Genomic DNA, 288358 nt, shown 5'->3' with positions numbered 1-288358 from the left:
GAGAGAGAGAGAAAAAAAAATGTTAGGCATTTGTTCAGAATGATACTATCAAGATTTGAGGAAGAGATTATTGTATTTTGTTAAAAGTAATTTCTGATTTGCAATCATATCATGCAAGTCAGTAATTTTACCAAGACCCAGTGAGTTTGCTCCTTTTTTTTTTTTTTTTTTTTCATTTTTGTTGTTGGACCTTCCCCCACCCCCAACACCAAAAAAAAAAAGACGTAAAAAGTTATCTGTTTCGGAGATTTTTGTTGACATTGAAACATCTGTGGACTATAAGGCCACAGCCATGGACTTACATTTGCTTAGAAGCAGTGTAATTGTTAACCAGTTGAATAGTTTTATTAGAAGCAATGTAAATGTTATGCTTGAGTGAAACTAGTTGAATAGTTGTATTAGAAGCAATGTAAATGTTAAGCTTTAGTGAAACTCAATCGTTTTTAGGAAGACAAAGGTAGTAACTTTTGTAGTACAACCTACTATGATTCTGAAAAAATTTCAAAAGAAGTTTAAAGAAAAATTTTACCTTGCATGACCATTTTGGGTTATGGTTTCTGAGGTACAAATGCTTGGTCTTGTCCGTTCTTGATGAGCTTTCTTGCATGATATTGGTCAAATTTGCTGATGCATATAAAATAGAACGATGGGTTTTAATGGATGCTATATGCATATGTTTCTAGTTTCATTCTTTACTGACTAATTATTCATTTCTTTTATCTTAAGTAGAACTCATGACCTTGAGTGAGATGATTTCATCATTATTACATTATTTAGAAATCCATGAAGCCTACCCCTTTAGTTGGGACTAGGCTTCTTCTTGTTGTCATGGTTTTGGTGGTTTTGTGTGTGTGTGTGTTTTGATGAATACAGTCGACAAACTCTTTGTGTAGAATACAGTAAAATTTTTGTTATCATCTTCAAGAAATGTGAAGCATCTTTGAATCCTGAAAAGTGGATGTTCACCCCCAATTAGAATTCAGAATTGATCCTGCCGACCTCCAAGCAAGAATCTTCATGAAGTGAACATGAATGTCAAGCACCATGATTATGCAAGGGATCTATTCAAATGCAGATGGCTGTAAAATATTTACCTGGAAGTTAAGTGTATATTTGCTTCATTATGTCAAGAAATAATCCCCCTGTTCTTCTTTGCAGACCGTTTGTTACATATATGATGCTTAATTGGTTCAAATCTGCTATTTAGTTCATTTTTATATTTTGCTGGTACATAGTTAACAGATTCTTGCTGGTACATAGTTTTGTGTCCAATTAAATCTTGTCCATACCACATCTTTAAATCTTTAAGATCTCATACTATCTCTCATTCTCTTGTTCATCTGTGAAGGCCAAATATCGTGCTATGGTTGTTGCCACTTACAAACTTATCTGTTTCGTGATATTGGCCTCTCATTTAGCACTCGAATTCCTTTTTATTGTGACAATCAAGTAGCACTTCACATTGCCACAAACCCGGTATACCACGAGTGCATGAAACACATTGAGATTGACTGTCATTTTGTTCGTGAGCAGCAACAACAAGGCCTCATTCAATACATGCAAAATCTCCTCCTAGGGTCAACTTGCTAATCTATTTACTAAAGCACTATGCCATGAGCAGTTCCATTACTTACTTTCTAAGTTAGGCATTCAAAATCTTCATGCTCCAACTTGAGGGGGAGTATTATACACTAAGATTCTCCACATCTCCATCCTCATCACGTTTTCTCCCCACCTCATCTTTCCATATCTACCAAGATTCTCCACATCGCCACCCTCATCACATCATTATCCTCCCACTTCATCTTTCCCATCTAGTATTATTGTTTAATATTTGTAAATCATTCTGATTGTAATTTCCTAACAAGTAGGATTATATTAGGAAACATTCATGTATAAATTGCATTTTTATTGTGAAGATAAGACAACTATTTTCATACAAATTGTTTTGATTATTCTACAATTAACAATATGTGATGAGGAGACTGCTTATCTTTGGCAATCGTTCGAGTTCCTTGTACATAAACTTGTGAAACCTGAAGAATACTTACTATGACTTGTTAAATAACTTTAATGTTTTTCTTGTAAGAATAAATATGTTTTGCATAGAGATTAAATCTTGATCTTTTAATTATTGGGTAATTTTCATTTGGACCCCCTGAGGTTTGATCTTTGTCATTTTTAGTCCAAAGAAATCGATATTTTGCATCTGCCTCCCCTGAGGTATCCAATAAGGTTAATTAAGGACAAATTGTGCTTTTTATGGCCAAAATACCCTTGTATTTATTATTCCGTAAGATTTGCATCATATCATCACAATTAAATCCAACGGTGAGAATAAATAAAAGATATTTACATTTATAAATTTATGAATTATTAATCTTTGAATGTAAAAAAATTATTAAATCTTTAAACCCTAAATGTTTCAGCTTCCTTAACTCCCATCCCCACCACTACTACACCGTCACCGCCACCTCCAAAGCCCAGGAAGCAAATTATACACCACTACCACAACCACTGTCGGAGCCGCCGATCATCAGTTTAGGAAAGACAAAACACCATATCTCTAGCTTCATTTTGTGGGTCTCCTTCTCCATCTCCATTTGTATCTTGTTCTTCACTGACATGACCTTTCATGGTGCGGTTTTAGAAGCCATGGAGTAGTTTCAAGTCTTCCAAGAATGAGATTTCGGAACCCAGCATCTCTATGAGGAGGAAGAGACCGACTATGATTGACATTCCAGCTTCTGATTGGAGTTTAATAGCTTCCAATCCCGTTTTGGCGGAGCTAAAGAGGGAGATTGAATTTGAGAAGGATGGGTTTTCTGTTTACTGTAAGAAAGGAAGGAGACAAACCATGGAAGATCGTTATTCTGTCTTTATCGTTAGAATTTGTAGCAGATTTTACTCGAATGCAAAATTAGACTCAAATGGTGGCGACCTAGCAACTCATCCAAAAAAGAAGATGAAGATGGACGAAGTTGCAGGTAATTAAGATTAAATCACTCGATCACTCTTATGTATTAATTCTTTTCTCTTGAACTTGAATATCTACTTACATTATCATTTCTGCATATAGAAGTTTCAAGAACAGTAAGGGAAGAACATCCAACCCACTACCAACTTAAGATCGAATCATTTTCTTTGATCTCAAGTTCATCACTCGTACAATATGACTCTGACATTTTCCAAGCTGGCGGATACAAATGGTGTTTTAATTGTCTTTCCTGAACTGATGATCGGCAATTCCGGCAGTGGCGGTGGTAGTAGTGGTGGTGGTTTATAATTTGCTTCCTGGGCTTTGGAGGTGGCCGTGACGGTGGCGGTAGTTGTGGGGATGGGAGTTAAGGAAGCTGAAACATTTAGGGTTTAAAAATTTAATAATTTTTTTACATTCAAAGATTAATAATTCATAAATTTATAAGATGTAAATACCTTTTTTTATTCTCACCATTGGATTTAATTGTGATGATATGATGCAAATCTTACGGAATTATAGATATAAGGGTATTTTGGTCATAAAAACACAATTTGTCCTTAATTAACCTTATTGGATACCTCAGGGGAGGCAGATGCAAAGTATCCATTTCTTTGGACTAAAAATGACATAGATCAAACCTCAGGGGGTTCAGATGAAAATTACCCTTACACTAAACAGTACCCACATCTTGGTACTTACAGGATATGTATACTGAACACTATTTACATCTCGGGCACTTATAATATATGTATGCTGTGAAAATATCTTAATTAGAGAGTTATAGATAAGTTCTCTGCAATCAGTTCATCTTCTGAGATTAGAACCTGGGCTCTTGTGATTATGTGTTTGTTTTCCTTCCACCACTGAATTGCAACTCAAGAAACGTAGCAACGGATCCCTGTAACTGGGTTTTGCAATGCTTTGAAGCAACGTAGCAACGGATCCCTGCTAGTCTCTCACCTTGACTTTCAATTTACTTCAACTCAAGAAAGTCTGCAAAAGTAGGTAACTAAACCGAATGCCAGATTTTCCTTTCTTTTGAAAAATCTCAAAGCAGAGCCGCGACTACTTCTGCAAAAGTCTCTCTCGCTTGAAATAATGTTAAAACCACGTAGCAATTGTGAAAAACGTAAACATATGAAAGCTTTGGTCAAAAGGCATAAGAAATATAGCTTCCCAAATTTGCATGTAACTGATGTTTTCAACTTTTCAACCTATGGGTAGATACTCAACCTAATACAATGTATGCTTCTTTACTTTCATGCCGTCCAAGTAATGTTTGAGAAGATTAGACATTTAAAAGCTACCGGTCAAAAAAATATAAGAAACAAAGATGTACCTGGAAGTAAAAGGCTTTTTTTTCTTGTACATCAACCTGTTTGTTCAGTCAAGATAGACTTCTCTATATTAAACTTGAGGGATTGATTAGTTGACAAAAGATCAACGTTTCTTAGTAGGTCAAATGTTCATATTTCATTGAGGCTGGGGGGGCGACAACTAGGTTCATATTCTTTACAATTTTCCTTGCCTGCAACTCCATGTAATTTGTATCTAGGATTGAGACACATGGCCGTTAATAATTCAACAGTTACAATTAAAATCCAACTGAAAATTGAATCTAATATATTCTTAAAATTTCTCTCAATTTCGTCTTCTTCTTTTTTTTTAAGCTTAATTTTAAGGATTTATTACATTCAATTCCTAATTGGATTTTAATTTGAACCATTGGATTGTCTCAATCTTAAATGCAAATAAAGGGAATTGCAGGGGATGAGAATTGTAAAGAATGTGAACCCCTTTGGGTGGCAAGAAGGGGTTCTAATCTCCTGCGGCCCAAAACTCAGCAGCCATCCAACGGCTGCTCTGGATGGCCGCCACATGTCAATAGGTAAAATCTTAGCCACTGAATTTTTTAATGCTTATTTCTCAACGAATCGTTAACCGAGCTTTTGCTTTCCTGTTGTCAAGTCTCATCTTGTATGGAAGAAGAGGTGGAATGATATTATTTTAATTCATCCAACTTTCTCTTCAAGTTGCCAAGGTAATCGGTGGAGTATTGATTTGAAGATTACACAGTTCAAACCCCTTCTTGTTGCAATTCAAATATGTGAGAGACATTTTATGCTACCCATACATAGAGTTTAGTGTGGAGTGTTTAAGGGCCTGTTTGGTTACATGAGTCTAGAGATTTCAAATATCTAGAGATTTCAAATCTATAGATTTCAAATTTGTGGAGTTATAATTTATAAAATTAGATGTTTGGTTGTGGAATGAAATCTGTGGATTCATCCTAAAAAACTATTTGATCGATGTGATTTTTGTAAATGTGCAAATGTATAGCTTTTTTGAAATCTCTGGATTTCACCCCTTACCCATAAATCTACAGATTCACATTTTTAGTGTAAAAAGGTGAATCTCTAGATTTCATGAATCTAGAGATTTTTACAACCAAACGGGTATAATCTCGATTCATTAATCCAGCCGGAGATTTGAAATCTCTGGATTCATGTAACCAAACAGCCCTAACAGTTTCAGGAGTAAGCAAAAATTTTGTATAAAGACTCCATAAAATTCAAAATCTAGGTCATCACTATGTTATCATTGGCTTGCTAATAGGGGTGCAAGTTTGGCCCTATGGCCCTAGCCCACCCTAAGCCCGCTCAGAACCAAATAGGGTTTGGGCTCAAGATTTTGGCCTTGATTTTAGCCCTAATTCTAGCCCTAATTTTGTTCCTAGTGTTTGATCTCAATGAATTATGAACATGGACAATGAGATGGCCAATCGGGGCTAGAGACAGGGCAATTAGGGCCAATCAGGGCTAGGGATAGGGCCAATTAGGGCGGAAATGAGTTTGGCTTGGCTCTATAGGGCTTAGGATCACGGATAATAATCATTGGCCCTAAATTAGGGTTAAGACATGAATGGGCTTAGATTAAAATATATAAGGCTAGGCTTGGGATTGCAAAAGTCAGCTCAGCCCGACCCCTGTTGCAATCCTACTTGCCATTCCTCGAACTTAGAATTTTCTGTTTAGTGAGGGGGTTTGATGGTGCTATTAATATGACCAACTTTCGATCTATCTCCAAAGTAGCAATGTTACTACTTTAACCCATTACTAGAAATTTCAAAAATTAAAAACATAGTAGTGAGGCAAGTATGTCTCAATAATAACAACTCTTGAGGCCATGACGGAGAAAAGCAACTCTCATAAATAGTAATTTCTCCTGTATTTTGGTGCTTAGTAGTTAGTATCACGTTTTCTCTTATTTTATTTATTTATTATTATTATTATTATTATTATTTTGATAGAAAGGTCTTCTCTTATTTAACTAACTGCCACTATAATGCAAACCTTGGTATATGAATGAACCAATGTCTTAGATGATCCAGAGTCATATGGCTGAGATGGTACAGTGCCATGCCAAGAAGATCTGAAATAAAAAGGCGCGAATTCCTTGCACGAGGCTCCTTAGGGTTTGTTACCTAGCTCAACTCCTCCTATATAAAAACAGTGTAGAGCGGATTGGATTTCGTTTTGACTTTAAGCATCATCCGGTCCAAGGTTGATCGCCCGTCATCGGTTTCGTTTCTCAGCTTCAACCCTGCTCACCATCTGATGGAGAAGACGAGATAAGATTGGGTAATCCACGACTTGGAGCCCTTGTAAGTCATTCTACTTTAATACTCGCAGAATGTTTAGCTTGTTTAGCACAAAAATTCTTCATAAAAAGTCGTTTGGTGATTCATCAACTACTCTCTCTTATATTTGGAATTCATTTCTTAGATTTACTTCGAATGCCGTAGAAAAACCTTGTTCCACGGTAGATTACCTCATAAAAAGATGTGGGTTAACCCCAGAATCTGCAATTAAAGCTTCCCAAAGGATTGATATCAAATCCACTAAGAAAGCAGATGCAGTTCTCGCCATTCTCGATACCTATGGATTACCCAAACCCTGTATCTCAAATCTGATCAGAAAAGACCCAACTGTACTCTCAGTGAATCTTAACAAGTTATTGGGAAAAATGGGAACTTTGTCTAATCTTGGGATTGCTGGCCCCGACCTTGCAAGGATCTTATGCAGATTCCCAGACATACTGGCCGGGGCCAGGTTGGAGCGGCAAATTCTTCCTTGTATTCACTTGATTAAGAATTTTCTTCACAATGATAAGAATGTTGTTGTGGCCTTGAGTCGGTTGAGATGGATTGCGGGTTGTCAAAAAATAATGGAGCCTAATATTGAGATCTTGCGAAATCAGGGTGTGCTGGATGCTGGAATTTCGAAACTACTTAAACGACGGCCTCAGTTACTTACTTGGAAACAACCTCAATTTGTTGGGATTCTCCTGCAAACCAAGGAAATGGGGTTTGACCCCTCGAGTTTAATGTTCATCCAGGCCGTCTGCACACTGTCATGTATGAAAAATGCTACGTTTGAAATGAAACTGAAGGTTTTTAGGAGTTTTGGATGGTCGGAAGATGAGATTCTTTGCATGTTTAGGAAACAAGCCCATTGTTTTGCTTGCTCAGCAGAAGTTCTGAAGACACGATTGGATTTCTTCATGAACAAATTGAATTGGACTGCAGCACAAATTACCAAGAACCCAGTCCTTTTGCTTTTTAGTTTGGAGAAGAGAACTTTTCCAAGGTATTCTATTATTCAAATTCTTCTCTCCCAGGGTTTAATGAAGAAACAAAGTATTAGTACTGCACTGACAGTGACTGAAGATAAGTTCTTGGAAAACTTTGTTCGAAAGCATCATCAGGAGCTACCTCAGCTGTTAAAGGAGTACAAAGATAACATGGGATCACTTAAGAAATGTGAACCGTGACTTGCAGAATATGTCCCTAATAATTCGGCAGGTATTTGCATCTTTATACTTGACTATATTTGTCCTTTTAAGCATCTAGGTTAGCTTACTTGCTTTTGTTGTCAAGTGACACTGACTCTAATTTGATATTTAGGCTCCGATTTGTTTCCATGTGAAAATTTGCACGTAAAACTTTCATTTGGAAAGCTTTACAGTTGCATTATTAATGTAGAAGTGATCCATCAGCAACTGTCACTTGTATTAGATCATTCTTGAGAACGATACATCGGTCTCATGAAAAATTTTATATACTTGAAAAAACAAGTAGTGAAAATTTGAATTTCAGGAATCTTTTCTTAAAATGACGGGTTTCTTGCATGTTATGGTAGGTGTGAACATAGTTGATTGAGGTCTCTTGAATTTCAATTTTGGACAGGTGCATCTTTGGTGTTACTTGACATGATTCGGGAAAAGGAATGTGTAAGTTCTCACAGATCATACCATTGATAGAAACCAGCTTATGCAAAATCTGTATCTGCTTTGATTGCCCAGTGATGGCCACCTGATGTTTTGCTGCATATATTGGCAATTCTTATCTCTTTCTCCTTGGTGGGATAGATACATTTGACTTCCCAGATCTGGTGGTATCTTCTCTGTGGCTTCAGCATGTCATCTGGCTACTGGGGGCTCCTACAGTCCTATGTCCTCCTAATCCACTGTGGCCCAAGCTCTGGCGTTTTCCTATGACACAGAACTTCTGATCTATAATTGGAAGATCCTACACAACTAATTACCTGCAGCTGACCTTATACAAAGAGGGGCTTTCTATTACATCTCACTGCAAATGATGCGGCTTGGTTGCTTGGATCTCTATAACATCTGCCTTCATTGTCCACATTGAACCCAAGTCTGGACTCAAGCAGGTTTTGCTCCCTTTCCGTCAGCCACTCACTTCTTTCCTCTTTGCTGAATAAATTAGTTTTCAATGAATTAAAATTCATTACCAAAGGAAAGAAAGAGAAGTTACAAGGCTCTAACATTGAGGTCTTTTAAGATACTGAAATAGCTACAGAATATAAGCTACAGCCTTGAAGGACTTGCATTTCCTTGTTATGTCATTTAAAGTTGGTTGTTGCAAAAAGCAGTCGAGTGACAAGGATCTAACATTGAGATCTTTGAAGATACTGAAATAGCTGTAGAATATAAGCTACAGCCTTGGAAGGACTTGTTTTTCCTTATTATGTCATTTAAAGTAAGTTGGTCCTTTCCAAAAGCAGTCAAGTTGTATTAGAAGCAGTAGGAAGTGTTAAGCTGAGAGTCATCTTCCATAGTTCTTAGAAGGGCAATGGAGGTAGTTCATGTGATTCACCCTATCATGCTAGGAAACTCCACCTCTACTTGATCGAATAAACTGTGAAGATAGCAGTATTACCTTTTCACTAAACCAAGGAAACCTCTACAGCCTAAACCAGAGATTACTGTGGTCAAAATTTTTTTGTTCATAGCGGTGAACTCTCTATCAAGAGCTTATGAAATACCCATATTAAGCAGAAGGTTTTTAGTCACATCTTTCCTCTCATTTCGTTTTCTTTTCTTGATTGAATTGGAAAGAACTAGCTAGCAGGAGCAGGTAAGATATTGGTGAGTTGAGGTAATTAAGTTGTCATTTTTGAGGTTTCGCTTGCTAACACATTCTTTTTTCTTTCTTTTTTTCGCTGGGTAGAACTTGCTAACACATTAACCTTGTGTGTTTGAAGTTCCAAGTTCTGTCTATCTCACACTTTCTCTGATATAAAACCAGGTCTCACCAATGCAAACATTTTCAAAACAGATCTGCGCAGCTCCTAGTTGCTTTGGCTTTCCAACCTTTTATCATTTACTCAACGTTTGAGCTTTTCCTTTTGTTTAAGATGGATGGAAGTTTACTGATGAGGGATATAAGTTATATAACTAATGTTTTAAGTTTGATAGCGTTAAGGGTTAGGCATGAGGTTGTTCAAAGCATTACATCTGAGTATCTAGTTTGGAATACTTAGACCGTTGCGTCGAGTTAGTTTTTTTTTTTCTTTCTTCTTTCTTCCTTTTCTATTTTAATGGTGAATTGGACTTTTCCATAATGCTTATTACCCTGTTGGTTCATAAGTAATTCTATGGTCTATTTTAGAATATAAGTTGGGTATATTTCAAATATTTCAGCAGATTTTTCATTTCTCCTAACTATAATTTTGTTTGGAATCCCGTCTAGGATCTATTTGCAATTTAATGCCTACTATGTTTCAAAATCACTAAACCCCTCTTCTCTATGATTGTTTGGGACTTTTTTTTTCTTTTTCTTTTATATTGGGTAAAAATTGTTTGGGACTTCGTTAGATTGTTAGATTAGATAACTCAGGTTGGCATTAATATTAGTGGTTGCTGAGGAAGTGGTGCTGAAAATTTCTTTGAACTAATAAATTTAATAGTTTAAAAGAATTTACAACCTCGAGAGGGTCTAGGTTGCAATGATGGAGACAAGGAGACACTGGTGCTCTTTGGAACTAGAGAGAGAAAGTGGAGGAAGATGTTGCAGGGTTTGAGGGAGGATGAGAGACTCAATTCGATGGTTTGGGTTCATGTGTTTTTTGTTCTTGGTTAGCAGTTCAAGTATTTGTTTAAATAGTTAAGTTTCATATTACTTTTTTTCAAGTTTGTCATATAACGATTTGGATTTAACTAGAGTCTTGATCATCTCCTCTGATGGGAACCACAGAGTGTTCGACCCAGTCCACATGGCTTGGGGGTCTCCGTTGTCCCCCCCGGTCTAAAGATGCATATACATGGATCCGGGGACCCGGTGTTCCCATCGGTGATGGGTCCCACTTTTTTAAAATAAAATTTATTCTTTTTCACTAGTGGGCCCCATGTATTTGTGGTTATAAAGTTGTCGAGGGAGCACAGGCATAGAGAAGAGATGATCCACACTCATTTATCTATAAGGGTAGCAGCGTCCATCTAACGGCTTTACAGATAAGATGCTAAGAGTCCATGGACAGGGAAGACCTTGAGGCCACATGTGATTTTGTTAACAAAACCATTTTCTCTAATTGGCTAACATGAATTTATGGAAACTTCATTCCTCAATCCTTGTACATAGACACTAGACACTCATTTCCAATGCTCCATGTGTCGGATTGCGCCCTTTCGTGTCTTCCATAATAGGATTGTTGGCGCTTTTTTTGGTAAAAAATTTATATATCGAGAGGATAAATGGAGGTCTACAGAAATAAAGTTATTCAGCGCAATGAGTGGAAAATGGCCAAACAGTTCGAAACCTCCCTCTGCCAACTAGGGCTTCTTGGTGTCCACTATAGGATCGTGGGTCCTATTAACAAAAGAAAAAACACAACCCTCAAAAACAAAGGACAGATGAAAAATATTTCGAGTCACGGTCGTTATACAACACAGGGCGGGAGAGGGGAGGGGAGATCTTTTCCACACAACAATTGAACAGCCCCATATATTATCAGTTTCGAAGATGACACACCTCATATCCTCCAAGGCTGCATAAAGCATAGCTGACCTTAACGCGGGAGATTGACCCACGAGCACCGAGCCAAACCGAGTCGAATCGAACACAGCTAGCAAAATCAACCCCAAATGATCGATGGCTACCAAACCCAGGCCACATCGCCTTCATCTGCATATGAAGCATCGGCATTAAACTTGATCCACCCTACCAGCGGCTTAAGAGAGTCACCCTCAGGCCTCAACCTTCCACTGCAACACCTTTTTTTTGAGTAGAAAATTAATTAAGTTTAGCAGCTTTGCGAGATACTTTAGCAACAACCTGCCTTGGGCCCTAATCACGCCTCTTAAAAAGCGGATTCAGATCTTTTGAAAGAAATCTGCCGCCCATGGGCGGAGGTCTTCCCCTTTCAATGGGTGTCAATTCAATTATGGAATTTGATGTCCAGTTACGGAAATTCGTAATTCTGAAGGAAATCTGTTTACTCCCCAGAAGAAAATGAACGGAAGAAAGTTGGGGTTTTTACGGCAGGTGAGTAATTTCCGACAAAGGAAGTGGGGGATGATTTTTTTGCTAGCACGACGAAGGAAGGAGACGAGTGAAGGAAAAATCTCTTCACCCACAAAAAGGTTGGAAAAATCTCTCCACCAACAATTGTAGGAAGGAGTGACTGAAATCGGATAAGAAACAAAGGATAATTTAATAAAATGGTATTTAGGAGGGTATTTAGGTCATTTTATGTTAAAATTTAATAATTAAGATTAACTGAATCTGTTATGGGTGATTGTGTGAATGACTAATAGTCTACTAATACTAGACACCTTGAGTTTAACTTGCCCTTCCTTTTAACTTCCTTTACAATTGTTGTTCATTCAAGCTTGGTCCCACAACTACATCCTCAAGGCGCTTTTTATATAATTAATATAGGCAGGGCTTCGCCCTTAGCCCCGAGGGGATTCGAACTCTGACCTCCTACGTGGAAGCGTTAGGCTTTGCCAATTGATCCACCCCTTGGAGTTTTAGCATTTTTTTTTTGTACAAATGCGCTTTTTACATATAGGGATAGGGATATTACATAATGCCGCTGGTAGGAGTTGAACACATGCCCTCTCCACTGAGAAGCAAGCTCCTAACCATCCTACTACTCCATTGTTATCTATAAATATAACTTATCGGAATTGTTTCGTAGTTGTAAAGGATAAGTCTCTGAATTTAAATTCAAATCCAACATAACTATCGATTGATCTTACCTTCAACTGATCAAGAAGAGTTTGACTTATAGTTAAAGTATCAACAAGTTGTAGAGTTTGAATGTAAACAAGTTGGATCGATACTATTTGAATTTGAACTAAAACTTGTTTACATTCTCAACAACTTGTTGATACTTTAATTATAATTCAAATCCTTCTTGATCAGTTGGAGATAAGATCAATGTTGGATTTGAATTTGAATTTGAATTTGAATTCAGAGACTTATTCTTTACAATAATTGAGTCACAATAACAAACCTGGAAGGTTCATCCTTACTCTTTGCCAGGGGCACACATTCCCAACGTTTCTTATTGCTTTTAGTAGAAAATTCAAATCCGGTAGGTTTACATTATTTTCTTTCCTCTTGGTTGAGAAGACGAGAAGTGATTCGGAAGTCTATGCTTTGGAACTGTTCGATCCAGCACCTTCGTAAGTCCTTAACACTCTCCCAGAATGTTTAGCTTCGGTAGCAGAAAACTTGTTAATATAAATTCGTTTGATCATTCAACGACATGTTTCCTTCGCTTTCGAGATTCATCTATTAGGTTTATTTCAAATGCCACAGAAGAGCAGTCTCTCATCGTAGATTACCTCATAAAACGATGTGGGTTAACCCAAGAATCTGCTCTTAAAACATCCAAAAAGATCAGAATGATATCCACCACAAAAGCTGACTCAGTTCTTGCCCTTTTCACCAGATACGGATTACCCAAACCCTGCATCTCAAAGCTTATCAGTGCCCAGCCAAGATTTCTCTCTGGTGACCCCAGTAATTATGAACCTAAGATTCAGTATTTCTTAAATATGGGGATTTCGGTACCCGATCTTGCAAGGTTCTTCTCCAGGGACCCAAACACACTAGCGAGTTCAAGCTTGAAAAACCGAGTTATTCCTTCCATGGAGTTTCTTAAGAGTCTCTTCAAAGACGGTAAAGATGTTGTTTTGGTCTTGAGTCGATTGAGATGGAATACAGGGTTTAAAAGGGTGATGGAACCCAATATTGAGTTCTTGCGATACCAGGGAGTGCCGGAACATGTCATTATGAGAATGCTTAAATTGTGCCCTCAAGTCCTTACTTGGAAGCAATCTCTGCTTAATGAAGCTGTCCTGAAAGCCAAGGAAATTGGGTTTGACCCCACGAGTTTGATGTTTGTCCATGCCATGAGAACGCTGTTACAGATGAATGGTAAGATTGATGCAAGGAAAGAGGTTTTTAGGAGTTTTGGGTGGTCCGAGAATGAAATTTTATGCATGTTCAGAAAACAACCTTATTGTTTGACTCGCTCAGAGGAAATTCTTAGGATACGTTTGGATTTCTTCATGAATAAACTGGGTTTGACTACAGCACAAATTATCACAAACCCAGTTATTTTGCTTCTTAGCATGGAGAAGAGAACCATTCCTAGGTGTTCTGTTATTCAAGTTCTTCTCTCCCAAGGCTTGATGAAGAGAAAAAGCATTTGTAATGCACTGACGTTGAATGAAGACAGGTTTTTGGAAAGGTTTGTTAAGAAGCACAATCAAGAGTTACCTCAACTGTTAAAAGAGTACAAATGTAACATGGATTGCCTCGGTTACTGGGACTTGTGATTTGCAGACTTTGTTTTCACAATTTTGACCTATATTGGCATTTTTGTACTTTATTATACTTGATCATGTAACACTAGGATACTTTCATGCTTTATTTGTATACAAATAAGTTCCTTCAATTGACATTGTCTCCGATTTTGTCCATGTTAACTTTAAGGGATAATTATTGTTGCCCCTGTAGTTTGATTTTATTACTAATAAACCTTGTTCCTTACGAAATATTATTGTCCCCCTTCTTTATAACAGTGTTAAATTGCCGTTAAGTTTATATATGTAATGTCTAATTTGCCCTTCATTAAAATTAAAAAATCAAAAACGATGCTACCTCTTTATAAACCGTTTGTCAATTTCCTAACTTCATTTATTTTGATTAATGTGGGCATCCAATCCGTTTGGTTTCCTTCAAAACTTCATCTTTTTGAATTAAAGATGCGTTTGTTTCCCCCTTCTAACTTCTTTATTTTGAATTAATAAATGAACAAAATCCAAATCCAAATCCAATTTGGTTTCCCTCTCTTTACTTCTTTGTTTTTGAAACAATTTTGGTGATATTCGTTTCCTTTGGTTGTTTGATTTTCCTTCCTTTTCGATTTCTATTTGAGTTTTATTTAATCATTATTTCCTTATTTTGTGGTCTTTTTTTTTAGAATAAAACAGATTATAGTTATTTTTTTTGTCCACAGTTAATTAAGGGTACTACTGTAACTTGACAAAAGGGTAAATAAATAAAGAGATAAGTATAAAGGTATTTTGGGGTTTTTGAGAAAATATAAAGATGCCAAATTATCAGTTAACTAACGGTAGGGGGCAATAGTAATTATAGACAAAGTTGAAGGTTGGATTAGTAATTTTGAAAAGTACAAGGAATATGATAGTAATAAAATCAAAGTACAGAAGGCCAATAGTAATTATCCCTAATTTTTAATTATAAAACTTTACATGGTAGTCTTGAAAACTTTTCAATGTTTGTTCAGAAGCAATGATATGCTGTAATATATCATTGTAAGATTTTGCATGCTTGTTTGCCATCAATTTAGCCTTGTTTAAATGCCCAAAATTTAGTTTGGGTCAAAGGAAAACTAACACCGTTAAGTTATTTAATTTCATTGGTTAAATGACCAAAATACCCTAATATAAAATTTAAAAAAAATAAAAATACTAATATACCGTTGTTTCTCATACCATACACAACCCTAAGTGGGTCTCTCTTTACCCATCTTCTTCTTTCCCCAGCCAAAAATCACCCACAAAAAAAAAGAAAAATCCAACACCCTGTACTGATCTCCACAATCTATACTTGCAGGGTAACTGGTTCTTGGTGAGATCCCGGAATTTTTATTTGGTCTTCATAATCTTGTTCATCTCAATCTTGCTAATAATAATATCTCCAGCGAGATATCGCCTGAGTTTTAACAACTTCACTATGTCGGAACTCTTTATTAATACAATCAGCTCACTGGTTTGATTCCTGATTTACTGAAGCTTGTGAATCTTGAGCAGTTTAATGTTTCGTATAATTGCTTGAATGCATTCCTAGGGAAGGCCACTCAATTTACCGACCAAAAACCCAAGTAAATTAAGAACCCTGTAATTGTCACTCTCGACTTCTCCCTCTTCCTCTTTCTCGCCTGAAAACGTCAGCTTCTTCTCTCCCTCTTTCTCTCTCAATCATGCTCAGGCGCTTTCTCTCTCTGGTTTGGTTCTTTTGCCCTCCTAATCTTCCTGAACAGATGAATTTCTTGCTGTCTGCTTCTCTACTTGTTGATCGAAGCTCCCAATGTCTCATAATCAGCAGGGTTTTCCTCTTTTCTCAGTCAGGTGTGGTCCCTTGCCTTCCATGTGTGTCTTTGAATGCTTGTTTGTTTTGCATAGGATCATAATGTCCTTATATGACTAAGGCAGTTATAAGATATAAGATATGTTACTGATATCTGATATTTGATGTGTAAAAGGTTCTCAGTCAAGACAAGACATCCATGCTTTATAGTCTTGTATTTGGGGACGGAGTAGTCAATGATGCAACCTCTATTGTACTTTTCAATCCAGTTCAAAAGCTTGATCACAGCAATTTCAATGCTTTCCTTGCCTTGAAATTTTTTGGAACCTTCCTCTACCTCTTCTACACAGGTACCGCACTTGGCACAGCATCAAGTTTTAGTTCTTTGGTTGTTTATGTACAACCACATGGATCACTGTAAGCATGTTGGACATATGAAGTGTATGATCACCTTGACCGATATGAAGAAAACTGCTTCATTGTGGTGGATTTTGTAGTGGTTGTTCTTAGAGTTTTCCATTGTACTTTCTTTTAAAATTACTAATTGCATCTTACTTTTTGTTGGAATTATTCATCTTCAAATGATTTGAAGTAAGATTTTGCAACCAGTGCCTAACTTTTCTATCATGTTTAAGTTGATGCCAACCTCAAATTTAAAACTGCAAAATCTTTCACCTATCTTTTTTTTAGAATCTCAATCAGTCTTATTTCTCTTGCCCCAGCTCAGACTACTACTTGATTTGTAATCCCAGCATTACCCTTCTTCTGTTCTATTTTCTTTTCTTTGCTCCTTTTTAACCATTATTTTGTAAATCTGGAGAATACATCTGTTGTATTAGTAATGATTTTAATGTTGCAGTTTTCTAATTAAGATTAAAAATTCATATAAGTAAGGCTCTTACCAGCTTAAACTTGTATAGCTTAATCAGGGGCGGACCCAGGATGAAATATTGGGGGGACCGAAGAACGAAAGCCAGATAACCTTCCAGAAACACTAATGCTTTTTTGTCACACATATTATGTGGGTCCATAAGATCATTTGAAGTCCCACCTCTAAATTATTTTATTATATTAAGGAATAGACCCACATATATTTTGTGGGCCCTACACATATTTGAAGAAAAAAAAGTAAATTAATGAAAATGATTTTTTTTTCCGACAAAATATAGGTAAAATTAAAGCAACAATATATAAAAAATATATACACATGACTTCAACCCTAAAAAGTTAGATGCAAGAAAATATTTTCTTTAGTAGGAGATGTAAACCAAAATTTTTTTTAGGTAAAAGATGCAAACCGATGGTAATTAGTTACCTACTAACTATAGATATTTTATTCACAATTCAAAATCAGATAACAAAAATTGCAGAAGAAATAAAGAAACATAGAATATAAAATCAAATAAAAGAATAAAAAAATGAGAAAAAGAGAAACGATAAATAAATTGAGAAAAAGAAAGAGTACCTAATTGTGGAGTAGATTTTTTTTCCAAATTTTCTTAACCCACGCTTATAAAGCGATGAGAATAAATAGAAAGAAAGAAAAGGAAGAAAATAAATAAGAAGAAAAGAGGAGAGAGGATATAGAAAAGAATAAATAGGGATTGAAGAGTTACTTTCTAATTATGAATGACATTTTGATTTTTGAATACTTAATAAGATGTTTTTTCAAAAATTTCCTTTAACCAAGTTTATAGAAACAGAAGAGAATAAATATGAAGAAAAAATAAGAGAGAATAGTGAGGAGAATAAATAGGGATTGAGGAATTAGTTTTTAATTAGGAATGACATATGCGCCCATTATTTTATCTTTAAAAATTGTTCTCCAAATAGCGACATTTCACATAAAAGAAGAGAAAAAAGTGGAAAAAACAAGAGAATTTATATAAAAAATTTAAAAATCCGGGGGGCCAATGTCCCCCCTCGGCCCCTTCGTAGGTCCGCCCCTGAGCTTAATGCCCTGGGGGTTGATTTTCAAGTTTCCTCTGCTTCATAAAATTGATATTCTTTGTTCCAACTTTCTGTTATGAGTGTTGAAATAACATTCATATTTTTCTCCTTTTGGGTCTTATCAGTGCCTACATTATAAAAACATTTTACTTTGGTAGGTTTGATACTTCGATTAAAAACTTCAGCTTTGCTACATTCGAAGTTCTTTTTTGTGTTGGTTCTACTCCATTTAGGCATATCTGTGTCTTATTCAAGGATCATACTGCTTTAATTTTCAAAGTTGCTTCCATATCTAGTGGATAGTTTTAGCTCTACCTGTAAGTACATATCAATATATCATACATGATTCATGATGTGTAAATCTCAGTTAATACAGAAATTACTTGTGGTTCAAACTGCAGCATTAACATGTAGAAGGAAGAAATATTTGTGAGAACAGTGGCTTTAAGTGCAAGAGACAGCTGTTGGGAGGGCAAAAGCTGTTGATGAGCAAGTATTTCTACAGCCCGTGGTGGTCTGTCTGCTGGTTCCAGGTGTGTTTGGCCCGTGAGCTCTCCATGGCTCCTGGATTTGTTATCCCAAGAGTTTGGCGTGTGTAACCGTTCTGCTGTTGAATAAGGTGCGGTTTACTAAAAAAAAAAGTATTACTACAACCTGTGAATGGTGAACCTGTGCCTGATGCCTACATAATGCAACACTTAAGTAGAGTGGTAGAAGTAAGAGGAGCAAGGATTAGGACACCAATTATGAATTTCTGAGGCAAATATTGCTTGATTATGGGAAAAGGAGACATTAACATTCATTAAAGAGCATTGGTTGTAGTTTATTATTATTATTTATTTATTTTGAGTCTTATAATAGCTTAGAAGTTGGTTATGTTCTTAATGGTTTAAAAAAAAAAAGAATGAAATCTTTACAACAAAGCATCAGAGTTATTTTATGAGTGACATATCCATGAAATGATGGATTGAAGAAATAAATCTAGCTTTGGGTGCATATAATTATATTGCTTTTAGCTCAAATTGTAGAAGAGCGCATTAATTTTTGTGAAGTGAGACTAATTATTTGAAATCCCACCCTCAATATCAACAATTAGGGTCTTGCTTGGTTTTGCAATGAAGTAATATGTGGGTCTCATTTCAGATGAATTTCAGATGAGAAAAGAAAAAATTACAAAAGTCCCACTTTCAAGTCCAAAAAGTGAGGGAAAATTCATAAATAAGGTGATTTATAATTTTTTTTTACATCACAATTCTACGTTAACTTTAAATTCATGTATGACATAAAAGGGAAAAAAAAATTCTTCATTTTCCTTCCTTTCACTTCTTCATTATCCGTGCAACTAAACATGCTCTTTAACTTCCTTTCTTGAAACAAAAGGCTAGATGAAAAAGTTAAAAGGTTTTTTTAAAGGGGATAATTATTGTTGTCCTCCTGTACTATAACTTAATTACTAAAAGGACACTGTTTTTTATGAAATTATTGTTGTCTCTCAATTCTAATAGTGTTAAGAGATCATTAATCACAGGGGGTGGTGGTCTAGTGGTCTCAATTTCACTCCCAAATGGTTTGGTAAATCTCATGTCCTAGGTTTTAAACCGGCTTCTGTGGACTATACTAGACCTTCCGTGGTGCTTTGCTTACGGGGCCAGTGCTTACGCTATTACATCCTCTCTTTTGTTTACCAAAAAAAAAAAGTCAAAATACAATTATCATTTATGGAGTTGTATTCTTATTGTTTTGAATTTCAAAAACATATTATCTAAATTATTTTTTTCTAAGAAAAGAAACTTCTTAACATTGATAATGCCAAATTAGATAGTAAATAAATAAAAATCTAATGGAAGTGAAAATTTCTTAAAATTGTTAAATCAAATTGAAAAGTAAATAACAAAAACCTAAAAATAACACTAAATTAAAAAGTAAATATAACAAAATTTAAAAAGTAAGGAACTACCAAATTAAGGTTAATTTTTTTTCTAATTACTATGGTAATGATGTAATTTAATATAAAGTATAAACAAGTAAAATAAATCTTAGGGTTATTTTGAGATTTAAATAAATAAAAATTGCCACATCATCATATAACTAATGAAATTTAACGATAAGGGGGAAATAATAATTACACGTAAAATCTAAAGTTGAATTAGCAATTTAAAAAAATATATGAGATAAATTAGTAATTAAGTTATAATATAGGGAAACAATAGTAATTATATTTTTTTAAATATTGATGTGACATGTTATTTTTCTTGTTTTATCAATTTTTAAAATTTTATTAAATAAATTGAATTTTGTAAACAATATACAATTAAAATTAGGACTTGCTACAGTGAGTGTGAAAGAGTGTTGCGCTCAATTGGCTGGAGTGATTCAGATCAAGCAGGCCTGTTTAAAGAAGGATATGCTATCAAGATGCCTCTAAGCCATGTAGTAAAGACGAAATTCACGCAATCAAAGAAGGCGTGAGGTAACGTTGGATATGGAAGCATGACCACTCCAAATTGAATGAGATTCACTAAGGGCTTGTTACAACTCCGATTCTTCCCTGTCCTTTCCTGTGGAGATTTCTCTAGATTCACATGTTTTCGTTGGTTGTGGCCGTGTTAGATTCTTTTTAAACGTATCGGTTTTGGGTGGGTGAAATCCGTTTCCCCCCTTCGTGTTCATTTGCCATTTCTTTTTTTTGGATTTATTTCATTTTTTGCTCGTTATTTTGCTGACTCTGTTTGGTCTATAGTTTGATTCTTTTCTATGGTCCAGAATTGAAAACCGGAGATTTCAAAAGCTATACATTTGTCATTCACAAAATCCGTTGATCAAATGTTTTTAGGATGATCCAGTTTCATTCCACAACCAAACACTTAATTTTATAAATTATGACTCCATAGATTTGGTCTATGTTGAATCTCCATCTTGCCCAAAGCTGGCCATAAGGTTATTCGACCCATGTGTTGTGAAAAAAAGAAGAAAAAAAAAATTAGGAATTAATAAAGTTTTTTTCACAAAATCCTTTTATTTCTTTTTTATCCCTTCGACCCACCACACATCTGGGTTTGTGTATTTTTCTCACTCCACCTGCAAACAAACGGTGCCTAACGTAATTCCTGCTCGGAATCGTCTTTGTAGTTGCTCATAACAGCGCATTATGGAAGCTTCATCCTTCAACCCTTCTACAGGAACGCACATTCCCAACGCTTATTATTGCATCCAGTAGAAAATTCAAATCCCCTAGGTTTAGATTTTCCGCCCTCTTGGTCTGACGGAGAAGACGCGAAGTGATTGGGAAGTCGATGCTTGGAAACTGTTCGATCCTACACCCTTGTAAGTACTTAACACTCTCCCAGAATGTTTAGCTTCTGCAGCAGAAAACTTGTTAATATAAAGTGGTCAGCTAATTCATCCACATGTTTCCTTCGCATTCGAGATTCATCTGTTAGCTTTATTTCAAATGCCACAGAACAACGGTCTCTCACGGTAGATTACCTCATAAAAAGATGTGGGTTAACCCAAGAATCTGCTCTTAAATCATCCGAAAAGTTCAATATGAAATCCACCACAAAAGCTGACTCAGTTCTTGCCCTCTTCACCAGCTACGGATTACCCAAACCCTGCATAGCAAAGCTTATCAGTAGCCGTCCAAGATTACTCTCGGGGAACCCTAAAAATTATGAATCTAAGATTCAGTATCTCTTAAATATGGGGATTTCTGTCCCCAATCTTGCGAGTTTCTTCTCCAAGGACCCAAACACACTAGCAGGTGCAAGCTTGAGAAACCAAATTATTCCTTCCATGGAGTTCCTTCAGAGTTTCTTCAAAGACAGTAAAGATGTTGTTTTGGTCTTTAGTCGGTTGAGGTGGAATACAGGGCTTAAAAGGGTGATGGAACCCAATATTGAGTTGTTGCGACACCAGGGGGTGCCGGAACGTGTCATTCTGAGAATACTTAAATTGTGCCCTCAGGTGCTTACTTTGAAGCAACCTCAGTTTAATGAGGCTATCCTGAAAGCCAAGGAAATTGGATTTGACCCCACAAGTTTGATGTTTGTCCATGCCATGCGCACGCTATTACAGATGAACAATAAGGTTGAAGCAAGGAAGGAGGTTTTTAGGAGTTTTGGGTGGTCCGAGGATGAGATTTTATGCATGTTCAGAAAACAACCTTATTGTTTGACTCGCTCAGAGGAAGTTCTTAGGATACGATTGGATTTCTTCATGAACAAACTGGGTTTGACTGCAGCAGAAATTATCACAAACCCAGTTGTTTTGCTTCTTAGCATGGAGAAGAGAACCATTCCTAGGTGTTCTGTTATGCAAGTTCTTCTCTCCAAGGGGTTGATGAAGAAAAAAAGCATTTGTAATGCACTGACATTGAATGATAACAGATTTGTGGAAAATTTTGTTAAGAAATACCATCAGGAGCTACCTCAACTGTTAAAGGAGTACAAATGTAACATGGATTGACTTGGTTACTGGGATTGGTGATTTGCAGACTTTGTTTTTACAATTTTGACCTATATTGCATTTTTGTACTTGATTATACTTAGTCATGTAACAGTAGGTTATTTTCTTGCTTTGTTTGTCTACAAATAAGTTTCTTCAATTGGCATTGGCTTTGTTTTTGTCCATTTTAATTTTAATTGTAAAACTTTACATGGTAGTTTTGAAAACTTTTCAATGCTAAGCAGTGATATGCCGTAATATATCATTGTAAGATTTTGCAGTGCTTGTTTGCCATCAATGTAGCCTTGCATAATTATTTAAAAATTAAGAAACTTTTACCTTTGAGTCACTTATTTTGGACCTAAACTTTTGTTCCCTCCCTAAATGCCCAAACTTACATTTGGGTCATAAGGGAAACTAACACCATTAAGCCCAGTTAACCTCATTGGTGTAATGATCAAAATACCCTCATGGAGATAAAATTACTAATATACCCTTGTTTTTCATATCATACACAATCCCCTTGAGTTGGTAAAGGGATTCCCCCTCTACCCATCTTCTTCCTTCCCCTGCCGGAAATCCCCCATCAAAAAAAAAAGAAAAAAGAATTTCCAGTGCCCTATACTGATCTCCACAACCTATACTTGCAGGGTAACCAGTTCTCTGGTGAGACTCTTTTGTTCAGTCTTCATAATCCTGTGTGTCTCAATCTCGCTAAGAATGACTTTTCCGGTGAGATGTCGCCTTTGTTTAACAACCTCACTAGGTCAGGAACTCTTTATTTGGAATACAATCAGCTCACTGGTTTGATTCCTGATTTACCAAAGCTTGTGAATCTTGAGCAGTTTAATGTTTCATATAATCACTTGAATGCGTTCTTGGGGAATCCTCTTTGTCTTTAGGGCCCCTCAATTTACTAACCAAAAACCCAAGTAAATTAAGAACCTTATAATTGTCACTCTTGACTCTCAACTACTCTCTCTTCCATTTTCTCTCTTGGGATCGTCAGCTTCTTCTCTCTCTCTCTCTCTCTTTCTCTATGGTTTGCTTCTTTTGCCCTCCTAATCTTCCTGAATGGAGGAATTTCTCGCTGTCTGCTTCTGCCCTAGTTTGATCGAAGCTCCTGTTGTCTCATAATCAGCAAAGTTTTCCTCTTTTCTCAGTCAGGTATGGTCTCTTGCCTCTACAGTTGTTGGATCACCTAAAATCTTAGATTTCAGAGATAGTGTTATGCTGATTTTACTTTCTTTTTTTTTTCTTTTTTTTTTTTTGGGGGTGGGGGGAGGGGTTTCAAGGAACAGAATCCCTTTGCAGATGTAGTGTTTGTTCCCATGTATTAATTGGGTTCTGGTGAATTAATGATTTCATATGCAGTAATTTGTGTTTAATGCTCAAGGTGAGGATACTGGAGATGTAATGGACTTCCTTCCTTTTTTAGGGTGTACCAGATACTGCCTAAGGAGCTTGTGAATTATTAGCTTATTTGGCATCCATTCTAGTGAGGATCTGTGGAAGTGTACTATCTCTTGCAGTGTGTTGATAATTTGTAAGGAATGATTATATTTGATATCTGTCACTTTATGCCTATTATCTGTGCAGATATTTGGTCCATAGATGTTGAGACATTGGTATGCATCCAGGCCCGTCCAACACCTTGAATTGCCTAGACGCTTGACAACTATCACTGGGGTTTCTTTACCATTGTGTTAAATGAATTTTGCAGTGCCAATCACCTTGCTACAGAACTTTTTTCCCCCGCTGTACTGCACATCTTGCAAATTTCATACTTGCAGAGTGCTTTCTGCGCGTTTTTCATATACATGATTGATATGGTTGCATAAACCCCTGCTTTCAGTAAAATTTGCTTTGTGTTGGTTAGATTAAAGGGGTAGTTTTGGTGGATCATATTTTTCTTTCGGTTGTTCTCTAATACTTCTCTTTTCCATGTGTGTGTTTGTTGTGGGTTTGAATGCTTTTTTGTTTTGCATAGGGTCATAATGTCCTTATATGACTAAGGCAGTTATAAGATATGTTACTTATATCTGATCTTTAATGTGTAAAAGGTTCTCAGTCAAGACAAGACATCCGTGCTTTATAGTCTTGTATTTGGGGAGGGAGTAGTCAATGATGCAACCTTGGTTGTACTTTTTAATGCAGTTCAAAAGCTTGATCACAGCAATTTCAATGCTTTCCTTCCCTTGAAACTTTTTGGAACCTTCCTCTACCTCTTCTCCACAGGTACCGCACTTGGCATAGCAGTAAGTTTTAGTTCTTTGGTTGGTTATTTACAACCAGATCAAGCACTGTAAGCATGTTGGATATATGAAGTGTATGGTCAATTCAGACCATGTAAGCCATGACCAAATATGAAGAAAACTGCTTCATTGTGGTGGATTTTGATATTAATCTTCAAGATATTTGAAGTAGCGGTTGTTCTTAGAGTTTTCAGTTTTCCATTGTACTTTCTTTTAAAATTACTTACATCTTGCTTCTTGTTGTAATTGTTCATCTTCAAATGATTTGAAGAAAAACTTGCAACCAGTGCCTAACTTTTCTATGATGTTTAAGTTGATGCCAACTTCATTTAAAATGCAAAATCTTTCGCCCATCTCTTTTAGGATTTCAATCAGTCTTTTTTCTCTTTCCCCAGCTCAGACTGCTACTTAATTTGTAATCCCAGCGTTAACCTTCTCCTGTTCTATTTTCTTTTCTTTGCCCCTTTTTTTAGCCATTATTTTTTAAATCTGTCGGATATATCTGTTGTATTAGTAATGATTATAATGTTGCAGTTTTCTAAGAGTAGAAAATCATAAAAGTAAACTTCTTACTAGCTTAAACTTGTACAACCTAATGCTTGGGGGTTGATTTTCAAGTTTCCTCTGCTAATAAAATTGAGATTCCTTGTTCCAACTTTCTGTTATAAGTATTGAAATAACAAAAAAATTTCCTTTTTCTTTTTGGGTCTTATCAGTGCCTACATTATAAAAACATTATACTTTGGAAGGTTTGATGCTTTGATTGAAAAACTTCAGCTTTACATTCTTGTGTTGGTTCTACTCCATTTAGACTTATCTGTGGCTTATTCAAGCATCATACTGCTTTAATTTTCAAAGTTGCTTCCATATCTATTGGATAGTTTTAGCTCTAAAGTACACATCACACATCAGTCATGGTGTGTAAATCTCAGTAACACACCTCTCTTGTTATTTAAGGAAGAAATGGTTGCCTCGGCTGTTTGATCCTCATAATACAGAAATTACTTTTGGTTCAAACTGCTGTTCTACTAACATGTAGATGGAAGAAATTTGTATGAGAACAATGGCTTTAAGTGCAAAAGATGGCTGATTTGGAGGGTTAAAGCTGTTGATGAACAATTGTTTCTACAGCCCGTAAATAGTGAACCTGTGCCTGATGCCCAGATGCTGCAACACTTTTTAGTGGAGTGGGAGAAGCAAGAGAAGGAGCAAGGATTAGAACAACAATTATGAATTTATGAGGCAAATGTTGCTTGATTATGGAAGAAGGAGATGTTAACATTCATATGAGCATTGGTTTCTTCTTCTTCTTCTTGTTTATTTTGAGAAAGAAGTTGGATTATGTTCTTAATTTGGGTTTGAATATTTTCACCTTTTGTTTGTCATATATGTAATAAAACCATGAAGTCGATTTGTGTTTGTAACTGCTACCCAAAAAAAGAAAGATTATCTTTAGAACAAAGCATCAAATTTATTTTAAGGGTGACATACTTTTCTTAAAAATGCTAGATTGAAGGAATAAATCTAGCTGTGGGTGCATGTAATTAGGGCTCAAATTGTGGAGGGGTATAGGAAATTACCTGATTAGTTGCTTTTAGGTTTTCTTTTATAAAAATAGCTATTCAATGTGTCACTTAACAAAATTAATCAAAACTGGATTTGTATTTACAAAACTAGCCAAAATATTGATTTTTCACATTTTTGGACATTTTTACCCCTAAAAATGTTCACATTGAGTGAGAAAATAACTATCGTCATTATTTTTTCATACCCTTTGGACATTTTTACCCTTTGTTGGTATGGTCAATTTTAGGGTTTCGACCAAAGAGGTGAAAAAAAAAATACTATTTTGGTTAGTTTTGTAAATGCAAACTCAATTTTAACTAGTTTTGTAAAGTGAAATATTGAGTGGCTATTTTTATAAGGAGAAACCTAAAAGCAGCTAATCATGTAATTTTTCCTATAAATTTTTGTGTGAGTGAGACAAAGGATCCGTTTGATAACTCACCAAGTGTTTCTGCTTTAAAAGACATTAGAAACAGTTTTAAGTGTTTATGGAATGTAAAATATATTTTTAGGTATTTGATAAAACTTATTTCTAGAAATAGAAAATTTTTCATTGTAATAGAATTTTTATGAAAATTTTCATTGTCATGTTTAACGTGTCAAATTTCATAAATACCCATTCTAAAAGTGTCTAACTCAAACACAACTCTTCCTCTGTCTCGATGAGTTTCTAGAAGCAAAAAGTTTCATGTTGCAAAAATTATGTTTAAACGAAATAGTTTTATCAAATGGTTTTCTTAGAAAATGTTCTTTGGTGGATTATCAAATGAATTGTTACTAGCTGAAATCCCAATATCAAAGATTAGGGTGATGTTTGGTTTTGCAATGAATATAACACGAATGTCTCATTTGAATGAACCTCAAATCCAAAAAGGAAAAAAATACAAAAACCCATTGTCCATGTCTAAAATTCAAATAATAAATTTATAATTAAAATAGAATCATTTATAAATAATTTAGAGGTGGGACCTTCAAGGGTAAAGGGCCCAGATGTGTGGCAACAACATATGCTCCCACAAGAGGTAGCCCACGGCCGCCCAAAGACCGATCCCCTAAAAGATGGGATTTGCACTAACAGTTTGGGGGATGGATAGATTTAAAAAAGGCTGTAGCTTCACAACACTATAACTGTGTCCTAAATTCATTGCATGGCTTGACGTTTTTTTTTTTTTTGATCACCCATCCTTGTATGGGTAATGGGTTACTTGAGGAAGATTAAAGTTGGGTCGTTGAATTTAATAAAAACTAAGTGTTGGAACAATATTTGAGGAGGGTAGGATTAGGTAGATTAAGAATTTGACCTTTGTAATAGGATGGGTTACGATTTTTTTAATTACTTATTCTGAGATAGATGAGAGGAATTAACTTTGGTGGTGGTGGAGGAGATTGAAACGTGCCTTTCGTTTATTTAATTTTTTCTTTGTAAATAGTTTTTATTATCGGTTTTTGGTGAAGTATTGTTTTGTATTAAAATTTAATAGATTAATTGTTTTTTGTTTTTTGTGGGGGTTTTTTTACTTGTGTATGGGGGTATAATATATCCTCTTTTGTTTTCTTTTTGTTTGGTGGTTTTTAATTTTCATTGTAATGATTTTATTTTTTGTTAGTTCGGTTTGATCATTAGGTCTAACCAAAACTTTTTATCTCGATGGTTTTTAGAATTTCATGTTACAATTAGTTACTGTTTATCAAATGGTTTTCTAGACATTCATTGGTGGTTATCAATATCATTACTAGCTAATCCCACTCCAATATCAGTTGGGTGTGTTTGGTTTGAATGATATACACGGTCTCATTTAAATGAACCCGATCCAAAAGGAAAAAATACAAAAGTCCCATTGTCAATGTCTAAAATTCAAATAATAAATTTATAATTAAAATAGGGTCATTTATAAATAAAAATTATATTAATTTTACATAATTTTTCCATCAACCAAACAACTTTGTAAAATTAATTTTATAACCTAAATTCCAATCATTTCCCTTCCATTTCTCACATTGGCTGGTCAGAATTACTCTTTTTTTTTTTTTTTTGGCCAAACACAGAAAATGCATTCAAAGAAACAAGTTTGGGGAAATCCTCCCAGCAGGAACATAGTACAAAGGATCAAGACCTCTAGGTGGTTGCATCCACCAAACTTTAAACATGCCTAAACAACGGGCACCCCTAGCCAAGAAATCCGCCTCAGTATTCTCTGTTCTAGAAATATACAAGACAACACAGTGGTCAAACCTCAACAAAGAGGTCTTAATAAGCTGAAGTAAGTTGAGAACAATACCAATCTAAAGCACTAGAATGATCATGTAGACTAGAGACCACGGCCTGACAATCAGAAAAGAGCTTGATTTTCATGATCCCTATTGTTGAGGCCACTTGAATGATGTCATATATTGCTTCCAACTCCACTTGCTGTGCAGATAAAGCCCAACCTGATTTCATGCGAGCAGCTATAAAAGAGCCAGAAGAAGTCTTTATAATCCCTCCACGACCACTACGAGAAGTTGACGGATCCCAGGAACCATCTGAAAAAATATGAAAGAAATTTGTGTCATCAATATCTATCATATGCGTATTCAACGTATTAATTAGAAGACTTGAAGCATGCAACATATGAGATTCAATCACTGCGTTTTGGCCCACCAGGGCCTCTGAAGATAATAGTCTCAAAAAAATGTGACCATGAATATCCTTGCAACAAACCATTTAGGGACCATAAAAACATACTTAAGTTAGGTGTAAGCCCTTCAAACCAATAAACGTTTCTTGCCTTCCAAATTAACCAAGCTACTACACTCCAAATAGAATGCACCCAATCTAAATTACCATTAGTCCGATAGAAGGATTCAATAAAGTTCCACCAGTCCACAATGTCATGGCCGTGAAATAAATCTGTATCCAAACGAAGAGGAGAGACCTTCCAACAAAGTTTTGCAAAAGGACAATGAAATAAAAGATGAACAATCGATTCATGGGCACATTTGCAATAAAAACACAACGGAGTGTAGCAACCACCTCTTAAAAACAAATTTAAATTTGTAGGAAGAGCATTATGTCCCAATTTCCAAATAAATTGCTTAATCTTAGGCAACGTATGAACTTTCCACAGGGAAGTCCAAAAGGATAAAGAGTCTGAGCTGGTTCCTCTGGAAGATAAGCCTAAAAAGCCATGTAACTCCACAAAATAAGCAGATCTAACAATGAAATTCCCTGTTCGAGTATGTTTCCACACCCATCTATCCGGCACTATCTCGAGATATGATCGGAATTTTAATAATTGCACTAATCTCATGAGATAAAAACCATCGTTGCAATTTAGAGTAGTCCCAGGACCTTGAGGGCCAATGGATTAATTCAGCCACCCATAAAGGACTGCCTGGAGATGGATCTCTCCAAATACGGTTTAAAGGAAAATCAGGAATCCAAGGGTCAGAGAATACCTTTGTTTGATGCCCATTACCTATGTTTCGAATCAAACCCTTTTTAAGAACTTCTTTCCTCGCATGTAAACTCCTCCATCCCCAGGAACACCCCCGCGAACATCTGGCATCAAGAAAATCATCATTAGGAAAATATTTGGATTTTATAACTCGTGCCCACAAAGAATTGGGATTTTGCAGCGTTCGCCAAGCTTGTTTAGCTAATAAGGCTTTGTTGAAAATGTAGAGATCACAAAACCCTAAACCCCCATGCTTTTTTGATGCGCATAACTTTTCCCAGGAAACCCAGGAAATACCTGTCTGAGAACCTCTTCCCCACCAAAAAGTTCGAATTTGTTGAGATAACCCATCTGTTACCTGTTTCGGTAATAAAAAGATAGACATCGCATAGGTTGGAAGAGCTTGAGCAACTGCTTTAATTAATATTTCCTTGTCCGCACTTGACAATAACTTACTCTACCAATAAGCCAACTTGTTAGCCATTCTATCACGAAAAGAGGCAAAAAGTTGACTTTTGTTTTTACCAAAAGTAGAAGGTAAACCTAGATATTTACCATGGGAACTTACCTCATCAATCTGCAAAATAGAAGTGATAGCCCTTCGAACAGTTGAAACTGTACCTTTACTAAACACCACAGATGATTTAGCAGAATTAATATGTTGCCCCGAAACATGCATATATTCCTAAAGAATAAAATTGATATGATGAGCATTTGATTCACTTGCAGGACAAAAAATCATACAATCATCAGCAAAGAAAAGATGGTTAATATCAGGACTATTGCGAGAAATTCGCAATCCTGGCAACCTAGGGATACCCATATTAGCACTTAATCTCCGAGATAAAGCCTCATGACAGAGAATGAAAATATATGGACTAAGTGGACAGCCTTGTCTAATACCCCTAGTGGGAACCACCTTCTTCGATAATTGACCATTAACTTTGATTTGAAAAGTGACAGTGGTAATTGCATAATCCACCTCACCCATTTTGCTTGAAACCCCAAAAAGTTTAAACAGTCCTCTATAAAACCCCATTCTAACTTATCACATGCTTTACACAGGTCTAGTTTTAAAGCAAAATATTCACGCATGGATGTAGATTTCTTCATAAAATGAAGACATTCATGTGCCAAATATACATTATTAGAAATGGATCGACCAGCAACAAAAGCACTTTGGGTTTCACTAATAATGTTGGGCAAAATGACTTTCAAGCGGTTTGTTAAACATTTAGCAATAACTCGATAAGGAACTGTACAAAGACTTATTGGTCGGAAATGGCCAACTTCTTGTGGGTGTTTTCTCTTGGGAATAAGGGAAATGATGGTGTTGTTTAAATTTTTTAATAAAAAACCCCTATGAAAAAAATGCTGAATACCCTTAACAAAATCCTCTCCTATAATATCCCAGTTTTTTTGATAAAACCGAGCTGGAAACCCATCCATTCCAGGAGACTTTTTCCCCTTCATTTGAAACAAAGTATATTTAATATCATCCCTAGAAAAGTCTCTACATAATCTAACATTATCATCATAAGACACACAATGTGCAAAACTTGATAAGAAATATAGAGGGGATTGGGGTTGAGAAGTGGTGAAGAGGTTACTGAAATAAGTCCATATTTCTGACATGATATCGGACTCCGCAGACAACCAATGTCCAGTACTCGACTTGAGTTTGGAGATATGATTTCTTTGTCGTTTTTGTGAGGTAACATGATGGAAAAAAGAAGTATTTTGATCCCATGCCTTCAACCACCGCACCCTCGCCTGTTGCTGCCAAAATCTCTCTTCTTCACGTATCAAAGAAGCCAGTTTCTTTGACAACTCGGCCTCTTGAACGCTTGTATCTTCTGCTGAATTGGAAGCTTGTAAATCAGCCAATTGTTGTTGAACTTTAATAATTTCAATGGAAGCCACTTTTGTATTTGCTTTGCTCCATAATCTCAAGGTCTTCGCACAATTATAGATCTTATGTTGAAGTTTATAAGTATCTGAACCCTGCTTTAGCGTGGTCCATCCTTGTAAGATGTTATCCCTAAGCTCCGGATATTCTTCCCATTTAACTTCATAATAAAATTTTTGTGGTTTCTTAACTCCTTTGAGCAGCTCTATTTCCATTGGAGTGTGGTCGGAGCCAAGTCTTACATGTTTGAAAGCATGAATATCAGGAAACATATGTAACAAGTCAAAATTATAAAATACCAAGTCAATATCCTCTTGAATGTGAGCATTCCCTTTCCGTTTATTGGACCATGAAAACCGACTACCAGAACTAGGCAAAGCTACAAATCCACAACTGGTAATTGCAAAATTCAAAGCATCCAAATGGGATTGAGGTTTCCTTCTGCCACCCCTTTTATCCTGATGAGTTAGGATTTCATTAAAATCTCCTAAGACCAACCAAGCACCTTGAACAGAGTGACCCAGTTGTCGCAGGTCTTGCCACACCCTTCCACGCCTTGATTGCGTAGGCACCCCATATAACAAGGTCACCCGAATATTTGCATCTATAACATTCCAAGAAACCATGAAATCAACAATAGAATTTGAGAGAGATAAAGGGAAAATAGAACAATTCATATTCCACATCACCGCAATGCCCCCCGATTTGCCTTGTGGCATATCCGAGAAACCCAATTTAAACTTGATGAATTCTATGTATTTGGCAGATTGTTTTGTTTCCAAAAGTAGGAGTAAGCTTGGTTGAGAGCGCCGACATATCTAACATAAATAGGAAACCGTCAAAGACTGACCACATCCCTGGCAATTCCACAGTAAGAGCCTCATGTTGAAGGTTGGAAAACCAAAAAAGGTACCCACAACTTGCAAAAAGAAACTCACTATCATATAAAAACCCAATTTAAATTAATCTGCTGCCCCTTACCGTCTTTGCTACCACTTACCGTCTTTAACTTAAAGAAAAAAACCAAACAAACAAGTAAACCAAACCAGTTGCTATCCAAGAAACATACCAGTGGCATTTTACAAAACAGAAGCAAAATAAAAAGATAAAAAAAAAAACATGGCAATTTGACATAACAGAAGCATACCCGTTGCTACCCGAAAAGAAACGGAAAAGCCACAAATTAAACAAAAACACAAGAAAAAAGCATAAGAAACAAAAATTTTTTTTTTGGTAAATACGAAACAAATTAACTACAAAGAACTAGCACAATATGCAAACACTATATTCAAGCAACCAGAACTTGGAAGATAATCTATGAAACAGAGTAGTTATACAAGCATATCAGTGAGCAAGTGCAAAAGTTAGATTAGACCAAGAACGCAGGATCCGAGACTCACCGGCTATTGCATACCAGAGTAGTATAAGACTGACGAACGAATTGAAGCATATCGTCTGTGTGTTGGACTCAATAATTTCTTGAATTTTATGTTATTATTTGAGATGATCCAATGATTTCTTCGGATAGTTTGTTTAAGAACTTTGTTGAATCGTAGATTGTTTAGGAGTTTCTGGTTTAGGTTTTCCCAAATTCTGCATATCATGATTGGTTTCAACAGACTGGTTTATCGAGTATAAGAATAATCGGTGTTTTGCAAATCATGGAAATTTCAAAGAATTGCATCTTGACAAACAAAATTTTATTCTTCAAAAACCAAGAGAAATCAACGCCCAAGATACTGTTGCTTACTTCATGACGTTACCGTTTCTATTGCTGATAACGTTGTATTCATTTCCCACACCGGGTTTGAAGTAAAAGGTAACAGAAAATGGTATAGAGTCGTTGAACTTCAACTGTTTTGGGGTTTGTAGCAAGTCTTTTGGGGTGGATGTAATGCTTGGCGAAAAGGTTTCTTTGGGGCTATCAATTAATGATTCTTGTCTGTTGCGATCAAGTGATCGGAAGAGGTTTTGAATTTTTCTAGTTGATTGATGAACATAGGGAAGGTGCCATGTTTATGCTGCTACTTACTTTCTTCTGATATGGGTTTTTTAAGTCGCCCAGATGCACCAGGTAGAACATCCTAAAAAAGCTCCATATCATGCCCAACCACCACCGGCAACGGCCTTCTGGGATATATTGTAGTTAATTAGGATACATCACTCTCATGGATTTGATGATTATTCTTGAGTTCTTTTCGTTGTTCATTGATCTGATTACTTTTGGATAATTGTTTATAACTCTTGAATCATGAATAGTTCGTTGTTAGGGGAATACGCGCATGCATGCGCTAATGTAGATCCCCTTTCAATCTATTAAACTTCAATTGTTTGCTGCATTGTTTCTATGGATGTCCAATGAATAAAAGATACGCAATTGAAAGAGGAGTCGATTCAAGGTTTATTAGCCCTACATCCTACTTCTTAGGTGGGCTTGGGGTATGACTCCTGGTAATTCGTGATTGAACCTGTTCATGGGAATCATGTATTCACTCTGGAAGTATTAGAAGATAGAGTTAACGTTTTTGCGTTGAGGTATTGCTGGGTTTTTTATAATATCAGAAACTTGGATTGTTACTAGAAATTGATGGATCAACGGTTGTGTTGGGATTGGTGATCTTATCAATCACTGCCTTTTTAAAGTCGGTATAAAGCCATGCCATGTTCTCAAAGGAAAATGGTGTTCATTAGCCGTACTCTTGAGTTTTATTAGATGAAAAGAAAAGCCTTTATTGCTGGTCCTAGATGGTGTTTGGATGAATCAGTTTTGTAGAAGGTTTCCTTTATAACATAAGGATATAAGATGCAGGTTACATAAAGAACAGAATCAAGAGATATAATTCTAAAATACATTCTTAGTATCTTTTGAGAACTCTCAGTGAACAAGATTCCGTGGCTCTTTTTCCCTATATAGCAGTACTCTCCCAAGATGGGAACGAGAACTATGAGTCAAATGAAGATGATCTAAGGTTCATACTAGTCATAAGGCTTGACTTGTGTCATTATGTATGTTTGTTATACAAAATCTGGTTTAAAATAGTATTTTGACTCTTTGAAAACCAAAGTAATTGTGGGTTTGATCTTGATTGATTGAAATGGTTCCAAGTTGGTTCAATAGTTTAAATTGAGTCATGTTGATGGGTCTATCCCATTTATCTTGATTGATAATTATTAATAGTATGATCTTGGTTTGGAATGACTTACATGAGAACCTGGCATAAGTTTAATATTAAAATATGAATGGTTTACATGTTACATTAACATGCTTTGAGGTTTGTAATATGCTTGTTACCTTTGTGTGTGTGGTTATTATGGCTTATCCACGACGAACATATTAGTAGTATGTAAGCATTTTTCCAAAATGCAAATATAACTAGGTCAATGAAGGTATGCATAGTCATTTTAAAAACTTACATGGCTATATATCAAGTCTTTCATATGACTCAAGTATCACTCTTGGAAAAGAGAGTGTATGGCATTGATCGGTTTGGAAAATTCAATTCAAGACTAAATTATACACTTCAGCTTTGGAAACCCCGAAGAGGTAACATGCAAAACAAGTATTGGTAAGGTTATTCTTATGAATTATTTATGTAAATCCTTACTTAGTGTATGGCTTTATAAGAAAGTCGGATCCAAAGCCACATGGCAAGGAAGTAATGAAGGATATATAATAATATGATCATATCTGAATTAGCATTAGCATTTACATGGATGTTAAATGACATAAGCTTAGAGGCATAAAGACGTTATGTCGTGGATGCATATATCTTCCAAAGGAGTGGACACTATGTTTTAAATACATATGTCTAGAGGTTCACAAAGTATGGCTATTAATGTTTAGTCAAAGAAATAATTTGACTAAAGGTTATGTAAAGCCTCAGATCACTATCGTGATATCCTCTGAAGGAATGAGCTTATAAGGCCTGTGTTGTAGGTTTTGTGATGGAAACCCTACCTATGTGAAGAGGTTTTAATCCTGAATTAGGTTCAAAGGGTAAAAACGAAGTCACGAGGGGACCTGTTTAGTACTACTATTGTGTTGCTCATTCTGGTTAGATGGTAAAGTAGTATCACCACAATGAAAGAGGTTGAGCAGTAGACTCTTAATTAGCCAAATCCTACGAAATGTGGGGGTGTGTTAACTGTGGTGCACATTGGGCTAACCTAAGTGAGTGTAGAGGGTGTGGCCGCCCTCGATAAGAGTCTTAAGGCGAGCTCTTTAAACACTCATGAGACCAAGATAGGGGATAGGGCCCAGAATGTCCCAAGTAATTATTCAGAATGTCCGGACGTCGACTAGTGGGATATGGATAGTGAGCTAGCCAGCTACACTGAAGAGGAAAGGTTCAAGAAGTTTGACTTCACCTGTACTCTGTAGCGTAGTTCATTAGACCTAGTGTAGGTTCAAGTCCAGAAGACACCTCCAACGACGTGTCCTGCTAAGTCTAAATTTACTCATGAACTCAATGTTTTGTTTTGTTAATATTTTGAATCTGTGGGGGATTGTTGGAATTTTAAATTTATGTTTAAATTATAAGATTCAATATATTTTTGTGTTTTACAATGAAGGGTTAGAGGTAATGTTATTCCCTGTTAGATACCTAAATAGCCAATGGGTAGTCTATGGAAAGTCTTGTTTGAATGGCTAACAAACAAGACTTAAGGGAAAAGGCATGATCTGAGAGGTATCTTTTAGAGATACCCTTTATAGGTGTCTCTTCCTCTTCTATATAAAGAGAGGAGTTGATCCCTAGGAACTCTAACAGTTTTAACGCCAATATTAGTCTCTTGGTTTTCTATCAAAGTGTGAGTGTTTTTTAACGAGTTTGTGAGATATATAAACAACATCTTTACTGTCTTTGAGGAAACATCTTTATTGTTTTGGTCTTGAGTCTGTTGAGGTGGAATACAGGGTTTAAAAGAATGATGGAACCCAATATTGAGTTCTTGAGATACCAGGGGGTGCCGGAACATGTGATTTCGAAAATAATTACATTGTGTCCTCAAGCGCTTACTTTGAACTTTGAAACAACCTTGGTTTAATGAGGCTGTCCTGAAGCCAAGGAAATTGGGTTTGATCTCTCGAGTTTGATGTTTGTCCATGCCATACGCACGCTGTCACAGATGAGTACTAAGGTTGAAGCAAGGCAAGAGGTTTTTAGGAGTTTTGGGTGGTCTGAGGATGAGATTTTGTGCATGTTCAGAACACAACCTTATTGTTTGACTCGGTCAGAGGAAATTCTTAGGATACGATTGAATTTCTTCATGAATAAACTGGGTTTGTGTGTAGCAGAAATTATCAAGAACTCAATTGTTTTACTTCTTAGCGTGGAGAAGAGAACCATTCCCAGGTACTCTGTTATTCAAGTTCTTCTTTCCCGGGGATTAATGGAGAAACAAAGTATTTGTACTGCACTGGCATTGAATGAAGACAAATTTGTGGAGAGGTTTATTGAGAGGCACCATCAGGAGCTACCTCAACTGTTAGAGGAGTACAAACTTAACATGGATTGACTTGGTTACTGGGATTGGTGATTTGCAGACTTTATTTTTTCAATTTTGACCTGTATTTGCATTTTTGTACTTGATTATGCTTGGCCATGTAACATGTAGGTTATTTGCTTGCTTGCTTTATTTGTCTACAAGTAAGCTTTAATTGACATTTGCTTTGCTTTTTCCCATGTTAATTTTAATTGTAAAGCTTTACATGGTAGTCTTGAAAGCTTTTCAATGTTTGTTTGGAAGCACTGATATGCTGTAATATATCATTGTAAGATTTCCCGGTGCTTGTTTGCCATCTTAACCAAAATTTAATTATACAGGTCCTAATACAGTTAGCAGAACCATCATGGAGATTGCCACCCGTGATCTGTAGATACAGTGTTCATCTGTGATTTATTTAAGGCCACAAAAGATACCTTAAAGAGGAGTTGTGTTTTTTTTTTAATGGTCAAATTGTCATAGAATTTACTGACGTGAATTTTGGGATGTTTTCTCCCTGTAGAACTTTTTCCCATAAAATTTGACAAACTTAAAAGTGACAACAACTCAGCCTTATCCGCTACGTATATCCTTGCCTTCAATCAGCTGTACACGAGTCGTACTTGATACAAGGTATAAGCCATGTGTCTCTTTCGTTTACATTTCTCCTAGGGTCATTTTAGTTTTGCCTCTGGTTCTTCTACTTCCTTCAGTTTGGACAATACCATGCCACCTCAAACTATGTTCTTGTAACTTATCATTTACTGGAGGTACTCCTAAATCAGTTCTTATATTATCATTCCAATTTTATTCTTCCTTTTGATTCACATCCACCTCAACATCCTCATCTCCACTACACTACATATATATACATGATGCTTTTTAATGGCCCAACTTCTTCATAAGGCGGCATAGCCAACGAAATTTCTTTGATATAAAATTTTTATTTGTAGTTTTAAAGGGTCCATCAATCACAGAACACTATTGACACACCTGCTGCTTCATCAATTCTATTTTAGTTCTTTGTGAAATGTCATCCTCAGTAGAACATTCTTTATTTGTGATTGAGCCCATAAACCAAAAGTAATCACCTTGTACAATCTGTCTTCTCAGCTTTCACTACCTCATTATCCATCTTAGTGTACTAAAGTTACATACCATATACTTCATCTTTGCTCTACTTATTTGGAAACTTTTTGATTCCAGGGTTGATCTCCATATCTCCAACTTGGCATTAATCCTTCCCTTTTCTAATCCACCAAAGTAATATCATCAAGGAGAAGCATACTCCATAAAACCTGATCTTGAATGTCTGTGCTTAAACTGAAAGGTTCTAGAAAGTGGAAACCCTGTTAAAAAGATTTGGCTTGGGTTTTATACTTCACAATAAAATTTCCTTTTCTGGTTATTTTAGGTTAGAACAAATAGTATCTATATAGCTTATGTTTCTGTAATCCTTGAGTGAGGATGGAACATTGTGCAATAGAAAATGGCAAAATTCTCACTTTATAAGCATATTTACAGTACTAGTGAGAAAATGGCATACCGCTGCACAATGTTTCCACCACAATGAGGTCCGGGATGGTCATAATGTACACAGATTTACCTCTCTATTTGGAGAGCCCAGCTTGAACTTATGGGTGCTAGGTTGCAGTGAAGCAATCTGACTTGAAACTGTGACAACTAGGTTGCAATGGAGCAACCTTCCCATTTTGCCACGTCTGCCTTCATTTTTAAGTTTTAATGTTCATGTGATGATCAGTCTAAAATGAGCACAACAACGTGGAATCACTGAGTAGATTCACCACTTCAGTCTTTTGGTGGAAGTAAGTTATCAGCTGACATTTAACCTTAGTATAACTTCTAGTTATTGGGGGAAAAAGTATTTTGAATTTATTGCTTTTTCAGTTCTCGGGCAATTCAGCTTCGAGAATGGTATTATCAGGTAGTGAAGAAGAGATATAATGCCTTTTTGCTGATTATTTCTGATTGGTGATCATGTCATTCAAGTCAATGGTTTTTATCAAGACCAGGTGGGTATGTTTCTTATTTTTCTTGCACCTAATGTTTTATGTTCTGCAGTTCTGGAGTGTGTGGACATTTTAGTAATCAGTTGAGATTTTTTTTTTTTGGGTAAGAATCAGTTGAGATCTTTGAAGACATTAAAATTGCTGTAGATTATAAGCCCTGGCCTTTGAGGATGGGCACATCCTTATTATGGCATTTAGAACTTGTAATCTCAAAAAGTAGTTAACAAATTGATTTGCAGCAGTAGTGACTGTTTAGCTCGAGTGAAGTCCAAAGTTTCTGAGAAAGACAGTGCTAGTTGTTTTTTTGGTACAGCCTTTTGAAATTCTCAAATATTTTCCACTCAGCCTGTCCTGCTAGCAAACTCCTACATTTACTTCATTTTAACTCTGAATTCTTTTGATATAGGTGATAAAATTGCAAAAATATCAACTTTTTCCAGCAAACCAATAAGAAAAATTAGGAATGCAGATTTCTGCGACAGGCTGAACCAGAAAGGGTCAACTAACACAGCAGCACAGTTTTCAATTGGGAGATCTTTCTGGCAGGGTACTATTTTAACTGCAAGTAAATTTCTCAATTGGGAACTCTGATTTCTATGACAGTCTTAGAGCTTGCTGATTCTGACAACTATGAATAAGTATTTTAATTTAATTTATCAGAACCCCCTCCCCAATCTCTCTCTTCCCCTCCCCTAACAAAAGAACAAAACATCGGATGCAGTTAAGTTTGCTCAAATGGGTCAATTCTTTATTTTGCTCATAGGTGGATTTTGTAGATCTTAGGTTTTTTTTTTGAGTTTATTGAGGTAATGGGCCTAATTTATAGGTGTATAATGCGGGGACAGTGTTCCATGGCTAGTCATGGGAACTGTTCTCCCATGTTGATGGCCTAACTTGTTTACACCACTCATTTGTATGTTCCTAGAACTGTTCATTACTTCTTCAAATTTTCTATGCACACAGCATTTAGCAAGAGTAGTTTTGGCTGTGGTTAACTAACTTCCTTAGGTGGTTACTAGAGCATGCAGGCTGTCTGGTGAATGTAATCTGTGCTGGAGAGAAAGTGCTTTCAATGAATAAGACCTCCCGTCGTATTTGATGGCTTGTCTCTTCCTCTCTTTAGTTAATCTGGTGGAGGTGGTCATGGTGCAAATCAAGCAATAAGGCATTGTACACAGTATGGTAAACCAAATCAAACTGTTCACACTTGTTTGTCTAGAATGGTAAGACTGAATGGGTCCAATGGTTGGCTAATACGATAGTGTCTGAAGGGAATTTTAACATGTCATCTACCCAATCTGGGACCCTTCATCTAGAGCCAGCTCTTCTGGTTCTGCATTTTGGGTTGGGTTTTTTTTTTTCAGTTTTGTTTTGGGGGGGGGGGGGGGTTGGGGGTGATCAGCTCACTTAGTTACTGAAGTTTGGCCAACAACTTGAATCATTAGTCCCACACCTTCTGACACATTGGTTCATAGGTACAGATGAGTCCAATGGCTGATTAGGTCATCAATTAGTAATAGTTGCAGGCTTGCAGCAGGTTTAGTTCCACAGCTGGCCATGGGAACTGTTTTTTAAATGCTAATGGCAGAATATGTTTGAACCGCTTACATGTTTTCATATCTTATATCCCTAGAATTGGTAGCTACCGAGTGGGCCGTGATTATGTAGGTTGGCAAAGTCTTTCGTTAATTGATTGCATTTCTATTTCTCAGTTTACAAAGTGCATTACATATTCCTTTGCAATTATCATTCATTTCTATATTTATCATGATGAGATGTATGTGACCTAAACATTTCTTTTATTGATAGTCACTGTCATAATATTTGATCAAGTTCTTACCAAAAGAAAAATGTATACATTTGATCAAGTTAATGTCCACCAAAGAACACAGTGCCATCTGATCTGAAGATAACTGAAGAGCCACTAAAGAATGCAAATGACATCATCTAGAGTTGAGCATTATCGGCAATATATAGTTTCTTAATCCTTATATGTCTATCTAAATTAATCTGAAGACTTTCTATCCTTTTTTCTTTTATTACTATTTCTTCACTACAAGAAAAAGTAGAATTAGTGACGTTTAATTAGATATAATGGATATTCAGGGGTTTAGTGGCGGTTTTATAAAACGGTCAGTAATTATTAAAATATTGGTGGCGTTTGTTCTATTAAAGCCGTTAAATATCAAATATTAGTGGCCTTTCCGATATTACCGCCACTTAATATTAATATATTTAGTGGCGTTTATATATTACCGCCACTGAAGATAAATATAGCAGCGGTTTTATCAGAACCGCTGCAAATAACCCTAGACTTTTCCTCTCCTTTTACCGCCGGCTTTTCCCTCAATCCTCCCGCCCAATCTCGCGCCAATTTTTCACCATTTTCCGTTCGATTTTCATTTTAAACTTCTCAACTCAGTTTGTTTTTTATTTCAGACGACACCGAGGTTCTTCCCTGGACAAACCAGCTCTGTTCTGCGTGGGAGAGGGAAGCCAAGAGCAGCAGCAGAGTAGAAAAGAGCAAGAATCGAAAAGAGAAAGTCATTATTGATTTATTAGTGACCACTTACAGAGTTGAAGTAAATGGTTTGTGGTTTGAGGAAGTTATGCCGCAGCTGGTTTGTTCAGAAAGAGATTGTACAGTGGCTAACTAGATCTGCAATCGAAGCAAAGAAATACTCGTGTTTGGACTTTGGAGGAGACGTCTTGATGGTAGGAACTTCGAAGCCCTCAACTGCTTCGGCTTATCAAGTGCTTTGACTTTCTTCGAATTTCTTTTCTCGATTCGCTCTCTGCGATTTAGGGTTTCTTGTTCGTCATCTCCGCTCTCTGCCTTTTCGCATCAGGTATCGATCGTTCTCTTTTTCTCTTTCTCTTATGTCGGTTTATTGATTGTTTGTTTATCTCTGAATATAATTGAAACAAAACCATGTATAGTGCATGAAAAGGTATTCCATATGCTGTTGAGTATGTATAGATAATTACAGAACCAGATTGTTAATTAAGGTGTTCCATCTTGTTTGTTATTAAGGTTTGTTAATTTAGTTTCATTGCCGGAAATAGCACCAGATGGTACTTCTGTCCCAGATAATACTAGAAGAGTTATAGATGAAAGTGCGGGTGACTTCAGTGCTTTCACTTGGAATGATATTTGTTTTATTGGGAAGATCACTAAAGTCTCCGACAAAACTTTTCGTGATAATGCTTTGGTCACTGTTTTCTTTGAGCAGTCCAACCACGGGGCGAACTGTTATGTGGATTCTCTGGCAACAACTTTCTTTGTTCTAGATGGTCAATCAGACAGGTGGGAGAATGTTGATAAGGTGGCACCCAGATTTGTTTAAAATCTTCCGTTGCTTAGTATCTTGTATCATCTTCTGATCTTCTGCTGTTGAGTAATTTATGAGTGTTTTTGTAGTTGTATTTGTTGGTTTGATCTTCTATCCTGCAGACATGAAAAAGGGTTGTTAATTTGAAAGTTGGAATATTCTAAACCTTATTCAGTTCATGAAAAAATATGTTTATTGGGTTGTTAGTTGTTTAACAATTTTTATTTCTAGTTTAGCTCATATGATGCATTTAACAAAGAGAAGCAATTAAAGGGTCATCTCTAGTGATGGATTTCAGAAAAGTTTTAGAAATTCAAATTCAGATTTGGAACTGTAAGAAAAAGAACAGAGGGCAGAGTGTTGATCTGTTTTTAGAAATCAAATTCAGATTTGGGAACTGTAAGAAAAAGAAGAACAGAGGGGCAGAGTGTTGATATGTTAACATGAGATGGAAAGCAACAGAGATGAATGGATGATTCCTTCCCACTTTGGGTTAACTAGAGGTGAGTAGAAGTGAGGTGGAGAGAGTGGAAAAGTGAAAAAGTGTCGAGACTAAAGCCTCATCAAGAGTCTGGAGTTTCTTGTTTTTTCTTTCTATAAGTTGGGTTTTTGGAAGTCATTATATTATCAGTTTTTATAATAGGCTGAGCGCAATCCTATAGCACTCGAAGGGGTCCAATAAGCGAGTGCACGATTATTGGAGGAGCCAGGGGCTGTTTTATCTTGGAGGCTGACTTGCATTTTTCTGGTTGTACACTAGGGGGCATCATGGTCTTAAGGATAGTGTCGAATGACATGACTCAGCTCACCAGTTTACTAAAATTGTTTTTGTTCATGTCCCAGCAAGAGGAACTACCATCAAACACTAAAAGGCTCTTGTGTTAGATATATCAGATTTATACTAATTTATATTCTCTCAATATTCTAACATAAAATTTCCAACAAGTAATCACTGTTGTCTACGGAGGATTGAAAAGATCAAGGGTGTATAGGTTGTTGTAGTGGTATTACCTCAATTTGAGGAGGTTGAAAATGTAGTTTTTCAATCTACCTAAACAAATACAACATGGATATATGGAGAGAAGGGGACTTACCTACGAATATGGCTGCATTCCTATCTTTCCATATGATCCAATATAAAGAACTCCATACGGAGTGAACTAGCTCTATGTCGCCAAAGCTTTGAAATTTCAAGTCATCAAGAAAATCAGTCCAATCCATAATAGAAGGATCTGTGAAACTCTCAACATCTAATCTCAACACAGAGGCTTTCTAACAAGATTGAGCATGACTAAACTGAAAAAGCATGTGTGAAACAGAATCAGAGTCTGACATACAAAGAAGGCATAAAAGGAATAGGGAATAATGTCTGTTAAAAATTTGTTATTTGCCAACAGGTAGGGCTTCACGGGCTGCCCTCCAAATCCTTGTCCAATGAGGCTAGGAGGAGCTTGATGCTTGGTTGAATACCTGCAAAGAAGAGGACAACAGTTTATATGCTTGGTTGAATACCTGCAAAGAAGAGGACAACAGAGATGAATGGATGATTCCTTCCCACTTTGGGTTAACTAGAGGGGAGTAGTAGTCTTAGTAGGACAAGTCCAACTGACTGTTTAATTGTCTTTCTATTTGTATTCTTTCTATTTAGTTGTCTTTCTATGATACCATATTATTAAGGGGTGCCATCATGTAGATGGAGACTTCATGGTAGATTTCATTTTTCCTATAAAGAAAAAGGAAAAGAATGGAGGACAAGACTAAGTTTCATTTCAGTACAATTTGGCCTCAGCCGATTGGTCTTTTAAGCCTAGTTTAATCCTGTCTTCTTTCTTCCCTAGTTATCTTTTTAGAGATCTTGTTTTGCTTGGTGCCTAGCTGGCTTTGATTGGGCTCAGTCCTTGGTCAAACTATTGTATTTTCTTTCCTTCTATAGTCCCCTTCACTCCTTTGATTAATGAATTTATTTATTTATTTATTGTTTAAAGATAAATAAATAAATGAATAGAAAATTGTGATCTAATTGATGGTGGAAGACATTAGTATGTTCATATTGTTTGGTTGGCTTTTCTTATTTATTTTAAAGAACCTTTTTTGTGTAGTCACAGTTGCAACAAAAGGAATTAAGGGTGCAAGATATGAGCATCTGATTAATGCTAAATCACCTGGCAAATCAGTTTCATGCCTTTTAACCTGGGGAGGGGGGAATATTGCACCTTTTCTATCATTACTAATATGTACTGTAGCTAATTAATATTGTTGCTTTGATGAATATATATGATCCAGTTTACCATTCAACTGGCCATTTTCTTTTTATTTTTTTGTTATTCCTAAATATTATTATTCTCCTGTTCAGTTGGCAGCTTTAGCTCAGAAGAATTCTGAGGCAACTCGAAGTCTGGCCGGCCGCACAAGAAGATAATCTTGAAAAGGAGTTGGCAGAAATTCAAAAGGTCTTGTTGTTAATGCAGGTAAATCTTACATCCAAGATTTGTTCATGAACTTGTTTTCTGTAAAAAAGATGATTTTTGGTCTTAGGGAAACAGGTTGATAATTTTCTACTTATAGAAATATCTTATCAATCTAGGAGCTCATGATTCAATTACTCAGTATTTGTATTGCATTTTTTTTGTTTAAGAAATATTCTAGTTTAGATTGTATGTACTTGGCAAGCTTGTAGATTTTTGCACCCCCTCTGTCTCTCTCTCTCTCTCTCTGTGTGGTGGTTTAGTTGTGTATCTGCTGGATAATATTGATTCGTTTCCTGTTTTAGTTTTGCACCTTTCTTGTCCAATTTGTGGATGGAATTGGTCCAAGTTTGGAAGACATAGCGTCAATCATAGTTGTCATGGTGCCTAGGCAAGCAAGGCATTCCAGAGGGAGGGGAGGGCGAGGGTGGTAAAAGATCAAGATGACACTGACCAAGGCTACAGGGTATTGCCTAGGAGACAAGGCATGCAGCACCTGGATGCCCAGGCACTGACAGATTGACAACTGTGGTGTTCATTTTTCTTGATGAGGGTGTTGGAGCCATTGATGCCAAGGAAAAGGTTTGTGGTGATAGCCATCTACATCAGAAAGATGTTCAGAGACCGAGTTTAATGGAGCAGACTACTGCTGCCTGTTCTTTTGAGGCAAGCTAAGGGTCTGCTTTTCTCTTCTTTTTATTCGATCTGTTAAAAGAAGCTTTCAAATAGGATCCCCTGCTGTCGATTTGGGAAACCCCCAACAAGGTATAAGCTTTCAATTCTGAAAAAAAAATAAAACTAATTCCTCATTTTATTTCAAATTGTGCAATGGAATTTCTATTATTTATTGTCAGTTTTCTGCAGAATGTTAAAGCTAATATGATTGAGATCAGCTAATATGACTATCCAAATTGATAGTGCCCCAAGTGCCCCATCCAAATTGATGGTCTTGGTACTCTGTTTAAGAGGCAAGATTCAAGAGTAACAGCAGGATTTCTTTGTTTCTTGCAGTATAGTTTTAAGACTTTATTTGCTCTAGCTTCTATTGTAAGTCAGGATTTCAAAATGTCAACTCAACTATAAACCGTGGATCTACCCTCTAATACTGCCTAAGTATTGCAACCCTAATAAGACATTTGTAGCCTATAACTTGAAAGCCTTGCATGCCCGAATTTGAGTTAGCTTGAGGCACATGGGTAGACTTCTTGGTGGCTACAAAATTATGCATCCAGGACTAAAACAGAGTAGCTTTTCGAGGACTAGAATTTCCTGGAAACAAGGTAAGATTGTATGTATCAGACGGTCGATGTAGTTATTATCAGACATAAGATCAGTGTTTAGTATTCTCTCTACATTGAAATAGATCTAATATATTGTATCCATGCATCTATAAAGTATATCTTACATTTTTACATTGCTGAAATGTCGGGCAGTTCCAGAGCTAGACCTCTTGCTCATTGGCAATGGAATGAGCTACGTTTTTATATCTAATATATTTATTGTCAGTTTTCTGCGGAATGTTAATCAGAATTTCTATTATAGTCATATTGTGAAAATTTTTGCCATTCTGCAGGTGAATGTTAATGAACTTGGTCTGGTTATTCTAGCTGGAAAAGTTGTGGGGTGAGTCTTCTTCTTGTATTTTATTTAGTTCATATATGTTCATGTTTCCTTCTGCTAATCTTTGATCGATGGTTATAGGAAAATACGCTCAAGTTACAAATAACCCAGAGAATGATGGTTTCATCAATGCTGTTCTGCTTGTTTAGATGAGTTTTTAACGCTTGGTATCCTTGTATCCCATCTAAAAATCCTTTTTTGTAATATGAGAGCAACCCAAACTGTACTGAACAATAGAAATTCTATTATTTCAGTACAAAGAGTGGTCTACAAGTTACAGAGTACTTAGGTATTTTGTTCGGTAAGAATTTCCTAAGAGAATGTAATGAATATCACAGGCTTCTTTCTGTTTACAAATAGCTGTAGATCAGTAAAATTGCTCATTAACATATAATTTGCTAAGGGTAAGTATGTAAATTGATGGCAGAAAAGCCGCATTTGTTTTGTGCCTCTGTCTAATTGATTGATTTAATCTGTAATGAAAAATTGGATTTGGAAAACCATTCGAACCTGCTTATGGTGTTGGTTTATCTTATTTGTTCTGTTGATAGGGATTCTGAGTGCGCAATACAAAATTTTGCCTCTTTGGTCCCCAACTCCCTTTTTGTTTTAAAATGTCTGAGCTAAATCATATACAACCATTCTATTGCAGATGGATTATGGCCTGATTACAATGATGGAGCGTGGCAATCATGCTTCAGCCGATCTAGTTTTGATATGAAAGAGGTGCTCTTACACTCTTTTGTTCACTCTTTTTGTTCTTATTTCCCATTTATTGTGTTGCTGGATGGTTGAGTTGGTCAGGCTTTTAATACTTATGAGTGATTCATATAATTGACTCAAATAGAGCTGATTGGAAGTCAAAAATCCATCTAGTCAATCCCACTTATTTGGGACAGGGCTTGTTGTGCTTCTTGTTGATGATGATGATGAGAAATTAGTTTGAGTATTGAAGTCTAGTTTGTGTGTTAGAATCTAGTTTGTTTTGTTTTTCTTTATATAATTGAACCTACCCAACGTTGGAAAGGAGGTTTTAAATTACAAAGTAATTTTGGGTTACTGACTTGAGTGTGTGCTTCATGATTCTGTCCCTCTCCTGCAATTCCAATGCTCTATCTCAAAGTTTCCTCTCTTCTTTATCCAGTCCTCCATGGTAATGTAGTAATCGTTATGATGTTCCTCATTGATCTTATTCTTGTCCCTGCTTAATATCTTGAGGGCTGGCTGTGGTAGTTTCTGTTATAACATAATCACCTAAGCTTTAATTTTGTTTTTGATTTATGCTAAGTGCTTGGTTCTGCTGTCAATATAATCTAACAAAGAGTTGAAGCATTCCCTCAAATGTTATTATCAAAGAAGCCTATGAGAGACAGCTTAATTTTTTTTCCAAAAGAAGAAAGGCAATCTAACTTGGGATCTTCTGATTGTCAAAGTCTTATGTTAAATATAATTCTGATGATGACATATAGCATTGATTAAGAATAGTTGTAAGTTATGATTGAAGATAGTAATGGTTGGCAAAGGATGTTTTCTTTTTACAGGGAACTTCCCAAGGAGAAGTAGCAACTAGATTTGACATTTGGAGACTTCCATTAAAATTCTCTGAAAATGATGACTAAAGGCCAAGGCCGGCTGGTTTCCAGGTTTGTTGGTTGATCTGACAGCAAGAACATGATGGCTTATCATGGAGAAATGAAAATATTTGCCTCTCCACCACTTGAAATTGCTACAGTTATGGTTTGATTGTTAATATATCTGCATTATCTTGACAAATCTAAAGTTATATTCCTGGTGTTTGACTAACTACAGAAAAGTATTAGACTTTCATAATTCAAAACCCATTCACCAAACAAAAGTGGGAGTTGAACATTACAAGGGTTGACTCAGATTACATTGGTTTAAGTCAACCAAGACATGTTATGAGTTTTGCTACCTCTATGGTCCTCTCTGTTAATTTAAAAACTCCTAAACTGGAAGCTCTTGATGGGGCTTAATTAACAAGATTTAAATGTAGAAGAATACAAAATTAAAAGTGACATTTGACAAATGCAGGTTCTCACGTGGAGATGTGATCGATCCAAGAAACACAAGCTACAGACAAGGGTTGGGGTTTGAAGTGGTGGAAAGGGAGACATGGTTATGAATTTATTTCTTATTGGTTATGAATTTGGAGACAAGGGTTCAAGAAGGGCTGGTGAGGTGGGCTTAATCAAGGAGAGGTGCTGCTGCTTGTGCAGAAACAGAGGGCGAAGGGGATTATCTATGATTGATGAGGGAGAGGGGCTGGAGTTTCAGAATCAGGAAGGGAAGGTGCTAGGGTGAATTGCGACTAGGTTGGGGTTGATTTAGGTAAGAAGGAAAGGGTTGGAGAATGCCTTGGGATTAAGATATGGCCTTGGGATTCCCTAGAAAAATCACTTTCTTTATCAATGGAGGATAGACCTTTGGCTTCTTTAGTAATGGAAAGGTCTTATAAGAGTCAAGTCACTGCTCATTACTAATAGAAAGGTCTTCCGTTGACTTAAGGAGTCGAGTCACTGTTAATGGTGTTTGCTCCATATCTGGTTCAGATGTGAAGTATCTGTTATTTGATCATGTTAAAGCAAAAGTTTGGAGTGCTGGGCATCAGTCCTTCGCATTGTGGTATGTCTTCTCCTTGAAAATCGTTGAAGTTACATGTATTTTTGTGTTCTAGAATGGACTGAGAAATTAGTTCTCAGCTTTGTATGTTTTTTTTTTTTTGGTACAAAAGCGCTTTTTATATATAGGGATAGAGATATTACATATGCCGCCGGTAGGAGTTGAACCCATGACCTCTCCACTGAGAGGCAGGTTCTTAACCATCCTAATACTCCTCCATTGGCAGCTTTGTATGTTTTCATTTTTCTTCTTGAAAAATCTTGCAAAAACCCAAGTCAAATTTTTTAATTTTCATCATCATATTATTTCAGGAACAGAATTGCCTTGTTTTGTTAAAGCTTTAAATTATGTTAAAGCCTTTAAATTTTGTACGTTCTTAGTCAACCTGTTATGTTTCTTTTGTTCACTCTATACTAGTATCTTGATGATTCTAAGTTATCTGACAACAAAATTGATGTATCACACTAAGAAATTCTGGAATTTGATTTTTATCTCCAGGGATGCTCGTACAAGAGAACTGCTGGAAGTATTTAATATAGATGGCCAAATTGAGAATCGTACTGAATTGTCTTCACCACTGGATTCATCAGTTGAAGATGAGATGAAGATAAAGTTTGCTACCCCGTCCAAGAAAGAGAAATCGCAAGGTAATTTCTTTCAACGCTCGCGTAATGCTTTAATGGGAGCCGCTGATGCTGTTCGTCAAGTTGCAGTGAAAGGGGCATTCGGAGAAAAGAAGAAAACTGAAGCAGATGTTCGAATGGCCTAATTGTGCAGTGGGATGGAAATGGAAATAGGTTGCAAGATTTCCAACACCACTTATCTCCTGTTCAGTGCTTTTGTACTTTTGGATCATGGATATGGGTGGGCTATGCGAGTGGCACCATTCAACTGCTGGATCTTGAGGGCAAGCTACTTGGAGGATGGATTGCCCACAACGGTCCTGTTATAAAAATAGCGGTTGGGGCTGGTTATGCCTTTACATTGGCTAACCATGGTGGTATTCGTGGCTGGAGCATTAAATCTCCGGGTCCACTAGACAATATATTACGATCAGAATTGGTTAGCAGAGAACTGCAATACAGAAAGCTAGAAAATGTCAAATTACTGATAGGTACTTGGAATGTTGGACAAGGAAGAGCCTCTCCTGAGTCACTTATGTCTTGGTTAGGTTCTGCTGCAACATCCATTGGCATAGTAGTTGTTGGGTTGCAGGAAGTTGAAATAGGGAGCTGGCTTCCTTGCGATGTCTGCCGCCAAAGAAACTGTGAGGTTCTTTGGCTTTCTTTAATAACTAATTTTCTGTGGGCCATCTTATGCTATTATTTTCAAGGAAACTGACTACAGTGCTGTTGTTCAAGAGATGAATTGTAGAAGTAGCGCAGCTGGCAGTGTCATGTGTTTGCATCTTGAATTGTTTAACAGTGCTGTTTGCTCTTGTCTGCAGAAATAATGCTGCTGAAGCCACAGAGTGCAAGTCTGATTCTTAAGTGTTAGCTCATCATTTGAGTCTGTTTGATTTTCTGTTAGTGTTGTGTTAACCTGATCCTAATGTTGCATAATTTGCTCATTTTGGCTTATCATGATGCTGTATTGTTTTTAGTAGCCTTGTGTTGTCAATTGCTTTCTAATATTAATTTGTTTGTTTATTGCTGAGAGTGGCTGCTTAGCCTTGCATAGAGGGTGAAGACAAGAGTGGTTGGACAAGATCTAGCCGTTGATGCTGTTGCAGCCTCGAAATGTGATTGAATTATTCCTTTTTGTGTCGTTCTTCTTCTTCTCTTATTGGTGTTTAGATTAACATGTAACATCAAGTAGAGTACTACATGTAGTTTTTGTTGACTTGATTAATATGTATCGTATTTATTTTTCTTAAATTGTGTTCTTTGAATACTATTAGCTTTTTTAAATTTTCTTTGTATTCATGTATTTGTATTGTCTTTCAGGAATAAATATAATATAATAGCAAATATAGGGTTTTTTTTTTAATTAAAAAAAGTAATGTAATTGGTGGCGGTAAACAAAAAACTGCCACTAATGGGCAGGAAATCACAAGGGGATTCACATTAATCTAATACTGAATTTGAACACTATTAGTGGCGGTTTTTATAAAACCGCCACTAAATAAAAGATAATTTGTGGTGATTACACAAAGAACCCCCCGGCCTGCGGCCCTAGCGCCGCCTAAAATTTCTTACGGGCTGTTTGGGGTGACCGCCACTAACTTAATCATCCATTACCACGATTTTTTTAATTGGTTTGTTTTTTTTTCGCGGCTTTCTTTTTGTGGTGGTTCCCGCCATCACTAAAAATTTCTTAACAATGGCTGTTTTGGGGTGCGAGATCCTTCTCTTGAGCCACCTCTTTATGATAAATGATCCGCTTGTCCCAAAATGATCTGGCCCAATAGGAAAATCCCAATTCATTGGGGCCTTCGATTCAATCAAATAGATGCATTCCGTGTCGGATTTGTGGCGGTTTATAAAACCGCCATGAAACAAATGGTGGAAAAAACCGCCATGAAAACCAATTTTTTTTTGTAGTGCTTTCTGTCATTTCATGAGATATGTTATCTGTAGGATTTGAGGATTGGATTAGTTTAGTGTCACTAATGCATCTAATTGCAGGAGCTACCCAAGTTCTGGCATCATGACCCTCAGGTGCTTGAGTCTGCACTTCGACATAAATTCCATCTATGGCTTAACAATTCTATGATTGACAAGTACTCCAATTATTTGAAACTCATATTATAGTCTGTTTCTTTTTTCAGGCCTTGGTTCTTCATCCTTTATTGCATAGCTCAATGAAATCATAAACTTATTGTGGATTCCTCTTGTTTTTTCACTTCAGTTCTCTTGGGTTATGAAGATCAGCTCATGCTTCACGCTTGCTCTACTCTTTGGACATGTAGGAGCCTAATGAATGTGAATTGGCACGACCATTGTTTCCTCTTTTATGTAATCAAGGAAAGCATTTGCTACAGCATTGTAACATATTGCCACTGAACCGGTTGATATTATCAGTATTTGGAAGCCAAGAAAAGAAAATTTCCTTTCTTTGTCTTTAAATTTGAATCATCCTGTCCTTGCCATTGTTTTGTGAGAACGGTGGATTGATATGGTGTCATGGGGTCTGTGGGTATAACAGCAATATGTTATCTAAGGCAGCAGAAGATAACTTCAAGATGATGCAACTTGTAAAAAGCAGGTCTTATGGTGTGTAAAAGTTTGTCATGTATCGATCGATGCAACTTGAACACAGCAATGTTGAGTTAGAGAATAGATCCTCCATTTCAACTTTGCACCCAGTACAGTTTGATTTGGTACAAATAATTCAAACAACAGACACACTAAAAATGCTGGATTCTACCCTTGTACTGTGCTTGATTGCTTATAATTTCCTACTTTTGAAACAATTACTTGAACAATCCTTACATTTTAAGATTCCCAACCAGCCAGTCTGAGATGTTTGTAAGTCAACATAAATGATGATAGGTGATATCCAAGAGTCCGGATCTGCGACCCCGACGGGAGCACTTTTGTGCTCCCGACCACAAAAACCTGTGGGGCCCACGGTGAAAAACACTTTTTGAAAACTCTATGCTCCCCCGACGGGAAGATGATCCAGATTCAATAACCAGTAGGGTGAAGGAAGAAGACGGGAATTTTTTCACCCGGTCTATATGGTAGGGTATAGAGGTATAATTGTAATTTTAAGTCAACTTTTAGAATGGAATTCGAGGGTATGGAGGTATAATTGTAATTTGAAGTTTAAGGGTCAACTTTTAAAATGGAATTCAAAGTTAAAGAGGTCATTTTCACATACAAGGGTAATTTGGTCATACTGTAAGTTTAATTTGAATTTTAGTAACGGTATCAAGCGGACGTCAACAGAAGTTACAGAACAAGATTTTTACCAAAATAAAAGAAAAAAAGAACGAGATCTAAACGTAATAAATGCATTAACAAGGACCTCACCTGATTTTAACCCTAAAACAAGGGATTGGAATGTAAAACTTTCAAGGATTGTTGAAAAAATAGGGGATAATGTGAAAATTTTCCTAAATCGATGATCCCTTTTTTACTTACGTGATACTTTAAGGAGTCCATGTGTAATTACGAAGAATACCAAAACTTCGAATGAGCGGAAAATTGATGACAATCGGTACTGAAGGAAAGCTAAAACCCTTGGCTTTCAGCTTCAGGCCTGCTCGTCTCACGGAAATGAAGAGAGAAGAAGAGGGAGGAGATTAGCAAATCGATGCTTTGAACCTGTTGGGTCTCCAACCCTTGTAAGTCGCTTACCCATCCAGAATGTTTCGCTTTTGTAGCAGAATTTTTTTTCATATAAAGTGGTCTGCTAGTTCATCAACATGTCTCCTTCATATTCGAAATTCATCGTTTAGGTTTATTTCAAATGCCGCAGAACGACCGTCTCTGACGGTGGATTATCTAGTAGACAAATGTGGATTAACCCAAGAATCTGCCCTTAAAACCTCCCAAAGGATTACTATCAAATCCACAACAAAACCGGACTCGGTTCTCGCGCTACCTGAACTCCTATGGATTACCTAAACCCTGTATTTCGAAGCTAGTCAGCATCGACCCAAGGATACTCTGTGTGAGTCCCGAGAAAACCCTGGAACCAAAGATTGTATATTTTTCTAATATGGGGATTTCAGGCCCCGACCTTGCGAGGATTCTATCTAAAGACCCAAGAATAATAATGGGTGCCAGTTTGAAAAACCAAATTATTCCTTCCATTAGGTTCCTTTTGAGTTTCCTTCAAGATTGTAAATATATTATTGGGGTATTGAGTAAGTTGAGGTGGAATACCGGGTTCCAAAGAATTATGGAATCTAATATTGGGATCTTGCGAAATCAGGGCTTACCAGATGCTTGGATTTCGAAATTAATTATAATGCGTCCTCAAGTGCTTACTTTGAAACAATCTCGGTTCAATGAGATTGTTCTGCAAGCCAATGAAATGGGGTGTGACCCCTCAAGTTTAATGTATATCTATGCCATAAGCTTGCTGGCGCAGATGAGTAAGGCTAAACTGGAAGCGAAATTGGAAGTTTTTAAGAGTTTTGGATGGTCGGAGGATGAGATTCGTTGCCTGTTCAGAAAACAACCTCGTTGTTTGGCTCGCTCAGAGAAAATTCTTCAAATGCAATTGGATTTCTTCATGAACAAACTGGGCTGGACTGCAGTGGAAGTTCTCAAAATCCCACCTATTTTGAATTTTAGCTTGAAGAAGAGAAACATTCCAAGGTGTTATGTTATTCAAGTTCTTCTCTCCCGGGGTCTAATGGAGAAGAAAAGCATTAGTTCTGCACTGATAATAAATGAAGCTAGTTTCTTGGAAAAATTTGTTAGGAAATATCAACAGGAGCTACCTCATCTTTCTAAGGAGTATAAATGTAACATGGAGTGACTTGGGAACTGGGATTGATGATTTTTCAAATTTGTTCTTACAAGTTTGACAGGTAATCACAAATTTTGTGTTTGATGATACTCAGCAATTTAAACGTCTTGATTATTTTCTTTGTTTGCCAGCCACATTTTGTTCAATTGATATAAAGGCTTCATTTTTATTTCTCTTAAAACTTTCATCTAGGGAAACCTTACGTGTTAAAAATTTCTCTGTGTTCTTCTAGAAGTTAAATATGATGTAAATATCATTGTAAGATTTCTAGTGCTTGTTTGATATTTATTTACCATGACACAATTATTCAAAATGTTATTTTACTCAAAATTCAATCATTTTGTCCCTAATATATGGTTGCGAACCATATGGCCACGTTGTTCCGTAGATACAATGACTATACGTTATCAATCTAGGTAACAAAGGGTGACTTCAAGATGTTGAAATTTTATAAAGGGAAGAGTCCTTTATTTTTTATTATTTGATATATAAATTTCTCCAGCGTTGTTGTTATGTTCAAATATGGGTCTGGCGATAATGAACACAACACCATAGGAGTTAGTGTATAGGTTCTCCATTTTGATTCCTTTAGTGGAAATAGGTTCTCAATTGAGATGGTTTACCTTTGGTTGGAAGATGAGTTATTCTATGTAAACTACTGTTTTGTTGTCTGGTTGTTCTCTAATTGCTTTACGCTCATTGAGTTTTTTTTTTTTTGGGTGGGGGGTGGGGTTTGTCTTTTGAGGTGGTTCCATTTTTTATGAACAAAATTTGTCATAATCTAGGTACTAGTAAGAAGGTTTACATATGGAATGAAGACTGACAATGATGGTGGATTTACTCCTCCCCATCTGTTAGATTATCTTTAGGTTCTGGTGAATAGGATTTGTAGAAGTTGCATTCTTTTTCCTTGAGGCTACATTCGGTAGCCAAGAAAAGAAAAGCAAAAACATAATGAGTCAAAAACTATAATAAAAATGACTATTTTTTTTAGAAATTCAGCCCTCAAGTTCATAATTGCATGGGTCCCACATAGACACCATTCACATGTTACAACTCACTAGTGCGTTCTTTTACTTTTCTCTATCGATCTCATACGCAGGTGGGAAAGGTGAATTAGGTATTGACATCATTCCCAACAAGTGGTATCAGAGCCAAATTAACAACAAGTTGATCGTGTATAAGATGATGAAGGGAGCTACTCTAACTAGGATGATTAGCTTGAATGGAGGCAATTGGATGATCTGAAAAGCAAAGATGGAGAACCTGCTGTATTGCAAGGAGTTGTATGCACCTATAAAAGGTGATTCGGCTAAGCCAGAAAATGTCTGCTGATGATTAGAAACTTTTGATCGAAAAGCTGTTGGATTTATTCGACAATTTTTGGATGATTTTGTTTTCCACCATCAATCCACGGAGACATCGGCGTATTAACTTTGGGAGAAACTTTGAAAACCTGTACAAGAGAAAAACTGCTACTAATAAGTCTTTCTTGATAAGGAAGCTTATGAATCTCAAGTACAAAAAAGGCACCCTAGTTGTAGCCCATTTGAATGAGGTGAAAAGCATTGTGAACTAGCTCTCCTCTATGAAGATGGTGCTTGAAGATGAATTACTAGCCTTGTTACTTCTTAGCTCATTACCTGATCGTTGGAAGACACTAGTGGTGTCTCTTAGCAATTTAGCACTAGATGGTAAATTGACGATGAGTCAAGTAACAGGAAGTCTCTTGAATGAAGAGACAAGGATAGGATCCTAGATCTAGTCTCAAAAAGAAGTAACACTCATTGTAGAAAACCAGGGGAGAAGATTTCAGACAAGAAATTGAATCATATGCCACTATAGCAAGAAGGAGGGGCGTATGAAAAGGGAGTGCAGAAAGCTAAAGTAACACACACTTAAAGAGGAGCTGGAGGGAAGACAAATGAACATAGTACCACTAACACAATCTCGTCAAATGGGGTTATTATTTAGTTTTTGTCATACCTCAAGATATCATACTTATGCCTCATCATGTTTGTTCTGCAGCCTCTTTCACAATACTAATGAAGGGGGGAGATGTACAACAAGATGATGGGATGTAGATGATAGAATATCTACCTGCCACTACATTAGTATATGAAGGTAAGTTAAAAAACTGATGGATGTTGAAACCATGCTAGTGTAGTAATCACATAATGGAACTAAGTTATCCATGTGAAGGAGAATCTGTGCTATGATTGAGAGACACTCATTCAAGGGACTAATGCTGCAGAAAGAGTTACACTAGGCTATGGACATGAAGCTGCAACACAAGTGGTGTATTAGAATGGCACATGTATGACAATGGTGTACCTAGAATGATACACACAGTTCTAATGTGCATGGTGAAGAATGAAAGTAAGTAATCATGTTATAGGATTAGGAAATTTTTTCAAAACATAGAAGTTTGGTAATTGTCATGGTAAAGAACCTGTGTATGGATATAGAAGCATGGTAGGCGTAACCAATTCCTCCTTATGAGTTGAAGGGGGTTTGTTGGGTCCTCCTCCTTAAAGAGAATGGGCAAAAAAAGGGATAAAAGAGAGGAAATAAGAGATTTTCCTCACTCTCAACCAAAAAATGTGGAAGAGTCTCAAACTACCCCCCCACCCCAGTAAATGTGGGAGTCTAAGCCACCCCCTTTTCCTCATTTATAAATTTGGGTGGGGGGGGTGACAAGTGAGAAAGAATACCTTGAGAGAGAAAGAGAGGTGCTCTCAAGAGTGTGTGAGTTGTGGTTGAGTTAGGGTTGGAGTAGTGGGTTAGTAACATCTTCAAGGATTGAGAGTGTGAGTTGAGAGATGGTGTACAGGAGTTTCTGGTTTTGGGGTTTACAAGGTTGGGTTTGGTTATAAATTCAAGCATTGTATAAGTTGTGTATTTCCATTCTCATAGTGAAGAAGTCTCATTACACCCATGGATGTAAACAACGCAGAACCACGTAAATTGTTGTGTTTGTTCTTTGTGATAATTTATTTTTGTAATTTTGCGTAGTATGCATGTGGGTCCCACACAAACATTATTCACATATCAAAACTCACTAGTATGTTCTTGTATTTTTCTCTGTCGATCTTATACACACTGGGAAATTGCGCTCTAGTTTGGAAGGTTTTGCCGATGATCCAAGTTTTCTTTTGGACTGAAAGCTATATATATATATTTCTTTTTATATATTTTTTTTTTTGTGGGGGGGGGGGGGGGGGGGGATTGTGTATGCCCACTTACTGCAAGAATCTGGTTTAATTTCTTTACCAGAGTTGGAACTCAATCTGTAATTCATTGTGTTGGTTCTCATCATCTCACTTCTTGGGCATTAAGCTTGGGTTTTTCAAAATATGATTATTTCTTTGCTGCTATATATTGAAGTTTATTTTTTATTCTGTATGAATATCTTATAATGGATTAGTTTTGTGGAAAATTCTGATTTCATCCATGGAAAGTAATTACCAAATTCATTGATCTGTTGAGAATATGTTTTCAACATATCATCCAAGCCCACGCTGGGCAAATCATCTCTTGGAAGTAGTTTTGATATTCAGCCATTATGCAGTGTATTCAGTATGTTGAGAAGAGTTCTCCCCAAGATTGCTGAAGGGCTAATACAGATGCCAATTATTTTTGATAGTTTTAAACATTAATACCAATGACATCTTAATCAATCTGCCTAATTACTCTGAACCCTTTTTATTTATTTTTCTTTTATTGTTGCTGTTTATCATGTTTAAATGGAACAATGTGCTTATTTTGTGTAAGATTGTGGCTTGGACTAAAATTTAGTGCCTACTGCTTCTAGTAGCAGCTAGCCAGCTAGAGATTTAGGAGTTGTTATCAATCATGGGTAATATCAATCCAGATTGTCCCAAATCGGATATATTTTCCCCTGGTTCATTTAATTGCCAATTTACCCCTTGGTCCATTTATTTTCCAATTTATTCCTCAGAATTTTATCATGATGTCTATTGGCTGGTCTTGGACCTTCACCTGCAGAGCTACTTCTTCTGGTTCTGCATTTTGGGATGATCTGGTCATGAATTGCTATATGTGTCCAAAAACTTGAATCATCAGCCTCCACATCTTCCACTTTGGTTCATAGAGGTTATAGATGAATTCCATGCCTGGTATGGTCACTTAATTTACCTTAACTCGTCAATTAGTTACTGCAGGTTTAATTCCATGCTGGTCATAGGAACTTTGTTCTAAAGTTTGATGTCAAAACTTGTGTGAACCATTCATTCGTTGTCATATCTTATGTTCCTAGAACTGTCCATTAATTCTTCAGAGCTACACCATCTGTAGTGATAGAGTAGGTTATCTGTAGTTAGTTAACTTTCTGGTTTGCCTAGTAGAACTCGCAGTCAGTACCATGAATATGGTCTTTGCTGGACTCTTGTGATAGCTAAAGGATTTCTATTTCCTAGTTTACAAGGTGGACATATGTTCCTCTGCAATTGTTCTGTAATTGTCAGTGATCATCTGTATTTGCCATGATGGTTTTTCCTTTTTCAAAGAAACACTAAATGAAATGGTTGTGAACATAAACATTTCTTTCATTGATAATTTTCAGTGACATAGTATTTGATCTAGATACTAAGGAGTAACAAAGTGGAATCTGATCTAAAGATAACTGAAGAGCTACTATGGGATGCAGATGATATGTAGTAAATTTAACCATTAGGACCAATAATAGTTTCTAAAACATTGCAAGTCTACCTAAATTAATCTCAGGATTTCTGTTATTTTCCCCGTGTTACTATTTTTTTTAATATCATTTTAGTTATGTGTTTGTCTGTGGAATTGAGGCTTGCACTATAGTTTAGTGATCTCTAATGCTTCTAATAGCAGCATGTATACTAAAGCTGGCAGAATGACACTCAGGTGCAAAATCTTGTTATCTTATCCACAGGTTAAAGAGTTTGATAATTAACGGACAGTTCAATTAGTTAAAACTCTAAGATTATGTACATATTCCAGTCGAATTTTCAGGCGATAGTTCATTATTTGCTGCATTGCTGAATGAAAGCTTAAAATTGTTATGAACTCTCTCGATATTTCACTTTAGTGATTAGTTCTTTGGGCTTTCAAGATCACACTTGCTCTGCGTTTTTGAGCTGTAGGAGCTTCTGGAGTCTGAATCGGCACAAGCTTGGTTTACTGTTTCACTTCATTAAGGAGGACATTCCTATCATATTGAAACTTGATCTCCACTGAAGTGGACCTGGTATGTATTCAGGTTTAATCGGCCGAAGCTTCAGCTGAAAATGCATTATTGTCAAGTGTTGTTATATGGAAGATTGCAAGCTGCAAGTTCAGTTGGTCATCAGTCCAATTGTTCATACCACCAATATCAAGGTGCAAAGGATCTAAAATCTGCTCTGTATTTATTTCTGAAACATTTTTCTCTAGTTGAAACTTGTCATTTTGAGCTACATTTGGAGTGCAAAGTTTGAAGGTTTCCATATAATCCATAGAGAAGACAAGTCATTAAGTTTATAATAAGTTTGTGAAATATTTCAAATATTATGAAGAGACGATTGAAATTGCTTTACACTTGAATTGCCCATTTGCACATTTGCTCCAACAAGTGTACTTTACTTTTGTAGTTTTCCCTTTCTCCTTTATTTTTACCTTTTTATTTTTTTTTATTTTAAATTTCATTATGCAGCAAATACAAAGGAAATAACCCAACTTCAAGCACAATGGTGCTTAAGTGAGACCACACAACTGTGGGTTTGGAGAAATTTCCCTGTGAGTGCCTAATAGGTGATAGGATTCAATTATGTGAAATATTTTAATTTTTCCAATGAATATTGTTGGATTAGAATATTTATACATGGCTTAATCTTATCTCTCATTAGACACTCAATGGGAGATTTCTCCAATAAGATGATTCATATCCCATAATCGGGGCAATATCTCATAGTAGAACCCTAAGGAGTGGCTCAGTTGGCAAAAGACCAATGCTTCCACATAGGAGGTCAGAGTTCGAATTCCCTTGGGGTTAGGGGCGAAGTCCCTTCTATATTAATTATATAAAAGCTCCTTCGAGGATGTAGTCGTGGTGCGCACAAGCTGGCCCAGATGAACCTCAGGTCCAAAAAAAAAAACATCTCATAATAGAGTGTAAAAAGATCGGATTTGGTCGCATGCTAGCAATGTCATATAGCATTCTATTATATTTTGACAGATTCAGATGGTATGCTATTAAAGTTTGAATGTCATGGTCTAGATTATGCATATCTAAAAACAAGGGGGGACTTGGCTTTCGTGACCCCATTCTTCACAATAGAGCTCTTCTTGCTAAAGTAGCATGGCGTCTCTGGGCTCAGCCGAACTCTACATGGGCAAAATTCATCAAGGCTGTGTACTTTCCCCATTGTGACTTTATGGATGCAAGAAAAGGTGCTGGTTCTTCTTGGGCATGGCAGAGTATTATTATTGGGAGAGATATCCTTAGATAGTCTCATTGCTTGTTGGCCTGAAACACCCGTCCGGACTCCGGATCCGGGATTACCAAACTTTGGATTTCTTCTTCTAGCCTGAGGGTGCTCTTTTCAGTTTGTCTCCGATCTCATAGAGCCGGTTTCAAGGTCTTGGAATAGAACTCTGTTACAACAATTATTTCTGTCGAGTGAGGAATTCTAGTATTCACTTGGCACTCCTGGGGACTCTATAATTTGGGGTGGGGCATCTAATGGAGTCTTCTCTGTCACGTCAGCCTATCATGTTGAGTGTAACCATAGAGATACACAAGCTTGTTTTGCTCCCTCATCTTCCTGCCTGCACACATGGGATGAAGTCCGACCCGATGCATGGAAAAGAATTTGGAAAGCACAATGCTATCCTAAAATTCAGACCTTTTTGTGGAAGGCTGCGAATTAAGCTTTGGCTACAGGGGAGAATCCGCAACTTAGACAGATAAGAGGTGATCCTACATGTAGAAGATGCGGCTCGGACGTGGAATCAATTGATCACATTCTGTTTGCTTGTGATTTCTCTCACGCATTATGGTTTGGTATGGGGCTCTCTGGCTTGATCAAATCACAAAACCAAAGATCGCTGATCAGTATCATCAATACTTGGGGGCAATGGCCATTTCCTGATTCAAGGGTAAGCAAGGAGACCCTCAGTATCTTCTTCTTTACTTGCTGGTTCATTTGGTTGGCTCGAAATGATCTTTTTAATGGAAAATGCTGGGAGCCTGAGCATATCGTGGAGAGATCGTGGAAAGCCTATCGTGAATTTGGATGCTCTAGAACTTCTGGTATTGACGACAGCTCTGAGGCTCCTCGGATTTGGACTCCTCCTTCGGCTCCCTTTATTAAGGTCAATTCTAACTTCTCTTTCTCTCCAACCGAAGCTGTTGCTGGTCTTGGTTTTGTTGTGAGAGGCAGCAGAGGTCACTGCATTCATGCGTGTTCGATCAATAGCTCGGTTTCTTCCATACTTCCTGGAGAATCCTTAGCTCTCAGAGAAGCTATGTCCTGGGCTGCGCAGGCTCGGCTTAAATGCTTGGTCTTTGAGTGTGATTCCATTACCTTGTGTCATGCCGTTGCTGATCCTTTCTTTCCTTTTGAACTGGATCTTGTGCGCGTGGTCGAAGACATTAGGCTCATGCTCTCTTTTGAACCTATGTGGTCGGTTCATTATATTTCTAGGTGGGCTAACTCTGTAGCCGATACCCTAGCTAGGAAGGCCCAGTCCGTGGCAAGTAGGACTGCCTGGTCTAATTCCGTTTCTTAGCTTCTTGAAGCTTGTAATCAAAATGTCTTGGGTTTTTCTTGCCCAGCTTCAATTTAAAAATCCGTTTACCAAAAAAAAAAAAAGTTTGAATGAATTTAGTTAGATTTGAATGATAATTGTACTGGTTCTTTTATTATATATATATATATATATATATACATGGAATTTTATAAGGGGGTATAAATTTAGATTTAACACAAGTTTTGTACTATTGATTGCAATCTTTACCATTTTATTTATAAAGGTTAAGTATAAAAATTAATAATTTAACAATTTTTTTAAATTCATTTGTCTTTAATTTTCTTATTTTCTTTCCACCAATGCTTTTCCTTTGTATTTATTTTAATAAAAATCTAAAAACATTCACACTTTTTTTTTTTTGAAAAATTAGAAAAATAGATCCAACAAAAGTAAGTTAATCCGGTAATGTAGTTTGTCCGATAATAGTCAAGAAGAAAAGGATACAAATGCAAATTTAGAAACATATTTTACATAACTGTGCTCTATAATTAAATAGTTCATAAAGAATTGGAGTAAACAAAAAAATGCGATTCATTGCAAGGTACGAAAGTGCAGTGAAATTCGCTTGGCAAACAAATGAATTTCTTTGAAATCTATTTTCGAACCCCCATTTTCGGGGAATTTTAGGTCATTTTTTGCCCAAATTTGGTGTCTAGCTTAATTTGTTGCTAATAAACACAATAGAATTTGACAAATTTGAATGGTTTCCTATAAATTCTTCTACACAATTTTCCTCCCTAACCACATTTAGTGAGTTACGGTCGATGCCTGAATCATTATGATATAATTGAATAAAGCCTAAATCAACAACAACAACAATAAGCATTGTCCCAACTAAATGGGGTCGCGGTTATATGGATTCTTGCCCTCCAATCAGTTATGTTCGAGGCCATGCTAGATACAAGGCCTAAGCTATACATATCATTTTTCATCCACTTCTCCTAAGGTTATCTTAGGTCAACCCCTAGATCTTCTAATTCCTTCAATATGGATTATATCAATTCTCCGTACAGGGGCATTTAGAGGTCTCCGTTGAACATGGCCGTGCTACCTCAAATGACTTTCTCGAAGTTTATCACTTATGGGAGCAACTCCCAAACCAACTCTAATATGATCATTTCTTATCTTATCCATCCTAATTTTGCCACTCATCCATCTTAGCATCTTCATTTTTGCTACACTGAGTTTATCTATATGATTCTTTTTAACAACCCAATACTCTACATCATATATCATAGTTGGTCAAACAACGGTCTTATCAAATTTTCCTTTAAGCTTTAATAGAATACGCCGATCACATAAGACCCCGGACGCACCTCTCCACTTCATCCATCCTATTTTAATTCTTTGGGAAACCTCATCTTCTAAACCACCTTTTTTATTTATGATTGAACTTAGGTACCTAAAACAATCACTCTGAGAAATCTCTTTATCGTCAAGTATCACCACCTCATCATCTTCCTGATTATGACTAAAGTTACAAACTAGATATTTTGTCTTCGATCTACTAAGTTTAAAGCCTTTTAATTCCAAAGCTATTTTCCATGATTCTAATTTAGTATTAATCCCCACTTGGGTCTCATCAATCAACACAATATCATCCACAAAAAACATACACCAGGGGACTTTGGAATATAATTGATAAGATTGTTTATTGATCTTGAAAATTTTATTATAAAATGTCTTCTTAATTTTAATTACTTTGAGAAATTTATTCTATATAGATTCTCCTCTCTAACCAATTTGACACATTACCTTTAAATAATTGGGATGTAAATGATAAGATTGTCCGTTAATTTTAAAGATTTCGCTATAGAATCCCGAGAAAAATTGCCAAAAAGTCTCCAAAATATCGTGAGAAATCGATCTTTTGGTGATATATCCGATCTTTTGTAGATATTGGTTTCGGTGGCATCAAAATTTCGGTACTTGTCAAACCGGGAAAAGTTTTGCCAAACTTCGGGCGAAATTTGCTGAAACTTCTAACTATGCTTTCATTGAATTTATTAATAAATTGACCATTTTACCCTTATTATCTTTTGATAAATTAAAGGAGACATTGTAAATGGAAATGAATGACAGTCGGATACCAGTGAAGAGTTCAAATCCTTGGTTTTCAGGTTCGGGCCTGCTCGTCTCACGGAAAAGAAGAGGAAGGAGATTGGGAGCTCCATCGAAACCTGTCGGCCCCAACCCTTGTAAGTCGTCAACTTTCCCAGAATGTTTAGCTTCTTCAACAGAAAATTTCTTCATACGAAGTGGTCTGCTTGTTCATCATCAACATGTTTCCTTCACATTCGAAATTCATATCTTAGGTTTTGTTCAATTGCCACACAACAAACGGTAGATTATCTAGTAAACAAATGTGGGTTAACCCAAGAATCTGCTCTTAAAGCCGCCCAAAGGATTAATATCAAATCCACCACAAATCCAGACTCGGTTCTCGCCCTTCTAGACTCGTATGGCTTTCCTAGCTCCTGTATCTTGAAGATCATCAGCAATGACCCAAGGATACTCCGTATGAATCCTAAGAAACTGTTGGAACCAAAGATTGTATATTTTTCTACTATGGGGATTTCAGGCCCCGACCTTGCAAGGATTCTCTCCAAGGATTCAAGCCTACTGGTGTGTGCCAGTTTGAGAAACCAAATTATTCCTTCCATTGGGTTCCTTGTGAGTTTGCTTCATGATCGTACAAAAATTGTTCAGGTCTTGAATAGGTTGAGGTGGACTATAGGGTTTCGAAAAATAATGGAATCTAATGTTGAGATATTGCGAAATCAGGGCGTACCAGATTTTTCGATTTCAAAGCTAATTATACTGTGTTCTCGAGTGCTTACTTCAGATCAATCTCGGTTTAATGAAGTTGTCCTGCAAGCCATCGAAATGGGGTCGGACCCCTCGAGTTTGACGTTTATCTATGCTGTCCGCTCACTGACACAGATGAATAAGACTACATTGGATGCGAAGCTGGAGGTTTTTAAGAGTTTTGGATGGTCAGACGATAAAATACATTGCCTGTTCAGAAAAAATCCCTATTGTTTAGCTCGCTCAGAGAAAATTCTTAAAATGCAATTGGATTTCTTCATGAACAAACTGGGTTGGACTGTGGTGGATGTTCTCAGGATCCCACCTGTTTTGAATTTCAGCCTGGAGAAGAGAAATATTCCAAGGTGTTCTGTTATTCAAGTTCTTCTCTCCCGGGGTCTGATGAAAAAGAAAAGCATGAGTTCTGCACTGTTAACAAATGAAGCTAGTTTCTTGGAAAAATTTGTTATGAAATATCAACAGGAACTACCTCAGCTTTTGAAGGAGTACAAAACACAAACATGACATGGAATGACTTGGGAACTGGGATTGTTGATTTTTCAAATTTGTTCTTACAAATTTGACAGGTATGTACAATTTTTGTGCTTGATGATACTTAGCAATTTAATTGCGTTGGTTATTTTCTCTTTGTTTACAAGCCACATTCTGTTCCAAGGAAAATTTTACATGTTAAAAATTTCCATGTATTCTTCAAGAAGGTAAATATGATGTAAAATATCATTAAGATTTTCCAGTGCTTGTTTGGTATTTATTTACCATGACATAATTATTCATAGTGTCATTTTACTCAGATTTCAATCATCCCGTTTCTACCATATGGTTTGATGACCACATTGGTCCATAGATGCAATGATGATATGTCATCAATCTAAGGTAACAAAGGGTGACTTCAACTTGTTGAAGTCTTACAAGGGAAAAAAAAATTGATGTGTAAAAGGCTGCCACGTTGTTATGTTCACATATGGGTCCATCTGCACTGAATACAATGCCGTAGGAGTTTGTATATAGGTTCTCCATTTTGATTCTTTAGTGGAAATAAATTCTCAGTTGACATAGTTTACCTTTAGTTGGTAGAAGAACTTTTCTAAATAGACCACTCTCGCGTATCAATGGGTTGATTACTTGTGTTAGATCTTTGTGAGGAAGATAATAACAGGTTTTAAAGAAGAGAAAGGGGTCAGGGGTGTTCATCTAAGGTGGTTCCATTCTTAAGGAACAAAATTTGTCATGATCTAGGTATTGGTAACTTGGTAAGAAGGTTTGCATGTGGAATGAGGATTACAAGTGATGGTGGATTCACTCCTTGTCTGTTAGATTATCTTTTTGTTCTGGTGAATAGGATTTGTAGAAATTGTGCTGTTTTCTACGAAGGCTACACTTGGTAGCCAAGAAAGAAAAGCAAAACATAATGAATAAAAAATTATGTGATGAATGACTATTTTATGTCTCTCTCTCTCTCTCTCTCTCTCTCTCTCTCTCTCTCTCTCTCTCTCTCTCTCCTCTAAATTCAAACTTTTATTCAAAATTCTCTTTTCCTTTTTCTGTTCTTGGCTACCAAGCATAGTCTGTTTTTTGTAAGAAATTCAACCCTTGAATTCATAATTGTGTGAAGTTCCTTTCATCCCTTTATTTGGTTAGATTTCCAACTTTTTTGGATTCTTAGAGATTACTAGGGGGAATTATATATGGGAAGTTACGCTCTAGCTTGAAAGATTTTGCCAATGATCCAGGTTTTCTTTTGGACTTGAAGGTATAGCAGAATTTGACGTTTGTGATTATGAAAGTACGTTTCTTTTGGGGTGGGGGCTTTTGCATGGCCACTTAGTCCAAGAATCTGGTTTAATTTCTTTACTAGGGTTGGAACTCAAACCATAATTCATTGTGTTGAATCTTAATTCTTGGATATCAACAATTAAGTGTGGGTTATTTATTTATTTTTTATTGTGGATGAATGAAATAATCATTAACCAAAGCCCCAAGAGGAGAAAATGTACAAGAGAAGAGAGAAAGGGGAAATATATATATATATATATATATATATAGTGGGGGGGGGGGGTGTTACAACCTGCTAGAAGGCAGCAAAGGGGAACCTAAACCTTAGGAGACAACAATAAGTCTGTTCCTTGGGGTGTCCAAAACAAAGGGGTGGGGAAGGGACTGAAGTTTAGTGGATACATCAAAGAAAATGGTTCTCCAAATCGACTCTAGGGATCTAAATTTTGGAGGTCCATCTTCTGAGGTTCCGCTCCTACCGAAGGTGAGAAGTCAAACTGTTGAGCATCAATTTTCTTATAGTATCGCAAATAGAACCTGCTAAGTGCCTCAAAACCCAAACCCATCCCTAGAGAAGCCATAGGAGGCATTTGGATAGGGGCCAAATAGTAATGATGGCTTTCACCCACAAGGAGCGAGAGAAGGGGTAGGAGAAAACGAGAAGGTCTATATCTTCGGGGATGGTTCCAACATCGGATGCAGTTTGGGGGGGGGGGGGGGTTTAGGGAAGCAAATAAGGTTCCAAGTGGAGGAGGTGGAAAGAGAGCCAGTTAGGGCAGTCATGGGTGAATATGAGTTTGGACCAGACTTGAGCATGACTTGTGGGGGAGGGTTCAGCAGAATATGAGTATTCCTTTGCTGCCTTATATTGAGACTTATTTGTTATTCAATTTGGATATCTCATAATGGACTACTTTTGTGGAAAATCTGATTTCATCCCTTGAAAGTAATGCCCAAACCCACTGATCTGTTGAGAATAGTAGAAAATGAAATCAGTACTGTGAATACACTCTTTTTGCTGGACTCTTGATAGTTAAAGCAGTTTAATTTCCTAGTCTGCAAGGTGCCCTATATATTCCTCAGCAGTCGTGAGTAATGATGCTCTATTTATCATGAATGTACTTCGATGTTTTTTTCCCGAAGAACACTAGATGAGACAGATGTGGACATAGAAATTTCTTTCACTGATAATTTTGCTGTAGCATAATACTCGATCGACTTTATGAACACCTTATAAAGGGGGAACGCAGTGGAATCTGATATGAGGATAACTGAAGAACTACCTACTATAGGAGGCTGATGATATTTAATTATGTACTAAATTTAACTGTTAAGACCAATAATGGTATCTTAGACATTACAAGTCTACCTAAATTAATCTCAAGACTTTTATTCTTTTCTCTTTATTACTATTTTGTTCTCCTTTTTAATGAAGTGATGTATTTGTTTGTAGGATTGAGGCTTGGAGTATAGTTTAGTGATATCTAATACTTCTAATGGCAGCAGACATGCTAAAGCTGGCAGACTGACGCTCAGGTGCAAAATCTTGTTATCCTATCCAAAAGTTAAGAATAGATGATTAACTAGCAGTTCAGTTAGTTGAAACTCTCAGATTGTAACCCATTCAAATGTTCAGCCTATAGTTCTTCATTCTTTGTTGCATTTTTCAGTGAAAGCTTAAAAGTGTTATTGACTCTCAATATTTCACTTTAGTTCTTTGGGCTGTCAAGATCACATTTGCTGTGTTGCTGTATATGAAGGAGCTTCCTGAGTCTGAATTGGCACAAGCATGGTTTCCTGTTTCACTTAATGCAAGGAAGCCATTCCTATCTTATTGAAACTTGATTCCCACTGGACCGGTTGATATGGATTAAGGTTGAAGCAGCTGAACCTTTAACTTTAAATGCATTATTGTCCATGGGTTGTTCTATGAAATCTTGCAAGCTGTAAATTCAGTTGGTCATTCCAAGTTGTTCATGACCGACCTGAGCTTTCACCTTTGTTGGGGGGGGGGGGGGAAAAAAAAAAAAAAAAAAAAAAAAAAAGAAGAAGAAAAAAAGAAGGGGGAGGGGGAAAAAAAAAAATCCCACACGCCCCCCCTTCCCCCCGGGGGGGGTCTTTCCAACCACCCAAGGAATGGATGAAAGTACCTTCAAGATTCTTGCCCTTTACAGAGAGCTACAGAAGAGGTATGTGGTGAAAGTACCTTCAAGATTCTTGCCCTTTACAGAGAGCTACAAAAGAGGGATTCTATAGTATGGATGATAGCTTTGGGGAGAGTGAAGATACCAAACCAAAAGATATGAAAGCTTGTAGGACAGATTGGATTAGGGTGAGCCTCCTAGCGAAGGACGGAAGTCTCCCTTTCTACAATTGAAACTATTTTTTAATGAGGTCGAGCATCAAGGTGCAATGGTGGCTAGTGAGACAAGTAGGGACAATAGGAAGACCAACATATTTCACGGGCAAAGAGCCTAAAGAGAAGCCGGTAACCTGGAGGAGAGTTGGTGAGCGAATCAAAGGAGCATGAGAAAAAGACTCTGGATTTAAAGAGGTTGACCTAAAGGCCAGAGACAGCTTCAAAGAGATGAAGGGAGTCCATGATGGTTAGATTCATAAAAGATCATCAAGTCATCTGTGACAACAAGGTAAGTGAGGTTGAGAGATATGCAACTAAGAAAGGGGAGATTGGATTTATAGAGATCTGCACTTGATTTTAGATTTTTAGTGCAGGGTATTGAATTAGGCATCAATCCGCTACTCGTCCTTCAATTCCTTCAACTCCTTCAGTCAGAGCCCGATAGTACCTTTCACCACTGTACTAGAAGCGCATCCACTTCAATCATAAAATTACTCTGGCATAAAATAGAATGTTGTTACCAAAAATAAAATAGAGTGATTTTTTTCAAAAAATAAAATGTTAAATATTGAGAAATTATGAGACGTTTTAAATATTTTCAGAAGAAAACTTCCAAGTCGAGTGCCAGTGAAGAGCTCAAATCCTTGGTTTTCAGCTTCGGGCCTGCTCGTCTCACGGAGAAGAAGAGGAAGCAGATTAGGAACTCCATGCTTGAAACCTGTTCGGTTCCCTACCCTTGTGAGTCGTTAATACTTTCCGAGAATGTTTAGCTTCTCTAGCAGAAAATTTCTTCGTATGAATTGGTCTGCTTGTTCATCAACATGTCTCCTTCACATTCGAAATTCATATCTTAGGTTTAGTTCAATTGCCATAGAACAACCGTCTCTCACGGTAGATTATCTAGTAAACAAATGTGGGCTAACACGAGAATCTGCTGTTAAAACGGCCCAAAGGATTAACATCAAATCCAGACTTGGTTCTTGCCCTGCTAAACTCTTATGGGTTTCCTTCGCTCAGAGAAAATTGTTAGAATGCAATTGGATTTCTTCATGAACAAACTGAGTTGGACCGCCTGTGGATATTCTCAGGATGCCACCTGTTTTGGGTTTTAACTTTGGAGAAGAGAAATATTCCGAGGTGTTCTGTTATTCAAGTTCTTCTCTCCCGAGGTCTGATGAATTAAAAAAAAAGCATTAGTACTGCACTGTTAGCACCTGAAGCTAGTTTCTTGGAAAAATTTATTAGGAAATATCAACAGGAGCTACCTCTGCTTTTGAACAGTACAAACGTAGCATGGAATGATCTGGGAACTGGGACTGATCATTTTTGAAATGTATTCTTACCAGGTTGACAGGTATTTATAATTTTTGTACTTAATGATACACGACAATTTAAAGATCTAGTTTATTTACTTGCTTACTTTGATTACAAGCCACATTCAATTCAATTGGTATTAAGCCTCCATTTTATTTCCATGTAAGAATCTCATTTTTGTTGGGGTTGCTGGGGGAGGAAGGTTGAGTTAGTTTCTTTGCCAGGTTTTGAAGTTAAATCTTAAACCACAATTTACTGTTTTGTATCTTACTTCCTGGGTTGAGCTTGAGTTCTCAGAATATGAGTATTTCTTAGCTGCATTCAGTTCCTGTATGGGTGTCTTGTAATGAACAAGCTAGTTATATGGAAAATTGTTTAAAATAATGTCCAAGTTCAGTGATATCTGTTGAGAAATAGTATTTCCAACAGATCTCCTAAGTAATCCACACCAGGCAATTCATCCTCCGCAAATAGTTTCTGTATTCAGCCATTAACATAACCATATGTTCCTAGAACAGTTCATTTCTTCTTCAAATTTTCCTATCAGTACAGCATGTAGCAATAGAGCATGTTAGCTGTAGTTAAATTACTTTCCTGTATGGTTTTCTGAACATGCTCTCTTTATAGTGGGTGTATTCTATCCTGGATTGTTGATAATAATCATATTTCTTCTATGAAATCAAGGAACTTGCAATGGGATGAACGCATTATTCGAGCCTTAATGCGCGTAACAAAGGTGTACTAAATATTCCTCTGCCATTGTCATCATCTCTATTTATCTTTCCATTGAAAAGTATAGTTGAGAACTTGAGATGTTATACTAGATGGTTGGACTGCACATTGGTACATCTGCACCCAAATGAAATGTACTTTATTTTTTTAGTTTTCCTGTTCTCTTTTCTTTAAACCTTTTTCATTTAATTTTGCTGTAATTTACTTAGGAAATATAACCCTGACTTCTACCCTCAAGTTTCATTATTGTGTGAAGTTTCTTTTGTCACTTTATTAGGTCAGATTTCCCAACATTTTTGGGTTCTTCAAGGATTATAGCGGAAGTTCCGCTCTAGTTGGAAGATTTTGTCCATGATCCAAGTTTTTCTTAAATTTCAAACTTAATCTCACAAATAAAATGATAAAAATGTCAACAGATAATTGAAAACCTATATTCAATCTGTATGTATCACCATTTAGAAGAATCTACTTAAGAAAATAATTATCCGATAGTCACCTGAATCTAACTAAATTTGTCAAAAAATCGATAAGATATTCTCTAAATTCGTCTGAATATAATAGAATGTGGATTTGGTATTACCACTATCTCATTTAAATCCGATCCATTACATCCCTACCTATAATTTGTGGTCAATAGCGGAGTGATGATCCGGACTTGTCATATCCCGTGTTGAACCCAAACCATTTGCAATTTTTTTTTTTGGTAAAATTATTTGCAAATTCAACGAAGATATTTTCAGCACTAGAGATTACATCATCAATTGTAAAGCTTATAAATAAAAAACAACATCATTTTGCCTTCCTCGGATATATCATGCAAGATAATGACGCTTTCCATATGATAAACAAGATAGTTGTGTACGTCGCTTATCTTTATGAAATATGCTGCCAAGAAATGAAGAGTTGACTTTAATTTATAATATATAAAAAATTAGTATAAGAAATAAGTTAAATAAGAAGGGTATTGATACGGGACAAATCGGATCGAACCCGTTGTACCAAGTTCGGGTATAGGATCCTGGTTGAACCGCAATTGAGACCAGTCTTGACCGAATTTAAGCGATCGTGTGTGAAGAAGCCATTTGACGGTTAAGAGATATGAACGATATCCCTAAGATTGCGGGATACGTGATCGAACCATGTAAGGCAACTTCCATCAAGAAAGAATGGGGATCGTGCCAAGATTGGTAACTACCTACCTTTCCTTTCCGAATATCGAGGGTAAAATTCAATAATCGGACGGCCATCCTATGAAGATCACTAACACATCCAACGATCGAGAATCAAAGGTAAAATATATATAAACTAGTAGTCTACTCACACATGAGGTATCTGAATCGTTTCCTTTACAATTACGTTCATTTTTGTACTCTGCAACTAGCCAGAGTCGTGTGATTAGTTCATCTACTGATTTAGCCTTCAGAGGTGGCTTCCCGACTCTTACGGTCAGGCCATTTCTAACATTGTTTTGCAAGATCATCTTCATAGATATCAAGACTAAGCATATTTTAAATAAATATATCCTTATTTTTTTCCCAAAAAATAAGAAGGGTGTATTTCAATCTCTCTCCACGTTTCATCAGCTCTTGCCTTCCTTGTGTAGGAGTAAGACAAATCTTTACCATTTCATATATTTAAAATAACTTATCTCCATTTTTCTACCCAAAAAAAAACTTATCTCCATTTTATTTTTAAATAAAAATATAAATGTTTCATGATTGTAATAATTAATGTGTATTACGTATGGATTATCATGTGTGATCTCACGCACTTACGTGCGAGTTGGTATTCTGTTTCAACTGTTTTTTTCGCTTAAACAAACTTGGAAACTTTCCTTTTAACAAAAGAGAAAAGAAGTTGCTGGGAGTTCATTTCTGGGGAAGAGACGACGCAAATGGAGATCTAAGCTTCAGAGTTTGAAGAAATCTTTTTACACAGCGTCGTCGAAATTGTTGACGGAGCAAGAGGAGAAGAAGAAGAAGGAAATCATGGCAACCAAATTATTGGCGTTAGCTTGTTTTCGAAATGATAGTCACAGTGGAGATTTGTCTACTCGACCACATTATCCATCGATGCCCAAGTACCCTAAAGGTGTCGCTGTTGAGGAGATCATCGAGGAATCAGAGGTTAAAGCTCTGTTCTCAGTTATTGGTATGACCTGCTCTGCATGTGCTGGCTCGGTGGAGAAAGCCATTAAACGACTTCCAGGAATTCGTGATGCTGCAGTTGACGTTCTGAATGGCAGAGCTCAGGTTTTGTTTTATCCTAATTTCGTCAATGTAAGTCCGAGAAACTTTTTGGTTTAATCTTGTTTGTCTCTGTGATATTGATGTTTATTGTTTTTTTCTTTCAATGGTGAATATTTGAATTTTTATTCAAGATTTTTCCATTTTTCTCTTTCGAACAACTCTAAATCTTGGCCTCATTCTGAGCAACAATCATTAGGATTCCTTTAATGGGAATGGTAATCAGATAAACAAATTCTCAAATACTATTGAGAAAAATTTCTGGGATTTTGTTACTACCTGAATTATTCAAAGAAAGGGGCTGAAATTGAAGAATCGAACTAGTCAACGGGGGCTGGCGCGAGAACTCTGGATGCCGTTAAATTCTTTGGTGTAATAATTCTCCCCGCTTCTTGGCTTCGCTGTGGTCGTGGGTTCGGGCCGTGGGGTAATGTCTTTGCTTTCTGTCTTTCGGCGCTCTTTTGGTGAGGAAGTGAGATTGCATGTGATAATTTTTTTCTAGTCTTTGAGAACACTGTTATACGACTTTATAGTCTGTCTTTATGCTCTTCACATTTGTGCTTGAGCTATTAAATTCACTTCACATATTAGTTGGATGCCACGGTTTGCTTGATCGTTTTCTTCTCGCACCAATTAATGTTACTTTTTCACATAAAAATACAGGAGGAAACAATTCGGGAGGCCATTGAAGATGCTGGATTTGATGCAACATTAATCGAGGACGAGGTGAATGAGAGATCCCTGCAAACATGTCGATTACTGATAAAAGGAATGACTTGTACTTCCTGTGCAACAAGTGTTGAATCTGCTTTACAGGGTATTCAAGGTGTAAAGAAAGCCCGAGTTGCATTAGCAATTGAAGAAGCAGAGATCTGCTATGATCAAAAGATAGTGAACCCCAATCAACTTATTGAAGCAGTTGAGGATGCCGGTTTTGAAGCCACACTTATTAGTACAGGGGAAGACAAAAGCAAGATACAGCTCAAAGTAGAAGGAGTACTCACTGATCATTCTATGAGGATGATCAAAAGTTCACTTGAAGCCCTTCCAGGAGTTCAGGATGTGGCAATTGACCCAACAGTTGATAAAATTTCCGTGTCTTACATGCCACATGAAACAGGACCACGGATTTTCATCCAAGTAATAGAGTCAACTGGTTCTGGGCATCTCAAGGCAATGATATTCCCTGAAGCAGCACAAAGAGATTCTCCTAGGCAAGAGGAGATTAAGAACTATTACAAATCCTTTCTCTGGAGTCTTGTTTTTACTATTCCGGTGTTCCTTACCTCTATGGTCTTCATGTATATTCCTGGTCTTAAGGAAGGACTAGATATTAAAGTAATCAACATGTTGACTATTGGAGAACTTTTGAGGTGGATACTATCCACCCCAGTGCAGTTCATTATTGGCTGGCGATTTTACACAGGGTCCTATAAAGCATTGCGCCATGGTTCGCCGAACATGGATGTTTTGATTGCATTGGGTACCAATACAGCTTACTTCTATTCTGTCTACTCAGTGTTGAGTGCTGCTACTTCAGAGGAGTTCCAAGGAACAGATTTTTTTGAGACAAGCTCTATGCTCATTTCCTTTATTTTGCTTGGGAAATATTTGGAGATTTTGGCCAAGGGGAAGACATCTGAAGCCATTGCCAAGCTTATGGATTTGGCACCTGAGACAGCAATATTATTGACTCTTGATGGTGATGGAAATGTGATTAATGAGCAAGAGATTGACAGTCGATTGATCCAAAAGAATGATGTGATTAAGGTGATTCCTGGTGCAAAAGTAGCTTGTGATGGTTTGGTTATGTGGGGTCAAAGCCATGTCAATGAAAGCATGATAACAGGAGAAGCTAGGCCAGTGGCAAAGAGGAAAGGTGATACTGTGATTGGAGGGACTGTGAATGAGAATGGTGTATTACATGTTCAGGCAACACGAGTTGGAACTGAGAGTGCTCTGTCACTGATTGTTCGACTTGTAGAATCAGCACAAATGGCCAAAGCTCCAGTCCAGAAGTTTGCAGACCGTATTTCAAATTTTTTTGTACCTTTGGTGAGTATTTTGTTATGTTTTTAATTCTCTTCCAAATCTTGATTCAATTTCAAAGTTCTATTTGTGTACTTCAGTGAGCAGTTGAAATGCTTGGATGAGCTAATAAGTCTGGGAAGGAATTGGTAGTACTTTTTTGTCTTTCATTTTTCTATTGATTGCCCATGTTTTACTTTAATTGTTACTAATGGCCGTTGTTTTGGTAATAGCTTTGGATGGTAATTTTTAGAAACTCCTAACCTAAACTTTCCATGTTAAATCATTGTGGTTTTGCTGTTGAACCAAGTGAATGCCAGGGATAAGTAGCAGGAATTGGATCGATTATGAGATTTAATTTCAGAAGATAAACTCTAGTTTTGGGCTGAGTAGTCTAGTTAGCTTTCTACTTGTGCATATGCAGTAGTTATCAAACAAAGGCTCTTTGCTTTTCAAATTTTTAGTAATTGTTTTACTCGAATTCTTGCAGGTTATCACCCTTTCATTTTGCACTTGGCTTGCTTGGTTTTTAGCTGGAAAACTCAATGCCTATCCAAAGTCTTGGATACCAACCTCCATGGATAGCTTTCAACTTGCTCTTCAATTTGGCATCTCTGTTATGGTCATAGCCTGCCCTTGCGCTTTAGGTCTTGCAACTCCCACAGCGGTTATGGTTGGTACTGGAGTTGGTGCTTCTCAAGGTGTACTGATCAAGGGAGGTCAAGCATTGGAGAGTGCACATAAGGTTTCATGCAAGATTTCACATCATTCTTTTTTTTTTTTTTTTTTTCCCCTATTTTTACTACATCTAAAAATCAAATGATTTTAGAATTGGGAGAGAGTTCATATTTTCAAGCTTTCCTTTAACTTTCTTCCGTAGTATTTGTAGATCAACTTATACGTATACAAAGCAACGACTCTCTTTCAGTTGCAATTTCAAACATTAATTGAAGCTATAAGAATCACTGAAATTGCATTTTTTTTTTTTCTTCCTTTTTTGTAAGAATTTCTCCATTAGGTTGACATGCAACATTTCGACCGCACTCCATGGCCCTTCCTGAGCTCTTTTATGTTGTCAGATTTTGTTCTTTTCTTCCACATTGTTAGTTTGGTACAACTATACAATAGCATAACATAAAGAGGTTCTTTTCAGGTGAACTGCATTGTGTTTGACAAAACAGGAACCCTCACCATTGGAAAGCCAGTGGTTATAGCAACAAAACTCTTGAAGAGCATGCTCCTGCGTGAATTCTATGAGATAATTGCTGCTGCTGAGGTAATCCCTTTCTTTCTCCCCTGCCAGTTGTTTCTAATACTTATTTTCACATGCATTCTGCTATATCTCTAGAGTTTCAAGTAGTAGAATGAAACCTCAAACTCACTCTCCCAACCTCCAAGCCCCACCAAACCAAAAGTAAAAAGGGCTTCAGATTCTTACAGGGTCTTGCTTCCCTTGGTTTCAATACACTGCCTCTCTTTCAATCTTACCAATCAGGTACCTTTGATGTTGTGAACATTCTTTCAGGTTAATAGTGAACATCCATTAGCCAAAGCTGTGGTCGAATATGCCAAGAAATTCAGAGAGGACGAAGAGAACCAAGTCTGGCCAGAAGCACAAGATTTTGTCTCCATCACAGGGCATGGTGTGAAAGCAACTGTTCAAAACAAAGAAATACTTGTTGGGAACAAAAGTCTGATGTTGGACTCTGGAATATTTGTTTCTGCTGATGCCGAAGAATTTCTGGTAGAAGCTGAAGCGATGGCACAAACTGGGATTTTGGCTGCGATTGATGGGGAGGTGGTGGGGTTGATAGCCATATCGGACCCACTAAAGCCTACAGCACGGGATGCCATATCCATTCTCAAGTCTATGAATGTGAGAAGTATTATGGTGACAGGAGACAACTGGGGAACTGCAAATGCTATTGCTAGGGAGGTTGGAATTGAAACTGTAATCGCAGAAGCTAAACCAGAACATAAAGCAGAGAAAGTGAAGGAATTACAGGTAAATTAAACAATTGTTGGATTCAAAAAATGTTTGACACCTCTCAGCTCGTTGTTTTTATTTTCAACTTCCACAATAGATGCTTTGTAATCCTTTTCTTCATGGTCCAGGCAACGGGACTAACGGTAGCAATGGTTGGAGATGGTATCAATGACTCACCTGCCCTAGTGGCTGCTGATGTGGGAATGGCTATAGGTGCTGGAACAGACATTGCCATTGAAGCAGCTGACATTGTTCTGATGAGAAGCAACTTGGAAGATGTGATAACTGCTATTGACCTCTCTAGGAAAACCTTCTCTCGAATTCGAATGAACTACTTTTGGGCATTGGGTTATAACATTCTTGGCATCCCAATTGCTGCTGGAGTCCTTTTTCCATCCACTAAATTCCGTCTACCTCCATGGGTTGCTGGAGGTGCAATGGCAGCTTCATCAGTTAGCGTTGTTTGCTGGTCTCTCTTGCTTAAGTATTACAAAAGACCCAAGAAGTTGGAAACCCTTCAGATTAGTGGGATTATGGTTGAATAATCAGCCTTTATAAAGTGGATTCATGCTGGAGAAATTCTCAATCAACAAGAGGTCACCACTCCCTCGCTGATGATTGTTTAGTTGAGCTCCCATTTTCGAGGAAAAATAAGAAGACATAGTTTGCATTCGATCTTTGGGCCTTTTTGGTTGGAGCATATGTGTAGCTCTTGTTTGCAATCCTCATTGTGTTTGGCTTTGCGAGCCTCTATTGGGCTTGGCCCTTTGGCTCCAGTGGATTTGAAGCTCTGTACATATTCTGATATAAGCTTGAACGTTGATAGAACGTTATGTGACTAACATCATCGGATCGACCTACTTAGAATGATGATGTGTTTCCCTGTATAGATAGACATGAATGAAATAATGAAATCTGTTGTTTTTGAAAGTGTGGATTAGAATATATGCTGCTAGGTGAACCTAGGGGTTTATTTTAGTTGAGGGTGACGATTAGAATTCTAACCAGCCGAGCCCAATCCCGATTCCTATAATCCACTTCTGAATCGTCCACTTTTCAAGATCGTTTCATTTTCCATCCACATAAGAATCTTTTTTATTCTTTTTAAGCATTTTCATCTGTATAAAAGTCAATAGATAAGGTCCCATGCCTGGAAGATGACAAATCATTGTGTCATCATATCAATTTATAAATAAATTTATTATATTTTTATTTCTTTCTTGCCAACCAAAAATAGCCATGAGTGACAGAGAATACCCAACAAAACAAACATGGGATTCCGCAGAAATTTAGCATCAGAAAATTTTAAAACTGAAGCTCCAGGTCTATGGCGATCGCATGTCCCAACCTACCCGATGTTTTTGGTAAAGGAAATAGGAGATGCTCCAATGTTCGGCTTTATCTAGTGCGATCTTGCATGTCCCAACCTAGTACCATGAATATACTCTTTTAGCGTTTTAATCTACCACCTGAGTTTGAGCAACGCCCCCCGTGATAAATAACCCTTTTTGCTGGACAGAAGCGCTTCTCCTAGTTTGCAAGGTGCCCTTTAAATTCCTCTGCAATGGTTAGTAACCATATCTACTTACCATGAAGGTACCCTTTATGTTTTTTCCGAAGAACACTAGATGAGACGGATGTGGACAGAGAAATTTCTTTCATTGATAATTTTACTGTGGCATAATACTCGATCGACTTTATGAATACCTAAAGTAGGAAAGCAATGGAATCTAATCTGAAGATAACTGAAGAACTACTATAGGTGGCTGATGACATGTACTGAATTCAACCGTTAGAACTGATAATAGTATCTTAATCATTACAAGTCTACCTAAATTAGTCTCAAGATTTTTTGTTCTTTTCTCTTTATTACTATTTTTTCTTTTCTTTTCGTTTTTCTTTTTCCTTTTTTCCTCTCTCTCTCTTTTCATGAAGTGATGCGTTTTTGTAGGATTGGGGCTTGTTCTATGGTTTAGTGATATCTAATGCTCCTGAGTTCTAACGACTCTGGTGCAAAATTTTGTTCTCCCATCCACAAATTAAAGAGGTTTATGATTAACTAGCAGTTCAGTTAATTGAAATTCTCCTGTTATGATCCATTCGAATGTCCAGGCAATGGTTCTTCATCCTTTGTTGCACTTCCCAGTGAAAACTTAAGATGTAACGGACTTCCTCCCCTAGCAACAAAATGTGATAATCAAGAGTCGTAGAGTCAGGGTATTTTTTGTAAATTTACAACTATTAAATTTTCAATATAAAAATAAGAAATCATATTTACAATATAATCCCTTGTCTTTTAATTTTCCACCATTTGATTGATTTTTACACCGGTGGCAAAATCTTGGTGGTCAGCTGCTGGTAGCAGCAACTGCCCTAAATAAAAATTCATTTTTTTCCAATGAAGAATTGCTTTTGAGCCGCATGATGGGGGAAGTAGAGGATGGGAGAAGCCAAGGAGGCGTACAAGAAGGCTATCAGGATCTAAACCAATTCGTTCACTGCCAAATCAAGAGGAAAAACCCTATTTAGGGGGACTTGACGGATCAAAGAGTGGAAATCTTATGAACGGAAAAAATGAATCTTTGTTGTATCACTCTTAATTTCAAATTTAAAGAGCTTGAGATGGATATTTGCAATGGGCGTAGAAGCTTTATTAGCCTTATGGACGGCTTCCTTGGCGAGCATTACGCAAGTGAAATTGTTGCAGCCAGATTGAGCTCGTTTAAGAAACTGAGTGCCTTGGACGAAGTAGCGAAAGTTGCCTCGATTTTTCGATCATAACTTTGCCATGGTATAGTCGTCAGTGCAGGAGAAAAGAAATAGTGGTTTTGTTTTGTAAATTTTTGACAATAGAAGACCTTTGAGTGTAAAAAAAAATCATATTTACATTCATAACCTAGGATTTTCCCGTCCAACCGTTGGATTTTTTTCCATACACGTGGCAAAAGTTTGACCGTTTGTTGGAGGCTGCTACACTGCAACAAATAAATAAATAAATAAAACAACTCTTCCTTCCTTGTTTTTTCTTCATGGGAGCTTGCTGGAGCACTTGGATCGCTGAGAGTCCAAAGGGTTTGGGAAAATTGGGAATTGAGTCGGTTAAATTCTTGTTTGTGCTTCTCAATTTGTTGGCCCAGGGTTTGATCTCGATATGTTATGGGGTTCTTGGTTCATGGGTCTATTGTAGGTTTCAACTCGCATTCAACTTATTGGTTCTTCTTTTCATTTAAGCGGATAAAATCTCCACATGTTAAGACATAATACAAGTAGCATCACTATTTTGTAAATTGGGGATTGAGTCAGTAAGGGTTAGGGACTCAACTTAGTAAATTTCAAAAATTTAAACCTTTAAATGTAAGGATAAAAATTTTATATTTACAAATATATCCTCACAGCTTTTTTAACAAGCGACGAATTTGTTTTGAAAACGTGGTCAAATCCTAACCGTCAGCAGCTGGCAACAACTACTGTGGCAAACAAAAATCCCACAAGGAATCCTTTTAAGTCTCGTTAACGCTTCTTGAATGTTTAGCTTCTGTAGCAGAAAAATTCCTTCATATAAAGTGGCCTGCTGCTAGTTTACGTATTTGTCTTCTTCAGATTCGAAGTTCATCTTCTAGGTTTAGTTCTAATGCCACAGAACAGAACAGCCATCTTTCACGGTGGATTATCTAATAAACAAATGTGGGTTAAAGGGAAAGGTCCCAAGAATCTGCTCTTAAAACTTTCCAAAGGATTAATATCAATTCCACCACTCCTCTGGGTTACCTAAGTCCTGTATTTTGAAGATGATCAGCAGCGATCCAAGGATACTCTGCGTGAATTCAGAGAAAATCTTGGAACCCAAGATTGTATATTTTTCTAAAATGGGGATTTCAGGCCCCGAGCTTGCAAAAACTCTCTCTAAGGACCCCAAGGATATTAGTGTGTGCCAGTTTGAGAGACCACATTGTTCTTTCCATTGAGTTCCTTATGAGTTTCCTTCAAGATCGTAAAAAAATGTTCCAGTCTTGAATAAGTTGAGGTGGAATTACAGGGTTCTGGAAAATGATGGAACCTAATATTGAGATATTGCGGAATCAGGCTTACTGGGATTGGTGTTTATTCAAATTGTGTTTACTCAAACCACAATTCATTGTTTTGGACCATTAATGTGTTTGTTTAGGATTGAGGCTTGGATATCTTATAATGGACTAGTTTTGTGGAAAATTCTGATTTGATCCCTTGAAAGTAATATCCATATTAACTGGTCTGTTGAGAAATAGTGTTCGAGCAGATATACTACCAAGCTAGGCATCACCCTGAAGTTTGACACGGCCATAGCAGGTGCAAAAGTCTTGAGAAGAATTTTCCCAAGATTGCTGAAGGGGCAAACACAAGTTATTAATAGTTAATGATTAATAAGACTGTTCAGTTTGTTGAAAATCTTATCATTCAGATTATAATCCATTCAATTTTTTTTTTTCTTCTTTACTATCTTCCGTGCAGTGATTATGGTTCTTCATTCTTTTCTAAAGCATTTCTCAGTGAAAGCTTGTACTAACAAGTTAAGAGTCTAACAAGCTGTTAGTTCGTTTGGGATGTCAAGATTATAATCCATTCAAATGTTCAGGCTATGGTTCTTCATTCTTTGTTGCATTTCTCAGTGAAAGCTTAAACAATTTCTCACTTTAGTTCTTTGGGATGTCAAGATCACATTTGCTCTATGTATTGGATATGAAGGAGCTTCCTGAATCTGAATTGGCACAAGCTTGGTCTCCTGCTTCACCTCTGTAATGAAGCCATTCCTGTCATATGAAACTTGGTTTCCACTGAACCAGTTGGTATGGATTAAGGTTGAATCAGCTGAAACTTCAACTGAAAATGAATTGTTGTCCATGGGTTGTACTGTGAAATGTTGCAAGCTGTAAATTCAGTTGGTCATGCCACCAATATCTTTGTAGCAGCGCAGTATTTTGATTATTTGGGTAGTTCGGGCAGCAACTTTTGAGCTCCAATCTCCAAGTAAATTCAGATTTTCTACCTCTAATTTTGGCACCTCAAGGTGCTTATAATTATTTAGATTATATATGTTCTAGTTTAGTTTTTGAGATTTTGGGACTCTCCTTGGAATTCAACTATATTCATTATAATTTCATCATTAGGTCACGTAATACATTTGCTGATTTCCTTGCTAAGGTAGTCTGTCGTTTTCTCCCTTTCTAGATCAGGTTGAAATGTTCCACCATGATTGATCAGTCGCTGTTATTCTCTTCCAAGTCTCCTTGAAGTCTTTTATTTAATGAAGCTCCTCTCCTTTGACCAGAAAAAAAATCCAACTACCGCCGCCGGTTCCATGACTTGAGCTGTAATTCACAGTATCTTCTCTCTCCATGACACAATATATTGAAATCGAAAATGCAAAGAAAGGAGAAAAGTCTCTCTCTCTTTTCTTCTCTTCTCTCGTTCTCGTCTCTATCTGCTATACTGCTAACTGCTCTGGTCGGAAGACTTCAAAGTGGTGAAAGCATGCTTGCTTGGTGGGGAAGGAAGTCTAAGAAGAGCAACAATGAACAAAAATCCGCTGCTGTTGATGGAGTTTCGGAGAAGATGGGGGTTCCTTTGCCTCGCCCGTCCGTCTCGTCGGTGGCGTCTCTGTCAATCGATCATGGAGTTGTGTTGGGGTCCAGGTCTCGGTCGGTTTCCGTTTCCAGTGTCAGCTCCTTTGGGTATTTGGATGATGCTCCCCCTGATCGTGGTTCCTTCGGCAATTCTGGGTTGGTGATCAGTCTATATTTCTTTTCCTCTATTTTGACTCTTTCTGGGAGTTCAAGGGTCCTTCAATTCTAAGCTTTCTAAGTTCACTAATCTCATTTATTTTCAGAATTATGGGCTCTCCATTGCTGCGATTGCTAATTATAGGCTTCACTATGCTTTGTTTTCCATTTCTCACCTAACAAAATACAATATGTTCAGCAGTGAACCCAGAGCACATGAAGAAAACAGGTTAAACTCACGGTCAAGAAGCCCAAGTCCAGTATCAAGGGGTTCGACCAGTTCTTCATCACCTTTACATCCAACAGGAAAGAAAGAAGGTCATCCATTGCCACTTCCCCCAGTATCCCATCCAAATCATTGCACCTCTCCCAGTATAAGAAGTAGATCAAGATGGAAGAAGCGACAGCTCCTAGGAAGAGGAACGTTTGGCCATGTTTATGTTGGGTTTAACAGGTAGCAGTAATTCCTTGTGTCAATTTCTTTCAAATTTTTTGCTTTTCCTTCAGTTTCTTCTTCTTCTTCTTCTTCTTCTTTTTCTCTGTGGTGGGGGATGGGGGTGCTGCTACTCCACAAAAAGAACTGATTAAACTAATGGGATTTCTTTTTTTTTTCCCTTTTTTAACCCCCCCCCCCCATTTTTCAGTGAAAATGGTCAAATGTGTGCCATAAAGGAAGTCAAGATGATTTCTGACGATCAAATTTCAAAAGATTGTCTCAAGCAACTGGAACAGGTATCTCTTCCTGTGTCTGTCTTTGAGGCATTGTTTTTACTTTGCATCTTATTTTTTTGCTAAACTCAGCTTCTGATATTTTGGCTTGCTAGTCGTGCTTTGAATTATTCATCAAATGGAACTGTTGGGATTGTAACCAGCTTTTCTTTTGCTTGCCCAGGAGATAGCATTGCTTAGTCAACTCTCACACCCAAACATTGTTCAGTACTACGGCAGTGAAGTGGTATGATTAAATTTAGTCCACTCTAGAAAAGCTTTTCAAGTTCAAGACATGGCTGCCACCAATATTTTCCTTGCATTTTATGAAATTCAGTGTTAGGACCGACTCTTATCCAGTCCCTTCATCCTGGGACCTTGTGAAAATAGACCTCATATCTGGTTAAAACCCTTTCTCTTAGTCATCATTGACACCAGATATTAATCAACGTCTGAGCTATTTGAGCGCAGCTAGATATAGAATACAACTAATACTGAAGCTTACCTATCATATGTTGTGCAGAACTCCCTCAAATGTTCAGTTCTATAATCAGAATGATCTTGAAAATTTTATATTCACAGGCGGAAGACACAATTTCTATTTACTTGGAGTATGTATGTGGAGGCTCCATCCACAAATTACTTCGGGAATATGGTCCCTTCGAGGAACCACTCATCCAAAGTTACACCAGACAGATTCTTTGTGGGCTTGCGTACTTACATGGAAGGAATACTGTACACAGGTGCTTCCTTCTTATGCTGGTTTTGTGGAATCATATGCTTTCATACTCCCTCTTTTGGGCTCAATGTATTTGGTTTTCACATCCTTTTCTGTTGGAGAATGACATTACTGCCTTAAGAACTTAAGTGAAATGTATTCGACAGGGATATTAAAGGAGCAAGCATACTTGTTGGTCCTAATGGTGAAGCCAAGCTTGCGGACTTTGGCATGGCTAAACATGTATGTCTTTTAACACTGTGAAGACGTTCCATTACAGAAATACAAATAATGGGAATTCGCTTCTGGTATGAAGTTGTATACATTTTTTGAACCTCTTAAAAGGGTTCTTGTAGATTCTCTACTTGCAGTGGCATGTTATGGAATTCACCCATGTTCTGCTATGTGGCAGATGGTGAATTTTACCTCTTCACTATGCAATGCAGAGTGTAGTCCCCCCCCCCCCCCTCTGTTTAAGTAACCAATTAAAAAGGAATAGTATGTAAAGGGTAAAGTCACAAGATACATGCCAAATTAATTTTTCCTTGATGTACCTACAAAAATAATCCAATTTGGGGGTTTCTTCCAGATTACATCTTCTTCTTCAATGCTATCTTTCAAAGGAAGCACTTACTGGATGGCACCTGAGGTAATCAGTCCTGACAAAACTTAGTTTATTTTTTATCCTTCATTGTTTCTAAACATTGTTATTTCATTGTCAAATTGTATTCTGTCCAGGTTGTAATGAAATCCAGTGGCCATAGCCTACCAGTGGATATTTGGAGCTTGGGTTGCACAATTCTTGAAATGGCAACATCGAAACCACCTTGGAGCCAATATGAAGGGGTTTGATAACATTTCATATTCTAGTTGATTTTTGTTTAGCTAATATTGGACCTTTCTTGCATGATCTAAGACTAGCTTTCTTTTATTGGAATAAGCAGGTAGCTGCACTATTTAAAATTGGAAATAGCAAAAGCATTCCAAAAATTCCAAATCATCTTTCTAGTGATGCTCAGAGTTTTCTGAGGCTGTGCTTGCAAAGGGATCCATCTGCACGTCCTACAGCTTTACAGTTAATGGATCACCCTTTCATCCGAGATCAAACTGCATCAAAAGTTGCTAACATTAATGATGTTTCCCGATATTCCTTTGATGGCAGCCACTCACTGGTAAAACTGAAAAGATTCTAAATTTTCTTTGGCTATACAATCTTGATATTTCATATCCTTCAATCTGCTGAATCAAACATTCTGATGGGTATTTCCCGCCCCCCTGGGCGGGGGGCCCCGGCCGGCGGTCTCGGGGGGGGCGAGCGCCGCCCTGTTCTGTTCTGTGTTCTTGGGGGTCCTGGTTGCCTGTCCCCTGGTCTGGTCAATTAGAAGCTACTGCAGTGACTTGGTTTGAATTCCCCCCTCCATAAGTTTTTTTTGGATGAACAAATAAATTCATACCAAAAAGAGAAGAGGGGGAGGAAAGGTAAAATCGCACAAAGGACATAGCCCTAAGAATCGAGAAGCAAAAGAGGCTCAAGCATAGGCACTAAACAAATTAGAACATAGAGCAAACTATAGACATAGGATTTTATGTTTTTAGCTTTGTTCTTTTTCTTCTTCTTTCTTGAAGTCTTAAAGTCAACAATGAAGTTATCATCAATTTGATTTCATCCCTTGTTGGCATGAATACTTCTTCTGCAACCATACACAGGGGAGGAGATGTTAGTCTCAGAGACGATCTCAGCGGATTCCTTGTCACATATCAGAGGATTAGAGTTGCAAGAGATGGGCTGCTTACAAGAGGAACCCGAGAGAGAGGCTTGGGGGCCTCGAAGGGGATGGAGAGGAAGTAGGGTCAGAGACAGAAGAGGGGTTGGGCTGAGAGGACTGGACCAAGAGGCTAGGGACAAAAATAGTAGTAGGATTGCATCTATACAAGTACTCCAACTCTCGTTAGTCCTTGATTTTCAAGACTTCTATTTTTCCACAAGAAAAACTCTGATTTGTTAAAATTCGATGAGTGAGCAGGGAACTTGGGTCTTTTGTTCCATGTCCCATATGGCTTGTCTATTTCTTTCCCAGTTTGTGTTCTTATATTGGAACTACCATCAGTTCCCATTTCCAACTAACATTTTCCATATTTGTCACTCAAGCAGAGAACCTCAGAGTTGCCCAACAATACAAATGTCTCCATGCTGCAAAGAGATCATGTAATGACACAAGTAGTAACGTCTTCAAGAGCCTTTAAGAGCACTATGTAATATCCTGGATCTGTTTGCTCTATTTTCTCCACCATTTTTTCTTACTCATTCATCTTTACTTAGGATTATCCAGTAGTAACTGAAGCTGTGTAATAATTTTGCAGGGATAGCAACATAGTGAACCTGTCATTGGCAGTATCTCCCAGTTCAAGTCCTCCGTCGATGACATCCTCCAATCAAGAACCCAAACGCCTGCTGGGTCACCCATGGCAAGACCCATTGGAGCCATGCTTGGAAAGGGTATCTTTCCGGAGGACAGTGAGTGCCTCTAAATCTCGACATGTTAGAACTTCTCAGCGGCTATGATCATTGTATGTATGTAGCTTCAATTATTGTTGAAATTTATGTAGAAAAAGCAAAAATCAGAAATAAAATTCCTTTTTTTGTTCATATTTTTTTTCTTTTTTCTTTTTTGATTTTGGAATGGCAACAGCTCCAAAGTACTTACTTGTTCTCTGCTACTACAAGAACTTGAAGTTGAAGTTGAAATCTAATTATGAGGGGAAATTTCTTTTGATGTCTAAAAGTCTGAAGAGACATGTTGTTGTTATGTTCACATATGCATGGGTACTGGTGTACTGAAACCCATTAATGCTTTAGGAGTTGGTATATATATATATGATAGGTTCTTCATTTTGATTCTATGGAATGTTGTAGCTGTAAATTCAGTTGGTCATTCCAAGTTGTTCATGCCACCAATATCTTGGTCCAATGGATCCCAAAACCTGAATGCATTTTTTGAAAATTGTTTTATATTTTGTTTTCTTTCTCTTTTTTTATAGAAACCTATTAGATGTGTTTACACACTTTTTTTTTTCTCCATCTTTTAATAAAATCCATTAAACATAATTAGATGTACTTTTTATTTAATTTCACCCTCATTTATAGAATTCATTAAAATAAAAATAAAATATTCTATAGAAAAGGAGGAAATGAAAGAGAAAAAAAAAAAAGAAAAAAAAAGAAGCAGTTTATCACATATAATGATTCTTCAAAAAAAAAGAGGAGAAAAGAAAAGAAAAAAATTTGATTAAAAAAGAAAGAATCGCATTAGTCAACTAAAAGGACAAAATATAGAGTAATTTGACATTTTAAAATATGAGGAGAGGAGAAGGAGAGGTAAGAGTTCACTTTTTTTTGAGACGTTAGAGGTGAAAGTTTTAAGTGGAGAGTAAGAGTAAATAAAGAGTAAGTAACCTCAATGGGTGGCTTAGTTGGCAAAAGACCAACGCTTCCACATAGGATGTCAGAGTTTGAATACCCTCGGGGCCAGGGGCTATATTAATTATATAAAAGCTCCCTTGAGGATGTAATCGTGGTGCGTGCAAGCTAGCCCGGATGAACCTTGGATCCAAAAAAAAAAAAAGTAAATTTTCCCTTTTTTTATTATTATTATTATTTTTATATATATTTTTTTAATTTATCTTGTGGTATTATAATGAAACAATGACTTTCAAACTACCTATTTGAACAAGATTGTTATAAATATTCGAATGTCAAATAACTACGAATGATAACATCATGCCAATTTACTTTTTTTGAATCGAAGGTCAAACTTATGAGAGAAAAGTAAGAATAAATAGAGAGTAAGGAATCACATGTAGTGATGGTTTGGTAGTCTCAAGCTCACTCCTATAATCCTTTATGGTTTGCCAATCTCCATGTCTTAGATTTGAATCCTCTCTATTCATCTGTTGCTTACATTAGCATGGGATCGTCACCAGCTTCCTAGGACTATACTAGGCCTCCAGTGGGGCTGCCCTAAACCAATGCTTGCATTGGTAGTTTTTGCGGTTAATGCTTGCATAGGTCGAACTCGAAAGTTCGAACATTGTGTAGCAGGAGGCACAATGTTGAGACTACTTCATCTCGTCTTTATTTACTCAGAAAAGAAAAATATAGTAAGGAGCGATTGAGAATTTTTTTCTTTAAAAAAAGTCACCTACGCTTACGCCATTGTATTTATTTTATATGTTTTTCTTTTTTCGACGTAGAATGGGATTCTTGTCCGCCGGATGGTAATCACAAATCATGTGGAAAACTTGTCCTCCTTGACGGCATTCCCATGCATGGTATAGAAACTAAGCATCTAAAATTGAAACTGCACGGTATTATTTTTGTATAGGCATCGATAATTCGAAATCATTTCAATACAATGTTTTGGCATATAAATGGTTAAAAAAAATGTTCTGAACATGTAGAACATGTGTACCTTTGCATTATTAGAGGCGGAACCAAGATTGGGAGCCAAAGAATGAAAGTTTATATAACATTCCCATTGGAGAAGCACTAATGTTTTTCCGCTACACATATTGTGTGGATCCTTATAAGACCCACTGTGGGTCCCACCTTTGAATTATTTTATTATATTAACGCATAGCCCCATATATATATATTTTGTAGGACTTACACATATTTGGAAAAAAAAAAATTCAACCCTAAAACCAAAATTTTCTTTGGTAGGAGATGTAAATCAATTTTTTTTATTATTATTATTATTATTTTTTTTTTTTTTTTGGGTGGGGGTGTAGGAGATGCAAACCTAGTTAGTTACCTTACTAGATATTTTATTCACAATATAAAATCAAATAACAAAAATTGTATAAAAAATAAAGAAACAAGGAATATAAAATCAAATAAATGAGAAAAAGTACCTAAATTGTTTTTTTTTTTTTTTATATACAAATTTTTCTTAACCCAAGCTTATAGAAAGGGAAGAGAACAAATATGAAGAAAATAGGAGAGAGAAGAGAGAGAGAAAATAAATAGGGATTAAGGAGTTAATTTTAATTAGAAATGATATTTTGAATATCTAATAAGATTTTTTTTCAAAAATTTCCTTAATCCATATTTATAGAAAGAGGAGAGAATAAATAAGAAAAAAAGATGGAAGAATAAATAGGGATTGAGAAATTAGTTTCTAATTAAAAATAACATCTTAAATACTTAATAAGATATATTTTTTAATTTCTTTAGTTTATAAAAAAAAAAAAAAAAAGAGAATAAATATGAACAAAAGATGAGAGTGAAGAGATGAACATTTATACTCATTATTTTACATTTAAAATAATTTTTCAATATTGAAGGGCCAAATAGTAATATTTCACATGACGTAGAGAAAAAAACTTGAAAAATTAAAAGCATTAATCAAAATTTTTAAAACTGGCAATTACTTATAGTACCCTCAAATTTCTTTAATTACGTTTCAATCCCTATTTATTTGCCCAGACCGAAACCATGCCAACCCGATCCTTGTATAAAGATTCAGGGTAAAATGGTAAAACAGAAAAAAGACATTCGCTTTGCCAAAACCAAATAAAGAGCGCGGGAAAAATAAACGGCCACGATGTCATCATAATTCATAACTAACATTCAAATTTCAAATTATTTGGAATCGGTCGTCAACCCCAACAATAAGACCTCAAACCCACCTCTCCATCCTTCTCAGGCGAATTCCAATTGAAACAACTGAAAGGGGAAAAGCAAAGAGAGAAGTCATCTCTTCTTCATTTTCACCAAGATCCAGTCGTTATTCGGCGGCGATATCCAACAATCCCGGCTCAAAATCTCTCAGGTATCACTGGGTTCTGAATTTATTCTTCCTCTTTTCTGATAAACAAGTCGGAATTCTGGATTGAAAGTTGCAGCTTCCTGTAATCGATGAGGTTTATGATTTATGAATGTAGTTTACTCCGAATATTCGTTCTCATCAATCGCATTTCTTTGGATCTTGATTCAATTCCTATTTAGTTCAATAGAAATGAATTAGTTTCAGTAAGATTTACAGTTTTATGAATCTGTCTGTCTCTTTCCCTTTTAAATTTTCTTGATTCTTGATCTTGATGATGAAAAATATGACCTAGCTATGATCTATACCTCTCTTCTATTGTTCTTCTTGCTCTTTCCTTTCTGATGACGCTCAGGCTGAGATTCTTTTTGTTCTTTGTTTTCTTCTTTTCCTCTCTGAGTTTCTGGTTTTCTTCTTGCTCTTTTTTTTTTTAATTTCCTTTTCCTGTCCTAGAGTAGAGCTGAAATTAGCACTCAAGATTGTACGTAACTCTCTTGAAGTCACTTAATGGAGCGGCAGAACGAAAAGGACGCAGGTGAGTATTCACTGTCGATCCAGGGCTTCATCTTCTATCCCCCACTTGGAAGCTTATCAATTTATTTCGTTATCATCATTTCTCAACATCTCTTTAGTGTTATGAGCCTGTAAGAGCAGAAAAGAACGATTGTATGGTTGGGTTTCCAGCTGTGCACTTGGTCTAGTGCTTGTGTGTAAGTTCCTTATTATTTTCTGTTACTTCAAGCTCATCTATTTATTTGGGAATTCCCTCAAGTATGAAGATCACCCCCATTGTTTTTTCTATTGAGGTTTCCTCTTATTATCGATTTACTTTGATCTTACTAATTTCTTTCTTTCAGATGTGTTACGGCCACCGGGTTGAAACACTTCAGTTTGTTTTCTTGGATAACCGCTATTTTAAATTTTTAAGTTACTTTTTCAAGTTACACAGTTTATCTTTTAACAGAAAAAAAAAAACTCTGAATTTTCATTTTGATTCTTTGCCTACAAAATTGCATAATATTTTTAAGTTTGACATTGATACATACTGTCTGCTCCTTTAGAACTCAAGTTGTTCGTTTCATTTTATCTAATTAGATTGATAATCTAGTAACGTATGAAGCATCCTATCTATTGCAGAGATTGAGAATAAACTGAAGATGGTTATCAAGGATGTGGAAGAGAGGAACATGATCGGAGCAGCAGATCAAGTTGACGAACTCAGGGATTTACTCAGATATTATGAATCACTCTGCATATGTTATGATCGCTGTGCTACAGAAATAAAGAAGAGATTATCTGACTGCGAAAAAAAACGTAGAAATGAGCTTCAAAATTTGGACGGAAGCTTTAAACAAGAACTTGAAGCTGTAAATGGCGAAGCTGTTGACCTGAAGCAGAAAGATGCATATGGAGAGAAAGAAGCTTTGGGAGTAGGCATCCACAAAGCTTTGAGTAGTGTAGATGAGGGGGGGAAGAGATCCTCTGAAGATCTGAAAATCAGAACTGATCAGTTGAAAGAGGAGAATTCCTCATTGTGGGTTGAGAATGTGAGAGCTGCTGATTTGACTCAGGGACTGGGTTCTGCTCTGGAGGAGAAGATCCCACTGACTATAAAAAATGCAGAAATTTCACAAATTGTGGAACAGATACAGGGAATACTACACGAACTCATAGCAGAGGATCAACAGTTGAGCAACAGTTTAGCATATGAAATGATTGAAAAAGTACTCCTTGAAACCAGAGCTGATCAGTTGAAAGAGGAGAATTCGACATTCTCAGTTGAGAATGTGAGACCTGCTGATTTGACTCAGGGACTGGGTTCTGGTCAGGAGGAGAAGATGCCACCGACTATAAAAAATGCAGAAATTTCACAAACTGTGGAACAGGAACAGGGAATACCACAGGAACTCATAGAAGAGGATCAACAGTTGAGCAAGAGATTCAATGAGAATGAAGCTGAACATTCTGAAGAAGCATTGTCTGGTAGTTTAAAATACGAAAAGATTGAAAATTTACACCTTCAGATTTGTTGCCTAAAAGCTCAGGAGGCTGACCTTAAACTGCAGATCAAAGCTCAGGTGGCTGACCTTAAACGGCAGATCAAAGCTCAGGTGGCTGACCTTAAACGGCAGATCAAAGCTCTGGTGGCTGACCTTAAACTGCAGATCAAAGTTCAGGTGGCTTACCTTAAACTGCTGTTGAAATCTTTATTGGCACAGAAAGGTAAAGTAGGAGCAGAGATCAAAGATAATAGTCATGAGGCACCATACTTGAGGGAAGGAAACCAGTTGCTGCAGCTCACGCCAAGAGAGTTGCAAGATCAGAATTCGATCAGAGTATTATTAAAAGTACGAGATGAGATTTCTAATATCTCGAAGAAACTGGAAGATAACAAGAATGATGAGTCAGCTCGAACTATGGCTTTAACAGCACTGGCTAAGGTTATGCAGGAGTTGGACTCCTCACACTCTCAGAAAATCCCGTTGGAATTGCAGGTTGCAGGAGAAAGACAAGAAGCTGCAGGAAGACAGACTGAGGAGAATAACAACATAAAATTTACTAAGTTGGTTTCAGATATGCAGAATTTGCTGAATGAACATAAGGATGAAATCTGCAAGTTAACTACTGTAGATCTGAACCAGGAATCACTGAGATTATATTGAGGATGTGGACAAAATGATCTAACATGTGGAAGAATTGTACCTGAGAGAAATAGCTGTTGAAGATGAGATAACTGAGTGTCTGAGAAGGGAAACTGAGTTGGAGAACAGAAAAGTAAGATTTAGAAACCAAATGATCAGTGAATTTGAAACAAGGTTGGAAAAAATGGAAGCTAGTCATAAAGATCTCCAGGAAAAGCATAAGTCAGAATAAGAGAAGGTTGTTGCCATGGTAGAGTAGAGAGGCAGGGTCAAACCATCAAACAGTTAATGGGAATTTACGAAGAGAATCCAGGACACACAGAGAAAGAAGATAAGGTGCTCAGCTTGGAGGAAGAGAAAAAAAGAGTGCTAAGGCAGTTCTGAATTTGGATTGACCTGCAACTTTGGTGAAATATATTTTCTAGAGAAATTGTTCATTAATAGAAGAGTAAAAGGCCCCAAGGACTACTTTGGTTTTTCATTCCTTCCTTGTGGTTCTTCATGGATCTAGTCCAATCGGTTTCTCATCATTGAAGTCTTTATTTTTTTTTCCCCAATATCTCAGGGGATCTGTCTATTGAATTGAGTAGTCAGAAATTAGCTAATTCAAAAAAATGTATGAGATTGAATCAGCATCTCATTTTAGCAACCCAAGAAATGTATGGATTCATTAAAAAAAAATCGAATAGTGATATCCTTAGACCTCAAAAGAAAACTGATAATTCTATATAGCTGGAAATGTATAGCATCAGTAGTGCGGTGCTTTATAGAAAGTCATATATTTTCCAATAATCATAGCCCGAAATCTCTTAAAAGCCCTTGCTGAGAACTCATGTTGATTTTTTTTCACCCATACTGAAAGTTTTGACTACCGTTTCACCTTAGAGCTAAAGAGGTTAACATTACGACAGGTTATGGAATATCTCCTAACAAAATGTTTCCTTAAAAGCAGCACTTTGAGATTTGATGGTAACCTGATTGTACTTGTCAAATGCAATTTGAAAACCAGTTCGGATCTTCTCCCTTTTGAATAAGGATGGTGACAATTGTCAGATTGGTTCTTCAAAATGATGATGGCTGTATCTGGAAGTATAATCATCTATCAACAGGATTTATTGTAGCGGAGAGTTTGATAATTGCAGATTCCAGCATTCAGGTGAGCATTCACTAACCCTTTGATTGGAATCTATACATCCATAAGAGTCCTATAGAGTAAGAATAAACAAGAGTCCTAAAACAAAACTAGGGAGATAGAATTTTAATGTTTTGAAACTTATCTAAATAGTATATTCTATTATTTATTATTTTATTTTAAAACAAAAATCCAACAATCCCCCACAAGTTTCAAAATCAGTAAAACGAAGAAAGTGTTGTATAAATTTTGACTTAGTAGGACACATCGTTGGAAGTGTCTTCTAGACTTGAACCTACACTAGGTCTGAATGAACTACGCTACAGAGTATGGGTGAAGTCAGACTTCTTGAACCCTTCTTCTTCATTATAGCTGGCTAGTTCACCATCCATATGTCCCACTAGTCGACGTCCGTATCTCCTAAATTATATCAATGGGACATTCTAGGCCCTATCCCCAATCTTGGTCTTATGAGTGTTTAAAGAGTTTGCCTTAAAACTCTTATCAAGGGCGGCCACACCCTCTACACTCACTTAGGTTAACCCGATGTGCACTACCGATAACACACCCCCACATTTCGTAGAATTTTGCTAATTAAGAGCCCACTGCTCAACCTCTTACATTGTGTTGGTACCACTTTACCATCTAACCAGAATGAGCAAAACAATAGTAGTACTAAACAAGTCCCCTCGTGACTTCGTTTTTACCCTTTGAACCCAATTCCGGATTAAAACCTCTTCACTTAGGTTGGGTGTCCATCACAAGACCTTCAACACAGGCCTCACGCTCATTCCTTTAGATGCTTCATTAATTAATGAAGTTGGCAATGCCTTTGTGAACATGTCCGCTAAGTTCTTTTCGGACTTTACGAAATCGATAGCTATCGTTCCTTCACTTATGTATTGCCTAACCAAATTGTGTCTCAGCCGAATATGTCTCCTTTTCCGTTATAAACACGGTTTTTAGCCTTAGCTATTGTTGCCATGTTATCACAATGAAGTGATATTGAGGGCATTGGTTTGTGCCATAAAGGAATATCAGCCATAAAACTCCGAAGCCATTCTGCTTCGGTCCTTGCCTTCTCTAAGGCAACGAAATCAGCTTCCATTGTGGAGCTTGTTCCACAAGATTGCTTAACAAATTTCCAGGATATTGCTCCACCGCCAAGTTTGAATACATATCCACTAGTTGCTAATGACTCATTGGTATCGGAGATCCAATTTGCATCACAATATCCTTCTAATACAGCAAGATTCCCACTGTAACATAGACTATAAGTCATTGTTCTCTTTAGATACCGTAATAATCTATTAATAGCAGTCCAATGTAATGTATAAACACACCAACACACCTAGAGTTAGAAAATTCTGTTTTGTTTTCTTCATTCTTGTGCTGTGTACTACCTTTGTATCTCCTTAGCGAGTAGAGTCCGTTGGAGTGCAAGCCTTCAGATCTAAGGAGTTGTGGTATCTTGGAGGTGAGAACGTCAAGGTTAAACCCAGTCCGCATAAAAGGGGGCGTTCAAATACCTTAAGGAAAAGTATGATACGTACGCCCTCAACTCACCCTGTTCGAGCTCATGCTGGTTCTGTTTTTGCTTTTCCTACTTCATTCGGGTAAGTGGTTTTAACATAAGGTATATTATTTTGTATACTTTGTATATTCGTTTCTCCTTGATTCTGTTATTGGTTTGTCTATATTGTGTCTCTGGTCTTCTGGTTCTAACAATCTTAAGGTATTTGAATCAGTATAAGACATGGCCAGTGACAAGGAGACACCCGCTATTGATTCAATGGCCTCTGGCAAAAATCCTCCTGACAGTGTTGTTCCAAACACACAAGATGTCATCCCAGTCCTACAAACCAATGATTCTGTTCCTACGAATGTCATCCCACCAGTGCATGTATTGAGGTCTTCTATGGACCACCTGCGGATTATGTCAAGAATTTGACAGATAGACCAATTCGTTGGTCAGAATTTTAAAAGGTGGAAACAGATGATGTTGTTTGCTCTGACCCAAATAGGGGTCTTTTGCTTTGACAGAGCCAAAGCCGGCACAAACAGAGAATCCAGAACTCGAGGCAAAGAGAATGGCATGGGTTCAAGCTGATTATTAGTGTAAGAACCGGATTCTGAATGCTCTTTCTCTGAACCTGTATAATGTGTATTGTACGTTTGAGTATGCCTATATGATTTGGGATGCTCTCTCGAAGAAATACACATTAGAGGATGCAGGCAATGGTAAATATGTGATGTCAAATTTCCTAAATTTCATAATGAACGATGATGAGGAAATTTCTCCACAGATTGACCAATATCAGGTTCTGATTGGCAAGTTAACCAAGGAAAGAATGATTCTGCTTGATGCTTTTGTTACTCACTCTCTGATTGAGAAGCTTCCTAACTCTTGGAATATTTTTAAGTTGAATATGAAACACAAGAGGAAGGAGTGGACTTTTGAACAGGTTGTTGTTTGAATAAAAATTGAAGAGAGGAATAGAGCAAGGGACAAGAAAGAAAAGGGCAGTGGAGTTCAGAAAGTCAAGGCAAATCTTGTGGAAACCGGAAAGCAGTCAAACTTCAAGAGAGGTCTTCAAGTGAGGAAGGATAAAGACTTCAAGAAGAAGAATAGGAGTTGCTTTACATGTGGTAAACCGGGTCATTACAAGAAGGACTGTCGCGTTAAGAGGAAGGTTGAAAAAACCAAGATTAATCTCATTGAGGAAGACATCTTTACAGCAATGATCACAAAAATTAATTCAGTTGAAAAACCAAGAAACTGGGTCATCGACACTGGAGCAATGAGACATATTTGCAATGATCAGAACATGTTCTCAAAGTACACTCCAATTATTTCTGGAGATAAGGTCTTCATGGGAAATTCATATTCCTCTTTTGTAGTTGGCAAGGGCCAAGTGACTTTGAAGCTTACATCTGGGAAGACATTGGTTTTGGACAACGTGCTTCATGTGCCAGAGATTAGGAGGAACTTGGTGTCAGGGCCTCTTCTGAACAAGGCTGGGATGAAATTGTCTTTTGATTCTGATAAATTAATTATTACTAGAAATAATGTATTTGTGGGCAAGGGTATTTGAATGAGGGGCTATTTGTACTTAGTATTCATGATTCAATAAATGATAAGCCTGATTCTGTTTACTTTGTTGAGTTGTATGACTTATGGCATGCTAGATTAGGTCATTGTAATACACCTTACATTAAGAAAATGTGTAAGATTGGCTTAATTGAAGGAAATCTAAAACCTTCTTTAAATAAGTGTTAGACATGCGTTGAGGTTAAATTTACAAAGAAGCCTCATAAGTCAGTGAATAGAAAAAGTGAATTACTTGCTTTGATACACAGTGATCTATGTGATTTTAAATCTTCTGAGTTTAGAGGTGGAAAAAAATATATGGTTACTTTTATTGATGATTTTTCACGATATACTATGGTATATTTGATCCACTCTAAGGATGAAGCATCTAATGCTTTTATTTCATACAAAACAGAAGTTTAGAACCAACTAGGAAAGAGGATTAAAAGACTTAGAACCGATAGAGGTTCAGAGTATTTTAATCTGTCTAGTTTTCTTGAGAGTAATGGAATAATACATGAGACAACAGTGCCATATCAACCAGAATCCAATGGAATAGCTGAAAGAAAAAACAGAACTTTAGAAGAAATGATGAATTCATTACTTATTAGTTCTGGTTTGTCTTTTGATATGTGGGGGGAAGCTATGCTAACAGCTTGTTTCATTCTAAATCGTATACCTCACAAAAGCACTGGTATGATCCCCTATGAACTATGGTTTAATAGAAAACCCAATCTTAAATATTTAAGAATTTGGGGCTGTTTGGCTAAGGTAGCAATACCTGAACCAAAGAAAAGGAAAGTAGGACCAAAGACTTTCGATTGCTTATTTATTGGGTATGCAAAAGATAGTTCAGCATATAGATTTATGATCCTTAAAACCTTAGATGGCATATGTGAAGAAGGGGACATAATAGAATCTAGGGATGTAGAATTTTTTGAGAATATCTTACCTTTTAAGTTACCTTGGATAAAGGAAAAAGGAGTTAGTGGTGAGTCTGGTCAAAAAAAGGAATTGGCAACAGAGGTTGCTAGTGATCAAATAGAAAATGATGATCGTTTATCAAGTGATGAAGGTTCAACAACCTTTGTAGAAATAAAAGACAAAAGACTTCTAGACACTTTGGAAATGATTGGATAGTCTACTCAATAGATGATAATCCAACATGGCTAGTTTATCTAATAGATAAGGATCCTTTTTCATATAGGGAAGCAGTGACATCAACAGATGTTGTTTTCTAGAAAAAATCCATCAAAAGTGAGTTGGACTCAATCATTTCCAATCACACTTGGGAGTTGGTTGATCTCCCTCGAGGTTCTAAAATCTTAGACACTAAGTAGATATTCCACAAGAAATTAATGGCGGATGGATCACTTGATAAGTATAAGGCAAGACTAGTAGTTAAAGGCTTTAAATAGAAGCAAAACATTGATTACTTTGACACTTTTGCTCCAGTAGCAAGAATCACTGCTATAAGGATAATGATAGCTCTTGCATCCATTTACAAGTTGGTTATCCACCAAATGGATGTAAAGACAGCTTTCCTAAGTGGTGACTTAGAGGAAGAAAATCTATATAAGACAACCTGAAGGTTGTGTAGTACCTGGCCAAGAGCAGAAGGTATGCAAGCTCAAAAAATCATTATATGGTTTGAAACAAGCACCCAAACAGTGGCACGAAAAGCTAGATACGGTACTTCTAGCTAGTGGCTTTCTGGTAAACGATGTGGAAAGATGTTTATACAGTAGGCTCTCTGATACGAGCCTATAAATAGAGGTGAAGCTCTGAATAAAGGACTCACTCTGATTTTGGGAAAAAATAGAAATTCGTTTTCTAGAGTTATAAAATTCCGTTCTGTTTTCTTCATTCCTGTGTTGTGTACTACATTCGTATCTCCTTAGCAAGTAGACTCTGTTGGAATGCAAGCCTTCAGATCTAAGGAGTTGTTGTATCTTGGAGGTGAGAACGTCAAGGTCAAACCCAGCCTGCATAAAAGGGGGCGTTCAAATACCTTAAGGAAAAGTACGATACGTACGCCTCCACTCACCGTGTTCGAACTCATGCTGGTTTTGTTTTTGCTTTTCCTACTTCATTCGGGTAAGTGGTTTTAACATAAAGTATATTATTTTGTATACTTTGTATATTTGTTTCTCCTTGATTCTGTTATTGGTTTGTCTATACTGTGCCTCTAGTCTTCTAGTTCTAACATCTTCAAAATGATTGAACTACATCAGGCAGCTAGGAATTTCAATATTGAAGGGGGCCAAATAGTGATATTTCATATGACGTAGAGAAAAAAACTTGAAAAATTAACAACATTAATCAAAATTTTTAAAACTGGCAATTACTTATAGTACCCTCAAATCTCTTTAATTACGTTTCAATCCCTACTTATTTGCCCAGACCGAAACCATGCCAACCTGATCCTTGTATAAAGATTCAGGGTAAAATGGTAAAACAGAAAAAAGACACTCGCTTTGCAAAAACCAAAATAAAGAGCGCGGGAAAAATAAACGGCCACGATGTCATCATAACTAACATTCAAATTTGAAATTATTAGGAATCGGTCGTCAACCCCAACAATAAGACCTCAAACCCACCTCTCCATCCTTCTCAGGCGAATTCCAATTGAAACAACTGAAAGGGGAAAAGCAAAGAGAGAAGTCATCTCTTCTTCATTTTCACCAAGATCCAGTCGTTATTCGGCGGCGATATCCAACACTCCCGGCTCAAAATCTCTCAGGTATCACTGGGTTCTGAATTTATTCTTCCTCTTTTCTGATAAAAAAGTCGGAATTCTTGATTGAAAGTTGCAGCTTCCTGTAATCGATGAGGTTTATGATTTATGAATGTAGTTTACTCCGAATATTCGTTCTCATCAATCGCATTTCTTTGGGTCTTGATTCAATTCCTATTTAGTTCAATAGAAATGAATTAGTTTCAGTAAGATTTACAGTTTTATGAATCTGTCTGTCTCTTTCCCTTTTAAATTTTCTTGATTCTTGATCTTGATGACGAAATATGACCTAGCTATGATCTATACCTCTCTTCTATTGTTCTTCTTGCTCTTTCCTTTCTGATGACGCTCAGACTGAGATTCTTTTTGTTCTTTGTTTTCTTCTTTTCCTCTCTGAGTTTCTGGTTTTCTTCTTGCACTTTTTATTTATTTATTTCCTTTTCCTGTTCTAGAGTAGAGCTGAAATTAGCACTCAAGATTGTACGTAACTCTCTTGAAGTCACTTAATGGAGCGGCAGAACGAAAAGGACGCAGGTGAGTATTCACTGTCGATCCAGGGCTTCATCTTCTATCCCCCACTTGGAAGCTTATAAATTTATTTTGTTATCATCATTTCTCAACATCTCTTTAGTGTTATGAACCTGTAAGAGCAGAAAAGAACGATTGTATGGTTGGGTTTCCAGCTGTGCACTTGGTCTAGTGCTTGTGTGTAAGTTCCTTATTATTTTCTGTTACTTCAAGCTCATCTATTTATTTGGGAATTCCCTCAAGTATGAAGATTACCCCCATCGTTTTTTCTATTGAGGTTTCCTCTTATTATCGATTTACTTTGATCTTACTAATTTCTTTCTTTCAGATGTGTTACGGCCACCTGGTTGAAACACTTCAGTTTGTTTTCTTGGATAACCGCTATTTTAAATTCTTAAGTTACTTTTTCAAGTTACACAGTTTATCTTTTAACAGAAAAAAACAACTCTGAATTTTCATTTTGATTCTTTGCCTACAAAATTGCATAATATTTATAAGTTTGACATTGATACATACTGTCTGCTCCTTTAGAACTCAAGTTATTCGTTTCATTTTATCTAACTAGATTGATAGTGAAGTAACGTATGAAGCATCCTATCTATTGCAGAGATTGAGAATAAAGTGAAGATGGTTATCAAGGAAGTGGAAGAGAGGAACATGATCGGAGCAGCAGATCAAGTTGACGAACTCAGGGATTTACTCAGATGTTATGAATCACTCTGCATATATTATGATCGTAGTGCTACAGAAATAAAGAAGACATTATCTGACCGCGAAAAAAAACATAGCAATAAGATTCAAAATTTGGACGGAAGCTTTAAACAAGAACTTGAAGCTGTAAATGGCGAAGCTGTTGACCTGAAGCAGAAAGATGCATATGGAGAGAAAGAAGCTTCGGGAGTAGGCATCCACAAAGCTTTGAGTAGTGTAGATGAGGGGGGGAAGAGATCCTCTGAAGATCTGAAAATCAGAACTGATCAGTTGAAAGAGGAGAATTCCACATTGTGGGTTGAGAATGTGAGAGCTGCTGATTTGACTCAGGGACTGGGTTCTGCTCAGGAGGACAAGATGCCACTGATTCCAAAAAATGCCGAAATTTCACAAAACATGGAACAGGAACAGGGAATATCACAGGAAATCATAGAAGAGGATCAACAGTTGAGCAAGAGATTCAATGAGAATGAAGATGAACATTCTGAAGAAGCATGGTCCGGCAGTTTAGAATATGAAATGATTGAAAAAGTACTCCTTGAAACCAGAGCTGATCAGTTAAAAGAGGAGAATTCGACATTCTCAGTTGAGAATGTGAGACCTGCTGATTTGACTCAGGGACTGGGTTCTGATCAGGAGGAGAAGATGCCACTGACTATAAAAAATGCAGAAATTTCACAAACTGTGGAACAGGAACAGGGAATACCACTGGAACTCATAGAAGAAGATCAACAGTTGAGCAAGAGATTCAATGAGAATGAAGCTGAACATTCTGAAGAAGCATTGTCTAGTAGTTTAAAATACGAAAAAGCTCAGGAGGCTGACCTTAAACTGCAGATCAAAGCTCAGGTGGCTGACCTTAAACTGCAGATCAAAGTTCAGGTGGCTGACCTTAAACTGCAGATCAAAGCTCAGGAGGCTGACCTTAAACTGCAGTTGAACTCTTTATTGGCACAGAAAGGTAAAGTGGGAGCACAGATCAAAGATAATAGTCATGAGGCACCATACTTGAGGGAAGGAAACCAGTTGCTGCAGCTCACGCCAAGAGAGTTGCATGATCAGAATTCGATCAGAGTATTATTAAAAGTACGAGATGAGATTTCTAATATCTCGAAGAAACTGGAAGATAACAAGAATGATGAGTCAGCTCGAACTATGGCTTTAACAGCACTGGTTAAGGTTATGCAGGAGTTGGACTCCTCACACTCTCAGGAAATCCCGTTGGAATTGCAGGTTGCAGGAGAAAGACAAGAAGCTGCAGGAAGACAGACTCAGGAGAATTACAACATAGAATTTACTAAGATGGTTTCAGATATGCAGAATTTGCTGAAAGAACGTGAGGATGAAATCTGCAAGTTAACTACTGAATATAAAAAAAACTGAAGATCTGAACCAGGAATCACTGAGTTATATTCAGGATGTGGACAAAATGATCTAACATGTGGAAGAATTGTACCTGAGAGAAATAGCTGTTGAAGATGAGATAACTGAGTGTCTGAGAAGGGAAACTGAGTTGGAGAACAGAAAAGTAAGATTTAGAAACCAAATGATCAGTGAATTTGAAACAAGGTTGGAAAAAATGGAAGCTAGTCATAAAGATCTCCAGGAAAAGCATAAGTCAGAATAAGAGAAGGTTGTTGCCATGGTAGAGTAGAGAGGCAGGGTCAAACCATCAAACAGTTAATGGGAATTCAAGAAGAGAATCCAGGACACACAGAGAAAGAAGATAAGGTGCTCAGCTTGGAGGAAGAGAAAAAAGAAGTGCTAAGGCAGACAGGCAGTTCTGCATTTGGATTGGCCTGCAACTTTGGTGAAATATATTTTCTAGAGAAATTGTTCATTAATAGAAGAGTAAAAGGCCCCAAGGACTACTTTGGTTTTTCATTCCTTCCTTGTGGTTCTTCATGGATCTAGTCCAATCGGTTTCTCAATATCTCAGGGGATCTGTCTATTGAATTGAGTAGTCAGAAATTAGCTAATTCAAAAAAATGTATGAGATTGAATCAGCATCTCATTTTAGCAACCCAAGAAATGTATGGATTCATTAAAAAAAATCGAATAGTGATTTCCTTAGACCTCAAAAGAAAACTGATAATTCTATATAGCTGGAAATCTATAGCATCAGTAGTGAGGTGCTTTATAGAAAGTCATATATTTTCCAATAATCATAGCCCGAAATCTCTTAAAAGCCCTTGCTGAGAACTCATGTTGATTTTTTTTCACCCATACTGAAAGTTTTGACTACAGTTTCACCTTAGAGCTAAAGAGGTTAACATTACGACAGGTTCTGGAATATCTCCTAATAAAATGTTTCCTTGAAAGCAGCACTTTGAGATTTGATGGTAACCTGATTGTACTTGTCAAATGCAATTTGAAAATCAGTTCGGATCTTCTCCCTTTTGAATAAGGATGGTGACAATTGTCAGATTGGTTCTACAAAATGATGATGGCAGTATCTGGAAGTATAATCATCTGTCAACAGGATTTATTGAAGCTGAGAGTTTGATAATTGCAGATTCCAGCATTCAGGTGAGCAGTCACTAATGCCATTGAATTTCTTTTCTTACGTCTTCTTCAGAATGATTGAACTACATCAGGCAGCTAGGAATTTCACATTAGTTGGGAAAAGAGTACAAAAGGAAAGTAGGTTAGTGCCCTGAATCCAAACTCGTTGATCGAGATCCAGCATATTACAGCAATCACTAATGTCAGTGAATTTCTTTTCTTTTGGGGTGGGGGGTTTTGGCCACTCACTCCAGAAATATTCCTGCTTTAATTTCTTTTCCAGGGTTGCAATTCAAGCCACAATTCATTGTTTTGGACCTCAATTCTTGGGTACTAAGCTTGGGTTTTTCAAAATATTGAGTAATTCTATACTGCATTAAATTGAGGATTATTTGTTATTCAGTATGGATATCTTATAATGGAATAGTTTTGTGGAAAGCTCTGATTTCATCCCTTGAAAGTAATTAATACCCATACTAACTGATCTGTTCAGATACTGTTTCGAACATATCATCTCTATTTATCATGAAGGTAGTTTTAGACCACTCATTTGTTTTTGTATCTTATGTTCCTAGATCTGTTCATTAATCATTTAGAATTTCTAGCTACACAATATGTGATGATTGTCTAGGTTATCTGTGGTTGGTTAAATTTCTGGTTTGGCTAGTAGAACATGAAACTGGTACCTTGAATATACTCCCTTTGCTGGACTCTTGATATTTAAAGCATTTTAATTTCTAAGTCTGTAGTGTGCACTTTATATTCCTCTGCAATTCTCAGTAATCATCTCTATTTATCAAGAAGGTAGTTTTAATTTATTTTTTTCGAAGAACAATAAATGAGATGGATGTGGACATAGAATTTTCTGTCATTGATAATTCTACTGTGGCATAATATTTGATTGACTTTGTAAACACTTTATAAAGGAGGAACAGAGTGGAATCTGATCTGAAGATAACTGAAGAACTGCTATAAGTGGCAGATGATATGTACTAAATTTAAAATCTTAATCATTACAAGTCTACCTAATAATCTCAAGATAGTCTACCTAATAATCAAAAGACTTTTTTTCTTTTCTCTCTAGTACTATTTTTTATTTTTCATTTTTAATGAAGTGATGTGTTTGTTTGTAGGATTGAGGCTTGGACTATACTTTAGTGATATCTAATGCTTCTAATAGCAGCAGATATACTAAAGCTGGCAGACTGACACTCAGGTGAAAAATCTTGTTATCCTATCCACAAAGAGTTAATGATTAACAAGCAGTTCAGTTTGTTGAAACTCTCAGATTATAATCCATTTGAATGTTCAGGCTATGGTTCTTCATTCTTTGTTGCATCTCTCAGTGAAAGCTTGTAAGTGTTATGGACTCTCAAATTCTCACTCTAGTTCTTTGGGATGTCAAGATCACATTTACTCTGTGAATTGGATGTGAAGGAGCCTCCTGAGTCTGAATTGGCCAAGCGTGGTTTCCTGTTTCACTTCTCTAAGGAAGCCATTCCTATCATACTGAAACTTGGTTTCCACTGAACTGGCTAGTATGGATTAAGGTTGAATCAGTTGAACCTTCAATTGAAAATGCATTGTTGTCCATGGGTTTTATGAAATGTTGTAAGCTGTAAACTAAGTTGGTCATTCCAAGTTGTTCATGACACCAATATCTTGGTCCAGTGGATCCCAAAACCATTTATCAGAGGAGAGGAGAAGAAGAGGTAAGAGTTCACTTTTTTGGAGACATTAGAGGTGAAAGTTTAAAGCGGAGAGTAAGAGTAAATAAAGAGTAAGTTTAGGGAACGGTAAATTTTCCCTTATTTTTTGATCTTGTGGTATCATAATGAAACAATGACTTCCAAACTACCAACTTGAACAAGATTGTTATAAATATTTGAATGTCAAATAACTACAAATGACAACATCATGTCAGGGCTTTTGCTTTCTTGCCAATTTACCTTTTGGGAATCAAAGGTCAAACTTATGAGAAAAAAGTAAGACTACATAGAGAGTAAGGAATCATTTGTGGGGGTGGTCTAGTAGTCCCAAGCTCACTTCTATGTGGTTTGCCAATCCCCATGTTCCAGGTTCGAAGCCCCTCTGTTCCTTTGTTTCTCGCATTAGCATGGGATCATCACCAGCTTCGGGGACTATACTAGGCCTCTAGTGGGGCTACACTAGCGGGGCAATGCTTGCACTGATAGTTCTCACTGCTAATACTTCCATTGATCGAACTCGAAAGTTCAGACATTGCGTAATGGGGGGCACAAGGTTGCCACTACTTCATCCCTCTTTATTTACCCAAAAAAATATATATATAGTAAGGAGCGATTGAAAATTTTCTTTAAAAAAAATCATCTATGCTCATGGTTACTTTTCAATAAGTATTGAAGTGACCATAGGCACCCTTACCTCATTGTATTTATTTTATATTTTTTTCTTTCTTTGAAGTAGAGTGGATTTCTTGTCCTTCGGATGGTAGTCACAAATCATGTGGATAACTTGTCCTCCTTGACGGTATTCCCAAGGTATGGTATAGAAACTTAGCATCTAAAACTGAAACTGCACAATATTATAATTCAACACTTACACATAAACAATTCAGGACCCTTGAAGGATATGGAGAAATATATGCGATCATTTTATTGGTCCAATGGAAAAAAGCAACATGTGCACATGGTGGATTGACATACTATTTGCACTCCAAAATCTGAAGGTGGTTTGAATTTCAGAAACCTTCATGCATTTAACCTAGTGCTTCTATCTCGGAAGGCATGGGAGTTACTTCTTTGCCAAAATTCGATGTGGGGGAGATTAATGCAGCACAAATATTGCAAACAAAGCTTCTTCTTTCTTCTTTTCTTTTTTTTTTTTTTTGGGGGGGGGGGGGGGGGGAAGTGCAACCACTACTGACCGACTCATGGGGTTAGAGGTCTATTCAGATGGGGGAGGAACTCATATAGCAGGGCATGTTCATGCAAGTAGGAAATGACAATTTAACTAATCCATGGACTTCTAATTGGACTCCTAATCTTTTGCCTGATGTTGGTTGCTATCCTTGCGCCACAAATGGTCCTACTAAAGTGGCTCACTTGATTGATACACGTTCTCATACTTGGAATTAGGGACTCCTACATACTTGGTGGCCTAGCCATATTTTGAGAAAATTCTTGCCATTCCAATTCCTCAATTGGCTATTGAAGATTGCATCATATGGTACTGGACTTCATCGGGGACATTTTTGGTAAGATCTGCTTACAGGCTTGCTTTCTGTCAACTTCATGGACACAGTACTCAACAGATTGCTCCTACTTTATAGCGGCAACTCTGGCAGTTACTTGTACCTTTGCGGGATATTCATTTTCTATGGAAGTTGCTGCATCAGAAACTCCCTATCTTCTTTGTGCCCTTTTGTGGGAATCCTGATACATCTTAAGATCACATTTTCATGCATTGTTCATATGAAACGCTAGTATGGAGTGACCTATAGTACCTTTGTGCCATTTGAATTTCTTTTCTTACGTCTTCTTCTGTTGGATTTTTGTTTTAAAATAAAATAATAATATAATATAATATAGTATTTAGATAAGTTTCAAAACATTAAAACTCTATCTCCCTAGTTTTGTTTTAAGACTCTTGTTTATTCTTACTCTATAGGACTCTTCTGGGTTTTAATTGGAATCTATACATCCAGGAAAGTCCTATAGAGTAAGAATAAACAAGAGTCCTAAAACAAAACTAGGGAGACAGAGTTTTAATGTTTTGAAACTTATCTAAATAGTATATTATATTATTTATTATTTTTTTTTAAAACAAAAATCCAACAATCCCCCACAAGTTTCAAAATCAGTAAAATGAAAAAAAGTGTTGTATAAATTTTGACTTAGTAGGAGACATCGTTGGAAGTGTCTTCTAGACTTGAACCTACACTAGGTCTGATGAACTACGCTATAGAGTATGGGTGAAGTCAGACTTCTTGAACCCTTCCTCTTCATCATAGCTGGCTAGCTCACCATCCATGTCCCACTAGTCGACGTCTGTATCTCCTGAATTATATCAATGGGACATTCTAGGCCCTATCCCCAATCTTGGTCTCATGAGTGTTTAAAGAGTTCGCCTTAAAACTCTTATCGAGGGCGGCCACACCCTCTACACTCACTTAGGTTAGCCCGATGTGCACCACAGATAACACACCCCCACATTTCGTAGAATTTGGCTAATTAAGAGCCCACTGCTCAACCTCTTACATTGTGGTGGTATTACTTTACCATCTAACCAGAATGAGCAAAACAATAGTAGTACTAAACAGGTCCCCTCGTGACTTCGTTTTTACCCTTTGAACCTAATTCATGATTAAAACCATTTCACATAGGTTGGGTGTCCATCACAAGACCTTCGACACAGGCCTCACGCTCATTCCTTTAGATGCTTCATTAATTAATGAAGTTGGCAATGCCTTTGTGAACATGTCTACTAAGTTCTTTTCAGACTTTACGAAATCGATAGCTATCGTTCCTTCACTTATGTATTGCCTAACCAAATTGTGTCTCAGCCGAATATGTCTCCTTTTTCCGTTATAAACATGGTTTTTAGCCTTAGCTATTGCCGCCATGTTATCACAGTGAAGTGATATTGAGGGCATTGGTTTGTGCCATAACGGAATATCAGCCATAAAACTCCGAAGCCATTCTGCTTCGATCCTTGCCTTCTCTAAGGCAACGAATTCAGCTTCCATTGTGGAGCTTGTTCCACAAGATTGCTTAATAGATTTCTAGGATATTGCTCCACCGCCAAGTGTGAATACATATCCACTAGTTGCTAATGACTCGTTGGTATCGGAGATCCAATTTGCATCGCAATATCCTTCTAATACAGCAGGATTCCCACTGTAACATAGACTGTAAGTCATTGTTCCCTTTAGATACCGTAATAATCTATTAATAGTAGTCCAATGTACTATATAAACACACCAACAAACATAGAGTTAGAAAATTTCGTTTTGTTTTCTTCATTCCTGTGCTGTGTACTACCTTCATATCTCCTTAGCAAGTAGACTCTGTTGGAGTGCAAGCCTTCATATCTAAGGAGTTGTTGTATCTTGGAGGTGAGAACGTCAAGGTCAAACCCAGTCTGCATAAAAGGGGGAGTTCAAATACCTTAAGGAAAAGTACGATACGTACGCCTCAACTCACCCTGTTTCGAGCTCGTGCTGGTTATGTTTCTGCTTTTCCTACTTCATTCGGGTAAGTGGTTTTAACATAAGGTATATTATTTTGTATACTTTGTATATTCGTTTCTCCTTGATTATGTTATTGGTTTGTCTATATTGTGCCTCTGGTCTTCTGGTTCTAACAATCTTAAGGTATTTGAATCAGTATAAGACATGGCCAGTGACAAGGAGACACCCGTTGTTGATTCAATGGCCTTTGGCAAAAATCCTCCTGACAGTGTTGTTCCAAACACACAAGATGTCATCCCAGTCCTGCAAACCAATGATTTTGTTCCTACGAATGTCATTCCACCAGTGCATGTATTGGGGTCTTCTATGGACCACATGCGGATTATGTCAGAATTTGACAAGATAGACCAATTCGTTGGTCAGAATTTTAAAAGGTGGAAACAGATGATGTTGTTTGCTCTGACCCAAATAGGGGTCGTTTTTGCTTTGACAGAGCCAAAGCCGGCACAAACAGAGAATCCAGAACTCGAGGCAAAGAGAATGGCATGGGTTCAAGCTGATTATCAGTGTAAGAACCGGATTCTGAATGCTCTTTCTCTGAACCTGTATAATGTGTATTGTACGTTTGGATATGCCTATATGATTTGGATGCTCTCTCGAAGAAATACACATTAGAGGATGCAGGCAGTGGTAAATATGTGGTGTCAAATTTCCTAAATTTCATAATGAATGATGATAAGGAAATTTCTCCACAAATTGACCAATATCAGGTTCTGATTGGCAAGTTAGCCAAGGAAAGAATGATTCTGCTGAATGCTTTTGTTACTCACTCTCTGATTGAGAAGCTTCCTAACTCTTGAAATATTTTTAAGTTGAATATGAAACACAAGAGGAAGGAGTGGACTTTTGAACAGGTTGTTGTTCAAATAAATATTGAAGAGAGGAATAGAGCAAGGGACAAGAAAGAAAAGGGCAGTGGAGTTCAGAAAGTCAAGGCAAATCTTGTGGAAAACGAAAAGCAGTCAAACTTCAAGAGAGGTCTTCAAGTGAGGAAGGATAAAGACTTCAAGAAGAAGAATAGGAGTTGCTTTACATGTGGTAAACCAGGTCATTAGAAGAAGGACTGTCGCGTTAAGAGGAAGGTTGAAAAAACCAAGATTAATCTCATTGAGGAAGACATCTTTACAGCGATGATCACAAAAATTAATTCAGTTAAAAACCAAGAAATTGGGTCATCGATACTGGAGCAATGAGACATATTTGCAATGATCATAACATGTTCTCAAAGTACACTCCAATTATTTCTGGAGATAAGGTCTTCATGGGAAATTCAGATTCCTCTTTTGTAGTCGGCAAGGGCCAAGTGACTTTGAAGCTTACATCTGGGAAGACATTGGTTTTGGACAACGTGCTTCATGTGCCAGAGATTAAGAGGAACTTGGTGTCAGGGCCTCTTCTGAACAAGGTTGGGATGAAATTGTCTTTTGATTCTGATAAATTAATTATTACTAGAAATAATGTATTTGTGGGCGAGGGATATTTGAATGAGTGGCTATTTGTACTCAGTATTCATGATTCAATAAATGATAAGCCTGATTCTATTTACTTTGTTGAGTTGTATGACTTATGGCATGCTAGATTAGGTCATTGTAGTACACCTTACATTAAGAAAATGTGTAAGATTGGCTTAATTGAAGGAAATCTAAAACCTTCTTTAAATAAGTGTCAGACATGCGTTGAGGCTAAGTTTACAAAGAAGCCTCATAAGTCAGTAAATAGAAAAAGTGAATTGCTTGCTTTGATACACAGTGATCTATGTGATTTTAAATCTTCTGAGTCTAGAGGTGGAAAAAAAATATATGGTTACTTTTATTGATGATTTTTCACGATATACTATGGTATATTTGATCCACTTTAAGGATGAAGCATCTAATGCTTTTATTTCATACAAAACAGAAGTTGAGAACCAACTAGGAAAGAGGATTAAAAGACTTAGAACCGATAGAGGTTCAGAGTATTTTAATCTGTCTAGTTTTCTTGAGAGTAATGGAATAATACATGAGACAACAATGCCATATCAACCAAAATCCAATGGAATAGCTGAAAGAAAAAATAGAACTTTAAAGGAAATGATGAATTCATTACTTATTAGTTCTGGTTTGTCTTTTGATATGTGGGGGGAAGCTATGCTAACAGCTTGTTTCATTCTAAATCGTATACCTCACAAAAGTACTAGTATGATCCCCTATGAACTATGGTTTAATAGAAAACCCAATCTTAAATATTTAAGAATCTAGGGCTGTTTGGCTAAGGTAGCAATACCTGAACCAAAGAAAAGGAAAGTAGGACCAAAGACTTTCGATTGCGTATTTATTGGGTATGCAAAACATAGTTCAGCATATAGATTTATGGTCCTTAAAACCTTAGATGGCATATGTAAAGAAGGGGACATAACAGAATCTAGGGATGCAGAATTTTTTGAGAATATCTTACCTTTTAAGTTACCTTGGATACAAGAAAAAGGAGTTAGTGGTGAGTCTGGTCAAAGAAAGGAATTGGCAATAGAGGTTGCTAGTGATCAAATAGAAAATGATGATCGCTTATCAAGTGATGAAGGTTTAAGGCAAGACTAGTAGTTAAAGGCTTTAAACATAAGCAAAACATTGATTACTTTGACACTTTTGCTCCAGTAGCAAGAATCACTGCTGTAAGGATAATGATAGCTCTTGCATCCATTTACAAGTTGGTAATCCACCAAATGGATGTAAAGACAGCTTTCCTAAGTGGTGACTTAGAGGAAGAAATTTATATAAGACAACATGAAGGTTGTGTAGTACCTGGCCAAGAGCAGAAGGTATGCAAGCTCAAAAAATCATTATATGGTTTGAAACAAGCGCCCAAACAGTGGCACGAAAAGCTAGATATGGTACTTCTAGCTAGTGGCTTTCTGGTAAACAATGTGGAAATATGTTTATACAGTAGGCTCTCTGAAGGTATCCATACGAGCCTATAAATAGAGGTGAAGCTCTGAATAAAGGACTCACTCTGATTTTGGGAAAAAATAGAAATTCGTTTTCTAGAGTTAGAAAATTCCGTTTTGTTTTCTTCATTCATGTGTTGTGTACTACCTTCGTATCTCCTTAGCAAGTAGACTATGTTGGAGTGCAAGCTTTCAGATCTAAAGAGTTGTTGTATCTTGGAGGTTAGAACGTCAAGGTCAAACCCAGTTGCATAACCAGGGGGCGTTCAAATACCTTAAGGAAAAGTACGATACGTACGCCTCAACTCACCTTGTTCGAGCTCGTGCTAGATTCTATTTATGCTTTTCCTACTTCATTCGGGTAAGTGGTTTTAACATAAGGTATATTATTTTGTATACTTTGTATATTCGTTTCTCCTTGATTTTGTTATTGGTTTGTCTATATTGTGCCTCTAGTCTTCTGATTCTAACATCTTCAGATTGATTGAACTACATCATGCAGCTAGGAATTTCAATATTGAAGGGGCCAAATAGTGATATTTCACACGACGTAGAGAAAAAAACTTGAAAAATTAACAACATTAATCAAAAATTTTAAAACTGGCAATTACTTATAGGACCCTCAAATCTCTTTAATTACGTTTCAGTCCCTACTTATTTGCCCAGACCGAAACTATGCCAACCCGATCCTTGTATAAAGATTCAGGGTAAAATGGTAAAACAGAAAAAAGACATTCGCTTTGCCAAAACCATAATAAAGAGCGCGGGAAAAATAAACGGCCACGATGTCATCATAATTCATAACTAACATTCAAATTTCAAATTATTTGGAATCGGTCGTCAACCCCAACAATAAGACCTCAAACCCACCTCTCCATCCTTCTCAGGCGAATTCCAATTGAAACAACTGAAAGGGGAAAAGCAAAGAGAGAAGTCATCTCTTCTTCATTTTCACCAAGATCGAGTCGTTATTCGGCGGCGATATCCAACACTCCCGGCTCAAAATCTCTCAGGTATCACTGGGTTCTGAATTTATTCTTCCTCTTTTCTGATAAACAAGTCGGAATTCTTGATTGAAAGTTGCAGCTTCCTGTAATCGATGAGGTTTATGATTTATGAATGTAGTTTACTCCGAATATTCGTTCTCATCAATCGCATTTCTTTGGGTCTTGATTCAATTCCTATTTAGTTCAATAGAAATGAATTAGTTTCAGTAAGATTTACAGTTTCATGAATCTGTCTGTCTCTTTCCCTTTTAAATTTTCTTGATTCTTGATCTTGATGATGAAAAATATGACCTAGCTATGATCTATACCGCTCTTCTATTGTTCTTCTTGCTCTTTCCTTTCTGATGACGCTCAGACTGAGATTCTTTTTGTTCTTTGTTTTCTTCTTTTCCTCTCTGAGTTTCTGGTTTTCTTCTTGCTCTTTTTTTTATTTCCTTTTCCTGTTCTAGAGTAGAGCTGAAATTAGCACTCAAGATTGTAACTGTCTTGAAGTCACTTAATGGAGCGGCACAACGAAAAGGACGCAGGTGAGTGTTCACTGTCGATCCAGGGCTTCATCTTCTATCCCCCACTTGGAAGCTTATAAATTTATTTCGTTATCATCATTTCTCAACATCTCTTTAGTGTTATGAGCCTGTAAGAGCAGAAAAGAACGATTGTATGGTTGGGTTTCCAGCTGTGCACTTGGTCTAGTGCTTGTGTGGAAGTTCCTTATTATTTTCTGTTACTTCAAGCTCATCTATTTATTTGGGAATTCCCTCAAGTATGAAGATCACCCCATTGTTTTTTCTATTGAGGTTTCCTCTTATTATCGATTTACTTTGATCTTACTAATTTCTTTCTTTCAGATGTGTTACGGCCACCTGGTTGAAACACTTCAGTTTGTTTTCTTGGATAACCGCTATTTTAAAATTTTAAGTTACTTTTTCAAGTTACACAGTTTATCTTTTAACAGAAAAAAAAAAACTCTGAATTTTCATTTTGATTCTTTGCCTACAAAATTGCATAATATTTATAAGTTTGACATTGATACATACTGTCTGCTCCTTTAGAACTCAAGTTGTTCGTTTCATTTTATCTAATTAGATTGATAGTCTGGTAACGTATGAAGCATCCTATCTATTGCAGAGATTGAGAATAAAGTGAAGATGGTTATCAAGGATGTGGAAGAGAGGAACATGATCGGAGCAGCAGATCAAGTTGACGAACTCAGGGATTTACTCAGATATTATGAATCACTCTGCATATGTTATGATCGTAGTGCTACAGAAATAAAGAAGAGGTTATCTGACCGCGAAAAAAAACATAGAAATAAGCTTCAAAATTTGGACGGAAGCTTTAAACAAGAACTTGAAGCTGTAAATGGCGAAGCTGTTGACCTGGAGCAGAAAGATGCATATGGAGAGAAAGAAGCTTCGGGAGTAGGCATCCACAAAGCTTTGAGTAGTGTAGATGAGGGGGGAAGAGATCCTCTGAAGATCTGAAAATCAGAACTGATCAGTTGAAAGAGGAGAATTCCACATTGTGGGTTGAGAATGTGAGAGCTGCTGATTTGACTCAGGGACTGGGTTCTGCTCAGGAGGACAAGATGCCACTGATTCCAAAAAATGCCGAAATTTCACAACCTGTGGAACAGGAATGGGGAATACCACAGGAACTCATAGAAGAGGATCAACAGTTGAGCAAGAGATTCAATGAGAATGAAGCTGAACATTCTGAAGAAGCATGGTCTGGCAGTTTAGAATATGAAATGATCACAAAATTACTCCTTGAAACCAGAACTGATCAGTTGAAAGAGGAGAATTCGACATTCTCAGTTGAGAATGTGAGACCTGCTGATTTGACTCAGGGACTGGGTTCTGGTCAGGAGGAGAAGATGCCACCGACTATAAAAAATGCAGAAATTTCACAAACTGTGGAACAGGAACAGGGAATACCACCGGAACCCATAGAAGAGGATCAACAGTTGAGCAAGAGATTCAATGAGAATGAAGCTGAACATTCTGAAGAAGCATTGTCTGGTAGTTTAAAATACGAAAAGATTGAAAATTTACACCTTCAGATTTCTTGCCTAAAAGCTCAGGAGGCTGACCTTAAACTGCAGATCAAAGCTCAGGTGGCTGACCTTAAACTGCAGATCAAAGCTCAGGTGGCTAACCTTGAACTGCAGTTGAACTCTGTATTGGCACAGAAAGGTAAAGTGGGAGCACAGATCAAAGATAATAGTCATGAGGCACCATACTTGCGGGAAGGAAACCAGTTGCTGCAGCTCACGCCAAGAGAGTTGCATGATCAGAATTCAATCAGAGTATTATTAAAAGTACGAGATGAGATTTCTAATATCTCGAAGAAACTGGAAGATAACAAGAATGATGAGTCAGCTCGAACTATGGCTTTAACAGCACTGGTTAAGGTTATCCAGGAGTTGGACTCCTCACACTCTCAGAAAATCCCGTTGGAATTGCAGGTTGCAGGAGAAAGACAAGAAGCTGCAGGAAGACAGACTCAGGAGAATAACAACATAGAATTTACTAAGATGGTTTCAGATATGCAGAATTTGCTGAAAGAACATAAGGATGAAATCTGCAAGTTAACTACTGTAGATCTGAACCAGGAATCACTGAGTTTATATTGAGGATGTGGACAAAATGATCGAACATGTGGAAGAATTGTACCTGAGAGAAATAGCTGTTGAAGATGAGATAACTGAGTGTCTGAGAAGGGAAACTGAGTTGGAGAACAGAAAAGTAAGATTTAGAAACCAAATGATCAGTGAATTTGAAACAAGGTTGGAAAAAATGGAAGCTAGTCATAAAGATCTCCAGGAAAAGCATAAGTCAGAATAAGAGAAGGTTGTTGCCATGGTAGAGAGGCAGGGTCAAACCATCAAACAGTTAATGGGAATTCAAGAAGAGAATCCAGGACACACAGAGAAAGAAGATAAGGTGCTCAGCTTGGAGGAAGAGAAAAAAGAAGTGCTAAGGCAGTTCTGCATTTGGATTGGCCTGCTACTTTGGTTAAATATATTTTCTAGAGAAATTGTTCATTAATAGAAGAGTAAAAGGCCCCAAGGACTACTTTGGTTTTTCATTCCTTCCTTGTGGTTCTTCATGGATCTAGTCCAATCGGTTTCTCATCATTGAAGTCTTTATTTTTTTTCCCCCAATATCTCAGGGGATCTGTCTATTGAATTGAGTAGTCAGAAATTAGCTAATTCAAAAAAATGTATGAGATTGAATCAGCATCTCATTTTAGCAACCCAAGAAATGTATGGATTCATTAAAAAAAATCGAATAGTGATTTCCTTAGACCTCAAAAGAAAACTGATAATTCTATATAGCTGGAAATCTATAGCATCAGTAGTGAGGTGCTTTATAGAAAGTCATATATTTTCCAATAATCATAGCCCGAAATCTCTTAAAAGCCCTTGCTGAGAACTCATGTTGATTTTTTTTCACCCATACTGAAAGTTTTGACTACAGTTTCACCTTAGAGCTAAAGAGGTTAACATTACGACAGGTTATGGAATATCTCCTAATAAAATGTTTCCTTAAAAGCAGCACTTTGAGATTTGATGGTAACCTGATTGTACTTGTCAAATGCAATTTGAAAACCAGTTCGGATCTTCTCCCTTTTGAATAAGGATGGTGACAATTGTCAGATTGGTTCTACAAAATGATGATGGCAGTATCTGGAAGTATAATCATCTATCAACAGGATTTATTGTAGCTGAGAGTTTGATAATTGCAGATTCCAGCATTCAGGTTAGCAGTCACTAATGCCAGTGAATTTCTTTTCTTATGTCTTCTTCAGAATGATTGAACTACATCAGGCAGCTAGGAATTTCACATAAGTTGGGAAAAGAGTACAAAAGGAAAGTATGTTAGTGCCCTGAATCCAATCTAGTTGATCGAGATCCAGCATATCACAGGAATCACTAATGTCAGTGAATTTCTTTTCTTTTGGGGTTGGGGGTTTTGGCCACTCACTCCAGAAATATTCCTGGTTTAATTTCTTTTCCAGGGTTGCAATTCAAGCCACAATTCATTGTTTTGGACCTCAATTCTTGGGTACTAAGCTTGGGTTTTTCAAAATATTGAGTAATTCTATACTACATTAAATTGAGGATTATTTGTTATTCAGTATGGATATCTTATAATGGACTAGTTTTGTGGAAAGTTCTGATTTCATCCCTTGAAAGTAATTAATACCCATACTAACTCATCTGTTCAGAATAGTGTTTCGAACATATCATCTCTATTTATCATGAAGGTAGTTTTAGACCACTCATTTGTTTTTGTATCTTATGTTCCTAGATCTGTTCATTAATCATTTAGAATTTCTAGCTAGACAAGATGTGATGATAGACAAGGTCATCTGTGGTTAGTTAAATTTCTGGTTTGGCTAGTAGAACATGAAACCAGAACCTTGAATATACTCCCTTTGCTGGACTCTTGATATTTAAAGCATTTTAATTTCTTAGTCTGTAGTGTGCACTTTATATTCCTCTGCAATTCTCAGTAATCGTCTCTATTTATCAAGAAGGTAGTTTTAATTTATTTTTTTCGAAGAACAATAAATGAGATGGATGTGGACATAGAATTTTCTGTCATTGATAACTCTACTGTGGCATAATATATGATTGACTTTGTGAATACACTTTATAAAGGAGGAACAGAGTGGAATTTGATCTGAAGATAACTGAAGAACTGCTATAAGTGGCAGATGATATGTACTAGATTCAAAATCTTAATCATTACAATTCTACCTAATAATCAAAAGACTTTTATTCTTTTCTCTCTAGTACTATTTTTTATTTTTCATTTTTAATGAAGTGATGTGTTTGTTTGTAGGATTGAGGCTTGGACTATACTTTAGTGATATCTAATGCTTCTAATAGCAGCAGATATACTAAAGCTGGCAGACTGACACTCAGGTGAAAAATCTTGTTATCCTATCCACAAAGAGTTAATGATTAACAAGCTGTTCAGTTTGTTGAAACTCTCAGATTATAATCCATTTGAATGTTCAGGCTATTTGTTCTTCATTCTTTGTTGCATCTCTCAGTGAAAGCTTAGAAGTGTTATGGACTCTCAAATTCTCACTCTAGTTCTTTGGGATGTCAAGATCACATTTACTCTGTGAATTGGATGTGAAGGAGCCTCCTGAGTCTGAATTGGTCAAGCGTGGTTTCCTGTTTCACTTCTCTAAGGAAGCCATTCCTATCATACTGAAACTTGGTTTCCACTGAACTGGCTAGTATGGATTAAGGTTGAATCAGTTGAACCTTCAATTGAAAATGCATTGTTGTCCATGGGTTTTATGAAATGTTGTAATCTGTAAACTAAGTTGGTCATTCCAAGTTGTTCATGCCACCAATATCTTGGTCCAGTGGATCCCAAAACCATTTATCAGAGGAGAGGAGAAGAAGAGGTAAGAGTTCACTTTTTTGGAGACATTAGAGGTGAAAGTTTAAAGCGGAGAGTAAGAGTAAATAAAGAGTAAGTTTAGGGAACGGTAAATTTTCCCTTATTTTTTGATCTTGTGGTACCATAATGAAACAATGACTTCCAAACTACCAACTTGAATAAGATTGTTATAAATATTTGAATGTCAAATAACTACAAACGACAACATCATGCCAGGGCTTTTGCTTTCTTGCCAATTTACCTTTTGGGAATTAAAGGTCAAACTTATGAGAGAAAAGTAAGACTACAAAGAGAGTAAGGAATCATTTGTGGGGGTGGTCTAGTAGTCCCAAGCTCACTCCTATGTGGTTTGCCAATCCCTATGTCTCAGGTTTGAAGCCCCTCTGTTCCTTTGTTTTTCGCATTAGCATGGGATCATCACCAGCTTTGGGGACTATATTAGGCCTCTGGTAGGGCTACACTGAGGGGCCAATGCTTGCACTGGTAGTTATATTTATTTTATATTTTTTTCTTTCTTCGAAGTAGAGTGGATTTCTTGTCCTTTGGATGGTAGTCACAAATCATGTGGATAACTTGTCCTCCTTGACGGTATTCCCAGGTATGGTATAGAAACTTAGCATCTAAGACTGAAACTGCACAATATTATAATTCAACACTTACACATAAACAATTCAGGACCCTTGAAGGATATGGAGAAATATATGCGATCATTTTATTGGTCCAATGGAAAAAAGCAACATGTGCACATGGTGGATTGACATACTATTTGCACTCCAAAATCTGAAGGTGGTTTGAATTTCAGAAACCTTCATGCATTTAACCTAGTGCTTCTATCTCGGAAGGCATGGTAGTTACTTCTTTGCCAAAATTCGATGTGGGGGAGATTAATGCAGCACAAATATTGCAAACAAAGCTTCTTCTTTTTTTTTTTTGGGGGTTTGGGGGGGGGAAGGGGGGGGGAAGTGCAACCACTACTGACTGACTCATGGGGTTAGAGGTCTATTCAGATGGGGGAGGAACTCATATAGCAAGGCATGTTCATGCAAGTAGGAAATGACAATTTAACTAATCCATGGACTTCTAATTGGACTCCTAATCTTTTGCCTGATGTTGGTTGCTATCCTTGCGCCACAAATGGTCCTACTAAAGTGGCTCACTTGATTGATACACGTTCTCATACTTGGAATTAGGGACTCCTACATACTTGGTGGCCTAGCCATATTTTGAGAAAATTCTTGCCATTCCAATTCCTCAATTGGCTATTGAAGATTGCATCATATGGTACTGGACTTCATCGGGGACATTTTTGGTAAGATCTGCTTACAGGCTTGCTTTCTGTCAACTTCATGGACACAGTACTCAACAGATTGCTCCTACTTTATAGCGGCAACTCTGGCAGTTACTTGTACCTTTGCGGGATATTCATTTTCTATGGAAGTTGATGCATCAGAAACTCCCTATCTTCTTTGTGCCCTTTTTGTGGGAATCCTTATACATCTTAAGATCACATTTTCATGCATTGTTCGTATGAAACACAAGTATGGAGTGACCTATAGTACCTTGGGATGGCAATGAGTGGCTCAATTGTTGATATAGTTAAGCAGCCTGTATTTCATTATCATTCTAGGGGTGCTAATGCGAAGGACATAGAGAATTTACTTGTTTTACGGCTATTATGGAATTCTTATACAACAAAACTAGATGCGGCCTTAAATTGACCGATAACACATCTTAGCTTTCAGACATGGAAAGGTCTTCAATTTTACCACTCAAATGCATCTTTGAAGATAGAGTCGCCTACTTCCCACTGATTGGTTAAAGGGGTGTTCCCTCTTCACAATATCACCAAAATTAATGTTGATGGTTCTTTGTTCAAGGATAAGCGTTTAGTTGGGTATGGTGGCATTGCACGTGATCATATGGGCAAGATGTTGTTTGGCTTTGATCGTGGTACAACATCACAAGATGTTCTCACTCTAAAGGCAATGGCAATGAGACAAGCTCTACTATAGGCATAGGATTTTCAATTGATTGAGGTGGAGATTGAAAGTGATAACCAAGCACTAATAACCATTCTTCAAAAACATCCTATTGAACCACTTTGGAAGGTTTTTCCCATAATCTCAGATATCATGCGTATGGCTAGTGCTTTTGTATACATATCCTTCAATCATGTGCCCAACGAAACAAATATAGCTGCTGATGCGTTGGCTAAGGAAAGTGCTTTAACTCATTAGGCTTTTCTTTACCTACACACACCTCATCTTCATGTGTTGTGGGATATGTTATTTTTTGATGTTTTAAGTTTATGTTGTAATCATGTTTGGGTATATAAACAGTTAAAAAAATGGTATGAACATGATACCAAAATTGCATAAAAACAACTCTTCGATACATACCATTGGCATGACCTCGAAATTGTACAGTATGGGGTTTTTGGAATCTTTTTTTTTTTTTTTTTTATGTCTGAGGTTCATCCAGGTCAGTTTTTTGTGCACTTTGATTACATTCTCAAAGGGTACTTTGTTGTACGCAAGAGTCAAACCCATGACCTCTCCACTGAGAAATATAAATCTTACCACTCTACCAACCCTGTATTGACTAGTAAAATTAACATCCTCAAGTATTTGGCTAGTGGTAAAGTGACCATAATAGGTGTAGAAAATAAAAATATAAAAAGGAATAAAAAGAAAAAAAGAAAGATGAATTACCAGTGAAAAGTTCAAATTCTTGGTTTCCAGTTTCGGGCCTGCTCGTCTTACGAGAAGAAGAGGAAGGAGATTGGGAAGTCCATGCTTCAAACCCTTTGTAAGTCTTTTACTTTCAGAGAATGTTTAGCATCTGTTGCAGAAAATTTCTTCATATGAAGTGGTCTGCTTCTTCATCAACATGTCTCCTTCACATTCGAAATTCATATCTTAGGTTTAGTTCAGTTGCCACAGAACAGCCGTCTCTCACGGTAGATTATCTAGTAAACAAATGTGGGTTTACCCAAGAATCCGCTTTTAAGACCTCCAAAAGAATTAATATCAAATCCACCAGAAGATCAGATTCGGTTCTCGCCCTTTTAGACTCATATGGGTTACCTAAATCATGTATCTTGAAGATCATCAACACTGTCCCGAAGATACTCTGTGCGAGTCCTAAGAAAACCTTGGAACCGAAGATGGTTTATTTTTCTAAGATGGGGATTTCAGGCCCCGACCTTGCAAGGATTCTTTCTATGGACCCAAGCCTATTAGCACATGCCAGTTTGAGAAACAATATTATTCCTAGCATTGAGTTCCTTATGAGTTTCCTTCTTGATTCTAAAAAAGTTATTGCTGTTTTGATTCGGTTGAGGTGGTTAAGGGGGATTAAACAAAAGATGGTTCCTAATATTGAGATCTTGCGAAACCACGGCTTGTCAGAATCTAGGATTTCAAAACTATTTGTAATGTCTCCTGGAATACTTTCTTTAAAACAATCTCAGCTTAATGGGATTGTCCTGCAAGCCATCGAAATGGGGTCTGTCCCCTCGAGTTCGATGTTTATCTATGCTGTCCGCTTACTGTCACAGTTGAGTAAGACTATGTTGGAAGCAAAATGGAAGGTTTTTAAGGATTTTGGATTGTCGGACAGTGATATTCATTTCCTGTTCAGAAGACTCCCCTATTGTCTGGCTCGCTCAGAGAAAATTCTTAGAATGCAATTAGATTTGTTCATGAATAAACTGAATTTGACTGCAGTGGAAGTTAGCAGGAACCCATTTATTTTGACATATAGCTTGCAGAAGAGAAGTATTCCAAGGTGCTCTGTTATTCAAGTTCTTCTCTCCCAGGGTCTGATGAAGAGAAAAAGCATTATAACAGCACTGACAATAACTGAAGCTAGTTTCCTTGAAAAATTTGTCAGGAAATATCAACAGGAGTTACCTCAGCTTCTGAAGGAGTACAAACGTAGCATGGAATGACTTAGGAACCGGGATTGATGATTTTTCATGTTTGTTCTTACAAGCTTGACAGGTATTTACAATTTTTGTACTCTGATGATACTCAGCAATATAAACATCTGGGTTATTTACCTGCTTTCATTGTTTACAAGCCACATTCAGTTCAATTGATAATAAGGCTCCATTTTTTTCCCATGTAAGACTCTCATTTTTGTTGGGGTTGCTGGTGGAGGACGGCCGGGGCCAGCTGGGTGAAGGGTGTTGTGCACGCCTACATACTCCCTAGGTTTGGAGGTCAAATCTTTAACCACAATTTACTGTGTCGTATCTTACTTCCCGGTTGAGCTCAAGTTTTTGAAGTATAATTGGGGCTTATTTGTAAATCTTGTATGGGTTGCCTTGTACTGAACAAGTTCTATGAGTTTCCTTCAAGATCCTAAAAAGGTTGTTTCGGTCATGAATAGGTTGAGGTGGACTACAGGGTTTTAAAAAATAATCAAAACTAATATTGAGATATTGTGAGATCAGGGCTTACCAGATTCTTTGATTGCAAGACTAGCTATACTGTGTCCTTAAGTACTTACTGTCAAACAATCTCGGTTTACTGAGATTGTGTTGCAAGCCATCGAAATGGGGTGTGACCCCTCGAGTTCGATGTTTAACCATGCCATCCGCTCACTGGCACAGATGAACAAGACTACATTGGATGTGAAGCTGGAGGTTTTTAAGAATTTTGGATTGTCGGACAATGAGATCCTCCGCCTGTTCAGAAAACAACCCTGTTGTTTTGGTCGTTTTCTGATCGCTTAGAGAAAATTCTTAGAATGCAATTGGATTTATTCATGAACAAACTGAGTTGGACTGCAGCAGAAATTCTTAAGATCCCATCTGTTTTGAATTTTAGCTTGGAGAAGAGAAACATCCCAAGGTGTTCCGTTATTCAAGTTCTTCTCTCCCAGGGTCTGATGAGGAAGAAAAGCATTAATTCTGCACTGACAATAACTGAAGCTAGTTTCCTTGAAAAATTTGTTAGGAAATATCAAGAGGAGCTCCCTCAGCTTTTGAAGGAGTACAAACGTAGCTTGGAATAACTTAGGAACTGCGATTGATGGTTTTCTATGCATGTTCTTACTTCTTACAAGCTTGACAGGGATTTATGATTTTTGTACTTGATGATACTCAGTAATATAAACATCTAGGTTATTTACTTATTTTTTCTTTGTTTACAAGCCACATTTAGTTCAATTGATATTAAGGCTCCATTCTATTTCTATGTAAATGGGACTCTCATTTATAGAAACTTTTACATATAGAACTTTGATGTAAAAATATTCCATGAGGTGCCTTGTAGAAGGTAAATTCTGATGTGAAATATCTCCAAGATATGTTACAGTGCTTGTGTGCCATTTATGTAACATGATGCAACTACTCAAAATGTCATTTAGTTGAAGTTTAGTCATCCTGTCCCTACCATATGGTTGTGAGAACCATTAATGGATACAGCTGCGTGTGGTCTATGAAGCGATATGTTATCCATCTCAGACAACAATGGGTGTCTTCGACATTTTGAAAATTTGCAAGGGAAGTTTTTTCTTTTGTGTGTAATACTCTCTCAATGACCATGTTGTTATTTGCATATGGGTCAGTCGAGAAAGAACAATATGACTTTAAGAGTTAGTGAATTGATTCTCCATTTTGACTCCTTTTGTGGAAATTAGTTCTTACTTTACATAGTATGCCTCTTCTTTGGAGAAGGGTTATTCTAAAATATATTGCTTTATCATATTGGCAAATTGTTTGCTTGTGCTAGATATATATTCAGGATGATGGTTTCAGGTAGCAAGGAAGAGATATAACATATGCTGTCTGGTCTTTTATTGCTTTATTAGGTAATTAGGATTTATAGAAATTGAAAGTCTGTTTTCCCGAGTGACGTATTTTGGGAAAATTACTAACAAAAAAAGGAGTATTTTGGGAAATTTTTAGAAATTTAACCTTTAGGTTCATTATTGCATGAAGTTCCATTTCCCCCATTTCATAGGTCAGATTTCCGACCTTTTCAGGTTCTCCTGGGGTGTGCATGCTCACTTACTCCTGGAATCCTGATTAATTTCTTTATCATGCTTGGAAGTCAAATCATGAATCACTAATGTTGGATCTTATTTCTTCTTGCGTATTAAGCTTGAGTTTTCAAAATGTGCGTGTTCATTTGCTTCCTCTCATTTGGGCGTCTGTTATCCAGTATGAATGTCTTGTAATGAACAAGTTCCATGTAAAGTTCTGATTTCATCTGTTCAAAATAATGTTTGGGTTTAGTGATATCTGTTGAGAAGTATTGTGTCCAATGAAATCCCCAAGTAACCCAGCCTAGGCATTTCTTCCTTTCTGTCAATGATTTTGAAATTCAGCAATTCTGCTTTGAGCTGAGTCTGTTGAGAAGAGTTTTCCAACAATCTCCCAAGTAATGTGCCCAAAAATAAGACAGGCTTGGGAAATATCAGGAGGAACTACCTCATCTTTTAAAGGAGTACAAACGTAACATGGAATGACTTGGGAACTGGGATTGATGATTCTTCAAATTTGTTCTTACAAGTACAACAAGTGGTTATGATTTTTGTGCTTGATGATACTCTGCAATTTAAACATCTCGATTATTTTTTCTTTATTTCTATGTAAAGACTTTCATCTATGGGAAACCTTACATGTAAAAATTTTCAATGCTTTTCTGAAGCAGGTAAAATATGATGTAGATTTTGCAATGTGTTTGTCATTTATTTAGCATGACATAATTATTCAACATGTCAGTTTACTCAAATTTCAATCATCCTGTTCCTACCATATGGTTGAGAGGACCACATATGGATATGGCCTCATTGGTCCATGGATACAACGACGAGTTGACATCAACCTAGGGTAACAAAGAGTGACCTCAACAGTTCCAAGACTTTGAAGTCTTATAAGGGGATTCCCCCCCCCCCCTTTTATGCGTAAAATTCTGCAGGGCCATGTTGTTATTCTCGCATATGGGTGCACTCGTATTAAACACAATGCTGAAGGAGTTGGTATATAGGTTCTCCATTTTGATTCCTTCAGTGGATATAAGTTCTCTGATGACACGGTTTACCTTTAGTTGGGAGAAGATTTATTCTAAATAGACTGCTCTCTCATATCAGCGAGTTGATTACTCGTGTTAGATCCTTGTGAGTAAGATTATAGCAGGTCTTAAAGAAGAGAAAGGGGTTGGGTTGTTTTTCTAAGGTTGTTCGGTTCTCAAGGAACAAAATTTATCATGACCTAGGTACTGGTAAGAGGGTTTACATAAGTTTCCAAGTGGATTAGGTGGAAAAGGAGCCAGAGTGCTTGAGTGAGACTCAGAGAGGATAGGGTTCAAAATATGAGTATTCCTTTGCTGTCTTATATTGAGGCTTGTCTGTTATTCAGTATGGATATCTCATAATGGAATAGTTTTGTGTAAAATTATGATTCCATGAACATGAAATCAGTACTATGAATATACTCTTTTTGCTGGACTCTTGATAGTTAAAGCATTTAATTTCCTAGTCTGCAATGTGACTGTATATTCTTCTGCAATTGTCAGTAAGCATCTCTATTTATCATGAAGGTACTTGATGTCAATATTTTTCGAAGAACACTAAATGAGGTGGATGTGGACACGGAATTTACGTCATTGATAATTTTACTCTGGCATAATATTTGATCGACTTTATGAACACCTTATAAAGGAGGAACACGGTGGAATCCGATCTGAAGATTACTGAAGAACTACTATAGGAGCCAGATGATATGTACCAAATTTAACCTCTAGTATCTTAATCATTACAAGTCTTATCTAAAGTAATCTCTAGACATTGTATTCTTTTCTCTCTATTACTGTGTTTTCCCCCATCTTATTTGTAGGATTGAGGCTTGGACTATAGTTTAGTGATATCTAATGCTTCTAATAGCAGCTCATGCACTCAGGTGGAAAATCTTGTTATTCCATCCACAAGTTAAGAGTTTGATAATTAACTAGCAGTACAGTTAGTTGAAATTCTTAGATTATAATCCATTCAAATGTTCAGACTACAGTTCTTGATTCTTTGTTGCATTTCTCAGTGATAGCTTAAGAGTGTTATGGACTCTCAATGTTTCACTTCAGTTCTTATCGCACTTGCCGTGTGCTCTGGATATGGAAGAGCTTCCTGAGTCTGAGTTGGCACAAGCATGGTTTCCTGTTTCACTTCATTAAGGATCCCATCCTATTGTGCCGAAACTTGATTTCCGCTGACCCGATTGATATGGATTAAAGTTTGAATCAGCTGAACCTTCACTGAAAATGCATTATTGTCCATGGGTTGTTCTATGAAATGTTACAACCTGTAATTTCAATTGCTCATTTCAAGTTGTTCATGCCACCAATAACTAGGTCCAAAGGATCCAAAAACTGCTTTGTATTTATTTTTGAAACATTGCTGTCAAAATTGAAAATTGTCCATCTGAGCTGTCTGAAGTGCACGAATTTTTCCTCACAAACCCTGAAGGAGGTATTTCTTCAACTTTGAGTTATAATGGTGCTGGAACGACCATGGTTGTCAAAGCGTCCCTCTAGGAGATCAAGGCATCAGTCTAGGCAAAAGCTGCCTGGACATCTAGGCAATGATGCCTTCACAAATTAAGGTTGTGAGAGCAATGTATGGAGCAGCAAAAGGAAGTAATTTCTCCAGCTTCCACTAATGGCGTTAGTCTGCCTTGTTTGAAATTCACTCATGCTTGCTTGCTTGGAACTTAGAATTCTTCTTGTCTAGGTGGAGTCTAAAAAATGGCACTCTGCAACCACCTGAAATTTTGACATGAACGTGGTCGGCCTATCATGCACAGTGATAGTTTTCAGTCATGAGGAGATGAGATGTTTCACAATTCTACTGCAAATAAATATCTCAACCGTTGCCAGGAGATAACAAAGAAATTATGGCAAACCAGTTTCGATTCAGTCTGAATTTTTACCTGCTCGGATTTTGCTTTGATTTTTTTCTGGAATACTTTAGGATTGGAAATGGATGGATGGGCTACAGGTTGATAAGAAATCTTTCCCTCCAAACACACTTTTAAATGCTGTGAATTGCCAGATGACATCAAATAAGGCCAAATTTAGAAATTATGAAGAACTCAAGGATGAAGAAAGAAGATAAAATACAGAGAGCTATTTTACTACGAGCAACATTATAAAATTACGAGAGCTTTAAAACAATTTAGAAATTATGAAATTTTTTTAACCATGCCTTAACAAAAATTTTGCTAAGAGGGAGTCATTGTCTATTTGATATAGTTTTGAGATATTTATATTTTCCACCAATTATTTGGGGGTGTCTCTAAAATTTATTAGAATTTTTCCTAAAAAATTTGCCTCCATTAGACACAAGTGACTATAGAAGTATTTTTCAATAAAAAAAATCAAATCTACATTGATGCTAATGTAATAGGTTAAGTTCAACGGCCCGTGTTTTTTTGGGGGGGGGGGGGGGGGGTTTTTTGTTTTGGGGGGGGGGCCGGGCCCCTTTTTTTTTTCCGGGTTCCCATGCAAGCGGATATTACAACTGATTGTTCTCAAACTCTGCGTGTCCCGCCGCTTGATAATGTTCTTAAAAAACGTTTTTGGTGTTCCTTTATTCTTTCAAAACAGAAGAACGGGTCACTGGTATTTGTTAAAACGGTTTGTTCTTCTATTTTTTAAGAATGAACCGATCAGAAAAGTGGTATGAAGAGCGTCTTTTACAAAATTTTAAAAAAATGTTTTTACCAAAGAGCAAAAACAGAAATGAGAAAATTGGCCCGATTGATACCAATTTATTTTAATAGTGTTCTTGAAATATTTTCAGAATGAATTTATCAAATGCTTATTTCCAAGCAAAGAATGGTCTTTTATTATGATTTTGCATAACAACTAGTCTCTTAGAACAGGAACATTCCCAAATGCATACTCAGTAATTGGGCGATTAGGTTCGAAAATTGAACCAAGGATTCCGAGTTGAGTTTTAATCGGTCATTAGGTTCACTGCGTTGGACCAAACGGTCCAATCCGAAAGGTCTATATGGGTATGGGGCCTATGGGCACACTTACTCCGGTTTTGAGTGACTTTTGACCCAAACTGAATATGTGCCAGTTTCTCCAGAGAATCCAGTGAGAGCTTGAAGAAGGAAGCGAAGCTGATCAACTTAAATTTGAAGTGGGAATAGGAAGAAGCATTCAGGCGCTTGGATGCGAGCAAGAGTGACCTTGCTTTCTCTTGAAATGGAAAATTTAGAGCTGTTTTTTTCAGATTTTCTTCCGATGCAGAGAACCAGGTAAGTTCGTCTGCGCCAATTCTTTCTCTCTGTCTCTCTCCCCCCGGGATTAATTTATTAAGTGGATGTATTTTTTGAGTTCCATTGATATTTGTTTGTCGTATTTTAGTTGATGGGTTATTTTACAGTGGTGTGTTTGTTGAAAGGCTTAAAAGAGAAGAGGAACAAAAATTTTCTCTACAAGCCCTCTTTGTCTTCTCTTTTCTTAGTTTTAGGTCTTAATAAAGGAAGAGTCTTTTGGGTTTGGGGGTATGCACTTTAATTGCAACTACGTTTCCTTTTTTGGGGGTTATATAGGCTATTTTTTTTTTAGGTTAACCTGGATGTTTTTTTTGCAATATGCATTTCTTTTTGTATTTAGTCATCAAAATTTCATTTTTACTTGATTTAGTTATAAATAGGGATTTTGGTTGAAATTGTAGACTTTGTTGCGATGTTTGATCAAGGTATCATATCATTACAGAATCACAGCGTCTGGCTTGTTTTTTTGAGTTAGATATTAACTTGTTTTCTGAACTGTACATCTCACTATTGTCTTTTGTAGATAGGTTTTCAGTTTGGTTGGTACTGGAGTTTGGTGGAGCGAAAGATCTTGGAAGTTAATAGTATTCTCTCCTGTTGATTTTATGGTTTTATTGTGGAATTTAATTTCTGTATTATAATTTTGGAATGAGTCCTGCTTTGCTTCCCAAGCATGTAGCTGCAGTGGTGAAATATCAAAAGGATCCTATACGGGCCCTAGAAATGTTTAATTCAGCTGCTAAAGAAGATGGGTTCAAGCATACTATATTCACCTACAAATGCATGATTGAAAAGCTTGGTTTTCATGGAGAGTTTCAAGCAATGGAGGGTATTCTAGCGGATATGAGGTTGAATATTAACAGTAGCCTAATTGAAGGAGTATACGTTGGAGCCATGAAAAACTATGGAAAGAATGGTAAGATCCAAGAAGCTGTTGACACATTTGAGAGGATGGATTTCTTTGATTGTGAACCATCTGTTAAATCATATAATATGATCATGAACATCTTGGTTGAAAACAGCTATTTTGATCAAGCTCACAAAGTTTACTTGAGAATGTTGGACAAAAAGATTCTCCCTGATGTGTACACCTTTACAATTAGGATGAAATCTTTTTGTAGAACTAGCAGGCCTCATGCTGCTCTGAAGCTGCTTAAAAATATGCCTTCCCAAGGGTGTGAGCCTAATGCCGTTACATACTGTACTGTAATTGGTGGGTTCTATGTAGGCGATTATCGAATTGAGGCCTGTGAATTGTTTAATGAAATGTTGCAGAATGATCATTGCCCTGACATATCAATCTTTAATAAGCTTATACACACACTTTGCAAGAAGGGGGATACCCGAGAGAGTAGGAAACTTCTGAACAAGATTTTGAAACGGGGGGTCTCCCCAAATTTGTTTACATTCAACATATTTATTCAAGGCCTTTGTAGGGAGGAAAAACTAAATGAAGCTACACGTTTGCTTGATCATATGGGAAAAGTAGAGCTTTTCCCCGATGTCATTACATATAATACACTCATCTGTGGATTGTGCAAGAGCTCTAAGGTTGTGGAGGCTGAGAGCTATCTGCATAAAATGGTAAATGAAGGGCATTGTCCTGATGATTTTACTTATAACACCATCATCAACGGGCATTGTAAATTGGGTGTGGTAGAAAATGCATTTAAGATTCTGAAAGATGCTATTTTCAAGGGGTTTGTTCCTGACGAGGTCACTTATTGCTCCCTCATTAATGGATTGTGTCAGGAAGGTGACATAGATAGGGCTATGGAGGTGTTTAATGAAGCACTGGCAAGAGGGTTGAAACCTAGCATTACAATCTACAATTCACTAGTCAAAGGATTGTCTCAGCAGGGGCTTATCTTGCAGGCATTGCAGTTAATGAATAACATGATGGAAGAAGGTTGCAGCCCAAATATTTGGACTTACAATATTGTTATAAATGGGCTATGCAAGATGGGTTATGTATCAGATGCTCATAATCTCATGAATGATGCAATAGCAAAAGGATTCCTTCCAGATGTATTTACCTTTAACACACTGATTGATGGCTATTGTAAGCAGTTCAGGCTGCATGATGCACTGGAGATTGTTGATAGGATGTGGAGCCATGGAGTTACTCCTGATGTAATCACTTATAACTCTCTGTTGAATGGTCTCTCTAAGGCTGGAAAGGCTGATGATGTCATGGAAACATTCAAAGAAATGGTTGGGAAGGGTTGTGCTCCTAATGTCATTACATATAACATACTTATAGAGAGCCTGTGCAAGGTGAAAAATGTGAAAGAAGCCTTAGAGTTGTTCACAAGGATGGAAAACGAGGGACCATCTGTAGATGCTGTGAGTTTTGGCACATTGATTCATGGATTTTGTGAGAATAATGATCTTCATGGAGCATACCAGCTCTTTAGAAGAATGGAACAGCAAGTTCACTTTAGCCCTGTGACTGCAACATATAATGTCATGATAAATAAATTTTGTGAGAAACTTAACATAAGCATGGCTGAAAAGCTTTTTCATGCAATGGGTGACAGAAGCTGCTCACCCGATGCTTTCACATTCCGTGTCATGATTGATGGCTTCTGCAAAACAGGGAATGTTGATTCAGGATATATGTTTCTGCTGGACATGATTGATAGAGGATTTAGTCCGTCTTTGACCACATTTGGACGGGTACTGAACTGCCTCTGCGTGAACCATAGAGTTGATGAGGCAGTTGGTATCATTCACCTTATGGTGGGCAAGGGTATTGTCCCTGATATTGTGGACACAATCTTTGAGTCTAATAAAAAGGTGGTGGCAGCACCCAAGATCCTTGTGGAAGACTTGTTAAAGAAAGGTCATGTAACTTATTATGCCTATGAAGTATTGTATGATGGCATCAGGGATAAAAAAGTATTAAAGAAAGGACAACATAGGAAGCGATCTCAAAATTCTCATATCTAAGAGTTTTTGTTCTAATTTGTTTTCAATCATATTATGGTTCACCATGATCTTCCAAGACTCTAGGGCAGTAGGAGTACCATTTACACAGTTGACACTTGACAGATACTGGTATAGAGGTATTCTTGAAAGAAGTCTTTGCAGAACCAGTGGTACTTAAGATTTCTCTATGACTTTGTATATGTTAAGATCTTTTTTATATTTATTATTATTATTATTATTTTCTTTTTTTTTTTTTTTGGGGGTTATAGTAGCATTAGGCTGATGAAACTTTTGGTTTTCCCCCCCCATGTGTCAGTTCAAACAGATTGAATGGAAGAGTTAACTCGCCAAGTTACTGGCTGCTGCTTGAGTCAAATTTTTTAAAATGGTATTGTTCCTTCTTTTGATGCAGTTGGATTTAAATTTTTGCACATGATTTGTAGATCTTTTCAGGCACATGAGGTATTTAAGTGAGGTGTTTCTATTTTTCGAGTGTAAATTTGTTCCACGTTCTTCCTTGTTCTTGCTGTATGTATTGGGGTTGCTTATACTAGAAACCTGGAGTGAAAACATGTAGAGATTTCAAACAAAACAATGGGGACATTTCATGATAAGATCAGATAACTGTGTAGTAGTGAGTGAGTTTCCACTGTGCACCTTGTTTTGTAACTCGCTGCTTCCTCAACCATCAGGTTGGGAAATTGTCATGACTCTGGTTTTGTTTAAATTCCTGCTACTTGAAGATAAGGCATTGCACCATTGCACACATTGGTTCAAAACATGATTTGCAGAATGGGCCTAATATTTACTTTAATTTGTTATGCATCTGCGTAAAAGAGGATCTGATCCTGGATCTCTGTAGCCTGGAAGTCAGTGTCCTATGGTCCAAAGGGCTAAATGAATGTTACAGATGCATGAATGCATATGCATTACAATGTAATTATCAATGATAAGTAGCATGGTGCTATTATTAAGCTAACTGTTTTGCTTATTTGAGGGTTTAACTCAGTGCAATAGTAAGGTTGCTCCATTGTGACCTTAGTGGTTGCAGGTTTGAGTCAAGAACAGCCTTTTTGCGAAACAAGGGAATTCTGTGTTTGTGGCCCTCCTGAGACTTAACAATGGCAGGAGCCTTGTGCATTGGGTACATCCCCCCCCCCCCCCCCCCATCTTGTTTTAAAATTATTATACTTATTTGAGGTCTTTGGTTAGTATCAACTTAATCTGAACATTTTTTATAAAACATCATGGGATGATAAATGCTGAGGCTCATTCTAGTACTAAGTTTGTTCGTTAATAAGGATTTGAGTTGCCTGACCCTAAAAGGTTTCCACATTGCAGCTGAGCAGTCTGTCAGTTCACTGAGGTACATTCTATTACTTGACTTTCAGATTCTAGTTCTCAACTTTGAATTATATCCTGGTTTCCTAATTCTGATCCATCTCTGAAAATTTCTGCCTTTTCATTTGATACTGTGGCCTGATTTCAGTTTTCTGTTCAATTGTCAAGATGGATTGTGAATCGATTGGAGTTCTTAACCCTGAAGGGCACCAATTCTGAAATTTTCAGGTTGTTTCTATTTTCCTAGTTATAGTGAGAATGCCCTATAGCTTGAGACCCAGCTGTCAGATCTGGATCATGTTCTGCACACATATTCTACCAACAGAGTTTGAGGTTTATCCAATCTGTTGTGAATAAGCTATTGAAATTTCTCTAAATTTGTTTTTCTTTTCACTTCTGCTCTGGAAATTTTCATATTGTGAACAATTGTCTTCAATTAGGAGGTGAACTGTAGACATCAGAAAATCTTCATTTTCTGTGAAGTTGGACCAACCCAATAGACCTGGCATAAGTAGTTTTACACTTGTTCTATAGTAGTAATGTATATTGCTGCCTAAAAAGATTTTCTATTGGAGAGGATATGATTATGACATATTCTTGACGTTCACCTGTCTAAGAACATATGGGACAAATAATAGAAAGAAATCTAATATTGTGGTCCAAGTGTCTGTGCCACTAGGATCAATTGCCCCTCTTAAGTGTTTAACATGGACTCATCATCTATGTAAAGTAGACCATATAATAAGATTCTGAGCTTCTTGTTGATCATAACCATAGATATGGGTCAATCTCCATGAAAATGTGGAATTCATTGTCTGATGTAATTGTATCATTTTTATGCATGTATATTTAAGTGCTGCAAGTTTGAGATCCAGCTTTATCAATTATAGATTTCATTCCAGTAGCTGAAGTAGAATTTCGTTTAGGAGTTCCCTGTGCTTCTTTTTAATTTTTCTGATTATATAATAGCTTCCAACATTTTAGCATGCCTCAGCTTCTTTCCCCTTTTGCAGCATGTTGCAATTCATTCGATACGAATCAATTGGATTGATAATAATGTTTCTTTGAGGCTATGGCACCAATTAAAGGCTTACCTTGCCTGATGATCCTCCCTTTTGGATTTAGTTTATGCTGCTGCTGCTACTTCCCAAGGGGTTCGGCTTTTTCATGCACCAATAAGCAGGCAACAATTGATTTCAAAGGTAGTTTAGATCATAGAAAATGTAAATTCTCACCTATGAAAGCCCTACAACAGATGCTAACTGCAGATTCTCTTGTATGGACAGTTATCCTAGCAAAACTAGAGATGTTGGAGCTTGTCCAGAAGTCACATGCTTGAAGTGTAACAGATATAGATTGTGGGAATGCTTGTTTTATTGTAGGTGATCTTATTGACAGGCTCTTGAAGCAGACATCTTAGAGGAGATCTAGAGGTGGCACTTGATTTTGTTCTCATGTTTCACGATTGATATACTCGATTGCTACAGAATATTAATGGAGACCCAATAGATGATGGTAAAAGGTGAGTTATTATTTTGAAATAAAAGAATGGAAGCAGGATTTGTACAGGGGGATAACTTGCATTGAATCTCTCTTTCATAGGAGCTCGATACTTTTTCCCGTCAAGATAGAGGTTTATGGTCCTCTCACTTCTATCGTGACTCCATGAAATCTTTTACCTAAAACATTAGGTCAACAATGCATCAATTAATTTCAGAACTAAGCTATATAAGGGGTTGATGGGTGATAACGATATTGAGAAAGAATGGTTGAAAGGCCTACTGGAGATTGATCTCCATGCCCTTGTTCCATACCCTACTGAAGAATGCAGATTGAATGAAAAGGAAAACATTCTGTGAGCCCATCATGAAGCGTTACATGCCCTTTTTCCATCCCCTACTGAAAAATGCAGATTGAATGTGATGAGTACAAATAATGACGATGGATCCAACTGGGTTGGACTGGAATTCGGCAGGTCAGTTGGGTCGGGTCAGAAGTGATTGGTTCATGCGTAACGAAATCGATGCAAACGAACAACCCAAGGATTACTCGAAGGAATATGACCACTAAGGAAAGAAACATAGTCCTGATAAACTCGGGATTGACGATCGTGTTTGAGTAAGAAATTGTAATTAATTTGCAAGTGGGGGCCTAAACCCAAAGATCATATGGCTAAAGATAACATTTGCTAGTCAATCCAACGGTCAGTAGTAAAAAGGAGTCCGGATCCTCATCCCGTTGGGGGAGCACAGACTGCTCCCCGATAGCTTTCCAACCACACAAATACGTGGGGCTCCCAGGTGAAAAACAATTTTTTGAAAAGAATAAAAAAAATTTCAAATTTTCATCTGTGGGCCCCACGTGTTTGTGTGGTTGGGAAGCCGTCGGGAGAAGTCTGTGCTTCCCCCGACAGGGTGAGGATCCGGACTCGTAAAAAGGTAGGACTTATATAAGTTAATAACAAACACATGAAATGGGTAACTAAATTGTTTACCTCCATTCTATGTGTCAATTAAGCTCTATTTTATCTTTCGATTAAGCTCTGCAACTTGTTAGAACTCTTGGGTGGTTTTCTTATTGACTTAGTCATCAGAGGTGACTTTTTGACCCCATGAATCAGCCTACATCTGACTTTTGTTTTGCAGACTTCCAACGATTTGACAATTCTTAGACGCATCATAATGAAAAGAAAAACATTCTGGCCCATCATGAAGAGTCACAATTGAAGTTCCGAGGTCAAGATCAAAATAGTATAAGTTATTGGTATAAAACTGCATAAAAAAAACTGCCCCCAAAATCTACATGTAGAGAAAAAAATATGCTTTACATGAAATTAGGTAAAAATTTCTTCAGGTTAAAAGATAACCAAAACACCAGATCTTTCAGGGAAAAAATGAGTTTGCATGTTGACATCATTGCCTGCATTTGCAGACTAGGGGAGACTTTGCCAGAAAAAATTCGATTCCACACCAAAAAATAAATAAACAAACCATGTGACAGGAGGATCATCACTAAAAAAATATAAAAATTAAATACAAACTTTCCATTAAAGTAAAACTTGCTACACTAGTCCTCAGAAACAGAAAGATAAAACAAAACAAGAAAAACAAAAAAGAGAGAAGAAACCCTAGATCCCATTAAGCCTTTTTCATGTCTTTTTTGTAACTTTCTTTTGGTTTTTCCAATTCCAGTTTGGATGTCCAGTAACATGCTTCCCACTCCCAAGCCCCAACACAGCCACACATAGATCCCCAATCCCAATAGCCCAAAAGCCCAGAACCTCAAAAAAGGATTAGATCTCAAATCCTGCACATCCCAGATCAGATCATACATATAGTTTTTAAGTGCATATAGTAATAGGAAATGGGTATGCAACCGATGTGGTTGTTGAAGCAGAAGACAAACCTTCTCCCATCACTCCACTCTCCCCTACTTTCTTTTTATCCTCACCAACCATGTAACCTCTCTCTGATCCATCAGAGTTCTCAAAAATTGCATCCAAGCTTACACCAGCTTCCTTGCTACCATCAAAGAAGAAATCTATGCTCTCTTCAAAACCCGAATAATTGAATAACTCCGGCAATTCGCTTGGTTTTTCATCGAGGCTAATCCCGGGATCCGGGAGGCACCCGGGTTCGATATAGAGGTGGTCCCATGGGTGTTCTTCTTTGGGAAGGTTCATCACATTGGATTGATTCTGTTTCTGATGGTGATGGTGATCATTGGGATTGCCAGAATCTGGTGTTGTTGCGAGGCTGCGAAGCTGAGCTTGGGGAGTGGCCACTTCTTGTGATTCAGTGACTGGGGTGGTGGTGATGGCTTCTTCTTGTTGTTGCTGTTGCCTTTGTTGCTGCTGAAGATGCACTATCTGCTGTTCTTGTAGCTGGCTTTGTAAATTTGGTTTTAAATGTTTAAGGTAACGGCTAACATCAAAATTGGTCACTGCATTCAAGCCTCTGTACTCCAAGGCTGCAAGATCATATGCTTCAGCTGCTTCTTCTTGGGTACCTATTAACCAAAAACCCACCTCTAAGGACACACTACAAATGTAAAAAAACTTGCTTAATTGGGTCTAATACTGGCCTAAGAGTACCAACCGGTTTCGCCAAACCGGTTTCAGGGTCGTCACCAACCTATGGCTCATCCGGACCAGCCCAGGAAGCTCAATGGGCCATGTAGGGGGTTATATCATGAGGTCAAATGACTTATTTATGCCCTTTCATGACACATAAAAGATAGGTTTTGAGAGGAGATTTGAACTTATCACCTCTTAATTTAATTCTAATTATGAGATGAGCTAGTGAGCTACCCCTTGGGGTATCGAAAAGGATGTGTTTGTTATGCATTCTCATAATATATTCTAGATATTAAAATGCAGAAAATATAATTCTTATTCTATAATACATTACATAACTATACTCCAAAAAGTTGACTCCGGTCAAAACTGCCCTCCAAAACCCAATCAATGATGAGTCCGGATCCTCAACCCGTTGTGTGCTCCCCAGGGCTTTACCACCACAAATTACAGGGGGACCCAGGGTTGGGTAATCGGATTTTTTACCTGTGGGGCCCACCGATTTTGTAGTGGTAAAACCGTGTGCTCCCCTGACAAGGTGATGATCCGGATTCATTGAAGGTGAAGATCCAGATTCATCAATGACCGTAGAATCATGTTGACAAAAGTGGGATCACCCACAAGATTTGTTATGTGTGGGTCCCACACGACATCAACATCAATCCAAACCATCGAATGGGAGCAAGCCCTAATAACCTTCCCTCACGTGCCCAACCCTTGGTGACACGTGTCGTGCGCTGGATTGAGAACCTCATATATAACTTTTTGCATGGAGCTCCACGTGTGCATATACACGTGTTCCCCCCATAAGGCTCATACATGTGATCCTCAATCCTTCGCAATACGCCCCCACTAAACGACAAACGAATCACCTCGCCGGCCGGCCGGCGAGTTTAGAGTGAGAAAGTAGAGAGAGAGAATAGAATGTATACTGTAAGTTCCCAAGTAGAGATACTTGTTTCCAAGAACACGACCGATCCTTGCTTCCCATCGTCCATTGTGATGGTGCCTAGTCAAGAACAAGAATCCGGCGAGTTAGGTCAGCCATCAGTCGCCGGAAAATCAAGATTCCGGCGAAAAAAATATATTATAAAATGAAATTACCTGGCAACTCCACGATATTTAGAAACACCTCTGGCAAAGCCACTGCTTTTCCTTCTCAGCATTGCCAAGTATTCTTCCTTTGATACACTCTGCATTGCTTCATACTCTTTTTTGTAGGTAGGAAACTACATTTTATTTTTTAAAATGAAAATCAATTAAAAATCACAAATATTAAAAAAAAATTAGTGCTGTTAAATCGAAATTTTGTTGAATATTTACCGGAAAATTGAGGATTGTTTCAGGACCCCAGTACTTAAGAGCTGCAAGATCGTAAGTATGAGCTGCGGCTTCTTCATCATCATAAGCTCCTGCAGATTTTTAATCTTTTTCAATCAAAACCCACATGAGCTTGAGATGGCAACATGCGCCAAGATTGATGGCTCATGTTAGCAAGAACAAGAACAGAAGAGAAAGAAATAATTAAAAAGGGAAAGATAGAGAAGTCATGCACAAGAGGTCAGGATTTGCAGTTGCTCACCCAAATAAACTAATGGCGGAGACAAAAGTGGCATAGCCAACCGTAAGAGGTTTGCAGAGAGAAAGCCCACAGATACATTAAGAAAAAAAATCAAATCAGAGATTAGGGAAGAATTAGAATTAAAATAAATGAAAAGATTTATTAAAAGATTAGAAAGGAAGATTTCGATCTGTAGAAGTGATTTCACCTTGTCGGCCCTTCTTGTTTTGGATGGGATTCCATGAACCCTTGTCCCAGAGATGAGCTTCATAGCGACCAGTCCATCTATGCCTGATGATGGTGATGATGAACAACATTGACATGCAAGAACATTTAGACGATACCCAGATGAAGAAAACCCAGAAAAAATGAATGAAAATCACTGGAACAGAAGAAAGAAAAAAAAAAGAAAAAGAACCTGGTGACTCCTCTGTAAATGGAGCTTCTCTTTCCAGAGTTAGTGAATCTTGCTGGCCTCTGTTGGTTGATCCTTCTAGGGCGTTTGCTCTTTGATTGCTGCTGCTGATCAAGAGGAGTAATTGCAGGTTGATGAGGAAGAGGGATAGATGATGATGAATGATGAATCTCTAGTGATGAACCAGAGGAAGAACAAGAAGAAGAAGACCTCTTCATTTGGAGATTTCTTCTCGTTTTTTGGGCGTCTAAAATGTATCTTCTTCCTTGTGGGGTCTTATAAAATGATATATTTCCTCTCTTCTCTCTCTACACTCTCTTCTCTTCTGTATTTTCTCTTTTTAATTTGGCAAACATAAGTTGGTTTACCAAAGCACACACTCAAATAGAGAGAGAAAAGAAAGAGAGAGAGATGAAAGGGTTTATGCTCAAAGAGAGAGAGTGCTTGAGGGTTCTAGGTTTCAAAATTAACCCAAGAAGGGTGAAGGTTTTAACCATGGGTTTATTTAATCTTTCAACACTTGTCTTAATGGGTAGCCATGCTTCCAATAAGGGCTTAGCTCTCTGAAACTGTCTTTTCATTTTTGGGAATCTCTCTCTCTCTCTTCTCTCTAGCTTCTCTCCATTTTTTTCTCAGATTTACAATTCAGAAAGATAAAAACCCAAGTCTCTCTCTCTCTCTCTAGCTTCTCTCCATTTTTTTCTCATGCTTACAATTCGGAAAGACAAAATCTCCCAAGTGATATTTTGTTATTCACAAGCCAGTAACTGAAAGCTTCCTTCCGGGTTAGTTGTTAAATAAGCTGAGAAAAATGACAAGTGGAAGGAGATTCAGAAACAGAAATGGAGAAACTAATAAGTTGTTTGTTTGGATTTGAAATTCTACATGGGTTGCCATCCTTCTAACTCTTTTGGATTACAACTACAAAAGGTGAATTTACCTTGGGAAGACACGTAATAGACATGCATAAGGGTAGTAACTTTGGTAACCATTGGTTCTCTTTAGATTCTCAATTTGTTTTTGAAGACATGGGTCACTACCCCATTAAAGGTCTTAAATTTATTCAAAAATAGTTTCATAAATTATCAATTAGTGTTTCAATAGATGTTAATGCTTTCATGGTCAAAAATAGCAAGGAACCTTACCTTTATTGAAGTCTTTATTACATGAAAAAAAAAGTGCAACAAATCCATTTTAATTTCAAATTTTGGTTGTCATGTAATTACTTCTTCATAAATGAAGATATGCATATGGATTTTGGGTAAGATATGTATATAGATATTTTTTCTAATCACAATAGTGACAGCTTTCTACAAGAAAAGTAATAAGACCAAAAAGGTAATGGCTTTGAACTTTATCTCTGTACACCATTCTTAGCCCTCCTTGCATTCCCTTGGTCTATAGGCCCCAGTTCTTGTAATTGGTTTGATGATAATAAATAAAAAAAATTTTGAAAAATATGTATGGTGATATGGTGATTAGTATAGGAGCTACCTCCCAATTATCAGGAGACGGTATAAAGGATCTAGATTCTATCATAAACAAGGAAGGTGACACTGATGATTTCATTACTCAGTTGGCAATGACCAATTTGTCTAAGTGAAGCGGTCACTTCGGCTCTCCTTGATGGTACAAGCAAGGTTCGACATATCACTTCATGTTGCTGTCAGTGGCTGGCAACACCACCTACACGGCGACATATCGCGATATGTCGGGCGACATTTGAAGGTTGTCGATGAAAAATCGACCCCCAGTTTCGAGGGGTATTTGGGATCATTTTTAGTCTAAATTTTGTTGTGTAGCCTAACTTGAGGTCAATAAACACATTGGGAGCATTATTTTGACTTAAAACATCACCTAAACTAATGTTCTTGATCAACACATGCCGGCTGTATGCGGGTGAAATAGAAAGTCTAAAAAACCCACAAATTTGTATGAAATCATGCTCGATCAATACAAACAATATAATAGTCGGCCATAACGACACAAGATGTACTCGTAAAGGTCGAAGATTAGAGCAAAATATGATTAAAAACTTAAAATACAAGAAACATGAGAGAAAATGGACGTTGGCAACATATCAGTGACATTGGCAACATATTGGCAACATTAGCGATATATCGACGACATGTCATCGACATATGTTAAATATCGTGTCGCCTCCCAACGACAGGGCAATATACCGCCCTGTGTCACCCTAATATTGCCGCACTTTATGCCATGGGTACAAGTAATAGTCCCTCCCTTAGTATTAAGCTCTACTAGTTTTGTTTTAAAAAAAAGGGTAGAGTGTGAACCCTAGGATGGAATGGTGGAGACAACCTTTCACTTTTAAGTGTTGAAATATATATATAGTAACAATTTCAAATTTGCAAGATGAATATAGATGGGGAGGAAGGGTACACAAGATTACAGAGTTGGTTAGTCTTCTCTCTAGCTAACCACCTTTTGGCTTTTAATCTTGTTGAATTTTAAGTGGAATTAGGTTGCCGACTTGACTGAAAAGTTAGGTTTGCTTTCTCTGAAAATTCAAACTCTTTCAAAAGGGTTGCTTGCAGCAAGCCATTTTTACAGTTACAAAGTTGGATGAGCTAGGGTGGAGAGAAGAACTCAGATTGGATTCACAATGTCCAAAACCTTTTTTGGGTCAAACCTATAATCCATCAATGAAACTGGAAATTAATGGTTCTCTTTTAAGAGGGAAACATGCACAAACCATTTGGTTTAAAACTTGAAAGTACTCCTTTTTTTTGGAGTACCAAACAGCTTTGGGTACTGTTGGCTCAACTCCTTCTTGCTGGTTGAATGGTTGAACTATTCAGGTTGGTTCTATATATAAATTAGAAAAAAAATGTTATTATATATAAACTTGATTGAGTGTTTGTTCTTTTATTTATCTCAAAGAATGTAGTCGATAATTTCATTAAAAAGTTTTGAGAAATTTTCAGTCTCACTCCTTGAGTTACCCAGTTTAACATAGATTTCCTATTACTAACACCGTTAACTTCAGTTAGTTTTTATTTATTCATTCTCTATATTACTTTAATAACTTAAGTTTAAAAGCACAACCCATAAGTTATATTTCGAAACTTTTTGAGAATTTACAATTAGGAGAGGAAAAAATCGTAGACGGTAAAGGATGACGAAGAAACTGGTCAAGTGTAAGGTTATTCGATCAAGGTTATTCTTGTCTTTTTAAAAAGTTAACTTACTTACACAGCACTTAACTATGGTTTCTTAACAGAAAAATGTTTCTTTAATATATTTGCGCCCTATAGGAGATTTGATTGATAAATTGAATTACTCAAGGGTAACATTAATTTTAAGGTATAACTCAAGGGGTGGTGTTGAAAATTTTTATTAACAAATTTCGTATTTTTTCTTAAATTGAGTATTACAATATCAATTTTTTTTTTTTTCATATTTCTTCTTAGATTGAGTTTTACAATATCAAATTTTGTGTTGTAAAGGCAAAAAATCACAATAAATCTAATGTGAACTAAAATTACTAAAGCACAAGTTATACATTTTGATCTTTATCTGATATTGGTATTTTCCAGGGTACTTGGTTTGGATCTAACTAAATCGAATACAAAATGGGTCTATAATCAACTAATACCCTAGTCAAAGCTTGTACTTTGAAAAATTCAATGATTTCTATCTACTATCTAGTGCTCCAAAATTTATAGATTTTCACCTTCTTTGAATAAGTAATTCTTAAAGAATATCTCCACATAAATTTAGCTTGGTTTACGCTCACTTTTCTAACTACTTACGAAAGACTTTCGAATTTCCTCGAGATCATAGGCAAAGTCTCGCTATATGCAAGGTTTCGATACCATACGATACTAGCCGATACATATCTATATTTGACCCAATCGATACAATGCATCTCGATATATCTCTCCATTGAATTACACTAAAATTCATTAGCCAGAGTGATACAATACTCAATACAAGACAATATGTTTCTTAAAATCACCTGACTTATATGATACTCGATACCGATACTTTAAACCTTGGCTGTATGTTTAAATCGTATGTAAATATTTACCATTTGAGGATGTAGCCAAAGTGTGTAAGCTAAACCGAGCGAACCTCAAGGAGGATAAAAAACCCTTCTTACTTACGACTTGGTTGATTTCCGTTGCAGATAACCTCATAAAGATAGGAGGATTGATTTGATCCTAACTCTATATTACAAGACATTAAGTATTTCGTACATACAATCATGTGTTTTTGTTCTTTGCTCTTATTTGCTCTTACTTTGATGAAGTCCAATAATGTTGAAATTTGATGAAGAAATAATATATTATTATGCTAATCACAGCAAAAATGTTTCAATGGGTTGCTTAAAAAATTTGATAAGGACATGTTGATTTGATAGCCTAAGCAAGAAGAAAGCAATTTAAAAATTTCATGAAAGGTTCATTATTTTTTTTGGAAATAGAGGTTCATTATTGCATCCACTAAAAGATAAACACATTAAAATCTGTTCTTCTCAATGAAGGACAAATTAATAGTATTACTAATGTGACCACTTGGTGCCAATGACAACTAAGTAATGTATATATTGTTTCTATTTTTTTTGGTAACTAACGGTATATATATATTTAGTTGATGGATAATAATTGTGAGCAATTGTTTCTGAGGGAAGGAATGTATCAGTTTTCAAATATGTTATCATTATATTATATATCATTAATTCTAGATCATTCAATTTGTAGATATTTGTTTTCAATTTATTTTATAATATTGAAATTTGTTAATTTGAAAATTAAAATAAGAAACTATATATAACATGTATCATTAATAACTATGATGACAAGATTTAAGTAGATTTGTACAATCATGTTGAATAAATACAAAAGTTTCTCTTTTTGGGTCATGAAAGTTTGTTTTTGACTTTGTTTGAGGTACAATTTGATAATTTGTCTTAATATTTTTTTAAGCAAATGTTATTTAACGAAGTGTCAAAAAACAAAAAAATCAAGTTGATAAATAGAAGATAATTAGGTCATATATTATTGCTAGGAGGAATAGATAAAATGAAAGTTGAAATATCTTCAACTTAGGTTCTAATAACTTGTTGTAGTATCTTTTGACCAAAAATAATAATGATCATGTTATCATATATAGAAAGGCAAAGAGGACATTTGGTATGCAGAGAAAAGGCATAAGCGATCCAGCTCATCTTGCTTCACGTGCACGAGGATCCTGTACTTGCAAGGTAGAGGATTGTGCTCCCCCGAAACCCATGGGCAATCTCTCCCCCCCCCCCCCCCCCCCTAATGTTGAATCCTGGCTCTACCCTTGTTGTCACACCACTCCACCACTCATACAAGAGGTGAGTCCACTTCTTAGCACTCACAAGGTAGATTAGAATTGAGTCTCACTTCAAATATCTGGTGGAATGTGAGAGAAGCATAATGGTAGAGAATTGCAACTTCATGCACACATATATGTATTATGAGCAGGTTGCTTTAGAAAATATGCTAATCTAGTGGTTTACAGTCAGCCTTAATCTCTAAGCAGAAAATTCTTTAAGGGGAAAATTTCTCCGATGGTCAGATTTAAAAAAAGATTTACTCATTAAGGTATTTAAAAAAAAATTTATTTAAATGGATCCTATTTTTGAAAATGTTAGGAAGTGCAATTTGGGAAAGGAAATTTCCAATCGATCTTGGTTGATGTTGTTTGCCTTGGTGGTTGTTGGAGTTGTGCAGGAATTTGTTTTCTTTCTGTGAAAAAATTATACGATCTGGAGAAATCACAAAAGTCTATGATTTGGAGAAGATGATTTCAAGAAGAAAGGGTTTTAAGGTTGGTTCATTTTTTGTTCATTTTGGTTTGATTGGTCTTGAGTTAAATTACTGGTTCAATCTGGTTCTATTTGGTTTGATTAGTTTTGAGTTAGTTTGTTGGTTCAATCTGATTCTTTTTCTGGGATTAATCTGATTCTAATTTCTGAAACTAATCTGATTCTTTTTCTGGGATTAATTCTGATTCTAGGATTACTCTGATTCTGATTTCTAAAACTAATCTGGATCTGATTTCTGAGATTAATCTAATTTGATTTTAATTGTGTTTGGATACGGGAGAAACTTCAAGTAAAAATATCATAACTTATATTATTTCTTCATCCTCTCATCGATTAACTGAGAAGAAATTGGAAGATGTATCAAATTTCCACTAGTGGAAAGCTATAGTTAAAATTGTCCTTACTGGATGGGGACAGATAAATCATTTGACTAAGAGTGTAACTAAAGGTGATGATACTTGGGCAATTGTTGATGCTCGAATATTTTGGTAGATGTTTAATTCATTGGCTGATAATATTGTTGTCTTGGTTACTCACTTACAAATTGTGAAGGAATTATGCGAGTATTTGAATGTATTGTGTTCTGGTCAGAATAATCTGGTTAGAATCTATGAATTGTTCTACGAATTTTATCTAGTAGATAGGAAAAATAGAGATATTACTCAATATTTTCCAGACTTTAAAAGAATGTATGAAGGACTAAACTCTATTCTACTTATCTCTTTTAATGTCAAAACTATGATGAGATGGGTTGGCCTTAACTTGCATTTATTAGGAGTGTTTTGGACTTGAAATTACAGGCTACTCTTAGGTAGGGGTGGCTCTATGCCAGGGCCCACCCATTTAAGAGAAACACATGAGCAAAACCTTTGGGTCCCTTATCAAAATCTAGGCCCACAGATCTACAACCCCCCCTGAGGATACATCAAATGCACATACCATTCTTGGAAAACCCTAGGGTCCATTATTAAGAAAAAGAGAGAAAAAGAAAAACATGAAAATTTTAGGGCCCATTTGTTGGAAGGGAAGAGAATGAAAAATAGCCAATAAGCAGTGATTACTCTGTCAACAATTTCTTCAGTTTCAAGTTTCAACCACTTCAATTGAAAAGATTTAGGGTAGGATTTCAAGCTAACAAGTAACAACTCCCATACTAAGGTTCTCTTAAATCCTTTAAAACTGATTTTCATTTATGATTCCAACAAATTTCAATTTCACTGTGCCAACAAAGAAAAATTCATTTCACTCCATTCCAAACCAAACAGGGCCTCAGCCACCTTCCAGTGCATCAGTTTATTTCATTAACTTCTCTACCTGGTCATGTCAAGGTCTTCCACTGTACTTGAGCTAACATTAACAAGTTAGGAACCTTTTGGAACATACAATTTGAAAAATGCCTAAGTGGTAGACCACATATATCCATAAATAGCAATCAAAGACTAACAAGGCACAGCAATGTCCCGGCCCTGTACTCTTTCAGGCCAGGTTTTTAAAGTCTTTTTTCTGGGTAACATGCCCTGACCAAACTTTTCAGCTTCCAATGGCACTTGTAAAGTCTTCATTTTCATTGTTTGCTTTATTGCAATTCTACAAAAGGAAAAAAGTACTGAAAAGTAAGTAACTATCTCAATCATATGATCCATCAATTTTACATGTATCTGACATAAATTAGTCAATGTTCTGTTGACAATCACTTTAAACTGGATATCTCTACACTAATTTGAGTGTCATATGAAGAGCTAACTGGAAAATACTCGAGCCCTTGAAGCAATTTCTTTACTGCCTAGCTCAGTTCAATGTACTTTACATAAGTTCTGCAAATTTGCATATTTCTGTATAGCATGATAAAACACTTACCATTCTATGAAGAACTTCATTCTACAACAACCAGAAATCCAGGCTATCCAGCAATCAGAAGTAGACATTCAAATCATACATGTAGATGACTCTCTCTTAAATTACAAGCAACTGAAGAGACTGCAAGAATATACATTCAGTGTTTCAACCTTCCATGATTAGAACATTAAAGGATCCAAATTAAATAAAGGTCTTCCACAGAAACCAAACCTCGAGAATTAAATTACAATACTACTAGCACAGAGAAGTAGACTACCAGACTGTATTCTGTTCTTGAGGATCACCCTGTCAAACAATAAACTCTCAGTCAGGTAGTGCAGCTTGTAGTCGTCTGCATCATAAGAGATTTAACCTTGTCCGACAGTCCCTCTCATTGTTATGATTTTCCTTTTCGAACTTCTTTATATAACTTTTTATGTCATGGAGAAGTCCATTGGCTGCTGTAGGCTCATGAGAGAACTGAAAACTCCTGACCTCTTCTGTATTGCTTTCTGTTAGGCTTCTTTGATCAATACTAGCTTCTTTGCTGCTGCTTCCATCTGTTAAAACAGTACTCTCTTTGCAAGGGGTGTACAAAACTTTGAGCATCTAGGTCCTGCACATAAAGAAACTAACTTATGTATGTGTTTTTAACCCATAGATCAAAACATCAACAATGGCATGGAACTCTGAATACAGTGATGTGGGAGGAAAAGAAAAAAGCACCAAAAGTTTTACCTGACATAAAATTGCATGATCTATAGTGGGGGAAACCCCACATGCTTAGGAATTCATCTCCCAAAATAAAAGCTATTGGCATCAACTACCAAGCTCAATTAAAGCAAATAAAGCTTTTCTTTATCATATTTGCAATCTTCCCTAGATTTGTAAGGTTAAAACTAAACATTCTGATCTCAGTGCACTCCACTTTCTTAGATAAAAATTACTTAGTTCAATGGGTTTCAACCATTCACGTAAAAAAAATAAGTTATTAGTGATAGGGGACCCCGTCTCAGAACGAGGAAAGAACTAAAGATTTCTCATGATGGTACCAAATGTGATTGCAAATAGGTGATAAGTTCAGAGATGGACCTTGTTAAAATTGAGTTGAACATTAGAACAATGGGAAGTTGAGGCACTAGAACTTCCACATGGCATGAATCTACTCTCACCAACAGAGGGAGTAGCAGCAACAGAATTGAGAGGTGGGTCCTCTGCTGAAGAGAAGTCAGAACTATCAAATGTTGATATTGATACACATTCATCAAAATAATTCATGGCTTCTTCTGTGAGACGCTTGGACATTTTCCGCCTCTCAATGCTTGTCTGTCACAATAATTTCATGGAGTCACTCGAGGAAAAACAACATGGAAATAATGACATGAAAAGAAAATGAATAAGAGCTTTCCTCTGATGGTTAAGTATCAACCAGCTAGGAGACAACCCCAAAACTCCAACCACAAATACAAAACTCAAATTTGACAAGAAATTTCAGTACCCGAAAAAAGAAAGAAAAACAAAAGAGCTAAAAAATTGAGTCCAGCTAATACATAGAATCCCGGTTGGAAAACAGATATCATATGCAGATATCATTTCAAGGATGGGATCACACCGAATCAACATTATTTTAGGATAAATATGGTCTGAATCAATGTAAAAATTGTCAGATGTAACCCTATTTTCCGGGTAGATGATAGGGATTTCTGAAAGCCAATCAATGGGAAAAAAGAGAAAGATGCCAGTGTCCAACATGGAAATCAGGTTTGCAACAAGGCATTTGACATGATGATTACCTAGGCCGACATAGGAGGGTTGTTGTGAGTTTCTAACAAAAGGGAATCCAACACAGATATGCCAGTCTGAAAGTGAGTTAAAAAGCTTACTTTTCTTCTGGGTTGAGGCTTCTGCACAGCTGATGACTTAGGATCTGGAAGTATCTCCTTCAGAATTCGATCAAGCTCTTGTCCTCGATGCTCCTCCATAGCCAGCTCTGCTCGAAGCTTCCTAGCTCGTTCTTGGGACTGAAAGTTGGAAAAGCATGGACTCAGTAGATTGTTTGATACAGAAGATGCTACATATCAAAGATCTAAAATAAGGTCAGATCACTAATCTGGACCAGTAATGGATAGGACAAGTCTAACCAATCACAAGTAGACTAGCCAATTCCTGACCAATATGAAGCATCCATTCACTCAATCAGCCAATCTTATATATGGATTAACCAATACAAACAGGCATAGAGATCTCTATCATATTTAATTGTTCGCTAAAGAATGCAAAAGAAGATTTGTAAGTGTGACGGGAACAAACAGATTAACAGAATACTGGTTACATGCTAAAACAAACTTAGATCTTATGGCAAATGGCACATTCAAGTTTTCAAAATAATAGCTTGTGGCACATGCTGTCCACAAATAAGGTTTAAACTTCAAGCAGTAAAATAAGCTCACATAGTGATTTATTTGCTTACTTATTGAAACTCTTCTTCGTAGTTCCATGACTTTTATTTGTTATTATTTGTTTACTTGCTGCTCTATTCTTATTTTTCTTTATAGAATAGCAATTAAGAACAGTGTTGGGTTGGGTAGTTGAGCTAGGTTTCCATTCCCAGGCCAGCCATTTAGATAGCCAGGCGGCAAGCATGCTTAAAGCAACTGTTAAGAATCAGGAAGGTTCAAAATGCCATCAAAATTTTGATGGAAAAATAAAAAAGAAAAAAAGAATGCCATAAAATTGAGTTCTGCAACAATATATTGTTTTATTTTTTATATAATAAACCACTTGATTATACAATAAACATGTTAAAGAAGCAACCAATCAAGTAAAGCAAGCACATGTGAGGTTGGAGAGCTTTAGAGAGGGGAAAGGTACCAGCTCAAGCTTTCTGGCATATTCTTTTCTGATGTCAGAAACTAATTCAATAGCATCTGGGTCAACCGATTCAGGTGGGATATCAACAAAATTTGTTGCTCCAATAGTAGTATTCCTTCGAATCACCTGAACTTGCAAAAAAGGAGAGAACAAGATAAGAACTAACAAAAGCTTGGGACCTGGCTAAGCAGCAAATAGAAAGGTCGACAGTGTATGTACTTCGTATCTGAGTAACCAAAACACTGAAACCCATAGCAAGTGGATTTACACGCAAAATGACAGTTTTTTCTCTCTTTTTTTTTTCTTTTTTTCAGAGGACCGGTCTAAATCTAAAGCATACGGAGGAATTTCAGTGTTATTACATGAATGGAGAAAACACTTAAAAGACTTCAGAGAACCAATCTAAATCTAAATCAGGCCATTCATTTCATAAAATCTGTCCTCGTAATGTTTCAGTGGATTACCCTCTCCTCTTCTTCCTTTTTTCTTTTTTTTTTTTTTTCTTTCTTTCTTTAATAACATTTTTCTTGAACCAGCACCTTAAGAAGACAACAGTGAAAGTAATATTTAGGTGGTAATCATGTCAGAAGCAAATATATATATCAAACCTTCTCCGTCCACCTGCCAATTCCTAAAGTTTCAATCATACCCCAGTGCAATGTCTTATGGCCCTAAGACTCTAAGTTTGGGAAGGTAATGCCCACTACCCACACCAACCTGCCCATTGCTACCCCTAGTTCCAAGAGAGTTCTTAACATTGAGGCGTCAAGTATTTCAAATTGATTTCCAACACTGTACAAAATCTAACAATGCAGCAGGAAGATGGAAGACTATACTAAGTTGCTTAACAAGCCTGCAGAATAATACAGACTACCAGATGCATAACAAAACAACAGTACACATAAGTTGAATTTGCTACCTCATGGGTGTTTACTAACAGTGCAACAACCAGACTGAAAAGGTGAATAAGACAAAAACAGCTATATGCTGAAAATATAGCAATCATGGAGCAACTCTAGCCATGCATTACAATAAGACTGTGGCATACTATTCACTGTCCTACATCAGGTCAGGTATCTTGAATAATGTTTCATTAATCATGGATATGATTATCATATTTAATTTCTAAATTTGTTTTTGGAAAGCTGCATGAGCGTATTTAGTTACATCAACCACGAAGAACTTTGTGAAACAAAAACGAAGGAAGATGGATATTTTCAGAACCATCCAGCAGATGGTTACAAACACTAGGAAAAAGATTCACATTTTGATCTGAAACTAATACAATGCACAGGAAAAAGGCTCATGGAAAGAAATGACACAAAATTCTCAGAAGACATTAAGAAGATTACCAATAAGAAAATGCACACAAGGCACAGCCACACATTACAAAAAGTTATGCATACTCCATATTCACCAATGAAACTCTAAAACCAAGTCTTTGAACCCAGTTGACTTACCTTGGTCAATCTATCCATCATATCACCCAGTATTAGAAAAGGTTGAGTGAGTATACCTACCGAGATACCTATCCAATGATTATGTTGCCTTGATTAGGTACAGGACAAGTCTGGTTGGGTCGACCCAGTTCGGCGGTTGACTTGTCACCCAGTCACTGAATAGGTAACTGATTGGACCACAGGATTAGGATCTCAAACAATGGAGACAATGTCATACAACAACATGTGCATCTTCAAAGAACAGATTTAAGTTCATTGGCAATGATATCTTTTAGGCACATAAGAGATTTGGCAGATGAAGATACACATATGAATGTGCATTGCAATCTATTTGGTAAACCACAAGCTGCATGATGTAAATGGAGCTCAATGTGAGCAAGCTAGTAATTCAAAATAAATTATGAGACTCGAATTTTACAATTTTAGCCTTTCTATTTTCCATGCAGTACATAATAAATTTGACCCACTCCTATGTAGGAGAAGAAGAATCAAGATTAAGTCATTCAAAGAATTGAGGCTAAAAATAAGGGAGACTTAGCATAAATGTGGAGGCAAAAAATGACAAGGTCAACTAACTAAATGGTTGTCATTGACTCATTGTATCTTAATGGCCATGAGTCTGACTCAGGAAACAGCCTCTCAGCAAAGCAGGGGTAATAAAAAGAACAATGATGACTTAGAAGAGTGCAAAATATTGACATTGACTGATTGAGGTGGATAAACTGATGGCCCCTCCTAGAATAGGTTTCCCCATTTTGAACGTTGAAATTCAATGCCTGGTTGATCCAATTCAACAGGGTCACACTTATCCAAAATAATAATAGCTGAACTTTTTCTCTAAAAAAGGACGGAGAGAAAAGTTAGCGTTCATGCAAATCACAATCTTCCGAACCACAAAGTGAGCAAAAGTAAGCATCCTCAATGTTGAATTGAATGTGTTTAAATGTTCAAAAAGATAAAAGCCAGGGATTGGGGGGGGGGAGAGGGAATTGATACTGAACTAAGGTTGTATCCTCCACCATGATGAGCCCATAACTAAATAAAGACTCCCTTTCTGTAAAGTCTGCAACTCTATGAAATCCAACAGAGTGCTAACTATTCTCTTCTGTTTTACCAAAACTAAGAGTGTGTTCTTGTTATTAACTTGTGGGAGAACCATTCAAAACTTTAACTGGCAGATGCCAACTAAGACCCTGTGAAAGAACCAACTACAACAACAGAAAAGGAAAAGAAGAATGTAAATGAGATATACAAATCCTTTGGAAGCCCAACCATGTAAGAGTTATCCCATATTTTTCTTTTGAACAATTAGTTATCCCATACTTGTTTCCTCATGAAACAAGTATGAGCCTTTTTCTTTCAGTTTTGTAATGAGTGCAAACTAATAGTCTTTCCTTCAACATATAGGATATAAGAAGATCCAATCTCTCTCATCTTTGGATACCAGCTCCTGCCAACACTGGTTCACTCATTCTGAGCACCAAGTATGCAATACATTCAATTGCACTTTTATTCCAACCTAGTGTATTTTCAACATATATGCGTTGATATTGAACTCTATCTTGGTCTCTCTCCTCCTTTTACTTTCCTTTTCATTTCTATCATCCTTTCGTTTTTTTTCTTTTTTTTGGCCTCTCTTATCCTATTTCTAGGCAGAACTTTATCTTGCCTACTTTTTATTGCTTGGTTTTATGAAGCCAAACCCATCAAGTTGGGATAAGGCTGAGTTTTTTGTTGTTGTTGTTTCTTCCTAAAACAAGCATGTTGTCTAGGCAACACTAGGCATTGCGGCGTCTTGGACAGTCTTGGTCATCTTGATGGTTTAACCTTGCTTCAAGGTCCCAACCAACACCTTGGGGTTGCCTAGATGCTGCAAGAAATATGGAAACAAGCCATATATAAAACAGATTATTTTCTTACCATAACACTGCAACCTTACTAAAAATTTCTGTCCATGTTTACCAAAATTTTCAACTTTATATATTTCACATCAATATCTGAACTGATTATCAAATGCAATTAATTCAGAACGTATGAATCATAATTCTTACATTTTCAAGGTCGTTTTGCATCTCAGAAATTGCACGTCTTACTTCAGAGCAAACTGCTTCATATATTCCACTGGTGCCAGAATCACCTGCCTGCTGATCAGTCTGGAAAGACTGGGTAATTTAGCACCAAGTAAGAGCATGAATTATTTCATAAGGACACCTGACTCATAAGTCTCATTACAAATTGAAGGAACTAAACAAGAAATTCACCTTCATCTGTTCAAATACTGCTCTAATGGTTTTCTCTTCAGCTTCTGAGAAAGAACCTGTAGAAATCTCATCTTCCAAATTCGGGGTCTGCAGACAAGACTAAAAAGTAATCAAATTATAAAAACCAACCACCGAAGCTTCTATTGAAACTAGGCCTTGACCCATGTATTATGTATATAGGGACATTTATGAACTTACCACTGAAACATCTGAAGGTTCCAAAGGAGGATGTTGACTAGACCATCTATGCAAATTCCTTGTCTGATTTGATAATTCAGAAGCACGGGTGGTTACAACAGATTTTTCCTCCAAGCTGGGAGCTGATTTCTCATTATTCTTATTTCTGGGATTACAATATAATTTTTCCCCCTTTTCAGCTTCACTCTGTGATCATATAACATCAGTAACAAAATTAGATTAGTCTCTCGCATAAACCAACTTTAATCACAACAAAACAACGAGTGATGAAACTTAAGCGACAAAGCCCAGACCTCAGAGTTCCCATTATGGCCTCTTGACACAGATCGCCTCCGTCTTCCCGTATCAACCCTTGACAAACTTCGACCCACTCCCCTTCCAGTGGCCAAAGACTGATTTCCATTATCAGAATGCCTCGAAACTGATCGCCCTCTTCTACCATCCGAAACACTACCACTACCCACTGAACTCCTCGCGGCTTCACCTAATCTGAATGCTTGCTCGTCAAGTTTGACGATTCCAATCACGTTTTCTGATTCAACAACATCTGGTGGTGACAAGCTACTGCTGTAGAACAATGGGTTATCTCTCTTATTCAGGAAATCTACAGTGCTTGTCAACGTAGAAGAAGAAGAAGCAGAATATGGTGTTTCCTTGTCTTGGTAATTTCTAGCCACAGCACTTACGCTTCTCGACCTACGGGGAGGCACTTTCTTAGTCAATTCTGAATCTTTTGCAGAAGATGTGTTACTGGAAGAAGATCCAAAGTTCCCCCTTCTGGAGTTGGATTTGAAAGCCGAAACAGCCATTTTTTGAGTGAAACCAAACACGATAAGAAAAACCTGGCTTTAATTGTTCAATAAACACAAAGATTTGCAGAATCAAGTAGAAACCCTTGAAAATCTCTAGTAAACAATTTAATGTAAAGTTAATAAATCGAGCTCAATCTTGAAAATCCACTACCAGATTTTGTAATGGAAGAGCGGTTCGCTCTGTTATTATCACATAATGGAATTAAGTTAAACTAAAAGCCAAAAAGAAAATAAGAAAAATACAAAACATAATAATAAAAGCAAAAGAGGGTAACTAAAAGCTTTGTCAACGTTCGAATGGATTCCAATTTGAATTCTTTTTTTCGTTCTTTTTGGACGCATTATTACAATATAAGCCAACGGTGCATTAGGGTATACGATATTATTATTATTAATTTTTTTGGGTAGGAGGGTGTACGATATTACGTTGTGAGTATTCACGATCTTCTTTTCACATGCTTAGAAAATATTGGGTTGACCGTTGACCGAAACTCCTAAGTCCTTGAGTCCTAAGAGTGTCAATCGATTGGTTCATACCGTAAAATGGTTCAGACTAGTTTCGTGAATTCAACACCAAACCAGGATTAACTCATTCTTCGATCTTTTTGGTGTCAACACAGGGTTGCTTGATTAGCAAGACCAACACCTAACAGTGAAGAGTTCGTGAGTTCTACTCTTGCTGATGGCATATGTAATAACTCCCTCCTCATATATTAAAAAAAAGGCCCTTGTATTGAAGAGGAAAAAAAATAGTGAATCACCTCATAGTCATAGGAGCAGATAGTGCTCCCTTGACTCTACCATACAATAGAAATGTGATTGATGTCTGAATATGATAAAATAATTCGAAGGTAGAACTTCAATGAGCCTCACATGGAACCGCATCTTTATTATGTGATGTAAAAGTGTTAGAGAGTAGTACGTGTTCTTCTTATGTATAAGTGATCCAAACTCCTTTTAAAATGATTGGTCCAATTTTGACTTTGATATTTAGTTTTATCAATTTTATTTACTTCATTAGGTCCAATTCTACCAATCCCTTCAATTTCAATTTAATTGCATTTACGTAGTTTATATTCTTTTCATATTAGAGAAGTAGAGCTAGAGTTTGATAAAGGGTTAAGGATGTCAATTATGTATCAAATTGTTTAGACCATACTGAAATTTGCCATTTAAACCAAACGGAACCATATAGTTCAAAATTCAGTTCAGTATTTATTGACATCGAATTTAAAAATTTGGTATAGCATAGTAGTATAGTACCAGTTTTAGGTACCCATACCATTAGTATGTACTAAAACAGTATCGAATTACTATATCGACGATATGTGCCATATACCGTTCCAAGAACTTTTGTTCTCTCCCATGCCTTGACAAGGATATGCATGTAGTTAGAAGCCATCAGGAAAGAACTGGATATCAAGTATGAAGCTTAAACTAGGAATCAAGAAGTGACTTTGCATTTGCAGCCAGTTCTAATGAAACTCAGCGAGACTTAGCTAGAACATCACTAACAAAGAATGCATTGAAAGAGTGACAGATTTGGCAGAAAGTATAAAACAATATCAATGCCATTTTGGATTATTAAAGCAAAATTAGTCTGAGAGGATCTTAATAAATCAATAACAAAAAGTGTGGATAGATTCTTTCGTACCAAAATTATTCAGCACTATATATCGTATTCAATTTTTTTTTTTTTTTTTTTTTACATTGATTTTGTACTGAAATTGTATCGTATCGGATAAATTACGTACGGTACGGTTTCAAATTTTCGGTGTTTAAATCGGTAGTGTACCGAAACCGTATCATTTTAGGTTTCACTTATTACAACTTTGAAGCTCTCCCACATTTAGGGTTTTGCGGCGGCAGCTGGTTTCATTTCTCTGTTGGAGGAGCTTGGGACTCTCGATCGGCCAGAAAGGTCTTGAACGGAGATCGTTTCAAGCGAAGTAAAATCCAGAGGTGATGGAAGGAACGGAAGGAAAAGAACCTATTTTCAGGGACATAAGGCGCTATTACTGCGAGTATTGTGGTATTTGCAGGTCCAAGAAGTCGCTAATTGCCTCTCATGTACTTGCGCACCATAAGGTTTAACCTCTTTCTTTATCTTTATTCTTCAAGTCTAAAAATTTCGTGAAAATTTCTTTAATCTTTTGTTGAAGTTATTATTTGCTGCTGAGATCATGATTGTATCTGGATGTCCATTCACTGTTCATTATTGTTGGTGGAGAGAGTATAATCGAGGGTTTTAATTGGCGTTTCTGAATCTTGTTTTCGTCTTGTGTTTTTAGGATCTGGTCGAGGAGAAGAGCGTTGATGAGGATGGGGAAGAGGAGAAGAAGTCTAATACTTGTGAAGAGTGTGGTGCGAGCTTTAAGAAACCTGCATATTTGAAGCAACATATGCAAAGTCATTCGCTTGAGGTATTCTCTCTGCTGCTGCGGCTTCTCTTACAAAGTTCCTTGGTTTTAGCTTTTCAATTACCTTTCTAATTTATATTTCTGTAGAAGTTTTAGCTTTTTGTTATCCTGTCCTGAAATTGCTGGTATTTTAGTTAACGATGCACTCAGAATGTAAAAGATCGAACCTATCCAACTTGGATTGCTTGTCACTGATTCTGGTTACATACATCGATACTGTGGGTTTGAATTTGAATGTTGGTTCCTGATACGGGTAGATTGCTTACGATTTGTATGGCGTTAGATGTTTATTCTTTTCTTTCTGGTTATATCCTTTCCGCCGGTTCCCCGTGATTTAGTAAATGCTAATTTTGTTTCCTGTGAAGGAAAAACAAGTGGTTTTGGGCTAACCTTACAAAATATAGTATATATGTTCAGGGTCTGATTGGTTTTAGTTATTGGTAATGGTTCACACATATTATGGTATGCTTGGTTGAGCAACAAAGTAAAAGTGTTTTTGGCAATGTGGCTTCTTATTTGTGTCTTTCTTTTTTTAAATAAATTGTGTTGTTTTCCTCTGGTATTTTTGTTTGCTCATGGGGAAAGGATTTCAATCTTGCATGGTTTAAGCTTCTCTCTCATTCTACTTTATTGAATTGCTATTTTCTGATGATTAAGATTATCATGGAAAACAGTTGGCGTGTGAAGCATTGGATCCCATTGAAGAACTCCAAAATGCGTGAGGCTTTGTTAATGTCTTGAATGGACCAGTATCAGGTGGGGGACCTCCTGAGAAGCTCCATCAAGCAAGCCTCAGTCACGCGGTCTCTCACTTGTAAGAATTTAAGGTTTGTTCATTTATTTGTTTTAATTATGATCATATCTTCAACATATGCTTTACAGAGCATGCTTTTGTTCATGTTCTGCAGAGGCCATTTACTTGCCCTTTAGATGACTGCCGGTCAAGCTACAGAAGAAAAGATCACTTGACCCGTCACTTGCTTCAGCACCAAGGGAAGCTTTTCAGTTGTCCAGTAGAGAACTGCACTAGTAGATTTGCATTTCAGGCTAATATGAAGCGGCATGTCAATGAGATGCATGAAGAACAAGAGTCTTCCTCTAGCGACACTGGGTGTCAAAAGAAGCATGTTTGCAAGGAATGTGGAAAGATGTTTGAATTTGCGTCAAAGCTGAGGAAACACGAGGAATCCCATGGTAAAATTGTTTTACTGAGCCTGCTGACCTTTCTAGATTTAGGACTTATCCCTTTAGTGAATGAAGATATCAAATGTGTCCAGAGGTTCCCATGATTCTACTATCAGTTTTCAGTACCTCAATTTTTGGTACTAGTTTTTAGTTTTCAGTTTGTCTGGGCTTGTTACAGCTCTTGCAGTATATTTTTTCTGACTAACTTTATCATCACAGTTAAACTAGATACTGCGGAAGTGGTTTGTGGGGAGCCTGGCTGTTTGAAAAACTTCAGTAATGATGAATGCCTTAAAGCTCATGTCCAGTCATGCCACCAACATGTAACCTGTGAGATTTGTGGACAAAAACATCTAAAGAAGAATATCAAACGGCATTTAAAGATGCATGAAGCTGGAGTTTCGTCCTGTGATATCAAGTGTAGCTTTGAGGGCTGTCTGCACACATTCACAACTGTAAGATTATTGTTTGCTTTTTAAAGATTACCCTTTGTTTTGTTCCTATTTTAGCCTTAGTCTTCCAGAAGAAAATCGATTGTTAACTTGTTTTCATTGTAATCTGGAAGTGGATCTTAACTAATTCTAGAATCCCCCCCCAAAAAAAAAACAAAAAAAAAAAAAAAAAAGAGGAAGGTAAATTTATAACTTGTTGGAAGCGTGTTCATTCTCTTTTGTTGAACAACATTATCAGTAGTATAACAATAGTACTAATTTTCAGTTGGATCACCTTCAGAAGGAACCAGTGCATCAAGATTTTCTTCTGTTATACATTTTCAGTCCTTTCTAAAACCCCCTTATTATTTGCTGGTATCTGCAGAAATCAAATCTCAATCAGCACATAAAGGCAGTACACCTTGAGGTCAGACCATTTGCATGCCGAATTCGTGGATGTGACAAGAAGTTCCCATTTAGACATGTGAGGGATAATCATGAGAAATCTGGAATTCATGTCTATATCCAAGTAAGTTTCTAGGCTATGAGCCTTCAACTGCATTGCAAATTGTGTTAGGAGCATGGAGTTGTCTATGTTTATGTTGATGGCTATAACAAACTAGGCTGATGTTAATTTTTATTGGTTTGTGTTTAGGGTGATTTTGTAGAATCTGACGAGCTATTCCGCTCAAGACCGAGAGGTGGGCGTAAAAGGGCATGCCCTAGTGTGGAGACTTTGCTAAGGAAGAGGGTAACCCCACCTAGTCAGATGGATTCTATTACGAACCAGGGATCTGATTACGTTGCATGGTTACTTTTTGAGGGAGAGGAGCAATCTTGAGATTACAGTTCGATGGGTATGGCTTCATCGTAGTTGTCATCATTTTGTTGTCAAAATGTGTATAAATTAGATTTGTATTATAGGTCTACATACATTGTAATCCCCCTAGTTGTATATCAAAGCTCAACTGCCCCCGACCGCACATGTAAATGGTCTCTAGATTGGATTGTACTCCTTGAGGTAATAGTATTCTGCAAGTTCTAAGGTTGTTCTTGAACCTAATAGTGTTGTCTGGAGTAGCTTGTAGATGAATTTCAGTCTTTCACCCCAAAATAAGTGACAGTACCAGCTCCACAGTTTAAATCTGATACTGGTGATCCATCCTCAGGATTAATGCTCATCTAATGTCCGATGTAGAGAGAGAATGTTCAGAAACAATGGATCATGTAAGATTTAGAAGCAAAAGCTAGGGGTGTGGCCTAGCCCAATCGATTTGTTGTCGTGTGAAAATCCCTAACCTACCTGGCTAATAGGGATTGTATCTGGCCTCCCTGATTAACCATGATAGGGTCGAGTGGATCCTGATTAACTAACTTGATATTAATTTTTAGTGTGATACAAATTGACGATATTATTGTCAGGAGTTAGACCATGGTCTTTTTGTTTCAAACAATGTATTAATGTTTTATTATGGTATTAAATAACTTTAATCAAACTTAGTTGGATCTGGTGGCCGGAGAGCTAAACTTGAACTGATCCGATCTTTTTCGGGCTCATTATTTTGTAACCTAAGTCTGCTAGGACTCAGGGCAAGTTTTGGCCAGTTCGGTTCACTAGGTTTTTTTTCTATTGACACCCGTAATTTAAATTAATTGATGCCAAACTTTGAAAGACTTGTCATGTAATTAATGAAGGTAACGACTTGAAGCTCTTGTATGCTTTTTTCTATCTTCTATCATATCAGAGTATTTATTGTTGGCCAAACTTTGAAGAGCTGTCGTTCATGAAAAAAACCATTTAAAATAAATGTAGCAATCCAATTCAATTCAATAGAAGGGGAGCCAACATAAAGATTTCACTAGAAAATATAGCAAGGGAATTTTGGAAAATAACACGTACCAGAAGTTTCATGTTCTTAACAGGAAAAAAGAACACCAGAGGTTGCAGGTTTTGAACCCTGAATGATGGTGAATTATCCTCAATAGGCAGAGGTTTCAGGTTTGTGAAGCTTAGAATGATAATCGTCCTGCACAAGTAGAGGACCCCAATCTCTGGATCCATCTAGTAATCGATGATCAAGACTTAGATGTTAGTGTTCTTGCTTTACCTGTACTACCAAAATCTTAAAGGTGGAGAAGTAGTTGGGACTGGGAGTATGTGAATACAAGCTTTGATTTGCATTGAATTCAACCACTTGGGGTCATGTAACATCGTAATGTGTGCAGATGAAATCCCACCTCCACCTTGCTTTCTCATTTATTGCTCATCAGTCCACCACCAGTGATTACATTACATTTACACCCCAACCATATCAGATCGGTTGAAATCGGTACTAATCAATTATATTGATTTGTATCTACATCGGTATTGACATTAACCCAAAAAACCCATAGCTTAAAATCCCATCTCATTTACAAGAAACCATGAATTTTAACACAAGAAACCATAGATCACAACAAACAGAATGGATAGAACAAGGACAAACACCAAACACTTCCCTTTCAATTAAATGAATCAGAAGGATGTTATACAAAGTTATTCTACCAGGGAATGACAAATGGTAATGAAGAGAAAGGATTTATCGAACTTCTAATTTGTAAATGAAAAAAGGAAAAAAACATGACAATGCTGTAGTCCCTCGTCAGTTAAATGAATTGCAGAGCCAAACTTGATAAACCAGCAAGTAAAAGAAGACCAGATCCTCTGGTTATGCTTGAAGCATCGCTTTTTGACGGTGAAGACCCCGCCGGCGATGTTGCTGGCGACCCAGAAATGCTTCCTGCTCATCAAACACCATTAATCACAGTAAATTCAAAGATCCAAAGGGCCAAAGAAAACCCAGATTCCAATTCTTGCAGAAGAAGATGAAAAACATTTAATAATACATAAAATAACTTTACCTGACCCTTCACTCGATGCCGGTGCTCCAATCGGGATCCCTACCTCTGCATCAACCCCCAAAAAAAAGAAGAAAAAAAGGATTTGTAAGAATGCAAACTAATCCACACCCTTGATTTTCCAAGAACCACCAACAAACTAAAGGTCCAGATGCTAACCTGAGCACAAGCTTACTGATGGTGTAGTGACTTGACAAATCTTAGGAAGCCCTAAAGCTCTGTTCTGGTCAATTTGGACTCCGAAACTTGAAGAATTACCCAAAAGCTGGCAAAGACAGATCGGATTGCTATCCACCAGACCTGCAAGCTCAGGACAGCAACCTTTATCTGGAGTTTTCAGTTTGCTTCCGGTCTCAGCATATGTTAAACAATCGGACATGTTGAGTAGACTAGCTGTGCAGTCACCGGCCGGTGGTGTTGCTAATCCACCGCTCGATGACATCGATGGTGACATCGATGGTGACATCAATGGTGACATCAATGGAGACTGAGCTGAAGTATTGGGAAATGAAGTCAGGAAAGCTATGAAGAGAACGAAGAACAGGAAGGAGAATGTGGGTTTCATGATCGCCATTGCTTGCTTGATTTTCTTTTTTCTTGGCTCTGCTTTCAGTTTCTGAACTACAAAGCTTTAAAGAGGTTTTAGGGAATTGAAGACACCAAAGAAGCAAAAGGGGAGATTTAAGTACAGAGAGAGCTCTGCCTCTACAGCATATGAAAGGAGAGAGAGTACAGTTGAGCATCTACACCCACCACCCAACTTTAATTAATAAGGCCATGAGGGTTCCAAAAGGTTGGGTCCCACCTTCAAAAATTTTGAAATTTTTTTTTTTTATTTTTTTTTTGATGGGAGGAAATTTTAGCTTGGAGTTGATTCTTCTTCTTCCTCCCTCTCTGGGGGGGGGCCCCCGCCCCCCCCCCCCCCGGGGGGGGGGGATTTTAACCGGGCATGATGAACAAGGCCCCAGACCACCACCCCGGTGATTGGAATGGTTGGGCACTTTTTTAGACCTAAATTTGTCTTCCTTCGATCTTTCCCTAATGTGCTCAAAATTACATTTAAATCACAACATTAAATTGAAGTTAAAGTTTTAAATTTAATAAAATGAAATTGCCTCGAAATTGTCTCTGAACGTGAATGTCAAGATGACCTGGATTTTTTGGTGTTTATATTATTTGAGACAATAGTCTTATCCATCCTAACTCTTCATGTAGATGTTTTATGTGGTGATTGTGCAGAATCAATTAGGTATACTTCTCAGTCTTGTGAATGGATTAAAGCATACTTGAGAGACAGGACCTTTGGGATTCAGAGCTGAGCTTTTTTTTAGAGCTCATTGCTTCATCTTTGTAGTTCTTTCCTAGACAATTGCACAATCTTGATAGCTTAACTCTCAAATGGGTGTTCTCTATTATTATGATTATCACCATATGTTCATCCCTCTTGCCAGCAAAACTCTATTCTGTAGTTGCAACAGGGTTCACAAGGGGGTAAAACCCAGACACCAAACGACATTTTGAACCACAAAACTTAATGTAATACATAAGGAGCCCTTGATGTTGTCCCAAAACTTTGTGGTAGAAGATTTCGGATCTAGAAACTAAAAATAGATTATAAATGTAAGATCCAAAATTTTAAGAAAATCTACCAAACACATATAAATATATATATCATGGCTGATAGAAATAGAAAAGGTGGAGATGTCTCATACCCCACAAGGAGGATATGGAACATTGCAAGTTTGAAACAGCCCATTTGCTAAAACTTGTGGGTAACCCTCATGGACTTAATTTGAATTCAACCTCTATCAATCTAATCTAACTTTTTGTTTGTTTATCAAAAAAAGTCATATTTCTTATTGCCTTCATGTCACCTTTTCCAGGACAATAGATTCTTTAATCCTTAATTGGTGAAAATTTTCATGTGACAAGCAAAAGGCCGAAACAGAATGCTTTAATTGCTCTATGGGAAATGAAAATTTGAAGCAGTAACAGTTGTTGATATTAAATGGCAGACAACAAATTCCAACTGCCTTTTCGGCCATTCGATCCTCTTTCATATTCACACTTTCCTTCCATGCAAACAGCAAATCCCCAAATTCGAGCAAACCATGTTTCAGACTTTTGGTGGGTCCTCCTCCTCTTCAGTATTTAACTTCCAAACTCATGCCCAACTTGTTTGGTGATCAGGTCACCATGGTCCGTTGGATGAGCATATCTAATTATGATCCATTTACATAATTTGAGTGGGACAAAATTTTCTTTATCCATACAGGTCTTGTTCATATAAATACGCGTGGGTTCCACAAACAAAGAAAAATGGATAATTACATGATTACCTACTTTTAAGTTTTTCTTTACAAAAGTAGTCATTCATTGTTTCATTAATAAAACTAGTCAAAACTTGTCAATACAGAGCTGTTCTAGTGGTTGAAACCAACACATCTTAGTGAAGAGGTCGTGAATTTGACTCTCGCTGATGCATATTAATATTCCTATCCCCCGGCTTATTAAAGCCCATTTGCAAAAAATTAAAAAAAAAATATATAATAAATATACAAATATATATATATATATATATAGTCAAAACTCACATTGAGTTTACAAATTTAATTAAAACAAGAGTATTTTTTTACATGTGAGTCTCTTTAATATTATAATATAATACATTAAATAACCTAAAAAATATTTTGGTCCCTCCACATTTGAAATTTGAATATACTTAACTGCAGTTAACACTGTTAGTCTGATTAAGACCCACACATAATATATTGCACTAAAAGGACTCAACATTAGTTTGTGGTCCACTAAGGGAACTCACACGTAAAAAACTTTTAAAACAATGATTTTTCATCCCCTATGGACATTTTTACCCTAAAGCTAATCATACCGACATATTAAGCAATCATCGTCTTCTTCTTACAACTATAATTTCTCTGTTTTTCTTTTTCATTGCTTTCATGCTTGCCTAATACATTGATGTAGTTAAGTGTTTAGAATAAAAATGTTCGAAAGGAATGAAATCATAATTTTGACTAGTTTTGTAAAGCCAAAGTCATTTGTTTAGTTTTAATAAATGAAACATTGAGAGGATAGCTACTATGTAAAAGGGAATCTAAAAGTAGTTAATCATGTAATTTTCCAAAGAAAAACCCTTTTGAGGGTGTCAAATCCTGACCAAACTGGTTAGACCAGTCAAAACCATATCGGTTGGCTACACTTCTACACTAGCCAATTAGGGCGAGCCAATTGGTGCTATGATTTACTCCATAGGCAAATTCTGTGGTTAAAATCCAAGATGATTCAGTTGTTCTAAGGAAAGGAATAGAAGAAACATTTGACTCCTTCATACATGTTTCACTTGGCTCGAGAGGATATAGCTTACATCTTGGTAGAGCACCACTCTTTGCAATTGGTTATTACCATTCTGTGTAATGGGTCAACTCTAATATATAAATTGATAAAGATCCCAAGGGATGAGGATCAAGTTGGCTCTTGTAAGTAACTTTTTTGGTTTGATATTCTAATCTTAGTCAAGTCAAGTTGAAAAACTTCATCGCTTGGTCTTTCGTGTTAAACTCTTTGAGCGATAATTCGGCAGAAGAAAAGGATATCGTCAAATTAACCGTTTACTTCCAAAATGGGAATTCAAAACCAAAAATAGAATGGAGGAAAAAACATTTTCTTCTGTGCACATCTCTCTGCTTTGCACATCAATGCACTTATATAACCAACAGGATTAAAAGCTACAACACATTAAGAAGAAAAGTAAAGTAAGCAAGCAATGGCAATCATGAAACCCAAATTCTCCTCATTGATCTTGGTTCTCTGCATCATCATTTTCCTTACTTCATTCCCTGCAACATCAGCTCGGGCTACAGTGATGTCGCCATCGATGTCACCGACGAAGAACGGAACTGCTACACCGCCGGCCGGCAGCGACTGCTTAACTAGTTTAATGAACATGTCTGATTGTTTGACATATACCCAGCCCGGAAGTCAACTGAAAACTCCAGATGAAGGTTGTTGTGCCGAGCTTGCAGGTCTGGTGGACAGCGCTCCCATCTGTCTTTGCCAGCTTTTGGGTAATTCTTCAAGTTTTGGAATCGAAATTGACGAGGCCAGAGCTCTGGGGCTTCCTAAGGTTTGTAATGTCACTACACCACCACCAAGCTCTTGCTCAGGTTAGCTTCTCGACCTTTGCATGGTTTCTTGTGGTTCTTGGAAGATCAAGGGTGTGGATTAGTTTGAATTCATAAAAATCGCTTCTTTTTTTCTTATTTTTCTTATTTTTCTTTTTAAATGCAGATATGGGGATTCCGATTGGAGCACCATCATCGAGTAAACATATTAGAGCACCAGCATCGAGTGAAGGGACAGGTAAATTATTTATTTATTTATTATTAAATTATTATTATATTTTCGATATGCACCAAATGTTTATTATATTTTGCTCTGATATTCGATGTTTTCATACAAATTCGCAAGTCTTCCAGACTTCTAGTTTCGCCTGCATACAACCGGGCATGTATCGATTAAGAAAATTAGTTTAGGTGATATTTTGGGTCAAAATAACGCTCTTAGTGTATTTATTTGGCTTCAAGTGAAGCTACGCAACAAAATTATATTTAAATGACCCCAAATATCCTTCGAAACTAGGGGTTGATTTTTCATCGACACCCCTCCAAATGTTGTCTGATATATCGATATATATCGCTGTGTCGGTCTATATAATTACAATTTGATTGTATTTTGAACGAGCACATTGTTAGCTTTCCTGACGAGGAGCTGATCTAGACTCAAGTTGTGTTATTTATCCAAATTTACTGTGATTAATGGCTGTGAGTGTTTGCGTGTTTGGTGAGCAGGAAGCCTTACAGGGTCGCCGACAGCAACGCCAACAACAGCATTGCCAGCAAAGTCTCCATCACAGACAAAAAGCAAGGCTTCAAGCATAACCAGAGGATTTGGTCTTCTTTTCCTCGCTGGTGTATCAAGTTTGGCTCTCCAATTCATTTACTGATGAGGGACTACAGCATTGTTGTTGCTGTTGGTGTTGTTGTTTTCTTTTTCTTTTACAAATTATAAAATTTGTGATGATTAGAAGACATTCCCTGGCAAATAACTTGTATAAACATCCCTTTGATTCATTTAATTGAAAATGAAGTGGTTCGTGATCGTCCCTAACCTCCCTAATTCTTCTTGTACGAATCCATGATACTGAATCCATAAACAAACAAGTAATCAAATTTAGTCTGGTTTCCATTTTATGATTTAAGTCAGCTCAATTTGGTTTGGGTTCTAATTTAAAAAATCATCGATTTGAATCACAATCGGACCAGTCCGTGATCTGCTCCCCCAATGCTTTTTCATCACAAATTTGGTTGATGCCACTAGGGAATCCTCCATTCTTTACATGGAGCTTTTTGCTACCAGGCGTGGCCTTCAGGGGTTATGGCCGGTATCGGATTCCATGGAGTTTGGTGGACATAGTGGGTGATATTCGGGAGTTTAGGCAAAGGTTTCCCCAGTGTGTCTTTCACCATCATCTTCGGGAACTCAATAGGGGGCCGATAACTTTGCGGGATTGTCATCCTCCCTTACTGAAATGTATTTTTCCTCTGTTAATCTCCCTGAGGATCGATCCATCCAAAATTATAATGGAAGATGCCAACGGAAAGATTCATTATTGCATGTAATTTGTTTTCTTACGCTTTTAATACAAGCTACCTTTCTCCAAAAACAAATTCGGTGTGAAACCCACATCTAAATCATTAAATAAACTTAAATATAGGTCCCACATGGGCAAACGTATATTTGAGGGGGGAGTACTATGTGCTCCCCCAACCGGATAACTATATTTATTTGAAATTTTCTTTTCCCCTTGAGCAAAAATTAAAAATGTACACTTTTTTTGCTTGTCACATGAAAATTTTCACCTATTAAGGATGAGGGAGTACTCCATCTCCTCAAAAAGATGACATGAAAACAATAATAAATATGATTTTTGTTGACAACACAACAAAAAAATATGATTACAGTAATGGATATTGATTCAAATTAAGTCCATGAGCATTAACCACAAGTTTAAGCAAATGGGTTGTTCAAACTTGCAAATATATATATATATATATATATATATATATATATATATATATATATATATATATACCTGTGTTTGGTAGATTTTCTTGGGATAAATTTTGGAACTAAAACCCAAAAAGGCAAAAAAGCTAAATTCTGGAATCTGTTCCAATGTATAACAAACACTACCCCCCTCTCTCTCTCTCTCTCATTTTCATCTGGCAATCATCATAGAATGAATTTCTTTGAGGAATTTTGAAGGAATAATAATCTATAGATCAAATGTTTATTTCATTGATGGATCTTTGAAACATTTCTTCAAAACACAACTTGGATTTTGGGTATAGATGAAAAAGACAAACAAAGAAGAACCCAAAAAGAAAACAAAGAAAAGAAAAGAATAATCTGTCTCCAATCCTTCTTCCTTTCCTCTCTACATGTGGCGGTATTAAGAAGTGAAGTAAACAAACAAGAAAACAAAATAATTTAGAAAAGACGAAAAAATGGGTGATCTCTCCAGTCAAAATGAATCTAAATGGTTATTATCATCAACATTTGGGAAGATCAGATGGTGGTGGTGGCAACTTTTGATTCGGGCTTGCACCATCTAAGACTATCCATGCCATCTTTAATCCCCAACTTGTGTGGACTTCGAAGTGGCAATGCATGAACCATACCCCTGTTGACAAATCATCATTCAAAGTAAACAAATAATAATAATAATAAGAAAAATAAAAGACTATCTCGAATCCTTGAGGGTCAGGAGAGAAGCCCTAGAAGATGTAGTCAAGATGTCTCATAAGCAAGCACCGGCAAACCCCAATTCCAAAGAAACAAAAGAGAAATGGAAAATCATGAGATACATGAACAGTTGAACCTCAGTTTCATGAAGGGAGCCCATGAAGGTCTGCAATTGAATGTGTATTAAGGGCTGTGGGGCTTGAAACCCATGTCATGTATTAATTGGTTGGGACTGACCAGTGAGGTGAGCTTAGTGAAGAATTTAGATTCCATCCATCCAAGACATCCATAGTATCATACATCCACACTCACATGAGTGTGAGACTCAACATGCCCTGTTTTGATATGGGTAGGCCTTTGAGTGGAGTCTAGATCCCCTCCACCCACCCACACTTGCATCGCTGTATGGGTAGCTTGGGTGGAAAGGATTTGGACTAGTGAAACCCTAGGATTTTCAAATTAGAGAATTGGATTATGCAAACCAACCTGGATTGTCTGCAAAGAAGCGAATGGCAACCCAACCACCAGCAGGCACCCCTACAGTGTTTCTTTCAACAGGGTCAATGAGATTGAACTTAGATGGGTCCTTTTTAGGATCAAAGTTGCCAAAGCCTTGGCCAACAACATAGAAGTTGAATCCATGAAGATGAAGAGGGTGGCTCTCTGCACCAAGTATACTAGTATCCTGCAACACCAGCTCTACACTGGTATTATAGCTTAGCACCACAACCTTGGTGCCATTGTTAATATTTGTGTTGTTGGGAGGAGTTCCTGTGTAGTTGAAGGGAATGAGTGGGCTTTTAGGGAAGTCAGTGGTGTAGATGCCATTTGATGATTGCCCAAAGAAGTGGGTTTGAAGGATAGCTGTGCTTGGAAGAACAAAAGATACATTGTTCAAGGTAGCAGTAAACTTAGTGGTATTGGTGGGTCCTTGGCAGGTCTGGTTCTTAGGGCATGGATTTGTTCCTAAACTAACTGCGAAGAAGAAATGCCTGTCCACAGTTTGTGGAACATTTGCAGGGAATGCAGTGGTAGCCAAGCTTCTGAGTCGTTTCACGAATTTAGCAGCAAAAGCAGTGTTATTGAGGGAAGGGAGAGTTGGCTTGAAGAGTTGAAGCTTCTTGATTGAACTTGGAAAAGAAGAAGTGGTTGGGTGTTCATATTCAAGGATCCCTGCAACGGTTGAGTTGTCAAAGGTGCCAAGGCCAGTTTGATAAGGTCTAGCAGCCATGAAGAAGGTGGCGTTGGGGAAATGACTTTTTGTCTTGAGCAGAACATTAGTGGTTTGCCCCGGTGTAATGAGGACTGTTCTGGTTTTGAAGGGCTTCACATAGACTGCATCAGCTTCAACTACTGTAACTTTGTGATGGGCAATGCTGAAGAAGAGTTCGTCGTTAAGTGCAGCATTGATTATACGAAGGAGGTATGTCTTCCCTGGCTTTACCTTAAGCTTGAATGTATCTGCAAAGTAAGCCAACCATAATGAAACTACATGTTAGGTTTTCCACACCAAAGGTATTTCAATTATACTTGACTAATGTTCTAATATAGGTCATTAGATTGGTTACAATTCAACGACATAAATAACGATAGAACCAAGCGTTGTCTATAAATACTAGGTGGAAGCAACAGTATAATGTTTCAAACTAGATACTGATCAAGGTGTGATGCTTTGAGCAAACCTGTGCTTAAACCTTAACCCTAATTTCTTGATGATGAGCTTTTAAAGATGAGTTTTACCCAAGTTTCTGAACAATAATAAACGATGGCACTCGGTTTAATGAATGAAGTACCTTTAGCAGAGCAGTTGTACAAAAGACCTGGAAGTCCATTGATGGTATAGGCGTCAGAGACATTAGGACCTCCTCCAGTCTGTAGAGCTTGGCTGATCACTGTTTCTGTGTCTACATTCCACCACTCACCTGAAAACATAACCACATACATGCAAGGAAGAAAACTAAGGAATAAACACTACAGGAAATTCAACATGGCTTGGCATGAATGCTACATCGACCCAAGAGAGCCAAATATTTTCCACTAAAGCTGAAAAAAAAAATTTCCTATAGAGAATTGTTTTTTGTGGTGGTACCTACCACCACAACATGGACATATGAACCTGAATGAAGCAAAACCAAATTTTTTATTATGGACTTCATCATCTTCTTAGTTGCTTACCAAAAATGATGGGGACTTCCTTGTAGGGTTTGGGAAATGGGTAAGGGACACCACGCTTGGGTAGGATGATAATGGGTCCATAAATGGTAGACCTCAACCATGAGATATGGGCATGCCAAAAAAGGGTCCCTCTCTGCCCAGTAATGGTGAAGTTATACACATAACTTTGGCCTGTTTGAATCGGGCACTGAGTTACATATGCTGGTCCATCTGCCCATCCACTTCGAAGCTGTCGAATTCCATGCCTGTGTTTCAGTTTGATTAATTATTATCTTCTCTTATAATGATCCAAGGAAAGAAGATGAACTGAGTGATGAAATGGAGAAAGAGAATCAATCATATATATATGGCTTTCTAATCCTTACCAATGCAAACTGATATTGTTCTGGATATGGTTAACCACCTTGACTAGAACCTGGTCGCCTTCTCTAGCAACAAGTGGAGGCCCTGGAAACTGCCCATTAACAGTCGGTATGCTCTTTGTGTGGCATAACCTTGTTACGTTTTGCAACTTGATCTGCAAAGTATTTCAAACTTATAAGATAGGAAGAAGAAGAAGAAGAAAAAGAGAAAAGTCTTTGGAACCCTGATTGTTTTGTTAAAAGGAAACTGAACAAAGAACATACATCAAACTTGTAGTGCCTTGTAATGCCTGAGTTCTGTGCAACTACTGCCAAGGGAATAAGCCAAACACTGCATAAGGCCAAGATAAAAGCTAGTACAAGTGGTGAAGAAGAAAGCAGAATGACACCCATCTCTCTCTCTCTTTCTTTTCTCTTCTCTTCTTGTCTTCTCACTTTTCTCTCTGTCTTTCTTCTTCCTCTCTCTCTAGTGCAACTTCACCTGTGATTCATGAAGTCCCTTAAGGTTCTTTACTTCTTCATATATAGACTGAGAGAGAGATTAGGGGATGGTTAATTAATTAGTAGATTACCATGAAAATTACTGTAGATAGCATTTGACTGGGCCAGAGTTGTTGCTGACTTGCTGTTGGTTTAGCTTAACCTTGGAGTAATGTCAAAGTCATATCTTCTTCCCAAAATGCCCTTGTAGAGGGGAGCTTCTGGATTTGATTTTGACCTATGCTTCCACGTTGTGAATTGGGTATATAGAAAGCTTCAACATTGCTTCCTTGTTCATGCAATAGTACAATAGTCTTAGTCTCCAAATCTCTGTAACAAATCTAAGATAGTTCAGAAGCAACTGTAACAGAAGAGAAGTCATAGACCAGTGCTTGCATGCAGGGTATTGTTGACATTTTGAGTAGCTTTCCAAACCCATATTCTTGGGGACCAAGCTAAAAGAAAATCCCAGTGTATCTGCTTGGTTGTTCATGTTTCTTCATGAATGGAAGGGCAAGTTAATATCATTAAATTCCTATTTCTCTACGTTTATTGTTGAGAAACATGTGGAGGCCACGCAGTGCTTAAATTAGGTTATGGTGGGTGCTGTGGTGTTGGTAAATCTACAGGATTCTCCGGCCAGAGGAAGACGTTTTACCCAACTTTTTTCCGGGCCAGCTTACCTTCCAAAGCAAAGAATGCAGGAAACAGATGGAACATGTCGTCCATCGAAGATTTTGTTTTTTTAATTTTTCTTTTATAGTTTGTTAGAGATGCAATTACAACAAAAGAAACTCGAGAAAAAAAAAAAAAGGAAATGAGAAGCGTTTTTTTTTTTTTGGCCAAAACAGAAAATGAGAAGCGTTAGCTACAAATAGTTACTGCTTATATGGCAATATTCTTGTTTCTTGTTCCTCTGTGTCTCTTTACACTTTTAAAATAGAAATAGTCCAAATCAAGTAGGTGTAATCCGAGCTATTTTTTAGTGTTTTTTCTTCTTCATTTTTGAGACAAACTAACGCTTTAGTATAGTTTTGAACCAGATCTTGCTTGGGAAGTGCACCAGGTGCATATGATACCCACCATTGGATGAATGCAATGTGGATTTTATTAAATCCCAGAGTGTATCGGACTCGGACCTCTTCATTAAGAGGTGCCGGTAATTACCGATTGAGCAACCCTTCGATGGTATAACCTCCTATTTTGAAACCCTAGTGACTGATTTTACTTTCACAGTTGAAACTAAAACGGGTTGGTTCAACCGAGGTTTCAATGGCTGGTTTCATTTCAGTTCTAAATTAACACTCTTACCCACTACCACACCAGGAGAAAATATATATTTTTTTCAAGTGGTCTAACCAAGATTATGGTTGAGATTAGTTAGTGATACTGAATTAATATAATATGAATTTAACAAAATATACATCATTAAGTAACCTAACATTTCTAGAGGTAGCAAGGTCAGCAAGAAGATTTCATGATTAAAAGGGCTAACTAGAATGAAGGAACAGTAGTTGAGAAATCAATTTTAAGAACTAAGATTAGATCAAGAGTCAACGAATAAGAAAAGGATAGGAGTATTGAACGGGCATTATCAAAAGTTGTACGAGAAACCTTCCAAACTGGGAGTGTGAATCAAGCAAAGAAATGATAATAAGGCTCAGATTAAAAAACCATTAATACAAGAGAGAATCAATGTAACATAGACCAAATTTCACTTACCCAAACAGATTTTGATTTAACCTGAAGTCATTCATTACTTGAGAATTACATAAATTTGAACCAAACTAACCCCTAGCCTTCTAGAAAGTTGATGACAAAGCAGCCCTTGTTAAACTACTCCCTTGCATCTCATCTTTTTGTTTGCCCAAGGTTGGGTGAAGACCATAGTGAATGCTTCTTGCTACCTAAAGCGAATGAAGAGCGTCCAAAAAGTCCTCTGTGTTCACTGGCAAAGCTTCCACAAATGACCCATAAGTGCTGCTGCATTCCAACCCACCACCCTCCTCCAAAGGAAAACATAAAGAAGCCCAAGAGACTTTATGATGCTCAACTGTTAGTTAATTAAAGAGCCATTCCATGGAAATCTCATCATCATCATCATTTTTAGCTTATCCAATATACAAACTGGGGTAGGTAGAATATGAAGCAACATTGCCCATAAAGTGTTATCTGAAAAGTAATGAACAGTCGAGGACATCATTGAGCTATGTACGGTGAGGATAGAATGAGTGGTCGAGGACAAAATCTCACCCCCAGTTTCATATGTTTTTTTTCTTCTTCTTTATTTAACCATACCTACATGTAACCAAAAAACAAAAACAAAAAAATTGCAAAATGAGTGGTTGAGATTTCGCTCTTGATCACTCAGTTCGATTGTGGCATATGCAACTCAGTGCTGCACAATAAATGTGTAGCACTGAAGTTGAAACCCTTAGATTAGATTTAGCATCCAACCACTTGTTTCTTCTCTTCTATATGCAATGATGAAGCCCCTCTCTCTGTCTTGTTTTTCCTTTACTAGCTAAACCATTCAGCTACCTGTTTCTTCTGTTTTGCATGCAATGGATTAAGCACCTCCCCCCCTCTCTGTCTTTCTCTCTGAGCTTGACCATTCAACAACTTGTGTATTCATATCTGCATGCAACGGATCCTCCCCTCTCTCTTTCTCTCTGAGCTTGAGCATCCAACAACTTGTGTATTCATATCTGCATGCAATGGATGAAGCCTCTCCTAGCTAGACCATTCAACTACTCGTGTCTTCTATTTTCTATGAAATGGTTTATGGCTACCCACACAGAAAAAAAAACCCAGGCTGTACCTGAGTGTTCAGCAATGCTTATCGAAGGAACTTTGAAAATTTTAATGGGTAAAATTATACAATGAACCCTTAATAAGATGTGCCCTAAATATAGTTCAATTTTAAATATTCTTGGCTTTTGGTAGGTATTAAAACAACCCAGTCCGTTGGAGGACTCAGGTAACTTGGTAACATGTATATTTGCAATTGATGCTCTAAAATGATTAATGAACAACCAAAATCTGAAAGGAACTACTTTGGTTAATCAATAGTTAATTTAAATGTGAAAATGATGCATAACCAAGCGCCTGTAGCTCAGTGGATAGAGCGTCTGTTTCCTAAGCAGAAAGTCGTAGGTTCGACCCCTACCTGGCGCGTGATACTTTTTAAACTTTTCTCGCTTTCCAATAAGAAGGAAGCGTATTTGTTTTTATCCATAGAAATGGCCAAAAACAATATTCTATATCACTATCTCTTTTTCTATAGTTTATCCGAACATCATCACTACCTCAGTAATATCTTTGATAAAGTAATCTCCGTTTGATCTTCTGAATATCACCAAAAATATCTTGCACCGCTCAAGGAGTATTTAATGATTCCATCTTCAGAACATTAGCTTCAGTTGACCCGCTTGTAGCAACAAATATTACTTGACCAATTGAGCTTCTTCCAATCGCTCCATACCCACTTCTATTACCCTCTACAGAGCCGTTGCAATTTATTGCCATCTAGTCATCGGGAGGTTTTATCCAATCGTATAGAGTGCTTCGTTTGTGTTTAATCTTCACTCTGATTCCCCATGTTTCAAATAAACTTTGGTTACTGCAATTGTCTTCGATATATTCTTGTGAGTTAGTGAATCGTCGACAAGTGTCGGCGACAATGTGTGCAAGAACTCCCACTGCTATAGAGTTATCTCCCTTGTGGATACGATTGTTTCTAGAATACCAAATGAGATAAATAGTTGTAATGCATGCAAAGGATTTCAACTTGCTTTTGAGATTGGCTCCTAGGCAATGAGAGGAGATCCAATTCAATTCACTAATCCATGTGTTCAATGGAGAACGATGATATCCACAGAGTGCAAGCATCTCTTTGCCAAATGAACTTGGTAAATGAACAATTGAAGTACAAGTGGTCCATGGATTCAGCTGCTTGATGACAAAAAATACATATTGGATCAACTTGGATTCCCCATGACAACATGACGTCTTTAGTGGTCAGGTGTTTATGGCATGCAAGCCAATAGCGATGAAGGCATAACGTGGGTGAATACCATGATTCCATACTAGCTTTGACCATAACAGTGCATCGTTACGACGACAAAAGGCATTTCAAGCGGACATAAGAGTACATTCCCCATTTGCCACAGAGGTCCAGATGACCTTGTCAACTGTAAGACGAGGATGAAACCGAGTATATGAGATTTGGTTCCAAATAATTAAAAATAGCAGTGTTAGTGATATTTTCTCTCCAAATCCCAAGGCTCGAACATAATGATGCCACCTTGTTCGAAGGATTTCGACCGAGGGCTTCCATGAGCGTGTCATTCCGGCGAATAGGCTTGTACTGTATCCAAGGATCGATCATCCCACAGAAATGCGAAGGTCCCATTTTTCAACAAAATTTTAGAGTTGGGTAATACCTCTTTTCGAGCTTTAATAATGCATCAGAGTGTATGAGCATGATTTCGTTGTTGTAGGCTCCAAATTGATTGATTTGTTAATCATTTATGATGAATATAAGAGGTCCAACATTTGTTACAGTTAATTGTTAAACTCCACGATGCTTCATGAGAAAGCATGGTTCCATAAAATTATTGTTGCCTCTCTAAAGTCTAATGGGGTTTAAAAACCATTGATTAATGGGTGTGCAATGCTCATTTTGTCCATCATTAGAATTGGAAAACCAAAAGATGATATGACTTTAGAAAAACTATACGGGATACCAATTTTGTCCTTATATTTTAGTTATTTTGAATTCAAAGAGACCCCAGTTAGTTGAGGCAAGGCTTAGAAGAAGAAGAAGAAGAAGAAGAAGAAGAAGAAGAAGGAGGTTCAAAGATGGATCCTAATGAAATGATGTAAAAGGCAAACTAGGTGATACCCAGGGCATTAATAGTGTGGGTTGGGTTGGGGCTGTTTTGATTTGGGCTTAACAATTTCAGGCTAAAAAACACCAAGCCCAAACATAACCTATTTGCAAAATAACGGTTTCGGTCTGGTGTGGTTTGGGTTCCCATTATAATGGTTGGTGTTAATCAATCAACAATAAAAGTTGTTCTATGGCTAGCTAACGATCTATTGATTTTCATCTTCCTTTTTTTTTTTCTTTTCCCCTTCTCCCCTTTAATTGAAATAGGGAATAAAAGAGAGAGATAATGGAAGCAGGAAATAAGGAATTAGATTGATGGAAACAACACATTTTTGAGATAAGAAATTAGATTGACAGAAACCAAAAAAAGAAAAAGAAGTTGAAACCACTCTAAAATGTGACATATAGAGCTAAATCAGAGAGATACTTCACTAACCGGCTTATTCGGGCCATTAGGTTCGAGCTAATAGGTTAGCCTAAACCAGCCCAAACACAGTCCATTAGAATTCACTTTGGTCCAGTTCAAGCTGTAATAGACTGATTTGATTTGGGTTGCAAATTGACACACTAAGTGATAAACCTTAGGATGATTTTGGGGTTGAAAAATACAATGATGTCACGTCATTAATTAAGTAATGGAGCTTAACGGTAAAAGTCAGCAATTTAGAAAAGTCTAAGGTTGGGTTAGTAATTTATGAAAGTACAAGGGATAATGTAGTAATTAAACTATTGTACAAGGGGGCATTAGTAATTCTAACGAAAGACAATCAATATTACACATCTGACTTTAACAGCTTGTCAACACCATTAAAAATGAAGAGGGCAATAGTATTTCATAAAGAGTAAGATCTGATTAGTAATCAAGCTATAGTACAAGGATAATAGGAAATATCCCAACCAAAAATAAATAAATAAATAAATAAAACACACACACACACAATAAAATGATTCAATAAAAATTGATGAGGATGGAGTCTCCCTCTCCCCCATTCTCTCTACCCCCCATCCTTCAGCCACCCTTGTATTGGTGTCTCAAACCTGGTTTGCCCTGTTCTCTCCCCCCTCCCCCTCTATAATGCCTTCAAACCTTTCTCTCCACTACCATCAATCCCCCTCTAATGGCTTCCCCTTGAACCACTCTCTCTCTCTTTTTGAGATTGCAAGTTTTCTTGGAGTGAGGCCTCACTTCTATATTATCTAAGATTCCCTCCTCAAGGAATGGAAGCCCAAGGTGCAATGCACACTTCTTCCTCAACAATCGTGTCTTCATCTTTAAATGTTCCAGTGAAGACATCAAGTTGTGAGCTCCCCCATGGTTGGTTGGCTCTAAATCTCTCTTACTAAGACAATAGACTCCTCAGTTGTAGCTCAAGAAAATTGACTATAAATCTATGCCCCTTTGGGTAGCTTTACAGGCCTCCATTTTCATCTCTTGAAAAACAAAGTGCCTAAGTTACATCAATTTAGTGATTAGACAACCCTTGTACATGAATGCAACAACTTGTAGAATTAAAAGGCTATCCTATCCCTATATTTGTGTCAAGTCATCGCTGATAAACTTCTTCTGAGCTCCAATCTTAACTTGGATGAACTGGGAAAAGGATTTGAGTAGCCCTTGCACTTTGAGAATTTCCCCCAATCTAGAACTTTTGCAAAGTCTTTGCTCATTCTTCTTTGGAATGCCCCTCACAAACCCCTCCCCCTAGAATCTTCCTCTTTATTCCCCGACCCCTCCCCTCACCCTCTGCCATCGAGACCTAACCACTTCCGTGCGCCCAATCAAGGTAAAGCTCCTGCTAATTGTAATAACCAATAGGTCTACAACCCTATTCGCACCCCAATTCTACCTCTAGAGAACCCCATTGAGACACCGGAAGCCATCCCTCCCACTACCACCCCCAAAGCTCTCTCGCTCAATGCTGGTCATCTCCTCTTGGGTCCTAACAGTATTATGATCCGTCTAGTCTATGGTGACCACTTAGTGGCCTTTGCTTTCCCTCAGTTGCTCCTCCCTCTGTCATCGTCTCTATCCTATGCTTTCCACCCCTTCCATTGCTTTCCCCCATCTGCTCGTCTCCCTGCACCCTTGCAACCTGTTGCTCCCCCCTCCTCCCCCCCCCCCCTTTCTTGCAATTCCCCTTTCACCCTCCTGCCTTCACCTTCCTCTTTGGAAATTGAGGCTTCCTCCTATCCTTCTCCCTCTCTCTCCTCTCCCTCACACATGTTCATTCCCCTCTAATTCCCTTGTTGGGCCTGGCCCATCTTGCCTTTTCCCTTCTCCTATTCCTTCCTCTTTCCCTCTCCCTTCCCTAGGCCCACCTCTTTTCCCTTCCTTAATTTCTCTAACCTTTCCTGGTCCACTCCCCTCTCAGCCCCTTCTTCTCCATCTTATTCTGCTAGCTCTTATCCCCTGGCCTAGTCCACCTCTTGGCCTCTTTTCCCATCTCTCCTTCCCTCCTTCAGCCCATCTAATTTTCTCCCTAGCCCTCTTTCTCCATAACTCTTCCCCCTCTAATCGACTCTCTCCTCTCTCTACCCTCCTTTGCTTGTGGCCCCTAGCCCCTCCACCTTGGTCCCCCATCCTCCTATCTTAATCCTCCTTGTCCTCTTTGGTTGTTGCTTAGGCTTTTGGTGATGGTGGTCACTCCTTTGACAATGGGAACCCCCCCCTTCTCCTCCCTACCCACAATCGGAGGAGTTTCTATTCCACTTGAAAGTGAAAGAAGACTATATCATGGAGATCAAATCTATTTAGAAGAAGGCAAAAAAAAAAAAAAATGGAAAAATTAGTGTTTTCCCTTTGTTTTGGTTTGTTGGTCAGTTTTTGCCTTTCTTCTCTCTTTCTTTCTTTCTTTCTTCTTTCTCTTTTTCTTTCTTCTTTCTTCTTTTTTCTTTCTCACTTTCAGTTTTTGCCTTTCTTTCTCTCTTTCTTTCTTCTTTCTCTCTTTCTCTCTTCTTCTTCTTTCTTTCTTCTCTTTCTTTCTCTCTTCTTCTTTTTTTTTTCTTTTCTTTTTTTTTTCTTTTTTCCTTCTCTTTTTTGTTGTTCTCTTATTTTGGCTTTTTTAGGGCCATGGCCTTTGCTCCCATGTAATCCCCCCGCCGGGCTTCCTATCCTTTCGAAAATAAATATTTTATTCATCCAAAAAAATGATAAGATTACAACCTAAGGTTTTTTTTTTTTTTTTTTTTTTTTTTTTTAAGCATCAATGGCTATTAGGCTAATTAAGGGAGATTGTCTAACTAGATGGGACTAAGTGTAAATAAGTATCCAAATCTCAAGGATTATACATAGATATAACTTTTTGAATTATAGGGATTAGACTTTAGGTAAAGCTAAAGGGTTCTTGGAAAATTTTAATTCATAATATTTGATTGGATTTGCAGTTCATTTTGGGTTCATTAATGCCAATGGGTCTCTCTCTTGGCAATGGCATGAAAAAAATGGAAACATTCTTTAAAAACTTTATCAAACACATTCTAAATGAATCATGCTTTTGATTATCTAAGCCCTGAACTCATTTAAGACCTAACCCATCTTAAGTCCAAATAGGATTTGGACTTTGGATTCAAAATTTTGACCCTAAAGGCGGATCAAGGCCAATCTAGGGTGACCCAGAGTAGGTTCAAACCGGGTCAAAAGGTCTAATTAATATTTTAATTTATTCTAAGTCACATTAATATTAGGGAATAATCAAGTGGGCTGATAATCTCCTTTTCATTTTAGCTATAATGAAACCTTAAATATATGCTTTAGGTTTGTTTTCATATTAAGTAAACTAGTGGTCCATACCTGTTCTGTTTGTTGCTGCACCGATTATTGATGATATCCGTCGTCTAGTGGAAGTCCCGACTAAGTGTCGGCTGGTCTATTTACCTAGGGCTTCTAATGCGCTTGCACATACCCTAGCCAGGAGGGCTCTGTCTGTGTAGAACAGGACGAGAATGGTCTTTATCCACTCTATGCTTTGTTCAATTTTGTACTCCTTAAAAGGTTTGTTTTTCAAATTTTTTTTTTTTTTTTTTTAATGAGGTTCATCCGGGCCAGCTTGCGCGCACCACGACTACATCCTCAAGGCGCTTTTTATATAATTAATATAGGGGTTGGGCTTTTGTTTTTCAATTCTTGGTAAAGCATTAGCTTTGTTTTACTTAGGTCTTTATCCATAAATAAAAATAAATAAAAACAAATAAAAAAATAAAAAGAAAAGAAAGAAAGAAAGAAAAAGCTTTGTTTCAGATTTCAGTTATTAGGTAATTTCCAACATAACCGAAAATGACTAACTACCTCTGCATCTTTCAACGGCTCTCTCTTTCGCTCCGTGAAGAGCGTTTGAGGAGACTGCATGGAACTCGGAACTATTGCAGGAAACTCAAAAACATACAGATGGATCACAAGAATGATTCAGAGAGATTTCTTGGAAATCTTCTTTTGACTCCATTTTCTCTTCTACTTTCTCTTTTCTCCCCCCATACCAGTTTTGGTTTCTTTGTTTCCTGTAAGAAACACACCATTTGAATTCCTCATGAATCAAATAGAAGAACTTTAATGGGAGAAAACAACGAAGGATTCCTGTACTTCCCAACTTTTGACTTACATCTTAATTCTTGTCCTCTTCTGATTTTTATTTGATGGGTTTCTCTTCCAGATTTGATTTCTGTTTTTTTCATTGCTATTATATTTATTTTCTGATATTACATTTGATTCAAGTTAGCTTCTTTTTATTTTTCATGGATGATGTACAAGTTCTTCATGGTGGGTCTGTAGTAAATTCAGTTACCCTCTATTTGTTTCAGGGTAGACAAAGTAAAGCGCATATCAAGATCTTTGATGGCAGCTCGTGGGCTGAATATGCAAAAAGAAGTAAGGAGATTATCTGATGATTATGATGTTTCCAACGTTATAGGTAAGGGAGGATTTTCAATTGTAAGAAGGGGAGTACAGAAAAATGAAGGAAAAGTACAAGTAGCAATCAAGACTCTCAGAAAAGTAGGAAATCCTCAAGGAATGCATTGTAGCCCAGCAGAAGAAACTAGTGTTGCCCCTAAAGGAGTTACAAAATGGCAGGACCAGTACCTAATTTCAGAGGCCTTAATAAGAAATGAGATTCAAGCTATGATGAAGATAGCCAAAGATGTATCTCCCCATCCTAATGTTATACACTTCCACAACATGTATGAAGACCCAGAAGGAATCCACATTGTGCTTGAGCTTTGTTCTGGAGGTGAGCTTTTCGATAGAATAGTATCGCAGGGCAGGTATTCGGAGAAAGGAGCTGCAGCTGTGGTTCAGCAAATTTCTGATGGCTTAAATTCACTACACCAGGCCAATATTATTCACCGTGACTTGAAGCCTGAGAACTGCCTGTTCTTGAACGAAAGCGACAATTCGCCTTTGAAGATTATGGACTTTGGATTGAGTTCTGTTGATGACTTCACTGACCCAATTGTTGGAACGTTTGGTTCAATTGATTATGTCTCACCAGAGACTTTAGCACGGCAGAAAATCACTTTTGCAACTGATATGTGGTCTTTGGGAGTCCTCATGTATATCCTCCTTTCTGGGTAAGCCACATTCTTGTGCATTCCTCATTTAATGGTTCTCTATGTCTTCAATCAGTCAAATTTTCATTTTGAATATTTCAGGTATCCACCTTTCTATGCTAAATCAAATCAGCTAAAGCAGCGACTCATAATGACTGTAAACTTCCATCCTTATTCTTCAACATATTTCAGTGTGTGACATAGTGTCAATTCTAATCAATAGATGTTCATGACTTACTTCGAATTCATAAACAAGTGGTTTTTCTTAGGGAAAATTCAGCTTTGAGGATCCTAGTTGGAAGAATGTTTCCCCATCAGCTAAGGAACTGATTTCTAACCTTTTATCTGTCGATCCTTCCAAGAGACCAACAGCTCAAGAGGTAATGTCTGAATAATTCATGAATAGTATAGTTAATATTCATGCACAAACTAAAATTTCAAGACATTAATAAACTTAAAAGGAATCCAAAATGAATCTTTATTGAATATTAATTGATAGTTTACAGTTCTCTTCTAATTTTAAATTTTTAGTCCCAATTTTCCAGTCCATTATGTAACTATGAAGAGCTGACTCTTGAAATCTGTATGCACTCAACAGCTTCTCTTGCATCCTTGGGTCACAGGGGATTCAGCGAAGGAGGACCTCATCGATGCTGAAATTGTTTCTCGACTAAAGAATTTCAATGCACGTCGAAAATTTCGTGTAGCAGCTATAGCCAGTGTTTGTAGTGTAAAAGTTTTCTTGAGAACAAAGAAACTAAGAGATCTTGTAGGGTCACAAGAACTTACTCCTGAAGAAGTAGAGAATCTGGAGATGCAATTTAAGAAAATGTGAGTCATTTTTCTCCCCTTCCCTACACTGATAAGAGAAGAATAACAACATATACATGCCCTCTCTCCTCACCTTCCTAAAGAAGTCAGCAACAAAAAATGGTTATTTTATATGTGCAAAATTATCTGAAGACCAGTAAAATAAAACGAAATACACAGAAACTTTTGAGTGTTTGAGCACAATCTTATTAGATCTTCTTCTTTTATTTGGTGACCAAGAGATACAGGAGTTCTGATAGATCACAACTTTGTAGCAAAAGAATTCATGCAAGAGTAAGTTTGGGTCAATTTGGTAGTCTGACGAGTCAAGTTTAAGATACCTATGTTCAAATCTCACAGATTGTAAGGGACCCAATTTTGTGTGAACATTGAATTGGAAGGTAACACACTTTGGTTGCATTTCTGTTAACCAGTTTCTAGATTCATGCTTTGAGTCTTAACTTTTCAACAGCTTCAAACTAAATAGAAGCTTGATTTTAGTGATTTGCTTGATGTTTTCTCACTTGATCTGATTTATATTGACCAAGTCCATTTGAGAATTGATTACTTTTGGTTACATATATTCCAGTTCCAATCAGTGCAATTAAAGATTTTATGGCCTTGGATGCAATGAGGTGTATGCAACTGAGTTATCCACAGGAAACTAAAACGCTTCAAGAACTTGAGATAGTTGATGTCAGAAGCTATTGCCAAATTTTAGAAGTTGACAGAACCTGCAATCAATTTAATTGTATGAAACTATTGAAATCAGTATTATAAATCTCTAAATGGAAATTCTCACAAAGTGCAGGTGTTCAAATGGAGTCGGTGCTACACTCCCTGAATTTGAAAAGGTCCTTAGAGCAATGAATATGTCCTCAATTGTCCCTCTAGCCCCCCGAATCTTCGAGATATTTGATAGTAACCAAGATGGGACTATAGATATGAGGGAGATACTATGTGGGTTATCAACCCTTAGAAAATCAGAAGGCGACGATGCTTTTCGGCTTTGTTTCCAGGTAATCTCAAATTTCTATCTTTCCACTCTTTATTCTTGAACTATATTCTGCATTTCATTGAAGAAAATGCATGTCATACAAAGGTGTAGTTCTGAAACCAACTTTGCTACTTATTCCAGTCTTATTAACATTAATTCTCCAGAGAATCAAAAACTAATATCCTGTTTGTATACAATTGTAGATGTATGATACAGACAAGTCAGGGTGCATCACCAAGGATGAAGTGGCATCCTTACTTAGAGTAATGTCCCACCCTTCTTAACTTACTCAGTCTCTATATCTTGTTCATTGGCCATTGATCTTGATGGACCCAGATTGAACTGTATAGGCATTGCCAGAAGACATCCTTCCTACAGATATGACAGAACCTGGAAAACTCGATGAGGTATTTGAAGACATGGATGCAGATAATGATGGGAAGGTCACATTCGAAGAGTTTAAAGCGGCCATGAAGAAAGATCGCTCCCTCCAAGATGCAGTCCTCTCCTCAATCCGCCCAACGTAATGTTTGATATACTTAATCATCTCTTGGCATTCATTCATTCGACTTTGGAACATTAACAATGACTCATTTGTGGGCAGCATATGGCTTGAACTAGATTGAAGCACTTACTGATCCCCTCAACTTTTTCTTCTTTCAGAAATAATTATGGTAAAGGGTGGAGCAATCTTGAGGAACTGCAAGAAAGATGACCAGTTGAAGAATAATCAAGATGTATTCAAGCTTTTTCTTCCCTTAAACAGAAGAAACAATACCATTTTAATGTGACAATGTCCAACAGAAATTATTAATTCAGGCCAGCTATCATTGCTGTTCCTCTTTCCTATCTAGTCAACTATGCTATACCTTGTTTTGCCCTCTGTATTTTAATTGGAAAAGAATTCAATGAAATCAGTTTCCTGTCTATAAAATTTCTGATGAAAAATGAACAAACATGTCAAGGAGGGAATCAGAATTGGAAGTGGGAGTAATGAGAAGAGCTTATTGAAGCTGGGCCTTCCAGATTCTATGGTTTCTGTAAAGGTAAAGGTATCCCATGGGATGGAAGGCCTGCTCAATGAGATACCTGCTTGAATGATTTCATGGCACCCTTATATGTTTGTCTTAGAAGGATAAATTGGTACTCCTGCTTCATTAGTTCTACCAGGAAGAAAAAAAAGGGATCTCATCAGATGATGGTAACCATCTACTTCAAACTTCATTTTTCCTGAACAAGATGAACCAGATTCAAGGATTTCCCTTGCCTCTGTACCTTGCCTGATCAGATTCTGATCAATTCAATTACTCATGGCTGCAAATATAAATACTGAATTGCCATGCAGAATAGGGTTTCTTGTTGAAGATAACATGGTTGGAAGAATTGTCCCTTGGACATATGTTTTCCAGGATTTGAATTAGGGAGTGTTAAGATGTTCACCATACAAGAGAAAAGATGAATGCCAGGCCGAGACATACGGATTTAGCTCAAAGTGTACACAAAATTTGCCTAAGCCGTTTCCTCCTTATTTTATTGCCCTGCTCTCTTACATAGAGGAACTACTGGAGTTGTGTCCTTTAAGTCAGTTTTGTTATGTTGGTGACGGATGCACAATCATGAAGAAGAACACAAGCAAAATACATTCATAACAGCAAGGAATTTACTGTGGTGTGACAAAGTTGCTCACATCCGCACAAGAGAAAAAGTGATTTCACCATTTCCTAAAAACCTCTCTACACCACTCTTCATTACAAAGTGATACATTTTGCTTGCCCCTTCTTTTCTCCTCAGTTATCCAACAAAGATAATACCTATGAGGAAAGTACAATGACACTTTTTATATGTAGGAAATGGAGATATTACATATGCCATCAACAAAGGTCGAACCAAAAACCTCTTCACTAAGAAGATTTTTTATCATGCTTGTGTTGGTATTGTTTGCACATGCTGTAGTTTCTCGAGAGTCCGGATAGTCTCCCCCGACCGCTCTTGACCACGAATTACACGGGGTCTACAGGGTTAGCGTGATGGGGCTTATTTTTTTTAAATGCTTTTTTTTTTCTTGTAGGCCCTACATAATTTGTAGTTGTAACGATGTCAAGAGGGATGATCCACACTCATTTCTTGACAACTATTAAAAATCCTAATCAAACGGTAATAAGGAATGGGTAATATGGTAATTTTTAAAATTTAAAGACTACTAACTACCATTGTAATAATCAAATTCACTTAATGAAACCCAAAAGCCTAACTAGAAACTAGATTTTGTTAATCTAAAACTAGGGATGTCAATGGTGCGGTTTGAAGCGGTTTTGGGTTGGACTTAACGGTTTCGGGCTCAAATACACCCAGCCCAAACACGGCCACGTTAGAAAAATAACGGTTTCGGGCTGGTTTCGATTTGGTGCGGTTTGGGTTCGGGCTAACGGTCTATACTTGGGTTGACTAAATGGTTTGGGCTAACAATTTATTGTATGCAAGAAAAAGAAATAGTTGAATATCTTGCAATAAGGGCCAAAATTCTATGGAAAACAAAATTATTATTAATCAATTCCCATTCGATAATGAAAAGTCATTCCACATTGTAAAAATTACACCCACTTTATAGAAATCAAGAACTCAGATAGTAAGTAGTAACATAGAAACTACAAGTTCATTCCTCAAGTTCCACCGGATAGCCCTCCTAAAACAAATCTTCAAACTGAAAAACCTTTTAAATTCCAACTTGTGCTATGATTGATTGTCTTGAAATTGGATTATTTGTTTTGTGAGAATGTTGATTTTTCCCCCTTCTTTGAAATCCATCTTTTTTTTTTTTTGTTGGTATTTAGCTTGATATGCAAAGAAATACCTTTGGATTAGATAAATATTTACTTAATTTAAACAAACTTGGTACATTCAATTGGACATTCATACTTAATCCTTCTAATGTCATTTATAAGTAGTAGAAGACTATTTGATCTTTGAATTCATACTCAGTTTTCTAATAGTCTGTTCCAACTACCTAGTGGTAATATGATGACTCAAACAATATTTAATATAAAACTATATAACGGGTTGTAAAACGGTTTATAACGGGTTGCGGTTTGGGTTCAGGTTGAGGTTGGTGTGGGCTCTACCATCCTCAGATCATTAAGGTTCGGTCCGGGCCGGTTGGGGCAATAGCGGACTGGTGCGGTTCGGGCTACAAATTGACACCCCTATCTGAAACCCTAACCGAGTGCCTTTGTCTCCAATGACCCAATCTTCCTTCTATCTCTGGGTTGTAGTGGTTAGATTTTCATCTACTCCCATAGATTATTAGTCCCAGCTAGATTTTTGTTTCTAGTAAGATGCCTTGTCAATTTGATTTTCTTGTAGATGTGAGGCAGTATTTGTGGATCATCTCCCTTAAAGAATGATCTCCTCACAATGTTACAACCATAAATTATGTAAGGTCGATAAGTAAAAAAATAATAAAATGTTTTTCCAAAAATAAACTTCATCACGCTAGTCTTGTGGGTCCTTCTGTGATTTGTGGTCAATAACTGTCGAGAAGCACAAAGTGCTCCCCTAACGGACTTGTGTTTCTTCTGGGATCTTTCAAAACCTGAAACGATAAATGATAGGATTCAATGCAACGGAGGAGGTGATAGGCGTCATCAAGATGCAACGAGTACATCCCCAAGATATCAGTATAGAGAACCAAAACCGCTTCTGCTACATTTACTCGGCTTTTTTCAATTACTTCACCGATGGATTCTTCTAATTAGCTTTCTGTTTTTCAGTAATTTTTGTGGCTTGTTGGTCCATTCTTTAGATATATTAAGTGATTGTATTAGGCATACACCCACGCTCACACGGAATCCAGATCATCACCCCGTCATCTCCTATGGCTTTACCACCACAAATCATGTGGGACCCACAAATAATAAATAATAAATTAATAAAATAAAATAAATTAATAAAAAAAGAACACTTCACTCAACCCCTGGGTCCCCCTGTATTTATGGTGGTAAAGCGGTTGGGGAGCACAGAGTGCTCTCCCGACGAGTAGCTAATCCAGACTCGCTCGATCACATGAGGGTGGGCATGCGTGTGGGTGTGTGTGTATAACTATATGGGTAGACTGGATAGAGAAGATCTGAACTCTTGCATTAGTGAGAAGCCTTTTTCTCTTTCTTTTTTCTTTTCTTTTCTTTTCTTTTTCTTTTCTTTCTTTCTTTCTTTCTTTCTTTCTTTCTTTTTTTTTTTTTTTTTTTTTTTTTTTTTTTTGGTATATGATTTGTAGAGAGGTTTTTAGGAAATGGTGAAATAACATTGAATGAAAACACCTTACTGTTGATTGAGTGAAAAAACTTATCTTAACCATTTTTTTTGGTTTGTGATTTTTTTTGGTTTGTGATTTTGAATGAAGAAAAGAGTCAAACATAAGATTTTGAACACAAGGAGAACACATTCATAATAGTATGTTAACTATTTCATAAAGGCAAAAATAACCTTGAACCAAAAACCAGATGCTCGACTGTTTTGTTCATCTCCTTCTATTATCTACGACTTCTTCTTCTCCCAATTATAAATCAGTTTAAGAAATTTGGTCCATAAATGATATTTTAAACTTAGGATGTGCAACTAATATTGAAAAGTAATAAATATAAACTAATTGAGACTAACAATGTTAATACTAGGAAGCCTGGCTAATAAATTGGATAAGGGCCTGTTTGGTTACATGAGTTTGGAGATTTCAAATATCTAGAGATTTCAAATCTATAGATTTCAAATCTATGGAGTTATAATTTATAAAATTAGATGTTTAGTTGTGGAATGAAATCTGTGAATTCATCCTAAAAAACTATTTAATCGATGTGATTTTTGTGAATGTGCAAATGTATAGCTTTTTTGAAATCTCTGGATCTCACACATTACCCATAAATCTACAGATTTACGTTTTTAGTGTAAAAAGGTGAATCTCTAGATTTCATGAATCTAAAGATTTTTATAACTAAACGGGTATAATTCTCAGATTCATGAATCCAAATATTTGAAATCTCTAGATTCATGTAACCAAACAAGCCCTAACTTAAAAAATGAGATTAATATTATAAGGTAACTAAGGATGACACTGAAAACTTCCCAAACTTAAATGTATCATCCATAAAACAATGAAAACTCGTATGATTCTGTCCTCCTTGGATTGACGTCTAATTTACGTTTAATAGAATTCTATAAAATAGGGTGAAAGTTTTGATTTGGGTTATAGAAAGACCATGAGAATGAAGAAAAAAATACATTTTATAATTTTAGTGGATCTCAGGAAGCAAGAAAAAGGTTAAAAACATATTACTTAATTTTTATAGGGAGGAGAGGGTGGGGGGATTATCAAGACGAGAAGGAAAAATAAAATAAAAACCTTCAATCAACTAAAAATAAAGTAGTTTTAACCACTTTTTCCCCCAAAGAGTCCAAGTTGAACCTTTGAAAGAGGGCAACCAGAGTAATAGTTGGATTTTGCTTGGCAGCAGGGCCTACGTGGCACTGCTCCAAGCAGCCAACGGTTATGATGAAAAATTGGCTCTTATATTAAATCATCATCGTAGATTTTTTCCATGTGCAAAAAAACAAAATTTAAGTGGGAACAGACCCGGTTCGCTAGGTTCAAAACAAACCCTTACAAAACCAAAACCCTATTTGAAAAAAAAAAATAAAAATAAAAAATAAAATTGGCTCTTCTTATGTGCTTCGGATCTTATTCTTGGAAGTGGAGAAATATGTGCCAACAACCTTCCAACTTTTCAGGAGAAAAAAGCTGCAGAATCGAGCGGTATAAGAGTTCAAATTTGCACCAGGGAACGAGTTCAGATCTGCGACCCCGACGTTTGTGCTCCCCGACGCTTCCTGACCACAAAAACCTGTGGGGCCCATGGTGAAAAACACTTTTTGAAAAAAAAAACTTTTTCACCAGCGGGACCCACTGGTTTTTGTGGTCAAGAAGCCCTGGAGTGCTCCCCCGACATGGAGATGATCCGAATTCGGAACCACAGGAAACATCATGTCCGTTCTCACGCAGGAAATCTTTCCAGCTTCTGCTTCATCCCTCTATTTCTTTTTCTCAAAATCTGTCTCCCTTGTTCCCATTTTTCGAAAGGAAAGATCTGTTTAAAAAACTTTTAAAAACAAAGGATTTCACCTAATATTATTGTTTCACTTGCTCGTTCTAGAATCAGATAAGAAACAATGAGGAAAACCCCCCACGACCGCGATAGCACCGGAATGATAAATTCACTGAAAATTCAGATCCCTTTCAAATGAAAAATTCAGATCCGTTCCACTGAAAATCAAGATCCATTCCAAGAATCGCCTCCGGTTTGTTTCTTAAAAAATAACGGTGGTGGCCAGTTAGGTTTTTATACTCTATAACCACGCGAGAGTAATTGAAGCATCAAATTTAGCTTATAGAGTCGGTAAGATGGATGAACCAACATCTTTAGAATCCTCTTCTCTGTTGCAAACCTCTCTGGTTTTTGCTTCCGTTCCAAGTTTCTTTCACTGCCAGAGACGAAGAGGGAGAAGGCGGAGGAGAGGAGATAAGGGTAGGTTAGAGGATTATCTAAGGTTTTTTAGATGATTTTTACCTTGTACAGGTGTTCTTTCATTTCCCCGTTTACGATTGAGAAGAGGAAAATGAAAAGAAGATTTTAAAGTTAGGTTTGAAACGAGTTGATCCACGGTCCGAATTAAAGCCATTAAACCAAGTCATACCACTTAAAAGGAGTTTTGTTGCACATACTGATAATCCACGGTGATGATTTAATCAAACATTAAAGATTTAATTCTGAACATTCGCTATTGGGAGCAGTTCCGCTCGCAAGCAAAATCCGTAATGGTTTCATATCAAAATTTTTAAATTAATTTCCAATATATTTTTTGACTAACATGATTTCATTATGCACGATGATCAGAAGATGTACCCAAAGCAAGGATTGGGCTATAATAATTCAATACGGATCACAATGTGTACAACTTTATTTCTCACTTAACTTCAAAGGTTTATTTACTTGCCAAAGAACAATGCCTCAAAGTATGAGAATAAGATTACGAGTTTGAAAATCTTTAGGACGAACAAAATCCCATTATATATTTTAATAAATATAAAACTATCCCACTAAGATGTAGTTGAGCGTGCATAACCTAGATGAACCTGAGGTTCAAAAAGAAAACCTTTTTATTTCTCATGCCTCACAAAAACTTTCCAGACCTGTGATCACTAGGTCATAATGGTGAAAATTTACCTTTAAATTTTATTGCACCTTCATTATGCCTTGAGGAAGTAATTAAGGAGAAAAGATGTGAAAAGAAAAATGCTTCTATTGAAATCTTACATTTCATAGTTTTTTTTATTAAAAAAATGACATTTGGGTGAAAATTTTCAAGTTTATTAAATATATTACCCAAAGATTTTTCGCACTAACTTTATTATAACACAAAGGTAAAAATAACATAGAACATAGACAATGAGGAAGACCAACTAAAAACAACCAACAGTGAGGAATAAGGTCGTATAAGGTTAAGAAAACCCTAAAAGGGTTGATTCAGGCCTTCTGGGTTAGGCTTGGGTTTAAGGAAGAAATGACCCTATCCACCTCCTTGACATGCCTAGTTAAACATAAGGGAAAGATCGACTACAAAGCCACCACATGCCTAATCAACTTGTGGATGGAGAGGCAGTGAAGAATCAGGGGAGAGAGTCTTCTTTCTAAGCAAATTACTCATATATACTGCACCTAACCATATGAAAGAAGAAAGCAACACACCACACACACACACAAAATTATCAGCTGAAAATAATAAATCATATAAATAAAGAAGGAAAAAAAGGGGCAGAGAGATCTCACAATGTCTTGTAACCTACCACTTCGAAAGACAAACAGGATCCCCAAAACCCTATTCGACAATTCTAGGTATCAAGTATGGTATAAGAGTGTGGACCTTCTACTTGTCAGGATAAAGGTATGTGCTCCCCTCACACTTCTCCATCACAAATTAGCAAAGAACCACAGCTTTTAAGTTCTGACAAAGTGAATCAAATGTGAGATCTTAGTGGGCCAGCCATGCGTTCCCCCTCCTAATATGTGATGAAGAGGTGTGACAGGAGCACATACCTCTACCCTGATGGGTAGAGGATCCAAACTCCCTTCTATAGGGTTCAGCATCCCTCCCCCACCCCCAACAAACATGGGTTTGCTTCATCACTTTTTGGATGCAGATACAGGAGTCAGTTACTATCAGAAGACCTAAAATATGTAGCCAATCCAGCATCATTTTCTTCACCATAAGTCTGCTTGTTAAACTCTATTAACCTAATATTTCAGGCTCAATTTGGTTAAATCTAAGTTGCCTCATTCTACATTTGATTTGACCTAGCTTTCTACACCTTGAAAATAAGCTAGAAAACAGTTAATTTACAAATTAAGACAGATGAGGTACTTGGTCAACCCTCTGTCCAGTATAGATTATTCTGAGAAAATCACTGCCGAGGAACTGGGGGAGTTGATGGCTGATGGTTCTGCCCATAGAACCCAGTACCTGAAGGTCGGTAATAACTTCCTGTCACTGGCTGTGGCTGCTGCTGCGGCTGCTGTGATGGCTGTTGGGGCTGGGTGCCTGGTCTTGCTAAACCCATTGCCACATGTGTGGGCAAGGGGGGAGGTGGTGGTAAGTTTGAAGTACCATACCCATAGGGCATCACTCCAGCCATCATACCTGAGGATTGTGGATAAAGGTGTGTAGGTGGGGGTGGTAACGGTGGTGGTGGTTGGAATGGAGGCTGTACCTGAGTAGCTTGGGACATTGGCTGGATGCTTGGAGTTGAGGCTTGGCCAGGCGGGAGGGCAGAATTGGTCAATGATTGCTGTTGTAGATTGGCGTAGTATGTTGTACTGCCCATTTCTGAAACTGGCATTGGTTTCTCAAGTTTGGGACGTTTTTCCATAGGAAATGGTAAACTGGTTACAAATCGTCCAGAATTTGCACCACCATTCATCGACGCTGCCACTTCTTCCGCAACCAGTGATGACAGCACAGAGGTGAGCATCTGCGCAGAAGATGTAGAGGCAGCAAGCTTGGCAGCAACAGCTGCTGCTGCTGCTTTCTTGTTATCTTCTTCTGTTGTAGATTTTGAGGCCACAAAGGAAGTGACAGGTTGCATCAGAGGAGGTTGAGTTATGCCACTTGTTGGTTGAATTGAAAGTGGGCTTGGTTCACCCACCTTCGTTGTTTCAGCCGGTACAATTGAGCTGTTGATTTGGCCTGGACCTGAAACTGAGCCTGAAGAGAGCCTCTGTCTCATTTTACTTGCCTGATCTATCTGAGAATGAGCAACCTGCAGCAATAGATCATTCAGTCAAACCAATAAATTCAATCAGAATGGGTACATCATTAAGCCTACAAAAAGTAGCCAAACACCTCGAGCCGTCCCCGCTGTGAAACATCAAGCTTTTTTCATTTGAAATTTGGGTTGTTACTGTTCATGTTCACGTGAACAGTGTTATGCCATTATTCCTTGTTTCCTTTTTAGATATGCTACTCTTTCTAACGTAGGAATCTTGCTACACAAGTTTTGGTAGCTTCTAGAAAGCATAATTTCTATTTTCTATTAGTTACTAATTTCAGAACTTTCCTTTTTCAGTACTTTCTATTTTGGACAGGTTTTAGGAGGTAAGAAGACTAAAAAATTCTGTCCATAAGTTGTACTTTTGATTTTCTTTATTAGAGGGCAAGATGGCATGCTTCTCAAGTTGTAATCTAGACTAATGATATCTATAAATAAAAGGCTGCAGTTCTAGGAATAAAAAGCTAGAATCGCAGGCTTATATGATTCCTATCAATTCTTCTTCTTTCTTCTTATCTTCTCTTCTTATTTTTTCTTCTTCTTAGTTCTTGTTATTGCAATGTTTTGGTTGATTAAAGTTTATTTTCTAACAATGCCCAACCAGAAGAAAATCCCGATTGGATAATAAACCACAATAGTAACAGCAGGTATATATATTTTAAATTTCAAAATATGAGATCAACACTGGGCAATACACCCAGCAACAGCTGGAAAAAGTCATGGAGCGGCTATAAGATGATGACATTGCTACTTACTTGGACCCTGCTATTGGCATTAACAGCAACAAGAACAAATAGAGGAGTTCAACAAGAAGGATCTCTCTTATACTTAAGAAAGTGTATTTTTCAATCATTTAAACAAAATTAAAAGCGACAAGAAAACACCATCCTATAAGAACGAGAATCTATTCAACATGGATGCCAAAAGATGAGAAAATGCCACACCAGCCTGTTTCAAGCAAAAAGGATATTCAACATGAATGCCTAAAATTTCTGTTTCACATGCCACGGATATTTAATTTACAAGATAAGAAATTTTGAGTATCTAAAACATTTTGTGAACACTTGTTCAGCATGAAGTTAAATAATCAAGAGACAGTTTCAAACCAACATTCACTTTTACTTGCCTACTTCCAATGAAAGATTTAGGGAACTTTTACTGTTTTCCCCTCAAATAAAGGCAATATAATCTTATCAGCAGGCATTATGTTGGCAAATACAGTATGCCAGTGAGTTTGCAGTGTGTTTACAGTTCATTGATTAGGATTTAGGAAAAAGAGAGTCAACCCTAGGAATTCAGCACTTATAGCATCCCAAAACAGTACACTGTTAATGGTAAAACAACACAATGCCACAATTTACAATGATGAACTCTCTAATTATAATGCAGATTGAATACCCCAATCTAGGCAAATCATTAGCTTCTGGATTGACTGCTCTTAACATCCAAGTTAATAAGCAATTGAACCTGGTTGCGAAAACCTCCAATGAACCTATTCTAGAACCTGAGAGAGAATCACTATATGGCTCTGAATGAGTAGGCTTGTCCTGATCCAGTTGATAACACTGCTTGAAATTTCTTCCACAATCACCTAATGATAGCCCGTTGAAATAGAAAATATCAACCTCACTGTGAGGGATTATCCTAAAGGAAATGATCTTTTCTAGTTGGACCCGAATGTGCCCTAGCAATTGATTCACCAGACATTGTAAGCAATACATATATGCACAATGTACCTGGATCACTCAAAGAACAGCCTTCAAAGTTCAATTTGTCCCTTCTTTCCAGCAGGGCTCATCACAATGTAATAAAACCATCATCATCACTCAAGAATAAACCGAATAAATCTAATCCCAATACGTGAGGAGTTGTCTTAAATTAGTCTTTCTCACTGCCTAACAGGGTACACTTCAGTTATCTCATGGCAAACAGTACTTGCCACTTTGTTCTTCAAGAAAGGATTCAGACAATCAAGCATATAGCTTTTATCCCACAGATATGGCCACTGCAAATAGAACTTAGCCCCCCCCTTGCCCCAAGAGAATTGAAATTGGGTGCCAGGATGAATATAACTCCTTAACATCCTCAGGAAACACCACAGGTAATGCCGTAGTCATCAAACGCTGATACCACCGACTATGACACGGGGAAAAAAAGAAGGAAAAAGAAGATCAACAGAATTGCCTCCTCTCTCTCGCAGCAAAAAACACGAGGCAAAAGAAACCATCTTAATTGTCTCTCTTGATTCAGGCATCAGTCATCACTCTTTTATGTACGACTTCCTACCCATACTTCGGACTTTCAAGCAAGACTTGAAAAGTTTCACAGAAATTATTGAAATAGCAAAAGTTATATGTGAAATTTCACTGAAATACAAAATGAGGCAAATATGAAACCATCAATCGTTACTTCCACAAAAAGAAGCAACTCATGAGCAAAAGTTAAACCAGACTATCAGAAAGATATACCAACTAAGTAACAAAAACTTAATAGTCGTGGTCAACATTGTTCTCCTGAACTTGGAAGGACAAAAACAGATGCTGAAGCAAATTACGTTGGATTCTTGCTAATTCAATCTCCTCAAAGATCCCATTAACAAGTCCCAACTCTCAGGCAATATAAGTCCATAAAATAACAATACAGGATACCCACAGATTAACTGTATTGGAAAATGAACAGAATCCAGCAGAGAAGTGAAGGAGACATCCACAGATTAACTGTATTGGAAAATAAACAGAATCTAGGAGAGAAGTGAAGGGCATGTCTCCTAAGCATATGTCCTCCCAATATCTACCCCCTCCATTGCATACTTTATATCTTAACCATCTTTGAAAAATAACAGTAATGGAACTAGCACCTTAGACATCTCTGTGTGACCTTACTAATAAGAGCAGTTCATGCCCAGTGACCCAAGCCATATTCAGACATAATAAAAAGCCAAAAACAAGATTCACTAGTTCAAACATTCACAGACCACCAAGCCAATAGAAATATTGCAAATAAAATTATACAGTAGACAGAACAGTTAGGTTGTAATGCTTAGGTAATCTATTAGATCACCAAGCCTCCATCTTTTCAACAAGAGAAGAAACAACAACATTACGACAAACGATAGTGTCATGAATCACTATAAGCGGTGCTATTTAAGAGACAACCCTTAAGACCAGAATACCCACACGATATTCTAGAGTACGCTATTCTAAACTTCCCCTCAAATTGGACTGTAGACATGAAACACGCGCTACTTGACAAGAAGATGATGAAACAACTTTTGAGACAGTAAACTAGTCCTAAAATTAACTAGTAGCTTCTGATAAGGAGAATTCGAAAATAAAAAAGTATCAGGTTTCCAAAAACCTGATACTAGGTATGCCTGATATAAATCTCCAACAAGGAAGACTTGATTCCTAACAGATGGATCTATCTCAAGGAAAAATGAGGACTCAAAATAGTGCAGATAAGGAGCAGCAGCCCTTTTCTTCTGGGTGCAAAGGAGTAGCAAGCATTGATCATCAAATGGCCTTCTAAATCAATGGGGTAACATGGAGGGCAGTACACAGATCAACTAATTCACTTTTAGTTACAGCGTTGTGACTTGTCAGGAGAGCCACAAGAGAGAGGGTGCAGGTGAAGGTGGACCAAAAAGGGGAAAGAAAACAATGAAGAGAAGGCAATGTTAAGTAGGTCAGAATTTTGGCTCTGATACCATGTTAGCAAAATAATTAGGTTGTAATGCTCAAGTGATCTATTTGATCACCAAGCCTCTTTATATATAATAAGATAATAAAGGAAAAGCTACAGAAGGGCAACATCCACAAGTTACTGTTGGAGAGTTTCTATAGAGAAACTTTTTTTTTTTTTCATGGGGCTAATTTACTGGACTAACTTTACCCGAACAATAGCAAGGAGAGTATTTATTTTCTCCCCCAGAAGAGCATCCCTTGTGGTCTGAATAGAGAAAAGACAGCACAAGAAAACCACCCAGCTTGTAACCACTATATTGTTTAATAAAAGTAAAACAGTAACACAAATTTCCAAATGTCTCAAGACTCTCAGTAACATCCCAGTATGAGAAAAGGCATCTACAACTAGGTACGTGGAAATGTGGAACATTGAGCCACAACTAGCACACACTCTACTAGGCCAAGACTGCTCTGAACATCAGATACAATACTGGGAGCCAGGCTGAGCACAAAGATTTTCAGGTTTTCTTGAGCAATAGATAGTTAGCTAGGTGTATGTTAAAAGGTTTTAGCACGATTATCACTGCTAGCTTGGTTAGCCTACTTCAAAAACGAATGGAAAAACTTTGGGGTTCAAGCCAAACAAAAAGCAAGGAACTTCACCACCCCTCCCCCTCCCCCAACCCCCAACCCCAAAAATAATAATAAAAAGAAGGGCCATATGTTGTTAAATTATGATATGCTACAACTTACAACAACAATTTTAAAGAGTTGCCCAACCTTCAGGAGTAATACATGAATTTGTACAGTTAAAATTAGATTCTGATAAACTCCAACATCCAAATTTGATATCACTAAAACAAATCAGTTGGACTTTGTATTCTACCAATTCATTTCTCATTTGCAAAATTAATATGTCCTATTCCCCCTATAGTATCCATCATCGCTCATTTTTTGGGTAATTTTCATCTGGACCCCCTGAGGTTTGTTCTATGTCATTTTTAGTCCAAATCAATGAATATTTTGCATCTGCCTCCCCTGAAGTATCCAATAAGATCAATTAAGGACAAATTGTAATTTTTATGACCAAAATACCCTCATATCCATTCTTTCGTTACCACCTTCTTCTCCGGTGATCAATTAGAAAAATTCCTTCAAGACCCTTCGGTCCAAACCCTAATCCAAGCCGGGATTCAATACTAAGGAGTATAATATTTTTACTCGCTGTTACTATCTACCTAAAAAGAGAACATGATGCTTGATAGGAACATCTCTTGGGGTAGTAGTTAAAGCTCTTTGGCTTCAGTGTATCATAAGAAGATCAAGAGGTAGATTCAATCAAACCTAGATCGAACTCACCGGAATCCGGCCTTTTTCCAACCGGATTATTAATGACTATTGTTCCTTTCGGAGTTAATCGAACGATTTTCCGGTCAGCAAGCTGAGTCATGTAAACGGCAGAGCAGCTATTGCACGGTTTATCAGCTGGTCATGAGCAGAGTACAATCTAGCCACTGGGAAAGAAGTGAAAGGGAAGGAACGAATGGTGTTCAATTATCGAACACTCAATGATAACACCTTCAAAGACCAGTACAGCCTCCCTGGCATCAACACCATTCTCAAGCGAATCAGCAACAGTAACATCTATTCAAAGTTTGACTTGAAGAGTGGTTTTCACCAAGTAGCCATAGCAGAAGCAAGCATTCCTTGGACAGCCTTTCTTGTCCCTGGGGGACTGTATGAATGGCTAGTCATGCCATTTGGGCTCAAGAATGCACCAGCAATTTTCCAAAGAAAGATGGATGCATGCTTCAGAGGAACGGAGGAATTCATCGCTGTTTACATCGATGATATTTTGGTCTTTTCAGACTCAGAAGAGGATCATGCGAAGCATCTTGCCATTATGCTGGGCATCTGCCAGAAACATGGGCTCGTTCTCAGCCCAACAAAGATGAAAGTGGCCGTGCCAGAGATTGAGTTCCTAGGAGCCCACATAGGAAAGGGACAAATTAAACTACAAGAGCATATTCTCAAGAAGATTCTCAACTTTGACGAATCACTCTTGAAAAGCAAAAAAGGGTTGCGCTCCTTTCTAGGCATCCTGAATTATGCTCGGCCCTACATCCCGAATCTGGGAAAGCACCTAGGTCCACTTTACAGGTAAGAAGGCCCCGAAGGCGACCCAAAGCTAAAACCCTCTGATCTGCAAATTATTCGTGAACTGAAAGGGACGGTTCACCAGCTGCCACCACTAGCCATCCCACCACCACAATGTCACATCATAATTGAAAGTGACGCATCCATGGATGGATGGAGCGGCATCTGCAAGTGGAAAGAAAAGGCAGGTGACCCACGTGGGTCAGAAAGAATAGCAGCCTACGCGTCAGGAAAGTTTTCACCTCCCAAATCCACTATTGACGCCAAGATTCACGGCTGCATGCTTTCCCTGGAAAAGTTCAAGATTTATTATCTTGATAAGGATGAAATTACTGTTCATACCGACTGCCACGCCATCATCAGCTTTTTTGACAAGTCGTCAAATCATAAGCCATCACGGGTACGATGGCTGCAGTTCACCGACTATATAACCGGTTGTGGGATTACCGTCAAGTTCGAACACATCAAAGGCTCGCATAATACCCTAGCTGATCAATTGTCCAGAATCACTGGTCTGCTGATTCAAACTTCATGGAGCCTTCAGGAGCACAGCAGCTTACCCCCTGGTACGGCCAACCAGAACCAGAATACTTTGGGCCAAAACCTCATCCTCTCCGACAGTAGCATGAAGCCATTGCCAGAGCAAACATGGTACAACTCGGAAGTCGCTTCCGAAAGGCTGCACCAGATTTGTACATACGCCCTGGCCGAGATATGGAAATTTGCCAACAGTACCTCCAAGCCCTGGAGCAGTACAATACATTCCCCCGGCACCTCGCTGGCGATGCCAATGACCGCAAACAACTTGCCGCCATCGAATTTGTCATCATCGAACGTATCGCTCGCGATTTCAACACCCTTGAATATCTCCAGGCCCTCAAGCAGCAAACATTCTGTCGATACGCCGGAAAAGACAACTGGTGGGGCGACGTGTTACCTTGGGTCAAAAGGCAGACGGCCCGCCTGGCAGAAATCAAGGAGCAGGTGATCACACTCCTGCTCGATATGGAAGATACCCAGCTGTAAGCATCAGCTTTCGGCCGCACTACTGAAAGTCGTGATTGTGGGTCACTCCCACATGTGCCTCTACCTTTTTCAAAAAGTTTGTTTGTCGTGGTCTGCATACCACTTTTTCAAAAGTTTGCTTGTCGTTTGCTTTAGTGGACTACATGCCACTTTATGAGTGTGGTGCATAATGCACCACTAACCCATATGGATAAGAACGACAACTGTCGATGGGGCCCCATGCGCACCCGAGCTTCGTTACTTCATCTATATATAGGTCTTTGTAAGAGATAGCAAGACACACTCCAAGATCTGGAACAAGTCTTACTTTCTCCTTAAGTCTTTGTACTCCAGTTTCAGTTTGCAATATGAAGTTTTCTTCTATCTTTCTGTTTATCTCTGTAAGCATGAGCGAGTAAACCCATTCGGGTTTAGGGTTTAGGGATGGGTAGGGGGGTACTCCAATCTTCAACGTCGTACCTAAAAAGCCTGGTTCTTACAGCTTGAGCAACCTTCATATCCCAAACGGTTATCTCCCCAAGTGGAATTAAGGACCAATAGGTCTTGGTTTCGAGTGGTGCATTGCCGATCTTTGATCGGATCCTGAATCCACCAACTAGTCTTTACTAGCAGGAGTGGAACGAGGCGTGTCGCGCCCCTTAACCTTGATCGACCATTTGGTTATTCCATAGTGTGGAGACCCTGATGGGGTTTGTCTGCTTGCTAGGCGTAAAAACACCAGGTTTCAGGTTTTGAGTAGCTCCTTCCTAGGGTTTGAAAGCTTAGGGTTCGGGGTTTAGGGTTCAAAGATTCAGATCTTGGTTGGTTTTTGTTTGGTCCTTCTTGAAGGCCTTGTCTCTTGTTTTCTTGTTCTTTAATATAATTATTTATTCATCCAAAAAAAGAGGACCTAGGGTTAAGCAATGGGATTAATGCCCTAGAGCCAGTCTCACTACAGGATCCTCTTCCCAGCAGTCTTATAGGGCTGTAATCACCTTCGGTGGAGGGTTTTTAAAACAAATATATGATTGCTAGCTTTAATTTTGGGTCAGGATAAGTTTCGGCCAAGCTCAGGGGTCTACGGTTTGTATTTTCAAACTTTATACTTTGCTGTACTTGTAAGTTCGGAACTGAATATCCAAGTTTAGGTTTTGGGTTTTTAGGGTTTTAAGGGATCAGGATTTCTAAGGTTTGGGTTGGGTTAGGGATAAGGTCAAGCATCTCTTAGGGTTGAATGAACTTAATTCTAGAAGGGCTTAAGATTTGGATGAATGGCTAAAGGGAATTAGGAATCGTTAATGCTAGCATTAGGATTTCTAATGAAGAAGATGGAATTTCCAGAATTTTCCAGGGTTTAGAAGAAGGAAAGGGAGGGCACGTGGGATTGAGTGTAAGGAGATGGAGAAGATAATTGTAAAAGGGTGAGGGAATTGGCGATGAGGTTTAGAACATGGTGGGAGATCTCGGCGAGATCTCACAAGATATCTCGTTTTTTCACATTGGCAAGACAAGATAGAGGTCGAGAGCAGAGAGTTGGGATATCTCACTCAAGATCTTGCCATTCTCGCCCTGGATCTCGCTGGAACTCTCAATTTTTTCCTTTTTTTGTGGATTTCGGATGAATTTTAACTTACAACTACTCTTAGCACATCTACAACATCGAAGGAAGATGAATCATTCTCTACTTGTCTTATAACTTATGATTTAATGACTTATATAGAACTTATAATGGTTGTATAATTTTATTATTCTATTCTTGAAAATTGAGATTGTGATACTCATATGGATGGAATTTTAATAACATTAAGGTTGTTTGATGCATTTGATAAACTTGCTTTTCATTTATATGCCTTAAAGGTTCTATATTACATGTTGTATAACCTTGCATTCCCTAATCCTACAAGATTTCGGTTTCACACTATGGGTAGACTTAGAAATCATACATAGGGTTGTTTTCTGACAAATCCAAGGCCACCAATGTGTTCAAAAGGCATTAAATAGACTAAACACCATGTTTCAACTCAATTGGGACCCTAAAATCCACCGAGATGGGCCACCGAGTTGACGCCAAAAAATTGTATACCTTGACCGAGATCTCACCGAGATGGTCGAGATCTCGGTTTTTCAAAGAGGCTGCAGGTTAGTAGAAGGTTGAAGAAGAAGAGAAAGGCTGGAAGGCTATCCTAGGGTTGGGGGAGGAGAGGGGTCAAGGGACTAGGGGTGGGGAGTACTAGGGTTGCTGCCGCAAGATTTGGGGGTCAGGGGAAGCTTGTGGATGTTTGTTTCGAGGAAGCGGAGGGAAGGCGCAGGGGCCATAATACTTGGGGAAATAGGATGAATGCTGAACTTGAAGAAATTTTGCAGAAATCAACACTCTAGAAGTGCTGCAGGCCCCCTCTAGGGAACCCATGACTTCTCTTGCCTTCAAAACACAGACAACTTTATTAATTCAAATCATTCTGCTGTTTACAAGGTCTTATTTATAGCCTACTCCAAGAAATTAGACTAGAACTCAAGAAAGAAACCAAGCTAGGAATCTACTTGCAATTCAAATTAAACTAAAACTCCTACGACTTCAATTCACACAAGGAACCTTCATAACTTACTTTAAGAGGATTCCAATTTTCATTGCCAGAGTAGATGTAGATTCCTTAATTCAGCCAAGAAATTACAGAAAGCTAAGCACACTTGGGGTCAACCCAGCAACTATGCCCAATCATAACAGCAATTAGACTTATATCATTGTGCTTCAATGACTAGCCCCCTTGATACTGCTACATTTACAAAAGAATGTGAGATTAATGAGTTTATGCTTTCATCACCATCTTTAATCTAGTGTTATCAGATCATGGTTGTCAAGGCGACCAAAGCAATTGGGCATCCCTTAAGCGTCTAGGCAGCAATATGGTGACCAAAGTGATTGGGGCACATTTTTTAATAGAACTATTTTATGTCACACATATAGTATACAAAAAACTGTTATGGTTTACCTATAAGTTAAACAAATATTAAAGAATCATAACTATGAAAGATTAGCATAAAAAACAAGCATAAGTTCATCTCATCATAATACAAAGATACAATAGCAATAGCAACGTAATGTAATGACATCATAACATGTGATTCTCTAAAATAAATAACTATAATATTCGTATATGGTTTTGTATAATTAAATTTGATATTTAAAAAAAATAATAATAATTAAAATTAAAATTTAAAAAAAAAAAAAAAAAAAAACCCAACAAAGTCCATACTGATGTCCTCCAAATGCAATATGGTAAGGGTAATGGCTAGCGAGCCCCGTGGGCTTCATTGATTTATGTTTGCTTCGTAGGCAGGTGCCATAGCTTGCCACAAACTCTCAAACAGCAGCCTCATTAGCTGGCCACTAAGGCTCTAGGGTTTAGTAATGGATGCAAGCCCTAAATCTAAGGTTCACCCCCAGGATCTTAATCAAGTACACCAGCAGGAAATTAGGGTTTAATAACCTTGAAATTAAGTCTTCATAGGTATAAAAAAGTTGAGGGCTTAGTAAACCCTGCAATTAGGGTTTCTGCATAGGGCAAATTAGGGTCGAAACTCGAAAGGGAAGGAGAATAGGTTCAGCCAGGCTGAATTAGGGTTAATATGGGGGTGTTAAATCCGATGTCTGAATTTGAATTTCCAGATTTAATCCCAAAGCTAGAGTTTTATAATTAAGGTTTCTAAAATTCTAGGGTTTACAGGGGATAAACTAGGGTAGGGTCAACTGTCTAAGAGGGTTTCAGGAGGATGATCCTAAAAGGATTTAGGGTTTCGATAAGAGGTTGTAGAGAATTAGGTTTTTGAAGTTTTAGGGCTTCAGAGTATTCTAATGAAGAAGTGCAGAAATTCTAGGGTTTAGATGAAGGAGATGGGTGGGGATAGGGACGAGTGTGAGTGAGGGGAAGGGGAAGGAGGTCCTAAAAGGGTGAGGGTTTCGGGGGCGGCAGTTAGGAGATATAGGAGAACTAGAGTTTAGAGGGTTGGGAAAATTCTGGGTTTTAATTTTCTGGGAATTCCTAAGCTGCCACAAGAGAAGAAAATGAGGGGAGGGGCTGCGGAATGGGGATTGAAGATCTAGGGCTGGGGAAAGGAGGGGATTAAGAGACAAGGGTGAGAGGGTAAGGGAGGGAAAGGGAGGCTGCCACAGGGTTGGAAGCAGGGGGAAGGTGAGGTGCAACGCGGAAGGGGATGTAATTGCAGAAGTAGGGCTGGGGATTGGGGGAGAGAATCTGACATTGGGAAGGGAAGAAGGGGGAGGGTTGGGACTCTTGTACTTATTTCAAGGGGATTTGGGAGCTTGAAGACCATAAATCCTGCAGAAATTTTTCACAACGGCAGCCGCAGCCTCCCTTGGGGAACCCACGACTCCTGAGTTTTGCTCCTTCAAATATCAAATCTTATTCATTAATCATAATTGGACTTCCTTACAAGTAATGGCTATATTTATAACCTTGAAGAAGTAACTCACACTAGGACTCAAAAGTAAATCAAACAAGGATTCCTACTTGGACTAAAGACAAATCCACACAAGGACTCTAAAAAACTCACCCTCGGTTTCGGTCTCCTTCTTGAAGGCCTTGTTCCTTGTTTCACTTGTTTCTTTTAATATAATTATTTATTCATTCAAAATAATAATAATAATAATAATAATAAAAGTAGATTTAGAGTCCTTGTAAGAGGTCGACTGTAACTAGAAGAGTTCCACTACTTGGGAATCCCAACCTAACTAGGACTCTTCAATAACTTGACAAATATGGACTCAAATTTAAAAAGTAAAAGTAGATTTGGGATCCTACTAACATACTAGATCCAATGAAACCCTAAGTTGACCAACTAGAACATTGTAAGATTACCAAAATACCCCTTGTGTTACTAGAGGGCGTAGGTATGGGTCTCTCACCCCAGGCTCTATTTCAGCACTGGTTCTGGTTCACATCAAACCACCCCTGAAAGGTATGACAATTCTTAGCTGATAGTATGTTATCAGCCAGGAACCTTCGAGTATGATAAGTCTGCTTTTGTAGAATAGGGTCCCAATTCTTAGCTGATAATTTGAAATCCTGGGAACCATTTAGTAGGGCCTGAATCACCCACTTATCGCGATCTGAAGCTCGTACCTCATCGTCGAGCCCCTAACTGCCTTGCCATACTAATGTAACCCTAAGTTTTGGGTTAGATATTCAGGATCTTCTAAAATGAAACCAGCACTCAACTAGGGTTTGCAGAAGCTTTGATTAGGGGTTCTAGGGCAAATTCAGGGTTCGGTTGGGGTGGGGAAAGGGTTAGGGTTTCTGGTTTTACAGTTCAGAATTGCCTCCTATCTTGTCCCTTTAACCAGAATAGGTTCTAATTGTGAGAACTTGATTGAATTCAGTCTTCCTGCAATTCTGGAATTTTCTGCAACTTTAAGGAAGAAGATCAAGTGCGAGGTTTTTAGAACTTAGGAAATTGGGCTGTATTGCAGAATTAAGAGTAGGGATGGGTTCCTTAGGCTTAAGCAATCCTAGAGTGGAAAAAGGGCTGGGGTTGAGGGTTTCCTAAATTGGGTAGGAAAGGGTATCGCTGGGAAGGGGAAGAGAGAGGGATAGGCTACAGTGGTGGGAGAGGGGGTGGGGACGAGCTGCAACTGTAGGGGATGAGGTGGGGCTTCTTCACTTACTTGAAATTGAGGGAGTTTGCTGGAATTCACAGAAGGAAGCTCGAAGATGAAATTAGGGTTCTCGAACTTGAAGTATGAAAGCACACAAACCAGCCGCAGGGTATCCAAGAGGAATCCCACGACTTCTCCAACCCAAGTCTTAATTAATAATCAACAACTCAAAACTGAAAAGTTACAAAAAAGACTTGGCTATTTATAGCCTTCACAAACCATCCTAGACTCAACTAATGAATCCCTACGAATTGGGATCCAAATACTTACTAAAATAGGAATTAATTAAAATAGAAGTACTATTAAGATAAGGTTCCTAAAATGAGGAAACCCTGTCCTAACAACTCAACACTAACTTAAAAGGCTTAAACTACTGACTCAAACAGAAAAATAAAGGTAGATCCTGACCGTTGGATTGAAGGCATTCTATCAAGACCCATATCCAGCCCCAAAATGGGATTTCAAAAATGACCAAAATACCCCTGGGGTATTCGGCCAGCTTGAAGTGCCCTTTTGGGGCTGGTTTTTGAGCCCAACCCTGCTTACATCACATATTGCTGCCGATAAAGAAGAGAGTTGTATGTCACTGTCTAGATGCCTAGAAAGAGCGTTCACAGCCTTGTTCTAGCTGGCCGGCCGGTAGATGATCCCAAAATTATACCCCAACAGCTTCATCATCCACTTTCGCTGGTCCTATGCCACAATCCTTTCGTCCGATAAATACTTTGGGCATCTTTTATCTGTCATAACATAGGAGTGTCACCCAATCAAATAGTGGCACCATTTTTGGATGGCTAGAACAATTTTCATTAGCTTCTCGTACACTCATTTCACCTATGCACGCATTAATAACACTTGGCTCCAACTGGTGAAGGGATGCCCATCTTGCATAAGGACAACCCACAATCTCAAACCTGATGCATCAGTCTCCATGATGAATTCCTTCGAGAAATTGGGCATAGCCAGTAAAAGTACCGCGGTCATGACTGCCTTCAACGCTGTGAAAGCTTTGGTGGTTGTTTCATCACAATGCAACGCATCTTTCTTCAACAAATTCATGAGCAGAGCTGCCACTTTCCCCAAGTCCTCGATAAACTTCCTGCAGTACCCAGTCTCGCCCAAAAATCCACTTCATGCTCGTATATTTTTTGGTTGGGGCCCATCAATGATGCAATGAATTTTTTGCAGGTCCATTGCCATTCCATCACCCGATATGATATGTTACAAGTATTGTAGTATGTTCACCCCAAACAATGCTTCTTTCAATTCACCACCAATAAATGTTGCATCAACAAAACGAATGTGGAATGTAAGTGTTCTTTCAGGAGGACCTGCTATAGACTAGAACACAAATCACTCCAAGTGGTCAAGCTATACATCATTCATGAATGCTTCAACTGTGACTGGTGCATTCAAAAGTCCAACGCATTAAGAAACTCGTAGTGCCTACCTAACTCATCCAATAGCTCATCAATCGTGGGCATGGGAAAGTTGTTGTTTATGGCCAGCTTGTTGAGTGTATGATAATCTATGTATAAACCACCACTAACCGTCCTCCTTTTGGACCAGCAAAAGGTTGAGCATGGGCTAGCATTGGGTGGTATCAGTACTGCAACCAACATCTCTGTACCAAATTTGAGTGACTATTTGCCGAACCAGCAAGTCTACCTCCATGGGGATCCCATGACCACTCCATTTGTTGGTCGCAGGTAGCTCCATGGTTCCTCTGTTGCGCTCAAGTCTTCGGCTAGTGGTTATAACCAGAACCCCACACCACCGGCTTCCACTAGTTCCCAACAATCCCCTCATGGTGGTCTCAACCTAGAGTAGGGTAAGGTCTCCCTGTAGCCTCACCACCTTCCCATGCCAGTTGAAGCTCATAGTTTGAAGCCGGCAATTGCTCCTGAATTCTCCAAGTGTCAATAACCACTACACCCACGACGATGTCAACGTTGCCAAGGTTGAACAGAAGGAGATTCTGTACGAAAGTCACTCTGTATGATAATCAGGATGTCATGGCACACCCCCATACCACCAATGCTCTAGCCATCACCTAAAATCATTTGGAACTTCTGCGCACCTTCAGATCAAGAGGTTCCATGAGACTCTTAGCCACAAAGTTCTGGGTTAAGCCGCTATCCACTAAGATCACCACTTTGTTGCCATTGATCTAGCCCTTTAGCTTCATCATATGGGGTGAACTAAGCCTTGCCAGAGAGTCATTTGTGAGCTCTACACCCTCTTGCATCTCCTTCCACCAATGGATCTACGCCTTCTTCATACATCAGTAGCACGCTAACTCGCTAGGTTATTTGAAAGGGCATTGATGCAATTGAGAGTAATGGGCATTGCATCTTAAACAAAATCCTTTATCCATGTTCGACTTGATTTCCTCTAGTGTGCCATCATAATCTATCGCCACTGCTAGATGGCACCATCTTTCCTATCCAAGAAGGTTGCATAGCCTCAGAGTTGGATCCTAGGTTGATTTGGGTTTGGTAGGTCAACTTTCTCGTTCTAACCTCTACTCTAGAACCAATACGTGATTTTGTGAGTGTTGGGTCATTTGCCACAATATTAACAACCTGTAGAGCCCTCTATAGGGCAATGGATTGTATTGGTTGCTAATGGGCCTCCTCTACCCCCTTCATGGCCCAATTAGCTTCAATGGACTAGGTAGCCAGATCATTAATCTAAGGTCAAGGGTATGAATAGCCTCACGTCTGCTCGGACATCATCTCTGAATCTGGCCATAAAAACCACCATAAGCCACCCTGTGTCGTGTGCCCTAGCCGCCATTTCCTCGAATTATTCCCATTGAGCCAGTTTGCCTAAGCCCTAGTAGTTCTTCATGAGTCTTCATCTATGGTGAGCCAAATCATCTTTGAGCACCACGACTAATGGGCTTATTTATCTCCCTAAATTGCATCCACCCTAATAACTAGCCATTGAAGCAGATAGTTGCCGCCCGCATCATCTCTTCCCAACTAAGCTTGTCAATAGTGAAGTATTGCTTTGCCCTAGGACTCCAACCCGTTGGATCCTCCCTTGTGAGGAGAGGCATCTCAAAATGATGTGGGTAGACACCTACCTTATGTTTCACCCTCACAACCAAGATGGTTCCCTATGTGTTGCCCCCTAACTAGGGTTAAAATGCGTCATACACCCTCTCCATCATGACATCTAGCGATTGTGACTCAACCTCCATCACCTTCTCCCTCAGCATGTAAGTCCTCAACTCATTTCTGAATATGATATTATTTTTGCTTCTCCTCCATGTGCTAAGCTAGGAACCCCAACTTAGAGTCAAGAACTGATATTCAAACCTGAAGCTCCCTCATGATGGACTCAAGTTCATCTACCCAGCTCTCCATTCGACTTCTAACCATCCCCTGGGATTACGTAATTCAACACCAATTTGTTAAGCATCCAATTGGCTTAAAATAGGTCTGATCACTCAATAGCACACACCACACATGCTAGCTCCAATCCACATAATACACACCAACACAAAACTGTAGCTTCAATCCACACAACACACACTAACACAGAATAGCATAATTGAAGAGGGAATGTGATGCAAGACAACTAGCCAAGAACCAATCCAAACCAGCATTGAGGGCCACCTCAAACCAGCCAACTGGTCCAACTAGAAGATTCCCTTGCTCCACAATTTTGACCAATCAACTAGGACTGCTTCAATGGAACAAAACATGAAGAAGGGAGGCCAAAATATTGTTTACGTGAACAATGTCACAGCCCATTGTTAGGCACATCGAGAATATCCACAGAGGATTTGTGTGGCCTAAGATCATATTACATGAAGATTTTATTCTTGGGAGATTTAGGACCTTAGTTTAGTTTCTATTTTGACAGTTTCTAATTTTAATTAGTTTCTATTTCCATAAGATTATATTGTCACTAGTTACTAAGATATTAGTATTTATTTCCAATCTACTAAGTTTTTATTTCTTGTAAGCTTTAGCCAAGCTATAGATAAGTCCTTACATTGCAATAAAAAAATTAAAAAAATATCTTGGAGAGGGGGAAAAAAGATGAATTGAAGCTTCAACATTGTGCGTCAGCAGCCCCCTCCCCCTCTTTCTTTCCTCTTCTCTTCTTCTTCTTATTCTTCTTATGAGTGTTCTTCTCCTTCTTCCCCTTCTTCAACCATGGACTAGTTTGGTTGACTAAGTTGTTTAATAAGATTATGAGCACAGGGAAAATGCCAGATGATTGAAGGAGAAGTGTTGTAGTTCCAATTTACAAAAATAAAGGAGATAGTCAAAGTTGTAATAACTATAGAGGCATTAAATTGATGAGCCATACGATGAAATTATGGGAGAGAATAATTGAAACCCGTTTGAGACACTTAACTACAGTTACGGAGAACCAATTTGGGTTTATGCCAAGAAGATATACAACGGAGGCTATTTACTTAATTAGGAGACTTATGGAAAGGTATAGAGAATGTAGGAAAGACCTTCATATGATATTTATTGACCTAGAAAAAGCTTATGATAGAGTCCCTAGAGCGTTAATTTGGCAAGTACTAGAGAAAAGAAGTGTTGCAAGTAAATATGTAGATATAGTTAAGGATATGTATGATGGTTCGGTGACTAGTGTTAGAACAGTGGGGGACAAAGTAATAAATTCCCGATAACAGTTGGGCTACATCAAGGGTCAACTTTAAGCCCATATCTATTTGCACTGGTAATGGATGAATTAACCAAAGACATTCAAGATGAGGTCCCCTGGTGTATGCTTTTTGCGGATGATATTGTGTTGATTGATGAGACCCAAGTGGGGATTAATACCAAATTAGAATCATGGAGAGTAGCTTTGGAATCAAAAGGCTTAAAACTTAGTAGATCGAAGATAGAATATTTAGTTTGTAACTTTAGTCATGATTGGGCAGATGATGAAGTGGTGATACTTGACGATAAAGAGATTCCTCAGAGTGATTGTTTTAGGTACCTAGGTTCAATCATAAGTAAAAGAGGTGATTTAGAGGATGAGGTTTCCCAAAGAATTAAAATAGGGTGGATGAAGTGGAGAGGTGCGTCTGGGGTCTTATGTGATCGGCGTATCCCATTAAAGCTTAAAGGAAAATTTTATAGGACCGTTGTTCGACTAGCTATGATGTACGGTGCAGAGTGTTGGGCTGTTAAAAAGAATCATATAGATAAACTCAGTGTAGCAGAAATGAGGATGCTAAGATGGATGAGTGGCAAAACTAGGATGGATAAGATAAGAAACGATCATATTAGAGTTGGTCTGGGAGTTGCTCCCATAAGTGATAAGCTTAGAGAAAGTCGTTTGAGGTGGCACGGCCACGTTCAACGGAGATCTATAAATGCTCTTGTTCGGAGAAGAGATATAATCCACATTGAAGGAACTAGAAGAGCTAGGGGTAGACCTAAGATAACCTTAGGAGAAGTGGTGAGAAAGGATATGTATAGCTTAGGCCTTGTATCTAGCATGGCCTCGAACAGAACTGTTTGGAGGGCAAGAATCCATGTAGCCGACCCCATTTAGTTGGGACAAGGCTTATTGTTGTTGTTGTTGTGTGATACAAGTATTACAACTCAAAGTTCAGCAACATATTCATACCCTTCTATCTACTCAAGAGGGTCAAGTTCTCATCTACAAGACCTCCTTGCAGAAGCCTACTGAATTCTTCCTTACCCTCTCTTCCTTTTCCGTCTCAATAAAACAATGCTTCCCCTAACGGCCCATCTCGGGGGGTTTTAAGGGTCAGGTTGGGCTTGAAGTGGGTGTTTAGCCTATTTTAGGCCTATTGAACACTGGTGAGTTGGTGACCTTAGATTTGTGAGAAAACAGTCTTAAGTATGAGTTCTACCTCGACCCTAAGTTTGAAACCAGAATGCAACAAGAATGAACATGCAAGGTTATAAAACATGAAGTATAAAACCATTAGGAAATATAAATAAAAACAAGTGATAAAATACATCAAATAACTTAAATAGCAACAAAATTCCATCCATATGAGAACAATAGAACATCGCATTCTTGACTCTCAATAATACAATACAACCACTATAGGCATAATATTGTAAGAAATCAGCACCTGCAATCAACCTAGGGACTAAAAGGAAATTTAGAAAGAAGAAGAAGAAGAAGGAGAAGAACCAACAGGTTAGAACAACACCCTGCGATTCTAGATTAATTTCCTAGAATCACAGGCTTGTCTATTTATAGCCCTCAAACTTCCAAGTTACAAATTGAGAGAAAAGTAATCTTGTCCAACAAACTTGCTAACAAAAGGACAAAAATAAACTAACAAAGATTCTATCCAGAAATAGAAAGTATGAAAATTAGTAACAATCTAAAAATAGAAACTAAGTAGAAACGCAAACTTCGATTCTCCAAAACTTGTGCACAAAGCTTGCTCTCCAAAATAGGAACTCTATAAAGTAAAAACTTGTGCACTAAGGTTGCTGCTCCAAAATAGGAACTTTGTAAAGTAGCAACTTGTGCACTGCAGTTGTTGCTCCATAACTTGCGCACCAAAGGCAGCAAATCCATAACTTGCACAAATCTAACACTCCCCCTCAAGCTGGAGCATACAAATCAAAGACTCCAGCTTGGAGAATAACAGGAACATATATTACAAATCAAAGATTCCAACTTGGAGAATAATAGGAACATATATTAAAGCTCTATCATCTTGAACACAAGCAGCAATAGTAGACGCCGATAAACACTGACAGAACTTCACCCATGAGATAATTAACGTCAACTTAAAATTTAAAAAAAAATAACAAAAAAAAAATTTTTTTTTTTTAAACAAACAAACAAACAAAAACTTTAATTCTTTAGGTCGAATGAACCATCCAGTAATGAGAACAATCGGTGACATTGAAGACAAACGAAATCCATAAGTATAGTAGCAACAAAGATATTATCCACATAATGCCAGTAGTAGGGAGGAATCTCCACACTAACAAATAAAAATTGTAAATCCAATGTCCACACATAACCTTTTGCAAGAAGACAAAGTAGTAGGCAAAGGTATGAGTGGGTAAAAGGCAGTATTGGATACTGCGGACCAAATAGGTAGGTAAAAGACAAAATGGGTTACTGCAAATCAAGTAGGTAGGTAAAAGGTAGTGTGTGTTACTACAGACCAGGTAGGCAAGTAAAAAGACAATATAGGGTTACTACGGACTAAATAGGCAGATAGAAGGCAACATGGTTTATTGCAAACCAAGTAGGCAAGTAAAAGGACAGTATGGATTACTGCGATAGGTTAATGCATACCAAGCAAGTAAGTAAAAGGCAGTATACGTTTCCACGGACCAAGTAGGTAGATAAAGGTAGTATAGGTTATTGCGGACTAGGTAGGTAGATAAAAGGCAGTACGAATTAATATGGACCAAGTATATAGGTAAAAGGTAGAATACCATCTTAGGATAAAAGTCTCCACAAATAATACACTTCAAAAGACTTGAGTAAATATAAACTAAGGCTCCAATCTCCCCCTCACATGTAACACTACAGGTGGACAAATAATAACGACAAATTACCAATATCTCAAAGTTTGTACTGAGGAACTACTTAGGTACTTGCAGGAACCGTGCTACTCGATGAATCTAGGTGCAAGAACTTCCAGTCATTATTGATGTCAAACAGCTACCCTAAAGGTGTAGAACAGTAGTGATAAGTCAACAGAAGTGCAACACGTAATCAGTAATTGGACAGAATAGGAAAAAAACAAAAACAATTGCAGTCGATTCTCATAAATAGGAACATGGTAGAAGATCTCGCTCTCGAGAGAGATCTCACCACCTTGAAAAAGAGAGATCTCGACCATCTCGGTGAGATCTTGGTCGAGATATACAACTTTTTGGCGTCAACTCGGTGACCCATCTCGGTGGGTTTTAGGGTTCCAATTGGGTTGAAACTTGGTATTTAGCTTATTTAAGGCCTTTTGAACACGTTGGTGGCTTTGGATTTGTTAGAAACAACCCTATGTATGATTTCTAAGTCTATCCATAGTGTGAAACCAAAATGTAGTAGGATTAGGGAATGCAATGTTATACAACATGTAATATAGAACCTTTAAGGCATATAAATGAAAAGCAAGTATATCAAATGCATCAACTAACTTAAATGTTATAAAATTCCATCCATATGAGTATCACAATCTCAATTTTCAAGAATAAAATAATTATACAACCATTAGAAGTTCTATATAAGTCATTAAATTATAAATTCATAAGTCAAGTAGAGAATGATTGATCTTCTTTGTTGTAGATGTGTTAAGAGTAGTTGCAAGTGAAAATTCAGCCAAAATCCACAAAAAAGGTAAAAATTGAGAGTTCCAACGAGATCCAGGGCGAGATATGGCGAGATATGGCGAGATATAGCGAGATATGACGAGATATGGCGAGATATGGCGAGATCTCGAGTGAGATATCCCAACTCGCTGCTCTCGCCCTCCATCTCGTCTTGCCAAGCCAAAAAAACGAGATATCTCGCGAGATCTCCCACCATGAATAGGAAAGCGGTAGCATCAGTAGCCATTAGGGTATCCTTTAGAACCCAATAACGGAATCAGCATCATAGTAAATCACACCAGCAGAACAAGTTATTGTTCACTAAATACGCCGAACAGGGCAGCAATAAGTCAATCCTGGCAGACCAGGTCCTTTTTGCACCAAAGCAACGGAAAACAAGTGGGCAGAATAGTTGTCATAACAACAGTGGTAACGCCAGTAAAAGATGAGCCTGACATTAACACAAAGAGGCAGCAATGTTGTAAAACATATTCCAAATGAACCCAGAATTTGGTGAAGGTTAATGACGCAGTCCCAAAGATTTTAAACAGAGCATATGAATCTTCATCCAACCATTGTGTTGTCTTACATATGAATCATCATTAAAATTCCATAAGATCTAGATCTGAAGTTGCAACGAAATCTCTAAGCCTTCAGTAATTGCAGTAGTAAATACAAATCACTTCATAAGGGCAGTAGCAGTAGCAGTGAAAAATAGTAGAAAAGTAGTATGTTTTCTATTTACCAAAAGATAAGAATCTGAGGTCCATTCTGGTAAATAGATAACAAAACAACAGCCAAACAATAACCAATCAAATCCCTATTTACCACAAGATAAGATGCTGAAATCGGTTCTGGTAACAGAATATTAATCAACAAGGGCAACAATAATCACAGTAAGAAGACCATCGGAAAACAGAGCATTTTGCAAATACAGAAACATGAAAACTAATAGCTTAACCGATCATGCCAAGCTGTACAGTAAATTCCCGACAGTAGCAATAGAAGACCAGATAAAACATAGAGTATTTCCAGATCCATAGGGGAATTCAGTACGAGCAGATCTAGTCATCAACAAGAGACCAAACTCGCATAGCAAATTTGCATTAGATACGGAGAACTCTTTCTTAAACAAACTACTTCATCTGATGAAAAAACCAGCTGCAACTGCTTGAAACAAGTAACAGAAGCAACAGGAAGGCAGAAATATTCAACAACACGGGCAGTAGTAGTATAACTTTCAGCAGAATTCAATACAGCATCAACAGAATTTTTCAGAGTAGAAAAATTCAATAAAACAGGGGAACCAGTAGTATATCTTGAAGCAGAATCAAATACGCACCAGCAGTATTTTTCAGAACATAAAACCAATTGGAGAGCGGTAGTAGGACTGGGTTACATTATTTCTAATAATATCTGGGTTACGAGCACATATACAACAGAAATAGTAGGACTCCTAATAAAACAAGGAAACTCTAATAACAACTTGCAACTCACTCTAACTCCCAACTTGTTCCTTCGTCAGTAATCCAAAACAAATAAAAATACTAAAATTATTTAATTAATTAAGTCAAATTCTTGAAAAACCAAAACCCATTGATTGGACTGTTTGTTTTTTAGGCTTGGGCCTCGAAAGCCTAGCATGTTGGTCCAACTAATCAAGTGATTCTGCACCAATATAACTAAACTAACATCTTGGAACATTAGTTCCTTAATAGGTTACAGGTAAGAATCTAAAGGTGGTTCATGTGATTAAGAAAAGCAGCATTGAACTCACGTGTGTTCATGAGACAAGATTGAAGGATAAAAAGCTAAGGAGCTGGACAACTTTTCAGGAGAACAAGTAATAAAAGTGGACGGGCATAATGAAAAAGCTCTAAAGAATGACGCGACAGATGTTAAAGATTGGAGACATTATTATTTCCATCAAACTTGTTAGAGAGAGAATGTTATTGGTGTTTATGCTCCCCAAGTAAAATTAGATATGGTAAGTTACACCTCTGCTAACAATTGGATGCATTAGCATAAGATATTTGTCGAGGAAAAAAGATCGTTAGAGGGGGTGATCAGGATAACCCACACATCATAGGTAAGTATGAGAGGTTGGTGCAGCAGAAGTCAAAGAAGCCTTGAGAAAGATAAAACTACGGCAAGACACCACACAAACTAGGTTAGGATCTAGGAGTTTGTGGGATACATTGGCTTAGATTGTGATCCTAAGTGAAAAAACAAATAAATAGAGCATTGTAGTTCCTACCAAACTACTAGAAGACCTAGGAGTGTGTGGGACATATTGGCTTAGATTGTGATCATAAGTAGATACCAAATAAAAGGAAGAGAAGCATTGTAGTTTCTGCCCGCAAAATAAGGGTGATTTTCAGAGCCACAGTAACTAAGAAGCATAAAACAAATGAATGACACAACAAAATTCTGGGAGAAAGGTATGCAAGCTCATATGAGAAGAAAAACTCATGATATCTCAAAAAATATATTTGGTTTTATGTCAGAAGCCATCTAATGATTGAAGAGGCTAACGAAAAGATGTAGACCTCACTCACAAGAAGAATCTCCATATGGTCTTTATTAACCTAGAAAAGTCTATGACAGAGTCCCTTGAGATTTAATTTGGCAAAATCTTGTAAAGACTAAAGAGATTGTCAAGTATACGTATAGATGTACAAGGGTGTGGTGACTAGCATGAGATTTATGGGAGTCCAAGGCAAGGAGTTCCCCAAATATGGTTTCATATCAAGGATCAGCCCACAAACCTAACTGGTTTACACTTTTTATGGATGAATTAACCAAGCACATCCAACAGGAGGCACCATGATGTATGTTGTTAGCGGATAATATTGTTTTCCTGGGTGGGACAAAAGCACAGAATAACCTTAGCTAGAGAGAGGTAGAGATCAACTTTGGAAACAAGTGGCTTTATGATTAGTAGGTCAATGAGGGAATATATATAATGGATAACTCTGGGAAACTAACATGCAGAAAATTGAGGAGATAGAAAGAAAGACAGGTAACTAACATAAATGACTGAGCTCTACCATAAGAAACGTAGGTGACACAGAGGATGACGTTTCTCAAAAAATCAAAGTGGGATGGGCAAACTGGATACATGTGACCGAAGTACTCCATGTCCCTCTAAAACTTAAAGAACATTTTGTCCTACCAGCTATGATGTCTGGAGTGGAACATTGTGCAGTCAAGAAGTGTCATATAATGAAGCAATGTTGCAAAGACAAGATGTTAGTAGGATATGTGGCAAAACTAGGAAGGGTAAGGGAGGAACAAACACATAAGAGCTGATGTAAGAGTCGCCTCAATCAGCGATAAACTATAAGAATGTCATTTGAAGTGGCTGCCATGTGAAACTGATGGCCTAGATAGGAGTGATCTGTTCCTGATTAAAGGAGCTAAAGAATCTAGGCCTAAAATGACTATAACCGAAGTTGTGAAGTGGCATGCACAGCCTGAGTTTTGTATCAAGTATGACCTCAGATAAGAACCTACTGGAGGGTAGGGATCCATCTTGTCAACACCACATAGCTGACATTTTCCTGAGTTTCTAGATTATCCAATTTCCTTTTTCCTTTTTCATTCTAGATATCACTTCTTCCTTTTTATGAAAGGAAACATGTAGAACACCCATTTAGTTTGGCAATAGGTTGAGTCGTTTTCAATGTTGGTGATCTGAATGGCCATTTACAATACGATCATAGAGGTTATGAAGATTTGCATAGAGGTTTTGAATTTGGTCAAGGAATGGAAAGGGTATCTAAATTTTTGGGTTTTGTGGTTGCTTATGGTCTGTCCATTGCAAACAGCTAATTTGGAAAGAGAACAGTAGCATAAAGTGATGTGAACGTCACAGTTATAGGTTACGTGATGAATAGCATACCTAATTAAGGTTTCAAGATCCTGCAGCTATGGTAATTTGGGATTATAACCCAGTGGCTAGGGTTTATAGGTTAAGGTCACTCTGGGTAGAAGGGGATGCTGTCTACATTCGGCCAGTATGATTTATAGAATCAAGAGGTTGTTATTTAGGTCTCACCTTAAGTTCTTCAATTTCAGATTCAGCCTATGGTTTTTGGAATTTTGCAATAACAAGGGAATGTCTATTCTCGGGCTTGGGAGGGGTGGGTCTTGGCTGCTGCATAAGTCAATGGCTAATGAGGTTGAGATGAAGTTATTTCCAAGGGGGATTAAGGTTTGGACCGTTTGGTATAGTGGAAAGAAGGGTTTGAGTGTTTTAAGGTTTTGCGAGAATTTTCGAGGTTGCGCCAAGAAAGAGAGGATATGGAGAGGGCTGGGGAAGGCTCTAGGGTTGGAAATGGGGGTGGGAATCGGTACTTACTTGCTGTAGTTTATGGAGAGATTGTAGAACAGTAGCTGCAGCTGCTGGAAAGTGTGAATTTAGCTGTGGAAGGACTCCAAGGCTGCCACAGGGTTTCCTCCTCTTGGAAACCCTACACAGCCCACTAGAACCCTCGTCGGCTACAAGTTCTCTGCATATTTTGTTCATTGATCAAATCAGATTTGTTTACAACCCCTGGTCCTGAATTCATGGCCAAAAATAAGGAACTCCTAGTGGGACTCAATACCTAGAAAGTCCTATTTGAAATAAACTCACAACTTAAAAGACTTACTACTCTAAATAGAACTCCAACTAAGGCTTATCAACTACTAATTACAACCAAAATTTAAAAAAAAACAAAAAAAATATAAAATAAAAATAAAAAGAACCAAAATTAGAGATAGAAAAAGAGTACTAAGTACTAACTAATGCTTGGACCATTGACTACAAGAGTCCTCTTCAAACTTGGAGTACTAGATGGACTAGGACTTTTGTCACATCTTATCAAGGAGTTATCTAATCAACAAGTGAAAAATAGATCTGTAGTCCTCATGAGCTTCTGCTTTCTAAGACTAGGCTAGATAGTGCAGGGAACCTGGAAAATGACCAAAATGCCCCTGCTGGTTTGGTTCTTCAGTAGGGTCGTGGGAGAAAGGCTGCTGCCCTAGGTCTTCTAGCAGCTACAATTGGGAGGGTCCTGGTGGTTCGCATCATAAAGTCACCCATAGAAGTAGACATCATAATTGCCAAAAAGGACTCATTCTAACTAGGTCTGACAAATCCGGAAGCACTTACAGTTGTATACAGGGAGAGCTTAACCACTCAACATTTATTGGTGGTCAAGGATATGTGTCTCTCCATGTAGGATCATAAGAAAAGCAATCAATTTGATATCCCATGATCCCATCTAGGCATCTACATAGACCTTTCAGCCTGACTGAAATATCTGAGACATTGAGATTGAAGGAAATTTTGCCAAAATCTTGTCCTTTTCGGTGTGACATTCTGGTTGGTCATTTCAGTAGGTTTTATACTTAATCAAGGCCTGATATTTCATAGAACCTATTTTAGGCTATAAACATATGTAAATGTTCATATTGCAAAAATGGTTACCCAAATAGAACATCATGGTGTAATATCTTAAAGAAAAAAAAATATGCACGTACACCTCAGAAGAATAACTGAATCAAATCCCTGCATGGTTTTATCTCATTCATTGAAGGAATAGAAAAGGATCATCATCCTTACTTGCAATTGAGTGTGAATAAACTCGAGCTTCAACTCCTGAAAAGATATAGCTGGTAAGCAATCTTGAAGTCAACAAAATGTAAAATTCCAAGGTCAGGGGAAGATAATATGGTTACTTGGTCCTGAAGTGCTTCTTTCAGCTGAGAAACCAAAGCTTCTCTAGTTGCCTTAACACTTTCAAGTTGCCTGATACATTGCCGCAGGACATTGTCTTGCTCTTGTAGTTCATTAGCTAACATTGGATCCTGTTGGTTTCCTGATCAAGAGAAAAATAATGAATTAACAAATAAAATAACCATCCTGCTAAGAAGAAAAGAGGGATATTATGCCCAAAGCTGCAAGATAATGTCACTAATGAAACTATTTAAGATGCTAGGGTACATATTAACAAAGCTAAGAACAATTAAGTTACTGTTTTACCCCCATTATTATACTGAAGGATCAGATAGTCCTGCATTCAGAGGCCCAGGAGGGATTGACCAGGGTTTTAAATTAATGCAAACTTAAGTAGTACTCATGATACACACCTCTAGCATTACCCCAACTTTTACCCCTTTATTCAGCTTATATTCCTTTAAACAACAAATCTGGATGAACTTATAAAAAAAGAGGAGACACTTCTCACATGTTGATTTCATCTTCTTGGTTCAAAAACCATCCTGTTGGACACGAGGTGCTACCGTTCAAGCAGTCAAATGGAATTAGCAGGGAGAAAGTCCAGATGTTGATGTGGGAATTACTCATGGTACGAGAACTCAGTCTCAGTGGCCAACTCAATGGCCAAAGAAACTGAATTGGACCAAGCTCTAACTTAGACTCTTTTTGGTATCAATTATCATTCTCAATTATAAGAAATTTTCATTATTTTAAATTGTTTGACATCTATTATCAGTCTTATTTTTATTTAAAATAATAGAAAAACCTCCAAAATCCATAATGGACTTTTTGTCTATTATAGATTATGGTGAGAATTTCATTTTCTTCATTTATGCACAAGTTTACTTGAAATTTTATAGATAAGATGAGGGTAAAATAGTCAATACATATTTTTTCATAAAAACCATATTTCCCCCCCCCCCCTCTTTTCTCACTTACTATTATTTTCTAACAATTTTTTTATTTTGACACCAAATTTATTTTTCATTCCATAATTTATTTTCGACAAAATTCACCAAACCATTTTTCATTCTTGACCAATAATAAATTCTTGTACTTATTCTTTTTAAATAGATATAATAGAGAATGAGAATTGATACCAAAAAGAGCCTTAGTCGGGGTAATATTTTTCAAACCAACTCAGTTGAGCATCTCAGTGGGGTTTTGATGGGGGATGTCTAGAACATACCATATAGCCGATTTGGGCCTTCTGATTATAATGGAACTATCAGGGGAGAAGTGGCAAGGGGGGAGAAAGACGGACCAAATACAAGTTTGACTTTAGACCATAGGTTGTAAATGCTACAATGTACCGAAAGTCCTAAATACCCCATTCTAAACATACTTCAAAAATAAAAAAAAGTAATCAAACCATACATTTCATGTAAAACAAACTTCAATAACCATTAGAAATGTTAAAATAACAAGGGAAAATTTCAGACACACCCCCAAAATAATTGACAAGAAGCATAGACACCCCCCCCCCCATAAGTATGCCAAATTGGCAAAAAACCCCTATTCTGTTAGAACCATGAATTTGTTAAATAAAAGACAAATATGCATTTAGTAGTATTTATTTACTAAAAGTAAACTTACAATTATACCCTATCCTATTTATCCCTTTTTTTCAACATCATAATCATGATCTCCCTCCTTGGCTTCTCTTCTCTTCCATTTCTCTGTGTTTGGATCTTCACCATTTTCAATAGTTTGAAACTGCTCATTCACCCCTACAACCTTTGGAAGTCACAACTTATAGTGTGCATGTTCTTCTTTCTCTCTGCCCATACATTCCTGGTTGCAGAATTGTAAGCAGAACAGGAAGATGGGAGAGAATAAAAACTGAGTTTTAGAAGAAGTGAACAAGTGGGAGGAGATTCAGATTTGGGAAGCAAGGAAAGACGAACACCAGGGGCAGTTTCCATAGATCTCTGCAGTCAGAATTGCAGGCATTCTCATCTCAGTTTTAAATGGGATACTATCATAAAGGTTTCATACTAAATGGATTTCGGCGATCTGACTAGATCATCCGCATTTCCTCAAAAATTACTCATTAACCCCCAATATTTTCAGTCAACGGCAACCTAAAAATCTGCCACAGGCTAGGGAAGAAGAAACAATAAGAAACTCTATAAACCCAGGTTGTGGCTCTCTCCCACGACTCCAAGTCTTCCTCAATGCTTTTTTTTTCATTCATTCAAATCTGAATCGTTTACAAGATGTGGGGGCTTTTTTATAGCCTCATTACATTGAAGGAATGCAAGTAGGAATCTCCAACTTGACTCAAATTAGGAAACATAGTTGGACTCAAGTTAGGGAATCCAAATTGGATTAGAATTACCTATTACCACTAGATTTAACTTTGTGAACTAAAAAAGAACTCTTAAGTAAGAATTCCTATAAAAATACAACTAACTTCCAGAAGCAATCCTACTTGAAAATTTCATTCCAACTGGGAATCTTACTTAGACAAGGACTCTATCATAACTCATCAATAGATCTAGAATCCTTGTAAGGAGTGGATTCTAAGGGAATCCCCCTCTAATTGGGACTTCCAACCCAACTGGAACTCTTGAAGAGTAACTTGACCAAAACAGAACTCAAAAATAAAAGTAGATATAGACTCCTAACAGCTGTTTGCACTGAACTAACCCTACTGGGTCACCAAAAGAGAGGGTAAAATGACCAAAATATCCCTGGTCAGATTCAGCCAGCTCTTGGTGTTGCATGATTGTGAACTGAATTTGGGCCTAAAATAGGAAGGCCCTATGGTTGCCAATCCTGATTACATCAGGTATTCTTACTAAAACCTGTATGGGTACTTCTCTTCCTCTTCTCCATCTGCTATCTTCTTACCTTCTTGGGTTAATTACAGATCCTGAGTTATAGCATCATGCAAAAGCAGAGACAGATCAACAACCAAAATGCCTCCTTGAAACAACAGGTCCTACTTATTATATAGAAGTTGCATTTCTGTTATGTAAAAAGAGAAACAAAATAGAGCCTTCAATCAATGTAATATGAATATATGATACACTAAACAAGGCATCATTAAGTGCAACTCTACCTTGCATGCAGGCACTGTTAACATCATCTTCCATTTTCTCAACATGACGAACAGCAGCTTTGCATTTGTTTAAAGCAGTGTCTTCATTGAAATGTTCCTCATGCACAGCTTGAAAGGCAGTAACTATTTTTTCAGCCATTCCTCCAACAGCCAATTTCTGTTTTCAGAATGACAACCCATAAGACACTATTTTCCTATCTAAAACAAAAGCATGAGCAAGATATATAATTCCATGTATGAGTAAGACAATAAGTCAACACTGAAAAGGAGTGCTCTTACCAGTCTGATTGAGTGAGCATCCTTCTTTACTATCCTGATTGAACTTGAACCTTTTCCATTGCTCTCCAATGAAGGTGGAGGATCTTTACCAAGCATTTCTTCTTTAAGACTCCGACCACGAGATCCAAAGACTTTCCTTTCCTCCCATATGTCTACCTGAAATTTCAAATCGGTAGCTGAAATAAGTAGTGGACATTATGTCCCATGCTGCTAAAGGTTAAAAGATGCATAAATTAACAAATCACTATGATTTATTTTCTTGTTGAGACATTTATATGTATTGGCACTTAAAAGAAATATTTCACTAGGTATATTGACCTAACACCGGTGGGAGGTAATATTATATAGAGAAAGGCAAGGCCTAACAAGTTGAAACAGTCGAACAATTACTGAGGCAGCCTACAATTCTCGAGACCTGTTCTGTACGGTCCCTAGTTTCACAATCCCACAACTTCAAGGAAATACATGATCTGTCCGAATTGGTCTGAGCTCAAAACATCAAAGCTGTAGCTCCGCAAACCTAGCTCCATATAAAAAGAATCAGATCACTCCGAGCTCCAGGGAGTGAATTATGTCCATTTTACTGAGCTTTGGCTAGAACTCTGTCATGTGGGCAAACTGTATACAGCCAACGGCCTGTCAATGACTAGACTGGCGGACTCCTGGTGATTGACTAGTTGCTCCCAACAGTTATCTCACAAAAATGAAATAGGCAATTTTTTACAGCTACTTCCTAAACAATTGACTAGTTACTGAAGGCCAAAAGAGTTGTCTGAGAATCTTTTGACCACAGTTTTTCTTTTTCATTTTTTGTCCTCTATTTATGAAAGGTTTAGGGGAACTTCGCCTAAAATTCTCTTGACCATTGTTTTTATTTTTCATTCTTTCTCCTCTAAGCATACAATGCCTTGATTTACAATTTATCCTGATTTAGAGATAATACAAGAATCATAGTATCATGTAACATGAGAACTATAGCATTAGGTGCTTATAACTTACATGCTTTACCATCTGAGGTTTGTCCTTTCATTTTTGTACACCGAGCCATGCAAGATATATTTTTAAATGAGTGGAAGCACTCAAACAAGCTTCAGAGTTTCAGAGTGTTCGGTTGGAGATTGGGGAATCCATGGTGTTGCAAGAGTTCTGAAAATTAACCTGGAAAGCTACTTGGACTTGAATATGAGCCCAGGAGATAATTATGAGGAAGCTTGATCACAATGCCATTTTAAAGTAAGTCACAAAGTCATAAGTCGAAGTGCGTATCACTCGGTAGTGGATGTAGGCAAGGCTGTCAAATCACTCTAAATCTTATTGTTTCTACCCTAATCTTTTTTCCCACTCTCTTTTATTTAAGAGCACTACTTAAAATCATTGCATTAACCATTTGTTTTGGATAGTAAGTCTTTATTTGGGTAGCCTAAAGTCCCATCAAATCTATAGATGAGCATCAAAGCAATTCACTCACAAAAGGCCTAACAACTAAAAAGACAACATCATGTTGACAAATAACTCATCCAAGATCACAAAGCTCTCAAGTATCTTCATTCTGCATGATCCATAAGCAATCAGCATGCTAAATGGATTTCGCATCTCCAGAAGTTCAACTGCACCTTGAAATACAAAGCAGGTGAAGAAAACCAAGAAGCCTGATGCGTATTGTGCCACAAAGTATCCACAATGTTTACATCCACCACTCATATTATTGGACTTCGAACATACACAAGATGAGTAAGAACTGAAACTAATTTCCCAACAACTTTAAGTAAGATATATCAATGAGAAACGGATGTGGAACTACTCTTTACCTGATGGCAAATTCGGGCTAGGGTCACCTCTATATCCCAATTCCCAAACACCCTCCACAGAAGCATCTACTTAGGGAATTACATGGCAGCGGAATGAGATGACACTTTGGTGTCAGCAAGATGTATCCTGCAATTGTTGATTCATCCTTTTGGCCACACTAGCAGCATGAAGTTGAGAAGCAGGAACACAATTTTCTTGCCTTTGCGCTAGAAGGTGCATTTGTTCTCACTGCCGATAATGGTGACCATCGAAGAGCCATGGTTGATGTCTGAGAGCTTCATGGGAACTCTGTTGCACCATATTTCATCTGAGTAGGAGTGTAGATTTACTGGTACTAAGCACCTGATAGGCTGATACTGACTTCCATTCTAGCACTGTTCAGGAGAGATACCTTGTATTGTTGTGGATGCCTTTTAAGTCTTCAGTCCTGTTCCTGATAAAAGTCTCAGAGAAAGTGATGACACTGCTGCCGCTGTCAACAATCATCTGTGCTAGGAACACTGCAACCTTCACTCTGGTGTAGAATATATTGCATCTCCTCCGGTCTGCTTGTTCAGTCCCCGAACACTAGCATCTTGGCCAGCACGTTGACGTGGTTGTCGGGTTCTATGTACTCTTCCATGAACTATGGATCTGGTTCTACTTCAAGTGGATGACAAACTACTTCCTCTTCAGTTCCCCACTGGTTGGAGTCAAATACAGCGACTCCCCTTCTTTGGGGAAAATCCCAAGCATAGTGGCCCTTCTCATGACAGTAATAACATTCCCTAGGGTTGGTGGTGGTGGTGGTAAAACTTCTCCTAAGTCCCAACTATAGTCCTGCATGGTGGAGCAGTAATAGGGGTAGTTGCAGTGGGAGGTGGCCTGGTGTATGCAGGATCTTTCCTGGCATCTTAACATTCCCTTAGGGCTTTATCAAAGGTCTCTCAAATCAATAATGTCAGTGACCCCTAGAACTAATTGGATATCTGGCTCTAACCCCAGCTTAAACCTAGTCATGGTTTGAAGTTTAGTCTCTAGTACCAGTTTTAGAAGCCAAGGAATCAAATTGTTGGATATACTCTAAAATTCATAAGTTCCCTTACTTCAAAGTGTGGAACTGCTCTTGGAGTCTAGTCTTTATAGTGCGGGGGAGATGCCTCTTTGTCAGTTCTCTCCTCATCTGGTTCCAGGTAGTGAGTTCTTTGCCTTCGCAATAGCATTCACACTCCATGGTATTCCACAGTCTCTTGCTGCACCCACCAATTTGGCTCTGGCCAACCTCATCTTTCTGCCCTCCGACAGATCGTACCAATTTCAAAAATATTGTCTAGGGCTGCTCTCAGTAGTAGAATACCTGAGGACCTAAAGATCCATTGACTCAGCTCCAGTTTCACTTTGTGATGATTGACACTCCTTCTACGGTCATGTCCTCCAATAAAATAAGAGCGGGAGTGCTCCTCTAAAGAGGTTGGGACTAGATCTCAATGGTACCAAGGTCTCCCTTCAATATAATATCTTTCATAATTTGGATTATCATACCTTGACTCCCCTCTTCTGGCCATTTCTTTCCCGGTCATCTCTGGTTGCTTGTGGGTGATATGGTTCCTTGTATACTTCATCTATGTAGCTCTGCGCTCCACTGGTCTATCTATGCTAGGGTATATAGATCTACGAATTCAATTTGGGTGTTCGTGGTGGAGTCTGGATCGATTCTCCGGATCTTGCCTGCTCCTGATTTGTCACACTTGTGTTTAGTTCTTAGACTTGGGTAGCAAGTCCTTGCACTTGTGCCATCATCTCCTATTGAGTTTTCTAGATGCTCTTGAGCTGTCTAGCAATCACAGGTTCGCCCATGGACACGATTGGTGGTCCTTCTACCTCTAGTTGTTGGTTCATCTAGCTTTGACACTATTGATGCAACCCAAGGTCCAGTTAACCTTCCAGGACCCTCAATTATTAGAACCAGCTAATAAATGGGCTAATAAAAGGTTATTGATTTGTTGACGGGTTTGTTTTGGGTAAAGAAAGGGTAAGCTATGAGTTATGGGATGTTTAAATAATTACGGTTTCCTTATGGGATGGTTGTGCTGAAGAAAATGGGTAATATAATGTTTATCTTGGTTTTGGGAGCTTAAGGGAGAGGTTTAGTGTTTTAACAAAATTAAGATGGGCTGGTGGTTTTGAGATTACTAGGGTCTAGGTTACCCAAAGATCCTATGGGACGAACTAGGGTTGGAAGCAAAAGAAATGGGTTAATATGGGTATGGTTCGAGATACCCAAACTTACCCAAGGTTGGTAACGGAAGCCAATGATTGGGTCTTGGGATGGCTAAGGTTAACAAAGATGGGTTCTAGGGTCTTGTGGCTAAAGGGGAAGGGTTCTTGGTTGAATCTTTGATGAATTCTTGAAGGTGTTTTGAAACCCAATTTTAGGGTTAGGGTTTTGTGATGAATTCCCCAGCAACTAAATCAAGAACAATATGGGATACCTACTGAAATAGAGGGGAGTTGGATGGAAACTCTAGGGAACAATAGATGGGTTCTAACGAGATGAGGAAAACCTAAATAATTAACAAATCTAAATGGGTTGGGATCAACTGGGAAAAAGGAAAATTAGGTTTTTCAAAATAGAATTGGAATTGACAAGGGATCTTATGATGGATATGGGTTGGAAGGGAGAAGGATCTTATCTTCTTCTTCTTTTCCTTTCTTTTCTTTTCTTCTTTCTTTCTTTTCCTCTCTCTTTTTTCTTTTCTTTTCTTTTTCCTTCTTTTTTCGTCTTCTCTGTTTTCTGATTCTGCCGCAGGAAGAAGGGGCAGGGAGAGATGGCCAAGAGCTGCGAAGCGCTATTTCCTTTCTTTTTCTTTTTCTTTTTCTTTTTTTTTGGGGGGGGGAGGGGGGTCTCATGAGGTAAGGGAGGGGTTGGGTAGGGTTAGGGGGAGGGCCTGGGGAGCCGTGGGGGTTGGCGACTGTTGCTGCCAGGTCACAGAAGCAGGGAGGAGGAGCTGAGTGTGTTGCGCAAACGGGTGGGTGGGGGAAGGATTTGTGATGGCAGGAGAAGGGAGGGAAGGGAGGGAAGGGATGGGAGAGGCCGCAAGTGAAGGGGAAGGGTTAGGGGAGCCATGCGATGGGAAGGGGCTGTACTTGAAAAACCTGATGTCATTATTGGAAGAAGATGCAGGAATTCTTAATGGAGATGCTGATCCTTGAACAAGACTATTAATTACTCAACCATGGCCTCCTCAACAATGCCATGATCCCTAACTCAATGTTATTCAATAATCAGACTTTAGAAGAACAAGGAAAGAATAATGTATTTATAGCCCACTAAAAGACCCTGACTCTAAGTCGGATTCCTTTATAGATTACGATCCCGTTACAATCACAACCATCCAAATAAATAATAAAAGATCTAATGGAATCTCCTTGAAAATAAATTCCCCCTAAGACTTAAAACACTAAGGAATTCTTCTTGTATATAAAAAATGTCGAAAATCTTATCTTTAAATAAGAGTCCCAAGACTCAAGAACTCTTACTTAACTTAAACTGGACTTCCTAATTGACTGAAAGTCTTCACAACTTAAAATTAAATTCTGAAAATTGGAATAATCCAAAAATTAGGGCTTGGCCTGACCAAGATACCCCTCTAAGAGTATTCGGCCAGCCCAAGGTGGGCCCTTTTGGGTGGCCGTGCGGCCCCTCAAGGGTTTTGGCCAAGGGGAGATTTTTAGTTCACATCACCAGGGGGTTGTTTTGGGCCAAAATTCCACGCCTTATTGGGCCTGCAGGCCCTGGTTACATCAAATCAATTCCCCACAAACCCTGAAGTTGTGTGGAGTGATCCAAGGGCATGGCATGGTGGTTCTGGTTGACTGCAGAGCATCACACAACATATGCAACATGATTTAGCAGAGAAGATAGGGCTAAATGGGTAGGAAAAGGGATTCAAGGAAATGTTAGGTGACGAGCAGTGCATTCCAGGTCAGGGTGTTCGTCAAGGGGGGCCGGTTGAACTTTGCGGTGCTGCTTTCACACTGAACTTGCTACCATTCAACTTGGGGACTGTTGATGTTATCATGGGTATTGAATGGCTATCCAGGGTGGGAGAAGTCTGGAGTAACTGGAAATGACAAGCTATGAGTTTCAAATGGGGCGAAAGCTCATAGATTACAAGGAGACCCATCTCTGCCTCACAAGGAGACGATGCATAAACTATGGAGAATGATGCAACTTGGTGGCGAGGGTGTGAGCGTGGAGGGTGTGGGGGCTGGGATGGGGGGGTATTTTGGTCATTTCATGAATGAATTTTTTTTTTTGGATGAATAATTAAGATAAATTATTGAGAGCAAAAATACGAGCACATGTACAAAGAGGGGAAAAAGGGGGGGACCCAGTCAAGGAGGGAACTGGAAAGAAGATGTGAGATTCCAAGAACTAACAATCAACCTATTTCTTGGAGTGTCAACAACAGGGGTATGGGGGAGAGAGAGAGAACCTCGAAGAAGCATCAAAATAGATGGCATTCTAAATCATATCTCATGATCGGGATTTGGAAGCTCATCTTCTCATGTCACGCTCCCACCAAAGATGATGGATAGTGGCGGCAACGACAAGCTTACCCACATGGTTGCATATAGTGTCATTGGCAAAGCTTCTTAGGATCCAATTCCAATCTCGGGCAAAGCCAAAAGAACATCGCGATCGGGGCCAAATAGAAGTTAGGGCAAAGGTCCAAACAGAGCGAGGGAGCGGGCAACAGAAGAATAGATGGTCAAGGTCCTCTAAACTATTCCAACAAAGGGTACAATTGGGAATGGCAGGGACATGGCCGCTAATGAGGAATGCTTGGGTAGGAAGAGCAAGGTTAAGAGCTCTCCAAAGGGTAAGGGAGTGGCAGGGATATGGCCTTGGAACCAGAAGGGGAGTCCAGGGGGCAGGGGGAGGGGTTTCAGAGGAGGCTCCAAGCGGAGGTAGTCGTAAAGGATGTGGAAAGGGGATGAAGCCAGGTAATACAATCAGCTACATGGGATGAAGGGGGGGGGGGGGGGGAGTTCCAAACATGTGTGAGACATGGGTGGGGGGGGAACAGGAGCCATTGGAGATAAAGGAGGAGAGGGGGTGGATTTTGGGATGCGGGAGTCATAAGCAATTCTAAGGCCAAGGAGAGTGAACAAGCTGCCCATCGGATGCCAAGGGTCGAGCCAAATGGAAGTGGTGGTACCAATAGAAACTTGGACAGAAATGGCGAGAAGAGCACGACCACGGAGGAGCAATAGCTTTCTCCAAATCCAGGAGGGATTGGAGGGGAGCGGGACAATAAAAAAAGAATCAAATTTAAGGAGCTAGGAATAGACCCAGGAGACCCAAATGGGATTATGTTTGAAGGCGATCCTTCAAATGAGTTTAATGAGACAAGCCACATTCATATCAAGGATTCAGCAGATTCCAAGACCCCCTTCAGATTTTGGACAGCAAACGTCCCTCTAGCAGATAGGATGGAGGAAACGGGAAGCTTCATGGCCTTTCCAGAGGAAAGCACAGAAGGTGGAATCCAAAGAGTTGACGGTGGATTTAGGAAGGGAAAAGATACCACACCAGTAAAGGTAGGAAGATTGGAGAACTAAGCGGATAAGCACCACTCTCCCAACAAACGAAAGCAACTTACCCTTCCGAGTTGAAGCTTCTTCTGAATATGATCGAGCATAGGGGAGCATGGTGGCGGGTAAGCCTACTAGGGATGAGAGGTAGGCCAAGGTAGGTTACCGGGAAAGAGCCGAGGTTAAACCCAAAAAGCCAAAGAAAAGAGGCTCTAGTAGTGTCAGATATACCCGAGAGAAAGATGGTGTATTTCTCAGAGTTGACTCTAAGACCCGAAAGGGATTCAAAGAAGGAGATGATGGATAAGATGGAAAAGATAGAGGAATGGTTGGCCTTGGAGAAAATCATAAGATTATCCGCAAAAGCAAGGTGGGTAAGCTTAAGGGATTTACATTTGGGAATGGGAGAAATGAGAAGTTGATCAGTTTTAGATTGGAAGCGGCGGGAGAGAACTTCCAGAGCTAGGGTGAAGAGGTAGAAGGAGAAGGGACACCCTTGGAGAATACCAACTCGAGAAGAAAAAAAGCCAGCAAGGGATCCATTAGTGATAACCGAGAAGTGAGGGGTGGAGATGCAAATCTTAATCCAGTGAACAAATGAGGGGGGAAAACCCATAACCAAGAGGACTTCACTGATAAAATCCCACCAGATAGAGTCAAAAGCTTTGTGGAGATCTACCTTCATGAAATCCCAGGTGACCAGGAAGAATCCCATACTGAAACCATCAGGACCAGGAGCCCTATTGGCTTTATGGGAGCGAATGCAAGTGCGAATTTCCTCCGAGGGGATAGAGCAAAGGGAGGGTAAGAGGGAAGGATCGATGAATTTATTAAGCGTGCAGGGGTTGAGGGAGGGGTGGGAGGGGAGAGGAGGAGGAGAGAGGAGATTTGACAAGAAAGAGATAACTTCCGCCTTTATACTAGGAGGGTCATAGATCCAGGCACCACTACTAGTAAGAAAGCAACGAAGGGAGTTGAAATTGTGGCGAGCTTTGAGAGAGTGATGGAAGTAAGCGGTGTTGGCATCCCCAAGCTCAAGCCATTTGATGCGGGATTTTTGGCAGAGAAAGCTTTCCTCTTGGGATGCAAGCGAGGAAAGGAGCAAGGAGAGAGACTATTCCTCCTCAGCCAACAACGGGCTAAGAGGGTCACTCTGGAGGAGGGATTGGATTCTAGAGAGATCCCCGATCTACAAGAGGTAACTCTAGAGGAGATATTACCAATAGTAGTGGAGTTCCAAGAGTGGAGGGAAAATTTAGTGTTCTGAAGCTTGCGGGCAAAAGCCACAAGAGGGAGAGAATTACAATAGACAACCTGGGACCAGGCACTAATGACAATGGGAAGGAGGGGTTGGAAGCCCACATATCAAAGTACTTGAAAGGTTTGGGGCCGAAGGAAGGATGATCGAGGAGGTTAAGGTCGCAAGGGGAATGAACCGAAAGGAGAAGGGGGAAGAAAAGGGCGTAAGAAGAGGGGTAGCGAGTGATCCAGTGGTCATTGACTAGAAATCTATCAAGCTTAGAGGCAATACAGGCATTTCTAGATCTACGGTTTTGCCAAGTAAAGCGGTGGCCAAACCAACGAAGATCAAAAAGACCCGCATCATCAATCCAGGAGTTGAAAGCATCAACCGCCACAAGGTCAGGGGGTAACCTCCAATTTGCTCATTCGAGAAGCGAACGATATTGAAGTCACCCCCGATGCACCAAGGTTGACCCCCCAAGGTAGAGGAGGGAGAGTGAAGATCAGCCCAAAGAGGCGCATGATCAACCGGGCGGTGGAAACCATAAAGGATGGAGAGGAAGCAGTGGGAGGAAGAAGAAGACAAATGGAAGTGTAAGAGTTCCAAGGAGGAGAAAAGAAGGGAGGGCTAGAATTTTGAGGGATCCCAAAGGATCCAAATATGGCCAAGGGGGGAATGAGAGGAGTTAGAGAGGAAGGACCATGAAGGGGCAATATAGTTGGCTATCCAACGGGCATTGTCACATTGAACATGGGTTTCAAGCAAGGCACAAAAAGATGCTTTAGACTCATGGATGGATTGTTTGATTTCAGCTTGTTTAGCAAGGAAATTAAGACCCCTTACATTCCAAATAATGATGTCAGCCATTTAAAAACCATGGGGTTGGGCAATATTAGAGCTGCTTGGGGATGGGAATTCAGCTTGCCAATTAAACATGATCATTTGGCCATCAAAACAAGGTTGTGGGGAAGTCTCACACAGGGATGAACCAATGGGGGACGGGGATTCAAAAATATTGGGATCAATAGTTGAGCCGGAGCAAGGAGAAAGAGGGACACAGGGGTAGCAGGGTTCAGTATTGGGGGGATCACATCAGCAGGGAGCTCAGTGGCATGAGCAGAGCAGGTAAGAGGTGGGTCGAGCTGTTAGATGGTGAGGGACAGGTTAAAGGGGGGGTTTTGTGGGGTAGAAAAAATAGTTTTTGATTTATGAGGAGGGCTTAGGTCCAAGGGTGAGACGGGTGATGGAATTTGATGGGTTGGGTTTATAAGAGGGCACAATAAGAGATCGTTCAGAGGACCAGTGGAAGAAGTTAAAGGGAGGGCGGTGGGCTTTGGGCTTGGATAGGCCCATAAGGGGAGTTATGGGATACCGTGGGTTTGGGGTTAGTCTTCAACTGAAGGAGTGGAGGTGAATGGGTTATAGGGTTGGTAGGGGTAAAATAGGATGTTAAAGGGGATTTGGGGAGAGGCAACAGGTTTTTAGAGAGCGGAGGGGGAAAGATGGATGACGGAGGCAGTGGGGATAAGCTTAAAGGATTAGGTTGCAGGTGGCCAGGGATCGCGACAGATTCAGTTGTTGCAAGAGAAGGGAAACTTACCTGGGGAGCGATAGCAGCCAGATTTGCAAGGATATGCTTTGATATAGTGACGGCAGGCTTGAGGATGCCAACCACAAGCGGAACATCATCGTTATTGGAGGGAGCGATCGCAGAGCAGGGCGGCAGGCTTTCCGACATAGCAAATACATCAGAGATAGCAGCAGTCGACAGAGAGGAAGCAACAATACGGATATTCTTCTGCAAGTTTTTCCGGCAAGAGAAGTAACTGGTGAAGGAGCAGCGGCAGCATCAATGGTGATGAGTTTTAGACGATCGATCAGAGAACGAGGAGTTGTTGAAACAGCAGGGGACATTAGCTCAACCAACGGGGGCGAAGACAGAAGAGCTTTCATCGATGGCGACGAGGCCGCAGATTCAGCAGCAAGCGGCAGGGCAATCGGAGGCACTTCAGAGGCAGCAGGATCAGACATTATCGCAGCAGAAACAGGCTGGGGAGAACCAGCAGTAGAAGTCACTATAGCAGCAGCAGGGATTTTCGCAACAGAGTACGATAAGTCATCATGGCCAAACGTCAGGCAGTAGGAGCATCTTGAAGGAATCCAGTCATATACGATGAGCTGATTGATGTGCGAACCCAAGTTGTCTACAATGGAGATGCAAAGAGGAAGGGGTTTAGCAGCAAGCACATCCACACAGATGCGAGCGTAGGACAGGCATTCTAACTTGGATGTCTTCAGGTCGGAGCGAAGCAGGCAGCCTATTGCAGAACCGATACGACTGAGGCATTCGCAATTCCATAACTCCAGAGGAAGACCAGGGAGATTGATCCACAAGGGAAGAGGGTTGAAGTCGACCATATAGAGAGGCATGGAGGGCTCCCAAGGTTTAATGAAGATCGGGGCTTTCCCTACATACCAAGGAGAACCCTCGATGGCTTTAATTTGGCGGGCGGGAGAGGAGAACTTGAACAGGAGAATACTGTTGTCAATGATGAAAAAGTCCAAGAACCCAACCGAGTTCCATTGCCTTGCAAGAGAGGCTTTGATGATACCAATAGGGGGCAGGGGCCCAGAATTGTCCGAGAATAGCATGATTCCAGCGGAGAATTTGGGGACCAGTTGCAAAGAGGGACATCGGACCAAAGGCATAGGTGACTCAAAGGATGGGGGAATGAAGGAAAGGTTGCATTCAGAGGAGGGGGGAGGAAACAGGAATTTTGAAGAGAGACTTCCAGGCAGCCAGCGGTGGGGAGGAAGAGATAATTGGGGGGGGGGGGGGGGGTTACATGGAGGGAGAGGGGTGGAGTTAATGGGAGGTGGAGGGGTGGTGGCAGAGGTGGGGTTGGGAGGATTGGGAACGGGATCCTAGTCTCTTACCCAGATAGCTAGTTGAACTGATTCAAAGGGATGTGGCAGCACATGTTTATTAGAGACTGTAATTGGGTTTATGTTTCTACTCAGGATACAGGTTAGGAGGGAACGCCTTCCTTGTTTGGGTTCTCCTTAGCTCTCTTTCTGAAGGGGTTCTATGAGGATGCCTTCTTTGTACATTTTTTTTTCTCTTTAATATGGCTAGAGATAATGAGACAATATGATGTAACACAATACTGGTATCTCTAACAAATATAAAGTTTACTTGGCCAAAAAAATAGAGGAATAAATGGGACACGTGGAGGGCAAAGAGGGGCAGTGGTCATAATTTAGTTATGGGTCTCCCAGAAGGTGATTTGGGAGAAGAAAGGGGATTCAAACAGTCGAGGAAGAACCCAGATTTTGCATGGTAGCAGGGCTGCTATGGGTAAAATAGAGATTTTTTTTTCGCTATTTCTTTCATTCTATTGCTCTGCTACTGTGAACCCTACTGTTATGTCTTATGCATGTGAGATCTTATCAAGGAACCATCCACGATATCCAAACATTGCAAAGTAATTCTACAAATTCGTAAATTTAATTTGAAAGGAAGATTCAAAAAAGACAACAAAGAAAACGAGACCTTTCTAGTCCACTTTCTAGGCTTCAGCCAAGAGAATAAATAAGCACTCTTGATCTGAAGAGACAAAAGAAACTTACCAGCCTTGTGACTGCTTTTTTTCCATGATCATCGCCATTCTCATAGACATCTTTGAGGACTGCTGGAAGGACTTTCCAGAATTCATTCACAAATTCACTTCCTTTGCGTCTACTGTTCTGAAGAATGTCATTTGCTAAATAAAGAAAAGCAACACGTTGCTCCTTCTGTGAAGAACTGAACAATTTATCCCATGTTTCTACAACCTGTTTCGCTTTCTTCCGGTGAAAAATACACCAATGTGACAATGCTATCCCAAAGTTAAGAGAAATGCTTCACATACATACAGAAACACAAATGCCACAAAAGTAGATCTCAAGACAAGATAGAAGAAACATATATAATAGTGATTGGTGATGTGAGGAAAATCATTTAAACAAACGACTGGTGAAAAGTCAAAAATTACCGGGAAGTAATATTGCAGAACTGAACCGGCAATAATATATATATATATAGCACACGCACATACATACAAATACAGCAAAATTAAATCACACAAAAAGCTTACATAACCAAACGAAAACCCCAACATGGCCTTTCTCAGTGAGAATACCATTTCCTTCCATGTCTTCCTAAGCAACCTTGATGAAAGTAGAAAAGTCTGAAAGACTCATAAACAGACGCACTATACACAATGACACGCCACTAAGAATTAAAAATTAATCTAACAAAATGTATAAACATTACTAAAACAAGACCACAACACAAGGATTTTAAACATTACACAAACCGTCTGTCCAAATACGATTTCTTTCTCATGATCCATCAATACAGAGTACAAATTACAATGCCTATTTAAAGTTGTAATGCTGTCACTGGGACAAAATATGTGTTGTGCTTTTACATGATATATCTTATTAAAGTTTGCACAGAAAGTAGGTGGGTGAAGCAAGAGATTCTCAATATAATGTGGACAAGATGCCCCTACTCAAGTTATAAAGAAAGGCATGGCATCTTATATCACACTCACAGACAAGCCAATCTATTCTCTCAAATCTTCTCAACTAGCAATCAGAGCTTACACATCTTTTCTTCTTGATTGCTCTGACTTTATGTAACAATGCCAAAAATAATAAACCAGTAATAGGAAAAAAGAAGAAGATGACAATAGAAAATAGAGAAGATAAGAACTCTCTCTTTGAAAGAAAACAAGAATTATTGATATCCTCTTAATCACATATATATAATATCATAATGTATCAACAACCAGAGAATCAAAGCAGGAATTAGAAGAGGAAAACGATACAACTCAGACATCTATCTGGGACTACCCCTTGCAACCAATAACTTCAAAAAAACTAATATGCATATTGACTCAGATGGTTATTCAGATGCATATTGGGCTCGTGCCAACAGTAACTGACCAACTACTAGGTACTGGATGTTTGTTGGTGGTATTCTTGTCATATGGAGGAGCAAAAGCTTGTAACGAGCAAGATTTACAGCTGAGGCGGAGTATACAGCAATGGCTTAGTAACCATTTTATGAGCAAATGGAACACATGGGTAGACCATCATTTTGCTCAAGAAGTTGAGATGATAAAACAAACTCCAACTCTTTTTGGCATTTCTTACATCTGTGAATCAGCATGGCTATACATTCACCAAAGCCTTACTCCATCCAGTTTTCCTTGGTGAATGTTCCAATCTGCATACGGTGTGAGGGAAATGACCCGACTATTCTCGTAAGGTTATGAACATCTAACCATTTACTTTTGTGGATAAGATAGCCTAAATAGAATACCAGGGGATACACTCGAGCAGAAAGTGTACATTGCACTGAAACAGTCCAAGAGACACATAAGACCAACACTAAGGACTCAAGACATAGAGGACTAAGGCAACGGACCTACCCACGTGCAATTACACTCCAAAGACTCAAGAATGAAGAAAATTGAAGCTCGAAGACCATGTATAGAATATGAAAGTGGCACATGTAAAAGCATGCATTTTTCAAGTTTGTAATTTTACTAAACTAATCGCATGGGAAAAAGGGTCTATTGCATCAGTCCCTACAGGTATAAAAGGAATTTGGAAAATATTTTTGGAAAGCTCTAAAAATGTCTGCCTGTCAACCATGAGCCAAATTGGCCTGATCAACCATCAAGGCTTCAGAGACCTCACAGTATGTACCATGGAAGCCTCCTGGTCGGCGCCAGCCCACAGTTGATGCCATGATCAACCATGAATCGACCATCAGGCCAGTTGGTTTACAACAACTAGTTTCAAATGGCTATATTGAGCCCTCGACACCGTGAGTTCAAAAATATAACCGTTTTCTATCGGACCCAACTTAAACCCAATTATTTGGATATAAAATAGGGGTCTTAATGACTCTCTAAAGCACGAATCCCAAAGCTACTATTGCCCTCATAATTGTGCCTTTAGCTCTAGGCCATCTAGTCTCCCTAAAATTCAAAATCCCTTTGGAGGTTCATCCCCTTCCTCAAGAAGGCTAACATATTGATCTCAAGGTAGATTGCTTGGAGTTTCAAAACAAGTCAAGTGCATACAATTCCACATCTGTACAAAGGGTTTGTGCCACACCCTGAGGTACTTATAATTTTATTTTGTGTTTAATTCTTATTTGTAATTGGGTGCTCTTGCGGGAATCAAGGATTTTTGTAAAGGTTATCTTGCCTTGATCAAGAGGTTGTAAAGGTGTTGTGTCCCACACCGCACCCACTATACTGAAAGGGACACATGGTGGATAAAATCTTTCTAAGGAAAACTAGAAGCAAGTGGACAAAGACTAAATTGAATATAACCACCATAGATCTTGGCGTCTTGTCTCTCTTTGCTTATGTGCTTGCTTTAATTTTTAGTTGTTAACTAATTGCGAGAACAAGGCCAATCCAGGAATCTTAACCTATTCACCCCCCACCCCCTCTAGGTTGACTTTCATACAGGTGATGTATAAGTTCCAGCTTGAGGATTTTAAGTTTCTTGTAATTTCTATCCAACTGATAGGGGTGTGTATACTCCTGAATGTTGGGATTAAATGTTTGTGTCTTTATATTTCAGTTACCATATGGTCCAAATTATACTAGCATAGCGTAATCTTCATGTTGTTCTTAGTCTTCTGACTTTATAAATAAGAATGCTTGACTGAACATAGAACTGTCTAACCTAGCATGAGTTTCTGATTTCCATCAGGGTTTTGAGAAATCCCAAACTTGGAGGTTCTAAAGTGGAAAGATCTTCTGGTGTTGATGAAAACTTTGATAGATGCAACTCAAGGTTGCTGACTTGAATTTCCAAACAAGAAGACACAATCTCAGAAACTAATATGACCTCAACCATCAAGAGGGTTGAAGGCCCCAAAGTGCAGAAGCGAGCAGCAGTTATTGACCAAGAAAAGGGTATATAGATAATCAATTGACTAAGGTAACAAGTCAGGCAGCAACTAGATCAATTGATTGCCTAATTAGTGCTGCAATTTGTGAAGGATGAGAAACAACAAGAGACACATACACACAAACACAACAGAGAGGGGTGCTGTTCTTTTATTTAGATCAGTTTTAGCCCTGATGTCATGTGAAAAGAATAAATTTAACCTGTAATGTTTGAATGATTGATGTGACCAGTAAAGCCCGTTATTTATATAAAAAAATTAGAAGGACAATCGCATAAATAGCCCCTGATGTAGATTAGAAACGGCTGTAAATGATGGTAATCAGGGAAGATAAAAGAACTTGTACATGCAACAAACCAAAAAATAGAATGTATTATTCGAACAAGATGAGGTTTATGTACATGTATAGACAGGGAGAAAAATAAAATAAAACCGAAAAGGACCCCAAAAAACCCAAGAAAGGGATCTCAAGATTAGTGCTAGATGCATCCAGTCTCTAAATTCACTTCTAACATTCACTGATGTGAACCAAAGAGGGACTAGCCACTGTTACTGGGTTATTTAATAAATAGCAGACCCAATTAGGGTTCTAGACCCTACGGCTGGGGCAAACTGGCTTCTAAACCCTGCGGCTAGAGTTGAAGGGGTTGCTGTCCAGGTTCGGCCAGTAGACTTTATGATGGAAATTGGTTGAGGTTTAAATCTGAAATTAGTTTTTCACAGTTTCAGATTCAGGCATTCAACTCTGGGGTTTAGGGTTTTAAGGAAACAAGTAGATGAATATTCTAGGGTTTGGGGAGAACTTCCAAGCTGCCGCAAGAGAGAGAGAGAGAGAGGATTGAGAGAGATTGGAGAAGACTCTAGGGTTGGGAATGGGTGTGGGAATGATTACTTACTTCCTGTAGTTAACGGAGAGATTGAAAATCACTTGAAAAACACGAAGGCTGCCACAGGGTTTTTTCCAACTTGGAAACTCCACAACCCAATCACACCCTCCTTGGCTAAAAATCCTCAGCATAATTTATTCATCAATCAAAACTGAATTGTTTACAAGCTTTGGCCTTGAATTTATAGCCCATAATAAAGTAATCGTAATAGGACTCAACATATAAGGAGTTCTACTTGAGATATGTTTACAATTAAAGAATCCTAACTTAAAGAGAACTCCAACTCACCCAAAGACTGTCAAACACTAATCACAGCCAAGAACAAATAAAGAAAATTAGAGATATGAAAGGACTAATAACTAAGCTTGGACTTTGATACAGGAGTCCTTCTCTAACTAGGACTCTGTCATATGTAGAACAACAAATAGCAGTAACAGCAGTAATAAGTAGTTCTTCACAGAACTTACGTTTTTGGTTGAACTGTTCAATTGAATCAATTGTGTTTACTTCTGCTCCAATTTAAGCACAGGGACACTTTTCCTATTTATTTTGGTAGCTTATTATGTTTGGCCTAAAAACACCCCCACAAAATTCATCCAAAAAAAAACACCCCCACAGAATGGAGGGAATGGACACAATCCAGTTTATGCGATTTCTGTTCAAGCATCTTGTTGCTTACTCTGTTATAGATAGATCTTGAAGGAGATCCAGCCCCGAATTAGGGCCATCAGAGCCCTGCTCTTAGAAGCCCAGGTGAGGCCCATGGCTTGCTACCCAGCAGCTACTGTTTTTCCATACTTGGGTTTTTCTGTGTCAGTAATTTCAGGCGAAGAAGCAGTCATTCATTTGAAGCTACATCAGATCTGATATGGTGATTTAAGTCCAGGTAATAAGCTTTTAGTGTTTAAAGTCCAAGACCCAGGATCCTTGGAGTTTCAGTTCCAAGGTGCGTTTGAATCTTGGGGTTTAAAGTACAAGAATCCTGCCATGACTATTCATTCCTATTCATCAATCAAGCTACTCCATTGATGATCAAAGGTCAACAATAAGGTTAACTGTTGACCAAGCTCATCCTTACCCCTTTCTTATGTTTCTTGATGCCGGCAACCCCTGCGATGAAACCAGGCTGCAACTGCATTACTCATCAAGTTAACCATCAGTTTTGACCCGGATCCATAAGCGCCCTACACTCAACCCACTTGAGCCTATTTTCCCTACTAAAACCCTCAAAATCAGCAGGTGCCACTTGGGTTCGACCTTCAACAAACCCATTTCAAGGATCTAGATCTCTCTCAATCCAGCCAGCAGATCCCTCATTAACTTTGGGAACCATCTCCATGCATCACCACATAGGTTCAATCCAAGTCTTACCTACATACATCCACTGGAACGCCTGATCCATCAAGCAGGAAATTTACCCCAAAAAAAATTTCCCCAAAGATATTGTGTGTTCAAGAAACCTATCTCCTAAATATTTGAATTGGTCCCAAACTTCTTGCACCAGCTCACTAAACATACCCAACACACGTTACATGTTACAAAAATCCTAAAGCCAACAAGCTATCTGAAGTTCCTTTCTTTTCAGCCCTACACAAACCAAAATTTCAAGAACCCTTATTCTTGTTACCCAATTGAGTTGTTCTGTTTAAAGAGATCTTGGTTAATGTCCCTCGTTCAGCAGAGGCTACATCAAGCCCTCCCTACTTGACACTACTAATTGAAGTTGCTGGGAGGGTACATATGACCCCAGATGTGCATATCACTACAATTTAACAGTTCCAGCTTAAACACCATTACATAACTAAAAAAACTTGTGAAGCTCGTCATCCAGGTAATATGTATTGGCAGTGGCAGTGCACCGAAGAAATAAAATGGCAACAAAAACCATATATAAACACCGGATGAAGAAAAATTATACTTCAATGACCTGACGCTTCATTTTCCATCAAAGCACAGCATAAAGCATCCAAAAACATCCAGACAACTATCACCTTGTGGCATTATGAATCTACCACAGGCATAATACCTTGACTGCCCTTAAATTTTTTTTTTTAAAAGTATGAAGGATATAGTCTTTCTGCATGCAGATTCCAAACTTGCCTTATATCCTTCTGCATGCAGATTCCACACTTGCCCAAGGGAAGCGACAATAGTAGGTCTAGATACAGTGTGTGTGTGTGTGTGTATATATATATATATATATATATAGAGAGAGAGAGAGAGAGAGAAAGAGAGACACGTGTAGACAGAGACAAAGAGGTTTTGTGCAACAGCTGGAGAAACATACCAAATATGAAATTGGAAATACAAGTAGCAAGAGAAACAGCTGGAGCACATTTATATGCAACTATACTCAGTATTATTTGAAAATAGAAGCCAGGTTATCACAAGAAGAAGACATGCTTAACTCTGCATAAACTCAATAACTTTAAGCAATTAGTAAGTGACCCATTATCCCTAGCTACAGACACCTGATCAATAGCTAGATTAACAAATCCTGCAGTGATAACATTTATGACATCAAGAAGAAAAGATAATATAAAGAAGTAAAGGATACTTTCAATGCTCTGCTGAGAGTTGTTCAGCTTAGAGAGCTTCTCAGCCAAGATCTGCGAATTGAACTCAGTATTCATTCTGCTGTCTAATCAACTCTTCATATAAAAAGACCCCTGAACAAGGTTGAACTCAAAAGTTAGCTTCCTCCTTTTTTTTTTTCTTTTTTTTTTTTTTTTTTGGGGGGGGGGGGGAATTTGGGGGAAGTAAAATCAGCCTTCATTTACAGCAACAAACCAACTAACTAGCTGAAGGAGGATACATTTTTCTTTTCTGGGGCAAAGGAAAGAAAGATACATGGAGCCAAACCCATTCAAAGAGGACAAGGATGACTTCATTTGAGTTCGGCATCAGAAAGTGTTTTTGGATACACCTTATTTAGTTTAAAACCATGTAATTTTGAATGCAAATGTTTGGTGCACAATCTCCCTTCTGGCATCAGTAGATGTCTAGTAATAAGTAATGTAATAAATAGTGTCTTCCTTAGGCACCCTCGCAGCCAAAAAGGCTACTTTTGATATGATCTAGTAATTACCAGCATTTTTCTTTTTTTCTTTTTTAATTTTGCAGTCAATAAGAAGTCTTCAACCAAAGCACCAGAAAGGGGTCAGTGTGTGTGGTTCAAGATCTCCCGAGATGAAAATTTATCAAACCTCACTGAGATCTTGCTCATATCTCATATATCTTGGTGACATCCTGTCCCTGTGTACCTCGGTCTTATCCCAGATATCTCAATAATATCTAGGCTACATTAGACATATATTGGTCCAATTTAGCAAGATCTCACCAATGACTCAGGTATCTCAGCGAGTCTCGGTTTATCTCGGAATTTTATTGTAATTGAAAGCCCATTCTATCATGTGAACTTTGTAATTTGAACACGCAAATTATAATATGATGAAACCCTAATAATATTTCCCAAAAATCCATACAAGAATGCAAGAAATAACAAGATAACACTGGTTTCTATGGTGCCAGTCACCCCCCACACCTCACGGTGTTCCCTCAGCCTACGGCTGCCCACAAGACTCTCCAAAATTCCATTTCCTCTCTCTTCCCTCTTTCCCTCTATTTATTATCTCAAATAACCCCAACTAACCCTCATTCCAGAAGGCCTCATCCCTAGGGTAACCCTAACTAACCCTCATTCCAGAAGGCCTCATCCCGAGGGTAACCCTAACTAACCCTCATTCCACAAGGCCTCATCCCTAGGGTAACCCTAACTAACCCTCATTCCACAAGGCCTCATCCCTAGGGTTCTAACATAATATATCATAGTTTTTTGAGTTTTGAAAATTTATTTATTCATAAATATTAAGCATATGATGTGTACAATAGGTTTACAAGTGTGCTTCTCTAGTACAAGGGTTTTAAACTTGGGATCGAAAGGGAATTCACATAAAGAACTGTATGTTCATCAATCTTAGGCCACCACTGAGTTTGGAAGGCCTAAAATAGGCTTAAAGCAAGCCTTAGGCTCTTAGCCCCAAAAGGCCTTTATAAATCACTGAGTTGGACAATTGAGTTGGGAGGGGGGAAAATTCCCTCAACTCACGAAATGGCAGCCAAGAGCGAGTTGTCAAACCCTAAAAGAGTAGGAAATAAGGAACAAACCTAAAGGCAGCCAGCCTTAAGAGCGAAGAAGGGAAACATCTAAATCCCAGGCAACAATGAATCTATTCCTTGGGGTGTCATCGAAAAATCTATGGCGGTTGCGAGTATGGAGCTGACATCAAAGAAGGGGCTTTCCATATTATGTTAATGGAGCAAGAGATGGATTTCTATCTTCTGATGTTCCACTCCATCCAAATAGGAGAAATAGCAATCAGGCCCAAACACAATCTTGCCATCACCACTGCTGTCACAGGTCGATACAACCTGAGAAGGACATACTTAGCCAAGGCCAACCTTAGCAAAGGGAAGGGGTCTTATGCAACAAAGTCAAATGGAAGCTAACACTTTCTTTATAGATAGCGAGGACATGGAGCAAAAGAAAAGTGGTGGTTAATGTCCTCAGCACCATTCCACCATAGGACACATGTCGATGGAGGAGAAAAGAATGGGTATGGAAGGCGAAGGCTAAGGTACTACTGCTAAAGCTATGGCAGGGGATGTCGCCTTTAAACCAAAAGCAATCTTCAAGCTTGTTCTGCGATATCAATAAACCACATTTTGCAAAATCATTCTTTTTGAGAAAACACCATTTCTATGTTAAAGTGAGACAATGATTGATTTAGTTATGTTGAACACTAGAGGTCCATCTACAATCTCACAATGTTAAATTTCTTTTTTCTCAATATATATATTATTTTTTATTTTTGGGTTTAAAATTTTAAGAACAGGCATAATCGCTTGAACGGCTAGAAGTGGGCCAACTATCTTCCATATAGTTATAAATAATATAGATAATAACATATTATTCTATTTCTAATCTTTTTCTATTTATTAGGCTTTAGGCGGCGCATCGGTTGAAATAAAAATCAGGCTATTCTGGATTGGCTAGGTGATTGACTCCTTTCTTTCAACCCCTTCCTACAACAAAAATCTGAAAACAATTAGGGATAATATGATGTGTATAGGAAATTAGGAATCAAACAAATGTATTTTAGACACCACTGGCCCATCTATGACCTCAAAATATCAATAATTTTCCTGCCTATAATTAAAATTTAATATTTTGGAATTATGAAAATGATTCAATTTAAAAAGAAAAGGGAATATACAATTTGTTGGTCTGAAAGTTAATGAAATATATGAAAATGGATTCTACATGTTCTTGTAAGTTCTACCCATTGCATATAATATTTTGTTTAGTTATGCTATGTTACTGTTTGAAACTATTTTTTTAAATAAAAAAGAGAAAAATATATGGATTTTTTTTTGGGGGGGGGGGGGTGATACTAAATAGTTAAATACTAGTTTCAGTGCTCTTAAACAACAAGAATTGATGTTCTTCAGTGATTAATGAAATGTTCGATTCATGCAACAGTTTTTGTCAGACCATGAAAGATGTAGTCACAAAACCTAGGGGTCAAAGCTAGTGGTAGGGGAACATAGGCCATCTTGGAAACCTAGCATGTTTTAATGGAGTACCACTGGACGCCGATAAAAGAAAACCATAGCGCAATTACCTTCATCAGAAGTTTATAAGAGGTGGGACCCCTAGACTCAAACATCATTTGGTAGGGAATTATTCTAAAGTGTCCCTATCTCACGTCATATGAACCCTACAGAGGTAGCCAGGCCCATAAACAATTACACGGAAGGAGTGAATAACACCAACCTCCTGGACGTTACATTGGTTAAATGTTTGTTCCCTAATCTTATGAGTTCAGGGTTCAAGGCTTGGTAGAGGGAGAGAGAATCAAGCAAGAGGAACCCTCAGAAGGATAAGACGAAAATAGAACTTGAAAGGGCATTGTGGAACACAGGTGGAGACTACAACGATGATGATGACAATGATGATAGTGATGATCCTTTGATGCTGGATCAGCATCAAAATAGGCTTCTAACTTGAGTTTTTTGTTCCCTTGTGGAAGGTATGTCTGGTGCTTAAAAGTGCAGGACTATCTGCAGAATTACTGCAAGAAATCCAGCCCCAAGATCCCAAGTGTTTCAAGTCCTAGATGGATAAGGATCATGGTGGTTAAAATCCAATAACCTAGGTTTAGGTTGTGGATTCAGCCTGTCAAATCCATTAGGACATCACCCACTGACTCACAGCAAGGTTAGTATGTACAGCCCCATCCCACCTTCTTTCCCCTTTTTTCCTGTTTGCCCTAAGCCCAATAACCCTAGCTGAACCCTTTTTCCCTCCAGATTCAAGAAGCCTCAATACTCCAGATTTGACCATCAGTTTTGTCAGCCCACAACAATATGCGTTGATTATCTCTTTTTCGTTTGCCCCTGTCCTCTTAATTTCAGAAAGGGATCCTACCAAAATGTTGGCTAAGAAATCAAACAACCCTTACTTTTCACGGGAAATGGATATGGGTATTGTCTTATGCTGCTTCATCAACCTGCCATGTGGTGAGTAATAAGCTTGCCTCCTATGCCACCACAAACCAAATCTGGATGGAGCGAAATCTCAGGCAACAGTCCTCCAGTTCCATATCGTTGTAGCATATTTCGGATGCATTTCCTTTGACATTAGAAGCACAAGCTTCCTTCACTCTCCTTTTGTTATATTGATTCCCCAAGCAACAGGCATACTGTTGTCTAAGGATGTGGCTTTTCTTCTTAGCATTGTTGTCTTTGTTTAATCTGTGTTCTGTCTTTCGGGGCTCCATGTATCTCTTTTATCTTCAGTAATGAATTCTTTATTCACCCAGGAGAAAAAGCAACTAAATTATCCTGTCTGAACAGTTAAGTGTAGAACATTCACATTGCAGCTGCATTGATCTGGCTTAGATTCTTCTTTGGAGCATATCTCTGATCAGAAAACAATGGATTTTTTTCTGACAACAAGGCAGCTACCTACATTGCTAATAATCCTGTATCTCATGAGAAGACTCAGCACATTGAAGTCGACTGTCATTTTGTACTGATGCAGTGAACAGAAACTGATTCCCACACAATTTACAGGCCTGGAGACTTGCTAACTGAAGCATTGTTAGGGTTGTACTCATTCGCTCTGTCCTCCAAGCTTCCTACCATTATTGGAGTGGCATCTTCCTCCTCCCTAAATATGTCATCCATGCAGTGGAAGCTCTTTTCTATGACTTCTCTCGAAAGGTCAAGAGGTCTCCTGCTTAATCCACCCCATTCATTGCTCAAATGTTTGTCATCCTAAATCTGAGGGAGGATGAGCTTATGCCATATCCAAGATGCCAACATAGCAAATGAAGCTCATCTAGAAGATTGGGTGCAAGCATGACTCCATCTGGGTTAACTGGTTTATTCCTTCCCACTCACATCAGATTCAATCTGGCAGCTTCCCTCCCCTCCAAACCCTCATGGATCTGGAGAAAGCTCCTCTCTTGCGTCCTCTCACCCTTTCTGCTATCTCCTCCCAGATCTCTCCTGGTTCTTCCATTTCCTTCTTGTTGGACCCCTGGCATCCGATGGGCATCTTTTTTACCCTCCTTGGACCTCACAATCTCACACTGTGTATGAGTCCTGATTCCCAAATCCACCCCTCTCTTCCTTTATCACTGCTGGCTCTTGGTCCCCTTTACCTCACCCGAGTCTTACACAATTTTGGACTCGCCTTCTCCGTCTCCTTGACATCCCCTGTAACATCACCATTGGACCCCCTCCCCTCCTGTCCCTTGGACCCCATTGCTTTGGTTCAAAGGTCACATTCCCACCACTCGCTCACCCTTTGGAGAGCCTTTACCATTGGCCTCCCCCCATTTCTTTGCCATTTACCCATCATCCCTAGCTATATCCCTAGATGGATTTTTCAGAGAACCTTGACCAATTGTCTTCACTTTCTCTTTGCCCGCCTCCTCTTGGGGAAAGCCTCTCCTTTATTTGGCCCCGCTCCAGGCAATCCTTTAGCTTTACTCGCACTTGATCTTGGATTATGAGATCCTTCTCTGGCAATTCTATTTGTGACCGAGTTAGTAAAATGGTCTTCAGTGCCACCCTCCACTTGTGATGGGAGCGTAACCTTAGGAGACAGACTTCCAAATCTAGATTTTTGGAGTTATTTTGGAATACCATCTACTTTGATGTTTCTGCTAGGCTCTATTCTATTTCTCATCCCCTTGTTGTTGTTATCCCACAGAACAGGCTTATTGTTGTTACTTAGGGTCTTTGTTCTCCTCTCCAACTCCTCCCTTAAAGGCTGGAAGGTCCCCCCCTCTTTTCCCCCATTGTACATTCTCTCCCTTCGAGGCTCTTGAATATAATCTTTATTCATCTAAAGAAGAGAAGAAAAAAAACTGAAGCCTTGTTTTAAACCGTGTTTCTTTGAGGGTGTTCCGCGCTGGACATGGATGATATTAATGCTATAGCTTGAGGGAGAGTATGCTAAGTCATATAATTACGAGTCATAATTGTTAGTCTTTGCTTTAAGTCAGTTGCGGACCTTGCGGTATGAACTTTGGTCTTTACATTGTAATTGTTCATTGCTTGATATAGATGGACTTCAACATCCCACAGCTAGAGTATTCCATTATTCAACCAACGGGCTGTCTTCTCTCTTCTTCTCTTTTATTCCTCTCTTCTCTTCTTTATTTCTTATGACTAGGTACTTGTTCAGGTTTTGTTACTTCTACATATTCAGGTTTTGTTACTTCTACATATTCAGGTTTTGTTACTTCTACATATTTCTCAATCTTGTCTTGACTACTCTGTGTGGTTAAAGTATCCACGACATATCCTTGCTTAATACTTTACATGGATAGCTTTATAACAGTCTTCATGTAAGTGTGAGGTCGTCACCTGAGTTCATATTAATGATAACATGTGATAGTTGATGTCCCCCCCCCCCCCCCCCATGTTCAAAGCAATGAAAAAAAAGAACAACAACAACCTCACACGAATTTGGACCGTCCAAACTAACAGAGTATTAAATCTTGAGTCTCAGACCCAAAAATGAAAAGGGATAAGGGGATTCAACTCATTGTTCGAGCGGGAAAACTATGTGACAGAACAAAGAGTCCAACGGGTGAATCAGAGTTCCCAATGAGAAATGAGGAGAAAATTAACTCTGAGAAGACTACAGAACTGCATTACCTTCCTAAAGCATATATTAATAAATACAAACATAATTATTGAATCCTAAATTCAAAATTAAGCAAACCAAACTATTTTCTTGTTCCCTGAGTGGTACAATTGACAACAAGAAAAACCGTAAGACTGAACTAACCCGATTTCCAAAAGAAACACCATTCGAATCGTTGAGCTCAATAAGTCACAGAAAAAAGGTTCTTTTTTCAGTTAACTTCATCACCAAACCCTGCAGAAGCCCCCAAACAGAATCTATAAAAAAGTGCGTTCAAGAAAGAAAAAGACCGATGCCTAGCAACCACCCACGATTCGAAGGGAGCCTGGACGAACCGTGGAAGATATGCTTCAACGGTGGAGACCGTGGAATTGACCCCAGGGTTTAACGTGGAAGCTGTGGAAATCGATTGATCAGAAACGGAACCCTATATTTCAGTTGTTAGAAAAACGAGGAGAGATCGGAGTTCGGATTTTGTACAGGAGAGAGAGAAAGGGATCCAACATCCATCAAAGATTTGATGGAGCAGGGAAGCCGGAAACGATGTCTTTGGACGCATCTGTGGTTTATTGACAATTACAGAAACACCACTGAGATCAAAAAATACTTTTAGGCGGCGTTTGGATACATTTCTAATAAACGTTTCTCGCAACCTTTGTGCACGATCTTGACCCATGGCCATCGATACTCGAAATTTTGGCGCACTAGGTTGGCCCAAATCAAATAGCGGACCGGGGGAGCCAACGAGAACCCAAACTTAAAGGGGTTTTTTTTTTTCTTTTTTTTTTTTTTGAGTTTTTATATGTGAGTCCCCTTAGTAGACGATAAACTAATGTTGTGTTTTCTTAGTGCAAAATATTATGTGTAAGTCTCGACCATTAGCAGTTATTAATTATATTTAAATTTCAAACTTAGAATGACTAGAATACCTCTCAGGTTATTCAATACATTGTGTTATGAGTCTTATGACTTAAATGTCCTATAACGATTAACCATAAATAACTAATATATATAATACAATATATTATTGAAAGGTATTTTGGTCTCTCTATATTTGAATTTTGAATATATTTAACAGTAGCTAACGGAGTTAGTGTACTTGGGACTCACACGTAATATATTGTACTAAGTGGACCCAACACTAGTTTATAGTCCACTAAGAAGACCTACACATAAAAAACTCTTATTCTTTTTTAAGTTAAGGAGTCATTTCAGGGGATAGGAATTAAGGGGCCCACAAGCAACATTTTACCCTTAGACCTAAAAAGACCAGTAGCTAGTGTAACATTGGAGAAGGTAAGATATTGTACTGAGTGTGGGGGATTATGATGTGTCAACAAAGGGTTGAATTGTCATTTCAATCATTGTTTGAGAAAGTACGACATGAGCACTGAATGGTTGCCTCAACCAATAATAACCAACACCTCTTGTGAATAGGTCATTGTCCAAATTTTCCTTATGGTATTTGCAATAACTTCCCTCATAATATTAATCCTCCTATGTGGAGGCAATAAGTTTGAGAAAGTCATGGGTTCAAGCATCTGTCTCTCCATACTTTCTTTATCCCCCAGAGCCCTTGGGCCGCTAGTTACTATGACTGGTTTGATGATAACAGTAGGAGAAAAAAATGAATGGTAAAAGTGGATAAAAGAGACATAACCCCAAATAAAAATATTACATTTGTCTGAAAAAGCTCATAGAAGTTGTCTCTCTTGCCCTATAAAAAATATTTTTACTGTAAAACTTATGCATAACATTCAATACTCATAAACTTTCCATAGATCAGCCAACTGCAAATTTATTTGATGGAAACATATTCTACAAGTTTACTAATTACTCATAATATAAGAACAACAACAATAGCATTTAGTAAAACTGTTTGTGAAACATTTATAGAAACAATAATAACAATAGCCTTTGATAAAACTATTTATGAAACACATCCAACAAGATTGTTATTTTTTTTGTTTTTTTGGATGATCACAAAGTTGATATTTTTACATAAATGTTATTACTGTTATCAACAACATTGACAAACAAAACTATAGTCTCATAAGGTAGGACAATAAAAACTAACTATAAAAGCTTTCATATAAAAATTCATCTCAAAACAATGGATATATGACTATGTATGAGAAACTAACAGAGATGAATTACTAGGAAGACACTATTTACCTTCGCTAAGACAAAAGAGAAACTAGTTAGATTAAAACCAAGAAGATATGGGACCCATAGTTAGTTCTATATTTTATATATCTCTTGATGAACTTCATTCCTATAGGTTTTCTATTTGGATTATAGTTATCTGGCATTTCAAAATTCAAATATAACTAAAAGACTATATGAGATAAATTTATTTTTTTAATAATTTCATTCAGATAATCCAATTTGATCATGGTGGTTGGTTATTCCTTTTGTAATTAGTTTGCATCTCATTTGCAAATGCCCTTAATTGTGTACTTATATAGTTTATTCTCAATATAGTGAAATATGTCATTCTGTCCACAAAGACAACAAATCACAATTATCAAAAGAAGCTATGATTAATTAGAATAAGCATTAATTAAGTTTATAAAGCACATGAAAAATTAAATATAAAAAAATCTACACTTATGCAATTAGGGATTTTAAATTATAGGTTTGATTTATGACATGTATAACAATTAATGAGTACAATGATATGTGTTTGGAATATAAATGGTTACAGTACTTAAAAAATCACAAACCAACATACATAGAAAATCTACTTCTCTATCACATGAAAATTGCATATCAAAATATAGATAGTTTAAACCCTACGCTCAATTTATAGCAGGTATGACAACACAGGGTCTATGATCAAATATTCGAACCATAAAATAATTATAATACCTGAATACAATTTGAATCACCAAAAAATAGAGTAGATCAGGGAGACAAACTTATCATTTTGTCTACCAATAGAAATTTTTTAGAGTTGACCATAATTGAGGAATCAAAGAAGATCTACTTCTCTAGCACAATAAAAGTTTTCGTCCAAATTTGGTGATTTGAAACCATTCGATCTATAGTAGGTACAAAAATTTAGAGTCTATGATGATGTATTCGAAATATGTAATAGTTATAGTACCTGAATACAATTCGAATCTCTGAAAACAAACCAAAATTGGAATATCGACTTCTCCTTCTGTCTGCCAATAGGTCATGAAAATTTTGAGAATTTAGCCGCAATTGAAGAAGACAACGAATAAAATAGGGTTATAAAATAAGTAGATCCTACAAATAAAGAAAAGTTACACTGTAAAAAGAAGAAGAGATTAGAGATTACCTACTATATGAGAAGCGATCGAGCATTGGCAATGGATACCTATAGGTATGCCTTCCCCTTTTGCTTAGCCTTTGTTTTTATAAGTCAGGTTTTCCGTAACGACATAATTCGATGGGTGACAGTTGTTCTTAAAATATGCATGATATTTATGCATGTAGAACATACAAAAAGCACTATACACTGAGAATGAACCGGGTTCGTTCTTCAATAATGGAAGAAGAAACCAGTTTAACCAAACATAGTTATCCTTTTTGTTCCCGAAACACGTGAGCACATTAGACCCATCCATAATAGAGTTATTGAAAATATACTAAGAATATTATATATGTAAAGTATATTGACTTTATATAGTGCAATAACACACAATGTCTATACCCTAGGTATTAAGTGCATACAACAAGAGAAGAGCAAATGGGTGGAGACAAGGGGATTAGAATGTTCAACTTCCGATGGTTAGGGGAGGGGGTGTTGAACCATCGACATCTGCGTTGAACATGGGCTAGCACCCACCACACTAGGAGATGATTTAGTTCGTCTGACAAATTTTATTATTAAATTTAATAAAAAATTGCAAGAGATAGTTTAGGAAGGTAGCTTATTAGCTAATATACCAAAATATAGGACACTTAGATATGTGTTACCTACACTCACTGAGCAAGAAGCAAGGGTGTATATGTACATAGAAACACCAGAGCACTACGTGTGGAACAAGCAAGCAAAATGTTGGACCCCATGGAAGATACAGATTGGGCGTCTAAATGCAACAAATCCTACAGAAGGTGAAAGGTTTTACTTTAGAATCCCATTAAATCACATCCAAGGCTCTACATCATTCAGAAACCTTTTGTGCGTCAATGGAAAAGAATACCCCAGCTTATTTAAATAAGCCTCCCAAAAAAGGGGCCTAGTAAAAAGCGATTACGCAATCTCGGAATGCCTTAAAGAGGCAACCCATTTCAAATACCTTAAGTAATCCGCAAACTCTTTGCATTGATACTTGTCTACTGTGAACAAGCAGATGTTCAAGAGTTGTGGGATAATAACATATAAGCAATGGCATAGGACTATCGGAGACAAAGTGACGCCCAACTACCACACAATCCTAGGGGTGTCAACGGTGCGGTTTCGGGCGGGGCCTAACGGTTTGGGCTAACTATTTAGATTTAGGTTGACTAACGGTTTATAGTGTTTAAGAAAGAAAAAAACAAGAAGAAACAATTGAACATCCTACAACAAAAGCGAAAACTATATGGAAAACAAAATTGCTATTGGTCAATTTCCATAAAAAAAAACCCACAAATTCTATAGAAATCAAGAACCTAGATATTAAGTAGTAAAATGACTATTTGATATTTGAATTCAATGCTTAATTTTTTTAATTGTCTATACCAACTACCTAATGTTAATATAATTATTTAAATATTATTTAATGTAAAATTACAAAACGGGTTGTAAATGGGTTATAACGGGTTGCGGTTTGGTTTCAGGTTGGTGCGGGCTCCACAACCCTCAGCCCAATTACTGCCCATTAAGGTTCGGTTCGGGCTATAACAGGCCAGTGTGGATCGGTTTTAACGGTTCGGGCTATAAATTGACACCCCTACACAATCTTATCATACATATATATTGGCAACTAGTTACAAAGCATGGGCAAAAGCATAAAGGACTACGTCTTGCCACATTTGGATGACCAACTGGGGGACAGTGCAACTAAAGATATCTTCAATGAATACGCTGTATAGACATTGTTTGAAGACTATGAAGCCGCAAGACTGCTAAATTTAGAGCAAAGTAAGGCATACTCCTTAATTCTACAGCATGTGAATGACAACAAAAGCGGAAGTTTCTTCATCAATTGGCCAGGAGGAAAAGGGAAGACATTCATTTACAGAGCTCTATTAGCAACCATCAGAAAGACATGCCATATAGCCCTAGTGTTAGCAATGATAACTCTATGAAATAGAGTTGATTCTAGTAATTTTATACTTGAGATAACTTGATTCAATAATATTTTTATCTTATAGTGTTAGTTGCAATTAAATTTCGTTTTAGTGAGTCTTAGTGTTTAAAATCTTGTAAAGGTCTCTTATGTCATTCATGCATGAGTTTCTCTTGAATTAATGGATGGATTTGATCAACCCTTTTTTTCTTGGCATTGTAGGAAAATAACCATAAAGGATGAAGATATGACATGAAACATAGAAGATGAACATATCTTTTCAGTTTGCTGTAAAAATGTCGTAGCATCACAGTAGCAGAATATTCCTAGATTGAACACACGTGGTACCACTTAGTGAAATGACTGAAAAGGGCTAACTAATTGGACTTTCTTATTGTCACTATATGAAGGATCTCATCCCTTGATATCAAAAGAAAATGTTATAATCCTACAAGCCACTTTTACCCTATCACTTTGGGAGAAAATTGGGAAAATAAAGAGGATGAAGAAAGAGAAGAACGGGGAGAATAACCAGAGAAGGACCGGTGAGAAGAGGAAGCTGAGCTCGTGCATAAAGAAGATCTGCTGGAGATAGGAAGCTGGAGCAATGTGGAAGCATCTCTGAGTTTTCTATTTGATTTTATAATTTTTAAATCTTCATACTCTAGCTAAACTATGTTAATGACTGCATATATTTATCTGTTTTTGAACTTTAATATGAGCTAATCTCTTATTGTGTTGGGATGATAAGAGCACCCGAACCTGTGATTTGAGCTATAATTATCCAGTTCTCTGTAGCTCTCTTTTAACACAGTCTATTATCAATGTATTCAGCATGTTAGTTTTTTATTAATTCATTTATTGACTGATCATTCGTGAGTGAATGTTGTGGTTTTAGTTAATTGGAAAATTAATTAGACATAGATAAATGCTAAATATCGTGAGTTAACTTAATCCTTATTTGGGTTTAGCTAATTAGTAGGTAGAGTAGGAATACTCACATGCCTCACGTAGCCATTATTGGAACTCAGGTGTAGTTTGCATCCTCAGTTCAATTCTCCATAGGAATATGAATGTTTTGAATTAGGATGTTAGTGCATATGTGAATTGGAAGATACTTGTATGCAATTGTGTTATAGGTTCTTTGATGTACCTTGTGCTGTAGCGTTGCTGTAATATTAACAACCAAATTCAGGGGAGGGGAAATTGACTCCCCACATTCTTACCAATTATTATAGTTCCTTCTATTGCATATTTTTCAGTTAGTATACTTAGTTTAATTTACCTGTCCCTTGTCTATTTAGTTCACTAATCACAAAGAAATTTTGTTAATCTTGTTTAAATTAGCCTTCCTTTTACATTGATAGTTATTGATAAAATTCTCCGTGGGATCAATACACTACTTATTATTTACTACTTGATTGCGACACGTACACTTGTGTAGCATTTTTAGGCACAACAAAACAAGCAACATCAACAGTAGTGTTTACAATAATGCGTGGGGGGGGGGGGGAGAACAACACATTCAGTATTTAAAATACCTATAAACATCAATGACACAACAATGTGTAACATCTCAAAGCATAGTAGCACAACAGAACTAATTTGTATAGAAAAAACTCCTAATATGGGACGAAGCTCCCATGGCTAAACGACAAGCAATTGAAGCAGTAGAGCAAACATTACAATATACTATGGGGGTAAGAGAATCGTTCGGTGGCAAAATAATTGTTTATGGAGGAGATTTTAGACAAATAATTTCAGTGGTACCACAAGCTACTAGAAGTGAATAATTCCATGCAAGCTTAGTAATATCTTACTTATGGCCAATGATGAAAAATTACATCTGGCAACAACCATGAGAGTACGAACCGATCCAAATTTCATCCAATACTTATTTAGGGTGGGAAATGGAGAAGAAAAAATAATTCGAAAGGGCAAATATACGTATCAAATAAAATGTTGGTACAATATACAGATGAAGAACCTGTTGTAGATGAACTAATAAAAGAAATCTTTCCCACATTGGAGAACAAAGCCCTACTTGTGGATTACACCCAAACTAGAGCCATCTTTGCAACTAAAAATGACCTGGTCGACAACATAAACGACAATTTTATCCGACAATTACCAGGGGCTATGGTTACGTACTACAGCTTCGACTCAATATCAGATGATGCCAGCACACAATACCCTGAGGAATTCCTCAATTCCTTAACTCCTAATGGCCTTCCACCACATAAGTTGACATTGAGAAAAAAATTGCCCACTAATGCTGCTTCATAACTTGTACCCTTCACTTGGGGAAAGCAACGACACAATAATGATTTGCCATGATTTCAGGCAAAACTTTATCCTAGCTAAGATTGCAATGGGATAATTTATAGGAGTACTGGTAGCTCTACCAAGAATACCATTATGCCTTGTAGAAAATTAAGGCTACCCATTCCACATACGTAGAGAACAATTCCCCATACAGTTGTGCTTTGCAATGACCATAAACAAATCCCAAGGCCAAACGATCCCACATGTGGGAATCTATCTCCCCCAACCAGTGTTTGCCAATGGCCAGCTGTATGTAGCACTATCAAGAGGAATATCCATGCCAACAAAGTCTTGATAACCAAAGCGTCTAGAAGAAACACTAACACATCTTGCACAAAGAATGTAGTATACAAATAAGTATTGCTAACAAACGGGTATGTACATTACGAACAAAACAACTCTTCTCTATACCATGCTTACCAAAAAAAACAAACAAACTATCTTCTCTAAACTATATACAACATACAAAAGTGTTAACTAGGATATAGATGAGCTAACATATATGTTGAATGGCTGCAGGGAAACAAATAATAGAGCACAGTCTAAAGAACTCATTGACAAGCATTGTTGACAAAGAACATAGGCAAGTGTTGAAAGGGGAAAATGTCCATTCACTTGAAATCAAATACACAATACCTAGGCGGTGGCACACACATGAACGTCCAAACGCTAACTGCAATCAATAGTAGTAGAAAACAAAAGCCCACAGTAGAAGGCTGCATTAACCACACAAGATAAATATACACCGCAAACCAATGACAAGGAAAAGACAACGGAAAACAAGCAAAGCTAGGAAAATGTTAGAAATACAACCTCCCTCACAAATAAATAGACAACAAAATAAATTCAACGACAACTAATAATCGTATGGGGATATTCTGGCTAATAGTAATAACCACATGGGCAAATTGTAGGTATTGTTCTCTTTCCCAATTAATATGAGACACTCAAAATAAATGAATAGAGAGGTTTCGAGATTCAATAATGGAATATTAATAATAAGTGATACACAATGATTAATCATTACAACTAATAAGTAGACAACTGAATAATTCCAATAACAACTAATAATCATATGGACAGTGTATACATTTTAGTAATCCGTCTTTTATTCTAATGAATCACCATCTAAGACTTGGTTTAGCAGTGTGTTGCCATAATAGTATACTGAACCACAACAACAACCTACCCAGAGGCAAAGCAAATTATCATTATTAAACATTTGCACCAATATGGAGTACACTAAGTGGCTTACATATTGTTATCTTCCATTAGTTCATTGTCATAATAGCGTTATATAATTTTCATAGCATAATAACCCCCTTTTTTTTTCAGGCATGTAACAGGAAATCCAAGCTAGGCTATACTCAGCTACAGTAACAGGTATCTCTCTTAGTAGTGCTTTGTTCTATTATCCAGTTCGCTTACCTTTTCTTTTTCTTCTTTCTTGCTGATGTTTATTGTTAATTTGTTATTTGCACTATAATATCTTCTTCTTTGCAACCCTGTTTCCAAATTATTATTTTTTGCAGATTCTGAACGACTCTCGTGGACTACCAGTGTGCTATAGACATTTGAGTCTAGTTTTGTTCAAGAAGATGAATACACAAACTTGGGAAGAATTGGTTTATGTGATTGTTTGCTTGATGGTTTGCATGATTGACTGATAGCATACTCAACTCAACTAGTATGTCTTCTTGCTACCTTTCTTACTCACTATCTAAATAAATCTTCTCTGATTGGTGTCCAAAATACTTGGGTATGTGGTAGAATGTTAGATTACAACTTTTGAGAGGACAGCTTCATGCGAAGATTTTGACCCCATAATGTGGAAGAGGAGGAAATTTGTTCTCGATACTGCCCTAGAAAAAGAGAAGAGTGGGGCAGAGGTCCAAGTAATTGTTTTTTACTCTACAACCAAAGACTTAAAAAAGTGACAACAAATCTTGACAAGGTGCTTGCCTATCTAACCTCGATTAAGCGTTCCTGATCATATTTTTGGATTATGAAATTGGACTCCCTAGTTTGGTTTGCTTTCGCCAAAACATTTTACCCTAGTATTATATTGGTGTCTTATTATATATGGCTATATGCGGTCCAACTATATTGTTTCACATTTATGGTTTGCACATTGAAACAAACATAGTTCGACTCTCTTTTTTGGGTCATTCAAATGCAAAAATCCACGAAGGCGACAAGAGATGCCACTTGCTCTTTCCGTTCCTTCTCTTTCAGAGTGGAGCACTCCTTTTTGGTAGTGTTCTGAGCAAACCTTCATGTGTTTGATACAATCTATGCAGGACTCCACTTCTAAGTCTAGCAAATTATGGGTTTCTATTGGTTTCAATTGCCTTATTATGTGAATAAGGTAGTGATGTTTTCCTCTTTAGAAGCATGTTTGAACTTGAGCTAGGTAATGCTATTCCTATGTTCAAAACTTTTAATAGGAGGCTCTAAGACACTGAATTATCGGTCAGATATATGTTGCTACATTATTGGAATTTAACGGGAAGTTGGGCAACTAAGCTACTCCACAATCCAACCAACGATCAAGAACAAGAAGGAATCTGAGCTCATAGCAAGGCCTGCCGAATAATGCGCACGTAATGTACTGTAAGCGCTGTGGGATTACACTAAAGTTTATTTCCCACCTCTAATTTGTACAATTTCCTATTGTGGTGTCAAAATGATTCAGTGAGGTTACAAGAAAACTTAATCCTCGTGGTTTGTAGGATAATGCAATCCTAGGATAGATTCATTAGGAATGCAACTCTCTGATGGATGCATTGGAGTCTTCCATGTTGCCTCACCAATGAATTTTCTAAGGATCCCGAGGTGAGATTGACAGTGCTCCTCTTGCACAATAATGGGACCTCCATCTGCTATTACATTATATTTTGCTAAATTATAATGACTATCTAATAAAATGTTTATTTTAATAAATAAACGTGTTCTTAAAAAATTAAACTCTGTTTATTTGGCTTAAATTTTTTTGTGGCATAATGAAATCACAAAGGCAACAGTCAATAGAGTGAAGAACATTATGAGATCAGGCATCAAGCCAAAAAATTGATGGTAGGTTCCTTAATACATCATCCACAGGGGCAGTTGTTGGAGAACACAAGACTGAAGAGCATGACAAGAGTTGCAGAACAATTGTGGATTTATGCAAAGTTCAAAAGATGCTAGGTGTTTTAGCCTCTAGATTCCTTCAATGAGTTAAAATAGGTTTTGGCTTTTTCATCTTTGTTACTGAAATATATATGCTATATATGGTTGGAGTAAATACAAATAGTTGTTTCCAGGTTTCGTCCCTTGATTGCATTATATATATTTGTCTTAATGAATTCTCATGGTGTGGTGAACCATTTAAAATCATTGCCAACATCATCTCTTTGTATCATTGATTTTTGTTCATTTGAATCTCAACCCTGCAATCATCTCGGCAAGCCTAACCATTGCAAGCCATATTATTCCACCATTAACAGATCTCCTATTTAATGTGTCCTTAAGATCATAATTTACATGACAAAAAAAAAAAAAAACTGAACAAAAAGTAAATTCCGGGCTGTAACACGCCGAGGAAGGTGGAAAATTATTCTACACTTCACAATGTGAGGTTACCAAAGTTTAAGCTAATAAGCCTATCTTCTTGCTTTACAGTGTCAATCGGGTTTTGTATCACAACACTCAGGCTTGTCCGGATAGACTCCATTGATGATGTGCCTTGTGTTTATGGGGAGAAATGATGCACTTGAACAACTCCCGACTTCCACATCTAAACCAAAAAAACGACATTAGTAGTAGAAAATAAACACAAAGCCTATGTTCAAAAGGTAAATGATTTAGAAATTTTAACACCATTATCACCAAAAGAAAATAGAGAAGGCATATGAGTTCATTGGCTATTAGTTATTACTGGAATTAGCCACCAGTTAAGTAAATAGCAACAAAAATATTCACCCATTACCTTGTTTTATTATCTTCCCTGTGCAATTGTTCTAAAATATTAATTTATGTTTATAGATTATCAAATGCATAAATAAGAGCCAAATCAAAATAACAAACAAGAAGTTTCACCATGCCGAATGCCAAACTCCCTCAATATGAGTTTATGACTCATAAAATTGTAAGGTCAAAACCATAATGAATCTTCGAGAGAAAACTGTGAAGACACGTCACCTAGTCTACTCAACAAAACCATTGTGTTGCTTATCCATAGTGGATATTCAAACAATCGGAGGCTACCATTGATTTCTATCTTTGAAGCCATAAACACGTCCTAAACATTGGGCCAAATAATGAATCCTGGCCAATATGGACAAATATTCATAAACAAATCATAAGCCTATTAACATAGACAGATTCCTTATGCTATACACCTAAACGTGTGTTATGCCGACCAAATAGAATCACCTCTTATTTTAGTTATTTCAGTTGACTCTTTTTGTCTGGGTGAAGGTTTCTTTTGGTTTATACTAATATTCCAAAGGATCATGTAACGCGAGATCCATCGGTGAGATAGTCTAATACGAAAATGGATATGGAAAGCGATAATGAAGCCAACGTTATTCCCTTTTTCTACTAGGCTTTGAGCAATTATAAATCTAGTGATGTTTTCATCATTAAACACATTGATTACTATATACCACACAACTGTTACATCATTTTGCCAGGGTTCTTATCTTCAACAGTGGATGCATAAAAATCCAACCAACCAAGCCTACTCATATTCATATATTCTGGTTAATGATAAACCTCTGGGATAATTATTATTGCCCTCCTTATACTTTTGTTTTATTACTAATCAAACCTCATTCTTTATGAAATTACTATTGCCCCCTCACTTATAACAGTGTTAAGTGGCTATTAAAATTAAATATGAAATGTATATTTACCCTTCATTAAAATTAAGAAGTTAAAAATATGACATTACCCTCATTTATACAAACTATATTAAATATCAATTATATCTTAAAATCTTATATTTTATAATTTGTTTTGGATTTGGTGGTACCACATACTTATGGTTGTTGAAACTCTCACATTCCACTTAAAATTTTCATAATCACAATGATTGAAGCTTTACAAATAAATTAGCATATAAGATGCTAATTGATATGAAATTTGGTAACATGCATAATAGTCAGCACATATTAGGTGATTTCCAAATTTCAACTTTGAATTAAATTTGATGTTTCTTAATATTTTAAGTTTTATTTAATTACATCTTCCATTTATTTGGTGATTTATTTTTAGGGAATAAAAATCACATATTTCATTTATTTGGTGGTTTATTTTTAAAAAAGAAAAGTTAATTTAAAGTTAATTTTTTAACATAGTTAATTAAGGGTAGTATTATAACTTGACAGAATAGTACATAAGTAAGAATATAATTGTAGGGTTATTTTTGAGATTTTAAATAAAATAAATAGATGCCACATCATTAGTAAACTAACGGAGCTTAACGGTATGGGGGCATTAGTAATTGTAGACAAGGTTAAATGTTGGATTAGCAATTTTAAAAAGTAAAAGAGGACAACAGTAACTATCCCTAAACTTTTTTATTAATTATGAAATGTGTTCATAGGTTGTACGCGACACAAACCTATGATGCAACATCCAAAACTATTTATTACCAAAAAAAACAAAAACATCCAAAACTATTTCAAACACATAAAAATCCCAGTCGACGACAACCATTTGAAAACTTTCGCAGCTACCCCGACGCTAGACTTCTAGAGTAGCTATCTGAAAGAGGTGGACAAATGGCTTCGGGCAGATAGTACGCACACTACAAGAGCTAACAAAACACACATGCCATAAGAGTCTGGAAATGGATGAACAACTATGTCTAAAGTTGGAGAAATCGAGGAGAAGTTACGACAAACATATTAAGAAGCAGAAAGAGCAAAGCACGAGTAGTGAATAAGGATAATCGACATGAAGGATCTACCCACAACAAAAACTTCAATATCAGGCTAAATTAACAAACACCAACAATAAGAACATCATACTCCTTAGTGGAGAGGTCATGGGTTCGACACTTGCGACGACAAAGCTCCCCTCTGAGAATGTAATTGAGATGCGTGCAAGCTGGCCCGGATGAACCTCAGACATCAACCATATAAGAAACACCATACGCTCTCCCAGAATGCAAATATTACCAATACGGTGCAAAAAAAAGTCACCAACTAACCAGCACGTGCTAATTGACTGGTACATATACATATGTGTGTGTTTAAGAAGTGTGAGGTGAGGGCTGAGGATTCAGACCCTAAAAGCCTCTCGTTCTTGTCCCCAATTTGAGTATACCATAGTATAAATTGGATATAATTTAACAGAAGGGAAGTTAAAAACCAAACATTTTATATGAATAATTTTGATAACAAGTAACAGTCAAGGATTAGATAGTCGTGTGTCGCATCATTAATGTTGCATAGTGGGCCCCATTTACTGACTTTGCTTTATGGATATCTGAGAAACCGTAGGGCTAGGATGTGTTTATCTTTGTGGCCGTTCAACCATGTGATCCCCATCGAACGGTTATGATTTCGCATCAACTTCATGTCATCAAGCATCGATGCGTCTGTAATTCTCGTCTCCTTTCTCCTCTCCTTTCTCCTCTCCCTCCGTCTTCTGCAAGTGCCTGCAAGAGAACCGGAGAAAAAAGGAAAAAACGTAGAAACCCTAAAAGTTTCATTTGAAACCATTTGTATTTCTGTAACTTCTCTCTAATTGTTTGAAATTTCATGGTTTCAGCTTCTGCGGGGCTTTCCTATCCTTTGGAAGAAAATATTCAAAAAGGTAACCTTTAGAAAGATTACTTTTTTTCATCTGTTTGTTCAGAAAATTTAAGTATAGGAGGAGGTATAGAAAGAGAGTTACTGTGTAGTCGTGAGTAGGATTCTGCTTCAGTATGCATCACCCCGAAGATCTGGTAGGGCTTGGTTCTGTTTGATCAAATTCTCAGTCCCCGGCCCTCTATAATTCAGTACGTGAACATAATACTAAATATATTTTCCTTAATTTTAACTTGTTTGATTTGTTGGGTCCTTTGCACTTTCTTGACCTGTTGTGCTACTTTTTTCTTAAAGACTCTTCATCTTTTGGGGTTTTCTTGGAACTTTACTGGTTTGAGTAATGTTCTGTTAAATGGATTTCATGGAGTTTGACTTTTTCTGGCATACTTTGTAGAGAGTGGTGATAAAGACAGCTTCCCCCCCTTTTTTTTCCCCTCCACTTTCTGGGTCTCAGAGTATTTTGAGGGACCATTGTATGGTTGTTTGAAATTGGTTTACTAGCATATTTGTATTTGTTACTGAGATGGTTCTTCCATTTATCTGTTTACTAGACTCTCATTCTTCTGTTTTCCTCCATGTTCTTTTATGGGGTTGTGTTATCATGTTGGTGTGGTACATCAGCTGGACGTTTCTATTCCTTTTGCTCATTTGTTTTTGCGTGGTTATAGCGTTGATATAAATTTGAAGTGCTTCTATTGGTTTATTGTTTGTTCTGATTTGCATCAGTTCATATTTTATTAGGTTGTATACACTGTGGATTTGCTGGGATAAACATGGGGAGGCAGTGTTTGTAACCTGGCAACACGTCAAGATACTGGTGTTGGTACAAGGCAGTCACTGAGCATGGATGTTGAAGTGATAGATGTGGAAGAGGAGAACATGGCTCGCCGTGCAGCAGCTGATGAGGGAGATTCTGAAGCTAATGGGAGTGGCAGTGAAGCAAGAATGAATGATAATTCTAATGAGAAAGAGGTACATGCTCAAGATGAGGATGGGGCTGGGGAACCTTCTGTGGGGATGGAGTTTGATTCTGAGGATGCTGCAAAGACTTATTATGATGCACATGCAAGGCGTGTGGGCTTTAGTACACGTGTTAGTCATCTTAATCGTAAGCCTGATGGACCAATTACATTTCGAGAATTTTATTGCTCTAAAGAGTGTCTAAAAAGGAAGAATGCCGAAAGCTGCAATGCAATGCTAAGGATAGAAAAGAAGGATTCAGACAAATGGGTTGTGACCAAGTTTGTGAAGGAGCACAACCACTCAACGGTGAGCCCTAGTAAGGTGCATTACCTCCGTCCTCGGAGGCATTTTGCTGGTACAGCAAAAAATGATGGTTACCAAGGTGTGCAGGTACTTCCTAGTGGTATTATGTATGTGCAGATGGATGGAAATCGTGTTTCAGTTGAAACAAATCGCTCAGGTAGGAACGGTCCTGTAGAACCCACTCGTCCTGCTAGGAATGTTGGGCCTGCAAATTATACCAGTACTTCTGGTCGGAAGAAAACCCTTGGAAGAGATGCTTCAAATCTCCTGGAATACTTGAAAAGGATGCAAGCTGAGAACCCTGGTTTCTACTATGCGATTCAGTTAGATGATGATAACCGCATGACTAATGTTTTTTGGGCAGATGCAAGGTCTAGGACTGCATACAGCCATTTTGGTGATGCAGTCACCTTTGACACAATGTACAGACCAAACCAATATCGGGTGCCATTTGCTCCATTTACGGGAGTGAATCATCACGGGCAGATGGTGTTATTTGGTTGTGCTCTAATTCTAGATGAGTCTGAAGCTTCCTTTGTTTGGTTATTTAAGACATGGCTTGGAGCAATGAATGGTGTCCCTCCTGTCTCTATTATAACTGACCAAGACAGAGCTATACAGACAGCGGTTGCTCAGGTGTTTCCAGGAACCCGCCATCGTTTATGCAAGTGGCACATCTTAAGAGAAGGGCAGGAAAGGTTGGCTCATGTATGTCATGCACATCCTTCATTCCAAGGAGATCTTTATAACTGCATCAACTTGACAGAGACAACAGAAGAATTTGAATCATCTTGGGCTTTCCTTCTGGACAAATATGATCTTAGGACAAATGATTGGCTTCAAGCACTGTATAATGCTCGTTATCATTGGGTTCCAGTTTACTTTCGAGACACTTTCTTTGCTTCAATTTCTCCAAACCAAGGTTTTGAAACCATCACATCATTTTTTGATGGGTATGTGAATCAGCAGACCACTTTACCATTGTTCTTTAAGCAGTATGAAAGAGCTTTAGAGAATTGGTTTGAAAGGGAAGTGGAAGCAGATTTTGATACAATTTGCACGACACCAGAACTGAAGACACCAGCTCCCATGGAGAAACAAGCGGCTAACCTTTATACCAAAAGAATATTTACAAAATTTCAGGAGGAACTGGTTGAAACGTTTGTATATACTGCAAATAAAATTGAGGGAGATGGGGCAATCAGCACATACAGGGTTGCAAAGTATGAGGACGATCACAAAGCCTACATTGTTACATTGAATGTTCCTGAGATGAGAGCAAGTTGCAGCTGTCAAATGTTTGAGTTCTCTGGTATTCTTTGTAGGCATGTATTAACTGTCTTTACATTGACAACTGTTCTTACCCTTCCATCTCATTACATCTTGAAAAGGTGGACAAGAAATGCGAAGAGTGGAGTTGGGTCCGATGAACGCACAGCCGACCTGCAAGGGCAAGAAACAATAACTGCACGATACAACAATTTATGCCGGGAAGCCATAAGATATGCAGAGGAAGGAGCAATTGCTATGGAGACCTATAATGTGGCAATGGGGGCTTTGAGAGAGGGTGCCAAGAAGATTGTAGCGGGGAAGAAAAACATTGCAAGGGTCATGCCTCCTACCTCTCATGTTACTGGAAGTATTCAGGAAGATGGAGCCAAGAAAACTCATGTGCAGGTTTCCGATATGACCCCAACATTATGGCCTAGGCAAGATGAATTGACTCGTCGTTTTAACCTTAATGATGTTGGTCCACCTGCTCAGTCTGTTGCTGATCTAAATCTTCCACGCATGGCTCCTATCTCCCTTCACCGAGATGATGGCCCTCCAGATAACATGGTATGGAGAATATTTGGTGGGCTTTGTGTTGCTTATATTCTATATGATCTAGCTGCTGGATGAAACATTTTGGCTCCAAGAAGCAGTAATAGCATGATTTCTCCCTATGTAGAAGCCGGAAAAATTGCTTCCCTGTAGGGATAGGCAAACTGTTTTATATATTATTAACTTCTATAAGCCAAACAATGTTCTCTTTTTCCCAGCTCTTTTTGAAGCCAACAAAATAACTTAAGGTTATGGTGTACTCTGTTACTGTACCATTGATTGTTTTACTAATGTAGCAATCTGATATATCTCTGATTGAGTAATGGTAGAGAACATTCTTTATGCAGAAGCTTGAATGAGTTGAAGATTAACACTCCTTTCTTACTGTATAGGTTGTCCTTTCCTGTCTGAAGTCGATGACTTGGGTCATGGAGAATAAGAATTTAGCACCCGCAAATCGAGTAGCTGTCATCAATCTGAAGGTATGCATGTTTGAACTTCAACATGTTTTCCTGTGGCAGACTTCTACTGTGGATTCCTTAATGTCATAATTGAGTTGTATTTTAGTTTACTCTTGGGAATAGTCCTTTTAATCTCGTTACACTATGGGTATGCTTAAGCTAAGTAATTTAAAACATTTAGAGAGAATAATTCTATAGCATGTACTCTATAGGGTGCTGTTTTGGAGTGTCTTTCGGTAGCAATTGGCATTTGTAATGATCTGTTTTGGACACTAAGTATTTTCTTTTTGCTTTCCCTAATCCACCTTTTAGGGTTATTGCTCCTTTATCTTTTCCTTTGTTTAACATATGGTTTATCAGATATTTTTATACGCATAAACATGTTGACATGAAATGTGAAGAAACATGATTGGGCACACGGTATTTCATGAAATAGTGAAATGTTGCCCAAATATGAAACCCAGTGCCTACTAGAAAAACGTATATATTTACACTGTATATTTGAGGTTTTGTCATATTTTGTGTCACCAAAATGTTGGGTAAAATTTTACTGCCTATTCTAGAAATACAGATATTCAAATGAAATGGGTTGGAATTATGATTTGCATCTGGTTTTTTTAGTGAATCTATGACAGCCCGCTTTTTGTGGTTTCTGGACCAATTAAATCTCTAGAAGGTTGGAAGAGTACTTGACCAGTAGAGGAACACATTGTTAATGATGATTAGCTGCTGTGAAGGATTTTGACATTGCTAGCTATCATGATACAATTGGAGGCTAACTTGATTTGACAGAAATGATGATATTCTAAATGTTTTGAACCTGCCTAAAACTCAATGTGGTATTAGCCTATTAGAAGTTTTGGACCTAGGATAGGCATAGGGTAATTATTAACTTCTATATATTTGATTCCTTGTAATGAATTGTGTCTGATGGTATGATTTGTGAGATTAGTTTATAATTTAAGGTTTATTCGTTCCTAATGCGTGTTTAAGTTTTTTCGTACATGTGTTCTAGTTTTAACATTGTGTGGAAGTATCCATGTTCTAAAATGTATACAATGTACACTGCTAACCTACTGTAGCCAAAAATCATTTTAAGTGTGATTTTTAAAGCTCAAGGATTTCATTATGTTTAGAGGGCCTAAAGAGGATCTTCTAGAAGTTTTAGGACCTAATTTGGCCTTCCAACCCATCAACAGAGAGGGATGGGTGAGTTGTAGTCTTCAATCATAACCAGGCTCAAAATTGAAACTTAGAACCTTGGTTGGATGTGTGGCTGTGGCATCCAGATGTGGTAGGACAAAAAAGTGGAAAGAAAGAAGAAAGAGGAGTTGAGTTACCTGGTTTGTTGCAGTTAATGTGAACATTGGGAGTTCAGTTTGCTGCTGGAACTCAGAACATCAAACTCTAGGAGAAGATGAGTTATTTATTTTATGTTGTTGAGGTTGAGAATGAATACATAATTATGTAAGAAAACTGCTCATTTATTCATTCAAGTATAGTAAACTATTTACTATCTGGTAGGATATTATTATTCCAAAACAGGCATACATAATATGGGTAAAATAAGAAGGGGAAAGATATAGGATCAATCCCATACATGGAAAGAGATCTCATTCTCACCTACATGGAAAGTAGTTTGCTAGGACTGAGATTTGTTAGGATTGTGTCTAGGCTATATTAAGGGAAAGAGGGGGATTTGTTCCTTTTTTTTTTTTGTTGGGGGGGGGGGGGGAGGGAGGAATATTTTGTGTGAGTGTTTGGGCAGCCTATTGGCTGAGGGCAGCTGTGTGCTGTGGGGTGACTGGCACCATTAAAACCAGGTTTGTCTCACTTATTGTTCTTGTTTTTCCATTACAATAATTCAATATTAGTAGTTTTCAGAGTTGATTTGTGGGTTCTTATCAATGTGGCATCAGAGCAAGTCTGATCCCAGGGTATGGTTAGGAGCAGAATGGACTCTAGAGTGGAAGAGCTTGAGAACACAGTGAAAGGGACTGCAAGTGCAGGTGACTGCGATGCACTCCAAAATAGCTTCCCTAGTAAAGTATGTGGAGAAGGAACAACCGAACAACAGAGCAATGAAGAATTCAGAGATGAGCTTAGGGTATACCTCATGCGTGGAAAGGCATTTGAGGTTGACTCGCTGGCAGAAGTGATGGAAGTGAGAACAGCGAGGGATCCACAAGCTTCGTCGGGGGACAATCTGCAGGTGGGAGCAGGTGACAAGCCAGTTTGAAGGGAGGTCACAAAATACCGAAGGGAATTTTTCCTTAGGTATCTCAAGATGCCTATATTTTCTGGGGAAGACCCAATCGGATGGACAGCGTGGGCTGAGAGGTATTTTGCACTGCACAAGCTCACTGGAGAAGAAAGGATGAAGGCGGCAGTACTGTGTTTTGAGGGGGCAGCAGGTTGGCTTCGATTTAGAGAACTGCAGCAACCTCTAGGTTCTTGAACAGATCTGAAGGACGCGATGCTGCACAGGTTCTGTTCGCTGCAATCGAAATCTCCACAAGAGGCACTGATCCGCCTCTGGCAGGGAGGCTCTGTCGCTGAATACAGAGAGCAGTTCAAAAGTCTTGCTGCTGCTGCCGGAACTAAGGATGAGATGTGGTTACGCTGGGTTTTCATCTCTGGGTTGATAGAAGATTTAAGGGCCGGGATCTACCTGTACACTTCATCAAGGTTGGCCATATGATGGATTTGGGTCAGTCGGTTGAGGCAAAGAACCATGCCCTTCGTGGGCTAAGTGGGCCAACAACGGTCAGCCCTTAAGTCAATGTGATTCCATTGCGGCCCAGCATTATTTGAATATTAACTCAGTTGTTTTGAATGGACCAAAGCCCGACCCCATGCAAGGACAATTGAATGGAACCAGCTTTGACCCAGGGGGTTCGATCCAACCAGTTGTGGCAACAACTGACCCAGTGGACCCCCTACTGGGAAGATTATTCGCTCTCATTGGTTAACACAAGAAGAAATTAAAATTAAAATGGACAAAGGCTTATGTTTCCGTTGTGATGCACCATATTCCAAGACCCATCAATGTCCCAACAAACAACTTCGGTTTTTTCTTCTACATGAGGAGGGAGAGGTGGATCTGACGGCCATGGCGGGGGATGGGATGGTACACAGTGCGGGCCATGCTGCATGAAAGCTCGATGTCACCTTGAGGGCAAGGTGAAATTGAAAGGGGGAAGTAGTGTTAGGATATTATTAATTTATTATTCCATGAAAGGTGTTTATAATATGGGTAAAATAGGAAGGGGAAAGATATGGGATCAATTCTATACATGGAAAGAGATCTCATTCTCACCTACATGAGAAGTAGTTTGCAAGGATTGAGATTTATTAGGTTTGTGTCTAGGCTATATTAAGGGGAAGAGAGGGAATTTTTTTCCCTTGGGGGGGGGATATTTCGTATGAGTGTTTGGACGGACCAATATCATGTCCATTTCTGATAAGGAAATGAACCATCCAGTTCCTTGTAGATGTGTCATGTGTCCCAACATTACATCAAATGTTTGAAATCCATTTATAAGTCACATCAATCAAGAAATGGACTGGATAAATTTCTGTGTTTGGACAGCCTATTGGCTAAGGGCAGGGTGTGCTGTGGTGACTGGCACCATTAAGGCCAGCTTTATCTCGCTTATTGATCTTGTTTTTCCATTACAATAATTGAATATTAGTAGTTACCAGAGTTACCAGAGTCGATTTGTGGGGTCTTATCACTATCCAGGTTTCATATGTAGAAGCCAGGTAGTTACCATTGCATGACTGAGATTTTCACTGGTAATGTACGGCATGGTTTGGGTATGATCAATCATAGGTTTTGGTTAGAACAGAATTAGTTAGACTGTTATACTTTCAAAAGTCTAATCTGGGAGAAGCTTGATTTTACTGGAAAATTTGTGTTTTTAAAGAATTTGGAAAGGCACTGTAGTTATTTATTCTTTGCGTTACATAACTGTGATTTAGGTGGGAGAGAGATTCACAGACATAAGGGAAACTTATTTCTGTTGAGATTCTTCTGCCAGTTTCCATCATTCATTAGACCATTAGTATATGTTTTGTTCTTCAATCTAGTTAGTAGTTACTTATATGAACCATAGCGTTAAATCTTATTTTGCAAGGCCAGTTGGACAACACTGAAATTTCAGAGATTCCAAAAATTGAAATGTTATACATTTTGTTGGAAGCAAAAACTGACCATTTTGAGGTGTAAAATGCCGAAGAGACTGAAACAAAATGACAAAATAACTAAAATTTTGATGAAACAGGTGCACTTTTTAGACCACAATATTCAAAATTTCAAAATGGGGTGACTGAAATTTTCAAAATCTTGCAATTTCTTCATTTTGACATATGAAAAAATTTTGAAAACAAGAATTTGAACTATGATATGAACAGATGTCATGCTGAGATTTCTTGCGCATTTCCTCACCTTTGTACGAATCTTTGTTTTGTTAAATTGCAGTTGCAAGACTATAGCAAAGGTCCTTCAGGAGAATCGGAGGTGAAGTTTCAGCTTTCAAGAGTCACACTGGAACCTATGCTAAGATCCATGGCTTACATCAGTGAGCAGCTCTCTGCACCAGCTAATAGGGTAGCTGTAATCAATCTTAAGGTCTGCACAGGGTAACTTATAAGTTTTTCTTCTCCAAGTTTGTCTTAATCATTTGGTGTTGCCTTGATTAAGTTTTACCTCTCTCTCTCTCTTTCTTTTTGCCCCTCATCTTGCTGTTGTACTGTTTCTCTCTGATGGATATGCGTTACTTCTGATGTTACCAAGGTACAAATGCATTTCTATGTGCTTTTGGGACTTTAACAACTCTTGAATTGAATGATTTTTCTTTAATTTCTTGTGAAACAAAATCAGTGCTTCATTTCAATCTTTGCAATTTGGTTTCTTGGCCCCCATTCACTTGAGGCTACATCAAGCCAACATTTTTAATTGAAATCCACCTAGGAGGTCTCCACACAACAATCTGATTTGACCCATTATTTTGTTCTTCCCTCAAGGGTTTATGTAGGTTCTAGGCCTGGTGAGTACAATGAGGGCTTTAGGTTGTAATTATGGTCTAACTTAAATAACTGACTCCTGACTGTACTAGGAAACGCATTCCTACCAAAAGCGGGACTTAATGAACAGCTAACATGTCGGGAAACTATTCTGAACGACTTAAATGGCTACCCTAAATCATGGGAGACTGTTCTATTACAAATAAGACTGAAATTAAGGACCTAAATACCCAAAATACTGGAACGACTTAATAATGCTGCATAGCAGTATTGTCCTGAGCCCTATCTGTGTGTATGCTTCCTGTGGATGTCAAACATAGGGTCTGCATCAGTAGGGGAACCTATAGTGAAGGATTAATGATTTTATAATGGTGAAAATGTGGAATATTGGTTGAATTGAAGTAACAGTAAATTAGTTTACCATAAAAAGAAGGTACTTGTAAATTAGGATTTGATTTCCAGTTTTATGGAATGAAGAAGATCGAGGAATTTAGGGTTTCTAATAGTCATATGCGGTACAGCTAAGATTTATTTTGTCAGTGAGTCTGGAGGAGGTTCAATCCAATATGGGACAATTTTGATGGTTGATTTGGTCTATGTATGCAGTTCTTAGGGTTGCATAGTCATTTATTGGTTGGTGCCTTTAAAGTCCATCTAAGAAGCTGATGCTGGAAGTTTTAGCAAATAGTTGTTCTTGCACTCATAGCAATAGGCTTTGAAGCACAAGAAATATGAAGGAAAATGAAAAAGAATGATGCAGTAGTGGGTTGCAGTCTTGCAGACCAAATTCTCAATCAATTTTCCCGACACTAGTGAAATTTGAATTTATAGCACAAGGAAGTTAAGGGGCAGGTTATGGAATCATTCTCTCAAAGGAATGGGGATTGATTTATAATGCCGTAAAGATGGTATTTGAAGATATATCTTTTTCTTTCTCCGTTAAGTTAAACAGCTAGCATGTAGTAGTGTTGTTAACTGTGTGCATCAGGGAGGACTTTCGAAGCCACTAGGTCTACCACACTGTTTGCTGATATTTCACAGGTTCACATCTTGTTGTCTGTTTCTGCACTTTTGCGCCTATGTTGTTTTGCCTCTTTTTGTTAGCAAACAAATCATGAGTTATGTTTTCTTTAAACTCTAGAGCCCTAATATCCTGTAGGATTTTCCAAACTGAGCAACAGAGCTGCCTCCATATCTAGTAATTAGTAAATTGATTTTGCATAGGGCCTGACTTTTTTTTTGAAATGTAATTTTGTGTTTTTTCATTACGGTTGTCATTATTAATTGTGATGGTATTGTCATAATATGTTTGTGGTTTATTTGTTTGTATGTTAGTTATTGTTTTATCTTTTGTATTTTGGATTATGTTTGTATAACTTTTGGTTTGGAAAGCAGGGATTTATGTAGCCGACCCCGTTTAGTTGGGATAAGGCTTGTTGCTGTTATCATTTGTATATTGCCTGGATATGGTAATTATTCTTTAATGAGGCATTGATAATCCAACATATGTTAAATTTTAGCTTTGTGGTGAACATGGCTTTAAACCAATATTTTTCAGTTCCTACCATGTAGTAGATTCTGCTCAACGTGACCAGATAAAAACTGTTTCATTCAGTTTCTCATGTTAACTCCCGTATAATTCAAAACCTCAAGTTAACTTCACCTTATTTTTGGTCTCTCAGACCTATATTCAGCTTTCTTCATGTCAACTCCAGCATAATTCAAACCTCAACTTCACCTAGTTTTTGGTCTCCCAGACCTTTATGGCCTCTTCAATTGATTTCGGCTCAAAGCCTCAAACAAGATGTTTTGAACCTAGGAGGAGTTTTAAAGTCTTATCATACCGTACCTGAGAGTGACATGCCAAGATATGGTACTAGCAGCTCTGGTTGATAAGCGGCGAAGTGACAATCTTAAGATTAAACAGCTGAGAAAAGTGGGTGAAACTTTCTCTACCAACTTTAGGTAAGTCTTCTATCTTGGACTTCCTAATAGGCAACAAAAACCCAAAAAGTTACAATATGAGGCCATGGTTTTCAGCGATTCTTTGTGATGATCTTCACTCCTCAGTGAAGTTCAATTCTTTGGCATGAATGACCTCGCCAGGAAATATGTTTGGAAGGTTTTGTTAGAGAGAATCACTTTATCGGTTTCAGGAATGGTAATCTACAGTTGCGACTAATAGAATTCTTTTGAATGTACTGAGGAAAGGAAGAATATTCATTTCTCTAGGACACCTAAACCCGCAAGCAGGCCTTTTTTATGTCACCTAAAAGGTTACCACTTAGTGATGTAAGCAGGCCCACCACCACCCTAATTCCAGCAAGGATGGGCCCTAAAACCAAGCCCAATTGGCGCACCAAGGGCTGGCCGAACCATCAGATGTGTAGTTTGGTCTTTTCTCCGTCCCCCTTTTGGACACAAGGGCCCCAGTAATTTTCCTAATAATTTTATGAGTCCATATCTACTTTTGTTTCTTTAATACTGAGAGTCCTGGTCAGAGATGGAGTCCCAGTTTGGAATCAATTTTTTGGAAGTTGTTTTTCTTTCTAGAAGATTCTTTGGGGTTTGTTATTAGTTGTTGAGTTGTAAGGAGAAACTAAGTCCAAAGTGGATTGCCTAGTTGAGTTCAATAGTGTCCAAGTTAGTTTCCTTGTTTAAGTCCAAGTCTTTTTTCCAAGTGTAAGGCTATATAAAGCCCCAACCTCCCTGTAAACAATCCAGCTTGAGAACTAATGAGAAATCAAACACTTGGAGTCGTGGGAACCTAGCCCATGACCTGGGTTGAGGTATTGAGAGAGTTTTGGTAAGATTTTGCCAGCATTCTTCTCCTCCATCGTATTCAATCTTGCAGCGGTCATGAAGCTTCATCAAGATCAGCAGCAACACAATCCAGCCTCTACCCTCCCAGGTAAGTTAAACCCCTACCCACCGCGGACCCCTCCGCCTTCTTCTGTCGCCCCACCCCTTCTTTCGGTAGTCCAGCAACCCCCTCCCCACTGCAAACCTTCTCTAATCCCTTTCCCTCCTTTTCCCTTTTCTGTCCCACCTTTCTTGATCTTGTGGCAGCCTAGGAAGAAAGAAACAAAAGAAAGAAAGGAAAGAAAAGAAAGAAAGGAAAGAAAAGAAAGAAAGGAAAGAAAAGAAAAGAAAAAAGAAAGAAAAGAAAGAAAAGAAAGAAAAGAAAGAAAAGCAAGAAAAGCAAAGAGAGAAGAAAGAGAGAAAGAAAGAAGGAAGATCAAGAAAGTTGAGAAAGATTCATCAAGATTGAATCAAGATAGCCCCTAAACCTTCCCTAGACCAACTGCAAGTTTCACAATCCCTTTTCCCTAACTGCAGGCTTTCCATTCTCATCCCATCCTACTTAGGGTGAGCCTGGATAGTGATAAGACCCCACGAATCCAACCCATCCAGTTTTTGTTAACCTAACTTTCCCCTCATCTTTTCCCAAATCTGTAACCTTCCCAAAATCTATCCCATCTTTGTGAGTGTTAAGACCTCAATTGCATCCAAATCCATCCACATAATCCTCAACTACCATTGTTAGTTATGACATTGGACCAAGCTTCCCAAGAGCTAGTTCTTTAATTGCTGTTCTCAAGAAGTGGATCCTGGAGTAATTCAAACTTTAGGGATTCATCTTCATCTCAAAACCATAGAATTTGGGTTACATCACTAGCCTTACATGGAGTTACAGTTGACTGCTGTTACCAAGACTTAGGATGACCTAGATCCTCGCACTGAGTTGAATTCCATGGGCTTTTTGATCTGTTGCCATGTAAGGAGTTCTATATCCATGTTGGCTTGCTCATTCAAAGTGTAATATGGCCTTCATCATTGGTAATCAAAGTACTTTTCTGAAGCTGAAAGTTGAAGGATAAGCTATATCAAATGCACCCCTAACATCTCAAATACACCATGAAATTATATTTTTTTCCTCATGAATGATGTAACATGGCAAGTGTCCATTATCCAGAACCGAGCTTGTTTTTGCATGGTTTTCTTTACATAAATTAGATATCAAATCCGTAATCCTCTGCAGCTTTGCTGAATCCAACACCAGTTAGATTCTTCACTCTACAGTCTACAGCCATATATCTGATGTCATTTGAGTCTCTATTCTAATCTTTGTATGTGTGTGTGGATATGTATTTTCTTTTTGGTAAAGAGGTCCTATTGTTTTTGCTATGTATTTATCAGAAATGTTGCTGCATAGTCTTATGACAATATTAGCCATTGATTTCTTGAAATTTAATTTCCTTTCTCTTTCAGCTCCAAGATGCTGAGACTACTTCTGGAGAAACAGAGGTGAAATTTCAAGTGTCCAGAGATACGCTTGGTGCCATGCTGAGATCTATGGCCTATATCCGTGAGCAGCTATCAAATGTTGTAAGTACTCTATCCTCAAACATTTTTGATTTTGAACTGTGTCTTTGATAATTAAGGTTGGCTTCTCTCTAAAGTCCCTCCCCAACCATGTTTTCAATCCTTGATGCATTGAGATTTACAATGTCGATATGATACATAAGCAATGCACAAAAATAGCCATGTCTAGAAATGTATCAAGAAATGTATGAAACTGATACAATGCCTATATGTACCAATACAGGTGATTCATAGGCTGTCAAAACCCAAAATTACCAGATTTTAAAGGAAATCCTACTCTTGACTTTTTGGCCAAAACCCATGCAGATCCTTGTCTACACTTCAAAAAATATAGGAGTGATTAGACAAAGTTTACTGTGTCAATGGTGTTTTCAGTATTACTTTTTTCTTCTGTATCCTCTTGGGTATTACTGTGTCAATGGTGTTTTCATAGGTTTAATATTGCAAGTCAAAAAACAGCTTTCAAGGCCTCGTCGCTTCGGTGAATCACTTGAGCCCTGATACATTTTCGGTGCCATGGAGCTAGACCAGTGAGCTATTACGCTTTCTTAAAAGGATGGCTGCTTCCAAGGCCACCTCCTGGTTGTCATCGCTTGATCACTTCCTTTTTCACTGAGTGATTGCTTAGGGACCTTATTGTACGGTCTAGGCTGTTTCCCTCTCGACTAAGTACCAGATTTTAAAGGAAATCCTACTCTTGTCTTTTTGGCCAAAACCTATGCAGATCCTTGTGTACACTTCAAAAAATATAGGAGTGATTAGACAAAGTTTACTGTGTCAATGATGATTTCAATTGAATCAATCTTACTTTTTTCTTCCGTATCTTCTTGGGTATTGCTTCTTGTTGCTTATTCGTAGGTTTAATATTGCACTTGCCAATGTGAATTTGAATCACAAGATGCTGCAAAGACACAGATTACCTGATAATGATTGCATTTCATTATTTATTCCTTATAGATGGTATATACTGGTTGCTACAGTCTTTGGATGGGGTGTAATATTGAAAAACTGTAGTTTCACATGAACCATGAGCATACCCTTTACTTATCACGTGTATGTTGTGTCTTTTACCTCTTCTCTGATATTTCTCCAAAGATCTCTCTTAAAAGTTAAAACCATAGTTCTGATATGCAGCACAATTCCAAGTAGATTTTTTCTTTTTGAATAGGGTTCAATGCTTGGATTTAGGAATTGTATCAGTCATTGCAGTTCTGGTCCAATCAAATGTGAAGTTTGCTTTGACAGGGTGACCTGAGTTGGAGCATCAGAGGCTATCTAGGCATATAAGTGGTGGCAAATCTTTAACGGAGCTGCCGAATTCTAGTTCTGCTATTGGGGAATGACCTTATTGATTGGAAAAATTAGTGCGTAATGGGAATGGAGTAGCCTCAGTTAAATGAGGACCAAAGCCAAGATCTGTAATGTTAAAATTCAATTACCAGTGATCAGCCTAAGATCAGAAAGAAGAAAGAAAAAGGATCAAGAAGAAGATAGAAGAGAGAGCAGTCGCAAGCCTGCGATTAGTTAATTTTTCTTCTAATCCTTGGCCTTTGTATTTGTTAAGTTTTAAGCATATTGAAATTACGTTTATGCCCCTGAACAAGTGGTTGCAGGACAGGATAAAAATTAAAGAAAAAGCCTAAAACTAAACAATACAATAAGGACAAATCTGCCTTACAGAAGATAGGATAGATCTATCCTTCCTATTGCTGATGACTTTTAACTCTCCCCCTCAAGTTGGAGCATGCAAATGACCCATGTTCAGCTTGGCGCAATTTGAATGAAAGCTAGGAGTGAACAGCTGATGCAGAATTGAAGACATATTTACTAAAGAAGAAGCCCATTGGGTTAGGCCCATCAAAGGCCTAAAGTTGTCACCTGAATCAGCCCATGGCTTTCATGGGCTAGGACTGTTTTAGTGGGTTAAAGTTAGCCCACATATGTTAAACTTCATAGTCTAGACCTAAGACTAAATCTAGTTTTTGGAAAGTCAATAAAATGGCTTTAGTTTGAAAATAAGAGAACTCATTGTCAAAGGAGTTCTCCTTTATCAAGAGTTAGGTAGTAGTTGAGTTATTAATAGGTAGGTAGTGTTAGCTAGTGGTTAGATGTTGCCATTAATGTTTATGTCTCTTTAGAATGCTATATAAAGAGACTTATGAAAGTGGTGAAAAAACAACTTGTGGAATGAAATCAAATTGCTTGCTAGCATTCCTCCTCTTGGAGAACCCTTGTGTTTGATCAAGGTAGATTGGTGTTCGATCCAATCGATCCACCTTGTGGTGAGAAGCCCGGGTGTTACATGTTACTTTGTTGTCCTTATTGTTCTCTTAATTCTCTTATATTGTTCCATCCATTCTTCTTTATAGCATACTGCTGTTTTGAAAACCTAGTTAGTCCTTGTTCTTAAACCAATATCCTTGTTCTACCACTTCGGTTTTCAGCCTTCCATTATATCTGAATTTTATCTATCTTAAGTCTATCAAATCTGAAGTTGATTCCCTGTGAAAGGTTCTATTTGGCTACTGTTTTGATCATTCAAATACAGTACTACATTAACAGCCCCTTGTTAATCATGTTCTCCAGCTGGTCAGAAGTGGACACTAAGGGAGTGACAATCAATTTTTTCATCACAACATCTTTGACAAAAATGATAGACCTTCTATATGTGTTTGGTGTGCTCATGGTACACAGGATTACTTGCAATCCTGGTAGCAGCTTGGTTTTCACAATACATCTCATTGGAGAATCTACAGGTTAGCCCAATTCAAAACTAATGGCCTTACCCACATCAATTTAGCGGTAGTATGGGCCATGACCCTGTATTCAGCTTCAACACTAGACGTGGCAATTGTACTTTGCTTTTTACAATGCCATGTGCCTATGTTTCCTTCAACAAAGGTATAATATCTTGTAGTAAAACGTCTATCACTGGCAGAACCTGCCCAATGAGCATCAAAGAACCCACCAATTCCATATACCTATTGGGATGATAAATTAACCTCTTGCACGGATCACCCTTGAGATATCAAAGAGTACGAATTGCTACATCCTAATGAGATTTTCTAGGAGACTGCATGAACTGACTCAGAACTCCAACATTAGAGGTGATGTTAGATCTTGCAATAGTAAGGTAGGTCAGCTTCCCAATCATGCTCCTTATTGATGAACATCATCCAGTAACTCTCCATCATAAACTCCAAAACTTTGATGAGGATCCAATGGAACATGAACTAGTTTTGAAGTAAGAATTCTTGTGTCCATTAGAAGATCCAAGAGATATTTCTGTTGAGAAACACTATATTGGTAGAATGGCTTAAATTTTTCAGTGTGATCTCAAGCCCTCTATTTATAATAAAGCGGAAAAAACACTATTACATAAATACCCTTACTTGGGTAACAAGAAATATAAAATTACATGAACAAAAAGTCTAACAGATTTGAACTCCTTGTAGAACTCAACCAACACTCCTCAAAGTTGAGGCATAGATATTAGGCATGCCCAACTTGCCTACAATAGGAAGGAGATTTCCTTCCTTCAAACCTTTAGCGAAAATATCTTCCATTTGGTCTCCAGACTTCACAAAAGGCATGCAGATGAACCCTTGTTCCAACTTTCCTTTGACAAAGAACCTGTCAATTTCAATGTGCTTAGTTCGATCATGTTGCACATGATTATTGTCAATACTAATGGTAGCCTTGTTGTTACAATATAGCATCATGGGGTTTGGAACTTGGACTCCAATATCTTCTAGCAGGCCTTTCACTCATAGTAGCTCACAAACTCTACGAACCATAGTTTTATATTCAACTTCGGTACTGGATAAAGCTACCACATTTTGTTTTACTCCTCCAAGTAACTAGATTACCTCCAACAAAGGTACAATAACTTGAAATTGACTTCCTGTTAGGAGACCCAGTCCAGTCTGCATCAGTGTATGCTTCTACCCTTAGATTATCAGTGGGTGATAAAAGTATTCCTTTTCCAGGAGTTCTCTTCAAATACTACAGTACTCTAGTAATAGCCTTCATATGAGCTGAATATGGATCATGCATGAACTGACTCACTATTCCCACGGTATAAACAATGTCTGGTCTGGTGTGGGACAAGTAAATAAGCTTTTCCTACCAGCCTTTGATATCTTCCTTTGTCCACTGGTTCTCCCTCTTCTTCCTTAAGTTTAGTTTCAGCCTCAATAGGGGTATCAACTACTTTACACCCCAACATTCCCACTTCTGATAATAAATCCAGAACATACTTTCTTCGGGATAGGTATGTACATTTATTTGATCGCACCACCTAAATCCCTAGGAAGTACTGTAACTTTCCTAGATCTTTAATCTCAAACTCTCTGCCAATAAAGTCCTTCAACCGTTGAATTTTCTCATCATCATTCCCTGTGATGACAATATCATCCACATAAACAATGAGAAGTGTGATATTGATACCTAACTTCTTGACAAACAATGTATGATTAACATTGCTTTGCTTATACTCAATAGAGGTCATTGCCTTTTGGAGGCGTCCAAACCAACATCTAGGAGACTATTTTAACCCATAAATTGACCTCTTCAACCGACAAACTTTCCCTGTAGTATTGTTATCGAAGAAACATGTGAGATTTCTATATAGACTTCTTCCTCCAACTCCGCATGTAAGAAGGCATTCTTTATGTCTAGTTGGTGCAAGTTCTAGTCTTTGTTCACAGCTACTGATAACAAAACTTTGACAGTGTTCAGTTTCGCAAGAGGGCAAAAAATTTCCTGATAATCAATCCCATAGTTTTGGGTAAACCCCCTTGCAACTAGTCTAGCCTTCAACCTATTTATCAATCCGTCCATGTTTTGTTTAACCCCAAACACCCATTTGCAGCCCACGCTTTTTTTTCCTGGAGGAAGTGAAAGCAGCTCCCAAGTATTATTTTTCTTTATTGCTTGCATTTCCTCTACCATAGCTACCTTCCATCTCTTATTAGCATAGGTTTCTTGCCAACTTTTAGAAACATAAATAGATGATAGAGATTATATAAAAGCACGGTAAGAGTGAGACAAAGGCTGCGTTTGTTTGTTGGAATAAAGGTGGGGTGGGAGAATTTTGAAAAAGCAAACTTTTCCTTTAAATCCTAAAAATGTAGTTTGTTTGGTTGCTTGGGGTGGGAAAGTAGGAAACTTGTCTGGTGAGGTGGCAAGCCAACTTTCCCACCCCAAGTCTTTTTAAAATCCCACAAAATGTGTGTGACTTTGTAAAAAAATGTGAAAAAGTAAAAAGTGGGACCTACAATTAATACTTTTCCACAAAATCCCTTCATTTCCTTTCCTTCTCCCTCATCCCACTGCACATGGGGCTCATATGTTTTTTTTTCCCACCCTACCTTTGCAAACAAACGCAGCCAAAGAGTTATAAGAAACATATTTAGCAATGGGATGCTGAGTACAAGATCTAACTCCTTTTCTAACAGGTAATAGAAAGATCGAAGAATATACCTTAGGGAGAACAATAGAATCTGATTCTGGAGCAAGGGATTGAAGTGGTAACATGTCACCTTTCTCCACCTGCTTTTCCCGTTGTAATTTTTCCTTTGATAAGTCTGCACCTCCTTATTTTGGTCAATCTTGTTTTGAAATACCTCAATAGTGTGTCTCACAAGTCACAGGAGTGGTCTCCCCCTGACCAGGTTCTTCACATGATTCAGAAAACAAAGGAGGAGAATTAAAGTCCTCAGGTATACTAGCCGAAGTCTACCCTAGTTAGGAAACTCTTCTTGAACTCCTAAGTTGTGCTGTGGTGGTGTGTGGGAGTCTATGTGTGTGATAGGAATGTCTATAGTTGGAAAGAACACCTCTCCTCTAGGACTCTCTCCCTAGAAAGGTGTATAGTAAGGCAAGACTCATTTAAAATTATATCCATGGATACAATGGTTTTTCTGGAAGGAGGATGATAACGTTTGTACCCTTTCTGAGTAGCAGAATACCCCAAAAATATGCAGCGTAGGCTGCGGGGAGCTAACTTACTCAGGTGGGCTGTGATTCTGGCATAATACACATCCAAAAACCTTTGGGGAATAACAAAAGAAGAGGCTCCTTGGAGAATCTCATAAGGACATTTAAAACCAAGTATCCTAATGGACATCTTATTCATAAGGTAAGAGGCAATGAGTATAGCATCACTCCAATATTGATCAGGGACATTCATAGCAATCACAATTGAACATGCATGCTTTAATATTGGTTGCTGAGTATGATGTTGGAGGGGGCTGTTTGTGTTTTCCATGCCTGTTATAGTACTGCAATTGCAATTGGTCTACAAAACGGTCTGCCTTCAGTAATTTTTTCTTTGTGCTTGTCATGGATGGTGTAACCAGATACATACAAGATGAGGGTTCTTGGTATATGCTTCTTACTGAATGTAGCATCGGTCGATGAGACAAAAGCAGAGGCTAACGTGAAGTTGGACTCATGGAGATCAACCTTGGAATCCAAAGTTCTTGAGAAAAGTGCGCAAGGACTGAGTCTATTTTCCGTAATTTACCACTCTTGGGAGGTTAAGGAATTGGTGGATATTGCTGGGAGGGAGTTTACTCAAAGTTATTATTTCAGATATAATATAAGGCTAGGATAACAATATAACTAACCCAAAGTATCCACAATATAGCAAACCTGTTAACTAATAACAAACCATAGGTGCAGCATATAAACCAGGTCTAAAACCAGAATTGAAAGGTGGTTTGAATTCAAGGTCCAGTATTTGCCTTGGTAAGGTGAACTAAACCTCCAAGTTGGGCTAATTTGGAGGCCAGAAACACAAGTAGAAGCTGGTCCCAACTTAGAAGGTATAATGTAAATGGAGGGTTTTTGAATGCAGAACCAAATTAGGCAGTAGGTTGCAACCAAACTTGGACCAATTAGAGTAAATAAACGGGAGAACCTGTACTTGAAAACTGTGATGATTCTGGTGGCTGACAACTGAGTTATGAGGTAGACTTGAAATTAGAAGGTTAGGTGAGTTCTTGCAAACCAGTGGTTTTTTGAACCCCACACAAGTAGTGGCAGCAAAGCATGAGGAGAGGGCAACAATGAAGAGAAAGAAATGGGATAGAATTTTCGCTCTCTCAGCTCTTCATCCTCACATGAGAACACAAAGCTTTGCATAAGAGCAAAATTCAAATCTTCATTATTCATGGGCTTTGGCTTCGAAAAACACTTATAAATAGTGGATGATAGTCACGGTACCTTGCTCCTCTAGTTAAAAGAATTAGAAACCGAACTGGACAATTATCTGAAAATGGAAGCTAGGAGTTAGAAAATAGTATTCAAAAATTTAGAGAATATGTATAGGCTTCTACAAGTGTAGCAGCTGGTCTTCTTTCCTTGTGGAACATATTGAAGATTTTTCTTGTCACGCTGAAGTCATGTGGTCCCCACACTATGAACTATCCATCCACCAGCCAGCATGTTTTCAAAGATAGACAACAATACAAATATTTAAACCCCCCCTTCTCTCTCTGATTTGGGTTTGAGAGACCCAATAAATTCCCAGCCCAAGTGGGTGGGCCCCACTCCAGGCTAGGTGGTCCTATGGCCCTGTGGGCTGGTTCACAAATTGGTTAAGTGAACCAGGCCTCCTCTTATTCTTGCTTCTAGCATAATGCTTGCCAAACATCAGCTTGTCTACATCAAAATATCTGGGCTTTATTGTAAATAAATTAGGCAATATAGAAGTTGATGTTGCCAATAGACTTAAGTAGGATGGAGGGAGTGGACAGGTGTATCTGGAATGATCGGTTTACTCCATAAAAGCTTAAAGGAAAATTTTACAGGACTGATACATGATAAGCCAATAAGGTATGAGAGAGTTGAAATTGCATGACCATGTTCAACCGAGGTCTTGGGATGCTCTGATTTGGTGGAGTGATTGGATTTAGATTGAAGGAATTAATTGAGCTAGGGGCTAGACTAAAACAACCCTAAGTGAAGTCGAGGGGAAATATATGCATATATTAGGGTTCGCATATTGTATGAATTTGAATAGGGCCAATTGGAGAGCAAGTATTCATGCAGCTGACCCCATTGGTTGGGATCAGCACATGTTGCTGAGGTGAAAAATGGTTCATTACTATTTTGACTGAAGTAAAATTTAGTTATCATGTTTAATATGTTTTTGAGTTTGTAACATGATTGTTTGTGGTAATCATTGCAGAATTTTCATTTTATTTTATTTTTTTATTTCATTTCTATCGCAACAAGGCAGTAATTTTTCATAAAAATGTTACGCCTCTCATCTGTGTTTTCTGGACATCTATGGTTACTGGCTCTATGGGGGATGTGCTCTCGGACAAACAAAAAATCTTGTAAAAATTTGAGGCTTGCTATTTCATGCAGATTTTAATTTTTAAGTTTTTAACCCAAATCTATGTTCGGTCATCCAGGGGAAATCAGGTCATGGTTGTTTCTTTGAATTAGGATGGCAATAAGTAATTAATGGGTATTGTGGATTCAAGGTTACTTGAAATACGGTGGTTAGATTAGATTAGGGAAAACTAATCTCTTGTGATGGAAACCAGGTTTAGGGCTAAAGGGTACTCTGGTAATTCCCTAGACTTTAGGTTTGCCCTTCAAATTCCAGCAAAGGATTTTAGAATCTGGGAAAGGGTAGGGAATCTTGCGGTAAAGGTAGGTAAGAAAGAGAGTGTCTTGGGAGGGAAAAGGGATGGGTTGCAGGGTTGGGCAGCGGTGGGGAATGGTCCTAGTCTCCTGGAAGTACGTCAGTGGGGGAGGGGTTATGGGTCTGCGCAAGGTAGGAGGGGATCTTAGGTGGTTTGCCATATCAGGGGAGGGGTTTTCTGTTTTGTGCAGAAACAGGGGATGGCTGGGGGGGAGGGTTTCTACTTATTTATGATTGCTGGACTGACTGATGGATGCTGTAGAAGGCTTGAAGACTGAGATTACTTGCTGGAATTGCGGAATTTGAGCTTAGAACTTGAATGAAGATTGCTTGAATGCTTGAAGAATTCTTGAGATTGAATGTAGAGAACTAGAATGCTTTAACTTGACACTCGCCAGGGCCCACCCACACAGGAGACCCTGAACTCAACAATCAGTTCATTAATTCAAGGCTATTTATAGCCTGACTAACTGACTGACTTAACTTGGGACTCCTTGACAGTTAAGGATTCACTTACAACTTGAATTGGACTCTCAAAATAGAAGACAACTTAAAAAAAAACTCCTAACAATAGGATCCTCTTGGACACAGAACCTTATCCAGGACTCTTCAAAATAACTTTAACTCAAAGTAGACTACTTTGATTTATCATAAAATATTCAAATGCACCCTAAACAACTCAAACTTAATTAATAAAATTTTGACATAATTTGTAAACGAAATTCAAGAATTTATTGAGGGCTAAAATGTACAAAATACCCTTCCTGTAGGGTTCGGCCAGCCTATGGAGGCTTCTTGGAGGCCCCACTTAAGTTTTCGGATGTTGGGGGGGGGGGTCCTGTGTTCACATCATCTTGTGGTTGAATCCTTATACTGAACTTTGAACTACATGCATTTCTTCAACTTCAAATGCAACAGGTTGTCCTTCACTGGGACCTGCCCTAACTTCCTTTATTGACTTCCTTATCCTTGATCAATCCAACAGTTCTTCCAAGCTGCTGAGTTGAATCAGGCAACCTAGAATCACCAACCAAATCCAAAACAAATCATGAACCCAACCCAACCTGTAATGCTCGGTCTTTGAGTGATATTGATTTCTTCCTAGTGGTTTCTGTGATCTAGGCAATGCCAAATCGGAATCAGACAAGTATGTCAGGGGTAATGTCAGTGGTAATGTCAGTGGTGGTCCTTAAATCCTTGATATGTGTTGTATCATTTAAATTTTATTGGGTGTCTAGAAGAGAGAAATCTTCACATGTGGCTTTTGGAGAGTTAAATAAATACTAGGTCTGGCTGTATTATGTGGTCTTAAGGTTTCTTGTGAATCTTGTGATTTAGATGCTTTAGTAGGAATACTGGTGGACGCATGTTCTGGGTCCTTGTTTGAAAATTTGGGCTTGGCCCAGTTTGGACAGTTAGGCATAGGGGGGGAATGAAGTCTTTATAATCTTCACCTCATTTTTGGGTTGAAATTCTTTAAGAAATCTATTTCAGAACTCCCAAATTTGGCTTGGTTTCAGATTAATGTGGAAGTATTGGCAGGGTATGGTTTGTTTTACTTTACTTCAGCTATGGTGTAAATTTTTTTGGCAGGCTGAGCCTCAACAAGAGTCGTCAGCAAAGAAACAGCGGCAGTAGATTTCACTGAAGCATAGATTCTTGTCAAGAGCAGGCATTCCGTATCTTTAATGACAGCAATTAGTGGTACCATGTTTTATTTATTTTGATGCATTTACTGCCCTTCCATTTATGTATGTGATCTTACTGATTTGTAAATGTAACCTGTCAAACTAAATAGAAGGCGTCAGTGACCCATCATCCAGATCCAGGGATATGGCTTCTGGTCTGGTGATGAGTCTTTCTACTAATTTGCTTGTAGGGTCTGAGGTGGTTCTGTATTTATGTGGTCACATGGCTCAGGATTTTTTTAACTCATGTTAATTGGCATTGTGGGAGTATCATCGCACAGATCAGATGTAGCTTTCATAGAAAATTGATGGATTCTCCCTTTTTGGGGAGTGAAATCTAGCTACTATTATATGATTATATAGGTAGAAGTTCTGATGATTAACCATGAGGCCCTCCATTCTGGATTTGTATTACTGAAGAAGGTTTGGCAGGAGCTGTTTTAACTATTTTACTGTATTTAGATGGTTGTGTTCATCCTCAGTGGTTTTCAGTTCTCATTTCATATGATATGCTTTTGGAGGTTAAGGATGTGAGCACGTTTCATGTGTGTATTTATGGAGATTTTCTTAATTATCTTGAGTTTCATGTTAATTGATTTTTCGTGTAGGCCATAATTTTCTATTTGTTTGTTTCTCTTTGAAGATGCCAACTCTTTTAGGTTCAGTAGGATTGTGAGTCCAAACACCCATGAATTGGCTTGTTTTTTTGTTCTTCCTTTGTGTTTGCTGATGATTTGTTAGACTGAATTAGATTTCCATCTTGATAACTAATTCCTGAATCAATAGAAATCAATCTCTAGTATCTCAGCAGAGGTTTCGGATTCCTATGATGAGGTTGGAAGTGTGAAGACAGTGGATACACCCCATATCATACAGAGGCTCCTCTGCATCATAATGCACAATTCTATACTCTCAGTTGATTTGGGGGGGGGGGGGGGGGTTTGCTTGCAGAATCCATGCTATGCCTTATTTCTGTTCCGCGCAAAAATTATATATCAGTTCGGATCAAGTTTTCCTTCATCCACAGTGACGAAAGAATCTCTTAACACCAATGGTAATGTGGTGGGTGCAATGGTTGGATCTCAGCTTCATTATCCCCCTTTGTTGTTCACATCTAGAGCACCATTCTCTGGGGGTTCAAATAGGGTGGATGGAGAGATTCTCTCTTCTTGACGGTTGGAGAAATACTGGGTCAACTTATTTTTCTGAGGCTGCACATATTTATTCTTTTATATTCTAGATGGAATCACAAAAATAGAAAATATACTCAAGTTTGATTCTCCATCATGACTCCTCATTGATGCAAACATCATTATTAGACTCTATGATTCTGTTTTGGCCCCATAACATAGACAACGTGATATAAATATGACATCAGTAATCACTATTCATGACGTTAATTCAAGAACCAGTTAAGTCTGCGGATTTCATAGGTGTTGAAGTCCAAAGGTCCGAAGCAACCATAAATAAGGGTACAGCCTCAACCTCTCACTAGTGTCTTCTTTGGTGCTCCTTATCTCTCCCATGACATCTTCATTATGTGTTGTCTTCTTCTTCTTTAATAGTGCTATTATGTTATTTCTAGTATTGTATCTATAGTGTGAACAATCTTGATTGTCTACTGTTAGAGTTGGTATCAGAGCAATAGTCGATTAGGGCAAGCCACTCAAGAGCTGGAGAAATGTATAGTAATAGTAATTCGCTACCCTTGACCGAGGAGGTATCAATACTCATCAAGTAATTCCAGAGTGACACCTCTCATGTCCCCTGAACTATATATTAATTCTTCAACTGTTTTGTTTTGCAACCACATGGAAACCTCAGCTACAATTTGTTCTTCCACCCTGTTGGAACTTTGATGGTCTATGAGAATAGCTTTTGACAATGCTAGAGAGAGACACACAGTTTGAAGTTTAAATGCGCTTTGACAAATTAGTTAATAAACATAGTTCCTATGAAAATGATAGGTAAATTCATGTGTGGAAAAGAGTATTGGAGAATGATGAGTGATGACTAGTGTCCCAATGCAAGTTTCAAAGTTTTAATATTGGGCAAAGAGTTCCTCTTTTCTTTCCCCTCCCCCTTTTCTCTATCTCTTTTGGTACAAGGGAGTTTTTTATATATAGGGAAGAGCATATTACATATACCAGCACAGATAATTGAATTCATGAACTCTTCACTAAGAAGTGTTGATCATTAAATATAGAGAGTTTATTTTGCGTGGGGTGAAGAAAGAAATGGAGGTCTTACCTGTCCTCCTAAAGAAAAAAGAAAAAAGATAAAAA

At 37.8% G+C, this 288358-nt stretch overlaps 15 protein-coding genes, 2 long non-coding RNA genes and 1 other non-coding gene across 24 annotated transcripts; 12 read left to right on the top strand and 6 right to left on the bottom strand.

Moving 5' to 3' along the window:
- The first annotated feature begins 6358 nt into the window (after window positions 1-6358).
- LOC149007954 (transcription termination factor MTERF8, chloroplastic-like) lies at window positions 6359-9813 on the top strand. The gene is made up of 2 exons (XM_089166618.1): window positions 6359-7844; window positions 8229-9813. The coding sequence occupies exon 1, from the start codon at window positions 6674-6676 to the stop codon at window positions 7811-7813; it is 1140 nt and encodes a 379-aa protein (XP_089022744.1). The 5' UTR covers window positions 6359-6673; the 3' UTR covers window positions 7814-7844; window positions 8229-9813.
- A 3117-nt stretch (window positions 9814-12930) lies between these two features.
- LOC149007953 (uncharacterized) lies at window positions 12931-14137 on the top strand. Its single transcript, XM_089167182.1, has one exon. It carries the CDS (start codon window positions 13001-13003, stop codon window positions 14135-14137), a length of 1137 nt encoding a protein of 378 aa, XP_089023308.1. The 5' UTR covers window positions 12931-13000.
- A 7044-nt stretch (window positions 14138-21181) lies between these two features.
- Window positions 21182-22494, top strand: LOC149007952 (transcription termination factor MTERF8, chloroplastic-like). Its single transcript, XM_089166616.1, has one exon. The coding sequence runs from the start codon at window positions 21213-21215 to the stop codon at window positions 22326-22328; it is 1116 nt and encodes a 371-aa protein (XP_089022742.1). The 5' UTR covers window positions 21182-21212; the 3' UTR covers window positions 22329-22494.
- A 6918-nt stretch (window positions 22495-29412) lies between these two features.
- Window positions 29413-30496, bottom strand: LOC149007951 (uncharacterized). The gene is made up of 3 exons (XR_016175246.1): window positions 30134-30496; window positions 29924-30016; window positions 29413-29669 (listed from the first exon to the last, which is right to left on the bottom strand). It is a non-coding gene; the product is annotated as an uncharacterized LOC149007951 (long non-coding RNA).
- A 14183-nt stretch (window positions 30497-44679) lies between these two features.
- On the top strand, window positions 44680-48197 carry LOC149007950 (uncharacterized). 3 transcript variants are annotated; one of them, XR_016175183.1, is made up of 4 exons: window positions 44680-44788; window positions 46359-46408; window positions 47058-47131; window positions 47947-48197. It is a non-coding gene; the product is annotated as an uncharacterized LOC149007950 (long non-coding RNA). The 3 variants fall into 3 exon arrangements; XR_016175185.1 differs by lacking the exons at window positions 47058-47131; window positions 47947-48197 and adding an exon at window positions 46487-46842; XR_016175184.1 differs by lacking the exons at window positions 44680-44788; window positions 47058-47131; window positions 47947-48197 and adding exons at window positions 44812-45550; window positions 46487-46842.
- A 24891-nt stretch (window positions 48198-73088) lies between these two features.
- LOC149007949 (putative copper-transporting ATPase HMA5) lies at window positions 73089-78259 on the top strand. The gene is made up of 6 exons (XM_089165662.1): window positions 73089-73540; window positions 74171-75562; window positions 76026-76280; window positions 76689-76811; window positions 77061-77540; window positions 77651-78259. The coding sequence occupies exons 1-6, from the start codon at window positions 73250-73252 to the stop codon at window positions 78065-78067; spliced, it is 2958 nt and encodes a 985-aa protein (XP_089021788.1). The 5' UTR covers window positions 73089-73249; the 3' UTR covers window positions 78068-78259.
- Window positions 78260-82919: 4660 nt separating this feature from the next.
- LOC149007948 (mitogen-activated protein kinase kinase kinase 3-like) lies at window positions 82920-87503 on the top strand. Its single transcript, XM_089167181.1, has 11 exons — window positions 82920-83278; window positions 83478-83732; window positions 83923-84010; window positions 84171-84233; window positions 84569-84729; window positions 84872-84947; window positions 85294-85353; window positions 85443-85550; window positions 85649-85876; window positions 86857-86957; window positions 87066-87503. Exons 1-11 carry the CDS (start codon window positions 82920-82922, stop codon window positions 87265-87267), a joined length of 1701 nt encoding a protein of 566 aa, XP_089023307.1. The 3' UTR covers window positions 87268-87503.
- A 41024-nt stretch (window positions 87504-128527) lies between these two features.
- Window positions 128528-131896, top strand: LOC149007947 (Pentatricopeptide repeat (PPR) superfamily protein). Of its 2 annotated transcripts, none has more exons than XM_089166446.1 (2): window positions 128528-128734; window positions 129283-131896. In XM_089166446.1, the coding sequence occupies exon 2, from the start codon at window positions 129404-129406 to the stop codon at window positions 131705-131707; it is 2304 nt and encodes a 767-aa protein (XP_089022572.1). In that variant the 5' UTR covers window positions 128528-128734; window positions 129283-129403; the 3' UTR covers window positions 131708-131896. The 2 variants fall into 2 exon arrangements, with proteins under 2 accessions (XP_089022572.1, XP_089022571.1); XM_089166445.1 differs by having other exon boundaries at window positions 129279-131896.
- A 4088-nt stretch (window positions 131897-135984) lies between these two features.
- LOC149007946 (ethylene-responsive transcription factor WRI1-like) lies at window positions 135985-139456 on the bottom strand. Its single transcript, XM_089166447.1, has 7 exons — window positions 139082-139456; window positions 138872-138954; window positions 138685-138693; window positions 138426-138514; window positions 138207-138331; window positions 138035-138111; window positions 135985-137035 (listed from the first exon to the last, which is right to left on the bottom strand). Exons 1-7 carry the CDS (start codon window positions 139294-139296, stop codon window positions 136368-136370), a joined length of 1266 nt encoding a protein of 421 aa, XP_089022573.1. The 5' UTR covers window positions 139297-139456; the 3' UTR covers window positions 135985-136367.
- Window positions 139457-146802: 7346 nt separating this feature from the next.
- LOC149007945 (uncharacterized) lies at window positions 146803-154514 on the bottom strand. 3 transcript variants are annotated; one of them, XM_089165031.1, is made up of 8 exons: window positions 153819-154514; window positions 153526-153711; window positions 153328-153426; window positions 153118-153228; window positions 149607-149732; window positions 148619-148756; window positions 147828-148061; window positions 146803-147351 (listed from the first exon to the last, which is right to left on the bottom strand). In XM_089165031.1, the coding sequence occupies exons 1-8, from the start codon at window positions 154332-154334 to the stop codon at window positions 147271-147273; spliced, it is 1491 nt and encodes a 496-aa protein (XP_089021157.1). In that variant the 5' UTR covers window positions 154335-154514; the 3' UTR covers window positions 146803-147270. The 3 variants fall into 3 exon arrangements, with proteins under 3 accessions (XP_089021157.1, XP_089021158.1, XP_089021159.1); XM_089165032.1 differs by having other exon boundaries at window positions 153118-153219; XM_089165033.1 differs by having other exon boundaries at window positions 153328-153414.
- Window positions 154515-156173: 1659 nt separating this feature from the next.
- LOC149007944 (transcription factor IIIA-like) lies at window positions 156174-159537 on the top strand. The gene is made up of 6 exons (XM_089165034.1): window positions 156174-156425; window positions 156629-156760; window positions 157666-157951; window positions 158162-158397; window positions 158759-158902; window positions 159029-159537. The coding sequence occupies exons 1-6, from the start codon at window positions 156303-156305 to the stop codon at window positions 159212-159214; spliced, it is 1107 nt and encodes a 368-aa protein (XP_089021160.1). The 5' UTR covers window positions 156174-156302; the 3' UTR covers window positions 159215-159537.
- Window positions 159538-160669: 1132 nt separating this feature from the next.
- On the bottom strand, window positions 160670-161995 carry LOC149007943 (uncharacterized). Its single transcript, XM_089165035.1, has 3 exons — window positions 161431-161995; window positions 161275-161319; window positions 160670-161153 (listed from the first exon to the last, which is right to left on the bottom strand). Exons 1-3 carry the CDS (start codon window positions 161843-161845, stop codon window positions 161020-161022), a joined length of 594 nt encoding a protein of 197 aa, XP_089021161.1. The 5' UTR covers window positions 161846-161995; the 3' UTR covers window positions 160670-161019.
- Window positions 161996-165055: 3060 nt separating this feature from the next.
- Window positions 165056-166294, top strand: LOC149007942 (non-specific lipid transfer protein GPI-anchored 2-like). The gene is made up of 3 exons (XM_089167180.1): window positions 165056-165455; window positions 165580-165651; window positions 166140-166294. Exons 1-3 carry the CDS (start codon window positions 165056-165058, stop codon window positions 166292-166294), a joined length of 627 nt encoding a protein of 208 aa, XP_089023306.1.
- Window positions 166295-167620: 1326 nt separating this feature from the next.
- On the bottom strand, window positions 167621-171120 carry LOC149007941 (laccase-17-like). The gene is made up of 6 exons (XM_089165997.1): window positions 170898-171120; window positions 170637-170788; window positions 170272-170516; window positions 169890-170018; window positions 168583-169557; window positions 167621-168034 (listed from the first exon to the last, which is right to left on the bottom strand). The coding sequence occupies exons 1-6, from the start codon at window positions 171024-171026 to the stop codon at window positions 167904-167906; spliced, it is 1761 nt and encodes a 586-aa protein (XP_089022123.1). The 5' UTR covers window positions 171027-171120; the 3' UTR covers window positions 167621-167903.
- A 3097-nt stretch (window positions 171121-174217) lies between these two features.
- TRNAR-CCU (transfer RNA arginine (anticodon CCU)) lies at window positions 174218-174290 on the top strand. Its single transcript has one exon. It is a non-coding gene; the product is annotated as a tRNA-Arg (tRNA).
- A 6524-nt stretch (window positions 174291-180814) lies between these two features.
- LOC149007939 (calcium and calcium/calmodulin-dependent serine/threonine-protein kinase-like) lies at window positions 180815-183882 on the top strand. The gene is made up of 7 exons (XM_089166699.1): window positions 180815-181569; window positions 181651-181705; window positions 181818-181928; window positions 182147-182379; window positions 183170-183377; window positions 183559-183618; window positions 183706-183882. The coding sequence occupies exons 1-7, from the start codon at window positions 180836-180838 to the stop codon at window positions 183880-183882; spliced, it is 1578 nt and encodes a 525-aa protein (XP_089022825.1). The 5' UTR covers window positions 180815-180835.
- Window positions 183883-189757: 5875 nt separating this feature from the next.
- LOC149007938 (uncharacterized) lies at window positions 189758-248969 on the bottom strand. Of its 2 annotated transcripts, XM_089164698.1 has the most exons (9): window positions 248720-248969; window positions 248529-248618; window positions 241716-241827; window positions 234920-235167; window positions 222658-222813; window positions 222379-222535; window positions 219272-219411; window positions 219156-219191; window positions 189758-192713 (listed from the first exon to the last, which is right to left on the bottom strand). In XM_089164698.1, the coding sequence occupies exons 3-9, from the start codon at window positions 241789-241791 to the stop codon at window positions 191859-191861; spliced, it is 1668 nt and encodes a 555-aa protein (XP_089020824.1). In that variant the 5' UTR covers window positions 241792-241827; window positions 248529-248618; window positions 248720-248969; the 3' UTR covers window positions 189758-191858. The 2 variants fall into 2 exon arrangements, with proteins under 2 accessions (XP_089020824.1, XP_089020823.1); XM_089164697.1 differs by having other exon boundaries at window positions 248529-248969.
- Window positions 248970-262566: 13597 nt separating this feature from the next.
- Window positions 262567-286963, top strand: FRS3 (FAR1-related sequence 3). The gene is made up of 7 exons (XM_089164510.1): window positions 262567-262636; window positions 262718-262762; window positions 263500-265863; window positions 266241-266330; window positions 270793-270942; window positions 275610-275726; window positions 285979-286963. Exons 3-7 carry the CDS (start codon window positions 263602-263604, stop codon window positions 286021-286023), a joined length of 2664 nt encoding a protein of 887 aa, XP_089020636.1. The 5' UTR covers window positions 262567-262636; window positions 262718-262762; window positions 263500-263601; the 3' UTR covers window positions 286024-286963.
- The last annotated feature ends 1395 nt before the right edge of the window (window positions 286964-288358 follow it).

Source organism: Hakea prostrata, chromosome 8 (genome assembly GCF_041222555.1).
Source record: "Hakea prostrata isolate BN-2017 chromosome 8, UWA_Hpros_2, whole genome shotgun sequence".
NCBI lineage: Eukaryota > Viridiplantae > Streptophyta > Magnoliopsida > Proteales > Proteaceae > Hakea > Hakea prostrata.
The sequence above is the reverse complement of the archived record's forward strand: the minus strand, read 5'-3'. Positions and strand labels throughout refer to the sequence as shown.

Coding starts and splice junctions, on each gene's coding strand:
- LOC149007954 (XM_089166618.1), top strand. CDS start 6,674: ATGTTTAGCTTGTTTAGCACAAAAATTCTTCATAAAAAGTCGTTTGGT.
- LOC149007953 (XM_089167182.1), top strand. CDS start 13,001: ATGTTTAGCTTCGGTAGCAGAAAACTTGTTAATATAAATTCGTTTGAT.
- LOC149007952 (XM_089166616.1), top strand. CDS start 21,213: ATGTTTAGCTTCTGCAGCAGAAAACTTGTTAATATAAAGTGGTCAGCT.
- LOC149007949 (XM_089165662.1), top strand. CDS start 73,250: ATGGCAACCAAATTATTGGCGTTAGCTTGTTTTCGAAATGATAGTCAC. Junction 73,541..74,170: donor TTTATCCTAATTTCGTCAAT/GTAAGTCCGAGA, acceptor ATAAAAATACAG/GAGGAAACAATTCGGGAGGC. Junction 75,563..76,025: donor CAAATTTTTTTGTACCTTTG/GTGAGTATTTTG, acceptor GAATTCTTGCAG/GTTATCACCCTTTCATTTTG.
- LOC149007948 (XM_089167181.1), top strand. CDS start 82,920: ATGCAAAGAAAGGAGAAAAGTCTCTCTCTCTTTTCTTCTCTTCTCTCG. Junction 85,354..85,442: donor CTTACTGGATGGCACCTGAG/GTAATCAGTCCT, acceptor TATTCTGTCCAG/GTTGTAATGAAATCCAGTGG. Junction 86,958..87,065: donor AGAGCCTTTAAGAGCACTAT/GTAATATCCTGG, acceptor ATAATTTTGCAG/GGATAGCAACATAGTGAACC.
- LOC149007947 (XM_089166446.1), top strand. CDS start 129,404: ATGAGTCCTGCTTTGCTTCCCAAGCATGTAGCTGCAGTGGTGAAATAT.
- LOC149007946 (XM_089166447.1), bottom strand. CDS start 139,296: ATGAAGAGGTCTTCTTCTTCTTGTTCTTCCTCTGGTTCATCACTAGAG. Junction 138,332..138,425: donor AAACAATCCTCAATTTTCCG/GTAAATATTCAA, acceptor AATAAAATGTAG/TTTCCTACCTACAAAAAAGA. Junction 137,036..138,034: donor TCTCTACTTGGGAACTTACA/GTATACATTCTA, acceptor TTTGGTTAATAG/GTACCCAAGAAGAAGCAGCT.
- LOC149007945 (XM_089165031.1), bottom strand. CDS start 154,334: ATGGCTGTTTCGGCTTTCAAATCCAACTCCAGAAGGGGGAACTTTGGA. Junction 148,757..149,606: donor ATGCCAGAAAGCTTGAGCTG/GTACCTTTCCCC, acceptor TCCAACTTTCAG/TCCCAAGAACGAGCTAGGAA. Junction 148,062..148,618: donor AGCCTCAACCCAGAAGAAAA/GTAAGCTTTTTA, acceptor TTATTGTGACAG/ACAAGCATTGAGAGGCGGAA.
- LOC149007944 (XM_089165034.1), top strand. CDS start 156,303: ATGGAAGGAACGGAAGGAAAAGAACCTATTTTCAGGGACATAAGGCGC. Junction 156,761..157,665: donor TGCAAAGTCATTCGCTTGAG/GTATTCTCTCTG, acceptor CATGTTCTGCAG/AGGCCATTTACTTGCCCTTT. Junction 157,952..158,161: donor GAAACACGAGGAATCCCATG/GTAAAATTGTTT, acceptor TTATCATCACAG/TTAAACTAGATACTGCGGAA.
- LOC149007943 (XM_089165035.1), bottom strand. CDS start 161,845: ATGGCGATCATGAAACCCACATTCTCCTTCCTGTTCTTCGTTCTCTTC. Junction 161,320..161,430: donor ATCAGTAAGCTTGTGCTCAG/GTTAGCATCTGG, acceptor GGGTTGATGCAG/AGGTAGGGATCCCGATTGGA. Junction 161,154..161,274: donor GGCATCGAGTGAAGGGTCAG/GTAAAGTTATTT, acceptor TTTGATGAGCAG/GAAGCATTTCTGGGTCGCCA.
- LOC149007942 (XM_089167180.1), top strand. CDS start 165,056: ATGGCAATCATGAAACCCAAATTCTCCTCATTGATCTTGGTTCTCTGC. Junction 165,456..165,579: donor ACCACCAAGCTCTTGCTCAG/GTTAGCTTCTCG, acceptor TTTTAAATGCAG/ATATGGGGATTCCGATTGGA. Junction 165,652..166,139: donor AGCATCGAGTGAAGGGACAG/GTAAATTATTTA, acceptor TTTGGTGAGCAG/GAAGCCTTACAGGGTCGCCG.
- LOC149007941 (XM_089165997.1), bottom strand. CDS start 171,026: ATGGGTGTCATTCTGCTTTCTTCTTCACCACTTGTACTAGCTTTTATC. Junction 170,517..170,636: donor AACAATATCAGTTTGCATTG/GTAAGGATTAGA, acceptor ACTGAAACACAG/GCATGGAATTCGACAGCTTC. Junction 170,019..170,271: donor GGAAGTCCCCATCATTTTTG/GTAAGCAACTAA, acceptor TTATGTTTTCAG/GTGAGTGGTGGAATGTAGAC.
- LOC149007939 (XM_089166699.1), top strand. CDS start 180,836: ATGGCAGCTCGTGGGCTGAATATGCAAAAAGAAGTAAGGAGATTATCT. Junction 181,706..181,817: donor AGCAGCGACTCATAATGACT/GTAAACTTCCAT, acceptor GGTTTTTCTTAG/GGAAAATTCAGCTTTGAGGA. Junction 181,929..182,146: donor AGAGACCAACAGCTCAAGAG/GTAATGTCTGAA, acceptor TGCACTCAACAG/CTTCTCTTGCATCCTTGGGT.
- LOC149007938 (XM_089164697.1), bottom strand. CDS start 241,791: ATGAATACTGAGTTCAATTCGCAGATCTTGGCTGAGAAGCTCTCTAAG. Junction 222,814..234,919: donor AAAAAGCAGTCACAAGGCTG/GTAAGTTTCTTT, acceptor TTGAAATTTCAG/GTAGACATATGGGAGGAAAG. Junction 219,192..219,271: donor AAGAAGCACTTCAGGACCAA/GTAACCATATTA, acceptor ATATCTTTTCAG/GAGTTGAAGCTCGAGTTTAT.
- FRS3 (XM_089164510.1), top strand. CDS start 263,602: ATGGATGTTGAAGTGATAGATGTGGAAGAGGAGAACATGGCTCGCCGT. Junction 265,864..266,240: donor ATGGCCCTCCAGATAACATG/GTATGGAGAATA, acceptor CTTACTGTATAG/GTTGTCCTTTCCTGTCTGAA. Junction 270,943..275,609: donor TAGCTGTAATCAATCTTAAG/GTCTGCACAGGG, acceptor TTTCTCTTTCAG/CTCCAAGATGCTGAGACTAC.